The sequence below is a fragment of the Phascolarctos cinereus genome, unplaced genomic scaffold (assembly GCF_003287225.1).
Source record: "Phascolarctos cinereus isolate Bilbo 61053 unplaced genomic scaffold, phaCin_HiC Scaffold_726;HRSCAF=1367, whole genome shotgun sequence".
Taxonomy (NCBI): domain Eukaryota; kingdom Metazoa; phylum Chordata; class Mammalia; order Diprotodontia; family Phascolarctidae; genus Phascolarctos; species Phascolarctos cinereus.
In genome coordinates, this window is record NW_027556098.1 from 37545699 (window position 1) to 37834056 (window position 288358).

The 288358-nt window shown below is 35.3% G+C and overlaps 2 protein-coding genes, 1 long non-coding RNA gene and 1 pseudogene across 6 annotated transcripts in view; 3 read left to right on the forward strand and 1 right to left on the reverse strand.

The window, feature by feature from the left end:
- Positions 1-123098: 123098 nt before the first annotated feature.
- On the forward strand, positions 123099-225560 carry LOC110212802 (multidrug resistance-associated protein 1-like). Of its 2 annotated transcripts, XM_020992883.2 has the most exons (28): positions 123099-123306; positions 139809-139870; positions 145050-145191; positions 146064-146206; positions 149038-149215; positions 157816-158070; positions 159348-159413; positions 160867-161004; positions 166091-166237; positions 166684-166768; positions 166864-166930; positions 168849-168975; positions 170616-170792; positions 174486-174653; positions 177860-178022; positions 178930-179005; positions 189383-189443; positions 189741-189960; positions 194721-194875; positions 196298-196453; positions 198641-198840; positions 207730-207856; positions 210781-210882; positions 216128-216271; positions 217570-217728; positions 221716-221882; positions 222352-222546; positions 222733-225560. In XM_020992883.2, the coding sequence occupies exons 2-28, from the start codon at positions 139848-139850 to the stop codon at positions 222863-222865; spliced, it is 3774 nt and encodes a 1257-aa protein (XP_020848542.2). In that variant the 5' UTR covers positions 123099-123306; positions 139809-139847; the 3' UTR covers positions 222866-225560. The 2 variants fall into 2 exon arrangements, with proteins under 2 accessions (XP_020848542.2, XP_078002592.1); XM_078146466.1 differs by lacking the exon at positions 222733-225560 and having other exon boundaries at positions 222420-222508.
- LOC110212854 (U6 snRNA-associated Sm-like protein LSm6 pseudogene) lies at positions 211489-211730 on the forward strand (annotated as a pseudogene).
- A 14954-nt stretch (positions 225561-240514) lies between the features above and the next one.
- Positions 240515-268154, reverse strand: HSPA13 (heat shock protein family A (Hsp70) member 13). The gene is made up of 5 exons (XM_020992917.2): positions 268063-268154; positions 265212-265552; positions 253353-253566; positions 246051-246218; positions 240515-243662 (listed from the first exon to the last, which is right to left on the reverse strand). Exons 1-5 carry the CDS (start codon positions 268085-268087, stop codon positions 242983-242985), a joined length of 1428 nt encoding a protein of 475 aa, XP_020848576.1. The 5' UTR covers positions 268088-268154; the 3' UTR covers positions 240515-242982.
- Positions 268155-268383: 229 nt separating this feature from the next.
- The window catches only part of LOC110212811 (uncharacterized), a 113726-nt gene continuing 93751 nt past the window's right edge, over positions 268384-288358 (forward strand). For 2 of the 3 annotated variants that reach the window (XR_013482832.1, XR_013482833.1), the window contains exons 1-3: positions 268384-268837; positions 273749-273832; positions 276882-276959. This is a non-coding gene — a long non-coding RNA (uncharacterized LOC110212811). The remainder of the gene's footprint in view (positions 268838-273748; positions 273833-276881; positions 276960-288358) is intronic. The other variant, XR_013482834.1, reaches the window with a different exon arrangement.

Genomic DNA, 288358 nt, shown 5'->3' on the forward strand with positions numbered 1-288358 from the left:
AAAAGAAATAAAAGGCAGACCTCATTTTGGGCCTCTGATTTAGGTGACTTTGATGTCAATAAGTCTTAAGTGGTATTAATAAGAATTGCCCAATGGGCAATGCCTTTGGGAACCAATGCTCTAGTACTCATCAAGTGTTTTGTACTTCCTTTTAAACTGTGCAATTCTTTGGTGATGAAAGCCTACCCACTCTCTACTGTCTCTATAAGGAAAATCCTACTCTGGGATGTAGTAATATAAGAAGCCTAAGCATTTCCTACTCCTCTTAAACATTCCTAAGTCTGTTATTTCTACTCTCATTGTCTTATTTTATGGCTATGATCTCAATAGGTTGCAGTACAACCTCTGGGTTAGAGACCATAATTTCATCTCCTGGTTCCTGGCTGTAGCCTGTAGGTCCTCACTCCCACTAAATCCTGTCACTTGTGCTATTGGCCCAGTTTCTGGGCCAATTTAACCTGACATGGAAGCAGTCCAATTTTGGCAGGCTGATCTTTAACAGCCAAGAAATGCTGAATCTGATACTTTTGTTGTTCTTCCTATCAACCTGCTTTAGCACCCTCTTAATTAATAACTCTTCATCAGTGAGGATCTGCTCTCTATTGCACTAAGAGGGCTGCCCATGTACCATCATAAGGGCTGTTGCCATAAATAGCTATGGTTATACTATGGCTTTATCCAGTTATATTCTTACCCGACTTGAGTATCCTTCCCAAACTCAGGTCACAATTTGAAACAATGTCATTTTGTCTCAATTATTTGCTACACCAAAAGTAATAAGCAAAAAAAATGAGAAATTTATAGAGATGATTCAATAATTAACCAAAGGAGGTTTACTTAGCTGCAATACAGAAAAGATACTCAAGTAGGATAACATATCATTTAGCTTTAGTAGCTGTGTGTACAATTTCCTTTTGGAAACACTTCTGTTCATTTGGGCAGGATGTCTGCCAAGTTGGAAAGGACTCAGTTCCACCTAAGATGATCTTCTAGGAAATCACATCAATATGGCCAGAATTACCACAAAGTTTCATGAAGAAATGCGTGGTTCAAGCCTTAGCTGCCTAAGCCAATCAAGTCCTAGGGAAAGATTTTTAGCTTTTAAGAGAAAAAAAACTTACTACAGGTGACAGAGAGAAGGGGGAGTCCTTGAAAAGATTAATGCTGTCAAATGTGGTTACTCAGCTGAAACCCCAGTGTTGAATGTACAACTCAGATCTGGGATCAGAGAAACAAGGCTATCATTTGCTTCTGACAGTTCTTTACCTTAGGCCCAGTCCGTGATGGAGCTGTGATCTAGATCCTTATCCTAGAATTCAGTCTCACATGTGCCAGTCCATTTTCAATACTCGAAGGCTCTGTGTAAACTTCCTGGCTAGACTCTCTCTGGTATGCAGTAGGCAGGCCTTTGGTTTTTTTCTCTATGTGGAAAAGTGACTCACTGGTTTCTGCCTGTATTTCCAAATCATGACTCATTCTAGTGCTCTTCTTTGATCTTTGTTAGAGTAGTTGTGGGAAAAGTCCAAGCTGTACTGCTTTACCTACTCAGTTATCTTTGAAGGTCTCCTGATAGAAGCATAATTAAGCCACACACACAAAAATAAAGTTTTTTAGAGTACAAATTATTGTTATTATTAGAAATCTCTGGAGCCTAGCATACACAGTACCTAGCATATTGTAAGAGCTTCATATGTACTTGTAGATTCATTGATTCATATTAATTCTTACTGCTCCTCAGAATCATACATTCATTAATGGAAAAGATCTACTCATATAATTTACCACTGAAATTTACAAAATATGCAAGAGAGCACAGTATATTTAAGTGTATGTGAACTTTTTAAATATTATGTTTGTTAGTGTGTATTTGTAAGCAATAATATGATAAATAATTTTATTGTGGAAAAATTAAAAATTGTTCTAAGTAGTCTCTTGGAATAGCCTCAGAAAATCCCCACCACATGCTATTTGTACTTTGTTTCCTCTAAGCTGGACTTTCAAGACCTTCATAACACTGTAGTTTTATATTTAATTATACTATCTGAAAAAAAAAAGAAATCACAATACAGCTCCAAACCTCATATTATACCAAATGTCATACTTTTTGGCCCACAGGAAGATCCAGTATTACATTATTAGTTACCAATGATGGTTTTGTCAACATTTCTCATTAATCACAAAAATGTGGGTTGATTTCTATTTCAGTACTTTCTCTTAGGTAAAAATCTATGCAGAGCTTTTGTCTGAGAGAAAGAAAAAAAGAGAGAAATAGAAAGACAAGTGGGGTTACTATTTGTACCACAGAAATGACTTTTTCTTCCTAGTTAAATATTAGAATAAACCACTGTTATAACTCTTCTGTTATCTGTATGACTTTACATACAAAACTTCTTCCCTGAGCTTGATTCTTTGATCATTAAAATCAGAAAATGATTTAGTCAGATGACTGCAAGTTAAACTTCTGCAGTCTAGCAGAGTAAAGAATTTTTAGATTTATCTCTTTAGTCAGATTCACTTCAGGCAAAGAAAAGCACATAGTGAAAGATAGCTAGATAATTCATGCTCAAATATATAGTTTTGTCAAGGTTTTTTTTTTCTAGACTTTTAGAAGAATCTGGAATGAGTTATAGGTCACCTTACAAGGCTTGGTATTGGATTTTGTGATATTATTCATGATTATGTTTTGTGAATTGAGGTCACTATCATAAATCAACCACTTGTTAAATTATCCAGGGCAAATTTTACTTGCCGGTGTTTTTAGGTTTAGATTTTTTCAAGAAGATTTTGGAGTTATACCCCTAAGTTTCAGGTTGCAGTTATAGCACCAGTAGAATATATTTGCTAATGTATCTATTAGCAGAAACCCTTTTCTTTAGATTCCTCTCCATCTCCATAAAATCCTCATTAGAGGTATTCTGATATTTCTTTTCTTAGAAGAATAAGAAACATTGGGAAGGAATTTGGGACTTGAGGGATGAGGACTTGAGTTTCTGCATAACTTTCTACATGGAGTTGGAGGGTATATAGCAAGTGCAAACAGTAAATTGTGTATCTAAAGTAGATAAATGTATTTATACAAATATTTTTGCTTATTTGGACTACCTCTTGAGGAACAAATAGGTAAGTGAAAGAAGCAGAAACATAAACAACAATAATAAAACTTTTTTGCCCAAACACATAGTGAGTTTAAATTTCATTCCCTTACTAGATTGAGAAAACCAAACTGCTCAAAATGAATAATATTTATTTATTTATATATGCATCAGCATATTTCTTGAACATAATCAATGACTAGATCTAAAAATAAGCTTCAAAAAGCATTTTTGGGGCAGCTAGGTGGTGCAGTGGATACAGCACCAGGCCAGGAGTCAGCAGGGCCTGAGTTCAAATCCAGCCTCAGACATATAACATTCACTACCTGTATGACTGGGCAAGTCACTTAACCCTGATTGCCTTGCCAAAACAAAACAAAAGGCATTGTCTTACTTTTTAGGAAAATTGAGTGATCTTAACCTGATATGGTGAATTTGGTACTGGCATCTATAACATTTATGGGATATAGACTTTGGAATGTATTTCAAAATTACTTGTGAAATTTCTTTAAAATCATTGTGAAATCTAGCAAGAATGTAAGTTTCTGAATATGCAGGAAATGTAATTTTATCACTAAACTAAAAAAACACAAAGAAAGTAAATCATATTTCAACATTCAAATCACTTGAAATAAAATCTATACTTTTAAATATGGGGAAAGTTAAATAATTCTGACCAATAGAGGTGTTCACCCTAGTAGTGATAGCTGAATTATATTTTTAAAAGAAATATATTTTTACTTCAATACCTAAACTTAGGCACAATGTTACTTGGTAGAAGCCTTTTGGATTTGATTTAATAGACAAATAAGAATGTAACCCACATATCATTCATTTTTATATTAATAGGTCTCTTGAAATTTTAGAGAAATGTTTAAATTAGATTTTTACTTAAGTAGGAATTCTGCCATAATTGTGCTTGTTATTACTTTATTTAATAATAAACCCTTTCTCAAGATTATTGTTAGTTGCTACTTTTTAGATAAATTTATTTTTTTAAGCATGCATTAAAAACACTTTTGAGTTCTGAATTTTCTCCCTTCTATCCCCTCCTATTGAGGAGGCAAATAATATGACATCAACTACATATGTGAAATCATTCAAAACATATCTCCATATTAGCCATGTTGCAAAAAAAAAGCAAAAAGAAAAGAAAGTGAAAAAAATTATACTTCTATCTGCACTCAGAGTTCATCAGTTCTCTCTCTGAAGGGGGATGCAATTTTCCCTTATGAGTACATCAGTGCAATGTTTGGTCATTGTGTTGATCAGAGTAGCTAAGTGTTTCACAGTTAATCACCATTATAATAGTGCTGATACTGTGTACAATGTTTTCTTGGTTCTGCTCACTTCACTTTGCATCAGTTCATATAGATCTTCCCAGGTTTTTCTGAAACCGTATTATTTATAATTTCTTATAGCACAATAGTATTCCATCATAATTATATACCACAACTAGTTCAACCATATCCCAATTGATGGGCATGCCCTCATTTTTCAATTCTTTACCACGACCAAAAGAAAAAAGCCAACCCTGCTATAAATATTTTCGTACAAATAGATCCCTTTTCTTTTTCTTTGACTTTTTTGTAAAACAGACCTTTAGCTAAGTAAAAAGAGATGGACAGTTTTATCACACTTTGAGCATTGTTTCAAATTGTTCTCCAGAATGGTCGAACCAGTTCACAACTCTACCAACAGTGGATTAGTGTCACAATTTTTTGACGTTACCTCAAGTATTTGTCATTGCATGTTAGCAAATCTGTTAGGTGTGAGGTGGTACTTCAGAGTTGTTTTAATTTGCATTTCTCTAATCAATAGTGATTTAGGGCATTTTTCCATTTGATTATAGATAGCTTTAATTTCTTCTTCTGAAAACTGCCAGTTCATATATTTTAACCATGTATCAGTTGGGAAAAGACTTTTACTTATGTACATTTTACTCAGTCCCACAGATATTTCAGAAAGGAGGCCTTGATCAGAGAAACTTGCTATAAAAATTTCCCCTCAGTTTCTTGTTTTCCTTCTAACATTGGTTGCATTGGTTTTGTTTGTGTAAAAAACTTTTCTATTTAATGTACTCAAAATTATCCATTTTACTGCCCATGATCCTTTCTATCTCTTATTGGTCATAAATTCTTCCTTTCTCCATAAGTCTGACAGGTATATTTTTCCTTGCTTGCCTAATTTGCTTGTGATATTATCCTTTTGGTATGTGGTGTGAGCTAGTGATCTATATCTAGTTTCTGCCAATCTTCTTTCCAGTTTTCCCAGTAATTTTGGTCCAACAGTGAGTTCTTGTCCCTAAAATTTGTACCTTTGGTTTTATCAAACACAAGATTACTATGATCATTTACTGTGTTGTATTGTGTACCTAATTTTTCTTGGGGAATACCAAATTGTTTTGATGATTACAGTTTTGTAATATAGTTTGAAATTTGTTACTGCTAAGCTGCCTTACTTCACAATATTTTTTCCATTGATTCTCCTGATATTCTTGACCTTCAGTTCTTCCTGATGAATGTTGTTATTATTTTTTCTAGCTCTATAAAATAATTCTTTGGTAGTTTGATTGGCCTGAATAAGTAAATTAATTTAGGTAGAATTGTCATTTTTATTATATTGGCTCAACCTACCCATGAACAATTAATATTTCTCCAGTTGTACAGATCTGTGTTTGTGTGAAAAGTGTTTTGTTATTGTTTCATATAGTTGCTAGGTTCATCTTGGCAGGTAGACTCCCAAGACTCACAAGTGCTCTGTGCTTATTTTAAATGGAATTTCTCTTTCTAGCTCTTCCTGTTGGACCGCTGGTAATATACAGAAATGATTATGTATTTGTGGGTTTATTTTAAATCTTGCAATTTTGCTAAAATAATTAATTGTTTTAACTAGTTTTTTAGTGAATTCTCTAACTATCCATCAATTCACTTGCAATGAGTTATAATTTTGTTTTCTTATTGCCTGTTCTTATTACTTCAATTTCTTTTTCTTGTTTTATTGCTATAGCTATCATGTCTAATATAATATTGAATAATAATGGTGGTAATGAACGTCCTTGCTTCATTCCTGATCTTACCGAGAAGCTTTATCCCTGTTACAAATAATTCTTGTCCTTTGTTTTAGATAAATACTAGTACTTATAATTTTAAGGAAAAGTTCATTGATTCCTATGCTTTCTAGTGTTTTTTGATAGGAATGAGTATCCTACTTTGTCAAAAGCTTTTTCTGCCTCTATTGATATAATCATGTTTTTTATTGTTTTTGTTACTGATGTGGTTAATTATGCTGATAGTTTCCCTAATATTGAACCAGTCCTGTTTCTGGTATACATTGTACCTAATCATAGTGTATGATCTTTGTGATATACTGCTCTTATCTTCTTTTTAGTATATGACTTAAATTTTTAAATCAATATTCATTAGAGAAATTGATCTATAGTTTTCTGTGTTTGCTCTTCCTGGTTTTGGAATCAAAACCATATTTGTGTCATAAAAGAAATTTTGTAGGACTCTTTTATCTATTTCTCTGAAAAGTTTACATAGCATTAGAAATAATTGATCTTAAAATGTTTGGTAGAATTCCCTTATAAGTCCATCTGGTCTTGGGGATTTTTTCTCTTAGTGAATTCATTTATGGGTTCTTCCATTTCTTTTTCTAAGATATGGTTACTTAAGTGTACTTTTTCTTCTGTTAATCTAGGCAATTCATATTTTTATAAATATTCATCCATTTCACTTAGACTGTCAGATTTATTGCCAAAATAGCTCCTAATAATGTCTTTAGTTTCATCTTCATTGATGGTACATTCATCATTTTCATTTTTTATACTGGAAATTTGGTTTTCTTATTTTTAAAATCAAGTTAGTTTTATTTATTACTTCAATTTTATTACTTTTTATTTTATTAAGCTCTCCTTTGATTTTCAGGGTTTCTATTTCATTGTTTAAGGGTTTTTAATTTCTTCTTTTTCTAATTTTTTATTCACATTCCCAATGCACTGATTTCTCTCTCTTTTTCTCTCTCATTGATATAGGCATTTAGAGTTATGAATTTTCCTCCAAGTATTGCTTTGGCTGCATGCCACAAATTTTGGTATGTGGTCTCATTGTTGTCATTCTCTTTAATGAAATTTTAATGGTTTCTATGATTTGTTCTTTGATCCACTCATTCTTTAGGATTTGTTTATTTCATTTCCAATTATTTTTCAATCTATGCTTTTAAGGTACTTTTGTTGTTGTTCATTTGTTTCAGTCATGTCTGACTCTTTGTGACCCTGTTTGGGATTTTCTTGGCAAAATACTGGAGTGGTTTGACATTTCCTACCCCAGCTCATTTTACAGATGAAGAAACTGAGACAATCAGGGCTAAGTGACTTATCCACGGTCACACAGCTAGTAAGTGTCTGAGGCCAGATTTGAATGCAGGAAGATAAGTCTTCCTGACTTCAGGCCTGGAACTCTATCCACTGTCTCCCCTAACTCAATGTAACTTATTGAATATAATTTTTATTTCATTGTGGTCTGAAAAGATTGCACTTAATATTTCTGCATTTCTGCATTTGGTCATAAGGTTATTATGTCCTAATACATGATCAATTTTTGTGAAGGTGCCATGTACAACTGAGAAAAAGGTATATTCCTATTTGCATTCAATTTTCTCCAGTGGCTTGTCAAATCTAATTTTTCTAAAATTTTATTTATTACCTTACTTTTTTTTTTCTTATTTATTTTATGGTTAGATTTATCTTGTTCTGAGAAGGGAAAGTTGAGGTCCCCTACTAGTATAGTTTCATGGATATTCTGCCATTTGGTGAATATACATTTAGCATTAATATTACTTCATTGTGTATGATACTTTTTAGCAAAATGTTGTTTACCTTCTTATCCATTTTAATTAGGTCTATTTTTGCTTTGCTTTGCCTGAGATCATAATATTGTTACACCTGCTTTTTTTTTTAACTTCACTTAAAGCATAATAGCTTCTTCTCTGGCCCCTTATTTTAACTCTGTGTATGCCTTTCTGTTTCAAGTGTGTTTTTCTGATTCATATTTTTCTTGGAGGTTTTGGATGTAGGAGATTTGAGTTTATTATCTTCTTCTAGTTGTATGTTTTGATCTTCTTTGTCACCAAAGTTAAGATTCTATAGTCTGACTTTCTTCATGCTGTTTGCTCATGATCCCACACAATTATTTGTTTTTTAAAGTCTTTGTTAAGGTAGGGGTCTGCTTCCAGTGTGGAGAATGTACTGTCCCAAGTTTTGGGGGGTTTGTGCAGCTGTTTTCAGAGATACTTCTAGGGACCTGTAAATTTTCAGTTTTTCTAAGGTGGTATGATCAAAGGAGAGGTGTTTACTCCTTTCCTGGCCTGGGCTGTGGTCTATGATTGACCATAAGCACTCTTTTCTGCCTTGGAAGTGTGAGAAGGATTTCTTCGTACCACTACTACAAGCTCAACCACGCCAGCACTCCTCCTCACCCCAGGACCACCACCCCGAACTGCAACCCAATCCAAGTATGGGCAAAGTAAAAGAATCCTGCCTCAGGGCCAGCAAAAAGATCCCTGCAATCCCCTGTGATCAGCTGCTTGATCCCCCCTCCATTTGTGGGCCTAGAAGTCAGGAAGTAGCTGCAGCACCAGGGCTGTGCCAGGAGAGCTCTTCTCTCATAGTGGTCGGGACATTTCCTACCTGACCTTCTAAGTTGTCTTTGGCATTTGTGGGTTGAGAAGTCGGGAAACCACCACAGTTGCCTGTGATCCAGTCCCCTGAGGCTTGCTCCAGGATTACTGAGGCCTGGTCTTTTGCTGGTGTGGCCCATGCTGAACCTTACTCCTCTCCCAGCCCAGCACAAGAGACCTTTTCTGCTGACCTTCCAGGTTGTCTTGGGCTGAAAATTTGTTTCACTCTGTCTTTTTGTGGGTTCTGTTACTCGAGAATTTATTTAGAGCCTTTTTTTAAAAAGTTGTCTGGAGGGGTTTGGGGGAGAGCTAAAGCAAGTCACTGCTTTTACTCTGCCGTCTTGGCTCCACCCTCAAATGTGTTTCTCATAAAGAACTTATCATTAGATTCTCATTTCTGATCTATTCTGCTATTTACTCCTGTTTTATGGGTGAGTTTATCCCATTCAAATTCAGTTATAATTGCCAACTGTATATTTCCCTGTATTTTTGTTGTTTTCTGTTTATTCTTTTGTCTCATTTTGTGTTGTTTGTGTTCAAACTTCTGTTTTCTTTCTGATCACTGCCTCCTTTAATATGCCCTCTTTTTTATCACCTCCATCTCTTATCCTCTTCCACTCTTGCTTCCCAAAGGAGTGTGTACATGCAAACATACAAATAAATGTGTGTATACATGCATACATACAAACATACATACATACATATATTTTTTCCCCTTTGAACCAATTTTTCTGAGAGTGGGGTTCAAGAATTGCCTGCCATCCCCTTCTCATTTCCTTCTTCACTGTAATAGCTCTTCCTTGTGTTCCTCTTTTATGTGAGATAATTTTCCTCATTTGTCTTCCCATTTCCTTCTCCCAGTGCTCCTCTCTTTCTCACTGCTTCATTTAAAAAAAATTTAACCCACCATAATTGACTTAGACCTGTGCCTTCTGTCTATGTAGAGTCCTTCTAATTGCCCTAATAACAAAATGGTTCTTAGGAGCTGCATGGATCATCTTTCAATATAAGAATATAAGCCATTTAATCTTAGGTCCCTTATTATTTCTTTTTCATGTTTATCTCTTTATGCTTTTCTTAAGTTTAATGTTTGAATGCCAAATTTTCTGTTTGGTTCTTGGTTTTCTACCAGGAAGGCTTGAAAGTACTCTATTTCATTAAATGCCTTTTTTTTTTTTACTTTGAACGGTTTTATTCAGTTTTTCTGGGTAGGTGATTCTTGGTTGTAATTCTAGCTCCTTTGCCCCCTGGAATATCATATTTAAAGCCCTCCATTCCTGTAATGTGGTAAGCTGTTAAATTTATGTAAACCTGACTGTGGCTTTATATCTGAATGGTTTCTTTCTGGTTACTTGCTGTATTTTATCCTTCATCTGGAAGCTCTGGAATTTGCTTAAAATATTCCTGGGATTTTCATTTCAAGATCTCTTTAGTAAGTAATGAGTAGATTCTTCCAATTTCTATTTCACCCTCTGATTCTAGAGGATCATAGCGATTTAGCTTTGTAATTTTTTTTGAAATATGATATCTAGGCTTTTTTTTAAAGTCACGGTTTCAATGTAGTTCAATAATTATTAAATTCTCTCTCTTTGATCTGTTTTCCAGGTCAGTTGTTTTTCTGATGAGATAGCTTACATTTCTATTTTTTTTCATTCTTTTGACTTTGTTTTTATTGTTTTTGATGTCTCATGTAGTTCTTAGTTTCCACTTGACCAATTCTACTTTTTTTTTAAGAATTATTTTCTTCAGTGAAATTTTGTACCTCTTTTTGCTTTGGTCAAAGTCTGCTTCTTAAGTGCATTTTTGCACTTCTATTTTCAGAGTTAGTTCTGAGAATCATTACATTTTTGGTACTTCCAAGGAGGTGTGATAAGAGGAGAGGTATAGTCACTGCTCTTTTGGTCTGCACTCTAGTCTTTACCCAGGAAGGGCTCCTCTTTCCCTATAGCTTCAAGTGCTAGCATTCATCTCTTTACCTTGAAACTGCAACCCGAAGCTATGTATAGTCAATGCAACAGAGTCCTGTGTTTAGTGCCAGCTCAGGGACATCTGCAATCTCTTTCTGACCAGTTGCCTGATCCCATATTGTTTCTAGACTGAGAACTTTCAAACTCCTGCTGCCAACAAAGCCACTACTGGTGTTGCTGCTGCATGAGTTCATGGCTGGCCCCCACCCTAGTGTCACAGAGCTCTCCATCAACCTCCTAAGATGTCTTGGGCTGAAAAATGTATCACTCTAACCTTTCACTTGGCTTTGCCATTCCAGAATCTAGTCTGATACATTATTTTAAAATTTTTTGGGGGCAAATGTTGGGAGAGTTTGACTGGGTTGCTGTCTCTACTCTGCCATTTTGAATTTGCCCCCTTTCCCCATCTTGATTATTAAATTTTCTGAATTAGTCAAACTTTTGGGTAAACAATATAATAAAAATGATAATTCTACCTGAATTAATGAACTTATTCAGTGCCAACCAATCAAACTACCAAAAATATTTTATAGAGCTAAGAAAATAATAACAAAATTTTTGTGGAAGAACAAAAAGTCAAGAATATCAAGAGGATTAATGAAAAAAATGCAAAGGAAAGTGGCCTAGCCATGCCAGATCTCAAACTATATTATAAAGTGGCAGTCATCAAAACTATCTAGTACTGGCTAATAAATAGAATGGTGGATCAGTGGCATAGATTAGTTACATAAGATACAGCAGTGTATGACTATAGTAATTTCCTGTTTGATAAATCAAAAACTCCAGCTTCTGGGATAAGAACTCACTATTTGACAAAAACTGCTTAGGAGAACTGGGAAATAGTATGGCAGAAACTAGGTGTAGACCAGCATGTTACACTGTATACCAAGAAAAGGTCAAAATAGGTACATGATTTAGATGTAAAGGATGGTACTGTAAGCAAATTAGGAGAGCAAGGAATAGTTCACCTGTCAGATCTATGAAGAAAGGAAGAATTTATGACCAAACAAGAGATTGAGAGCAAAATGGAAATGCAAAATGGATAATTTTGATTATATTAAATTGAAAAGATTTTGCACAAACAAAACCAATGCAACCATGATTAGAAGGAAAGCAGAACTTTCTAGCTGGGAAACAATCTTTGCAGCAAGTGTCTCAGATAAAGGCCTCATTTCTCAAATATATAGAGAACTGAGTCAAATTTGTAAGAATACAAGTCATTCTCCAGTTGATAAATGATCAAATGATATGAACAGGCAGTTTTCAAATGAAGAAATCAAAACTATTCCTAGTAATATAAAAAATACTCTAAGTCATATTGATTAGAGAAATAAAAATTAGGAAAGCTCTGAGGTGATGCCTCACATCTATCAGATTGGATAGTATGACAGAAAAGGAAAATGATAAATGTTGGAGAAGATGTTGGAAAATTGGGACACTAATGCACTATTGGTAGAGTTATAAACTGACTCAACCGTTCTAGAGAGCAATTTTGAACTATGCCCAAAGGGAATTCAAACTATGCATACCCTTTGATCCAGCAATACCACAAATAGGCCTGTATCCCAAGGAGATTTAAAAAAATAATGGATGTACACATTGAAAAATATTTATAGCAGCTCTTTTTGTGGTGGCAAAGAATTAGAAATTGAGGGGATGCTCATCAAGTTGGGCAGCTGAAGAAGTTGTTGTATATTAGTGTAATGGAATACTATTGTATTATAAGAAATATAAGCAGGTGGATTTCAGAAAAACCTGGAAAGACTTATATGAAATGATGCTAAATAAAGTGATCAGAACTAGGAAAATATTGCACACAGTAACAGCAACACTATGATTGACTTAGCTCTTCTCAGCAATACGATGATCCAAGACAATTTCTTAAGACTTATGATGCAAAATACTTTCCACATCCAGAAAAATAACTGATGGAGTCTGAATACAGATCAAAGCATACTATTTTCACTTTTTTTGGGTTTTTTTTTGTTTTTTCTTTTGTTTATTCTTTCACGACATGACTAATGTGGAAATATATTTTACATGATTGCACATGTATGACATATATTGTTTTTCATTTTGAGGAGGGGGAAATGGAAGGGAGGGAGGGAGAAAAATTTGGAACTCAAAATCTTATAGAAATGAATGCTGAAAATTGTCTTTTCATGTAAGTGGAAAAAATAAAATGTTAATTACATAAAAAGAATAGTATTTCTAGCTCATCTTTAAGGACCAAATGGAGGACCAGGCTATGGCAAAGAAAACAGATATTAAGGAGAGTCATTGGCTTTATAGGCATCACATGGAGGACTACATTGATTGATCCCTACTCTCTTACTTACCTTTAATCTCTTCCTGATTACTAAACAATTTTCTATTTCAAAACAAAACAAATTATTTCTGTGTCTCTCCCATCCTCAAAAAAAAAAAAAACTCCATTACTTGAGTCATACATCCCTACTAGAATAGCTTACATCTGGTTTCTTTTATAGAACAGTGTTTTGTAAGCTATGCTTGAAAACTGAGAAAAAAGAAGGAATGAGTCATAATTCCATGTGTGGGGGGCTTTGTGGCACTCCACAAAGTCTAAGGAAAGGAGCCTAGCATCTTTCTGGGACCAGTTTTGCTCCTCATCCTCCTCAAGTCCCTTGAGGCAGAGACTTGTGCTTGTAGACTATGAATTGCCTAGCATGGGAAGAGGCTGATATGTTTTGAGATCTCACCCCCTAGCAACCTTTCATCAGAAGGGAGGAAGTCAGAAAGTTAGCAATAGGGAAAAATAAGGAGGTGTGGAAAGACTGAAATTACAAAAAATCTGAAGAGAAAGAAAACCCAAAGACTGAGATAATCCAACAGGGAAAATAATAACAATCAAAGGAAATATGACATCCAGATCTATTAGACAAATTCAGCATTGCATGAATAAATGTTGTAAAATAAAGGAAAGTGATTCAGTGCTTGATGAGGCAGAGGACCCTGTGGATTCCCAAGGTAACACAAAACCACAGCAAGATGTTTTCAAATGGTTCAAGAGAGAACTATTAATCATGAAAAGAAAATGTAAGCCTCTATGGCAGAAATGATTAGCAGAATAGAAAATTTTGAATCCATGGTGGTAAGTCTCACCAAGGAAACAAAAGAGAAGATAACTGATTGAGAATGTAAATATACAGAATTGAAAGACAATCTGGAAAAGAGAAGCAAAAGAGAATAGGGGAAAAGGGCAATAGGAAGATGAGTTTAGTTTAGAATATGTTAACTTTGAGGTTACAATGAAATAGTCCCATGGAATCTGGTAGACATATGTAAACAAATGGTTAGAGCTAAAGAGAAAAGATTGGGAATAAATCCATAAATGTGGGTGCCATATGTATAACCAGTTACTATCTATATACAGGTAATAATTGAAATAGTGAGAATATAAAAGATCAGTAAAAGAGAAATTGCAGAGACAATAGAATCAAAGAGAAACTTGGGTGAAGACGACAATCAAGGAGCTTGAAAAAGGATGAGCATTCATCAAAGAAGAAAAAGTATTTGGTCATAGAAGAAAAGAATAGCCATATAAAAGCCACTTAAAAGTGAAATAGTGATTGTTACAGGGTTAAGGACACCAATTCTCATTTGAACTTGACCTCTTACTAAGTGACCTTGGATTCAATACTTTGGCTCTCTGAGCAGTAGTTTCCTCATTCGTAAACTGAAAGGGTTGAAATAGATGTTCTGGAATCTTTCAGCTCTATAATTATATGAATGTAAACTTTCACTAATTTAAATTCACCTAAAAAGTGGGTACTCCTGAAAGACAAAAATATTTTTACATTAAAGGAAAACATATACCCAGCTAAAATATAACTTACTTTACAATTTTTGATTTTTCTACAATCCCATGTTCGTCTTTTAATTTAATTTCAATATTACCTTTCTTCTTAATTTCTTCCACAGTGCTAATATCAAGAACATAATGATATACTGTAAAATACAAAAAATACATTTTGAATTATATTATGTTTTCTATTTTTTGTTAATATGCATTTATATATTTTAAAAATACCTTTCATTTTAATTTCATTGACTTTTCTCCTATATTTCCTCCCCTCCATCTTCCCTTGAAACAAAAAAAATTAATATAACAACAGACATAAGTGACCATGTTTAATAGTAAATACAACATCCTACTCTCACCACCACCCCCCCCAGAGTAAAGAAGAGATACATTTCTTCACCTCTACTCTAAAAATAAGACTGGTCTTTACAATTGCATAGTGTTAGCTTCTTTCCTCTTTTTTGATAGGTTTTGTTTTTATTTCATGCTTAACACCACTACTTGCCCCCAGTGAGTTATTAAAAAAAATTTTAAAGCTCCCCAAACCAAGAAACCAGCTATGCATAAATTCTTTTATCATTTATCGTCAAATTATATTTATCATCAAATTCTTTCTAGTATCATGTGTAACATTCATATTCATAGTACCATATCTCTGTAATAAAGATAGGCTAGTGCATTTCCTCAGCTCTTTTCCAGACCCAAGATTAGTCATAATTAATTATGAAGAAGTCAGTTTTGTTTTACTGTACTGTTCTTTCTGAATATGTTTCTATACACATTGTGTATATGGTTTTCCCAATTATACTGCAATCTGCATTGGTTCATAAAAGTCTTCCTCTGAATTCCTGATTTGCCCTAATATTACTGTCTTTGACAATGAGATGTATAAGCTGGAGATGGAACTTGCTGGTCAGGATGGAGTTGGTTTGTTTGTTGGAGCCACTGACTAAAGGGGAACTACGGCTAAAAGATTTTTGCTCTGGAGAACTTTCAAGGGAAAATTAAAATATGAGCTAGTGTTGCGATGAGGTAGAATGCACTATGTGAGAGGATAAGACCTGCTTAATGGTGTCTGAATGTTATGATCATAAAATTGCAAGAATGAGAGACTGAGAGGGGAGTAAGTTAAGCTTATGTGCTAGTAATAGATTGAACTTGAGATAGAATAAAATCAATTCCACTTGCCAGCAGAGAGCCTGAGACTAATGTAAGAGGTATGCATGTCTGCCTAGATATTGCTGAATTTTCCATTTAGCATAACTGATACTAGAGGATGGTTTTGCCAATTTCCCTTCTCCCTTCCTTCATCTTTACGTGTAATTTAAAGTTTGTTTATATTTATGGTCAATTAGAATTGAAATCCTTGAGATTAAAATGTGGTTAACCATACCAAATTTTGATTTGCATGTATTTCATTATTGGGTGTGAAATGAAAAAGGAGAAAGCAAATGGTTTGCACATTTTCTCTCTAATCTCTCTCTCTCTTTCTCTCATCTCTCATCCCTTTCCTTCTCCCTTGTTCTTCCTCTCTCCTCTTTTTCTCTGTCTCTATTCCTTCTACTGTATAACTGGAGGAAATACTTTCACCAATACAGTCAGATCTATTTCAGTATCAATACAAAGGTCCAGTCAAAATTACACACATGTATTAACATAGCATACACACATAGCATAACATACGTACATGTATGTTTACGTGTGTAAATGTTCACATATGTATAATTTGTTTCTGAGTTCCCTCTGACATAGCATGAAATTCTATTGTGACATGGATTCAGCAGTTGGTGGATATTCACATTCAATGATCACAGACAGCACAGGACTTCCAGTCTTCCTAACTTGTCTAGGTGTTAATTTACATGTGGATTTCCCCATTAGACTGTATTCTCCTTCAGAATTGGTAGCATCTTTTGCTTTGCTTTGTAACCCCAGCACTGAGTATAATGACTGACACATAGCATTTAATAAATGCTAACTGACTATTCAACTAAGTGTTAGGCTACTCAGTATTTCCATAGTGATGGCTATGCAAAAATAATCATTGTTCCTATGGAACTAACTCTCTTTCTAACATTGTTTTGCTGATTTCCATCTTTTCCTGGTACACCAATGACCACTGTTTGCTTCATTCGTACTTTGCCCCAATTTCACATCTTCAACTGTCTATCTAGAACTGGATGCTCCAGAAGCATGACCCAAAACTTAATTCATTATCTTTTCCCCAAGCCTTGCTTTCTTTCTAACTTCCTGTCACTATGGAGAGCATCATCATCTTCCAACTCACCCAGGCTTACAACCTAAGAGTCATCCTCAACTTATCACTCCCCATATATTTTCTGTTGCTAAGCCCCATAAATTCTATTTTCACAACATCTCTCACATTTGCCCACATTGCTCCTCTTGGCACTGCCATAAACCTACTACAGGCTTTTATCATTTCATGCCCAAACTATTGCTAATGGTTGGGCTCCTTCTCTGCTCTTTCCCCTCTTCAATATATTCAGTTATCAAATTGAATTTCTTGAAGTACAGGTCTGTGCTTATTCAATAAACTTCAGTTTCTCATTATCACATCACGGATCTATTATAAAATCTTCAGTTTGATTTTTAAATTTCTTCATAACATGGCTGCCTTCTACCTTTCTAGGCTTCTTATATTTAACTCCACATACTCTGCAATCCAGTGTCACTGGCCTCCTTGATATTCCTGGAACGAGACATTCCATAACCTAACATGTTCATTTTCATTGACTGTCACTAATATCTGGAATTCTCTCTCTACTCATCTCTACCTCTTAACATCCTTCAAATCTTAGTTAAAATCCCACCATTTGTAAGAACCCTTTGCTAGTCCTTCTTAATGCTAATGCTTTCCCTCTGTGATTATCTCAAATTTATCCCATATATATTTCATTTTTATATAATTGTTTGCATATTTTCTCCTCCATTACAATGTAAGCTCCTTGAGGGCATGGACTTGGTCTCCCTATAACTTAACACAATGTCTGGCACATAATAAGGACTTGATAAATACTTGTTGACTTCATTGTGGCCAGAGACAATGAAGTATCATTTAGTTGTATAATATAATCTTTATAATAGCAAACAAAAACAAAAACTTCGAGCTATCATAAAAGAACATGTTGCAGTTAGGGTGGCAGCAGGTTAAACATTCACAATGAAATGAAAATTAAAATACAAATAACTATTTTCCCCTTAATACAACCACTTACAACAGAATGGTTCCTTTGGTGAAGTATCCAAAAAAAGCATTTAATCCAGGAGGCTCCTTTTTAATTACATAGTTTTTCCAAAGATCAGCATAATAACCCGCAAATTGAATTATAAGGTAGAATACATGAGGTAGAATTCTTGAAGCAGAAAAAAAAATGATGGAAATTCTTTTTGGATTTTACAGTGGTTCACAAAAATATTCTATTCCCTCAAAATACTTCCCCAACTTCTCATATATTATGTACATATAATCTATATGTCAAAGTATTTGCCAGTTATTGTCTTGTAAACCTGATACTGTGCTGGTTGCTAATGGGAATAAATCAGCTAGTCCATATGTGTTTTATGTCACAAGGCAAATTATCCCACAAATATAGAGATATGGTCTGTCCCTATCCCATCTTCCCCCCAACACAAGCTCCAACTCTGTATTTTGAAGAAGAAATACTTTGTCATCTCCAACAAAGATCCTGAAAAATCTCTGAAAAGGAATAAAACTATTCTGTTGCCTCAGAACTCTTTAAGCAATTAATGTATGAGTCTTTTTCACTCTATACAAGACATTTATAAGTAGGTAAAATCTGGAAATACAAATCTTCCCTCAGAGTTAGAAATGTTAGTACAAGTATTTTCATTATCACAAAATATATTGATCCTACATGGCTCTTACCTGTTCTGGGGCAGAAATTTAGCCCAAAGGCTTCACAGTCAATACATTTACCATTTTTGTATTCTTCATGTGAATTGCAAGGATATGCAGTCAGATTGCACTTTGTCGACAAAGATGAGAGGAATAAAAAAATCGCTCTCTGGTGGCTACATTTTATGTAAGAGAATCCTTAATGATTAAAACCAAAGAAAAGAAATGGAGATGTGTTTAAATAAATTATATGCTGATTTAAAATTAACTTTTTTATATCACTTGAATAACCAACTACCTAAAATGTAGCTGATGTGTGTGTATATAAGTGTAGCTTGCCTATGATCTGGTATTGATAACATTGCAGAAGCCCTGACCAAGACTCCTACATAGGAACAGGTCTGTCATATCCTATCTGTTAAGCTCACGTGCCTTCAGAAAAATGTACATATTAGGAGTCAGGGCTTAACTTCAGTGGGAATCTAAAAGAATTTGTTGTTGCTGTTCAGTCATTCAGTTGTGCCTGACTCTTTGTGACCCCATGGAATATGGCATGCCAATGCTCTCCATGCAGTTTTCTTGGCAAAGACACTTGGAGTGGTTTGCCATTTCTCCAGTAAATTAAGGTAAACAGAGGTTAAGTGACTTGCCTAGGATCACATAGCTAGTAAGTGTCTGGGGCCAGATTTGAACTCAGGTATTCCTAATTCCAGACCCACCACTCTATCTACTGAGCCACCTAGCTACCTCAAAGGAATTGTACCTATTCATTATTCAGTGCCAGATTTTGTTCAAGATATGCCTTAGATTTGTCTTTCCAAATATTATTCTATTTAACTCTTGAGGTAGTGAAAATTGAGTTCAGAAACATTTTAAGGATTGATCTAGGGACCTAATCACCATTTATAACACGGTTTTTCAGGGATTTTTTTTTTTTAGTATATAGAAATTAGTAAGGAACTGGAAAGGGTCAGGTACATAAAAGAGTCCAAAAGTCAGTTGACAAATTAATAAAATTATATGTCAGCAAGCATGGGAGGATAGGCATCTCCAAGCCATGCTGCCTATATGTTCTGCCTATATGTTTTCCTTCATTATCATCCTCTATCCATCAACACTGAATTCTTCTTCAAGGATGCCATGCTCTTATAGGTGAGATTTCTCCCTATCTCAACTTGAACTAGGCTTTTGCATCACTTCTTGGCCATCTTCACACAATGCCAGTGCTGAAATACTGTCCTCATCTCCAACATATATCCCTTTAAGCTCCTCTTATGTGTTGTTTTTCTCCGATTAAATAGAAGCTGCTCAAAAGCAGAGACTATATTGCTTGTCTGTAATTGTATCTGTAGCAGTTAGCACAATGCATGGCACAGTAGTAAGGGCATAACAATTTCTCTCTGTTTCTCCTCAAACTACTGATTTATAAACAAACAAATGTTTAATTTTAGACAATTGCATGGATGTCTGAAACTGCCTCACATAAGAAATACTTGTCTTTGCTACTAAACCTAATTTTCAGTCTGTCTCAGACCAATTATTTTCAATTGCCTTTACTCAAAAGCCATTCATGCTAAAATATTGGTGCCTCACAGAATATAAAAATGGCTGGACCTAAAACAACAAAGGACTTTCGGTTATCTAGTCTCATTTATATCTCCTCCCTCCTATGCTTGCTGCTCCTGGATTTGTGGCTTGCCAGCTGTTTTATGGATTTATTTTTCCACCTGGCTCTTTCACTATTCCTTGTTATTCTTTGTATACCCATTTATACCAGCTCTAGCTCTCTGGAAATATTTCAAAAGGGATCTATAGGGGTTCATTATCCAATTTCAGTATCTGCTTCACACATGTTTCAAGACATAACCCTCACAAAGAAATTTTGTTAATTTCTTCAGCACTTCAAATCTTATTCCAATACTGTAGCTCATGTCAGTGAAAAGATGCCCCTGGGTTTCCAAAGCATATGATAGAAAAACTGGCAGTTTTTACCAAGCTGGAAAGGCTTCAAGTATGGGGTTAGCAGTGGAGTGACAGAGGAAAAAGAGTTTATCCAAGTTTTTGGAGGGTCATTATCATAAAGGTGGCCCCCCACATGATGATTTTTGTTTGTGGGAGAGCAATTCAGAAAACTATGATTTCTTTTTGGCCAAATCAGCTTGTGAAACTTAAGCAGGTATTTCAGTGGGTAGAGCAGGGAGAAACAAACTATATTGTGGCAAGGATACCCACAGTGATGAAATAATGTATCTTTTGGAATCATGGAGTATTGAATTAATTATGTTAGTATAATTGCTAACATACTTGAGCCATATTATGTTTTAAACAGCCTAACTACTATTTTCACACTTGTTACTGAGGAAGGATATATTTCACACTTGGAGACCAAAAAAAGTAGAATAGCATGAACTTATTTCCTCATTTCTTCCTCCCTGACTTTACTGTCTTGCTCCTCCCTAAACTTTGCAACCATTGAGAATTCAATATAGGACAACAGTGTAACATGGTGGCTTAGAGAATACTTTTGCTTTCCAATGTTCTGGAAAATTCCTTTATGCAAAAAATGACTGAAACTCTGCACATGTCCCCATAATGATAGTTATTGTGATAACAATGTTGGTCAAATTTTGGTATTCATTATCATACTATGCTTTAGTACAGACTACTCAGTTGTTTCAGTTGTGTCCAATTCTTCATGACCCCATTTGGGGTTTTCTTGGCAGAAATACTGGAGTGGTTTGCCATTTCCTACTCCAGCTCATTTTATAGATGAGAAAACTGAGACAAACAGGGTTAAATGACTTGCCCAGGGTCACCCAGCTAGTAAGGGTGAATGGATTTGAACTCAGGTCTTCCTGATTCCAGGCCTGGTACTCTTTCCACTGTACAACCTAGCTTCCCCTTAGTTCAGACTACTACCAATAAAAAAAATGGTAAACATTTATTAGGCACTTATGTGCCAGACTGTGCAGTGTTGTGCAAATTAACTAAGACAAGCAATGATTCTGACATGGTTTAATTTTATAATAATGGTCATATTATGAGCTTTTAAGGATACTATCCAGGCTAGGAATGTCTGACCTCAACCAGATGAAATTGCATTTCCCCCACTTTTAGTTAGTTATCTGTGAGCTGAGTCCTGGATTTCATCTTATGTGCAAATATTCCATTTCCCCCCTTAATTTAAAGGATTTTGATAATGCAAGAATTGTAAGCCTTTTTTTCCAGTTCTTATTTTTTATTTTTTAATTAATTAATTAACTTTTAGTTTTCAACATTCACTTCCACAGGATTTTGAGTTCTCAATTTTCTCCCCATCTCTCTCCTCCACCCACCCCAAGACAGTGTGCATTATGAATACCCCTTTCCCCAATCTGCCCTCCCTTCTATTACCCCCCTTCTCTTATTCCCCTCCCCTTCTATTTTCCTGTAGGGCAGGATAGATTTCTATACCCCTTTGCCTGTATGTCTTATTTCACAGTCAAATGTTAAAACAATTTTTGATATTCATTTTTAAACCTTTGAGTTCCAAATTCTCTCCCTTCCTCCCTCCCCACCCATCCTCATTGAGAAGACAAGCAATTAGATATAGGTTATACATGTGTAGTCATGCAAAACACTTCCATAATAGTCAGGTTGTAAAATACTAAACTCTATTTCCCTCCATCCTATCCTGTCCCTCATTAATTCTATTCTGTCCTTTGACCCTGTCCCTCCTCAAAAGTACCCTTTTCCCCAATCTGCCCTCCTCTCTATTATCTCCACTCTCTTATCCCCTTTCTCCCTATTTTCCTGTAGGATAAGATAGATTCCCTTGGCTAATTGAGAAGAATTGTAAGGCTTAAAGAACATACTCATGTCCTCATACCAGCTACGGTGAAGAGTTTCAAGGATGAGGTATAGGTTTCTTGGAGGTGGAAGACCAGCAGAAAGATCAGTTAAATAAAAAAAACAAAATAATGTTATGAAGAAAAAAAAATGTTTGTGCCCAACAAGAAAATACAAAGACTGGAGTGCTGAAAATTGGGGAAAGTAATATTTATTGATAAAACTCACATTTTTACTGAAGTCTATATAGCAAAACCATTGTCTGAAGTCTGACAAGCATTTTAATATAGGTATATCTATCAACTTTAAAATACCCACTCCCAAAATGTTTCGCGGCTCTCTTTTAATTGTATTGCGCAATAAATGGAATTAAAATTGGAAATATTGTCCCCATTGAAGGAATAATGAACTGCAATAAATAGATCAATATACTGGAAAAATCAATGGAATGATAATTAGTTTACCTAAATTCATAGCTTAGTTTTGTTGTTTACCACCTTTGTAAGTTATTGAACCTTTTGGGGCCTCCTATCTCTACAAAATGAAGGAGTCAACTAGATGTATTTGAGTCTCTTCCACCTCTGCTATTTTTTATTTCTTTGAAGTTTTAGATTACTTTCCATAGTTACAACAGCTTAATGTGTATCAATTTCTCACATTATTATGAATATTTTTTCTTTCTAAAATTAGATAAACTTTCTCAATTAAAATTGCGAAAGATCTACCTGAAAATACTGATTTGGGGCAACCAGGTTGTTTTTTTCTTCTGTTAGGAAAAAAATCTATATGTCTAATGGAGTGGCAGATAACAAGACCTAAAGATAAATTATTCAGGAATTATAAGATATACATGATGCAGTCAGTAGTACAATATGCGGAAAATAGTATTACCTTAGATTTTTCAGATATTTGGATAAAACTTAAAGACAAAAAAAAAGTTAATATAAATCACATATCCAAGAAAGAATTCCATGTTTCCTTTCTATTGTAAAATTAATTCTTGGCACATTGAAAATATCATACCTATTAATAAGAATCCTTACTGAAGGGATCTGGGTAATTAAAGGCAAGACACTCTCACTTATTTTCTTTGAAAATTGAGGCGATATTCAGCCATCTCCAATCTTGTAATGTATCTTTGGTTTTCTATAATCTTTCAAATATAATTGACAAAGGGGTCAAGCATCATACCTCACTCTGATGCTAAAGAAGATGTAAAATATTATATATATACATATTTTTGTGTTTATATGTATGTGTGTATTTATGTACAAATCTATCTATCTATCTATAAGTGTGTATATACAGAGGAAGAGAAATAGTAACCATGATAGGATCGATAAAAACTGAAACAAAGAAGACCTAATTGCTGAAAAAAGTACCAAATATACATTTTTTTTTGCATTTTAGTTATAGTCTGGCCATTGGAGATTATTTTTGTTAAGACTCCAAATGTTGTTTAGTGAGTCATCACTCATGGGGATAATAAACTGATATACAAATACAAAATACATAAAAAACAAATACACATATATGCACATATATGTGTGTATAAAATCTATTCACATATGCAAAAACCTTTTGTAGGGCTATATGCCAAAACTATTTAAAATTCAAGTTATGAGATTTAGACAAGAGGAAAGGATATTGTCATAGATCTGTAGCTCACATGAACATAATAAACAAAGAATAGGGATGAGCTAGTACTTCTCTGTATGGAGTAGTGTAAAGTGTAAAACTTCTCAGGGATTGTTTCTAGGCCTAGTCTTCCTTAATATCTTTATACACAGGGATCCTAGAAGCGTATATATGAAATACTAAACATTCTCTAAAGTAGATGAGGGGAGGTGTTATTGGAATGAATGGTAATCATAAATAGCTCCTAAGAAAGCTAAAATTCAATTCAAATCAGCATTTTTATTAAGCATTTATTCTGGGTAAGGCACTGTTTTGGGCATTGGCAACATAAAAATCAAAACTGATATGGTCCTTGTCCTCAGAAGGGGGTGAGGTGACATGATATGCTAATTTAATGCTAGAATAACAAATTAAATTTCATTCCACCTACCAACTCTCTTTTTTCTCTTTTTATTTTTTGTATCTCCAACTGTTTTTCTTTCTATTCACTTTCAAAGGAAATTTTTCAAAAATTAAGTTATTATTACCATCAATATCAGAATGGATAACATCAACAAATTGTGCATCTGTATAATCTAATCTCATTTTTCTTGGAATATTATTGAAACCTGGTCCTGCTGGGTCAATGCCTGAAATGCAAGAAAGAAGTTATCATTCTAAAGGTCAAGTTTGACTTCAGCACTCATGAGAATTGGCAGTTGAATATTAGTCATATACTTTTTCAGTTTGAGATTAAGCCTTACTGATAATTTCTTCAAAATGAAAAATAAAATCTGGAATGAGTAAATAGCTTCATCCTATAAATGATTTTGTTATTAGCTCCCTGTAAAGTTGATTTTAAAAATCGCCTTGCCTACTTGATCACCAAAAACAGCATTGAGATTTTAGCTTTTTATTGCTTTTCTTTTTTAATTTTATTTCTAATTTATAGAATAAAATAAACATTTCCATAATATAGTACAATAAAAAGATAATTGCACATGAAACTGCAAATCTACTATGTACAACTTGCTATTCCTTTCAAATATACAATAAAATTATAATGTAAATATTTTCCCCTCCCTGCCCTCTCCCCCATTCTAGAGGTGACTACCATTAGACACAAAAATATTTTGGAGTTGCATAAATAAGTGATTTTCCTAAACAAGCATTTGATAGTGGTATTTATTTCACTTACTGGCTGACCTTAGTCTGAACCAGGAAAGTTAAGTGGAGATTTGCAGGTGAACTAAGGGGAAGAGGGTTTCATACCTAGTCTTAGGACTCCAAATCCAACAGTCTTTCCACTTTACAAAACTACTTCATATACTTTTCAGACAAATTGTTGCCTAACCTTGCCTCCTCAATCTTATATTAGCAAAGTTCATGTTTTTGAATTCAGTCATAATAATTTAACTGTAACCTTACAAATTTGGAAAATTAGATTCAATCCAATGATCTCTTTTGAATTCTGACTGCTTTCCAGGGTGCTTACTATCTCTGCCAGTTTTCTGTCATCATCAATTTTTATAAGTATCTATGCCTTTACCAAAATTATTAAAAATAAAATGCTAAACAGCAGAAGGAATAGCATAAGTCCTTTGGGCAATACTCTGGAATCATCCTTCCAAACTGATATCAAACCATTAACAACAATTTGAGGCTGGTAATTTAATCAGCTTAAAATCCAACTGAGATGGTCTCAACTAGCCTATATATCCCCACCAAGAATAATGAAAAAGTATCAGATATTTTGCTAGAATTAGCTAAATTACATCTATAACACTTTACTGATCTACCAGTCTGGTAGCCTTGGGTTTCTTTTCTTTTCTTTTCTTTTAAGGCTAACAGGGTTAAGTGACTTGCCCAGGTCACACAGCTAGTAAGTGTCTGAAGCCGAATTTGAACTCAGGTCCTCCTGACTTCAGGACTGGTGCTTGATCCATTGCACCACCTAGCTGCCCCTCTAGTATCCTTGTTAAAAAGAAAAGAAAAGAAAGGAGGCTAATATAGCATCACTTGGTCTTGATGAGTCTTCTGGCTCTTTGTAAGCGCTATTTCCTTCTTAAACATGCATTGACTATCCCTATAACGATCCATTCTAGAATTGTACCAAGAAGTGAAGTCAAACTCACTGTTGACATCTTTTCTTTGAAAACTTAAGCCATATTTCTTTATCTCCAGTCTTACAGTACTCTCCTGTTTTCTATAATATTTCAAGCATCTCTGACAGTGTATCAAGAACCATATGTGCTAGTCTTTTCTATACCTGGGTATGTAGTTCATCTGGTCCAGGTGACTAGAACTCATGAAGGGCAACTGAGGCATTCTCTTATTTTCTTACTTAATATCAACTTCTTATTAACTATTTTTAGTCTGGTCATTCCAGTTTACAACTCATTCTTCTTGAGAGAAAACCAAAAAAAAAAAAAAAGAATTTATGTAAATATTCCCCCTTTTGTCTTTGCTTATCATTATTCCATCTACAGCAATTAGTAGTGCTATTCTTTCTATGATCCTTCTCTTTTTGCTGTTTCATAGATCATCATCCATCTACTTCTCATCCTATAGGAGCCTTGTCTGTGCTCTTGCATGGTACTTCTAAAAAGACCACTCTAATGTCCTGGGGGTCTTAATCTAGGTCTTAGGATATTTTTGCATATATCTGTGGCCAAATGGGTAGTCCACCTATTTTCTCTTATTCTTACTACCAGCATAGTACTTTTCCCAATAATGTATTTCCTGAATGATATACTTAATTTTTTAAATATATTTTATTTCATTAAATGATTTCCAATTATATGTAAAAACATTAATTTTTAGAATTTAGAGTTCCAAATTCTCTCCCTCCCTCACAAACCTCCTCTTCTACTCGAGAAGGCAAGCAATTTGATATCAGTTATACATGTGAAGTCATGGAAAATATATTTGCATATTAGACATATTGAAAAAGAAAAAAGACTTAAAAAGAAGAAAAATAAAGAAAGTTTTAGAAGTATGCTTCAATGTGCATTCAGAGTTCATCAGTTCTCTCTCTGCAGATAGATATCATTTCTCATCAGTGGTCCTTTGGAATTATCTTGGATCATTGTCTTGGTTAGAGTAGCTAAATCTTTCACAACTGATCATCCTTACAATATTGCTGTCATTGCACACAATATTCTGGTTCTTCTCACTTCACTTTGCATGGGTCCATAAAAGTTTTCCTAGGTTTTTCTGAAACCATACTGTTGGTCATTTCCTATAGCACAATAACATTCCATCATAATCATATACCGCAATGTGTTCAGCCATTCCCAGATGATGATCATCACCTTGATTTCCAATTCTTTGCCACCACAAAAAGATCTGCTGTAAATATTTTTGTACAAATAGGTCCTTTTCCTTTTGTTTTTTGCTGTCTTTGGGATACAGACCTAGTAATGGTATTGCTGGGTCAAAGGGGATGTACAGTTTGATAGTTCCCAATTATTCTTCAGAATGGTTATATTAACTCATAACTCCACCAACGGTACATTATTGTCCCAATTTTGTCACATTCCCTCCAGTACTTGTCATTTTCCTTTTCCTGTCACATTAACTAATCTGCTAGGCATATGGGGATATTCAAAGTTGCTTCAATTTGTATTTCCTTAATCAGTAGTAATTTAGAGCATTTTATGTGATTATTGAGGGCTTTGATTTCTCCTGAAAGCTGCCTGTTCATATCCTTTGACTGTTTAAAAATTGGGGAAAAGGGGAATGACTGAAGAAGCCATGGTATATGAATGTGATGGAATACTATTGTGCAATAAGAAATGGTGAGCAGGCAGATTTCAGAAAATCTTGAAAGATTTGCATGTTCTGATTCAAAGTGAAATCAGCAGACCCAGGAAAACATTGTACACAGTATCAACAACTGTGTGATGATCAACTATGAATGACTCAACTCTCCACAACAACACAATGATCCAAGACAAGTACAAAGAACTCATGAAAGAGAATGCTTGCAGATAAAGAACTGATGGACTCTGAATGCAGGTTAAAGCATAGTTTTTCCCACTTTATTCTTTCTTGTTTTTTAAAATCTGTTACTTTTTTTTCACAACAGTGACTAATATGGAAATATTTTTACATGATAGCATATGCAGAAAAGGAGAGTGGAGAGAGGGAGGGAGAAAAATTTGGAACTCAAAATCTTGTAAAAATGAATGCTAAAAATTTTCTTGACATGTCGCTGGGGAAAAATAAAATAGCATAAAAAAGAATAAAAATTGGGGAAGGAGTCTTATTTTTATAAATGTGGCTCAGTTAATTTGAGGAATGAGGCCTTTATCAAAAGAAAAAAAGTAAAATTTTCCTCCCTATTTCCTACTAATATAGGCTGCATTACTTTTATTTACACAAAAGCTTTCAAACAAAACAAAAGAAAAAAACTATGAACTACTTCATTGGGGGGAAAAAAACTGACCTGGAAAATAGATCAAGGAGAAATAATTTCTTTAAAATTTTTATTTTTAAAAATTTATTTATTTTTAGTTTTCAACATTCACTTCCACAAGATTTTGAGTTCCAAATTTTCACCTCATCTCACCCCTTCCCCCCTTCTTTTATCCCCTTCCCCTTCTATTTTCCTGTAGGGCAGGATAGATTTCTGTACTCCATTTCCTATATTTCTAATTTCCCAGTTGCATGTGAAAACAATTTTTTTTAACATGTGTTTTTAAAACTCTGGGTTCCAAATTTTCTCCCTGCCTCCCTCCCCACCCACCCTCATTGAAAAGGCAAGCAACTGGATGCAGGTTATACATGTGTGGTTATGCAAAACACTTCCATAGTAGTCATGTTGTGAAAAACTAACTATATTTCCCTCAATCCTATCCTGGCCCCCATTTATTCTATTCTCTGTTTTGACTCTGTCTCTCCTCAGAAGTGTTTGCTTCTGATTACCCCTCCCCTAATCTGCCCTCCCCTCCATCATCCCCCTGCTCTCTTGTATCCTTCTCCCCCTATTTTCCTGTAGGGTAAGATAGATTTCCATACCCAATTCAGTATATATGTTATTCCTTCCTTAAGCCAAATCCTGTGAGAATAAGATTCACTCATTCCCTCTCACCTTCCCCCATTTCCCCTCCACTGTAAAATCTTTTTCTTATCTGTTTTATGTGAGATAATTTACCCCATTCTACTTCTCCCTTTCAAGGAGAAATAATTTAAAAAAATTTTTGGACTACTAGAAAGCCATGATCAAAAAAAGAGCCTAGACATCACATTTCAATTAATTATTAAGAAAAACTGCCCTGATACCCTAGAATCAGAGGGCAAAATAGAAATTGAAAGAATACACTGATCACCACTTGAAAGAAATCCCAAAATGAAAACTCCCAGGAATATTAACAGCCAAATCTCAGAGCTGCCAGTCAAGGAGAAAGGAGAGGGGCAGTTAGGTGGTGCAGTGGATAGAGCACCAGCCCTGGATTCAGGAGGACGTGAGTTCAAATCTGGACTCAGACACAAAACACTCATTAGCTGTGTGACCCTGGGCAAATCACTTAACCCCATTGCCTAGTCAAAAAAAAAAAAAGGAGAAAGGAGACACCCAAGGTCACACAATTTAAACTAAAGTCTTTTTACTCCAGGGCCAACACTTTATTCATTGTGTCACTTAGCTCCTCAATTTGTTGTCATCTCCATTAGAATGTGAGCTCCTTGAGAGTGGGAAGTGTTTTATATTTCTATTTGTCTCTTTGCACATAGCAAATGCTTCATTCATTCAAATATTCATTTGTAAAATGAAGAAAATGAGCTTGATAACCTCTAAGGATCCTTTCAACTTTAAAACTGTTATCCTGTAAGTTCAGTAAGTGGTCTGGTACTCAAAGATCCTGCTTTGAGATCTCATAATGACATGAAGATAACCCTTCATTCTCAGAATGTCTATAGTTGATTATAAGCTTTGTAACATCCTACCAAGCTGAAAAGAGTTTTGAGTACAGGCCTCACCATTGGCTGTTTCAAAGTCACCTAATTTAGTTGAGAGAAGCTCATTACCTGAATAAAAGATGACCCCTAGATGACCCACTTTTTAACCACAGCAGCTTATGAAAACAACCTACTGAAGTATTACATTGTAGTGGTATTGGGGGGTCGAGGGGAGATATGATCATTCAGTCAATAAGCATCTATTAAAGCTTTAGCATTTGCCAAAACAAAGTATATAAGAATTAACTACATTAACTTGCACTGTTAATAATGTGCTTCTCATGTGAGTTCACTTGTTTAAAGGTCCAAATTTATTGTCATCTTTATCTAAATAGCAGTAGCCTGAAAATTTGGACACATTATTTTGTAAATACAATACTTTTTTGTTTTCTGCTTTTTTGCTTTTGCTACAGGTAGGATTTACTTGTCAGATAGGAAAGCTCACTTAAAATATGGACAACTCATAATTTTCAAAAAGCCCTTTCACAGAAAACAATTGATACAATAAATTGCAATATTTGTACCCTTATTTTAAAATGCACCTGTTGAACAATAAATGAAATAACTCTGGTGTTTAAAGGTGTGCTTTGATTAGCAATTCCATTTAAATTACTTACCAGTAATTCTCCCAAGTTGATCATTAAATAAGCTTGCAACACGTCCTGATATATGAGCCCCAAGGCTCACTCCTATGAAATGAAAAGACAGAAGAGAAATTTCATATTTCTGTAATGAAAAATGTATGATGATTTATATAAATACTAAGGTATACAGTTTGGTTAAAAAAAGTCTCAATTTCCAAGAGTCAAATACCCATCACTTTTCCATTTTAATTGCAAATATGAGCTACAACATCACAGCACCCTCTTGTCACTTTTATCTATTAATAGTTACTCTTTCCATTTCTTAGCATCTTCATTGGATAGCACCTCAGCCACCATTAACATTGTCATTCAGTAGTGTTTTACCTTCAAGATTTCAATCATTTAAATTCCCTTATGATCCTATATCTCCACCTAAATCAGGCCCTGTACTCTACTGGATTTGTTTGCCCTTCTTCATAGCCATGTGCTCTTTTACTACCCAATATTCTCTTTTCTAACATCTTTTGCCTCTCTACTTAATCTTTCCTCCCATAGTTAGTTACATCAACATTATTTTCACTAGCAACCTAGGATGTCTCAGCCCTTGATCTTCTATCATACTTGTCAATCATATCATATTTGTCAATATAGAGCTAAATATACTAGCTATAGCAATGAGACAAGAAAAAAAGAAATTGAGGAAACAAGCATAGGCAAAGAAAAAACAAAATTACCACATTTTGCAGATGATAGGAGACTTTAATTAGAGAATCCTCCAAAACAGTAATTGAATCAATCAGCCAAGATGCAGGATATAAAATAAAACTGTACAAACAATCAGCATCTCTATAGATCACAAAAAAAAATCTAACAGTAAGAGAGAAATTCCTTTTGAATTAGGTAGAGACAATATCAAATACTGACTAGTCTATATGACAAAACATATGAGAAAACAATTACAAAGCATTCTTCACACAACGACATATCTAAATAAATGAAGAAATACTAATTGCTCATGGGGAGAATGAATCAATATAATAAAACTGACAACACTATCTAAATTGATTTACTTGCTCACAAAGGATTACCTCATAGAAGGAGAAAAAATAATAAAAAAATTTATCTGGATGAATAAAAGATCAAGAATATCAAGGAACAAATTTTAAAAAAATGGAAAGAAAGGAGCCTAGTAGTACCAGATCTCAAACTATACTACAAAGCCATAATCATCAAAATGATGTGACACTTGATTGTAAGTAGAGAAGTTGATTGATGGAACAGTTTAGATACACAATATGTAGAAGTAAATGAGCACAGTAACATAGTGCTTGATTATTTCAAAACATCCCAGCCACTGGGGCAAGAACTCATTATGCAACAAAAACAACTCAAAAAATTGGGGGAAAAGTCTAACAGAAACTATGTAGAGACCAACATCTCACAGTGCAAACAAATAGGTCCATCATTTATGCATAAAGGGTGATATTACAAACAAATTTGAGAAGCAGGCAATAAATTCCCTGTCAGATTTATGAGCACTATGAAAGTTCATGACCAAACAACCCAAGTTCATAGGAAAAAAAAACAGACAATCTTGATTACATATTTTTTTGCGCAAATAAAATCAATGCAATGAAAATTAGGAAAGAAGGAGGAGATTGGGGAAAATCTTCACAGAAAGTTTCTCAGATAATAGTCTAATTTCTAAGATATGTAGGGAACTGAGCCAAATGTATAAGAAAAAAAATTGCCAATTCTTAAATGGTCAAAAGATATAAATAGGCAGTTTTCAGAGGAAGAAATTAAAACTATCAACAGCCATAGAAAATGATCTAAATCACTAATATTAGAGAAATGCAAGTTTAAATGACTCTAAGGTACAACCTCAAAATCATCACATTGGAAAAATTAACAAAAAAGGGAATCAACAAATACTGGCAGGACTATGGGAAAGCAGGAACATTAAAGCCCTGTTCCTAGAGCTGTGAAGCTGCCCAATATTTTTAAAAGTAATTGAGAACTATGCCCCCAGTGTTACTAATTTATACATATCTTTTGACCCAATGATGCCACTACTAGACCTATGCTCCAAAGAGATTTTTAAAAAGGAAGAAAAGGACTCACAGTTACAAAAATAACTATAGCACCTCTTCAGGTGGTAGCAAATATTTGGAATATTTGGGGAATAGCCAAACAAGGTTTAGTATATGAATTTGAAGGAACATAATTTGCTGTGTTGCAAGACATGATGAATTGTTAGATAAGTCAGAAAAACCTGAGAAAACTTGTATGAACTGGTGCAAAATGAAGTAAATAAAACCAAGAGAACAATTTGTAGAATATTATAAAGAAAAAAAGAAACTTTGGATGACCTGGGAGCTCTGATCAAAGCGGGGACCAACCAAAAGTCCAAAGGACTCATTATTAAACAAGTTACACACCCCCACACTAAGTGATGAACTCAATGCAGATTTAGACATATATTTGAATTTTTAAAATATGGCTAGTGTGGGGATTTTTTCCATATATATGTTTATCATTAATTTTGCTTTTCTTCATTTTTCTTTGGAAGGGGAAGGAATGGGAGGAATTCAAGAGATAAGAATTCAATTCTTATACCTAATTGAAGAATTCAGAGATAAAAAGAAATTTCAATTTAAATTTGAATTAATTTTTTAAAACCTAGATTTAAAGAGCATACATTTAAAAGCTGGTAATATGAGCTATTATAATGGAGAATGAATATCAACTTGTGGTACAGACCCTGAAGCAGTTACAAATGAGGCAGTATGGTGGTTCATTAATAGTTAAGTAATTCACTGTATCAAACACTGGACTTGGAGTCAAGAAGACTGAATATAATTCCTACTTCAGGTACTTAGTGGTTATGTGTCTTTGGGTAAGACAATTGTTCTTTTGCAACCTCAGGTCTGTGCAGAAAAACGGAGATAATATTAACATTTCCACATTAGACTATGAACTCCCTACTAACTTGGAACTGTTTTTTGTTTTTCTTCATAGACCTAACCCTTAGCACTGTGCCTGGCACATAGTAGACATTCAATAAATATTTCTTGACTTACCTCCCAGGGTTATGTTGAGGATGAAATGAGATAGTGTATGTACAATATTTCATAAACCTTAATGCTCTATATATCAGTGATTCTCAAATTGTGGTCTAGGATCTCCCCAGACACTTTCCATGTTTCCATTAGATCTATGCTATTTTAATAATGATACTAAGATTTCTGAATTTCTAATACAGAAAATATCAAAAATATAACTCACATAAACAAAAACTCTTTGAGGAAATACTCAACAATATTTCATACTGTGAAGGTGCCCTGAGACCGAAAAGGTTTGAGAACTGTTTTTCTCTATAAATGCTATCTATAAATAACTATTAAAAATATGTGAGGAAAAAAGCAGAAATTCTCCATTTTTATTTTGATTCTGTTTAATCTAAAATTAGAGAGATCTTTATATTGGGAACACTAGAGCAAAATTGGCTAATAGAGTTTATAACCAATCAATGTAAGGCAATGCTAGAAGAGATACTAGCTGTATTTGATGAATTGCTATCATCTGACTCTGATGTTCTACATCATCAGGTACTAAAGGAATTGGCAGGAGTAAGAGGTAAGCAAATATGTGTGATATGTAAAAGATAATAGAGAATGAGAAAGATATTCAAGGACTAGAGAAGTACAAAGTTTCTTCTGATTTTCAAAGAAGGGAAGAGAACAGAATCTATTAATCATAGACCAATTGAGTCAATCAGGGTTCCTCTCTCTTTCGATGTTTATTATCTTTACAATGTTTAAATATCTAATAAATTTGTTCTCCTGATTCTGCTCACTTAGCTTTCATACATCTAATTCTTCTAGTTGTGTGTTTTCATTTTTTTGGCTATGCAATGGGGTTAAGTGTCTTGCCCAGGGTCACACAGCTAGTAAGTGTTAAGTGTCTGAGGCCAGATTTGAACTCAGGTCCTTCTGACTCCAAGGCCAGAGCTCTATCCACTGGGCCACCTAGCTGCTCCTTTGGTTGTATTTTTTAAAAGCCTCCCTTTCCTATTTTTTATAGCACAGTAGTATTCCATCATATTCATGTACTATAATTTGTTCAGCCACCACTCACTTGATAGCACCCTATGAATTTCTAATTCTTTCCATCACAAAAAAGTCCCTGTAAACACGTTTGTATATATAGATAATTTTTCTTTTTCTTTGAGATCATTAGGGTATAGACCGAACAGTCATAGAACTGAATCGAAGAATATGCAGTTTAATAACTTTTATACATAGTTTTGTATAATAGTTCTAAATTTCTTTCCAGAATGGTTGGACAAGTTCACAGGTCCACTAAATACTGTATTGAAATATTTATTTTCCCAGACCCCTGCAGCATTTGCCATTTTTATTTTTTGTCAACTTAGCCAATTTGGTAGGTAGGTGGTGGTACCTCAGAGTTGCTTTAAGTTGTATTTCTCTAATTATTAGTAAGTTAGATTTTTTTTTCACATGGCTAATGATACCTTTCATTTCTTCCTCTGAAAATTGCCTATTCATATTTTTTTGATTACTTATCAACTGAGGGATGTCTCGTTCTTATAAATTTGATTCAAATGCATATTTATCATAAATAAGACCTTTAGCAGAAAAGCCTGAGGCAAAGATATTTCCCCCCAAATTCCTTTTTCTCTTTCAATTTTATCTGTATCAGTTTCACTCACGTAAAACCTTTTTTATTCTATGTAATCAAAACTATCCATTTTATGTCCTGAGAATCTATCTCTTTTTTCTTCATGAATTCTTTCCCTATCCATAGATCTGATAGATAATTTTTCCCATACTCTCTAATTTATTTATGGTGTCACATTTTGTGTCTAAATCACGCACACATTTGAAACTTACCTTGGTATATGGCATCAGATGTTCACCTAAACCTAGTTTCTGTAAGACTATTTTCCCATTTTCCCAACAGTCGTTGTCAAAAAAATGAGTTCTAATTCCATAATCTGGAATCTTTTGGTTTATCAATCACCAGTTTACATTTGCTTCTCTACATAATCTGTTCCAATGATCAACTCCTCTGTTTCTGATTCAGTACGAAAATGTTTTGATGATTATAGTTGTGCAGAAGAGTTTGAGATCTGGTACTGCCAGACACCTTCCTTCTCTTTTTTTTTCCCCTTTATTCTCTTGATATGATTGGAAAAGACCCTGATGTTGGAAAAGATTGAAGGCAAAAAAAGGGATGGCAGGTGATGAAATGGACAGTGTCATAAGTTTGAATGAACTTCATAAGATAATATACACTAGGAGGCCCTAACATGCTGTGGTCCATTGGGTCACTAAGAGTCAGACATTACTAAATGAGTGAACAATAACTCTTAACATGATGGACGTTTTGTTCTATCATAAGAATTTAGTTATTCTTTTTCTAGTTCTATAAAGTAATCCTTTGGTAGTTTGAAGTGTTAGTGAATATAAGTAAGTTAATTAGGTAGTACTGTCATTTCTATTCTATTTTCCTAACCTACACATGAGCAAGAATTCTTTCTCCAAATATTTAGATTTGTCATAATTATGTTCATATAATGCCCATGTGTGTCTTAGCAGGTAGACTACCAAGTATTTGAAACTGTCTGTAGTTAATTCAAATGGAATTTATTATTATATCTCTTCCTCCTATATTTTGTTGATTATATGAGAAAAAACTGATGAATTGTATGAGTTTATTTTGTATCCTATCACTTCACTGAAATTGTAAATTGTTTCAATTATTATTTTACTTGACTCTCTAGGGTTCCATAACTAAAACATCATATTATTTGCAGAAACTGATAATTCCGTTTCCCCTTTGTCTATACTTATTCCTTCCATTTCTTTTTCTTGTCTTACTGTTACAGCTAGTGAGAAAAGCAACTTAGTTTTAAAGTCTTTTAGAGAAGAAAAGCAACTTTAAAACTCTGATCAATGTAATGATAATGCATCATTCCAAAAGGCTCAAGATCAAAAATACACTTCCTGTTAGAGAAGTGACGGATTTATAATGAAAAATGATACACAATTTTTGGCCATGAGCCATAGTTACAGATATCTGTTTTGCTAAGCCATATATTTTTGTTTTGAGAGTTTTATATTTTTCATTTCTAGTATTGGTCATTGGAATAGGGGGAAGGTAAAGTAGGGAGATAGATAATTAACATGTGTAAAAAAATTAGAAAGAGAAAATGTAATTCAATCATAGCTGACACGTTTAGCTGTTGTAAGAGCTATTTTTCAAAAACCTGTAATATAAGCACTTTACCAAAAAGCCCATATTTCAGCATTATTTCAGTAGAGTTATAAATGCAACATTTCATTTTAATTTTGGTCCAGGTCAATGAATGTTATTCTATTATCATCTTAGGATAAATAGTAACTCAGTACATTGCTTTCCTTATTTGTCAACAGTTTTGTTTAACAAGTTTTCCTTCTTTCAATTTTACTTTATGACATTGCTTAACACACGGTTTCGTTAATTCATCTTTTGTTTCATATTGTTTCAGCTAAACAGATTCCCAACTTACCATCATCCTTTTAACATACTCTTTCAATATTTCAGCAGCTATCCAGCTTCTTCGCATAGCTCTTGAATAAAGCAAAGTTGTAGCACCGTGATTCCAATCAACTATGATTACATTCAGATCTTCTAAAGACAGCAGAATTTTTATTAATTTTTGAAGCCATACTGGGTTTGTACCAAATGGTCTATATCCATGAATAATCCAAACTGTTTTCTTGGTGTTTGAATTCATTATTAAGAACAAAATTCTTTGTAAAAAGAGGCTGAGCACACATTATAATTTCCCTTGTGTACAATACCAATTTGACTTCTATACGTGGCTCAAAAATATCAATGACAGCTCCACTCAGTTCAGTAAAGTGGAGACAGTGCGTTTTGGCATCTGAAAAGCAAAGCATCAAAACCAAAAGAATTACCATAGGCTAATTTACTTCAAATATTTCTTTTGAAGTCCATAAAGAAAAAAAAAAGATTTGTGGAAAGTAGATTTTATCCATTCAATTTTACTCCTTGTTTAAAAAAAAAAACAGTGTAAATGTTGCAAAGAAATGTGGATCCACTAAACATATTTTCTTGTGACTGACATTATCTCGATTGACCCTATTTGCTCTTTAAATGACAAGATAAAATACACTTTTAGATTCTTTTCCTTTCTGCCTAGAAAATACCAAAATCAAAGGCAAGTAACATTTGAATAATTAAGATACAGCTTGGTACAGTGAAAAGAGCACTTCTTGGGATGTAATACTTTGTATTACTGTATCATTCCTTCTCATTTATGAAATATAGCTTCTCATGTATATATTCCACATGTCACACACACCCCCAACACACACCTTGATTTCTTTAAAAATGCTTAAAATATTGTTAAATAACTTTTAGACATTATTATATTTTCCATTAAACTTTGATTAAGAGTCACTGATTTAAATATACTCTAAGTCCTTATATTTTCTACTAAACACACAAAAGAATTGTAAAGAGTAGCATGTGGACACCTAGTACATTCTGATTTCTTTTCAAAGTATAGTCAATTCTCAACTTTCTTGGGGGTAACATTCCTCAAAAAAACATGACACATTGAACCTATGGGAAATAGAGGGTTAGGTTCCTGCAAACACACACACACACACACACACACACACACACACACACACACACACACTCACACACATACCCTGTAATCTTTCACTAGAGATATGCTGAAAATATACTTTTCTACATATAATTCTTTATAACAAACCATTAATTCTGATAATGTGGACTTTTACAAACAGAGTAACCATGAAATAACCCATAAAATGTAGTACACAAAATAAAATTGGTAACATGCAAAAAACTTTTTCTTACTGGTAATTCCTAGAGTTCTATGATCCATTGTGCTGATATCTCTATTAAAAATGATTTCAGACAATATTTACTTTTCATAACACATGAAAGAGTACCATAAATATTGTACAGCAAATAAAATTCTTAAAACTACGACTTTTAAAAACCTGAATCTTACTTTCCACTGTCAGATGGTGGCATGAGGGTGTGTACTGTATATATGTACTGTATACATATGTTGCTATAAACATCTGTACCTTGGCTGCCCTCTGAAAACCAAGACAGAATTTGCTGGAACTTTAATCATTGCTGTCAAAAGATACCAAGACTGGAAAAATCTCAACATCACTTCTGACACTCTGTCATTCACCACAGGTGAATAACATTGGAGATCATGAAGGATGCACCAAGTTGATCAGTTAGCATCATCTGCTTCATGTACCATTTAAGATCCTTACGAGTTTCAGGGTATGGGAGGTTAGCAGAGGCTAATTGACATTTAACCTTGAGGCTTTGATCAGTGATGGGATTGGCAAAAAATGAAAATATGCAACGGATGCATGGAGAGCTCTTATAACAGTAGGGTGAACAAGAACAATGAAATGCCTTGTGGGACACTAGATGCTCCATAAACTTGCACATATCTCGTCTTTCATTTTTTTCTTTTCTGCAAATAGCTAGGAATATATGTGGTGGCTGATGTAAAAATGAAAATGATGTTACTAATCAGTCATGGGAATGCTTGAAGTCTTCAAAGTTAAATACAAAAATATTGAGGATTGACCGTAATTAGCTTTTCAAATAGTTCTATTTGCATATCAAATAAAAGTTTGGCCAACTGTAAAATATTGCCACCTGAAAACGTTTTATATTGCAAAAGGTCAAGAGCTGTACCCTGAAATAAAGTAATCCAAATACATTTGAATAATAATTTTAAGATCTAACAATTAATATTTAAAAATGGTTTCTTATGAAGATAGAACCATGTGTTTACATGCAAGTATCTGCTACTCTTTTAATATACTTTTTTCTTGTATTTGTATACTTTAAAGCACAGTTTCACAGACTTTATGTCACAGAGTTTGAGAGCTGGTAGGAACCTCAGTGGCTAGTCCAATCCATCCATATATAAGATACTATCACTTTCCCAGGTATTCATTTTAGTTGTTGAAAGGTGACAACCAAGGACTCTTTGTGAGAAAAGCAGCTTGAAACAGTTATGAAGATCTAAGAGAAAATTGCCAGTACATTTATTGAGGGGACCTATTCAAAAACAATTCAAAGGCATAATTACTAAATGAAGATGAAGATGACTAAAGGTCATTCTTCTTACTAAGTTCATTTACATATCATTATTTTTCAGAGTTTGAAAAATATACCTGAGAAACTAAGAGTAATAGGAATATCTGGGAATTTTTAGGGGAGGGGGTATGTTTTTATACCTGATTCAGGTGTGGTGGCCCAAGCCTGCAATTCCTGATGTTGGGTGGGGGAAGATCAACCTTCTCAGGTTTATCAATATGCTTCTTAAACTGGAATGGGAGGGAATGAAAATTTCACTACATTTGAGGACTGACAAGTGCAGAGTGCAAAGAAATTAATAACCCACCTATTCGTAAAAGATGTGATTCTCCTCATGGATCCCAAACTTGTATTAGTTTTTCTTTTACTGCCACATTACAAACCTTACTCATCTCTATCTTGCAGATAATTTCCAGAACATTGCTGTCCAATATGTCTCCAATTTTTTTTGTATCTAAGTGCAGAAGTTCACATACATATATTTATTTAAATTTATCTTAGATTCAGCCAATGTGTTTGCCAGTAATGATCCTTTTGTATCCCGACCTAATCATACAGTATGTTTTATACTTCTACCTCATACAGAATTTCCTAAAGAGGAAAAAATCAACCTTTAATTAAATAGAGAATGTCCAAACATTCTTGATGAAAAGGCTAGGGTTGTACAGTATATAAATTTAGAAGTACAAACAGGCATCAAGAGAAAAACAAAAGTTAAATGAGTGAATAGTAATAAGGAATTTTAGAAGGATAAATTGTTTATAGTCTAATGTAGGGAGACAATACACTTGAATCCACAGAAACCTATTATCATCAAGGGCCATAGAAGGAATATAATCAGATGAAAGGCCTTGGAATGGTTCTATTATGTTTCAATAATCTTAAAAGAAGAATGGAAAGTAAAGGGAGAAGGAATATACTGTGAGATTGGAGGGGAAGGAAGAAGGATGGGAAAATTATCTCATGCAATTGGGGTATACAAATAAAAACCAATACAAATAAGGAGGGAGAGGTGATGGGAGTGGGTGATGCTTGAATATTACTCTCATGTGAACTGGTCAAAAGAGGAGAAAATACATACACAGTTGGGTACAGGAATAAATTTCACTTAACAGGGAAACATGAGGGAAAAGGGAGAAGGGAGAATAAGAGGGAGGCTTATTATAGGAAGGGATAGTACTAAGGATATACAAAAAATGCTTATAGCAGTTGCATCTGTGATAACAAAAAATTAGAAACTGTGGGAATGCCCATCAATTAGGGAACTGCTAAATAAAAACATTATGGTATATGAATATTATGAACACTTTTATTCTAAGAAATTATGAAATAGATGGTTTCAGAGAAACCTGATAAGACTTGTCTGAATGGATGGATGGAGAGTAACATGAACAGAACCAGGAGAATGTTTCATATCATGACAATGATATTGTGAAGACAAACAATTTTGAAAGACTTACAAACTCTGATCAGCATAAGGACCAACCAGGATTCCTGAGATTCCATGGTAAAAACAAGCTGCCTACTTCCTAATAGTAAAGTGATGGATATGGTCAGTGTGACAATTTATTTCACTGGGTTATACAACATGTTTGAAACAAAATGAAAAAAATATATAAAATTTACATTTTTAATTTTTTTAAAAATGTTTTTTAAAATCAAAATAAACTAGCATTTTCCTTATTTACTGGTTTAGCAATCCCATAGTTATAACATTTCCTTTATCTATAAGATCACGTACAAAACGAATTTTGTTAGGATGTTTAGGTGAATTACCATTGGTTAAAATAACAAAAATTGGTAGTATCAAATAATACCAACTCTCTCAGTGGCATTAGCAATGAAGTGCAAGACCTGGAGGCACAAAGATCTGAGTCCAGATTCTGTGTTGGACTCTTCGTAACTGTGCCACCCCAGGGAAGTCACTAAAACTCATCTTCAGTTTCCTAATCTGTGAACTGCAGTTACTTCTTCACAAGGCTGTGTTGAAGTTTTAATGAGACAATATATGTAAAGTGTTTTGTAAACCTTAAAGTGTTATATAAATGCAAGCTTTATTATAGCAGCACAGTGCCTAGCACACAGTAGATGCTTAATGTTTATTTTTATAGATTTCATTTCATAAAGGCCTTTATTGTTTTAAAAACTGTTTATTCACAACTCTTCACAGCTGAGGAAATGGAAACTTATAGAATGAAAGTGAAGAGATTTAACCAGTGTTCCACATCTACTATTAAAAGTGGAGCAGACACTCAAGCTTATATAATGTAAGGGGGAAAGGCCCATGTATAGAATTCATCTGACTGTGTATTCTCACTTAAAGGAGGCTAGGAAGCCTGCTTCCAAGAAATATGTAAAGGCAAAGACCTAGAGAGACATTTCCTGTAATTGGTTCCTATCAACTACCGATGTGGAAAACAGAAGGCTTTTTGATTGGTTGTGGGGACATTAAAAATAGCTATTTTCTTTTAGGTGCACTCTGTGCATTTCTTGGACTTCATCACCTATGGTATCAGATGAGTGAGTGTTGTAAGGAGAGAGACCTGGGGGACCCAGTCCAGCAGTGGCTGAGATAAAAGTTAATCTGACAATCATGCCATATCTGTAACTCAATTTGATGGAATCAGTGTTATATGGAAACTGAGCTAAGTCCAGTCTCCTAAACTGGTAAAAAAGAGGGTGTTTCCTAAGACATTGGGGGCAATGGGGAATTTTTATGCTTTTGTTATTGCTATATCTTCAATGTAAATATATCTTTCTTAAAGCTAATCAATTTTGTGGTTACACTGAACTGAGATGATTGTTATTGGCCCTTGGAGATGCCAGAAAGCAATCAATGTAGGGCTTAAGTCAGTGGAAGTAAAGGAGACACAAAATCCCTCAGAGCACTCCCAGAATTCTGAGGGGTGAAGGTGAAGGCTGGGTTTGGGATAGTGTACCAGAAATACGCGCTACTTTTAGATCTTCTGCCTTCAGGTCTCGTGCTCTTCCCATTGAATCTCAAGAGCTAGCTTGTCAAACATGAGAAAAACACGATTTCTACAGAAGAATTTCCTAGAGCCTCCACTTCTCTGCATTATAGTTAGTGGTGTATTAACCAGGAAATACCATTGATTGTCATTGAAAAATAACTTTATGAATAATCAATCACCCAGAATATCTAGTAGGTGAGTACAATATTGCAAATGGGTTCAAAAATTCTTTCAAGGATCCCTTGGAAAGTAAAAATGGAGCTTCTTGAATAAAACAAATAGCAATCGAAAGTATATAACTAGAACTTTTATCAACTGTGGAATGGACAGAAAATATCTGATGTCCTATTGACTCTGAGTTGTCTTTTATCCTCCATTCTAAGACATTATAGCTTAGTTGTCATGATGCCACACAATGACTAGTACTATGAGGAAGACAATGAAGAGGCAAAGGTAGCCTTTGAATCAACATCCCACTTTTGCTTTCACAGTTAATTTAGTTGAAGAGAACAGCATGGAAATTTTATACTTGATTGACAGTTATCTTCAGTAAAATAACTATGCATGTGATATTTGGAGAAATCCTCCCAAACACCAATGTACTTCAAAACCACAGCTATCAAGTTCCCAGAAGTCATTAATTAGCCTCCCAAACAGAAAGACCTTACCTTTTCTTGCCATGGACTTCTTTATCTGCTCCTCTCTCAGAGATCCTCTCAGCCTGAAATCAGACTTCCTGAATACTATACACTCTCTATTGTTCTTACACATGAAGACTGGAGTGATATCCATAGCGCAGATTAAGGTAGGATGAACATATTCAAGTAAGGTGCTTACTACTCAAATATTCAAGGAGCCACAAGAGTTATGTCTGTGGATGGCTCAGTCTTGTGCACTATGTATATAATCAGTATTAAGCGAAAATAAATATTTGACATCCTCCTTCCAAAAATTCAATACTATCAACAAACATTTATTAAATGTTTACAGTGTTTGAGGCACTGTGCTAAGTGCTGGAAATATAAAGAAAGGCAAAAAAAACCCAAACCTCCCTCATCTCAAGATGCTCACTTTCTAATGGGAGAGACAACATGAAAATATGTTTGTGCATTAAAGATATAGACTAGGTTAGTTAGAGGTGATATGTGTGTGTCATCTAAACATTGCTGATGGAGGAATAAAACCAATTGGTACTGAACTACAGGTAGACCACTGACATTTCTATTTGAGCTCTTGGATGCTTTTGACATTCAGCCAAAGGAGAGAAAAAACGGAATTTGTTTCCAATTTCCACATTGCTTGAGAGAAGAAGAAGCCCTCAAGGCCTCTACCCTTATAGCACCATCTCTCAACTGACACTATAACAAAATCTCTAATTCTCTAATTTTGAGGCATGTTAAAAAAGAGTTAGCAACTATGGACTTAATCAGCATTTCATGACATCACACAAGACTTTTCATTCATTAATTCTTAAAATTATGGTTTTGTTGAAAGCGAACAGTGGCAAAAAATGAGCCTTCTTAAAATAGAAATCTGAGATTATTACCCAGAGAATTAATGTAGTTTAGTATTCTTGGGAGAGAAGTTTTGGCTTGAATTATCTGACTTGCCTCATTCAGTATCAGGTTAATTCATGCTACAGGATAAGCTTTGTCAGACCTTAAAAATTCCCATAACATTATTCTTTTCTCTCTAGTACACCCAATGCTCATTAACCTAACAAGAAACTCAATGAAAATAAAAACAATAAAGCTTTATATTTGGATGTATAGTAGCACATAGACAAGGCTGCAAACTAAAATTAGCACTCTGATTTTGCAATAAGCTCATTTGCTTATTAACTACTTTTAAATTTGAAAGTGCATAGTGCATATGTAATTCTGGATGTTCAGCAATACAAAGTAAATTACATAAGTGGGCACTTAAATGAAAGAGGCAATAAAATAGGAACTATACCATGCATATGACATCAAATTTAGAGCTTTTATGTTTCTGAAAGCTGTCATCTTTATGTCAGCAATTGATAGGCTGCAAAATGTATCAAGTTCTATGCACATACAACTTAGTAAAAACAGATTTTTGCTATGGAATAGAACATTGCCATAGTTCATTCTCGATTTCTTTTGTGACATTTTAACAACATTTTACTGAACTGCATATTCAAAAACAAGCATTTAGCACTGGGGAAAGTAAATTGAATTTTATCTTGTATAATGATTTGATACTGCTCTGGATAGTATGATTATTTTATCAAAGTATTTTTGATTGCCATAAGCATTAAAATAACTTATTTCTCCTTTAATATTGGATGTTAAAATCATCATTGTCTTTCACCCTAACCTTTATGCTTTCACACAATGGTTTTTTTAAAGTACCTGAGTCAACTAAAAGTATGAAATAAAACATGTGACATTTTTCTAGCCTAAGAAACTTAAGAGGTCATCAGGAGAAGTCTATAACACTGGGGTAGAGATCTGCTGGAGCCCATACGCTGTGTACCAGCAGCAACACAGCAGCAACACCAACAGGAACAGCAGCTTTAGGAGCTCTCAGCCCAGAAATGGAAAAGGGGTCACACAGCTGGTCTGAAAGAGATTACAGGAACCTTTTACAGACACTGGGGACAGATGGAGCTTATTGGCAATTCTATTACCCATACACAGTTCTGGGTTGGAGTTCCAGGGCAGAGAAGAGTTATAGGGGTCAGTCACAAGACAGCAGCTAAAGCAGAAAGGAGTGCTAGCATTTGCAGCTGCAGGCACCAAAGGCCCTTCCTGAGTAAAGACCAGGAGAACAGCAACCATACTTCTCCCAGGATCACATCACCTTGGAAGGAAGGAAAACTTGCATACCTCCAGCACCAGCTCTGAAAACAGCAGCACAAAAAAGCCTGAAGCTTGGTACAGTGCCCCCCCTAACCCCAGGAAAACAGAGCCCATCTGTAACATGATGTTCAAAACCAAGGAATGGGTTGGAAGATGAGCAAACATTAAAAAAGAATTTGACCAGGAAAAAACCACTACAGTGTCATGAAAGACCCAAGAGATGAACTCAGAAAAAGACAACAATGTGAAAAGAGCTACCACAAAAAGCCTCAAAGAAAAATGCTGTTTGGATCCAAACCCAATAAGAATTCCTGCAAGAGTTAAAGAAATAGATAAGAGTGGTAGAGGAAAAATTAAGAAAATAAATGAGTGATGTAAGAAAATTATGAAAGGAGAATTAAGAGCTTGGTAAAGGAGGCACAAAAAATACTGAAGAAAATAATACCTTAAAATAAACCAGAATTACTAAATGGTAAAAGAGGCACAAAAAATCCACTGAAGAGAACTCCTTAAAAAGCAGAATTGGCCAAATGGAAAAAGAGGTACAAAAATCTTATTGAAGAAAATTATTCATCAAAATTTGAATTGGGTAGGTGGAAGCTAATGACTCCATGAGACATCAAGAAACAATAAAACAAAGTCAAAAGAATGAAAAAAAAATAAAAGGAAAATGTGAAATATCTCATTGGAAAACAACTGACCTAGAAAATAATCAAGAAAATATTTTAAAAACTTTTGGATTATTTAAAAGCCATGATCAAAGAAAGATCTTAGAAATAATATTTCAAGAAATTATCAAGGAAAACTGCCCTGATATCTTACATCCAGAAGGTAAAATAGAAATCAAAAGAATCCACTGTTCACCTCCAGAAAGAGATCCTAAAATGAAAACTTCCAAGAATACTATAACCAAATTCCAGAGCTCCCAAGTGAAAGAGAAAATAAATGTGAAAGAGAAATAAATTCAAATATCATGGAAACATAGGATCACACAATATTTAGCAAGGGAAGGGTAAATCAAGGGGGTTACAGGCAATGCTTAAACCTCACTCTTATCAGAATTGGTTCAAAGACAGAAGAACATATCCGCACACTAAGTTATGCATAGAAATGAAACTTGCTTAATAGGGAAATAAGAGGGGAAGGGGATAAGAAAAAGTGAGGGCATGATAAAAGGGAGGGCAGATTATAGGAGGCAATAGAAGCAAAATGAACTTTTGGAGAAGGACAGGATAAAGAAAGACAGAGAGAGAAAGAAACAGAAGAAAATGAGATGGAGGGAAATACACAGATAGTAATCATATCTGAATGTGAATAGGATGAGCTCACCCATAAAATGGAAGTAGATAGCAGAATAGATTAAAAACTGGAATTCGACAACATGTTGTTTATGAAAGACACACTTGAAACAAAAGGACACACACACAGAGTTAAAATAAAGGGCTGCAGCAGAATCTAATATGTTTTAGCTGAAATAAAAAAGGCAGAAGTTATGATCTCAAAGAGTGCAAATGCAAAAATAAACATAAAAAGAGATAGTAAAACCAACATATAATGGTAAAAGGTACTATCGAGAATAAAGTAATACACGTGTGTGTGTGTGTGTGTGTGTGTGTGTATACCCAGCAAATTTCTCTGATGAAGTTCTGTTTTCTCAAATCTATACTAAGTGGAGAACTGAGTCAAAATTTATTTTAAAAAATTAAGAGCCATTCCCCTAATTGATAAATAGTTTAAAGGATAGGACGAGGTGAGCAAGTGGCTTAGTGGATAGAGAAATGGACATGGAGTAAGAAAGATGAGTACAAATCTGATGTTAGACACTTATTAGCTGTGTGACCCTGAGCAAGTTACCTTTGATCACAACCCCAGCTCTTTTGCTGTCCTAAATACGATGTTCCAAGACCTACTGTTCTTCAACATAGAAGCTACTAAGTCTTGTGTGATCCTGATTGTAACTCTTCAGTATTTAAAATGGTTTTTTCTTGTTGCTTGCAATATGTTTTCCTTTACCTGGTAGCTTTGAGTCTTGGCTATGATATTGCTGTAAATTTTCCTCCTGGGATCTCTTTCAGGTGGTGATTGGTAGATTTTTTTTTTCTATTTCTGCTATACCTTCTTGTTCTAGAATATCAGGGCAATTTTCCTTAATAATCTCTTGTAATATTGTATCAATATTCTTTTTTTGATTATAATTTTCAGGTAGTCCAACAATTCTTATGTTGTCTCTCCTTGATCTTTTCTCCATATCAGTTGTTTTCTAATGAAAAGTTTCACATTCTCTTCTGTTTTTTAATTTTAATTTTTTTATTTCTAAAATAAATATAATTATAAAATACATATAATATAATAAATACAAATATAACAAGTATAATATAATATAAAGATATAAAAAATTTTATTTTTAACATCTTATTATTGTAAGCAGGTTCTAGTCCCAAGGTGTGGCAAATGGTGCCCTAGGTCTCAGATCCTTCCTATTTTTATTTTCTGAGCTCTGTCCCAGGGTGCAACCTTGGGCACTCCTCTCCACCCCAAAGCCATGGCTAGAACCCCCTGCCACAGCGACTCACAAATGCTCTTGCTCTCTTCAGTCCCTCTGGTGGCTGCAGACTTCAGCTCTCCTCTCTGCCCTGAAACCAGAACCAAGGCCTTCGCTCTCTTGCAAGTGCCCACAGCCAACAGGGTCCCTGGGCCTCTACTATTGCACTCACCTGGGATATGCTCCCTCCTCATCTATAGCAGCAGCCCAGGACAACTGCAGCTGGAGTCCCCAGACAGTACAGAATTTTTCATTCTTTCTTTACTCAGTTATCAGACCCCCATACTATCTGTGAGGTGAAAGTTCCTGAAGTTGAAACTGCCTCTCTACACAGCTGCCCTCAGTCCTTATTGTTTATTGATTCACTGGAGTTGGTCTGGAGGTGTTTGCACTTCACTCAGGCAATGCCTCTGTTCCTGAAGGCTGAGTCTTTCCTGAGATCCTCTCAAGTTGTTTTAGGAGAACAGCTGCCTTACCCTTTCTTTTGTTTATTTCTACTGCTCTATATTCACATTGAGGTGTTGTTCTACTTTTGTTTGTAGAGGAAATTTGGAGATCCTGGGGTTTTTTGACCTACTGTACCATCGTCCCAGTGTCCTCCCCATTATCTCATTATAATAGGAATAAAAGTATGTGTCTATTAGCAGCAATTGCATTGACTTGATTTGTTTCTCCTTATTTTTCTTTCATTTATATTCTAGATGTAGGCAACAAGTAGATTTTCTTTTGCTTTGATTTCATGTTTTATGAAAAACTTCTCAGGCTCCTTTTAATAAATATAAAACTTAAAATGTTATGTATAATGATGTGAATTACAAGGCATAGGTTTTATAGAATGGATCCCACAAATGATAACAAAATTCAAGCATAAAAACACAATTTTGATTCTTTCATTTTGTCTGAAATAATCACTTTTGTGAAATTGATTGTTGATTGATTATATCTATATTCCAATTCATTATATAGGTTTAGTTTAGATAGGCTAATCCTTACGTAACAATGTATGATTAGGCAGAGCCAAGATGGCGGAATAAAAGAGGTGAGTTGCTTGAGCTCTCCCTCAAACCCCTCCAAATACCTGTAAAAATGGCTCTAAACAAATTCTAAAGCAGCAGAGCCCACAAAAAGACAGAGTGAAACAAATTTCCAGCCCAAGACAACCTGGATGGTTGATCAGAAAGGTATATTGCACTGGGCTGGGAGAGAAACACAGTTTGGGGTGTGCAGGTGCAGGCCTCAGCAAACCGGGGAGCAGGCCTCAGAGGACTGAATGACTGGCAGCTGTGACAGTTTCCAGACTTCTCAACCCATAAAAGCCGAAGACAACTTAGAAGGTCAATAGGAAAAGTCTGTGTCTGTGGTGAGAGAGGGAAGAGCGGTTCCAGCCCCAGACCCCGAGCATGGCACTGGGGCAGTGGCTACCTCAGGAGCTTCTTGCCCACATACTGAGGGGGAATCAGGTGGCTGATCAGAGGGGGATTGCAGGGATTTCTTTGCTGGTGCAGGATTCTCTTGCTTTGCCCATGCTTGGATCTGGGTCACAGTTCTGGGTGGTGGTCCTGGAGTGAGGAGGAGCTCTATGGGGTGGAGTTTGTAGTGGCTGTGGATAGGAAATACTTTTCACAGTTCCAAGATAGAAAAGAGTGCTTGTGGTCACTCATAGACCAGAACACAGGCCAGGAAAGGAGTAAACACCTCGCCTGGATCATAGCACCTTGGAAGAACTGAAAATTTATAGGTCCCTAGAAGTGTCTCTGAAAATAGTTGCATAAAACCCCCGAAGCTTGAGACAGTACATTCTCCATACTGGAAGGAGACCCTTACTTTAACAAAGAGTTTATAACTCAAGTAATTGGCTGGGATCATGAGCAAGCAGCACAAAGAATCAGACCATAGAATCTTACTTTGGTGACAAAGAAGATCAAAGCATACAACCAGGAGAAGACAACAAAGTCAAAGCTCCTACATCCAAAGCCTCTAAGAAAAATATTAATTGGTCTCAGGCCATGGAAGAGCTCAAAAAGGATTCTGAGAAGCAAGTAAGAGAAGTACAGGAAAAACTGAGAGTGATGCAAGAAAATCATGAAAATCAAATCAACAGCTTGCTAAAGGAGACCCAAAAAAATACTGAAGAAAATAACACCTTAAAAAATAGCCTAACCCAAATGGCAAAAGAGGTCCAAAAAGCCAATGAGGAGAAGAATGCCTTCAAAAGCAAAATTGGCCAAATGGAAAAGGAAGTCCAAAAGCTTACTGAAGAAAATACACCCTTAAAAATTAGAATGGAGCAATTGGAACCTAGTGACTTTATGAGAAATCATGACACTGTAAAACAAATTCAAAAGAATGAAAAAATATAAAACAATGTGAAATAGCTCATTGGAAAAACAACTGACCTGGAAAATAGATTCAGGAAAGAGAATTTTAAAATTATTGGACTATCTGAAAGCCATGATCAAAAAAAGAGCCTAGACATCATCTTTCAAGAAATTATCAAGGAAAACTGCTCTGATATTTTAGAACCAGAGGGCAAAATAGAAATTGAAAGAATATACCAATCACCTCCTGAAAGAAATCTGAAAATGAAAACTCCCAGGAATATTGTAGCCAAATTCCAGAGTTCCCAGGTCAAGGAATAAATATTTCAAGCATCAGAAAGAAAAAAAAAACAATTCAAGTATTGTGGAAACACAATCAGGATAACACAAGATTTACAGCTTCTACATTAAGGGACCAGAGGACTTGGAATATAATATTCTGGAGGGCAGAGGAGATAGGATTACAACCAAGAATCATCTACCCAGAAAACTGAGTATAATCCTCCAGGGTAGAAAATGGATATCAGTGAAAGAGAGGACTTTCAAGCACTGTGGATGAAAAGACCAGAGCTGAATAGATAATTTGACTTTCAAATACAAGACTCAAGAGAAGCATGAAGAGGTAAACAGGAAAGAGAAATCATAAGAGACTTATTAAGGTTGAACTGTTTCCATTCTGCATGGAAAGATGATATTTGTAATGCATGAGTCCTTTGTCAGTTGGAGGGAAAAAAATTATATGTATGTGTAGATAGATAGATAGATAGAGATAGGTGGGTAGATAGATAGAGGGCACAGGATGAGTTGAAGATGAAGAGGTGATGTCTGTAGAATAAAATCAAGAGATGCGAGAGGATTGTAAGGACAGAAGGAAAAGGGGAGAGGTAGAATGTGGTAAATTATCTCACATAAAACAGATAAGAAAAGGATTTTACAGTGGAGGGGAAATGGGGGAAGGTGAGAGGGAATGAGTGAATCTTATTCTCATCGGATTTGGCTTAAAGAGAGAATAACATACACACTCAATTGGGTGTGGAAAGCTATCTTACCCCTATAGGAAAATAGGGGAGGAAGGGGACAAGAGAGCAAGAGGATGATAGAGGGGAGGGCAAATTGGGGGAGGGGGTAATCAGAAGCAAACACTCCCTTCCTCCCTCCCCACCCATCCTCATTGAGAAGGCAAGCAACTCAATACAGGTTATACACATGTAGCCAAGCAAAATACTTCCATAGTAATCATGTTGTGAAAAACTAAGTATATTTTCCTTAATCCTATCCTGCCCCCACATTTCTTATCTGTTCTATGTGAGATAATTTATCACATTCTACCTCTCCCCTTCTCCTTCTGTCCATATAATCCTCTCTCACCTCTTAATTTTATTCTACAGACATCACCCCTTCATCTTCAACTCATCCTGATTCTAGAATTTTTAAAAATGAAAACATAGCATTTTAATTAGCAAGATGTTTTTTGACAATGAAATAAGGGACAAAAAAATTACACAAAAAATGAAATAAAGTAACTCTCCTTGATAGATGTGTACAATACAAGAATATTTTATTTTATATATACCCTCTAGCATGAAATGGAAAGACTTCATGGTCTCTTATAAACATAAATTGCGTCTATTTAGCCCAGCAGCAATTCCTTCTTGGAAATAATAATTCCTCAATAGAGATTGAAAAGACATTTTTTTATCTTAAAATTCAGACTTCCCTTAGGATTATTTCTCCCTTAACTCCACCTAGGCTTTAATAATTGTTCTCTTCATATTATCATCTTGAATTTCACATACCTTCTTTAGAATATTAATCAGCCCCTTGCTAGGATCTTTATCATTGTCTAAGGACAAATTTTCCCTCCTCTTTCATTTGTTCTCCACCTGAATCAGGCAATCTTAATTCTCTTCCAGGGTTTTTTTTTTTAATATGCAATAGAAGAACCATATCAGCCTTGATCTTTCTTAAATTACCTTTTACAGAGGGGCTTCAAGAGGTTATTGATACTCATGAAGTAATTTTTCCATTTATATTCTTTATGAGAAGGTAGAAATGTCCTCTTTATGAATTTTATCTGTATATTCATAGTAGGGCTTGCTACATACTAGTTAAGGTGATAATTTTCACAAATGGGTGTGAATGACCACATTCATAGTACTATTTTAATTGTAGAGTCAACTGAAATGGGGGAAAACCACAGTTGCCTGCTTCTAATTGACAACAGTTTCTTCTTTCTCGGTCCCTTCTACTATGTTTTCTGCTTGATTTCTTTATCTAACTTGAATTTTTATGCTAACACAGTATCATGTATTCTTTTTCTAGTGGCCTTTTCAAGAAATTTCTCCCCTCTTTACAGTCTTTCAGTAGCTCCTTCAAAGCAAATATCATGGTTTGCTGCCACCACTAAAGGTAACAAGTGTTCAGGCACTGGACTCAGCCATGAAAGGGAGAGGAGACCTATGGACCCAGAGCAGGAGGAGCAGCTATAGCCTCTAATGAGCTTGTGCCAGATTTGCATAAATCACCCTCATTGCTACCTGTCCATGGACCTGTCTGACAAGTCTGTGAGTTTCTTCTACTATGCCTGCTCTTTACCCCACTTCCCCCTGCTTCTAGCACTAGGTATCTCTGGAAATTTCCAGTGTTGCCAGCAGCACCCCACACACAGAAAGAGCTATCTCCAAATTCATACATGTTGCTAGCATTTTGTGGAGACATTTTTTCTCTAGATATTTTTCCTGAATGCAATTATATCTTCATGCTATGTTAGAATAAGTTTCTCCCATTTCCTTCCTTTTATTAAAATTAAATATGTAATAATATTTTTGTTCCTAAAAATCCTTATAATCTGAGGCCCTAAAATGTAGATTGCATAGTTGAGTTTTTGGTAAATGAAATATGACTACATTCTCCAAAGATTTAACTGACTCCTGCCCTGCTTACTTCATTGAATCTGTGATCTCATCAGAGACTTTTCTCTGCAACATTGCAGATTAAAACCTATTTATGCTTAACTCTTGTTCATATCCTTCCATATATCTGCCACATAAGAACCACTGAATATATTTGTGTCTTTTTCTGGTTCTCTTTTAATGGTCAATTGAGTGTCCAACAGGCTGTCCATATTGCCATTCACCTTTCTGAGGCCATCATTTATACTCTTTTCCACTTCAGCCCATTTACAGTATCAAGTGGCACAATCTGCTCAAGCCCCACAATGTTATCTCCATTTCCATGTGGGTGAGCCTTATCAGAAGCATAGAGAATCATCCCATTGTTATTAAAATATGGGCCTTTATTTCAGAGGGAAATTTGAGGTCATTGAAAGCACAGCAGAAAAGCAAAAGTAAAGCAAAGACACTCTTATGGCCTGCTTTCCTCTTCCTCTTCTTCAACTCTGAACTGAGGTCATTGTCCATTGGCTGTGTCTGCCCAAGATGATTATGCCAATGACACAGTTCTGTACAAATGTCTGACTAATAAGCGTTTTTTTGTTTACTTGAGTTTTCATGTATGAATAGTTTGACCAAATTCTCTATGGAGTGATAATGTATCTCACTGAGGCAACTACAATGCTTATGGGCTTGATGCAATCCACAGTGGTATCTGTTATCTCTCTCTCTAGTTTGCCCTATTTTGCTATAGTTAGTTCCTCTTTGTGTGTATATCTATACATTGGAAGGGAGGGAGGGAGAGAAAGAAAGAGAGAGAGATACAGAAGATAGACAGAGAGAGTGAAAGAGAGAGAGAGAGAGAGAGAGAGAAAACAAGAAATGAGAAAGGCCAGAGGCTTAGAGATTTCGTAGAAGTTTCATTCATATAAACATAAATAGATATATAAGTACATATGAAGGAAACTTCTACGAAATCTTTAAGCCTCTGCAGAGCCTTTCTCATTTCTTATTGTTGAAATATAGAGATTTTTACCATTTCTCCTATGTCTTCCTCATTGATCATTAAAGTACATGTTTAAATTAGAAGGTCTTTTAAAGTTCTGTCTAGAATTTCTGTATCTTTCTATCCTCTGTAACAAATGAGGGTATGTAAGTTATTTTTAATGATTATTTTCCTGAAGGATTTTTTGAAAATGTTTTTCATTAGCACTGTAATGTAAGATGTCAAAATGTTCAAGGACATGATGTTTCTTGTTGATTTCAGATATATGATAAAACCATCCCTATTGACTTATTTGCCTCTCCAAGCAGAACGTATGAGCCTACTTCCTATTTAACTATAACTTTCTTTTATTTTCAGTTTTATTTATCATAATACTAGAAACCTTAATATGATTCAGCTCTTCTGAGAATTTGTCCAATAATTGGTCACAGAAGTACTTCCAGTTCAAAACCATAGGAATTTTAGAAAAAAGAAAGTGCACACAAGACTTTTAAGTTTAATCTGAATCATCCATGTTTTTTCCATCACTTTCTTAAGTCTAGAAAATCAACAAAATGTACATCAAGCCCTGATTTGTAATGTTTCCTGATTTCCCAGGTATAAAGGCTCATGCTGAAAATTTAACAATCCTCTCTCATGAGCTAATACAAGCTGGCTCCAGCAGACCCCAGAACAGAGACTTTCCTTTAGCACCCAGGATGCTATTATGATCCTGGTTTTGACTCTGTTTCCATTTCACAGACCGTTTAGCACTCCTGGCCCTTCAGCTCCATATATCCCCACTGGTATGGATCTTGTCTTGAGTCATATGTGATTCTTTCCCCACATATGCACAGGAACTTCTCACTGTAATCCCTCTTCACCATCTTTGTCAGTCCTTCCCCCAACTGCACTGAATCAGAAGGGCATCAGTCAGTGCCGTGGAATCCCATCCGTAATATAACTTGTTAAATTTCTATTCCAACCCCACTGCATGTGGGATCAAGGAGAATAATAATATATTGCTAAGCAAATCAACAGCATATAAATATTTGGGGCAGGGAGAAGAAAATGTAACTGACTTAAGAAAATAAGCTTTTAACAGTTTTTGGGGGGGAATTAAATAAAGAAATAGATGTTCTCCATTGCAAACATGTAACAGATTATATTTCCTTTAAAATACTTGCTAATTCAGATAGGTCTTATCTTCCAGCATGTCTGAATGAGTAAAATTTAGCTATATTTCAAAGTACTTTACTGTAAAGGTATGCCTGGAGTTCCTTCCAAACAGAGGCTCCTCTGGGTCATGCCTGCCTGGCAGAAAACAGAAACATCCTACCTACAATATCAACATGGTGGAGAAGCATGATCTGGGTTTGGCACAGGAGCTATAATAGCTTTATTAGTCCCAAAATATGTCATTAAGAATTTGTGAAGAAATATTCAAATGGATCCATACCAACAATCTCAGAAAACCATATATAAATCATAGGCCAAAATTATACTTAGATATTTATATTACAAGTAAGGAAGGAGGAAAATCAAATTATTCCATTTTTTTCCTTTGAGATGCTATAGACCATGCAAAGACTATACCATGTATAGACAATACAAATATGTACTTATCTAAATTAAAGTATAAGGTATACTGTATCCAGAATTCCCAGCATTTGAAACACATTAAGTCCCTCAAATTTTAAGAAAACTTTTGTTTTAGTTTAAGCATTTTAATGTTTTATACCAGAGTTGTCATCAGGAAGTCATAAATAAGAATACTTTAAATACAACTTCTCTATATCTGTTATAGAAGTCTGCTCTTATAAAAGCTCACCTAAAAGTTTCATGACACTATTAGTTTATAAAATTTCTGATCTTCCTTTGCCATCAGATAGCTATTTAGTCTTTTGTTACTGAAACATTCAGTAATAGGCTCACATATAAAGATATTTTTCACATTTGTACAGGGTTTTCTATTTTACTTTACTTAAATAAGCAAATGAATTTAAATTACTATGGAGATGGATACATTAATAATTTCAGAGTCACAGTAAAGTGTGAAGCATTTTTAATTAATTCTAAATGCTTTTGTTTGTTCTGAATTTCACCAATAATATATATAATATAATATAATATGATATAATATGATATAATATGATATAATATGATATAATATGATATAATATGATATAATATAATATAATATAATATAATATAATATAATATAATATAATATAATATAATATAATATAATATATATATAATATAAATAATATAATATATTAAATAATATAATATAATATAATATAATATAATATAATATAATATGATAATATGATATAATATAATATGATATAACATGACATAATATAACATAATATAATATAATATAACATACTATAATATAATATAATAATAATATAATTTTTACTATCCTCACTTGTATTGTGTTTAGATCCATCAACTGTTTAAAAATAAATACAGAATTGTATTTTATTTTCATATTACAAATAACAGTTATACTTAATATTAGCTAAGCTTATGTTCAACATTTTTAATACTCATGAATATGATAAATATGTTTACAACATTTGGAAAACTCTATCCCTAGGTCAAAAGCTATGTTGAACTTTTGCATAGAGATTTAATGCTTTCTACAAGTATAGGCTAAATAATTAATAAGTCTTACCAGATCTTGTCCAGCATATCCAGGAGAGGAAAATGTATAATTTCAGCATTTATAATTTGAAATAGTATAAACATTCAAATCCTCAAAGAAAAAATCCCTTAATAGATTGTTTTTCTCTTTTGTAGGATAGTCACACTTCTCTGACTGGCAGGGAGTAGGTACATGAAGATAAAATAAAACTCTCTCCTTGACCCTTTCGTTCTCTAGTGCTCCTCCTTCTTTGCTTAAGACGGTAAGTCAATTTCTGTTCTCTCAAGATGATGTTTTGGTTGGGTTTTGTTTTTGGCTTCAGTAAAATTTTGTTTCTTTTAAGTCACTGATTCAACTCAAAGTTACACTCTTTGTCATATTGTGGGATTTGGTTAGTGAAAGAGAACGCTGATTATAATAACACCTCAGCTATAGAAACTTCATGTATGGGGCAACTACCCTTATCAAGAACACAGTCAACAACCACAAATTTAAGATTTGGATCTTTAGATTAAAGCTTCATAACTAATAAATCAATTAACAGAGATTTGTCACTACTTGCTAAGTGATAAGCATTGTTTTAAGTACTGAGGGTATAAAAAAAGCAAAAATAGTCTCTGTCCTCAAGGATCTAATATTCCAATGGAGGAAACAACATGCAAATTATTAGGTATTATAATAATAATAGTAGCAACAACAACAATAATAACTAACATTTATATAGCGCTTACTATGCACCAGGCATTATGTTAGGAGCTTTATAATGATTTCATTTGATCCTCAGAACAACCCTGGGAGGTAGATAGTATTATTATTGGGAGGTTTTTTTTGGGGGGGGAGGTTGTTTTGTTTTGTTTTTTTGAAAACCTATGAGCAGGATTGGGACCAGAGCCAAGATGGTGGATCAGAGGAAACAACCCAGCCAAAGTCCTCCGAAATTCCCCTCCAAACAACTTTAAAATGATGCCTCAAATAAAATTTTGGGGCTGCAAAGCCACCAAAAAGTCAAAGTGAGACATTTTCAAAGCCTAACACAACTTAGAAAGTTGGCAGGAGAAGTCTATTACACCTAGGTGAGAGCCAGACCAGAGTGCACATGGCAGCAGCACCAGTGGTGGGCCTTCAAGGTTGCCTTGATAGTGGCAATAGCAGCAGTAACTTTGATAATTCTTAGCACAGAAAGTGTAAAGAGGTCAGACAACTGATCAGAAAGAGATTATAGAGGACTCTTTTCTGGCCCTGGGTGCAGCTAATACTGATTGGTAAGTCAATTGATTATATTCAGTTCCAGGTTGCAGTTCTGGGGTGGAGAGGAGTGCTTATGGTCAGTCACAAGGGAGCAGGGGTGATGGTCATAGTTCCAGTAGAGAGAGAAAAACTAGTGCTTGCTGCTGAAGCAGAGCAGGTATCTTGGTCACAATTCCAGGGCCAAGAGGAGTGTTAGTATTGGAGGCTACAGGGGAGCAAGAAGAGCAATTAATTAATTAATTACTTTTTAGTTTTCAACATTTACTTCCACAAGATTTTGAGTTCCAAATTTTCTCCCCATCTTACCCCTCCCCCACCTTAAGATGGTGTGCATTCTGAATACCCCTTCCCCTAATCTGCTCTCCCTTCTATCTCCCCACCTTCTCTTATCCTCCTCCCCTTCTATTTTCCTATTAGGCAGGATAGAATTCTATACCCCATTGCCTGTATATCTTATTTCCCAGTTGCATATGAAAATAATTTTTAACATTTCTTTTTAAAACTTTGGGTTCTAAATTTTCTCCCTTCCTCTCCACCCATCCTCATTGAGAAGGCAAGCAACTCAATGCAGGTTGTACATGTGTAGTCATGCAAAACATTTCCATAGTAGTCATGTTTTGAAAAACTAAGTATATTTCCCTTCATCCTATCCTGCCCCTCATTTATTCTATTCTCTCTTTTGACCCTATCCCTCCTCAGAATTGTTTGCTTCTGATTATCCCCTCCCCCAATCTGCCCTCCACTCTATCATCACCCTGCTCTCTTGTCCCCTTCCTCCCCTATTTTCCTGTAGGGTAAGATAGATTTCCATACCCCATTGAGTGTGTATGTTATTCTCTCCTTAAACCAAATCCAATGAGAATAAGATTCACTCATTCCCTCTCACCTTTCCTTATTTTCCCTCCACTGTAAAAGCCTTTTCTTGTCTGTTTTTTTATGTGAGATGATTTACCCCATTCTACCTCTCTCTTTCTCCTTCTCCCAGTATAATCCTATCTTACCCTTTAATTTTACTCTCCAGATATCACCCCTTCATCTTCAACTAACCCTGTGCCCTCTATCTATCTATCTATCTATCTATCTATCTATCTATCTATCTATCTATCTATCTATCTATCTATCTATTTATCTATCTATCTATCTATCTATCCATATTTCTATTTATCTATCTATATACATGCATTCATATAATTTTTTTCCCTCTAACAATGCGAATACTGACAAAAGTCAGTTACAAATATCATGTTTCCATGTAGGAATATAAACAGTTCAACCTTCTTAAGTCCCTTATGATTTCTCTTTCCTGCTTACCTCTTCATGCTTTTCTTGAGTCTTGTATTTGAAAGTCAAATTTTCTATTCAGTTCTGGGTCTTTTCATCAAGAATGCTTCAAAGTCCTCTATTTCACTGAATATCCATTTTTTCCTCTTAAGGATTATACTCAGTTTTGCTGGGTAGGTGATTCTTGGCTGTAATCCTATCTCCTTTGCCCTCCTGAATATTATATTCCAAACCCTCTGGTCCCTTAATGTAGAAGCTGTAAATCTTGTGTTATCCTGATTGTGTTTCCACAATACTTGAATTTTTTTTTTCTGGCTGCTTGCAATATTTTCTCCTTGACCTGGGAACTCTGGAATTGGGCTACAATATTCCTAGGAGTTTTCCTTTGGGGATCTCTTTCAGGGAGTGATTGGTGGATTCTTTTCATTTCTATTTTCCCCTCTGGTTCTAGAATATCAGGGCAGTTTTCCTTGATAATATCTTGAAAGATGATGTCTAGGCTCTTTTTTTGATCATGGCTTTCAGATAGTCTAATAATTTTTAAATTACCTCTCCTGGATCTGTTTTCCAGGTCAGTTGTTTTTCCCATGAGATATTTCACATTGTTTTATATTTTTTCATTCTCCTGAATTTGTTTTACAATGTCTTGATTTCTCATAATGTCACTAGCTACAATTTGCTCCATTCTAGCACCAGCACCAGCAAAGAGATCCCTGCAATCACCCTCTGATCAGCCACTCAATTCCCCCTCTGTCTGTGGGCCAGGAGCTCTGGAGGCAGCCACTGCCCCGAGGCTGCACAGGGACTAGAGCTGAGACCAACCTTCTCTCTCATGGTGGTCACAGACTTTTCCTACTAGCCTTCTAAGTTCTCTTCAGCATTTGTGAGTTTAGAAGTCTGGAAACTGGCACAGCTGCCCATGATTCAGTACTCTGAGGCCTGCTCCAGCTTTGCTGAGGCCTGATCTTTGACTGCGCACCCATGCTCATTTGTGTTTCTCTCCTGGTCCAGTATGATAGACCTATCTAATGAACCATCCAGGTTGTCTTGGATTGGAAATTTGTTTCATTCCGTATTTTTGTGGGTTCTGCTATTTTAGAATTTGTTTAGGGCCATTTTTTACAGGTATTTGGTGAGGTTTGGGGGACAGCACAAGCAAATCACTGCTTTTACTCCAGCATCTTGACTGTCCCTCCCCCCTCCTCACAAGAGAATTATAAAAAGAAATTTAACATTTTGGCAAAAGAGACACACAAATTTACTGGGGGGAAATTCCTTAAAAAGCAGAATAAGCCAAATTGAAGAGGAGGTACAAAAGTACACTGAATTAAATACTTCCTTAAAAATCAGAATTGGACAAGTGGAAGCTAACGATTCCATGAGACATAAAGAAACAATAAAACAAACTCAAAAGGAGGAAAAAATGAAGGAAATGTGAAATATCACATTGCAAAAACTACTTACCTGGAAAACAGATCCAAGAGAAATAATTTAAGAATTATTGGACAACCTGAAAACCATGATCAAAGAGAGAGCCTAGGCATTATATTTCAAGAAAACATCAAGGAAAACTACCTGAGTATGCTAGAACCAGAAGGTGAAATAAAAATGAAAAGAATCCATTAAGAACCTCCCAAAAGAGATGGGCAAATGAAAATTTCCAGGATTATAATCAAATTCCAGAGCTCCCAGGTTAAGGAGAAATAATGCAAGCAGCCAGAAAGAAATCATTCAAATATTGTAGAGCCACAGTCAGGATGACACACGGTTTAATAGTTCCTATGTTAAAGGAGCAAATGGATTAGATACAATATTCCAGAAGGAAAAGGAGATAGGATCACAATCAACAATAACCTACCAAGCAAAACTAAGTATAATCCTTCAGGGGGGGAAATGGATATTTAATGAAACAGGGACTTTCAAACATTACTGATGAAAAGACCAGAGCTGAATAGGAAAAATCCATTCTCCTTCTCTTCTCTCTTTCTCTCTCACACATATACAATACGTATGTGTGTGTATATATGTGTTTGTATGTGTATACATATATATGTGTATATATATATATGCATTTATATATTTGTTGAGTTTTTTCAATCATGTCTGACTCATGCCACACTCTGTGTGACCACATTTGGGGTTTTCTTGGCAAAGGTACTAGAGTGGTTTGCCATTTCCTTCTCCAGCTCATTTTACAAATGAGGAACTGAGGCAAATAGGGTTGAGTGATTTGCCCAGGGTCACATAACTAATAAGTGTCTGAGGCTGGATTTTAACTCAGATCCTCCTGATTCCAGGGCTGGAGCTCTATCCACTGTTCTACCTAGTTGTACACACACACACACACACACACACACACACACACACACACACGTATATATCTACACACATACACGTGTATGTATATGTGTATGTGTATATACATAGGTATGTATATGTGCATATATATACATATATGTATGTGTGTATGTGTATATGTGTGTATATGTATATGTGTGTGTATGTATGTGTGTGTGTGTGTGTATATATGTATATATATATATATATGTATATATGTATATACATTCAGTTAGGCATTGAAATCCATGCTACCCAACAGGTTAATAGGAGGAGAAGAGGGTCACAACAAGGTCTGGGGATTGATAAGGCAGGGGAGATAAAGGGAGGCAGTGGTCAGAAGCAAACCAACTTTTAAGGAAGGACACACTAAAAAAGAGATGGAGAACAGTAGATAGGAGGAAATAGGATGGAGGAAAATTCCCACAGTTAGTAATCAAACTGGGTATGTGAATGGCATGGCCTCACCCATATACTGGAATTGGATGATAAGACAGATTAGAAACTAGGACCTAACAATATGTTGCTTACTAGAGACACACTTGAAACTGAAGGATTCACAGAGAGAGGTAAAATAAGAAGATAGAGCAGAATTTATTATGCTTCAGCTGAAATAAAAGGACAAGGACAGCAATCATGATCTCAGACAATGCAAAAACAAAAATAGCCCTAATTAAAAGAGATAATCAAAGAAACTTCGTTTTGATAAAAGGTATCATAGACAATGAGGTTATAAAAAAATCAGTAAGTTTCTCTGATAAAGGACTCTTTTCTCAAATATACAGGAAACTGAGTCAAAATTTATAAAAAAAATAAGAGCCATTCCCCAATTGATAAATTTTCGAGGGATAGGAATAAGCAATTTTCAGAAGATGACATCAGAGTTATTTACAGTCATATGAAAAAATACTCAAAATAACTATTGTTTGGAGAAATGCAAATTAAAACAACTCTGAGGTACCACCTCACACCTATCAGAAATGACAAACTGGAAGGGATGAGGGAAAAATAGATAAATTAATGAACTGCTGGCAGAGTTGTGAATTAGTCCAACCATTCTGAAAACCAATTTAGAACCAGGCCTACAGGACTATAAATTTGACTTTGCAATACTACTATTACGTCTATATCCCAAAGAGATCAAAGAAAAAGGAAAAGGACCTATACGTACAAAAATATTTATAGTATATATTGAATTAAAAATTAAGGGGATATCTATCAATTGGGGAATGGCCAAACAAGTTAGGACATATGATATGATGTGGTGCTATTGTGCTTTAAGAACCTGCAAGCAAGAAGGTTTCAGAAAAAAACCTGAATTGATACAAAATGAAAGAAGCAGAATCAGGAGACCATTGTACACAATAACAGCAATATAGTAATAATAAACTATGAAAGACTTAGATATTCTCATCAATACAATGATCCAAGAAATTCCAAAGAATATGTGAGGGAAAATGCTCTCCACCTCCAGAGAAAGAAATTAGAAACTCAGAGTGAAAATTAAAACCTGGTTTTCTCACTTTATTTTTATTGCTTTTGTGTTTGATATAGCTAATATGGAAATATGTTTTACATGTTTTTGTATGTATAATTGATATCATATTGCTCAGTGGTTGGGAGAGGAGTAACAGGGAGGGACTCAACACTCATTTTTTAAAAAAATGTTAAAAATAAATTAATTATTTTAAAAAGCCCTACAGGCAACCCCAATTAAACACCAAAATATAAATCATTATTAACAAAACTGAAAGAAAAATGAATTAAGAAGTATAATTAGGAAGTGATTTTGAGGAAAAAGATAACCCATTAATGCATTTGATCTTTTAAAAAGAAAAAGAAGACTGAATTACCAATAGAAAAAAAGTGAATTCATAATCAATGAAGTAACAAAGGAAAGTGTTAGAAACTATTTTGCCCAATTATATGCCAATATATGCTAATAAAATAATCATGTAAATGAAATTGATGAATATTTATAACAATGTAATACCTGTATTGACAGAATAAGTAATAACAAAGTTATATAATCTTATCTCAGAAAAAAAAATTGAATAAGCCATAAATGAGCTCCTAGAAATAACAAAAACAGATGCTTTTGCAAGTTCATTTTATCAAATATTTAAAGAACAATTCATTCTAGGGAATATTATGAAGAAGGCCGTGACCAAAGGCCAGAGGCAGGACATGACCAGGTATCCAAAGCCCTCATCCAATAAGTATAACTTTTAAATTTTTCTCACTTGGTTTACCAATCATATCAGCACTCAATTTTAAGACCTGGTATTTGTTCTAACTCCACTATCCCTTTTGATATCCTTTCTTGTTTCACCCTCATGCTACCAAGACTACTGTTTCTTTGCATTGAAAAAATCTAAGTTGACATGACTATAAATATTTAATTCCACCTATAAGCAGAATCTAATACTGCACATCATCAAAAGGATTTATATCATTTATTGTGTCTCCTTTTAAAGGGAATGCTACTTCAACTAAGGAATTCCACTTTCCATTTGGCTGTTCAACTGGACTTCACTGCTGTTTTCAGAAACTTATCTTCCTATAAGCCCAATTCAGCTCTGAAACTCACATCTCTTCAACACCCTGATCCCTTGAGCCTCTCTGTCCTTTGATAGGAGAAGGTGGAGGGTGGACATCAGAGAGCTCCTCCCAGAACTTTTGTTTAAGGAGGAGGCCAAGGGAGCCGTTTCAAAATTTTCCATTTGGCAGCAAGACTTCAACATGCCACTTGGACAGATACTCTCCCTCTTTTTCTCCCCATTTTTATATTTATTTTATTTGTAATCTCCCTCATTAGATTATGGGCTCCTTGAGGGCTGGGACTGTCTTTAGTATTTCTTGGCAACCCTAATGCTTTGCATAGTGCATGACACACAGTAAACATTTAATAAACAACTGACTGAATTAATAGTTGAGCATCAAGGACAATATACTATGAACAACTCTCTGGTGAGAATACAGCCAAACTTCTTTGCTTAGGAATTCCTATAGCTGTGTGGCCAGAGAAGAATTGTGGTTACCCCTACAACCCATTCTCCTAAGGTCATCTAGAAAAAAAAAGCTCACATATTGGATATAGAGCTGAAACTTTGGAGTGTCACCAAGTCCTCAGCAGCAGGGAAACTTTTTAGCATGTTACTCCTGGCAACAATCCCAGTGCCTGCATGTACACAGTGCTAGTGATCTCTATATCTGTCTTACTAGAATGCCAGCTGGCCAGTCAATATCACCAAGAATTTTCCATTAACAGATTTAATATTTTATACCCTGTCTGTAATTATCATACCTTCTGGAGCATAGCTCCCAACAAGTATTATTTCATGGCTACATGTTTCTTCTTCCTGCCACCATCCCCCTTTCCACAACAACAGTATTTATTTCAATAAAAATTACACCAAGCCAAGTACATAAATCATTATGCAATTACAGCAATACAAAAGGACCATAAGAAGATGGTGGAATAAAAGCAGTGACTTGCTTGAGCTCCCCCTCAAAACCCCTCCAAGTACCTGTAAAAATAGCTCTAAACAAATTCTGGAGCAGCAGAACCCACAAAAAGACAGTGAAACAAATTTCCAGCCCAAGACAACTTGAATGGTTGATTGGACTTTTGCGACTCAAGAGAAGAATGAAGAGGTAAAAAGAAAGAGAAATAATAAAGGACTTATTAAGGTTCAGTTGTTTACATTCCTACATGGAAAGATGATATTTGTAACTCATGAGACCTTTGTCAGAATTAGGGTAGTTGGAAGAAAAAAAAATTGTATGTATATATCGATAGAAGATAGATAGATAGATAGAGGGCACAGGGTGCATTGAAGAAGAAGGGGTGATATCTGGAGAATAAAATTAAGGGGTAAGATAGGGTTATACTGGGAGAAGGAGAAAGGGAGAGGTAGAATGGGATAAATTATCTCACATAAAACAGACACGAAAAGGTTTTTACGGTGGAGGGGAAAAGGGAGAAGATGAGAGGGAATGAGTAAATCTTATTCTCATCAGATTTGGCTTCAGGAGGGAATAACATACACACTCAATTGGTTATGGAAAGCTATCTTACCCTACAGGAAAATAGGGGGGAAGGGGAAAAGAGAGCAGGGGGATAATAGAGGGGAGGAAAGATTGGGGATAATCAGAAGCAAACACTTCTGAGGAAGGATAGGGTCAAAAGAGAGAATAGAGAATAAATGGAGGTGGGGTGGTATAGGATGAAGGGAAATATAGTTAGTTTTTCACAACATGACTACTATGGAAGTGTTTTGCACAACTACACAAGTATAATCTGTATTGAATTGCTTGCCTTCTCAATGAGAGTGAGTGGAGAGGGAGGAAGGGAGAAAATTCAGAACTCAAAGTTTTAAAAACAAATGTTAAAAATTGTTTTCACATACAACTGGGAAATAAGATATACAGGTAATGGGGAATAGAAATCTATCCTGCCCTACAAGGAAATGGAAGGGAAATGGGATGAGAGAAGTGGGGGGTGGGGATAGAAGGAAGGGCAGATTATGGGAAGGGGTGTTCAAAATGCATGCCATCTTGTAGAGGGGGGAGGGATGAGATGGAGAGAAAATTAGGAACTCAAAATCTTGTGAAAGTGAATGTTGAAAACTAAAATAATAAATTAATAGAAAAAGGACCATAAGATTCCATGGCATGGGTAATATTGCAGCCTTGATGTTTCATTGAAGAGAATAGTATTCCAGATTCCAAATGAAGCTAGTATCTTGGCTTGCCTCACTTGCCTCTCTTTCCCTTGACTTCACCAGAATCCCAGAGGAGTCCCTGGGTTGCAGTAATGTTAACTGGGTTGCAGTTACTGTTGCAATACAAGTTAACCTGTATATTTCATCACAGTCTTCTAAAATCAAAATCAATCATTATATAATGTGAATTATGATACTTAAGTGTTATTTTATTTTACATTGATGTGATCATTTTATATATTATTTTTATTCTTTTTCCCTCATTCTGCCATTGTGCCCAGAAACCTTTTCAAATTTCCCTGAATTGCTCACATTTTGGTATTTCTTACAGCATATTTCATTAGGACAATATACCACAATTTGTTCAACTATTGAACAAGTTATGGGAAACCTCTTTGTTTACATTTTTTCACTACCAGAAATATAATGCTACAAATATTTTGGCATACAGGAGACCTTGCTCCATCTTCTTCAACCTCTTGGACTATATGTGCTCCAGTGATAATTCTGGGTTCAAAGGAAATTAAATTTTTAGTTTATTATCTTACACAATTCTAAATTGTATTCCCAAAGTCAATGAAAGAAGAGATGATGGAGAAATTTGCCTAAAATATCATGGAATAAACTTCAAAATGCCACATCTGTAGGTATATTAATTTTTTTGTGAGACTAACTTACAGAATGGGAGGGATTCATAAAAGGGGAGAGGAGGAGAAGATAGAAGGGAATGTGTGATGTACATTAATCATGTCAAAAGTTAACAACAAAGGAAAAATACCTCTTGTAATCTTGAAGGGAGGAAAAGCAGAGAAGAGAATGGATGAGGGGGTGTATGAAGGGACTAAAATTGGTGGGGTTGTATAGCAAGAATGAAGTATGAAGTATTGTTTCCATGGAGGAACAGAGATACTTTATACAAAGACAAAGACTTTACAATGTATATAGTATTTTGTGCATAGAGAACCTAGTCATCATACCCTACCTCCTAAAGTCAATTGTCACAGAAAAGTGGGAGAGCATGAATGCAAAGAAGAGATTTTAGGGAAATGGCGGGAAATGACCTTGAGTTGGGCAAAGAAAAATAATGAAATACATAATTGAGGGCACAAGAAAATTTGTATCATGGAGTAATGTCCTTCCTATCATCTGCAGGAATAGATATTTCTAAATGTGAAACACACTAAGAAAAGTTATCTAGGGAGCAAGATTAAGAAAGCAATAATTTAGAAAATGTTTAGAAGAGGGAATGCAAAAAAGATACCCTTAGAAGGTTTGATTTTATGAAGACTGCAGAGACCAAAGGACCAAATAAGCCTAAGGGCCATGAATCAAAGACTAAAAGTCTATAATAGTCTTAAAAGAATACAAATAATGAAGAAAATAAGGGGAAATACATATTTAAAAATTAAAGTGAAATATTAAAAATTAAATGAATATTTAAAGAACAATTAGACTACTACACAATTTGTTTTCAAATGTGGGAAAGAAAGCATTCTAAAAGAATCATCTTATGGGGCAAATATTGTTCTAATACTTAAATCAGGAAATGAAAAACAGAGGGAAAACTACAGACTAATGTCATGAATAAAGATCAATTCAAAAATGTATGGTGAAATCTTGTCAGAAGAAAATAGGTTGGAGGGAAATACAAAGTTAGTAACCAGAACTGTGAAAATGAATGGAATGAATTCATAAAATGGAAACAGAGAACAGACTGGATTAAAAAACAGATTCCAATAAAATGTTGTTAAAAAAAAACCCACTCGAAACAGAAAGACACACAGAGTTGCAATAGTGCAGAATCTATTATGCTTTGACTGAAGCAAAAAAAAAGGGAAGGGTACCAATCATGACCTCAGACAAAGCAAAAGCAAAAACACACCCAAATAGAAAAGATAATCAGGGAAACTACATTTTGCTAAAAGTGACCATAGACAATGAAAAAATATTGATACTAAACATAGATGCATCAAATGGGTTAGTTTCCAAATTCTTAAAGGAAAAATTTAAATGAGGATAAAGTAAAGAGTAAAACTATACTAATGGGGGATCACAATAACTCCTCTCAGAACTAGATAAATCCAATGATTAATTAAATAAGAAATGCATTAAGGAGATGAATAGAATTTAAGAAAAGTTGAATATAATGGACCCCTGGAGAAAATTACACGGGAATAAAAAAGTTTATACTTTTTCCTCAGCTGTACATGGCACCTTCACAAAAACTGACCATGGTTGGGGACATAAAAACCTCACTATCAAATGTAGAAAGGTAGGAATATTAAATGTGCCATTTTAAGACTGTATGCAATAAAATTTATATTCAGTAAAGGCCCTTGAAAACACAGATTAAAAATTCATTGGAAAATAAATAATCTAATCTTAAACCATGAGTAGATCATAGAACAAATCATAGAAACAATCAATAATTTCATTAAAGAGAATAACAATGATAAAACAATACACCAAAATTTGTGGAATTTATGGAATACCAAAGCACTACTTAGGGGAAAACTGATTTCTCTAAACACTCTATAAAAGAGAGAATGAACAGATCTATGAGTTATACAGATAACTAAAAATTTTTAGAATAAGAACAAATCAAAAACATCTGATTAAATAACAAAATCAAAATTCTGAAAATCAAGATATTAATAAATTGAAAGATAATAAAATTGAACTAACAAATAAGAGGAAACATGCACTACCAAAGAAGATTAAATCAAAGTAATTATCAGGAGACATTTTGCCCAATTATATGAAAATAAAACTGACAAACTAAGTGAAATGGATGTAAATCACCCAGAAAACCAGAAGAGGAAATATAATACTTAAATGAACTTATCCTAGAAAAAGAAATTGAACACTCCATAAATGGCCACCATAAGGAAAAAAATCCTTAGGACCAGATAGATTAACAAGCAAATTTAACCAATTCAATTAAAGAACAATTAATTTCAATTCTATATAAATTATTAAGGACAAAAATTGTTAAAGACAGAGTCCTACCAAATTCCTTCTAAGACACAAATGTGGTTTTGATACCTAACCAACGTATGAAGAGTGAAACCAGATGTAAGAGTGAAGAGAGAGTGAAAACTATAGACCAATTTCCCTAATGAATATAGATGCAAAAATTTTAGATAAAACGCTAGCAAGGAGATTATAGCAATACATCGCAAGGGTCATACACAATGACCAAGGAAGATTTATACCAGTAATGCAGGGCTGGTTCAATATTAAGAAAGCTATCAATACAGTCCTAGCAAATTGCTTCTAAGGAAAAAAAATGTGTTTTTTTACATTTATTTTATTTTTCAATTCATGGAACAAAAAGCCATTTCCATATCACAGTACAATAAAAAAATGATTTCACATGACACTGTAAGTCTATTGTGTACAACTTGCTGTTCCCTTCAAGTATATAACAAAGTTATCATGTAAATTTCTTTTTTCCCTTTTTTTCTTCCTTCCCCCCTGCCCTAGAGATGGCTACCATTAGACATATGTATATATATGTATATATGTATGTGTGTGTATATATATATATGTATATATATGCTGATTGATATATGTGTGTGTGCATATGTATATCTATCTATGTATATGTAAAATTATTCTATACATATTTCTATTTATCCATTCTTTCTCTCAATGGAGACAGCATCTTTCTTATGTCCTTTATTTTTTATTTGCATATTTTTAATGGTCAAAATGACTTACTGACTCAGTCATTTTTTAAAAAATACTGCTATTATTCCAGGTAACTTTCTCTTGGTTCTGCTCATTTTGCTCTTCATCATGTGGCTTTCTAAGTCTTTTCATACTTTTCTAAGATCATTGAACTCATCATTTCTTATAGAATGGTAGTATTCCTTCACAACAATACATCCCAACTTGTTCAGCCATTCCCCAGTTGATGGGGATCCCTGCAATTTCTAATTCTTTGCCACCACAAAGAGAGCTGCTATAAATGTGCCATTCACATTCAAAGTTATAATTGTTATTTGTGAATTATCTCCATCTTATTTTTATTATTTTCTTTCTCAGACTCTCTTTTACCTACCCCGTTACCTTATCTTCTCCCCCCACTCAACCACCTCCCAAGGTCTTCCTGTCTCAATCTACATACTCCTCCAAAAGTCTTCTCATATTCTTCCCCACATCCTCCCAAATCCCAATCCAGACACCCCTCTAAAATCCCTCCCCCACCCTATCCCCAAGTTTCTCATCTCTCTACATGTTCAGAAGACTTCTACTCCCTTCCAGATGTATACATTGTTTCCTCTTCAACCCAGATGAGAGTAAGGTTCCAATATTACCAGCCCTCTGTCCCCACTTGCTATCTCTGTATTAGTTCTTCCTTTCATGCCCAATTTTTATATCATTGCTCTCTTCTACCTTTTCCTGCCCCATTTTGTTTTTTAGAATTATCCCATCATACGCAACTCAGCCCCAACCTTTCTTTCAAACTACTTTAGTAATGATGGCAGTTTTAAGAATACCGACATTTTCATACATACATATATATGTATGTATGTATATCTCTATCTCTATCTCTATCTCTATCTCTATCTCTATCTAAAACTTAACATTTTGACCTTAATGAGTGCCTTATAATTAGTATTTAATGATTTCCTTATATTTCTTCTGGATATTTTATACTGAATTTTCCAATGAGTTCTGGTCTTTTTTTAAAAAAAAAATCTCATAATCTTTCAGTTCATGATATGTCCTTTTTTTTTTCATTCAGGATTATACTCAACTTTTCTAGGTAAGTTATTCTTGGAGGCAATCCAAATTATTTTGCTTTTTGAAATATAATGTTCCAAGACCTATGGTCTTTTCAGTAGAAATTGCTATGTCTTGTGAAATCCTGACTCTATTTGCGCAGTATTTAATTGTTTTTTTTCTTTTCTCTGTTTTCTTCTGTTAAAATTTTATTAATTTATTTTGATTTATCAATAATCACTTCCGTTTGCTTTTGAGTTTAAAATTTTTCTCACCCTTCTTCCCCACCACCCTCTCCAAGATGGCACACAATCTGATATAGGCTATACATTTACATTCCTATTAAACATATTTTCACATTAGTGGTGTTGTAAATAAAAATTATAACCAATAGGAGGAACCATCAGAAAGAGGAAACATAACTCAACAGAAGAGAAAAAAAAATAGCAATTCAACTTCCACAGTTCTTTCTTTGGATGTGGATAGCATTTTCCATCATGAGGCCTCTGGAGATGTCTTAGATCTTTGTATTGATGGGAAGGGTTAAGTTTATCAATATTATTCATCGCACAATGTGGCTGTTATTGTGTACAAAGTCCTCTTAGTTCTGCTCATTTCACTCAGCATCAGACCATATGAGTCTTTCCAGGTTTTTCTGAAGTCAGCCTGTGCATCATTTCTTATAGCACAATAGTATTCCATTACATTCATATACCACAACTTGCTCAGCTATTCCCCAATTCGTGGACATCCTCTCAACTTCCAATTCTTTGCCACCACAAAAAGAGCTGCTATGAATATTTTTGTACCTGTGGGTCCTTTTCCAATTTGTATGATCTCTTTGGGATATAGCCCTAGAAGTGCTATTGCTTGGTCAAAGGGTATGCACATTTTTATAGCCCTTTGGGCATAGTTCCAAATTGTTCTCCAAAATGGTTGGATCATTTCACAACTCCACCAACAATGCATTAGTGTTCCAATTTTCCCACATCTTCTCCAACATTTATCATTTTCCTGTTTTGTCATGTTGGCCAATCTGATAGGTGTGATGTACCTCAGAGTTGTTTTGATTTGCATTTCTCTAATCAATAATGATTTAGAGCATTTTTTCATATGACTATAGATGGCTTTAATTTCTTCATCTGAGAACTGTCTGTTCATATCCTTTGACCATTTATCAATTGGGGAATGGCTTGTTCTTATAAATTTGTCTTAATTCTCTATATATTTTAGAAATGAGGCCTTTATCAGAGAGACTGGTTGTAAAAATTCTTTCCCAATTTTCTACCTTCCTTCTAATCTTAGTTGCATTGGCTTTGTTTGTGCAAAAACTTTTCAATTTAATGTAATCAAAATTATCCATTTTGCTTTTCATAATGTTCTCTATCTCCTGTTTGGTCATGAATTCTTCTGTTCTCCATAGATCTGATAGGTAAACTATTCCTTGTTCTCCCAGTTTACTTATGGTATCAGCCTTTATATCTAAGTCATGAACCCATTTTGACTTTATTTTGGTATATGGTGTGAGATTTGGGTCTATGCCTAGTTTCTGCCATACTCTTTTCCAGTTTTCCCAGCAGTTTTTTTCAAAGAGTGGGTTCTTATCCCAGAAGCTGGGGTCTTTGGGTTTATCAAATAATAGATTACTATAGTCATTGACTACTGTGTCTTGCATATTTAACCTATTCCACTGATCCACCTCCCTATTTCTTAGCCAGTACCAAGCAGTTTTGATGATTGCTGCTTTATAATACAATTTAAGATCTGGAATTGCTAGGCCACCTTCCCCTGCATTTCTTTTCATTAGTTCCTTTGATATTCTGGACCTTTTGTTTTCCAAATGAATCTTATTATTTTTTCTAACTCTATAAAATTTTTTGGTAGTTTGATTGGTATGGCACTGAATAAGTAAATTAGCTTAGGATTGTCATTTTTATTATATTAGCTGGCCTACCCATGAGCAACTGATGTTTTTCCAATTATTTAGATCTGATTTTATTTGTGTGAAAAGTGTTTTGTAATTGTGTTCATAGAGTTCCTGGGTTTGTTTCAAGATAAATATTTTATAATGTCTACAGTAAGTTTAAATGGGATTTCTCTTTCTATCTCTTGCTGTTGGGCTTTGTTGGTAATATATAGAAATGCTGATGATTTCTGTGGGTTTATTTTATAGCTTGCAACTTTGTTAAAGTTGTTTATCATTTCAAGTAGCTTTTTACTAGATTCTCTAGGATTCTCTAAGTATATCATCATGTCATCTGCAAAGAGTGATAGCTTTGTTTCTTCTTTGCCTATTCTAATGCCTTCAATTTCTTTTTCTTCTCTTATTGCTAAAGCTAAGTTTCCAGTACAATATTGAATAACAGTGGTGATAATGGACATCCTTGTTTCACCCCGATCTTATTGGAAATGCTTCTAGCCTGTCCCCATTACATATAATGCTTGCTGAAGGTTTTAGATAGATGCTATTTATTATTTTAAGGAAGACTCCATTTATACCTATGCTTTCTAGTGTTTTTAATAGGAATGGGTGTTGTATTTTATCAAAAGCTTTTTCTGCATCTATTGAGATGATCATGTGGTTTCTGTTGGTTTTGGTGTTGATATGCTCAATCACGCTGATAGTTTTCCTAATATTGAACCAACCCTGCATTCCTGGTATAAATCCTACCTGGTCATAGTGTATTATTCTTGTGATAAGTTGCTGCAATCTATTTGATAATATTTTGTTTAAAATTTTTGCATCTATATTCATTAGAGAAATTAGTCTATAATTTTCTTTGTCTATTTTGACTCTTCCTGGTTTAGGTATCACACCATATTTGTATCATAAAAAGAATTTGGTAAGACTCCTTCTTCACCTATTTTCCCAAATAGTCTATATAGTATTGGAATTAATTGTTCTTTAAATGTTTGATAGAATTCACATGTAAATCCATCTGGCCCTGGAGATTTTTTCCTAGGGAGTTCATCAATGGCTTGTTCAATTTCTTTTTCTGAGATGGGGTTATTTAAGTATTTTACTTCCTCTTCTGTTAATCTGGGCAATTTATATTTTTGTAAATATGTATCCATTTCACTAAGATTGTCAAATTTGTTGGCATATAGTTGGGCAAAATAATTCCTAATTATTGTTTTAATTTCCTCTTCCTTGGTGGTAGCTTCACCCTTTTCATTCTTGATACTAGTAATTTGGTTTTCTTCTTCTTTTTTTTAAAATTAAATTAACCAAAGGTTTATCTATTTTATTGTTTTTTTCATAAAACCAGCTCTTAGTTTTATTTATTAGTTCAATAATTTTCTTAATTTCAATTTTATTAATTTTTCCTTTGGTTTTCAATATTTCTAATTTGGTGTTTAATTGAGGATTTTTAATTTGTTCTTTTTTTTTTTTAGTTGTATGCCCAATTCATTAATCTCCTCTTTTTCTATTTTATTTATGTAAGCATTTAGAGATATAAAACTTCCCCTAAGAACTGCTTTTGCTGCATCCCATAAGTTTTGGTATGTTGTCTCATTATTGTCATTCTCTTGAATGAAATTATTGATTGTTTCTATGATTTGTTGTTTTACCCAATCATTTTTGTTTTTGTTTGTTGTTGTTGTTTCAGGCAATGGGGTTAAGTGACTTGCCGAGGGTCACACAGCTAGTAAATGTTAAGTGTCTGAGGCCAGATTTGAACTCAGGTCCTCCTGAATCCAGGGCCAGTGCTCTATCCACTGTGCCACCTAGCTGCCCCTGACCCAATCATTTTTTAGGATTAGATTATTTAGTTTTCAATTATTTTTTTAGTCTATCTTTCCATGGCCCTTTGTTACATATAATTTTTATTGCATCATGATCTGAAAAGGATGCATTTAATATTTCTGCCTTTCTGCATTGGATTGTGAGGTTTTTATGCCCTAGTGCATGGTCAATTTTTGTGTATGTGCCATGTACTGCCAAGAAAAAAGTATATTCCTCTCTATCCCCATTCAGTTTTCTCCAGAGGTCTATCATACCTAACTTTTCTAATGTTCTATTCACCTCCTTAACTTCTTTCTTGTTTATTTTGTGGTTAGATTTATCTAGTTCAGAGAGGGGGTGGTTGAGGTCCCCCACTAGTATAGTTTTGCTGTCTATTTCTTCCTGTAACGCCCTGAACTTCTCCAAGAATTTGGATGCTATACCATTTGGTGCATATATGTTTAGTAATGATATTACTTCATTGTCTATGGTGCCTTTTAACAGGATGTAGTTTCCTTCCTTATCTCTTTTGATAAGATCTATTTTTGCTTTGCGTGAGATCAGGATTACTACCCCTGCTTTTTTTTTTTTTTACTTTAGCTGAAGCATAATATATTCTGCTCCAGCCTTTTACCTTTACCCTGTATGTGTCACTCTTTTTCAAATGTGTTTCCTATAAACAACATATTGTATGATTATAGTTTTTAATTCATTCTGCTATCTATTTCCAATGGGAGAGTTCATCCAGTTATGATTACTATCTGTGTCTTCTTCTCCATCCTTCCTCCCGCCCTGTTTATGGTTTTCTTTATCCTTTCTCCTTTACCCCCTCACTAGTGTTTTGCTTTTGACCACCACCTCCTTCAGTCCCTCCTCCCTTCTATTAGCCCTTCCCCTTTTCTTCCCCTTTATCCTTACTGCTTCTTCCCTCTCTTTTATCCCTCCTCCCTTTTCTTTCCCCTTTTCCCTCCTACTGCTTATAGGGCAAGTTAGATTTCTATAACTAACTGATTATATTATTTCCTTCTTGAGCCAAATTTGATGAGAGTAAGGTTCAAACAGTGCTCACCCCCCTCCCTTCTTTCCCTCTGCTGTAATAGGTTTTTGTTTCTTTTCCTGTAATGTAATTTACCCTTTTCTGCCTCCTCCTTTCTCAGTCCATTTTCTTAGATCAGACTAATCCACTTACTTGGATCCATTTAATCCACTTGATTAGATTTTTTTTATCATTACATCAAAGTCAACTTATATCCACCACCTTTATGTATACTCCTTTAACATGGTGAATAACAATACAGTTCTCAAGAGTTGCAAGTATCATCTTCCCTTGTAGGGATGTAGACAGTTTGCCCTTATTAACAAAATATTGTATCTTTATGTACCATTTACCTTTTTATGTCTCTCTTGAAACTTGTACCTGAAGATCAAATTTTTTGTTGAGCTCTGGTCTTTTTGTCATGAAGGTTTGAAAGTCCCCTGTTTCATTGAATATCCATCCTCTCTTGAAAGATCATGCTCATTTTGCTGGGTAGTTGATCCTTGGCTGCAATCCAAGCTCCTTTGCCTTACTAATATCATGTTCCATGCCCTATGGTCTTTTAATGTAGAATCTGCAAGGTTCTGTGTAATCCTGACTATGGTTCCATGATATTTAAATTGCTTTTTTTCTGGCTGCCTGCAGTATTTTCTCTTTCATCTGGTAATTTTGGAATTTAGCTATTATATTTCTTGGCATTTTCAATTTGGGATCTCTTTCAGGCAGTGAGCAGTAGATTCTTTCTATAGCTATTTTACCTTCTGGTTCCAGGACTTTAGGGCAGTTTTCCTTTATGATTTCCTGAAAGATACTGTCCAGGCTCTTTTTTTCATCATGATTTTCAGGTAGTCCAATAATTTTTAAGTTGTCTCTCCTGGATCGATTTTCCAGGCCAGTTGTTTTACCCAAGAGATATTTTACGTTTTCATCTATTTTTTAATTTTTTTTTGTTCTGACTGATTCTTGCTCTCTCATAGAGTCATTAGTTTCCGTTTGTCCAATTCTAATTTTTAACAGATTGTTTTCTTCTGTTTTTTTTTACTTCCTTCTCCAATTGGCCAATTGTATTTTTAAAGGACGCTTCTGCCTCTCTCATTTGACTTTTAAAATCCCTCTTGAGCTCTTTTAAGAAGGCTTTTTGGGCTTCAGACCAGTTCATATTCCCTTTTAATGTTGCAGATGTGGGCTTGTTGACAATGTTGTCCTCTTCAGAATTTCTGTCTTGATCTTTGCTCTTCTCATAATAAGAATGTATGGTGAGTTTCTTTTTTACTCCTAGTGTTTCTTTATTACTTGGCCTTTAAAGAGATTGAGCTCTCCTGCTGGGGAGTAGAAGGCACTAACCCAAGCTTCTTGTGTTGGGAGCCCAGGTCTTGGTCACTGGCTTTGTATGCTGGGGCCTCTTATGTTGGCATTTGGAGGCTGTAGGGTTCTGGCAGCTTACCTGGTGCTGGGCTGGAATCAGCAAGGCTGGGACTTTGGCAATTCTAGGTTGCCTGCTTTTCTTTTCCTTTAGCTTTCTTCAGCTCCTTTTAGATGGGTGCTGCAGGGTGTTTATCTGCCTGGGGCCCCTTGCAGTGCTGCCTCCCTTAGATCTGCTGAGGCATTGGGAGGCTCCTCTGATGTAGAATGCTGAGGCACCTGCTGGTTTTCTGAGCGGTTTCCACTGGTTCCGCCCACCCTCACTGAGGCACTCAGAGGTCCAGGTGTTGGTGTTTGCCTGCTGTATCTCCTGGGCTTCAGGATCTCTTCCTGGTTAGTAGTTGAAGGCTGTAGAGTTCTGACAGCTTACCTGGTATTGGGCTGGAATCAGCAAGGCTGTAACTTTAGGGTAACTCTGGGTTGCTTTCTTCAGCTCTTTTCAGATGAATGCTGTAGGGTGTTTATCTCCCTGGGGCCCTTTGTAATGCTGCTTCCCTTATTTTTGCTGAGACACTGGGAAACAGGTTTGCTGCAGAATGCTGAAGCACCAGGATCTCCTTCTGGTGTGCTAAAGTGAGGCTGGGCTCCTGCTTTGTTGCTCCCTATCTTTCCTGTGGTTCAGCTGTTTCCAGGGTTTTTTCTGGGGTGATATTTTTTGGGTTTTCAGAGGTTGATAGGGGAGGGCTCCTGGAAGCACAAATTGTTTTTTCTTGTTGCTTGTAATATTCCCTCCTTAACCTGGGAGTTTTGAATTTAGTCATGATATCCTGCAAGTTTTCCTCCTGAGATTTTTTTCAGGTGGTGAACAGCAGATTTTTTTTTCTATTTCAACTTTACCCTCTTGTTCTGACCTTCAGGGCAATTTTCCTTAATAATTTCTTGTAACATTTTATCCAGATTATTTTTTATCATGACTTTTAGGTAGTTTATCAATTCTTATATTGCCTTTTCTTGATCTGTTCTACAGATCAGTTTTTTTAGTTTTTAATTTTTTAATTTTTAATTTAATATTTCTTGATGTCTTGAAATGTCACTCAACTCCTTTTGCCCAAATCTAATTTTCAAGCAGTTATTTTCTTCCTTAAGACTTTGCACCTCTATATCTAATTGGTTAGCTTTCTTTTCATAATTTTCTTGGATTGATTTTATTTTTTTCCAATTTTTCCTGTATCTCGTATTTGATTATTGAATTTTTTTAAAGTTCTTCCAAGACTTCTTTTTGGGCTTGTGACCATTTGATATTACTCTTTGGAGTAAGGCAGGATTTTTTTTTTTTAACCTCAGTATCTTCATGTGAATATGAACCCAGATGTTCTCTTACACCAAAGTAGCTATCTATGATTGGGTTCTTTTTTCTTTCCTTACTCATTTTCAATTTTTGTAGACTCCCAATTCTTTTATATCATCTGCAATTATTTTAAATATAATTTTTCTTTCTATCTCTTCCAGTTGGATTTTGTTGGTAATTGATAGAAATGCTGATGATTTATGTAGCTTTATTTTATATCCTGCAACTCTGCTGAAATTGTTAATTATTTCCACTAATTTTTAGTTGATTCTCTAGGATTCTCTAAGTATATCATCAAATCAACTGCAAAGAGTGATAGTTTTGTTTCCTCAATGTGTATGTTAATTTCTTCAATTACTTTTTTCTTGTTTTCCTGTTATAGTTAGCATTTCTAGTGCAATATTGAATAACAGCTGTGATAATGGACACCCTTTCTTCAGTTAGATACCACTTATCATTTTAAGAAAGGCTCCATTGATTCTTATGGTTTCTAGTGTTTTTAATAAGAATGAGTGTTGTGTTTTGTCAAAAGCTTTTTCTGCATCAACTGAGATAATCAGATGATTTTGTAATTTTTACTATTGATATGTCCAATTATGAAGTTTTCCTAATATTGCACCAGCCCTGTATTCCTGGTATAAATATGAGCTGTGTAGAGTGTATGACCTTTGTGAAACACTTCTGTTATTTCTTTTTTTCTTTTTCCTCTTTTTCAGGCAATTGGGGTTAAGTGACTTGCCCAAGGCCACACAGCTAGTAAGTGTCAAATGTTTGGTCTGAGGCTGGATTTGAACTCAGGTCCTCCTGACTTCAGGGCCAGTGCTGTATCCACTGCACCACCTACCCACTCCCTGTTATTTCTTTGGTAGCATTTTATTTAAAATATTTACATCAATATTCATTGGGGAAATTGGTCTATAGTTTTCTTTCTCTGTTTTTGCTGTCCCTGATTTAGTTATCAATAACATATTTCAATCATAGAAAGCATTTGGTAGGATTCTTTCATCCTTTTTTCTAATAGTTTAATATAATATTAGAATTTATTGTTCATTACAGGCTTGGTAAAATTCACTTATAAATTCATACAGATCAGGGATTTTTTCTTATGCTTCTTGTTTATGGCTTGTTTAATTTCTTTTTTAAGGTATGGCTATTTAAGTATTCTGTTTCTTCTTTTGTTACTGCGGGAAATTTATATTTTTGTATTCTTACATTTTGCTTCGATTGTTCATTTTATTTTCATGTAATTGTGTAAAATAGCCCTAATAATTGCTTTAATTTCATCTTCATTGATAGTACATTTTACCTTTTACTTTTTTCATTTTTGATTTTAGTTTGCTTTTTTTAACTGAATTAACCCATGTTTTGTTGATTTTTTTGTTTTTGTCTCCATAAAATCACTCGCTAGTTTTATTTATTGTTTAGTAGTTGTTTTTCTTCCTTTCCATTTTATTAGTATCTCCTTTAATTTTTGGAATTTCTACATTGGTGCTTAATTGGAGATTTTAAATGTGTTATTATTCTAGTTTGTTTGTTTTTTTCAGGTGCATACCCAATTCATAGATCTGGTAATTGTTTCTTATTTATGTAAGCATTTAGAGCTGTAAATTTGCTTTGGCTGCATCCCACAAATTTTGGTATGTTGTCTCATTGATGTCATTGTCTTTAATGAAACTTGATTGTTTCCAATTAATTTTTAATCTACATGTTCAAGGCCCTTTATTGAATGTAATTTTATTGCATTATGGCCTTTTAAATAGTGCATTAAATATTTCTCTCTTTTTTGCATTTGTTTGTGAGGTTTTTATGCCCTAAAACATGGTCACCTTTTGTAAAGGTGCCATGTACAGCTGAGAAAAAAAGGCATATGCTTTTCTAGTGCCACTTAATTTTTTTCAGGGTTCTATTATATCCAAATTCTATTGAATTCTATTCATCTTTGTAACAGCTTTCTTATTTATTTTATAGGTAGATTTATCTAGTTCTGAGAGGAGTCCCCCATCAGTATAGTTTGACTATTTCCTCCTCATTTAACATTTCCTTTAAGAATTTGGATGTTATGCCATTTGGTGCATATATATTTAGTATGGATAGTATTTCATTGTCTATGGTACCTTTTTAGCAAAATGTAGTCTCCCTGATTATCTCTTTTATTCATATCTATTTTTGCTTTTGCTTTGTCTGAGAATATGATTGCTACCTTTACCTTTTTCACTTCAGCCAAATCATAATAGATTATGCACAAGCCTCTTCTTTTAACTCTGTGTGTATGTTTCTGCTTCATCTATTTCTTGTAAACAACATATTGTTGGAATATGGTTTCTAATCCATTCTGTTCTCTGCTTCCATTTTATGACTAAGTCATCCCATTCATATTCACAGTAATAATTGCTGACTATGTACTTCCCTCCATTCTATTTTCTTTTATTTATCCTTTTCTCTCTTTTTTTACCCTGTCTCTCCTCAAAAGTCAGTTTTGTTTTTCACCACTGCCTTTCTTAATCTACCCTCCTCCTTATCATGCCCACCCCTTTTCTTTGCTCCTTTACGGCAAAGAAGTTTCCCCTCTATTCCTGAGTGGTGTGTGTGTGTGTGTGTGTGTGTGTGTGTGTGTGTGTGTGTGTGTGTATAGTCTTCCCATTTCAGATGAGAGTGTGATTCAAGTATTTCCTTCCTTTTCCCTTCCATTGCTCCCCCCATTCTTACTCTCCCTCCATCTTTCTCCAGTACATTCCTCTTTCTCACCCCTCCATTTTTTTTGGAGATCAACCTAACATAATCAACTCACACCCATGACTGCTCTCTATATAGATTCCTTCTATCTGCCCTAAAAAGTGATAAAGTTCTTAGGAATTACATGAATTATCTTCACATATAGGAATACAAATAGTTTAATCTTATTAAGTCCCTTAAGATTTCTCTTTAATGTTTACATTTTTATCCTTTATTTTAGTCTTGTGTTTGAATGTCAAATTTTCTATTCAACTTTGTCTTTTCATCAAGAATGCTTGAAAGTCCTCTATTTCACTAAATACCCCTGAAGAATTATATTCAGTTTTGCTAGGTAGGTTATTCTTAGCTGTAATCCTAGCTCCTTTGCCTTCTGAAATACTATATTCTAAGACCTCTGCTCCATTATCATAGTAGCTGCTAAATCTTGTGTGATCCTTACTGTAGCTTTATGGTACAGAATATTTTCTTTCTGGCTGCTTGTTCTATTTTTTCCTTGACCTGGGAGCTCTGGAATTTAGCTATAATATTCCTGGGAGCTTTCATATTGGGATCTCTTTCAGGAAATGGGTGGTATATTCTTTCAATTTCTATTTGGCCCTTTGATTCTGAGATATAGAGAAAGATTTCTTTTATAATTTCCTGAAATATGATGTTTGGGCTCTTTTATATCATGGCCTTCAGGTAGTTCACCAATTCTTAAATTATCTCTCCTTGATCTATTTTCCAGATCAATTGTTTTTCTGATGAGATACTTAGTTCTATTTTTTCATACTTTTGACTTTATTTTACTGTTTTTTTGATTCTTCATGGAGTCATTAACTTGTACTTGTTCAATTATTTTTAGCTGTGTCCAATGCTTTGAGACCCCATTTCGGGTTTTCTTGACAGAGATATTGGAATGGTTAAAGAAAAAAAAAGAAATTAAACAAGCCATAAACAAGAAGCCTAAGGAAAATTCCCTGATCTGTGTGAATTTATAAGAGAATTTTACCAAACCTGTAATGAGGCCAGATTTTGAACTCAGGAAGATGAGTCTTTCTGACTCCAGACCTGGTATGAATCAGCTTCTATTTGACCAATTCTAATTTTAATGGAATTATTTTCTTCAGTGATATTTTGTATCTCTTTTTCCAGCTGGCCAATTCTTCTTTTTAAGTAGTTCTTTTCTTTTAGTGAAGTATTTGTACCTCTTACCATTTGGCCAATTTTTTTAAGCTATTATTTTCTTTTGTACTTTTTTTTGTCTCTTTTACTAAATTTCTTTTCATAATGTTTCTGTGTTGCCCTCATTTCTTTTCCCAATGTTTCCTGTAACACTCTTATTTGATTTTTAAATCATTTTTTACTCTTTTTCAAAAATCTTGTCTATGAATTCTTGGACTTACATCCAATCTGCATTTTTTTTTGAGGCTTTGCTTGTAGATATCTTTATATTATAGTCTTCTCTTTAGTTTGTGTCTTGAACTTTACTGTCACCATAGATTTTTATGGTCAGGTTATTTTTTTTGTTGTTTGATCTTTTGAAACCTTTTTCTTTCAAACCTTCTAATTTTATGTTAGAGTTGGTCTTTGTTCCCACTGGGGGGGAGAGAGTGGCCATTTCCCCAAACTTCCAGTTTTTTCACTCTGCTATTTTCTCAGTTTGGGGAGTCTATAAACTTATGATGCTTCCAAGGTAGTGTGATTTGGGGAGAGGTGTGGTCACTACTCTCTTGGTCTGTGCTCTGGTCCTTATTCAGGTGCCTGATGCCTTGAAAGTGAAAGCACTAGTGCTACTCTCTGATCCAGAACTGAGTAATAGACAATGGAGTTGCCAAATAGTGCCTGGTCCTGGATGTGGTGCCAGCATAGGAGTTTCCTATAATCTCTCTCTGAGTAATTGTCAAGTCAACTCACAATCTCTGTAGCTCCAAATACTACTGCTGCTGCTGCTCCTGCTTCCTCCAAGGCCCACTGCTGCTGTTGACTTCATACTGTGTTCCCAGCCAGATTCTTCCTTGTGTCCTACAACTCACCTTCCAATCTCCTGAGTTGTGTTGAGCTGGAAATATTTCTCAACTTGACATTTTGTTGACTATGCAGCTCCAGAATTCATTTTAATATGTTATTTTAAAGTTGCTTGGAGGGAAATGTTGGGGGAGTTCAACTTGAATGTTCTCTCTACTCTCTCACACTTTCTCCCAACTGTTCCTTATTTCTTTGAATTCTATTGAATTGTAATTCAATGTATTTTGGGAAACTAATTCCCAAAATTTTTAATGCATTTTCTAGTGATTTTCAATAGAATTTCCTTTTCTATTACTTCTTGAATTTTGTTGTTATTATATACAAATTATTTTTGTTTCAAGCCCTTTTTTATAACATTGCAACTTTGATGAAGCTCCTTCCTTGTGTTTTTGCTGACTACCTAAGATTTTTTTAAGTGAACCATTTGCTGATATTGACAGCAAATAGACAGTTTTATCTCTACTTTTCCTTTACACCTTTAATTTATCTTTCTTGTCATTGATGTCACTAGCAGTTCTATAATTATATTTAGTAATTGTGAGGAGTTTGAGCATTCTTGCTTTACTCCAGCAATTTTGGAAAAGGTTCTAGAGTATCCTCATTGAACGTGATGTCTGCTTTTGATTTTAGACACTACTTAATGATATTGCATCCTTACACTTTGTAGAATTTTTAGCATAAATGAGTATTGTAGTTTGTCAAAGACTTTTCCTACATCTATTGAGACAATCATATGGTTTTGAATTTTTTAGTTTTTATATGATTATGTTAATTGTTTTTCTAGTGTTTAACCAGGCTTGCATTCCTACTACAGATCCAACTTCATCAAGAGAAATGATTTCTTCAGTGAACTGCTACAGTATTTTCAATAGGATTTTATTTTAAAATTTATATCTATATTCATTAATGATATTCATCTGTAGTTTTCCTTCTGTGTTTATTCTTCCTTGGTTTAGTTATTAAGACTATTTCTTAAAATTCAGAAGTAGAGTATATTTCGGTACTTTTTCTCAATTTTGAAAGTAATTTGCATAGTATTGGTAATAATTGTGCTTTAAACATTTTATAGAATTTTTGTGAATTGATCAGAACCAAGATGCTTTCTCTCCCTCACCTTGAACTTTGGTAGTGCTGATTATTCTTTATTTTTCTTCTAGTTTTGTTGTGATTTTGCCTTATTGGTCTCCTATTTTGTCAATATTATTTTCTGCCTTCTTGTTGTTAATTAAATTGGCTAAATGTCTATTAATTTCACTTATCTTTTTCAGTAAATCAGGCTGTAATTTTATTTATCATTTCTATGGATTTCTGGGTTTCCAATTTACTTTCCCTCTAATTTTTAAAATTTTTGCTTTTGTGCTTATTTTAGGGTGTTTTTGCTTTCCAATTTCTAAATGTATGTTCAATTTATTTATTAATCCTTTCTCTTACAATTTTGTAGATACATATTATAGAGACATAATTTTTCTCTCAAGAATACTTTAGCCACATATCACAAATTTTGATATGTTATTTAATCACTATCACTTTCTTTTAAAATTATGTTCTTTTTATGATTTGTTCTTTCACCCATTAATTATTTTTTAGTTAAGTCTATTTGTGTCTGGTTTTGGTTCATGCTCCCTGAACTGATTATGCTTTGTCTTGTGTTGTGATCGGGTGTGTTTACTAAATCTGGCTTTTTACAATGGTTTGAAACATCTCTGCGTCCTTAAACAATGTCAGGTATTTTAAAAATTCAATGTGGTGCTGAGAAAGATGAACATTCTTTAGCAGTCCCATTTAGAAGATGTTATGTGTATTTCAGTTCTAGTTCCTGCAGCAATTTGTTCCATTCTGTATTTTCCCTTTTTAAAAAACCTTACTTTTATTTATTATACATCACTCTAAGAAATCTCAGTTACTTCAAGAGACACAAGTGATTTCTCATGGTAGAAATTTTCTAACCACCTGTGTTAAGATACTTATGATCTCTTACCTAGTCTATTATAATAGCCCAGGCTCTCCTCCACCCACTACCCCTTCCTGACAATCTTATCTCTAGATAGCTGCCAAAATAATCATCTTAAGGCATAGCTTTAAGGGTTTCACTTCATTATTCCCTTGATTTAAAAAAAATAATAAACAGCCTACAATAGCTCCTTATACACTAAAGAATAACATACTGATCTTTCATTTGGTCTAGCATTTATGGCTACCCACAAAATGATTGCACCTACCCTTTCCAGCACCCCTTCTCATATAAACTAGTTTCTAGGTAAATTAGACTAGAATCTATCCTAAAAAAAAAAAAAGAACAAAAAAAAACCACGACATAGTTTTACCCCTATGGATTTGTACAAACTACTCCATCCCATTCTTAAATTGTATTACGTCCTTCTCTCCCTTTCTTTATAGCTCAGATGACATACCATCTTCTCTGCCTTGCTAATTTAAAAGGTGGGTCATATAACCCTAACTCAATAATTATAGAGCAACAGACTTCTCAGTTGAGTCAGTCCATCAGAGGTATAAACTAAGTGTGAATAAGGTCTAACTACTTCTATTGAATCAATCCATTAATTATAGGCTTTAGACTAAGTGAGAAAAGTCCTTGATACATTTAGGTATTTTTGAAAAGCACTGGATGAAGTATAGTGACATTTCATGGGAAGTGTGTGAATTTTGGTTGAAGAAACTTGGTTATACCCAATGAGTCCTCTCTAAAGTAACTAGCTTCTAAAAGGAAACTTCTAGTCAAAAGTCCAAGAAGGAATCCTTTAGCATCAGCTTTGTGAAGATTGCAATGTCCTGGTAGGCTTTCAAGTAATGTTAAGAAGCAGCAAGCATCCAGCAGAACATTGGAGGTCACAGCAACAGCAACAGCAGTGTGAGTGGGCTGACACTAAGTTAAGAGAGAGAAGCCACTGGAAAAAAGATCATACTTGATGTGTGATCAGACTGCACTCAGGGAAGATGAAATGTAAAATAGTGAATTAGTAAAAATGAAGACATTGTTTATGTCCAAACAAGCTTTGAATATTAGCCTTCTAGCAGATTGCACTAGTAGTGACAAGTTACTGAGTCCTGTTCTAATCACTCTATGATATTTTTATGTTTATATTTATGTTTCATATTTGAAATATTTGTACACTGATTTTTTTTAAACCTTTCATATCTCCTCCATATTTTGTGGAAACTCTAGAGAGAATAAAGGCAAAATTACTCTAATCATTAATATTCTTCAAGAAGCCAAGGTTGGGTAATGAGCAAATAAATGTGAGAAGTGGGGCATCTACTTCCACTACTGAGAAGTCAAACTTCCCCCAGAGTCGGCCTCTGGACAAATAGTGATGATAGGTAAAGAATGCAAATTGCTGCAGGTCACCAACCCTTGTGATCTCAGCTGAGTGGCGTCCTCCTAGCCAATGTTATGGCTGAAAATCAAATTCCCTCTAACACATCTACAGTAACCTGAGAATTGTACATCTAAAAAGGAAAGTCTTCTCCCTTGGGTGAGAGTAATTGAAATGACATATAAAGGTTAACAGAATTCTGTCAGTTTTTTCTACTTTTAATAACTTCATTTCTGACCACAAGTCAGTAGTCATAGATGGCTAGTTTTATCACTTAAAGCATTTTTAGAAAAGAGCTAAGGTATTAGATGTTCCTGGACTCCACGTCCTTGGCAGTTCATCTAGAGAGAACCACTTCTTATTATATTTTGTTCTTCCCAGAGGGTGGCACCTGGGAAGTTAGCACTTAGTCTCTGCTCACTTCCCCTTCCACCAGTCAGATGGAAAAAATAGCAAGCCACAAACTCATCCTGATCTCCAAAGACTTTGAATACAAGTAGTATATGTTATTGTTTTTATTGATTTATTTTTCATTGTAAGGAGTCATCTAACCTTTTATTTGTTGTATACCTACATCAATTTTCACATAGTGACTTCACACAGCTATTTCCTGTTATCCTATGACTAATTTGAAGCTAGCAAACTAGATAACTAAAGTAGACTATATCAGAATAAACCACTTTTAAGTTACTGGGCTTCTTGTATCTAAGATAACAGTGGGATACTCAGACACTGTCCAACGAATTTAGGGTAGGACCAGGCTGGCTTGGGAGAGTAAATAACTATTATGGACTTATGAGTCAGTTCGTCAAGTAAGTCAGGAATATGAGTTACTTTTAGCGCTGCATCTAAGGTTCCTAGTAATAACTAGAAAGGTTCTGCTCTCCTGGATGTCTTCAAGAAAATGAAACACATAGAATGAAACTGTTTAACAGTTATCTCTTGGCCTTCCCAAGTCCTAACTCTATTCTCTGATGAAGTCGCAGGGATCTGAAAACACCACAGCAGTGTAGGGGAGGGTGAAGTTGGCATTTCCTCAGTTGTTAAAGCTTGAGATGAAGACATGAGCAAATCCTGGGAGCCCAGCTCACTGAGCTGCCCAGCAGAGATGTTGTTCTTGGAGAAAGGGAGTAGGATAAGAATTCCACAAAGAGCAAAAGGACACTGAAGCCCTATAATATTAGAGGCCAGAGTTGCCAAGGTGACATATATTCACTATATGTACCTTATTATAATTGCACTCTAAGTTTGTGCATATTTCTTTTCTATGGATATTTGACTTTTTATAAAAGCATGGCCCAGATTTATGGGAGAATGTTTTGTGGCTAGCGTTGTTTGCCACCTTACCAAACATCATTACTTTGAGCAAATTGTGTTGACTATTAAAAGGAAATTCACCAATCAAGGCTAATGAACTATGGTTTTAGGAGTGAGAACCCACAGGGAACCATAAAACCTGTGAGAGCAGGAACCTATTAAATAGCTGAACCTGCCAACCTATGAGAGCCAAGTTGAGAAGATATTAAAAAAGGGAGTATCACACTAGTACCACCTGGTTTTTCATTTAAAAAATATTCCCCTCCCCATACCAAAATGCAACTACTCTAACTTCAAACTATTTTGTCTCAGGTCCTCTTCTTTACTGTTTCTTAAATAATATTTTACTTTCCCCCAATTACACGTAAAATGATTTTTAAAACATTTTTTAAAGTTTTGAGCCCTAAATTCTATCTCACTCTCTCTCTGCTCCCCCTTCTCTGAGACAATAAGAAATATAATACAGGTTATGCATGTGCAATTATGTAAAACACTTCCATGTTAATCATTTTGTGCATGAAAACTCAAACAAAATAAAGAAAGTGAAAAATATTATTCTTCAGTCTGTATTCATATGCCATCAGTTCTTTCTCTGGAAGTGGATAGCATTTTTTATCATGAGTCTTTAAGGAACTGTTTTGGATCATTGTATTGCTGAGAATAACTAAATCTTTCACAATTCTTCATCAAACAATATTGCTATTACTGAATACAATATTCTCCTAGTTCTACTCACTATACTCTGTACATACATTAACATGCCTGCATATATACATACATATAAATGTGTATATGTTTGTGTGTGTGTGTGTGTGTGTGTGTGTGTGTGTGTATTTAATGTAAGTCTTTCCAGGTTTTTCTGAAATCTGCCCACTAATTTCTTATAGCACAATAGATTCATTTCATTCCATTCATATGTCACAACTTGTTTAGCCATTGCCCAATTGATGGGCATCCCTTTGATTTCCAATTCTTTGGCACCACAAAAAGAGCTGTTATAAGTATTTTTGTACAAATAAGTCCTCCTCCCCTCTCCCTTTTTATCTCTTTGGGATACATACCTAGTAGTCGTATTGCCAGAGCAAAGGGTATGCAGTTTGATTGCCCTTTAAGCATAGTTCCAAATTACTCTCCAGAATGGTTAGATCAGTTTACAGCTCCACCCACAGCACATTAGTGTCACAGTTTTCATATATGCCCTTTTTATAATTTTCCTTTTCTTCATATTAGCCAATCTGATAGGTATGAGATGATGCCTCAGTTGTCTTAATTTGCTTTTGTCTAATCACTAGAGATTAAGAGTATTTTTTTCACACGACTATAGATAGTTTTGATTTCTTTGAAAACTGTCTGTTTATATTCTTTGACTGTTTATCAATTGGGGAATGACTTACATTGTGTAAATTTGACTCAGTTCTCTATATATTTGAGAAATGAGACCTTTATCAGAGATACTGATGGTAAGATTTTTCCCCAATTTTCTGCTTTTCTTCTAATTTTGGTTGCATTGGTTTTGTTTTTGCAAAAAGTGTTTTAATTTTATATAATCAAAATTAATGATTTTACAATTTTTAATGTTCTCTATCTCTTGTTTTGTCCTAAATTCTTCACTTATCTAGAGATCTGACAGGTAAACTATTCTATCTTCTCCTAATTTGCTTGTGGTATGACCCTTTATGTCTAAATCATGAACCTGTTTTGACTTTATCTTGACATACTCTGGAAGATGCAGGTCTATACCTAGTTTCTGCCTTACTGTTTTCCAGTTTTCCCAGAATTATTTTGTCAAATAATGAGTTTTTCTCTCAAAATTTTGGATTTGGGGGTTTATCAAATACTAAAACACTATGGCCATTTACTACAATGTATTGTGTACCTAATATATTTCTCTGATCCACCACTCTATTTCTTAGCCAGTACCAGATTATTTTAATGATTACCACTTTAAAATACAATTTGAAGTCTGGTACAGCTAGGCCATCTTCCTTCATATTTTTTTCATCGATTCCTTTGAAATTCCTGATCTTTTGTTCTATCAGATGAATTATGTTATTACATTTTCTAGCTCTATAAAAGAAAATTTTTATAGTTTGATATGGCACTGAATAAGTACATTAATTTAGGTAGAATTGCCATTTTTATTATATTGGCTTACCCTAGTCATGAGCAATTAACATTTTTTCTAATTGCTTAGATATGCCTTTATTGGTATGACAAGTGTTTTGTAATTGTGTTCATATAGTTCCTGGGTTTATCTTGGCAAGTAGATCTCCAAGTATTTTATACTGTCTACAGTTATTTTAAGTGGAATTTCTCTCTATCTCTTGTTGCTGGGCTTTGTTGGTCATATAAAGAAATGCTGATGGTTTATATGGTTTTATTTCATATTCTGCAACTCTGATAAAGTTTTTAATTATTTCAAGTAATTTTTAGTTGATGCTGTAGAGTTCTCTAAGTATGCCATCATGTCATCTGCAAACAGTGACAGTTTTGTTTCCTCATTGCCTAATCTAATTCATTCAATTTATTTTTCTTCTCTTCTTGCTATGGCTACCATTTCTAGTACAATATTGAACAATAGTGATAACAATGGCCATCCTTGTTTCACCCCAGTCTTACTGGGTTAGTTTCTAGCTTATCCCCACTACAGATGTTTGCTGATGGTTTTAGATAGGTATTACTTATTATTTTAAGCAAAGCTCCATTCATTCCTATGTTCTCTAATGTTTTTGGTAGGAATAAACATTGTATTTTCTCAAAGGCCTTTTCTCCCTCTCTTGAGATAGTCAAGTGATTTCTTTTTTTATCAGTATGTCAATTATGCTCATACTCTTCTTAATATTGAACCAGCCTTGCATTCTTGACTTAAATCCTAACTAGTCATGGTATATAATCTATATAATATATTGCTGTAATATCCTTGCTATGATAACTTCATCCAAGAGAATGATAATAATGAGACAACATACCAAAACTTATTAGACGCAGTGAAAGCGGTTCTTAGGGGAAGTCGTATATCTGTAAATGCTTAAATGAATAAAATAGAGAAAGAAGAGATCAAGGAATTGGGGAGGCAATTTAAAAAGCTAGAAAAAGAACAAATAAAAAATCCCCAATTAAATACCAAATTAGAAATTCTGAAAACAAAAGGAGAGATTAATAAAATTGAAATTAAGGAAGCTATTGAACTAATAGATAAAACTAAGAGCTGGTTTTAGGGAAGCAGAAAGCTGGGAAACAATTTTTACAGCAGTGTCGCTGATAAAGGCCTCATTTCTAAACTATATAGAGAACTGAGTCAAATTTGTTAGAATACATGTCATTCCCCAATTGATCAATGGTCAAAAAATATGAACAGGCAGTTTTCAGAGGAAGAAATTAAAGCTATAATTAAAGCTATCTATAGTCATATGAAAAAATGCTGTACATCACCATTGATTAGAGAAATGCAAATCAAAACAACTCTGAGGTACACATCACACCTGTCATATTGGCTAACATGACAAAACAGGAAAATGGTAAATGTTGGAGAAGATGTGGGAAAATTGGAACACTAATGCATCGTTGGTAGAGCTGTGAAATGATCCAACCATTCTGGAGAGTAATTTGTAACTATATGGCTATAAATGGCTATAAAACTGTGCATACCCTTTGACCCAGCAATACCACTTCTTGGTCTCTATCCCAAAGAGATCATAAAAATGAGAAAAGGACCCACACATACAAAAAATATTTATTGCAGTTCTTTTTGTGGTGGCAAAGAATTGGAAATTGAAGGGATGCCCACCAACTGGGGAATGACTGAACAAGTTGTGGTATATGAATGTAATAGATTACTATTGTGCTATAAGAAATGATGAACAGGCAGACTTCAGAAAAAGCTGGAAAGGCTTATATAAACTGATGCTGAGTGAAATGAACAGAACCAGGAGAACATTGTATGCAGTAACAGCCACTTTTTGCAATGACTGACTTTGATAGACTTAGCTCTTCTCAGAAATGAAAGAATCTATGACAACTCCAGAACACTCATCAAGGAAAATGCTATCTACATCCAGAGAAAGAACTTTGGAGTCTGAATGCAGATGGAAGCATACTATTTGCTCTCCTTTTCTTTTGTTGTTTTGTTTTGTTTCTTCTTTCTTGTGGTTCCTCCCATTAGTTCTAATTCTTCTTTACATCATGAGTAATGTGAAAAAATGTTTAATATGAATGTATAAATAGAGCCTATATTAGATTTCACACCATCTTGGGGAGTGGGGAGGAGAAGAAGTGGGGAGAAGAAATCTTATGGAAGTGAATGTTGAACTAAAAATAAATTAATTAATTATTTTAAAAAATAAAAGGTGTAATCTTAAAAAGAAAAGATCTGGTACTGCTCAACCTCATTTCTTTACATTTTTCCCATTAGTTCCTTTGATACTCTTGACGTGTTATTCTTCCAAATGAATTTTCTTATAATTTTTTCTAGCTCAGTAATTTTTTTGTGCATGATTTAGTTGGGATGGCATTGAATATATATATTAATTTTGGTAAAATTTTAATTTTTATTATATCAGCCCTGCTTACCCCTGGACAATTAATTTTTCTCCATTTATTTAAATCTGATTGTATTTATGTAAAAAGTTTTTTATGATTTTGTTCATATAATTCTTGGGTTTCTTTTAGCAGTTGTATTCCCATGTATTTTATATTGTCTCGAGTTATTTTTAAAGGGGTATCACTATCTATCACTGCCTGTAAGGTCATGTTGATGATATGTAGGAGTGCTGATGACTTATGTGGGTTTATGTTATGTCCTATTTGTTACTTCACTGAAATTATAACCATTTTAATTAACTTTTTATTTGAATGTTCAGGATTTTCCAAGTATATTATTGTATCATCTGCAAAAAGATAGTTTTATTATCTCATTTCCTATTCTAATTCCTTCTATTTCTTTTTCTTCTCTTATTGCAATTGCTAGAATTTCCAGAACAATATTGAATAATATTGGTGACAGTGGGTACCCTTGTTTCACAAGAGTATCTTACTGGGAAGGCTTCTAGCTTATCCCCATTACAATTAATGCTTGCTGATAGTTTAAGGTGAATGTTTCTTATCAATTTAATGAAAAGTCCATTCATACCTAAACTTTCTAATGTTTTTAATAGAAATGAGTATTTTACTTTATCAAATGCTTTTTCTGCATCTATTGATATAATCATATGACTTTTGTTATTTTATTATTGATACCATGTGCTACTGAGAAAAACGTATTTTCCTTTCTATTCCCATTCAATTTTCTCCAGATATCTATCACATTTAGGTTGTCTAAAATTCTATCCACTTCCTTCTTTCTTATTTTTTTTTTGGTTAGATTAATCTAGTTCTGAGAGAAGATTAAAATGTCTCCCACTATTATAGTACTACTATCTATTTCCACCTGTAATTCATTTAACTTTTCTTTTAAAAATTTAGATGCTATAGTAATTGATACATATATGTTTAGTATTGATATTGCTTCATTATCTATGTATATTTTATCATAATGTGGTTTGCCCATTTATTTCTCTTAATTAAATCTTTTTCTTTAGCTTTAACTTGTCTGAGATAATGATTACTACTCCTGTTTTGTTTTGTTGTTGTTGTTTTTGGCATCAGCTGAGGCATAATAAATTCTATTCCAGCCCTTTATTTTAACTCTGTGTGTATCTCTCATTTTCAAATGTGTGGCTTTTTTAAAGCAGATTCTGATTTTTAATCCGTTCTGTTATTATTTCCATCTTATGGGTGAGTTCATCCCATTCACATCCAAAGTTTTAATTACTATTTGTGTATTTCCCTCCACCTTATTTTTCCTCACTATTGACCTTTTCAGCCTCTCTTTTTACCCTATCTCTCCTCTAGTTTACTTCTAACCACTACCTCCCTAATCCATAACCTTTTAAAGAATCTCTTCCTTATCCTCTTCCCTAGCTGTGCTATTCCTTATTCTAGCCACTCCTCTGAGTCCCTCCTTTTTCCTTTCCTTCCACTCTCCTAAATCTTAATCTACACACGTTTCTAACCTATCCCCCCATCCTGTTTTCTTGCCCTATTATTTCTGTATAAATTTAGAAGACTTATACCCTTTTGGTGTATATGTAGTTCCTTCTTTAACCTGAATCTGATGAGAGTAAGGTTCCAGAACTACCAGGCTTCCCTCCACACCTGTTTCCTCTATCTCAGTTCTTTCTCTCATGCCTCCTTTCTGTGAGATAATAGCTACTTTTTAGAATTCTATTTTTTTTTTGGAATTGCCCCAGAATACTCAGCTCAGCCCCAACCTTTCTTTCAAAAACCCAAGTACTGATGACAGCCTTAAGAATACTTAAAATATTTTCACATATAAGAAGTATGCAGTGTGACTTTGAGTCCCTCGTAACTGGTCTTTGATATTTACCTTATATTTCTCCTGGATCTTATAAGTCAAATTTTCCATTTTGTTCTGGTCTTTTTGTGACAAATACCTGAAAGGCTGTCAATTCTTTGAATATTCTTTTGTTGTTGTTGTTCAGGATTATTCTTAATTTTGCTGGGTAAGTTATTTTTGGTCATAATCCCAGATCTTTTGCTCTTCAAAATATAGTGTTCCAAGGGCAGCTAGGTGGTGCAGTGGATAGAGCACCAGCCCTGAAGTCAGGAGGACCTGAGTTTAAATCTAGCCTCAGACCAAACACTTGACACTTAATAGCTATGTGACCCTGGACAAGTCACTTAACCCCAATTGCCTAGGAAAAAAAATAATGTTCCAAGACCTACAGTATTTTAGTGTGGTGGCTGCTATATCTTGTCTAATTCTGCTTGTAGTTTTGCAGTTTTTGATTTGCTTTTTTTTCTTGTTGCTTTTAATATTTTTTCCTCAACCTAGGATTTTTGAAACTTTGCTATGATATCCCTGTAGGTTTTCATCCTGTGTTCTCTTTCAAATGGTAATTGGTGGGGTTTTTTTTCCTATTTCTACTCTAATCTCTTGCTCTAGAACTTCAGGGCAATTTTCTTTATTTCTTATAATATTGTATGAAGATTCTTTCTTTATTGTAACTTTGAGGGACTCCAATAATTCTTATATCATCTCTCCAGATCTGTTCTCTAGATCCAGAACAATCTCCAGTTGTTTTTCTAAAGAGATGTTTCACATTCTCTTCTATTTTCTCATTCTTTTGATTTTGTTTTCATCATTTCTTGGTGTCTTATAACATCATTCACTTCCCTTTGCCCAATTCTAGTTTTTCAAGGAATGGTTTTCTTCCTTCGCTTTTCCAATCTCTTTCCAGCTAACTTTCTTTTCATAATTTTCTTTACTTTCTGAGGTTGCTCTTATTTTTCCCTAATTTTTCCTCAATCTCTCTTATGTGATTTTTAAAATCCTTTTAAAGTTCACCCAATAACTTTTTAAGGCTTGTTACCATTTGACATTGCTCTTTAGGGTAGGAATGGCTTTTTTTTTAACTTCAGTATCTTCCCCTGAATATGAACCGAGATCTTCTCTATCCACATAGCAGCTGTCTATGCTTGGATTTTTTCTCCTTTGCTTACTCATTTTTGTTTTTGTTTTTAATTTTGACAGCTTATTATTACAATCAGCTCTAGTCCTGAGGTATGGGGAATGGTGCCCCAGGCCCCAGGTCCTTACTGTTATTTTCTGGGCTTTGTCCCAGGCCCAACCCTAGCACTGCTCTCTACCCCCAAGCTACAGCTAGCACCCCCAGCCAGCCTGTACTGAAAATACTCTTGCTCCCTCCAGCAGCTGCAACCTTCACCTCTCCCCTTTGGCCTGGAATGAAACCAGGAATTCAGCTCTTCTGTAAGTCCCCACAGCCATTAGTGTCCTAGCCCCACTGCTACCTTACTCACCAGGTGTATGCTAGCTCCTTCTCGCTGTCAGCCACATATAGTCAGCACAGCTGAGTCTGTCATCCCTTGGCAACAGAGGGTCTTTCGATCTTCCCTTGCTCAGATTTCTGGATGCCACACTGTCTATTAGGTGAAACTTCTTGAGGTTGAGGCTGCCTCCCAACCCAGCTGCCTCAAGGCTTGTTGTTTGTTGTTTCAGCTGAGAGACAACCTGGAGGTGTTTGTACTTCATTTGGGCCAAACCTCTGACCTTTGGGTATTTCCACAGATCCTCTCCAGTGGTCCAGGAGGGCCACTGCTCTACCCCAACCAACTCTTGTTTATTTTTGCTGCTCTACGTTCACCCTGAAGTGTTCTGTCTTGTTTGTGGACAAAATCTGGAAATTGTGGACTTTTCTGATCTACCTCACCATCTTCTCAAACCACAATTTGAAAATTCACAGTTGAGAACTTACATTTTAGTCACAAATTGAGTTTCTAATTAGTTCATGATATCATAAATTTATACAGATTGGGGAAAAGATCCCGTCCTTCTCTGTGTTTCTTGTCTGCGTTCTAACTTTGCCAAAGTTAAAAGACAGAGAGAGATTCCTCCTAAAGAAAAAGTTTTCTTTATACTCTTGTTCTATGGGCTGATAAGGCCCTAGGGAAAAAAGCTAGATTGGCTTTCAAACATAGATAATATGACAAATCAGAACCAGAGAATCATTTGCTGACACAGTCCTTATCCCTCACTAAGGATTTATAAGAAGTAAGTCCCTACTAGCTGGTCAAGCTGTTTTGAAATTCCATCCTTCTAAGTTCTCTGTCAATGCGCATATGTGAAACTCACACAGAAGCACACACTAAAAACACAGGATTGACGAGAAGTGAGTAACTATTCTCAATTTCAACACTAGATGTCATCAAAGACCATGCTAAAGACACAGAGACAAAGAAATTCATCTAAGAAATTTAACTTTTAAGAAATTTATATACGTATAAAAGGTCTCTTGTCAGGCTGATTCTGGGTTTTTTTTCTCTGTATCTTTTGATTACCGTTTTCCTCTAATTTCTCCTGTCTTAAGCTGAATACTCTCATTGAAGAAAGAGAAACTTTCCCCTAGTTTGTCTGGGGATAAATGGAACTTTTTTTTGGGGGGGGGAAAGGGAGTGCTATTTCAGGGACTGTTTTCCCCCCTCTGACACTACCACTGACACCCACTACCTCAATAGAGTTTAATAAAGGTTAACTGAGGTGCAAAATGCTCATCTGTATCAGTTTATTAGCAGGGCATGAACCTGGGAAAAAGACTTACCTTCTCATCCTACCTTCCCTAGCATTGTAGAGGGTTACACCATTCCCTCAGTCTTGTAGGCTTGCAGCCTAGGAGTTGCCCTGGATTGCTCACTATCTCTCACCCTTTCCATATCTAAGCTGTTACCAAGCCTGTTGCTTTGCAGCATCTCTCATCTATGTCCCTTTTTCCCTTCAGACATGGCCACCACTCTAATGTAGGCCTTCATGCCTGGATTAGTAGAATAGCTGTTAGTTCTACCTATTTCAAGTCTCTCACCACTTCATTCCATCCTCCATTCAGCCAATAAAGTAGTTTTCCTAAATCTTAGGAATGATCATGTCACCTATTCAACAAAATCTGGTGGCTTCCTATTGCCTCCGGAAGAAGATGCAAATGCTCTGGCACTCAAAGCTCTTTATAAACTAGTCCCCTCCTACGTTTCCACACTTCTTACACCTTATTCCCTGACATGTACTCTTTGATCCAGTAACTCCAGCCTCCTAGCTGTTCTACAAGCAAAGCACTCTGTCTCTTGGCTCAGAATATTTTCTCTTGCTATCCTCCATACCTGGAATGCTCTCCCTTCCCCACTTCAATTACTGACCATGGCTTTCTTTAAGTTCCAACTAGAATCCCGCCTTCTGCAGGAAGATTTTTCTAACCCTTCTTAATTCCAGGGTTTTCATTCTGTTAATTATTCCTTATTTATACTTTATATAGCTAGTGATATATAAGTAAGTAGATAGATAGATAGATGATAGAGAGAGAGCTATAGACACACATAGATATGTGCATATGTGTGTTTGCACGTTGTCTCCTCCAGTAGATTGTAAGCTTCTTGAGTGCTGAGACTGTCTTTTGCCTCTTTTTGTATCCCCAGCACTTAGCACAAGGCCTAGCCCATAGTAAGCACGTAATGCGTGTTTATTGATAGATTGTGCTATTCATATGCTAAATAGGCTCATGACATCAATATGCTACATCTAGGCCATCTATTCTCTGCGATATGATCTATGTTCTACAGTGACCTAGACTTGCCTCTCCCAGTGCCTCTGATTCTCTTGTCTAAACTTCTCCCAGTCCACTCACATTTCCCTACATGTACGCAGCAGCATAGACTGAAAGGTCTTTCACTCACTTGTCTTGTTGCATGTGCAATATTGTCACAGGTTGTCCTTCAGGCAAATGCCCAAGCCCCCTTTGGGGTGAACCCTTGCTAGGAAGTAGTTGGTCCCAGGGCCTATTCGTTACGTGATGTTCATGAAGTCCCCTGTTCACCCTCATTTAGGGGATCACATTAGAGCTGCTGTTATATATAGAGAGAAATATAGAGTGAGAAACACTAACAGATACTCAGACAGAGACAGAGAAATGGAGAGTCAGATATGTAAAGAGAAAGAGAGAGAAAAAGACCCCCTGTTTATAAATGATCAGGATCTCCACTGCTGTAGATGTTTCTGCAAACTGTGTGGGTTTGTGGTGTGGCCAGCTGTCTAACAGAAACCATGTATAAATGCAACAATATGACAAAAACACTTGAGCAAAAAGAAGGGGTTATTATATCCCTGAGAAACATTTCTCTGAGTCATTCAACCACACTAAGGACTTAGCAATAGTAGCAGCTATTAAACCCTAGCAATCAAGGGTTGGTTGCTCTGGTATTGGGTAATTAAGAAAATGGTGATATCATGAAAAGCAATAAAGAATGGGATATTAAAAAGAAGGGAGGAATAAGCTGTAGGAAAATTAGTTCAGTTTTGAATATATTGAATTTAAGGTTCCAATTGCATAGCCATATGGTGATGTTTATCAAGCATTTGTAAAGAGAGAGAAAGAGCTCCGGGGAAAGATTGGGAATAAATCTATAAACTTGTGCCAACTGCATTGTTAATTATCATTATACAAATTGTAATTGAAACAGAAAGAACATAAGATATCACCAAAGAAGAAAGGCCAAAGAGAAGAAAATGAAGTTAAGGACATAACCTTGGGAAAAGTTTCCATTCAAGGGTCGTGAAAAGAAAGAGAATCCAAATAAGGGGAAACAGAAGGATTATTTACAGGTTGGAGGAGAAAGGCTATCTAATCAGGTAGTCATGCAAACCTGAAAACACTTCAAGGCAGAATGATACCAGTCTTTTTGGTTAATCTTGACCTCTGTGAGTCTGGCAAGTCATTTTAACTTCATGAACATGTCTATTACTTATAAAATGAAGGCTTCAGGAGAAATAAATAATCTCTTTCACATATACAGTTATATGAATAGAAATTTTCCATAGTTAAAATTTACCTGAATGGGTTTTCCTGCAAACCAAATTTGTACTACAATGGGAAAAAAAGATACCGTCTAACTATATCACTTTCTTTTTTATTTTAGATATTCTACTTTCTCATTCTCATCCTTTAACTTAATTTAAATATAAGCTTTCCTCAAAATTATCTCAAAAATTATATCAATAATATAATGATTCACTGAAGAATAGAAAATATATATTCACATTATTTAGTTTCTACCTTCTTTACATATATACATACATATATACAAGTGTATGTGTGTGTATATATAAATACATATACATATAGATACATACATGTACGTATACGTATATTTAAAGGTTGGAATTTGTTCTTAATTAATTTCCCACACTCCATGCCTCACCCATTTATTTTTCCCTTGCAACAAAGATGAATAGTTAAGCAAAATCAACCTACCAAGACCATTTCTTTCAGGTCTTGCAACATTCTGCTGATGCCATTCTGTACTCATAGGCTTCCAACTCTCTAAGAAATGCAAGACGATGCTTTTCCTCATCTTTTTTTTTCTAAGACTAAGACTGTTTTTTTTTAAAACACTGGCTTTCTTCTTTTTTATTTTTGTTTTTTTGATGTCTTTTTTTCCGATCAACTTGTTTCTAAATATGTCCCTACTCACCTATCCAATGATACTTCTTTTGTAATAAAGATTTTTTTCAAATGGAAGATGTGGTGAGAAACAATTTAGCAAAAGCAACCAACATATAGATATTATCTAATAGAATATGTAACAGTCTAAATTCACATTCTACATTCACTCTACCTCTGCAAATGAAGGTATGTAGGTTCATTTTCTCAACCCTTTTTCAGGTTTAAGCTTTGTTACTATAATTGCAAAGCATTTTGTTGTTTTTTGCTTTCTTTTTTGCATTCTTATATCATTATGCATGTTGTTTTCTTGGTTGTAATTGCTTCAATCTGCATCAATTGGTAAAATTCTTCCCATCTGTCTCTGAATTCATGACATATCACTCTACCCCACCCCACCCCCATCTTTTCCTGTCTTGGGGTCTGACGCTGAGTGAAGTGAGCAGAACCAGGAGAATGTTGTGCACACTAACAGTCACATTGTACGATAACTAATATTGATAGACTTAACCTTTCTCAGCAATACAAGCACATCTCCAAAGGCCTCATGATAGAAAATGCTATTCGCATCCAAAGAAAGAACTATGGAGTTTGAATGCAGATCGAAGCATACTATTTGCTATTTTTTCTTCTGTGGTGTTTTGTTTCCTCTTTCTGGTGGTTCCTCTTATTGGTTCTAATTCTTACCTACAACATCACTAATGTGAAATATGTTTAATAGGAATGTATATGTACAGCCTATATCAGATTGCATGCCATCTTGGGGAGGGAGGTAGAGAAGGAGGGGGAGAAAAATTTAAAATTCAAAAGCTTATGGAAGTGATTGTTGATAAACGAAAATAAATTAATTTTTAAAAAAGAAAAGTGAGATATAGTGCTCTGGAGAAAATTGAATGGGGCTAGAAATGAATATACCTTTTTACTCAGCAGTATATGGAATCTACAAAAAATTGAATGTATTAAGGCATAAAACTTCATAATCAAATGCAAAAAGGCAGAAATAATAAATGCATTCTTCTGGGATCCTAATGCAATAAAAATTTCATTCAATAAAGGGCAGTGGAAAAATAGATTAAAATCCATTGGAAACTAAATAATGTAATCCTTAACAATGAGTGGGCAGAGAACAAATCATAGAAACAATCAATAATTTCATTAAAGAGACTATGAGAACAATGAGACAACATCCACAATTTGTAGGATGTAGCTGAATCAATATTTATGGGAAACTGTATCTCTCTAAGTGTTTACAGTATAAAATAAAGAAAGAATAAATCAATTATTTAGTTATCTCACTTTTTAAAAAAAGTTAGAAAAAAACAAATTAAAAATCTTAAATTAAACAGCAAATTAGAAATCCTAAAAAATCCAAGGTGATATTAATAAAATTGAAAGTAAGAAACCTATTGAGCTAATATACAAAACTAGGACCTGGCTTTATGAAAAAAAATAGAAAAACCATTGGTTAATTTGATTAAAAAAAGAAAGAAGAAAACCAAAATACTAGTATTAAAAATGAAAAGGATCAATTCCCCACCAACGAAGAGGAAATTAAAACAATTATTAGGAGCTGTTTTGCACAATTGTATGCCAATAATCTGACAATCTAAGTAACTTGGATGAATGTTTTACAAAAATGAATAGGCAAAGAAAGAGTCTTGCTAAATTCCTTTTATGACATAAATATGGTGCTGATACCTAAACAGCAAGAGCAAAAATAGAGAAAGAGAGGCAGCTAAGTGGCACAGTGGATAGAACACTGCCTCTAGAGTAAGGAGGACCTGAGTTCAAATCCTGTATCAGACCAGAAACGTGACACTTACTAGCTGTGTGACCCTGGGCAAGTCGCTTAACCACAACTGCCTCGCCAAAAAAAAAAAAATATAGAAAGAAAACTAGATCAATTTCCCTAATGAATACTGATGCAAAACTTTTAAATAAAACACTAGCAAGGTAATCACAAAGATCATACAAGATGACCAGATGGGATTTATACCAGGAATATAGGGCTGGTTAAACTATCAGTATAATTGACGTATTGATAACAAAACCAACAGAAACCATATGATTATATCAATAAATGCAGAAAAACATTTAACAAAAATCATACCCATTTCTATAAAAATATTAGAAAACATAGGAATAAATGGAGCTTTCTTTAAAATAAGTAGTATCTATCTAAAACCATTAACAAGCATTATCTGTAATGGGGATAAGCTAGAAGCTTTCCCGATAAGATCAGAGGTGAAGCAAGGATATACATTATCATCAGTTTTATTCAATATTGTTCTAGAAATGGCAGTTATAGGAATAAGAGAAGAAAACAAATGGAAGGAATTAGAATAGGCAAAGAGGAACAAAACTATCACTCTTTGCAGATAATAGAACAGTATAATTAGAGAATCCTAGAGAATCAACTAAAAAACTAGTTGAAATAATTAACTTTAGCAAAGTTGCTTTATATGAAATAAATCCACATAAATCATTAGCATTTCTTTACATTATCAACAAAGTCCAGCAAGAAATAGAAAGAGAAATTCCACTTAAAGTAACTACAGACAATGTAAAATACTTGGGGGTCTACCTGCCAAGACAAACCCAGGACCCATATGAAAACAATTACAAAACACTTTTCACACCAATGAAGTCATTTAGAAATAAAGTCAATTAGAAAAATATTAATTGTTCATGGGTAGGCTGAGGCAATATGATAAAAATGACAATTCTCCCTAAATTAGTTACCTATTGAGTGCCACACCAATCAAACTACCAAAAATTATTTTATAGAGTTAGAACAAATAATAACACAATTTATCTGGAAAATCAAAAGGTCAAGAATATCAAGGGAATTAACGGAAAAAAAATATGAAGGATGGTGACTTGGACATGCCAGATCTCAAACTGTATTATAAAGCAGTAGTCATCAAAACTATCTGGTACTGGCTAAGAAATAGAGTGGTGGTTCAGTTGAATAGGTTAGATACACAATATATAATAATCATAATCATAATAATCTAGTATTTGATAAACCCCCAAACGAAAGCTTTTGGGACAAGAACTCATTATTTTATAAAAATTGCTGGGAAAACAATATAGTGAAAACTAGGTGTAGTTTATGCATGCCAATACGATATATACTAAGATAAGGTCAAAGATAAGGATACATGATTTAGACAAAAAGGGTAATGACATAAGCAAATTAGGAGAGTAAGGAATAGTATATCTGTCAGATCTATGAAAAAAGGAAGAATTTATGACCAAACAAATGATAGAGAGGATAATGAGATGTAAAATGGATAACTTTGGTTATACTATATTAAAAAGATTTTGAACAACAAAACCAAATGCAGACAAGATTAGAAGGAAAGTAGAAAGCTAGGAAACAATTTTTATAGCAAGTTTCTCTGATAAAGACTTCATTTCTCAAATATATAGAGACTTGAATCAAATGTATAGGAATATAAGTCATTTCTTAATTGATAAATGGTCAAAGGATATGAACAGGCAGTTTTCAGACAAAGAAATTAAAGCTATAGTCATGTAAAAGTGTGCTAAATCACTATTGATTAGAGAAATGCAAATTAAAACATCTCTAAGGTACCACCTCACACCTATCAGATTGGCTGATACGACAGAAAAGGATTGGAGGAAATGTGGGAAAATTGGGATGCTGTTGGTGGAGTTCCAAACAGATCTAACTTCTGGAGAGCAAGTTGGAACTATGACCAAAGGGCTTTAAACCTGTGCATACCACAGCAATCCACTACTAGGTCTGTATCCCAAAGAGATCCACAAAAAGAGGAAAGAACTTACTTGTACAAAAATATTTATGGCATCTCCTTTTGTGGTGGCAAAGAATTAGAAAGTGAGGGGTTGTCCATCAATTGGAGAATGGCTGAACAAGGTGAGATATATAACAGTAATGAAATACTATTTTGCTATAAGAAATGACTAGCAGGCAGATTTCAGAAAAATCTGGGAAAATTTATGAACTGATTCAATTTGAAATGAGAACCAGGAAAAATGAGGAGAACCAGTACTGTGCTATACACAGTAACAGCAATATTGTAAATGACTTAGCTATTCTCAGAAACACAATGATCCGAGACAATTACAAACAACTCATGATGAAAAATGCTCTCCACCTCTAGAGAAAGAATTGGTGAAATCTGAAGGCAGACAGAAGCATATTTTTTTTCTTTTTCACTTCATTTCTTTGTGTCTTTTTTCTTCTTAGTCTGTGTTTTCTCTCATAACATTACTAATATGTTTTGAATGATCACACATGTATAACCTATATCAAATTGTTTACTGTCTCAGAGAGAAGCTAGGAGAGTATGGGAGAGAATTTGGAACTCAAAATTTTAAAAAAGAATGCTAAAAAAATTTTACATGTAATTGGAAAAAATAAAATACTATTTTTAAAAAATCATCTAAGTTCAAATCACACCTCTCACATAAACTGGCTGTATTACTCTAGTTAAGTCCATAAACTCTCAGTCCCCCCATCCCCAGGTAATACTCTAAGGCTAAATTGCAGAGAAATTGTTTATCTGCATTGGTAAAGACAGTTTACTAACTAGGACAGATCCCATCTTGCCATCCCCTACTCCTAAATGTGGTTGTTCAGAAACAGATTATCCCATCATTTCAAACCTTCTTGTTCTCAACCAGTAGCTAATAAGTGAGTGGATCATTATTTGATGGTATAGTGAATTGCCTGTCTATATTGTCTTTGATATAGTTCTAATTAAAAAGAGGGTCCGAGATTCTTGTTATTCAAACTTTAGATCCTCTTTTTCTCCTCACATCTAAAGACTCCTACAATTATAAAAATAAAGCTAACATATGAAGTACATGACAAGTAGCTACACAATAATATTTATTTTATTGCTAATAATTGCTACTTGTTAATGATTTGCAGTGGACAATTTTTAACTAAAGACCATTGCAAGGAAAAAAAAACAATTGAGATAAGAAATAAAAATATTTATATCCTAGCCATTGCTTTAAAAATATACCCACTGCAAATTAAAAGAAAGAACTTTTCATGATAAACTAGTGCTTTGATGGGAATTCCCCATAAAACTCTTACCTGTTATTTTCCCAAGTTGACTAGGAAATTGGCTTCCAACGATTCCATTTATATGAGTTCTAAGGCTCACACCTATGAAGTGAAAAGACTATAATTAAAAAAAAACATTATTATGGTTTTTACATTTGTATAAATTTTAAATACATTATTACAGTCTTCATAAACACCAGAAAAGCATTTATTAAAAGTCTCAAGCTCCAGGATACATACATCTACACCCCAACCCCACCTCAGCAGTCACATTATAGCTAGTCTCATATCTTTTCCTGAGATCTGATTATTTAAGATCTCCATTTGGTTTTCTCTTAGTTTTGTTATCTTACATTTGTAAAGGTAATCTCTTTGGTCTAAATGTTGTTGGTATATAACTGTGCATGGTAGGTTCTGATCATTGTTTTCACTTCTGGTTTTATTATGATTTTGCCTTGGCCATTTTTTAAACTTTTAATTATTTGACTTTCTAACCTTTTCTTTAAATAAAACAACTTTTAGTATCTTTATTAATCTTTTATGTTTCTAAGTTTTTCCTATTTCTCCTCTAATTTTTAAGATTTCCTATTTCCTAATATATTAAATATTCCTATTTCCATTTTTGACATTTTTTTACATAAAAGTGACCATCTTCATTTAACAGGTTAACCATAGATGTTTGAAGGTGTATTTTGCTCTGAATATTCAGAACAACTATTGAAAGATATCAACTTTTTAGTTAAAAACAAGTTCATGTACTTCGTGTATATGTATAATTATAGACATAATTAGCTATTTTAATTTTAATTTCTGTATTTTATTTTTAATTTCTTTCTTTTTTAATTTTTATATCACCATTTCCAAATACATCCTTTTCTGCTTCCCTACCCAGATAACCAGACCTTGTAACAAATAATTTAAAAGAAAGAAGGAAAAGAACAGTCAGCAAAATTAACCAATATATCAACCAAAAATGGTAATATTTGTAATATCTTACATGAATTATCCCTCACTTCTGCAAAAGAGGAAGACTTGGATTTTCTCATTTCTCTTTTGTAATTCAGCCAATCAGCATTTATTAAGTGCCTATTATGTCCCAGGCACCTTGCTAAGTGATGGGGATACAAAGAAAAAAAAACAGTCCTTAGCCTGAAAGAGCTAAAAAATTAATGGGGAAAGCAAGATACAAAAAACTATATACAAATAGCTATAGACAAGATAAATTGGAAATAGTCAATAGAGGGAAGGCACTAGAACAGTGATCAGAAAAGGCTTCCAGTAGAAGGTGGGACTTAAAGGAAGCCAGGAGGCAAAGATGAGGAGGGAGAGCATTCCAGGCATGGGAGTCAGCCAGTGAAAATGCCCAGAGCTAAGAGATGGAGTTCCTTGTTTAAAGAACAGCAAAGAGGAGGGGAGGGAGAAGGTATAAGAAGAATGGGAAAGTATAGAGGGAGAGGGTTAGGTTATAAGGGACTTTGAATACCAAACAGAGGATTTTTGTATTTGATCCTGGAGATTATAAGGAACCATGGAGTTTATTGAGTATGGATGTAACATAAGTGAATCTGCACTTAAGGCTGTATATTGTTTTCCTGGTGTTTTTTACTTCACTTTATATCCACTTTTATCTAAATTCTTCAGATTCATTGTTTATTACAAATGCAGTATTATTCCATTACATTCATATAATACAAGTTGTTTAGTAATTCCCCAATCAATGGGCATCTACTTTTTTTTCCCAGTTCTATGCCAACATAAAAAAAAATGTTCCAATGAATATTTTGGTGTATACAGGATCTTTCTGACTTTGATATCCTTGACGTATATATTCTTAGTAGTGAATTATCTGGCCTTTCTTGGCATGATTCAAGTTGTTATTCAGAATATCTGGACTAATGTGCAATTCTATCAACAATGTGTTAATCAATAAACATTTATTAAATGCCTACTGCGTGTCAGGCACTATGCTAAGGGCTGGGGATACGAAAAGAGGAAAAACATAGTCCCTGCCCTCAAGCAGATTACAATCTAATAGGGAAAGCAACATGTAAAAAAATTTATACAAAGTAAGGTATATACAGGATAAATAGGAAATAATTAATAGAGGAAAGGCATTACAATTAAGAGAGGTTGGGGAAGCCTTCTTGTAGATGGTGAAATTTTAGTTGGGACTTAAAGGAAGCCAGAGCGGTTAGTAGTAAGAGCAGGGGATAGCTGCCCAGTAATAGGGGACAACAAGAAAATATACCCAGTCAATAGAATCATCAGCATAATGATGGTAATTAAATTCACGGGAATTGATGGTGAAATGAACCAAGAGAAGTAATATATAGAAAGAAAAGAGGGTCTAGGACAGAACTCTGAGGGACATTTGTGGTGAGAGGGCATTATATGGGAGAGGATTCAGGAAAAGAGACAGAGAAGGAGTGATCAGATGAATAGGAGAATAACCAGGACAGAGTATTAATGTAGACCTCTTTGTAGAACCCCAAAATTATTTTGATGAGAATTTCTCTTATTTTTCGTTATTTGGAGCAATCTTTCATATGGTTGTTAATGGCTTACAATTCTTTTTAGAACAGTTTGTTTTTAGTTTTAGACCCCCTTTTTTTTTTTAGGCAATTGGGATTAAGTGACTTGCCCAGGGTCACACAGCTAGTAAGTGTCCAGTGTTTGGTCTGAGGCCGGATTTGAACTCAGGTGCTCCTGACTTCAGGGCCGGTGCTCTATCCATTGCGCCACCTAGCTGCCCCTAGGACACTTTTCCATTAGGGGATGGTTCTTGGTGCATATGTTTTGTTTTGTTTTTTAAAATCAAAAAAATTAAATAAACTTTGAATATGAAAAATTGCTGACACTGGGCTTTTCAGCTCAAATTTCATTTTCCCTTTCTGTTTTGTACAGGTTGGAAAAGAAAGATGAATTTGGGGTGTTTTTTCAACTTTTCAATTTAAAATTCAGTGGAAGAAAATATTGTTTCCACAGTATCAGAAGCTCTTTCAATTAAAAGCTAGATTATTATTTAATTGTTGTTGTTGATCAGTCATTTTAAGTCATGTCTGACTCTTTGTGACCATGTTTGGGGTTTTCTTGTCTCCAGCGCATTTTATAGATGTGGAAACCGAGTTAAACAGGCCTAAGTAACTTTTCTTTTTCCTTTTTTTTCTTTTTTTTTCTTTTTTTTAGTTAGGCAATGGGTTTAAGTGACTTGCCCAGGGTCACACAGCTAGTAAGTGTTATGTGTCCGAGGCCAGATTTGAACTCAGATCCTCCTGAATACAGGGCTGGTACTCTATCCACTGTGCCACCTAGCTGCCCCCTTAAGTAACTTTTCCAAGGTCACACAGCCAGTAAGTGTCTGAGGCCAAATTTGAACTCAGAAAAATGAGTCTGCCTGACTACAGGCTCAGCACTCTATCCACTATGCTACCTAGCCACCCTTATTATTTAATAAGTTAATAATACATAAAAGTGCCCATGTGGCTTCTTCTAATTTGTTGATGTTAAATTAAAAATCCTATATCTTCCATAGTTCATCTTTAGTTCTCAAATTTATTTGAGTTTCTATTATAATTAGCCAATTTTTCATGCCAAAGTGAACTCTTCTTCTGATCTTGGACTGAGTTTGAAAATATTGGTATGAAAATTAGCACATGGACACTGCTATGTCAAGCTAATAAAAAGACTAACTCTATTATCCCTGCTACTATATAACTGATATGATTCATATTCCAAGATTAAATTCTCTAGCCCACATAAAACTTTTTTGCCTACTTTTCCCTTCCACAAAAAGCATTATAACAACAAAAACAGCAAACTTTATTCAAATTTTCAAACTGATTTGTTATCCTTCTTGCTTTAAATGTTGAGAGACAGAGACAGAGAGACAAAGACAGATGAACTCAGTCTTTAAGGCTGAACCAGTGGCTATTTTCACTAGGTCTCATGAAAGAAACGTGTATGCTAGGAAGCCAAGCATTTACCTTGCCCCAGCACACAAAGCCAATGTCCAAGACATAGGCACCCAACACAAGAAGCTTGGGTCAGTGCCCTCTGTTCCCCAGCAAGGGAGCTCAATCTCTTTAAAGGCCAGGGAATAAAGAAACACCAAGAGTAAAAAGAAATGTACCATAGAGTCATATTATGAGAAGATCAAGACAGAAATTCTGAAGAGGAAAACATTGTCAACAAAAACACACCTGCAACGTCAAAAGGGAATACGAACTGGTCTGAAGCCCAAAAAGCCTTCTTAAAAGAGCTCAAGAAGGATTTTTTAAAAGTCTAACGAGAGAGGTAGAGAGTCCTTAAAAAATACAATTGGCCAATTGGAAAAAACGTACACTGAAGAAAACAAGTCCCTAAAAAACACAATTGGCAAACTGGAAAAAAGTACACTGAAGAAAACAAATCCCTTAAAAGTATAATTGGCTAATTGAAGAAGGGAGCACAAAAACTAACAGAAGAAAACAATCTGTTAAAAACTAGAATTGGACAAATGGAAACTAATGATTCTATGAGAGAGCAAGAATCAGTCAAACAGAAACAAAAAAATGAAAAAATAGATGAAAACATAAAATACCTCATTGGTAAAACAACCGACCTGGAAAATCAATCCAGGAAAACTGCCCTGAAATCCTAGAACCAGAAGGTAAAATAACCATAGAAGGAAGTCACCGCTCATCACCTGAAAGAGATCACAAATTGACAATGCCAAGGAATATAATAGCAAAATTCCAAAATTACCAGATGAAAGAGAAGGTGCTGCAAGCAGCCAGAAAGAAACAATTTAAATATCATGGAACCACAGTCAGGATTACACAGGACCTTGCAGCTTCTACATTAAAAGACCTCAGGGTGTGGAACATGATATTCCATAAGGCAAAGGAGCTTGGATTGCAGCCAAGGATCAAATACCCTGCAAAAATGAACATGATTTTTCAAGGGAGGAGATGGATATTCAATGAAATAGGAGACTTCCAAATCTTCCTCATAAAAAGACCAGAGCTCAACAAAAAATTTGATCTTCCAGTACAAGATTCAGGAAAGACATAAAAAAGTAAATAGGACAGAAAGATACAAAATGTTGTTAAGAAGGGTGGACTGTTTACATCCCTACAAGGGAAGATGACACTTTTAACTCTTGAGAACTGTATTGTTATTACACCATATTAAAGGAGTATACATAAAGGGGTGGATGGTAGTTGACCTTGATGTAACGATAAAAAAAAATCTAATCAAGTGGGTTAAATAGATCCAAGTAAGTGGATTAGTCTGATCTTAGAAAATGTACTGAGAAAGGAGGAGGCAGACAAGGGTAAATTGCATTACAGGAAAAGACAGAAAATCCTATTACAGCAGAGGAAAAGAAGAGAGGGCAGTGAGCTTTGTTTGAACCTTGCTCTCATCAGATTTGGCTCAAGAAAAGAATAACATAATCAGTTGGGTATGGAAATCCAACTTGCCCTATGGACAGTAGGAGGGAAAAGGAAAAAGAAAAGGGAGGGGGGATGGAAGGGAGGGAAGAAGTGGTAGGAGGAAGGGGAAGGGGGGGAGGGGGATAATAGAAGGGAAGAGAGACTGAAGGAGGCAGTGGTCAAAAGCAAAGTACTAGTGAGGGGGGAAGGGGAGAGAGAGAAAGAAAAGCATAAATGGGGGGAAGAAAGGATGGAGAAAAAGACATGATAGTAGTCACAACTGTGAAAATGAATCGCTATCTTTTTTTTCCTCTTCTGTTGAGTTTTGTTTCCTCTTTCTGATGGTTCCCCCTATTGGTTTTAATTTTTACTTACAACTTCACTAATGTGAAAATATGTTTAATAAGAATGTAAATGTATAGCCTATATCACATTGTGCACTGTCTTGGGGAGGGTGGTGGGGAGGAAGAGGGAGAAAAATTTTAAACTCAAAAGCATATGGAAGTGATTGTTGATAAATCAAAATAAATCAATAAAATATGCAAAAAAGAAAAAAGAAAAAACATTCTGTTACTATAATAAATATTAAATTCTGCAATGTAGATATCTTAGTTATTATATTAAAATGAACAAAGTTCACAAAATAGATTTCAAATGATAATTTTTAAATTGGTGAGGCTGTAGAAGATTTGCCTGAAGGGAGGAAAATAATGTGGAAAACGTCATCTGATATACATACATGTACGTGTGTGTGCGTATCTGACCATCTTTTATACTATTCTTTGAATTACCTGAAAGATTGTTTCTTTTATTCCATGATTCCTAGCAGATTAATTTTCTATATGAATGATTCGGTGGGAGAACTCTGATATTAAGAATATGGGCATATGTGCCAGTAAACAACTTGAGATCATAGAAAACATTTTCCCAAATATTCTCAAGTCTAAGAATATATTTTGGGCCCAATGCTTTGTCTGTATAGCCATACCTAAATACAGACATAATTCAGAAGAGTCCGGAAGCAACTTCAAGGAGCATGACCTTTGGCAGCAAAGAAGTGAGTAAGCTGGTCTTAAGAAAGAACTAGCCCTGGCATTCAATGGTGGAAATTCAGAGAGAAGCTGGGTAACTGTGGGTGCCCAGCTGAGCCCAACGGAGATTTCTTGAGTACTCCATAAAGAAAGAAAGGAATCAAAGCCCTCCAGTTCTGGATTTGTGAATTATGTGGGAGTATGTTCACTACACGTGTGCCTCACTACCATTGTACTCTAAATTTATACTCACATTTCCCACAGATTCTATGTGTACTTCGGTTTTATGAAGAGAATGTTTTGTACCTATTTTTCTGACTATGCAATCTTAGTAAATGTCTTTGCTTTGAGCTAATTGTGACTGACTATGACCATTAGCAAACCACTGATGAGTCATAAATTATAGTAGTAGGAATCTAGACCCATAGAGCTTGAAAGTAACAAATGCCTTTCAGGGTGCCCACAAACAAGAGATTTACAATACATCACCTACTTGTGTTCTCTGGTGAACCTTCAAAACCAATTAAATCTCCACTATCTTACTTTGTATTCTAGGAGAGGCCTCACATGCCTGTAGCTTCTAATCACCTCCATCTTCCACTCACAATGCCTTAGTTTTGGTAGTGGTTATGATGCCTTTAAAACATTTTGTTTTTTAGATTCTTAAATTTGTCATCTAAGATTGATTTCCCCCATAATTGTTTTGAATCCTTTTTTTGCCTTTTCCAGGTATAGGGAAGTGGGACACTGATATAATATGTCAGTTTATGGATTATTTTAACAGACATTTATTTAGCACTTAAAATTTATAAGGTGCTTTACATTCATATGTAAATATGTGTGTGTGTGTGTGTGTATACATATCTCATTTGATTTTTTTGATTTCTAATGCCAAGCTAGTACAGTAATAAGACACTCTGCCCTTTCTTACACTCAATTCTTTCTTTATACTACCTTGTCTCTTTCTCACAACTAATCTTCTTTTATCCTCTGTAACATGCCTCCAAAGCTACTTCTCTTGCTCCATCATGTTTTTCTCATACAATTTGTGTGTATGTATATGTGTACATGTGTGTGTATGTGTGTGTGTGTGTTTTCACCAATTTTCCCTGCAGAGTCATGTGGATCATTATTTAATAAGTAAATCCCTTTCTGAGAAAATGCATCTGTTTACAACTAGTATTACTACATCCTTATTTCCATGTATGAGTTTGTAAAGTAGGCTTATATGCTGGAATTGGCAAGCATGTCATTCTAATACTTTAGAAGAATAATTTTCTTTAGAAATACTGATGAAATTATTTTTGTGCATATAGTAGGCCATAGTAGGCAAAATATACTGCCTCAAATAAGAAGCATTTATTTATTTATTTATTCATCCATCCATCCATCTATTAATTTATTTAGAATATCTTTCTATTTTCCCATTCTGGAAGATCCAATCCTAATTCCAATGCTGAGTGATATAGAAGATTTAACCTGTACTGTTTTTCCAGTTTAGGCTACTTTACCCCTCCTTAGGTAGCTTGGTGGCCGTAAGCTCCCAGGTCTAGCCATAATAGTGCTGGATTTTGTGTGGTCACTGAATTAGCCCTAACCCTAATTTGAACTCCTGAACTCAAGCAATACACCAACCTAAATTTCCCCAGTAGCAGGGATTACAGGTGTGTATCACCAGGCCTGGCATTGTATTTGACTTGTTCAAAAGTTCGGCCTTGTGTTAAATAAAGTTTATCTTTATTAAGCAGAGAACTTTTTGGCAAAGACAGTGGTTTCTTGCTCAGACAGGAAATTTTATTGTCGTAAATTGGAATCTTAAGTCAATAAATGATCCCCCTAGATAAAGCTTAAGAAATTATGACCCCAGGGAGCAGTTAGGTGGTGCAGTGGATAGAGCACGGGCCCTAAAGTCAGGAGGACCTGAGTTCAAATCCAACCTCAGAGCAAATACTTGAAACTTACTAGCTGTGTGACCCTGGGAAAGTCATTTTACCCCAACTGCCTACCAAAAAAAAGGAAATTATGACCCCTGAAACCCACCTTGAGATACATACACAAATATATGTGGAAATATGTATCTATATCCATGTGTACATATTTGGACATATCATTGTCTATATGTACCTTTACGCACATAAACAGATTCTAATACTTCCAGAGGGCAGCCAGGTGGGGTAGTGGATAAAGTGCTAGGCCTGAAGTCAGGAAGACTCTTCATGAGTTCATATCTGGCCTCAGACACTTACTAGCTCTGTGAGCCTGGGCAAGTCACTTAGACCTGTTTGCCTCAGTTTCCTCATCTGTAAAATAAGCTGGAGAAGGAAATAGCAATCCACTATAATATCTTCACCAAGACAAACCCAATGGCATCATGAAGAGTCAGACATGACTAAAATGACTTAAAAACAACAAATCAGTGAAAAACAAATGGAATCAGTGACTTTGTCAATGTGGGCACTTTCCACATAGACAGTAATCCTTCTGCACCTTGGTGGAAAGTATTTTGAGAGTTTCTGTGACTGAAAAATCAATTACCCTGAAACCAATCTGTTGAATTTATTCAGATTTAACTAGGTTTATTCCTGTCCATGTACGTCATCAGGTTTGTACTCAAAGTCTTTCCAGCTTGCTGGCAACTGGCAGAGCTGATGCCCTGTTAGGATTGTCTTTAAATACTCAGACTCTGTGCCATGCTGAAGAAAGATACAATATGTGTGTGTGTGTGTGTGTGTGTGTGTGTGTGTGTGTGTGTGTGTGTGCATCTACAAAGTCAGGATGGCATAATGGATGAATACATAGTACAAAAAAAAAAACCAGAGAGTGCCAGATTTGATGTCTACTAGCTTTTTACTCTGAGCAAGTCCCTTTACTTCTCTGAGCCTTAGTTTCCTCACTTGAAAGATATGGATGATAAAACTTGCGCTACCTATTTACTTGGTTATGAAGAAAGTGTTTTGTAAATCTTAAAATTCAAAATAAATGGGAGCTATTATTTTAGGGATATAGGTATTCTCACTTGCCATAATAAAATACAGGCAATCTGAAATTTCATCACTCAGCCTATGTCTGACTTTTTCAGGAGCATTTTGTAGGTGAAATGATACACTTTTTGTACAATATCTCACTGTGGTCCTGGCAGTGATTCAAGATACTATTCAAGTGACACAAGGAGGAGAAATTGGGTATGTTGAGGTGATAGCCTTCCAGTTCAGAAAGTTTAACTACTAGTAGTCATTGAATTCTTCCACAGAAAAAATGTACAATTTACTGCAAAATTAAACAGAACGCCCTTTATCCTTTGATTCTTGTTGAGTTTTGTGAAGATTTCACTAACTTTTTTTTCTGGTAGGTAACATTAATAGAAGAGATAAGATTTGAAAAGGAAATTTGCATTGACCTGTCAGTTTGAAGCCTCATCCTAAGCGTGCTGAGCAACTTCATGATCAGTTGGGAAAAGGCAAGCAACCTCTAAGGGTTTAGTGACAAAGGTATTTCAGAGAAATACAATTTTATTATAGTAATATAGTTTAATACAGTAGTCCAGGTTGGAGGAAATGAAGAGTGGAGAGATGCCTTATTCTTTTTTTGTTAATCTATTTTGATTTATCAGAAATCATTTCCATAAGCTTTTGAGTTTTAAATTTCTTTCCCCCTTCCTCCCCACCTCCCTCCGCAAGATGGCTCACAATCTGATATAGGCTATACATTTACATTCTTATTAAACATGTTTTCACATTAATGATGTTGTAAGTAAGAATTAGACCAATAGGAGGAACCACCAGAAAGAGGAAACAAAACTCAACAGTAGAGAAAAAAACAGCAAATAATATGCTTCAATCTGCATGCAAACTCCATAGTTCTTTCTTTGGATGGGGAAAGCATTTTCCATCATGAGGCCTTTGGAGATGTCTTAGATCCTTGTATTGCTGGGAAGGGTTATCAGTATTAGTCGTCACACAACATGGCTGTTATTGTGTACAGCGTTCTCTTGGTTCTGCTCACTTCACTCAGCATCAGACCATACGAGTCTTTCCAGGTTTTTCTGAAGTCAGCCTGTACATCATTTCTTATAGCACAATAGTATTCCATTACATTCATATACCACAACTTGCTCAGCCATTCCCCAGTTGATGGGCATCCAGAGAGGTACCTTATTCTAAGAACCAAAATACAAATTCATAAATTTTTAAAATGATTTAAAAAACATATGGTGAATTTTAATGTTTAATCCAGCTCTATTTTTAATATTCTTAATATGGTGCCATAAGGGTTTAATTATCATTTCCATTCAGATGACTCTGAGATCTCTGTTTTCAGCCCTCAACTATCTCCTATACTTCAGTTACCATTTACTTCCTGCACATTTCAAACTGGATCTCCCAAAACCCCTGAACTGAAAACATCCAAAATTAAACTGATTATCTTTCCCACAAAACCCTAATAGTTAATTAATCAAATTATTAGATTTCCATCTGTTATGGGAGTCACAGAATAATCCAGATAATTGAATTGAGGGGAGTAAAAGGAAAAATAAAGAATTTAAGATGAATGTCATCATAATGAATGATTCCAAAATGCCTGTATTTTACATAACTTTTATCAAGATCTGAGTTCTAAAGACCAGTATTCTTTTTTCCACAAATTCTTTCTTCAAATATTTTGCTTTCAGAGGTCTCAAATTTAAAATTCAGCTAACAGTAGAATCCTTATCTACTCATAATGGGGGTAATCAGAGGAGCCAGTCCCCATCCTCCTGCCCCTATCTGCTCTAGGGATAGTAAGGAAGGAAGGAAGAATGAACACTGGCTCTATGATCACACTACTTTTGATGAGACATGTTCCCAGACTTCTTCATGAAGAACATGCATGATCAGAGACTGCTGGGTTGTTGTTGTTTTTCTTTTTAATCCCTGTAATGTTGGTAGGAAGTACACTGATCCAAAAAGAGTTGGCCACTGAGCAAAAAGAGTCACCCACTCAACAGGCTTTAAAAGAAATAATTTCTGCTATCTATCTCTCTTTATATCTGTAGAACATTATGCATCTCTTTGAGCTCTCCTGAATCATCATGCAACATAAAAGTGATTTCTCTTCTGTCCTCATGGCAGCTACGGTAGCTACAAATATATAGGCTTATTTAATTAAGCCTTAGACTAGACAATAGGTCTCTATATGCCTCTTTTCCCTTTATGGTCCCCCCCGCCCCGCCAAAGAGGGAAACAAACAGATCTCCTGAGATGACCATCTCCGTGGCAACTCCATGAGTTTGAGAGGTTAGGAGTTTCTGGGTTCAAGTGCTGCTTGCTGTGCAAGAAGTAACCTCTGAAATAACTTCTCAGAGGAGAAGATGATCACTGTTACAAGATGAGCCCCCATGTTCTGCTTTGCCAGAAAATATGGATGTAATTGAGTTAGTTGTTTATACAAAAAAGAGCCAAGGTGAAGGTGGAATGGTTTATTCAGTAGACCAACAAAAATATTTCATGTTTTAATGTTATAAATATTAGCCTCCAGAGAAAATATAGTAGGAGTTATAGGAGGATCATTTCATGTTTTAAGTTTTTATCAATGCATATTTATCATTTCTTATGTTTTAAAGCATTTACCTGATATTTTGTATAGTGAGTATTTTTATAGAAGGGTCCTTGTTTAATCCTTCTGGGGAGACCCAAGACATGAATCATTCCTAAACTTTAAGAGATTTCCTCAAGCAGGTACAAAAATGAGCCAGTGAGGGTGAGAAGAGCCTGACTACCTACCTTCCACTAGTCCAGGATCCCTCAAGACATTTTACCAGTCAGCTTAGGTCTAGAGCTGAGTCCTTTAGTTAGAAAAGGGGTCATGGGCTTTACTTGCTTATACATATTCACTATTAGTCTGAATAGGTCTTGCTACTAAGGTGTTGTAGGAAGAGATAATTTGTGTTCATTTAATGCATTGAAATTTATAAAATACGCATATCCATCTGATTTGAGTACATATTTATTGCCACGTCCTTGCCTTCCTCATCCATGATCCACTATAACCAATTGCTAACGATATCAATGACATCATATATATGTCATCAGTATGTCAATTTGATTAATTTTTTAAAATTAGCATACACAATGTACAAGGCACTATCCCTGGTAGGATACATGTTAGATCATAAGTATCTGTAAGATATAACTAACAAATTATCTCTTAGGGATGAAGCAACAAATGTACTCCTATGTCCTTTCAAATTTATCTTAGTGTTTTCTTTTACTTATAACAGGCCACTAGATTCATAGATTTTGCATAAAATACTATAACCTACACTTAGAAATGATATTACATTAGGAGAAAAATAAAAGTAGCATTTATGATTGCAAAGATTAGGAAGAAAACATAAATAATATTATCACCTTATGCTAAGGAAGTATGAATACTTCCAATCTGGGATGAAAATGCTAATGCAATAAAATAAAAAGAAATGCAATGACAGACCACTCAATGAGGACATAGTTCTTAAAGATTTGCTCTGCTTGAAGTTATACAGAATATATAAGTTATTTCTTATGTGTTTTCAGTTCAACATACGGAATTTTGGGGAAGTATTTCTAGTCATGAATGGCTGTGATGATGAAAAGTCCTCAGGTGGCAAAGGTGATCTGTAGAAGCTGAGCTAGAGTGGAGTAAGAATAGGAAAAGTTCAAACAGGTGCTCTCCTTGTTGAAGATGCCCTCACAGGGCCTCTGAGTCAGGGAGGGACAATAGGCTTCTGTTATTTCTGTTTTGTCTGTCACTTTTTGTCTACTTTTTCCTGATCTTAGATGAATAGGTATTCAGAGATGGAATGGACCAGGTTACAATGTTTTGACCTTCAAAGATTGGAAGAGAGATTAAAAGTCCCCTTTCAAGATGCTCTCACTGGGCCTCTGGGTCAGGGAGGGACAATGGGCCTCTGTTATTTCAGTTTTGTTTGTCACTTTTTGTTTATTCTTTCCTAATCTTAGGTGAATGGGTATTCAGAGATGGAATAGACTAGGCTACAATGTTTGATCTTTAAAATGTTGGAAGAGAGATTGGAGCAATTGGAATCAGTAGCAAAGAACCTCTAGAACCAGTAGTAGCAGTAACTGAATCTGGTGAGAAACTAGCCCTGAGGAAAGACATGATTGACCCAAACCAGCAAGGAAATGACCAGGCAGCTCTGAAAACTGAACAAAGGAGTAACTCATCTGCTGGTTATGCCGTGCCCACGAGGCAACTTGGCTAAGATTCCAGGAATGGAGAAAAGTACCCAGTGGGCCAGGAAGTGCTGTTTCTGTAAAATTGAAACTAAGTAGTGTATATTGTACATGCTCATAAAACCTACAAAGAAGACAAAATTCATGCTCTGAGGACTGGGGCAACATTAGCCATTCTCCTATATTTCACTCTTCCCCTGTAAAAATGGTGTTGTCCTCAGCAAACTGCGGATAACTCTTTAATTCAGTGTCCATATCCTCAATAAAGACAGTTCTCTGGGGGTACTAAAAAGACTTAAGCATTGTTCTTTCACTTGCTTTCCTAGGGCCACATAAAAACAATCTGAAAAGAGTCAACATGGTACAGGTCTTATATAATCCTACATGTATAGGTAGAAATCACAATCGTCCCCAAGTAAAGAATTATGCAGGCAGCTAGGTGGTACAATGGATAGAGCACTGGAATCAGGAAGACTCCTCTTCATGAGTTCAAATCTAGATTCAGTCACTTACTAGCTATTTGACCCTGGGCAAGTAACTTAATCCTGTTTGCCTCAGTTCCTCATCTGTAAAATTAGCTAGAGAAGGAAATGGCAAACCACTCTAGTATCTCTGCGAAGAAAACCCCAAATGGGGTCAAGAAGAGTCAGGCATGACTGAAAAATGACTGAAGAACAAAAACAGAATTATGCAGATTCAATAATGAACATTATTATACTATTACTGCTTGTTTAGTACTTAACAAGGGCCTATCTTGATGCTCAAAGTAACTTTCCCCAGTCCAAAAATAATAAAGGAAAGAGAAATGTAGAGAAAAACAAACTTCTTATTCCAGAAGGGAACCTGGCCTCTATGACCTTCCAAACATGTGGTAAATCTTCCTGCAAGAATATGGGACTTGGAATTCACTGGAAGTCACTCCCTCACCCTAAGGATAGAAGCCAAACTGCCCTGGGTGAAAATTTTCACTGATTCTCTTACTATCTAGGCCATCCAACCAGAGTTTGGTCGAAATCTTTGTATGTCATATTTTGCATAGGACATACCAAAGTTCCCCAAGGGTTGCTGCACTATAGGTAAGATAGGCGAATTTCTTCTGGATCCATATGCCAAAGGGCACCAGAAATTTCCCTAATGAATCCTTGCCTTCAAGGATCCAACTAACAGAATTCCAAACTCATAGGACAAACAGACTCAGTTTGAGAAGTAAAAGGGGGAAAAACAAAACCAACCAACCAACCCAGGAACAGGCAATTTCCAAACATGTATGCAGATCTCAAACTGGATTAAATATATAGGGTGGATTACTCAGCTTTCTAGGCCAACAGGCAAATCATATTCTGTTCACCTACAATCAGTTCTCTGACTCATTGGATTCTTATTGTGGTTGAATTGCAAATTAAATACTTCTTTCTCCAAGAAAAGAAAGTCCTAAATACATTGGATGAAAGCACCCAACAGCACAAAAATGAGTAGAACAGATTTATGGCATCATCTTTCATTTTTTTCAAGCTTCCTGGAATTATTTATCTTTATTAGGGTTCTTACTAGGGTTCATAGGGCCATAAGGACCTCACAAGAAGGCAAGCAGTCCAGGGCAGTTTAAAGGCAAAAATGAAAAAAAAAAACCACCAAATGAACATTCATGAACCCAGCACCACCAGTATATTGGGGAAGCAAAATCCATGATTCTCATATTAGCTGAGATAATCATAGTGGGTACAGACATAAAGAGATATAAATAAGTATTCAAATAAATAAAAGCAATCACATGATTATTCATCTGACTTGTAAGAAAACACACCAAAAAAGTATACAATACAGTCTAAAAAAAGGAGAAAAAAAACTAATGGATATTAAAAACTAAGCTAGTCAACAAATGAGTCGCAAGTGAAGTATTTTCCCAATGGTTCCTTGCAATTATGAAGGGTCTAATATTTATCACAAATGAAGCCCCAATATGTAGCATCCCCTCTCTGCTCATTGTCTCTTCTCTGATTCACTCACAGCTTGGGTTTCCAGAAGAAAGCTACTTTTCCCTCAGAGCTTTAGGGGTAAGCCTGAGAAGATTGGGACTTCTAATACTTGCAAGTTCCAGAACAATGTGGTCCCTTCCAATATTGATTAATCAGTTAACATTTCTCCAATAACAACTAACTGTTGCTATCTATCAATTAAGTCTTACAAACAGCTATTTTCTGTGAAGGCATAGCAAGAAAAGAAGTACAAAAAAAACACCCCCCAAATAAAGAGCCGGACAAAGGAGCACTGTACCAGGAAGGGTGGACTCAAGTCTGAAGTGATTGGTACAGAAATATCATCCATTTCCTCCAACCTCCAACTTTCCAACCCAATTTCCTGGCTCTAGGCATCCTATTCTCCCTTCACACAGTTCCTAACAAGTTTCTTTCTGCTGGGACATATCTGATGAACAGGTCATTCCTTGCTTGCTCAGAGATCCCATTCTGATTCACCCTGGGTCTAGGTAAAGCAGTTCACTTCTCAGGGTTGACTTCTCACCAAAAATGTGCCACTGTGGCTACTGGCAAAGTACTACTGACTCTAGTTGCAAGATTTTTTCTTCTTTGGCTCTTTCAACCTTTCAAAGATCACAATGTCTATTCTGTATCTAGATTCTCATTCACCCAATAACAGGGAAAAATAAACGTTTGAAAAAGCAGATACCTTGACTGGCTAGGGAAATGGAGATATGGGAATATCCATCAGCATCTCAGAGTTCTTCCTCACTCCCAGGAAAGAGAATAAGAGATCTTTCTCATGAATATTTTGTATATGCTTTTAGTTCTGGCTCAGCCTGTGCTTACTCATTCATCCTTCCAATTCCTCAGCTAACCAGAAGATTTTTTCATCAATACAGCTCACTCTTGACTAGAAATTGTCTCCCAGAAGTTCCACACTGTTAGATTGGCAGCAGCACCAGCAGAGAACAAGGTGCAAGTTCACAGGAAGAAAAAATCCTTGCATGGAGTCTCATTGGCTGGTCCTCTATTATAAAAATATAACCAGCTAAGATTAATAAAAAAGTGCTTTCTCTATCCATTGTTCATCCTTGGAACATGGGGACCATTTATTCTGTGTTCAATCTGTTATTTTTCAGATTTACTGTTTTCTTTTTGGTGAGGCAATTGGGGCTGCCCAGAGTCACACAGCTAGTGAGTGTTGTGTGTCTGAGGCTGGATTTGAACTCAGGCCCTCCTGACTCCAGATCAGGTGCTCTATCCACTGCACCACCTAGCTGCCCCTCAGAATTACTTCTGATCTCTTCATGTAGGTTTTGTCATTTTCCATAGGGTGATCAATAAGCAGAAGGAGCTGTTATACCTTCAGATTTAGTGTTTCATAAAATTTAGAACCTTAATAAGAACCCTAATAAAGATAAACCATTCCAGGAAGTTGAAAAAATATGATTTCACCCATCTATGTGTCCTTGGGTATTTTTATCCAGCGCTTTAAGACTTTCTTTTCCTTGGAGGAAAAAAAGTATTTTTTTCTTGTTTCTTTCTTTTCTTTTTTTTTCTGTTTTCTTTTTCTTTTTTTTTTGCAATTCAACCACAATAAGAATCCAACGAATATGAGGACTGATTGCATGGTTAGATTTTTTTTTTCCTGGAGATTTTTTGTTAAAAAATATTTATTTTTAATTTATAGAATAAAACAAGTACTTGCATAACATAGAATGTAAAAAATAATTCTGCATGAAACAGTAAATCTATTATGTACAACTTGCTATTTCTTTTAAATATATGATAAAGTTATTGTATAAATTTCTTTTCCTTTTTTCCCCCTCCCCTCTCCCTGATATGGCTCCATTAGATATAAATAGGTGTGTGTAGATAGCTAGCTAGCTAGATAGATAGATACACACATATACACATATATATGTAAAATTATTCTATACGTATTCATCAGTTCTTTGTCTGGAACCAGATAGCGTCTTTCTTCATATGTACTTTATAGTTAATTTGGTTAATTTTATTGGTCTTCTACCTCAACACCAAACCTTAGAAGGGACCTCTTATATTCCCTTTCCCTCCATGCTTTTTACTCATTTTGTTCCCATCATTACATCCAACATCACCCTTTTCCATTCCTCTAAAGTATCTGGAAGCAAGAGGCTTCATTCCATAAGACACCTATCAGTGAAAACAGTTTCTTTGCAACAGGATGGGAATTGCCAGCACAAGTATCCCTGAAGACAAGGTCAGCTCCGCCTTGGGATCCAGAGCTGCCTGCTAAAGTAATTTCTGGGAGTGGCTTTCAGCAAATGGGGCGGGTGAGGAGGCCGAAGGGAAGGCAGGGGAACAAGCCGGTGCTTGCCTTCCCCTTTTCTTCCTATTAAGACCTTGACGGTCTTCCACCAGCACCAGCCCCTTTTCTCTTTCCTCTCAGAAGAACACACACACACACACGCACACACACGGATCATGTTTTCCTGGCTATGGAACTGGAACAGCAATGTCTCCTATGAGCCTGTCCCGGGGACCTCAGGCAAAAGGTAAAGCTCATTGGTCCCTAAGGGGAAAGGGTGGGCTAAGCTCATCTAAGGGTAGCTGTGACTTTTAGACTTAGAGATTTTTCCTCAATCCCAGCTATGGTGATAAATGGGGTGTTTTAGTTGTGAACAGATGTTCCTCTTTCTGCCTCCTTTCAGCCCCGTTTTAAGAACCAAGGTCCCATGTTCAGACTGTGCAGTTTAGTTAGCCCAGAGATTCGCTTGCGATGTGAGGGTTCGCAGCTGATGCATTTGGTGTTGAGCAAGGGGATGAGAGAGACGAATGTTTAAGGCAATAGGCGTCGGATCTTTCTCTCCGTACTAATAAGGAAGTTTGAAACTGACAAAACCTATAACACAGGCAAGGGAGAAAGGGGCATAAGTCTAAAATGGGACAAAGGAAAAAGGAGAGGCACAGAGAGATCCCTGAAACTATTCAATAGCATAACCCTTTTAAATTACAGGGGTGGGGATGGGAATTCACTTCAGAGGGAGAAATAAACCCAAGGCTTTTAAACTGTGTAATGTTGGAGTGGACAGATCACAGGATTTATAGAGCTGGAAAATCTGGGTTAAAATCCTAGCTCTGTTCCTTGCTACTTTTGTGACCTTAACTTTACTATTCTAGTACTATCTGTTAAAGGCAGGGGTAGACATCTCTCTAGTTTCTTCTAGCCTTGTGTTAAACTGTGTCTAACAATGGATGGTTATTCCAAATCATAAGCAAAGCTAGAACTGTACTCAGAAATGTGGGCAAGGGGTGTCTATTATGTCTGCTAGGCCAAGTCTTATATTGTTTCAGTTGTTGCCATTTTATAATGACATAAATTAATAGATTTGCTACTTGAGATGATAGTCTAGAAAAAAAATAAAATAAAATAAAAAAGGGCTGGGACATTCTGGTCCTAACTCTTATTTTAGTCAAAGCACTACATCTATGGACCTTAGTTTCTATATTTGTCCTATTTACTTTAGAGTATTGTTGTGAGGTTAAAACAATATGGTAGATACAAAACTAATTTAAAAAATGATTTACAAATAGAGGTTATTAGCAAGAAGTCTATGTAATATGGAAACAAAATTTTGCTGTAGTGGTAAAAAAACAAAACAAAAAACTACTAGACTGGGAGAGAGGAGTTCTGAGTTCAAGTTCTAGTCCTGAGGTAGCTATATAATCTTGGACAAATCAATGTTAACTCTCAGAGCCTCTGTTTCTTTAACTCAAAAAAAAAAGATATTTTGTAAGTTCTCTTCAAGATCCCAAATACTTCTTTAAAAAAATATTTTGCACGCCATAATTGGTGATGTTGTAGAGGGGAGAGGCAAAAAGATTTGAGATCATTCTTTTAAACTTCTGGTGTTTTTCCACTACAAATAATGTTGGCTCTTGAATAGATAGATATATATAGAATACATACACACATCTATACATCTACATATACACACATATTTACATACATACTGACGATCTTAAATAAGGGGTCCTCCAAACTTACTTTTTTTTAGGGTTTTTAACCACTACCACCACCACCACAAAAACAACACCAGACGTAAATAAGAAATTTTAAAACACTAGATAGAATGTGTCCTCTATTCCTTTCCTAATGTTTTCCCTTTCAAAATGCATTTTGAAATTCTTCTCCTTGATGAATTTTTTTTTTGTACAAGGTCCACTTAGCTTTATTTTCCAATTCCTTACTTTCTCTTCCACCTCTCCAAATGTTTTATATTTTGCATAGTAGTTCTATGGAGCTATATTACATTATACATGATATTTATGTTCTTAGTACTTATATGTGCTTATGTCCCTGGTACTTATATGTGTAAAGAAGTTTCAGTCTCCACAATATCTCTTACATTTAGCTACCTATTTCAGACCTTTAGGGGTGGGGAACCTATGGTCTTGAGGCCACACGTGACCTTCTAGATCTTGGGTTCATCCTTTTGACTGACTCCAAGTTTTACAAAACAAAACATTTTATTAAGGGGATTTTGGATTTAGTCAAAGAGCGTCACTGAAGGACCTAGAGGGCCACATGTGGCTTTGAGGCCATGGGTTCCCCACCCCTGAACCATTGCAATATCCTCAAGACTCTATCCACTCCTATCCAAGCACCACACAGCTACCAGAGCAATTTCCCTAAAGATCAAATCTAATCATGTTGTGTACCAACCCCTTCATTTTCTACTTCTTCAATAATCAAGAGGAGCTAGCTACCTATTACCTCTAAGGCAAACCTGCACGACATATGGCCAACCAAAGAATTTTGGGCAGCTGTCATATGACTTGGGGCAACCAATCATCGTCAGCCTGTCTCTAGTCTAACCTAACTTCAATCTATGGGAATTTATAAATATGCAGGTCAGCTCTAGGGTGAAAGACAAACTCCTTTGTCTGGCTTTTAAAGCTCTTCACAATGTAGTCTCTTCCTACCTTTCCCTCATTCTAATACATTTTTTGCCTCTGTGTTCTTCAGTTTAGTCATACTGGCTTACTTGCCCAGACACTTCATCTCCTCTTTCTGTGACTTTGCACAGGTTATCTCTTCCCTATTCATGGAAAATTTTTCCTCCTCACCTTCACCTCTTGAAATCACTAGTTTCTTCAAAAACAAACAAACAAACCTTAACAAGTAGAAGACCTCTCTAGACTCCTTTAGCTATTAATCTTATGATTAGGTTATCAACCTATCCTCATCCTTTCATATGCTAATAACCTCTCTCCCAAATTTGAATTGTATTCTTTTTGCATATATTTTATATATTGATACATATGTATGGACAAATCCTTTGAGATCTGGAATTGTCTGACTTCTGTCTTAGTATCCCTAGTATTAAACATCATAGTAGCAGCATATTAATAAATATCAGTTGATTTATTTTATTTTTTAAAAGTTATAGTTATTATTCATTTTGACATAATACACTTCCCAATTAGCACTAAAAGCCCTTTCTCTTTCCTTCCCCATATAAATGTATTAAATGTACTAAAATATGTATAGACACTGATGAGATTACATCTTAGTCTGAACTGCATCAACTTGATATTGATGGGCAAGTCATATAGATATACATGTTTATAATGGAATTGAAATACATATTTTAAATTATATCATTTTCTTGGAAAAATCTTAGAAACTAATGTTTATGTAGCATGTTATGGTCTTGAATAGCCCTATGAATTAGATCATATTTCAGTGGTGGTCTCATTGATGTGGAGATTTCCTTCAAAGGTACCTATTGCAACCCATCCATGATTTCTTTTTTGGTATAACTTTTGTCTGTGTCCATCCCATAAGTCTTCCATTAGGGTTCCATCCACTATGCTGGGAACCTTCCTCCAGATCTCTTAAAAATATATGAGTGCCAATACCAGATCAGGCCTATTATCCTTCTCTTTCTCAGAGAATCTGAGTTCAAATCTTTCATTAAGTATCTCTGTGACTCTGGGAATACAGTTTCTCTAGAATTCACTCCTTTAATCTATAAATACAAAAAAAGGAGGTGAGAGGGTTTCAGTTAAATGACTTCTAAGGATATGCTTAATTCTAAATCTGTGATCATGTTACCTTATCTGATTAATATGCTTCATTGGGAATCTTTTTAATTTTCTCTTTTAAGAACTCTTAAAAATTGTATTTTAACTCTTTTTCTTATCACTTTCATTTCTGAATATACATATCCCCATTCCACTCCCCAGAGAGTCGTAATCGATAACAAAAAATAAGAGGGAAGGGAAAAAATAATTAAACAAAACTATATAACACATTAGAGCCCCATTGTTTAATACCCAGAGCTCTTACCCCTTCAATGTAAGAAGGCAAAAATACATTTTCTCAGTTCTTCTTTGTAATCAAGTTTGGTTACTAAAAGTATACATCTTTCAGTTTCACTTTGGAATTGTTATTATTTCCTTTTAAAATGTGTATGTTGTTTTTCTTGGCATCAAATCATGTAAGTCTTTCCATGCTTCTCTATGTTCTTCAAATACATTGTTTCTTTTTTAAGAGCAATTTTTAATTCAGTTTGCTAAATATAATATTTACATGTCTTTTAAAAACTGTACAAAACAGAAGTTCACAGTTTCTTATACAATCCTTGTTCCTTTTTTGTATCTTCAATCTTTGCATTTTGTTGATAAGTTCAGAATAAAAAGTAAATTAAAATTGCTATAACTTATTTTTAAAATTTTATTTTATTTTCAACTCAGGGAACAAAACAAGCATGTCCATAACACAGTACAATAAAAAAAAAGATGATTGCACATGGAACTGCAAATCTACAACGTACAACTTGCTATTCCCTCCAAATACTACAAAAACATAATAATGGATATTTCTTTTTTTTTCCTTTTTTGCTTTCCTTCTCCCAACCCTGCCCTAGAGATGATTACCATTAGACACAAAAAGGCATGTGTGTGTGTGTGCGTGTGTGTGTATAAAATTATTCCATACATACTTCTACTTATCAGTTCTTTCTCTGGATGCAGATAGCATTTCTCTCTTCATATGTCATTTCTTTTTAATTTGTGTATTCATAATAGTTAAAATGAATGACTTAGTTGCTCAAAGTCATTCTTAAAACAGTATTCTGTCACTATATGCGATATTCTCTTGGTTCTGCTCACTTTGCTCTTCATCATTTCATACAAGTCTTTTCATGCCTTTTTAAGATCAATGAGTTCATCATTTCTTATAGCACAGTAATATTCCATCACAACCATACAGCACAACTTATTGAGTCATTCCCTAATTGATGGGGATCCCTGCAGTTTCCAGTTCTTTGCCACCACAAAGAGAGCTGTTATGAACATGCCATTCACATTCTAAGTTATAATTCCTATTTGTGAATTTTCCTTGATCTTATTTTTACTCACTATTTTCTCTTTTTACCCTACCCCATTACCTTATCTTACCCCTCCACTTTTCCCCCCAACTTGACCAACCCCTCTAAGAATCCCCCCATCCCCTTCTCACATCACTCAATCTCAATCCACACATCCCTCCAAAATCCTCCCATCTCTCCCTCTAATCTCCCAAATCCCAATTTAAACACCCCCCTTAAACTTCCTCCCCTACCCTGTCCCCAGTTTTCTCATCTCTCAACACGTTCAGAAGACTTCTACACCCTTTAAGATGTACATGCTTTCTCTTCAACCCAGATGAGTAAGGTTCCAACATTACCAGCCCTCCACCCTCACCTGCTTCCTCTGTATTAGTTCTTCCTTTCATACCCCATTTTTATGTTTCCCTTTTACCTTTTCCTCCCCAATTTTGTTTTTTTAGAACCACCTCATCATACGCAACTCAGCCCCAACCTTTCTTTCAAATTACCTTAGTAACAACGACAGTTTTAAGAATACTGATAACATTTTCATATAAGTAAACATTTTTTACCATAATGAGTGCCTTAAAATTAGTCTTTAATGTTATCCTTATATTTCTTCTGGATCTTTTATATTGAATTTTCCAATGAGTTATGTTCTTTTTGTTATAAATACCTGAAAATCTTTCAGTTCGTCAAATGTCTATTTTTTTTTCATTCAGGAGTATACTCAGCTTTGCTGGGTAAGTTATTCTTGGATGCAACCTGAGCTCTTTTGCTCTTTGAAATACAATGTTCTAAGACTTATATGGTCTTTTAGAGTAGAAGCTGCTGGGTCTTGTGAAATCCTATTTAAATTCTGTTTTTCATGTTGCTTGTAATATTTTCTCCCTAATGCGGAAATTTTGAAACTTGGCTATGACATTCCTGTAAGTTTTCCTCCTGGGATTTCTTTCAGGTGGGGAGCAGTAGATTTTTTTTCCTATTTCTATTTTATCCCCTTGTTCTAGAGCTCCAGAGCAATTTTCCTTAATAATTTCTTGTAATATTGTTATCTAGATTCTTTTTCTGATCATAACTTTCAGGTAGTCTGACAATTCTTATGTTGCCTCTCCTTGATCTGTTCTCCAAAACATTTTCTAATGGAATCTTTCAGATTCTCTTCTTTTTTTTCCTAGTTGTATTATTTCTTGGTGTTTTATAATGTCATTGGATTCCTCTTTCCGAATTCTAGTTTTCAAGGGGTTATTTTCTTCCTTAAGATTTTGTACCTATTTTCCAATTGGTTAACTTTGTTATACATTGTTTCTTACGGTGAAGTAAATTTCATTACATTCAAGCAAACCAGTTTGTTTGGTCATTCCCCAATCTATGAACATTTACTTTTTTCCAGTTCTTTTCTACTATAAGGAGTGTGCCTATATATATTTTGGTGTATGTGGGTTTATTTTTTCTTTTCTTTTTTTATTTTCTATAACCTAGTAGAATTTAAAAAAAGATAGTTGCACATGAAACTGCAAACCTATTATGCACAACTTGTTGTTCCTTTTAAATATATAATAAAGTTATTCTAAATTTCTTTTTCACCCTTTTTCCTTCCCCCCACCCTAGAGATGTAGAAATGGCTACCATTATACATAAATAGGTGCATGTAGATGTGTGTATATAAATATATACATACATATATTTATATACACACATATGTGTACATATAAATATATGCATATATTTATATGTATGCATATGTATACATATATACATACACACTATATGTGTATGTATGTATGTATGTATATGTGTGTGTATATATATATATATATGTGTAAAATTATTCTATACATACTTCTATTTATCAGTTCTTTCTCTGGATTCAAATTATATCTTTCTTCATATGTCCTCTATGGTTAATTTGGATATTTATGATCAAGTGGGGTTATTTTTTTATATTCCTGACCTCCCAGAGGTGTATGTGTGTAGTGGGACCTCTTAGTCAAAGGGTGTGATCATTTCTCACTTGTAGAATGATTCCAAATTGCTTTTCAGAATGGTTGGACCAATTCACAATTCTACCAGTTCTAGATTAGTGTTCCTGTCTTTGTATAACCTCTCTAACAATGACTATGCCCTTGCTTTGTCATATTTGTCCATATACTGGATGCAATGTGAAACCTCAGGGTTGTTTTGATTTGCATGAAATTCACACTTAATACTATCAGGACCAGGTTATTTTTTTAACTTAATAGTAAATTATGTAATTTTGTTTTCTAAGATACTATAAGTCACTATATCATATTTTAAGCATTTTATATTTTTATAAGTATTAATTTTCCTTTACATTCTTGGTTTTTAATGGCATATGATTATAGAGGGAGTTCTGAAAATTCTTTCTTCTTATTCATATTTATATTTAGGTAATTTGAATAAGTAGCTAGGTGACACAGTGGATCAATGACTGGGCTTGAATTCAGGAAGGTTTGTGTTCAAATCTAGCCTCACATACTTGCTAGTTATGTGATCCTAGGAAAGTTACTTAACCCATTTTCTCATCTGTAAAACAAAGATAATAATAGCTCCAGATAATATTCGTAAAGAACTTTTGCAAACGCACACTATATTAACTATAGTATATTATTATAATTTTATATTATTAGCTATATTAACTACTATGTTAACTTTTATTATTCTGTCTTTTAAAAAAAATCAGAGTGGTTTATCAACATTGTTAGTTTTTTTAAAGTACTAGTTTGGGTGTTTTTTTTTCCCACCACTTCTCTACTCTTTTCCTGATCATATCTATTTCTGATAATTAATGATTTTATTTTTAGTTTTCAACGTTCACTGCCATAAGATTTTGAGTTTTAAGTTTCTCCCCATCCCATTCCTCTCCCCATCCCCCTCAAGAGAGCATGCAATCTGATATAGACTCTCTTTATACATTCATATTAAGCATATTTTCCCATTACTCATGATGTAAAGCAATTAGAACTGATGGGAGGAACCATGAGAATGAAGCAATAAAATAAAACAACAAAGGAAAAGGAGAGAAAATAGTATGCTTCTATCTGTATTCCAACTCCATAGTTCATTCTCTGGATGTGGATAGCAGTTTCCATCATGAGTCTTTTGGAGTTGTCTTAGATTCTTGCATTGCTGTTAGGAGCCAAGTCTATCAAAGTCAGTCATCACACAGTGTGGCTGCCACTGTGCACAATATTCTCCTGGTTCTGCTCATCTCACTCTGCATCAGTTCATATACATCTTTCCGGGTGTTTTTGAAGTCTGCCTGCTCATCATTCCCTTTTTATGCCTCTCTTGAGTCTTGTGTTTGAAGGTCAAATTTTCTATTGAGCTCTGTCTGGTCTTTTAATCAGGAAGATTTGGAAGTCCCTTATTTTGTTGAATGTCCATCTCCTCCCCTGAAAGATTATGCTCAGTTTCACTGGTTGGTTGATTCTTGGTTGTAATACAAACTCCTTTGCCTTACGGAATATTGTATTCCACACCCCCTGATCTTTTAATGTAGAAGCTGCAAGGTCCTGCGTAATTCTGACTGTGGTTCCATGATATTTAAATTGCTTCTTTCTGGCTGCTTGGAGTATTTTCTCTTTGATCTGATGATTTCAGAATTTAGCTACAATATTCCTTGGTGTTTTCAATTTGGGATCTCTTTCAGGAGGTGATTGGTGGATTCTTTTGATGATTAATTTACCCTCTGGTTCTAGGACCTTAGGGCAGTTATCTTTAACAGTTTCCTGAAGGATGTTGTTCAGGCTCTTTTTTTCATCATGGTTTTCAGGTAGACCAATAAGTTTTAAATTGTTTCTCCTGTATCTACTTTCCAGGTCAGTTCTTTTTTACCAGTGAGGTATTTTATGTTTTCTTCTGTCTTTTCATTCACTCCAGCAGGAGAACTCAACATTTTTTTAAAGTCAGGAAATAGGCAAATACCATGAACAAAAAGCAGAAACAAAAAATGACCATAGATTCTTATTTTGGGGAAAGGAAAGATCAAAGCACAAATTCAGAAGAGGGCAAAATTGTCAATGTACCAAGATCTGAAACTTCAAAGGGAAATATGCACTGGTCTCCAGCAAAAAAAAAAAAAGCCTTCTTGAAAGAGCTCGAGAAGGATTTTAAAAGTCAAATAAGAGAGCTAGAAGAAAAAATGGGAAAAGAAATGAGAAGTATGCAAGACAGAGTCAATAGCTTGGAAAAGGAAGGACAAAAATTAACTAGAAAACAAGTCTTCAAATAATATAATTGGCCAAATGGAAAAGAAGGCACAGAAACTCACTTAACAACTACTTAAAAAGTAAAATGGGCCAAACGGAAAAAGAAGCACAAAATCTAATAGAAGGAAACAACTCATTAAAAAAATTAGAATGGGGCAAGTGGAAGCTAATGACTATGAGAGAGAGCAAGAATCAGTCAAACAGAAACAAAAGATCTTATCTGTTTTAGCTCTGATTTTCAAGATTTCCCTTTTCAAGTATATTTTAGGTTTACTGAGTTTGCTGTTTATCTAGGTTTTTTTTTTTAAATTTCAGATTCAATTCATTAGTTCTTTCTCTATCTTGTTAATGTTTTCAGATATAGAATCTTTCCTCTGAAAACTGCTTTAGATGCATCCTAGATATTTTCTATGTAATCTCATAATTATCATTCTCCTTCATAATTTTAGTTTCTACAGTTTTTTCACTGATTCATTTATTTTTCAGAATGCCATTATTAAGTTTCCATTTTTATGTATATATCTTTTGCTCAGGTTATTTTAGAAATTATCATTTTATCATATTATAGTATATAAAGGATGTGTTTATTATTTCTGCTTTTTTCTATTTATTTTTAATTTATTCTGTGCGCTAGCACATGGTCTATTTTTGTAAAGTTAGATGGTCCTGAAATAAATATATATTCTTTAATGTTCCCATTAGGAAGATGTCATAAATCTTTCATCTCTAAATTCACCAACAACTTGTTCAGTTCTATATTTTCCTTTGTTGGTTAGTCATTTCTCAGCCATGTTCCAGTCTTTGTGGCCCAATTTGGTGTTTTCTTGGCAAAGACACTGAAGTGGTTTGCCATTTACTTCTCTAGCTCATTTTACAGATAAAGAAACTGAGGCAAACAAGGTTAAGTGACTTCCCAGGGTCACACAGCTAAGTAAATGTCTGAGGCCAGATTTGAACTTAGGAAGATAAGTCTTCCTGACTCCAGGACCAGCACACTATCTACTGTGTCACTTAGCTGCCATAATTTCCTTTATGTATATCTTATTTGTTAAGTTTGTCTAGAACAATATTAAAGTCCTTTATTATTGCTGGGTTACTTTCTGACTTTCTTCAATTCAGTTAACTTTGCCTTTATGAATCTCGATGATTGCCATTTGGTGCACATGTGATTAGGATTCATATTGTTTCATTATCTATGGTACATTTAAGCATAGAGTAGTTTACCTCTCTTCTACTTTACGTTGCATTTTTAAAATTTTTACTATATCTGATATCTTGATTACAGGTCTTGCTTTTTTAGAATCACCTGATGTATAGTAAACTTTGTTCTAGTTACTTATTTTCATTCTGTATACCTTTATTTGGGGGATCTATATATATATTTTTCTTAACATATGATAAATTTTGGATTTTGTTTCTTTATCCAATCTGCCACTCTCTTATTTTATCATATTAAGTTACAGGAATTAGGTTTGGTTTTTCCCTCTATTTCTTTTCTATTGATTTTATATCCTTTCCCTTTTGTCAGAACTTCGTTTCTGAGATGAGCATTCCTCACACTGTTATGTTAGTCTTTTACTATAGGCCCTATCTCTGTTCTTTTTACCTTCCTTATCCCTCATTCTTTGAATTTGCTTAAACTGTCAACTTCCTGATCTTTTTGTTTATTTATGCACACATTGCTTTATTTTTCTCTCCTATTTTTACCCTTTTATTTCACCACCCAGTAAAGTACATGGTTCAAATCTTCCTTCCCTGAAGAGCACTGCTTCTGAAGTCAGATGAATTGGGTTCAAAGTCTACTTCTGATGCCTACTTCCTTTATGATGTTTGGCGAGTCACTTATTGTTAATTTTCTTATCTGTAAAGTGACATGGTTTACTTAGATAGTACTTGAGGTCTCCTCCAGCTCTAAGTCTGTGTTCATATGAAATAATATTCTTTTTTTTGCACCTGCTTCAAGTTTTCTTTTGATTTGTTCTCTTCATTATTTCACTTCTCCTCTAGTTTATTCTTAGTTATACTTCCTAAGTCACAGTCTATATCCAAATCTCTTCCTTATTTACTTTCTTTGAATCTTTTAGTAGCATAAAGTTTATAGAGTACAAATTTGAACTCCTTTCTGTCTCTCATTTCTCCATTATTGTATATGTAGATCTTATTTCATCTTCCTTTTTTTCTTCTGTGTCTAAGTTTTTGAAACTTCATGAAACTTCATGATGGAATCAATATGGAATGGAAGTATATCTTATGATTGGGGTTGCCCTATGTCCAAGGCTGCCCTTAATATTCATCTCTTCTAAGACCAAATTACTGTCTCTAGTTCTATTTCCCTCCTATAGTGCTGACCATCCTTGAGAAATCATGCATCACCTCTATGGATGCAGAGTTGGAAGATACACCTCTTTCTTGGGGAAGGTAGTCTCCTAATGTACAATGTTCCCAAGATGACATCCATTAAAGGGCACATGCCTCTTATCACTGACATATACTGGAAAAATCTAACATACCAAAACACCCAGGATTAAGTGGAAATCTGGTTACAATTATAAAGGAAAACAACTGTGAAAGACCTAGGAATTATGATCAATTGCATTAATGACCAATAAGAAATCCAGAGGGTTCATAATGAATCATTCTACGAAGGGAGGTGTTGGATTAAAGCTGTAGAATAAGACATAGGTTTTAAGATAATGCCAATGTAGTTTTTTGTGTGTGTGATGACAATTATTTATTATAAAAGAAGCTTTTTTTGAGGGAGCAGAGTTGGTGGGTTTTGTTTTGTTTTGTTTTTTTTACTAATTTTCAGTCATGTCTGACTCTTCATGAAACTTTTTGAGGTTTTCTTAGTAAAGATACTAGAATAGTTTGCCATTTCCTTCTGCTTATTTTACAGATGAGGAAACTGACACAAACAAGGTTAAGTGACTTTCTCAGGGTCACATTTGAATTCAGGTTTTTCTGATTATCCACTGCACCACTTAGCTGCCCAACTGGTGGATAGTAATAAAAGAGCATGAAATAAATCATATTTAAAATATTCAAAAGGAAGTTCAGAAGGGCACAAGGTTAACTGCCCAGGATTGGAACTACCTCATTACATTTGGCATGTTTCTCTGCAAATCAAGTTGTATTTCATGAAGTGTCATAGCATCATAGTCACTCTTCCTGTTCTTTTTATACAAAAATGTTGATTTTTGTCAATTCCATAATAATAATGAAGATATCAGAAGAGGACAGAGAAGAGTAAGAAATAGAATATTATAATTGTGCTGAATTATATTATAACTGGAGATTTTAAGGCTCAGAGATTCTAAAATGTGGTGGGTATATGTTTTTCCCACCATCAAATCCAAGTAGAATAGAAATTGAGGAAAAGGAAAGAGCTAATGCATTGAAATCAACTGTACTCAAATTTTTTTTCTTAGTTTTATTTTCCCAAGTATGAAAAGGTTGATATCAAATATAAACACTAAAAGTGGTAGAAGAAAGCAGAGATCCTGAAAACAACTTAAAACAAGAATAGTGGGAGGTCATGGACCCAGAAAACTTGATTTTGTGGACAATGGGTATAAAATGATCATTGAGGGGAGGGTAGTAATGAACTACACAATCAAGGTACATGAAAATGTATGCTGTGTGCAATGCTTCTAGGCTCTCTATCTCCCACAAGAATGGATACTTCTAAGAGTAAAGAGCAACAAAAAGAGGGGGAAGTGTAAGTGGAAAATATCTACAAGGCACAGAAACTTTTTATAAGGAAGACCTCAAAATGGATGCCTTGGAAACTTTAATTCTATGAGGCATACAGGGACTAAAATGGGAATAAACTGGGATGAAAATCTAGAAGATAGAAAGAGAAGAGAATCAGTGATGAAAATGAGAGATCATTTTTTTAAAAGGCACAGAAAAATTTTTTTAAATCCTAAAAAATTTAAAAAGAAGAAAGGAAGGGGAATTTTAGTTGGCTACTTAACTGAGAGGAAAAAGAGGGGAAGAAGATAATTAGATAAAAGGAAGAAAGAAAAAAAGAATTAAGTTAAATAAAATGTGGAAACTAGGGAAAGGAATGACAAATGGGATGGGCCAGAGATCAGAGGTAAAAGGAAGAGAACCTATGGAAATAGAGTCGCTTTAAAGTAGATTAAATAATAATAACTTAAGAGAGAAAGCACTATCTTTACAGAGGAAGAGGAAGAACAACAATAAGAAAACCTAATTATGAAAAAAACAATATTACAGAGAAATGGAAGAAGATACTAGCCCATAACTTTATATGTCAGTTGATTAATTAATCCAATAAAACAAAAGATAGATTAGATTAAGAAAACAAAACCTCATAATCTTTTACTTACAAGAAATACACCTAAAGAGCAAAGGTATGGACACAATAAAAGTAATTGATTGGAATAAAATTCAATATGCATTGAGTGAATCCAAAAAAGCAATATTTGCAATGATGTTATCAGACAAAACAGATTCACAACATAAAATGAAATATAACCAAGGAAATGATATTGTGCTGAACGGAGCCATGGTCAACAAACCAATATCAGTATTAAACTTAGATGTTCCAAATGGCTTAGCATCTAATTTCATAAAGAAAAAATTAATTGAATTATAATAAGACACAGTAATAGGAAAATACAAGGAAATTTTTATATCCCTCTCATGCTAACAAAACTGATAACACAAAAAGAAATAGAGGGGGTAAAAAAACATAAAATATCCAATCTAAAAAAAGACCAAAAAGAGATCTTATTTAAAAAAAAGAAATGAACTCAGAGTAAAAGAACTGTTAAAAAGCTTGATGTCCTGATAAATTCACAGGAGAATTTTATCAAATATTTTAAGAAAAATCAATAATAATACTACACAAATTGTTATAAAAATTGAGAAATAAAGCACTCCATAAGATTTCTTTTATGCAAGATAGTCTAATACCCCAAACTAGGAAAGATAAAACATGGTTAATTATAAGCCACTATCATTAATGGATAGTAATTTAAAATTTTTGAACAAAATACTGTCAAATTATAGCACATTATTGAGGAAATCATTCATTTTGACCAAATTGTATTGATGCCAGGGATACAAGGATGGTTCAATATTAGGAAATCAATCCATGTAATTAATTGTATGAAAAACCCCCAAAATATCTAAAACCAAATGATTATCTCAGTTGATTCAGAAAAGGCCTTTGATAAAATACAGTGTTCACTTCTGCCAAAATTCTTACAAAGTATAGACAAAGAGAAACCTTTTAAAAAGTCATAAGTTGTATATATTTGGTCAGTAAAAGCAAGCTTCATACATAATATGGACACACTGGAAGCTGTGCCATTAAATACAGGAGAAAAGCAATGATACTTATTTTCTTCACTATCAAGAGCTATAATTCTAGAAATGCTAACAATGACAATAAGACAAAAGATAAAAATTAAAGGCCTAGCAATAGGCAAAGATCAGATAGAATTATTCCTACTTTCTGACAACATAATGGTTTAATTTAAAAAATCTTAAAGAATAATCAAATATACTAATGAAAACGATAGCAGAATTGCAGGCTACAAAATAATTGAACAAAATCAATAAAGTTCCCATATAATAACAACAAAATCCGAGAAGTAATTATAGAAAGTTTTGTTTTCTTTTCTTCTATAAACAATTGCAAAATATATAAAATATCTGAGAATAAATTTATCAAAGTACACAAAATACTTTTATATATTTAGTTACAAAGAGTTCCTTAAAAAAATAAAGAACAATTTAAATAGAAGGAATATTCACTGCTCATATCTTGGCTGTGCCAATTTTTTAAAAAATTTTATTTATTCTGAACTTAAAATCTAAATTAAACGTTTCCATAACATAGTAGAACAGAAAAAAAGATGGTTGTACATGAAACTGCAAATCTATTATATACAACTTTCTATTCCTTTTAAAAATATAATAAAGTCATAATGTAATCAATATAATAAAAATGACAATACTACAAATAGCCATTCAAATTACCAAATTAATTTATAGTTTCAACAGTATCAAAAATAAATTATGCAAGAAATATTTTACACAACTCAATAAATATAATAACAAAATTCATCTGAAGAAGCAAAATATCCAGAATAACAAGGGAAGTAATAAAAAAGGTAGAGATATAGAAGAAACAGCACTTGCACTACTTAAACCATATTAGTAAGCTGCAGTAAGAAAAGCTACTTGGTACTGATCTTTTAAAATACAGAAGCAGATCAATGCGATAGAGTAGACAAAGAAGGTTTGGAAACAATGCTACTCAATAGTCCAGTGTTCTTTAAACCAAAAGAACACAAATTACCTACAAAGAATTTCCTGTTGTATAAAAACTTCTGTAAAAACTGAAAAGCAATTTGGCAAAAATTAAACATTGACCAATATCTTAGGACATATTCTACAATAACTTCAAAAGATTTATGTAACCTTAATACTAAAAATAATTCTGTGGAAAAAAAATTAGAAGAAAAGCAGATCCTATACCTTTTCTGCTATTAGTAGAAGTACTCAAAAAAGCAAGGGATAGAGGCAATTACAAAAGAAAAAATATTTAATTTTTGTTATAGTTTTCAAAAGAATTGCAAGTTCTTAACAACTATATAAAGAAATTCTCCAAATCACTAACAAGAGAAATGCAAATCAAAACTCTGAGGTTTTACCTTATATCCTTTAAATCAACAAAGGTGACAAAAGATGGGAATGGTCAGTGTTGGAGCAGTTGTGAGAAAATGGACATACTAGTGCATTTTGGGTAGATCTATGAATCAGTAAAACCATTTTAAAAGTGATTTGGAATTAAAGAAATAAAATGACTAAAATGTCCATATCCTTTGACCTAGAGATTCCACTACTAGGTTTAGATTCCACAGTTATTGATAAAAACAGAGACCCATATATACTAAAATATTTATAGCAGCACCTTTTTTTGGCAGCAAAGTATTGGAAACAAAGTAGATGTTCATTACCTAGGGAATAACTAAATAAACTGTGGTACATGAATGTGATGAAATATTATCGTATTATAAGAAATAACAAATCTCAAAGAAACTTGTGAAGATGGACTGATGCAGAATCATGGAAGCTGATCCAAGAAAATAATATATGTTATCATAGAATACAAGGTGTCCTAATGCACTAAGACTCTTGGAACACTCTATCAATTGAAATCATAACTGTGTTATGTCATAAATATATATATATATATATATATACATATATATACATATATGTATATATATGTATATATATATATATATATATATTTAAAAATATGCATGTCAGTTTATCAACCACTTCAGTAATTCTTGGTAGAATAATGTTCTTTTTGCGTCTACAAAACACACAAAAGATATTTCAAATATAACTTCTAGGCTTTGACTTCATCCTGCATCATGTGTAATTTATTTTTCTTTTTAGAAGTGCAGTCCAGAAAAACATGCTTCATTCATCAGTAAGATGACATATTCCTGGTTTAACAGGTAGGAATTTGATGAATCTGTTTGTTGCAATCTAAACTAGAGAAGTATTATAAAAACAAATAAAATCAAGTAGCACCTACATTCCATCTCATACAATTTAATGATCAAAAAATCTATCGAAAATGGCATTTCAAGTCTAGCAGTGAGTACTCTGGGTCCCATTCCCTGGAGGCCAGGTGTGTTACATTTGACCATTAATGAGATTTAAGGGTATCTAGGCTCTCTGCCATTGTTTCTAGCCTTTACTCACTATGTTATCCCAATTGTAGGAGTTCCCCTACACCCCAAATCCATTTAACTACTTAACAGTAAGGTTAGCTTTTACAAAGGAATATTTACTTTAAAAGTATAAAGACAAATATACAAATGTATTCCCCAACATATGAGGTATAATTTCCCCCTTATCCATCTCATATCCTGGGGAGACAAAGGGGATTCGATTCACAGCTTGGCTCAGTTTCTATGTAGCACAGTCACAAGTTCCAAGTCCAAAGGCCTGTTGGGCTCGAGTCCCAGGTACCTTGACTTCTTAGGGCTTCTCTGCCAGGTTAGCTTCCTGCAACGTCATGGGTCCCGAGGTTACCATGGCTCAATGATTTTGAGTTCAATGGGGATTCTGCCTCCTGCACCTGAAACTGAGAATGACAAAAGAAACAGAACAAACAGAAACCACAGGGTGGTTTCTTGGGGTCACAGGACCTAAAAGGAGAGAAAGGAAGGAGGGTAATCCTTCCCTCCTCACTTATTAAGTTCATGATATGTGTGCTGTGAGCGAACTTTCACTGTCTCTAAATACATCAGGAAAGAGTTTGAGTGTCCCAGTCTCTCATTTTTTTAAAGACACAGCCTATTCTGGCTGCACAATCAAAAAAGGCACAGTGATCTATGAGTGCAGTAGCTGAAAAGAAACCTGAGATGTACAAATTTAGAGACAGCACCATTCAAAATGTTCATACAACTATTGTGCCCGACCTATGGTAGAGCCTTCCAAGCTCATATTGGTGTGATCAGCCACAGTCAGACATATTGTACCTTGACCCCAACATAGTGATGTCATTTTGGTCCTCTTTGAGAGAACAATGGACAGCAATCAACTCCATAAACAACATGGTAGAGAAACGTGGTACATCTTTGCCAGAAACAGGGTGCTTCTATGTTAGGTGATTTGGGCATGCTCCAACACAATCTAACATAAAAATTATTCTTAATAAAAATATCGAGCTAAGTATTTTTGATAAAATAACATCTTAATATTGTTTATTATAAAGAAAGCCAGAGTCATCAATATATTGACAATCCTAAAGACATTTTTTTTCTGTCTCTGTATTATCTTTGAGTTATGGTAGTTCCTCACTTATTCGTGATATTCAGGCATTACAGGAAATCATATTTAGACTTTCATTGTTATTGCAAATTATTTTTTCTTATCTAAGTAGAGTCTACGTCCAGATATGGTAGAATCATTTGGCCATAAGGTTCAACAAACCTTTTAGAAGTTATACCATGTAGAAAGATCTGACTTAGATAATAATAGAAAGATTCATTCAACAGCTTCTTTTGGAAATGCATTCACAAATCCTCATAATTAGGAACGTCTTTATGTAAATGCATCTTGCTTCTACATACTGTAAACTAATAGAAGTTCCTTAAGGGCAGGGGCCTTTTTTTTTTTTACTTTATATCTCCCTGGTACTTTAATAAGTGTTCGTGGAACAAATTAAAAAAAAAATTAAAGAGCAAGATAGCCCAGGGCAACTTGAATTCTAGGGCTTACTTCAATTCAATAAACACTGTTCTAGGTGTTAGGGATAAAACAACAAAATTAAAAGATTTCTTGCCTTTAAGGATATTATATTCTACTGGACTAGGTAATTAACAATTTTAGGGGAAGTGGCACTTTAGAAATATTATATCCTTACAACAACCTTGTGAGCTAGGTATTATTATTCCCCATTTTTTACAGTTAAGGAAACTAAGGCAAGTTATTTGCCCAGGGTCACACAGTTAATAAGCATCTAAGGCCAGATTTACACTCAGGTTTTCCTGACTATAGCCCCAGAGTTCTTTCCACTGTTACACCTGATTCTACACAATTCAAATAAAACAGGCAAAATTGAATTAATTTTTACATGTGAATTCTGTAGACAGTTAATTTTGATGATTTAGTCTTCAAAGGTGATCTCTATGCAAACATGTATTTCACCTCAAGCAAAGTAGTGATGTCCAGTCCTAATTTTGGGATGTCTCCTAATATTTTCAAGAAGTATCACAGATAAAACAATCTCAAGCTCATAAACATTTTCCACTAAACACATTGAGTTTTCCCTCTGAGGTAACAAAATAGAGAAAGGAGAAAGAGGTGGCAGAGATAATTTATTTAATCCCTTTATTTTAAAGGGTTTTTTTTCCCTTTAGGATATGCATGATATTTGTTTTTATAGGCTGCTATTAGATACTCGTGAGCTCTGGAATCAGATGGACATGTCTTTCTTTACCTTCCCTCTTTTATATGTAAGATACAGTAAAAAAAAAAAAAGTCACAAAGGTGAGCATACTCCCTGCTCCTAAGCCTATTTCAGTCCATAGTCCCACACTGGGAACTTAGAACTATCCTGAAGGCACATCTTGCTCTTTTTTTTTTTTTACTTGTTCCTAAAAATTTGCATGGGTGTGGAACTGTTTGTATTGACACTAATATGTTTATTTATTTCATTTGGAGGGAAAGTGTTCCTGATCAATGATTTCATGGTTTATAAGAAGCCAACTCCAGTCCTACAGGTGCCTCTGCCCCTAGAAATTGCTTTGTATCTATCTGAACACCTCAATAGAATGTAAGCTCCTTGGAGACAGGGTCTGTTTAATTGTTCGGTTGTGGGGTTTTTTTGTTGTTTTTTTTTTGCAATCATAGTAATTGGAACAGTGCCAGATATTGAGGTGGGCACTGAATAAATGCCTACTGTGTTGAAATAATTGAATTGAATTGAATTGAAATGAGAATTTGAAGTGACAAAACGTCTACATAGGCAAATACTAATTGTTCTTCAATTAATAAATTGAGATTTGTCCTGGGGGAACTGAAAGTTTAAGTGACTATGCTCTTTCTGGCAGTATATATCAGAGACTTTAGCCCAGGCTGTCCTAACTTTGAATTCAACTCTCCATCTATCATGTAACTTTACCTCTATTCCCAGCATTGCTTGTGAGAAATAAAATGGTAATGGGTTGTGAGAATATAATGGGATGAATGTATATTCAATCACTTAAAAATACAAAGTACTGTAATTGAAAGACAAGTTTCTACTATCATTATCTTTAATTACTGTTGTCATTACCCTCTTGCAGCAGCCTGCAAGCAATAGAAATTTACACATTGATTAAGAGTGACGGATAAGATGAGCTATTAATAAAAAGTTTCTCCCATTTTGTGGATTTAGATTAAAAAATGACTTAAGATTGACAGTATAGGTTACTAATGAGATGAAACGTGGTATTTCCCCCTAAAACACTGGAATAATCTGTGGGAACAATTAGTGTCATGAGGATAGTAAGAGGCACTAGAAGAGAACAGAATACCCTTTTAGGAAGAAGGGAGCCATTAAGCTGTGGGAATCCACCAATAGAACTTAAATGTCAATTTTTGATGCTGTGTTACTTGGAGACTCAGCATGGAAGCAAGGAGTCATTTATACATGGGAACTAAAACTGATGAATTTTGCACAGTTCTAAATAAATGCTGAGATGGTAAATGTTATTTAAAATGCCTTTGTGAAAGTCAATGCTCTTTTATTTTGAAAATGAATATGTATTTTATGGAATGAAATAGAAGGATTTAACCTGACATGAAGTATTTTCTGCTTAATTTTTTTTAAGTGCCCTATAAGGAAATTTCTAGCATATCCAAGGGAAACATCATTAGAGCTCCTTGCTCATAACATTTAACCCTTTTGTTAACCATAAAACACAACAGGATTGTTTATTTTAATATAATGAAAGATAACTTCTGACCCAGTTGAAGAACTAATTAGGTTAGGGCGAACTTAAGCTGTTCAAAGTTAGAGAAGCACAATGAAGGATGGACATTTGAGTTGAAAATCTATGGTTGATCAATCAGTCAATTAATTAGCATTTATTAAATAAATGTCTACTATATGCCAGGCAGTTTGGAAACCAATGTTAAAGTGAAATGGTACTACCCAAGGAGTTCACATTGTTTTGAGTGAGATAATACACTCAAGAGTATATATAAAATAAATGTGAGATCTTTTTTTTTTTTTGGAGAGGGAGGACATTAGCAGCTCACTCCTTAGCTCACTTTTGTTTTCAATCCCTGCTTCCACGTTCCATATCTTGTATTTGTATGGAAAATAGCTATCTAGTTTTGAGTTCCTCAGAGGGAGGAAATACAGATTAATGTCAGGAGTCACTAAAGGGAAGCAGGATGGTACAGTGGAAAAGAGATCTGGATTTGAATTTAGAAGATCTGAGTTCAAAGCCTAGCTCTGACATTTATTGCCTTAGGCAAGTCACTTTATCTCTCTGGGCCTCAGTTTCCTCATCTCTAAATTGAAAGGGTTTGACTAAATGGCCTTTAAGGTCACTTCCAGACATAATCTATGAGTTAGACTTTCAGCAAGTTATCAACGAGTCTTGAGAAGGCAGCATTGGTGCTAGATTAGGAGTTAAGAGATCTGTGTTTGAATACAGAGTTCCAAAAATTATTAGTGATTTGATCTTGTACATCTTTTAAAAGTCAAATTTTAAGATTTTATATTCATCAATATTAAATTTTATCTTAGATTGAGTTCTACTTCATAGACGGCCACAGTCTTTTTGAATAATGTCTGTCATCCAACATGTTAGCTTTCACTCCCAGCTTTGCTGTCATCTACGAATATGATAAACATTTCAGCTACGCTTTTATCCAAGTCATTGATTAAAAAATATTAAATAGGGTGGGGCCAAGATCAAGGGCATACCACTAGAGACCCAGATCCATGGCTTTAGTAGACCTCTAAGGTTGGTTTGTTTGTTTTTTATAATTTCTATTCCCATTGAACCCATGTGCCTTATGGAAAAACGTGTTTTATTATTCTTTGATTTATAAATTTATGCTTAAAAAATGAAACCCAACTTAATTATTAGATTTTGTTGTGCTTACCTCAGTTTTTTTTCTTTCTAGCATAATAATTCTTGGCTACAAGAAACCATTGGAAAGAGAGGATCTTTTTGAATTGAATGATAGTGACTCTTCCTACAATGTGTGTCCTATCTTTGAAAAGCAATGGAGAAAGAACATCTTAACAAATAACAAGAAGCAAAAGGTGAAACCAATTAGTAAAACCTAAGAGATTATTTACTGACAGTTATGTCATTTATTTTATCCTAAGAAATGAGAAGAAGGTTGGCTATTGGACTAATAATAAGCATCCTCACCCCAATAAAATGATGTCACCTTGAATAAGTCATAACCTCTCTAAATCTCAGTTTCCCTATCTTTGAAATGGACATAAAATCTGTCCTACCTACTTACTAACTTGTTCAGATAAAATGAAAAAAAAAACTAGGAGAAGCATTTTTTTCAAAGAATAAAATGCTTTACAAATATGAGATATCATTATTATGGTGAATGTTTTCAGCCAGAGTAATGGGTTATTTTACAAAGCAATCTCTACCATTGAGATGTCTATAATCCCTGACAACGGTAGGGAGGACATTTTGTGCCCTAACTGCACATTCGTAATTTGCATGCAGAAATTCCATATAGAAAGATGTAAGTCCACAACCTCAGTGGACCTCGCTTCCTTCTCTTCCTCCCACCACAAAAAGAAATATTGACTTGAAAATGTGATCATCATGTCATTACTCACGTATGTGGGGTAGCAGAAGGAATTAAAACCTGAGTCATTCTATTAGCCCACTACACCTCTTTCTCTAGCTGTCTTCAAGGTATATGTTATCAGTTATAAAAAGTTTCTAATGGAAGTGAACAGTGTTCTAACTATACTAATGTTAAGGGTCATATTTTAAAATTTTATCATAATTTTCTTTTGTCTGTTTCTTGACCTCCTTTGGGGCTACCTGTGTGCTCACTCTAATTTTATAATCATTTTACACAGGCTTTCTTTTATTTTTAATTGTGAACTAATGATGATTTGATTTTTTGTTTGTTTGTTTCCTTTCTGTGATCATTTAGTTTTCCTTTCACAAAGAAGCAAAGGCCAAGAAACCATCTTTACTTCACGCACTGTGGAACACCTTTAACTTTTCACTGATTCAGGTGGCTTTGTTCAAAGTGTTTGCTGACATTTTATCTTTTATTAGCCCACTCATAATGAAGTAAGTTGCAAAGTTTCTTCACCTAATCTGTTGATAACTAAAATAAAGTGTTAAGTATTCTATGATAAATCTTAGCTGAAAAATCTCTTGATTATTTCTATAAGATATGAATATTTTATCAGATGTCTAAAAATTGTATATGATAGACATGAACTGTATTAATGTTGATGTTCAACTGCAAACATTGAAAGAAGATGTTCTGTGAGGGGAGTGGCTGCATTCCAGTGATAACTTCCTATATGGACCTTTAGTAATAAAATTCTAATCTCTATAATTTGTCTCCCACTCTCCAGGATATTTGACTCATACGATATTCTATCAAAGAAATCATGAAAAGATTTTGAATTGAAACAAAGCCTGCTTTTCTTCCCTTTGATTAAAAAAAAAGATGCCCTTCAAAATAATTTGCTGTCCCTAAAAAATTAGTTTTTAAGTTGTGTTTCAAGCAGCTATTTAATTAAAGATTAATACCAATTCATTGTTAATCGTGCCTCAGATATGACCCAGGTTAAGAAAGGCATTTTCCAGTCCCATTGAGAACTAATAACTGTCAGCAGGCAAAATATTAGTGCTTATTTCTCTCAATGTTTTCCTCTGTTGTAGTGAATAATGAGGACAGCTGGGTAGCATAGTGGATAGAGTATCAGACCTAGAGTTAAGAAGACTTATCTTGGGGCAGCTAGGTGGCGCAGTGGATAGAGCACCGGCCCTGAAGTCAGGAGGACCTGAGTTCAAATCTGGCCTCAGACCCAACACTTGACACTTACTAGCTGTATGACCTTAGGCAAGTCACTTAACCCCAATTGCCTAAAAGCCCCCCCCAAAAGAAAAGAAAAAGAAAAAAGAAAAAAAGAAGGCTTATCTTCCTGAGTTCAAGTCTGGCCTCAGACAGTGGCTGTATGACCCTGGGCAAGTCACTTAACTTTGCCTCAGTTTCCTCATCTGTAAAATGAAAAGGAAATGGCAAACCACTCCAATATCTTTGCCAAGAAAATCCCAAACGGGGTGACGAAGAGTCCGCAAGACCATCAGGACTTAAACACCTGAACAACAATAATAATAATGAGCTAGGAGCTGGCTACTCCAATTTTATAGTCCTCTGAATGCCTGTTGTCCTAGGCTCTTTCCTTCTATGCTTATCCTAGTGTAAGTCAGTGGGGGAAAAAAAGGTGGCTATGACCTTCCAACATATGGGTTAAGCAGATTTATACTTCTCCCAAAGATAATTGATCCAATATGAAATAATTGAGGATTTTTTCATGAAAATAGAAGCCTTTTTTCCCCATCAAGCACATGCTCTGTCAAAAACATCACAAGACCTTGAGCTTTATAGACACAAACTTTTAAGGCTTTATTTGTGCAAAGAAGGATTCATAAATTAATAGAAATTATAAATTTCAACTGCTAATACAAATAATTACATTGCGCACTAACATGTTAATGCTCAGACAGCAAAAGTAATGCTTTCATTAACTTATTTCCAGATTGTTTTTATTATTTTCATTAGTTATTCTGTTTTTATATGCTTAAAATACTGTCAATCAAAAAAGAGTGTATACTACATTCTTAAAAGTGCTGTGATATTTAGTACTAATTGATTGTTTTTTGTGTCATTGAGTACAGTAGCAGTCAGAATTCAATATTAATTGATTCATTTTGTTTCAAAATTCACAGAAAAGGCAGAAGCCTAAATTAGTAAACTTCTATAAATTGTGAATAATGATTCTTCCCTTTCAAAACATTTCATTTACAAAACCAAGTCAGCAATAAACAAATATTTTCTGTACAGTATTTGTTTCCATCCAAATGATACACATAATTTAGGAAAAACAACCTGGTTATGGTAGTGTAGACCTATAATCTCTATTACTAGCAGAGGGTGAGGAATCACTTGAGTATGAGAGTTCTCAGATGCAGGGATCTAAGCTAATCGGGTGTCTTTACTAAGTCCAGCACCAATTTTAAGGTCAAGCCCAGGTCAGGAAGGGAACAGGTATAACACATAGCATCTTTGCTAGTGAGCCGGGGGGACAGGACCTGTGAGCAGCCACTGCACTTTCAAGCCTGGGTGAGATAGGGAGACATGGTCTCAAAACAAACAAATGAAAAAACCTACAGTTTTATTATTAGCATGATCTTTGATGAGATTAGCCCCTTAAGCAGGATGTCTTGTCAAAGAATTGGAAAATTATATATTGTATTTTTCAGAATCCAGTCATTAGCTAGCCAGTTCTAGAAGGTCTTTTTCTTATTATTTCCAAAAAAAAAATTGCTTGTGTGAAGGGAACCACATGACTAAACACAATTTTCAAAATGACAAAATGACAAAGCATATTTTTAACATCAAAAGAAAATAAGAAAATACCCCAAACATGAAGCACTGAACTTTTATTTTGTAAAATAACTTATAAATTATTTTATACACCTAGAAATGAACTTCTAAAATAAATGGTGTATTGATTCATAGTATCTCAATAAGAAACCTATTCTGTTTTTGTGGGCTTATAAAATGTGCTTTTCTCATTTAAATGTCCACTAATGCAGTTGAGGAATAGTGTGGCCAACTAGTACTGTTAACACTAGGTATTAGGCAGTATGAGTTCTCAGTTGTAATTAGTTTTTGGAGTGAAATAACAAAAAGAAACTTCAATATTTAAGGAATTTTCCCCAGTATTTCCTTTATGCCCAGCCAGTGTTGTTTTGGGTGGGTAAAGTAGAATTGATCATTTGTGAATTTGTCAATTAAACTGCAACACATAAGTACCTAACTTTTGTGACAACTGCTACCAGTGGCTAACATCTCACCCTTTGCCCCCTGTTTATTGACTTAGGCAGATGATCCTTTTCTGTGAAAATCGCCATGACGTGGTTTGGAACGGCTATGGGTATGCAGTTGCCCTTTTTGTGGTGGTTATTTTGCAAACTTTGGTTCTTCAGCTTTATCAACGTTTTAATATGCTCAACTCAGCAAAAATTAAAACAGCTGTAATTGGACTGCTGTACAAAAAGGTAATGATGTAAGGAAGTATCTCCTTTGAAACATTCATTAATGTGTTCAAAAAAATCACTAGGGCATTGCTTGTGGAACAATAGTATTCCATTACATTCATAAGCCATAATTTGGTCAACCATTTTCTAATTGATGGGCACTACATTTGTTTCCAGTTTTGTACTATCATAAAAAGAACTGCTATAAGTATTTTTGTAGAGAAGGGTCCTTTTCCTCCTCCATCTCTGATCTCTTTGGGGGCTTAAGCCTAGTCATGGTGTTTCTGGGTGAAATGCTATGCAGCTTTATATGGGGGTATAGTTCCATATTGTAGTCTAGAATGGTTACACCAGTTCACAGCTTGATTAATGTGACTGTTTTTCCACAATAATGTCAATATTTGTCATTTTACTTTTTGGTCAACTTCACCAAGATAAATTTATATATGTGTGTATATATATATACATATATACGTATATGTATATATGTAATCATATAGGCAAAGTACATACACAAATACTAAAGGTGTGTGTGTTGTTATATTATTAATATAATGTTTAGTAATTTTTTTGGTTGTTGTCCCATTTAGTGGAAAATGATCTGATTATAAATTAATCTTTATTTAGAGTTTTGAATTCCACATTCTATCCCTCACTTCCCCCCTCTCTATACTTCCCCATCCCTGAGATGGTAAACAATCAGATATAACCTCTATCTGCAATTATGTAAAATATTTCTGTATTAGTCATTTTTGTACAAGAAGACTCAAATAAAAGGAAAAAAATGAAAGAAACTGAACAATAGCATGCCTCAGTCTTTATTCAATCAATATCATTTCTTTCTCTGGAGGCAGATAGTATGCTTCATGATTAGTCCTTTGGTATTCTCTTGGATCATTGTTATTGCTGAGAATAGCTAAGTCATTCATAGTTCTTCATCAAACAATATTGCTATTACTGTGTACAATGTTCTTCTAGTTCTGTTCACTTCATTATGCATCAGTTCATGTACATCTTTCCAGGTTTTTCTGAAATCATCCTACTTGTCATTTCTTATAGCACAATAATATTCCATTACAATCATATATCACAGCTTGTTTAGCCATTCCCCAGTTGATGAGTATCCCTTTGATTTCAAAATCTTTGCCATCACAAAAAGAACTGCTATAAATATTTTTGTACAAATAGCTCCTTTTCCCTTTTTTGGATATCTTTGGTATATAGACTTTGCAGTGGTGTTGCTGGGTCAAGGGTATGCACAGTTTTATAGCCCTTGGGGCATAGTTCCAAATTGTACTCCATAATGCTGGATTAGTTCACAATTCCGCCAATAATGCATTAGTATGCCAGGTTTCCCTCATCCCCTCCAACATCCAACATTTTCCTTTTTTATCATATTAGCCAATCTGATAGGTGTGAGATGGTATCTCAGAGTTGTTTTAATTTTCACTTCTCTGATTAGTAGTGATTTAGAGCATTTTTATATGACTATAGATAGCTTTGATTTCTTTGTCTGAAAACTGCCTGCTCATATTCTTTGGCCATTTATCAATTGAGGAATGATTTGCATTTTTATAAATTTGACTCAGTTCTCCATCTATTTGAGAAATGAGGTCTTTATCAGAGATATTGTTGCAAAAATTTTACTAGTTTTCTGTCCTTATAATTTTGGTTGCATTGGTTTTGTTTGTGCAAAAACTTTTAAATTTTATGTAATCAAAATTATCTATTTTACATTTTCTAATGCTCTCAATATCTTCTTTGGTCCTAAATTCTTCCCTCATCCATAAATTCTACAGATAAACTATTCTGTACTCTCTTAATTTGCTTATGCTATCATCCTTTATGTGTAAATCATGTACCTATTTTAACCTTATCTTGGTATATGGTGTGAGATGTTGGTCTATACTTACTTTCTGCCATACTGTTTTCCAGTTTTCCCAACAGTTTTTGTAAAAAAATGAGTATTTGTTGCAAAATCTTGGATCTTTGGGTTTATCATATACTAGATTGCTATGGTCATTTTATGTGTAACAAAATTTGTACCTAATCTATTTCACTGATCCCCAACTCTATTTCTTAGCCAGTACCAGATTGTTTTGATAATTACTGCTTTATAATACAATTTGAGGTCTTATATAGGTAGACTACCTTCTTTGGCATTTTTTTTCATTGATTCCCTTGATATCTTTGAGCATTTGTTCTTTCAGATGAATTTTGTTATTATATTTTCTAGCTCTATAAAATAATTTGTTGATGATTTCATTCATATGGCACTGGATAAATAGGTTAATTTAGCTAGAATTGTCATTTTATTATATTGGCTTGGCCTACCCATGAGCAATTAGTATTTTTCCAATCATTTAGATCTGACTTGACTGTATGAAAAATGTTTTATAGTTGTGTTCATATAGTTCCTGGATTTGTCTTGGCAGGTAGACACCCAAGTATTTTATGTTGTCCACCGTTATTTTAAATGGAATTTCTCTTTATATCTCTTGCTACTGGACTTTGTTGGCAATATATAGAAATGCTAATGATTTATGTGTCCTGCAACTTTGCTAAAGTTGGTAATAATTTCAAGTAGCTTTTTAGTTGATTCTCTAGGATTCTCTAAGTATATCATCATATCATCTGCAAAGAATGATAGTTTTGTTTCCTCACTGTCTATTCTAATTCCTTTCATTTCTTTTTCTTCTCTTATTGCTATAGCTAACATTTCTAGTACCATATTAAATAATAGAAGTGATAATGAGCATCCTTGCTTCACCCCTGATTGTATTGAGAAGGCTTCTAGCTTATCCCCATTACAGATAATACTTTCTAGTGGTTTTGCATTTATATTACTTACCATTTTAAGGTAAGCTCCATTTATTTCTATGCTCTCTAGTGTTTTGAATAGGGATACTGTATTTTGTCAAAGGCTGTTTTCTGTATCTATTGAGATAATCATAAGATTTCTGTTGGTTTTATTATTGATATGGTCAATTAGGCTGATAGTTTTCCTAATATTGAACCAGCCATGCATTCTTGATAGAAATTCCACCTAGCCATCATGTATGATCCTTGTGATATATTGCTATAATCTTTTTGCTAGTATTTTATTTAAAATTTTTGCATCAATATTCATTAGGGAAATTTGTCTATAACTTTTTTTCTCTGTTTTGCCTCTCCTGGTTTTGGATATTAGCACCACATTTGTGTCATAAAAGGAATTTGGTAAGACTCCTTTGCCTATTTTTCCAAATAGTTCATATAGTATTAGGATTAATTGTTCTTTAAATGTTTGGTAGAATTTGCTCATGAATCCAGCTGGACAAGAGGATTTTGTCTTAGGCAGTTCATCAATGGCTTGTCCAATTTCTTTTTCTAAAACTAGATTGTTTAAGTATTTTATTTCTTCCTCTGTTAATCTGGGTAGTTTATATTTTTGTAGATATTCATCCATTTCATTAAAATTGTCAAATGTATTGGCATATAATTGGGCAAAATAACTCCTAACAGTTGTCTTATTTTCTCTTCATTGGTGGTGAATTCACCCCTTTCATTCTTTATACTAGTAATTTGATTTTCTTCTTTCCTTTTTTAAATCAAATTAACCAATAGTTTATCTATATTGTTGGGTTTTTTCATAAAACCAGCTTCTGGTTTTATTTACTAGTTCAATGATTTTCTTACTTTCAGTTTTATTAATCTCTCCTTTGATTTTCAGGATTTCCAATTTGGTGTTTGATTGGGGATTTTTAATTTGTTTTTTTCTAGTTCTTTTAGTTGCATGTTCAATTTGTTGAATTGCTTTTTTTCTTTTTTTATTGATGTAACTAATTAGATATATAAATTTTCCCCTGAATACTGCTTTGGCTATATCCCATAAATTTTGATGTGCTGTCACATTGTTGTCATTTTCTTTAATGAAATTATCAATTGCTTCTATCATTTGTTCTTTGATTCAATTTTTTAAAGATTAGATTATTTAATTTCAAATTAATTTTAATATTTTTCTATTTTCCATTATTTAATGTAATTTTTATTGCATTATGACATGAAAAGAATGTGTTTACTATTTCTGCTTTTCTGCATTTGGTTGTGAGGTTTTTATGTCCTAATACATGATCAATTTTTGTGCCATGTACTTCTAAGAAAAAGGTACATTCATTTCTATTCCCATCCGGTTTTCTCCAGAGGTCTAGCATATCTAATTTTTCCGGGATCTTATTCTCCTCTTTAACTTCTTTCTTGTTTATTTTTGGTTAGACTTATCTAGTTCTTAGAGGGGAAAGTTGAGGTATACTACTAGTACAATTTTATTATCTATTTCCTCCTGTAACTCATTCAAGTTCTCCTTTAAAAATTTAGATGCTATATCATTTGGCACATATATTTTTAGTATTGCTATGACTTCATTGTCTATGGTACTTTCAGCAAGATATGGTTTCCTTCTTTATATCTTTTAATTAGATCTATTTTTGCTTTTAATTTGTCTGAGGTAATGATTGCTACCCCTTCTTTCTTTATTTCAGGTGAACCGTAATAGGTTCTGCTCTAGCCCCTTGCCGTATATATCTGCTTCAGATATATTTCTTGTAAACAGAATAGTGTAGGGTTCTAGTTTTTAATCCATTCTGCAATCCATTTCCATTTTATGGGTGAGTTCAGCCCATTCATAATTGTAGTTATGATAACTAACTGTGTATTTCCCTCCATGATGTTTTTTCATTTGTTTATCCCCCTCTCTATCACCTCCTATCTTTCCCCTCCTCACAAATGTTTTACTTATGATCACCATCTTCCCCATTATACCCTCCCTGTTATTATTCCCCTTCCCCCCTTTTATTATTTCTATCTCTTTTTATTTCCTTATAGGTAATATATATATTTCTATATCTAACTGAGTGTGTATGTTATTTCCTCTTTGAGCCAATTTTGATGACAGTAAAGATTAAGCTTTGCCCACCACTCCCCCTCATCTTCCCCTCCAATATAATAGCTTTTTCATGCCTCTTTATGTGAGATAATTTGCCCCATTCAATCTCCCCCCTCTTTCTTCTTCCAGTGCAATTTTCTTTCTCACCCCTTTATTTTGTTTTTTGGGGTATGATCTCATCAAAGTCACTATATGTCTATACCCTCTATCTACCTATACTCCTTCTAATTCCTCTTATAGTAATAAAGTTGTTAAGAGTTACACATATTATCTTGCCATATAGAAATAGAAACAATTTAACCCCCCCTTATTTAATTTGTTATGTTTTCCCTTTTTTCTTACTTTTTTACCTTTTTATGTTTCCCTTGAGTCTTGCATTTGGAAGTCACTTTTTTGTATTCAGCCCTGGTCTTCTAATTAGAAATGGTTGAAAGGCCTCTATTTCATTGAATATCTATTCCTTTTCCTGAAAGACTATATTCAGTTTTGCTGGGTAGGTGAATTCTTTGTTGTAATCCTAATTCCTTTACCTTTCAGTATATCATATTCCAAGCTCTCTTGTTCTTTAATGTGGCAGGTGCTAAATCCTGTGTAATCCTTATTGTAGCTCCATGATATTTGAATTGTTTCTTTTCAGCAGCTTGTAATACTTTCTCCTTGTTCTGTGAGCTCTGGAATTTGGTTATGATGTTCCTGGGAGTTTTTATTTTGTAATCTCTTTGAGGTGCTGATCAGTGAATTCTTTTAATTTCTATTTTTCCCTCTGGTTCTAATACATCTGGGTAGATTTCTTTGGTACTTTCTTTTTAAAAAAATTTTATTAATTTATTTTGATTTATCAATAATCACTTTCATATGCTTTTGAGTTTAAAATTTTTCTCCCCCTTCCTCCTCACCACCCTCCCCAAGACAGTGCACAATCTGATATAGGCAATACATTTACATTCCTATTAAACTTATTTTCACATTAGTGATGTTGTAAGTAAAAATTAAAACCAGTAGGAGGAACCATCAGAAAGAGGAAACAAAACTCAACAGAAGAGAAAAAAAATAGCAATTCAACTTTCATAGCTCTTGCTTTGGATGTGGATAGCATTTTCCATCATAGGGCCTCTGGAGATGTCTTAGATCCTTGTATTGCTGTGAAGGGTTGAGTTTATCAATATTAGTCATCACACAATGTGGCTGTTTTTGGATACAATGTTCTCTTGGTTCTGCTCACTTCACTCAGCATACAAGTCTTTCCAGGTTTTTCTGGAGTCAGCCTGTTCATCATTCCTTATAGCAAAATAGTATTCCATTACATTCATATACCACAACTTGCTCAGCCATTCCCCAATTGATGGGCATCCTCTCAATTTTCTTTGGTAATTTCTTGAAAGTTGTTGTCCAAGCTATTTTTTTTTTAATCATGGCTTTCAGGTAGTCCAGTAATTCTTATATTATCTCTCCTGGATCTATTTTCTAGGTCAGTTGTTTTTCTAACGAGAAACTTCTCATTTCTTTTATTTTCTCTTACTTTTAAAATTTTGTTTTTTTATATCTTGATGTCTCATTAATTTCCACTTATTCAATTCTAATTTTTAAGGGACTGTTTTCTTCAGTGAGCTTTTGGACTTCCTTTTCCTTTTGGCCAATTCTATTTTTTAGGGAGGTACTTTCCTTGGTAAATTTTTGTATATCTTTTCCCATGCTATTTTCTCTTTTTGCATGATTCTCTTGCATTACTCTCATTTCTTTGCCCAATTTTCTTCTGTTTCTCTAATTTAATTTTTAAAGACCTCTCAAAACTCTTCCTGGAAATCTTTTTTGGACCTGAGACCAAATTACATTTTTCTTTGACACTATTGTCCTCTTTTAAGTTTATGCCTCGATCTTCCCTGTCACCATAATAACTGTAGTCAAGCATTTTTTTTTGTTTTGCTTTTGCTCATTTTTTTTCTGCCTTTTTTGTGACTTGGGGTTTTTATGTGAGAGTTTGGCTCTGGTCCTGCACTGTCCCAAGCTTTTTATGATGTGGCTCTGGGTCTTATTGCTGGCTTTCATTGGGCTTCAGGGCTTAGCTGCTTGCTTTCTCTTATAGGGTAAACTTCCCTTCTGCCTTGTACTGGGGGGTTGTGAACTCCCTGTTGGCCTCCTCTGGGCTTAGGATTTAGCTGCTGGTCTGCTCCAGGGGTGGGGCCTTGTTGCTGGATTGCTATGGTAACAGAGTCTTTCTGGTGGTCAGCACTGGAGAAGGGGATCTTGTTGCTGCTCTGTGCCGGGAGTGAGGCCCTGTTGCTGGGTTGCTATGGAAACCAGGTCTCTCTGCTGGCAGGCCCCAAGGGCAGGGTGTTTGATTAGACCCAGGGCAGGGCATCACTACTGGTCAGCAATGGGGTCAAGCCCTACCTGGTAGCTTGTGCTAGGGGTGAGGTTACTGGGGTGGGGCCTTGCTGGGCTATACAGACTGCTCACTTGCCTAGAGGGCTGCTGGTTTGCAGGTGAGTGGGACCTCCCTGGTGCATTGTCCCAGGCTTACAGCCTTGCTGCATGCCCCTTGCTATGAGGCTGGCTTGCTGCTGCTACTGCTGCTCTTACACCTTGCTCCCCTCCCATCCCAGTGAAACAGAACTTTCCTGCTGTGCTGGTAATCTGCTTCCCTGCTCCTAAATCAATTTTGAAGCAGTTTTCTAGCTGTTTGGGAGGGGGCAGAGATCTGGGAGGGCTTCACAGGGTTCCTTCCTCATTCATCTTGGCACTATAAGTCTTAAAGCATTAGATTAAATATGAAATCCCAAATTCCCCCATAATAAATATTGACTTGGTCTATTTTCCTTAGTGTAACTATTACATAGAGGAAAAGGAGTCAGCATTGCTTTGTAAAAAAGGTTGAAAAATTCTGCAAGTTGAACTTTTATTTTCAAAAATTTACCAAACACCAATTTTATCTAACCTTATTCATAAACACATGTATCTCTATAGTTCATTTCTAATCTCTAAGAATTCTTTCAAGGCTCAAGTTATGGTCATGTGACAGTAATATAAAAAATTAAGTTACTTCTGGAGAGGGAATAGAGCAACTGATTTCAACAATCTCTTTTTTACAGTTAAATACCCCAAGTCATATCTTGTGTTCTCATCAGCTAATACCTTTGTTACCCAGTAGGTACTAGCAGAAATGAGACAAAAGTTAGGGAAAAGATTTAGAATTTAAGAGTAGGGATCATTAGATAAGAAAAATCATATGAAGTCTTGAGAACATTTATAATGTAATAATAATAACAACAATAATAAATATATGTATATATGCACACATATATAATGTTCATAATATAATAAATAATGTAATATATATGTATATATAATTATATATAATGTATATATGTATATATAATTTAATATATATATATATATATCTTAGAAGTAGTGTAGTAGAGTTAGTTGGGCCAGGTTCAAAAATCTTGGCTGTAAGACTTACTAACTGGGTGACATTGCTGATACTCCCCTCACTGTCCTCATCTGTAAAATGAGGATAACAGTATTATTCTACACGTTTCATAAGGTCGTGGTGAGGAAGTCAGTCTCAATTCTTTTTATTCGTAGTTTCAGTGGAAGTTTCAATAAAGGTAGTACTTCTATGTTATTTCCTTTCTTAGGAAGATCAGGAAGTCATTCATACAGTATAACTCTTAATCTTATATTTCTCTTTTTCCAGGCCTTAAATTTATCCAATTCTTCCCGAAAAAAATTTTCAACTGGTGAAATTATTAACTTGTTTTCAGAAGATGCCCAGCAACTCATGGACCTTACTGTAAATCTCAATATACTCTGGTCTGCACCTCTGCAGATCCTGATGGCAATTTTGCTACTCTGGCAAGAGCTGGGCCCATCTGTGTTTGCGGGTATTGCAGTACTTGTGTTGGTGATACCTCTAAATGCATTAGTTGCTAACAGAATCAAAACGTTAAAGGTAGGACATTCCGTGACATGTCTACACAAATGACAAATAGCAGAAGACTGAGTTATCTCCCTAGAGATGATAAATCTGGGATGGTTTCATGTTAAACCTTCTGCTTTTCTCTAAGTGGAACTTTTAGGGATGAAGTTCTCTGGATAATTTCAATTTTTCACTTCCCTTTCTTATAGACACAGATGAATTAGTTTCAATGATTTAATCAAGATTTAATTAAGAAGTAAATTTCCAGATCTTTAAAATATTAGAAATCACTTTTAAGTGAAAGGAAGATTAGTGTTTTCCAAGAAGATGCTAAAATATGTGTCCCCAAAAAGGAAAAGGAATGCTTAGAGGTATTTTCTCAGTGTGAATTCCTGGCCCACTTCCATATTGATTCTTGGCCATATTGGATGTTTCCTCTAAAACAGTTTTGGAAATTATATCCATTAAAATGTTAAGCAAAAGAAAATTATTAAGGAAGTATGTTTTGTTGTAAACTGTTTTTAAAAGTTTTATTGATGTTTGGTTTTTATATTATAAACATTTGTGGATTATTCTCACTTCATGAAAGGGCTCTTGTAACAAAGAAAACTGTTAAGGAAAGCTAAATAAAAATACAGTGATCTCATTTGAAAGTACATGCAGTATGTCACAGATAGCACCCCCTCACCACCTCTCTATTTTTTAATTATTTTTATGGTGATGCTGTTATTGTATATATTGTTCCCCTGATTCTTTTCATTTTTTCATTAATCACTTTGTAAAATTCCTCAAAATTGTTCTTAATATTGATGTTAGAGTATAAATTGTTCTTGTTCTGTTTAATTAACTCTGCATCAATTCATAGGAGTCTTCCCATTTATTTTTGAAATCATCTATTTCCTTCCTTCTTAGAGCACAATAGTACTGACTCATATGTCACAACTTATTTAGCCAAACCTGATTTGTTGGACTTCTCTTTGTTTAGAGATTTTTTTGCAACCAAAAGAGAGAGGCGAAGAGAAAGAGAGAGAAGGGGGGGGGGAGAGAGAGAGAGAGAGAGAGAGAGAGAGAGAGAGAGAGAGAGAGAGAGAGAGAGAGAGAGAGAGAGAGAGACTTTTTGTACATTTAGGACTGTTTCTCACTTGAAGGCTATAGTATAAAATATGTGATCAAACTACTATGAGTTGTAAAAGAATGTGTGTAAAACACTATTTCAGGCTTACTGAAGGTCGTATTGAAAATGTAACAAAATATTTTAACTCTTGTCAAATATTTTAACATGTTTTTGGAATTTTATACCCATTAAATAGAAAAGTCAAACAAAGAACAAAGATCAACAGATAAAACTACTCAATGAAGTCTTACAGGGAATCAAGGTAAAATAAAACATAATATGCTGCCAATATTTTTAGAATGAAATAATAAAAAAGTATATATATTTTGATACTAGAAGAATCGTCTTACTTTATCCATGTCTTAAACGGAACAATCTAAGTATTATGGCTTCAGACAATTTTAGGTATTCAGTTCAAGGTGGACTAAGCAAAAAGAGGAATATTGTCATTCTCAGTAGTGCATAAAAAGAAATCATACCAAATGCTATGTAGGCTAATGACCAAATGCTATGTAGTTTTTCTTTGACAACATAGTACAATAGCAAGAAAAATAATTATATGTAAAGAAATATGTTTTAGAATTAGAGTGGCATAGCTTTTTCTTTCTTTTTTTTCCCAAAAAGCAGCAGTGTAACAGATAAAGAGCTACTGTTAAATCCAGAAAACCTAGGTCCAAATCCCAACTCTGATACACATTGGCTTTGTGACCTTGGACAAGTTGCTTAAGTTCTCTGTGCTCTAGGTAGCACTTTAAAAGTATAAATTCCATAGAAAGCCCAGATCTGAATTGGTAGAGGGAATTTCTTTATCAGAATTTCTCCATAACAATGAAAACATCCCTATTCCTATCTATGTGGTCAATGAAGACACTTGTAAAATTAGTGTGGGAGAAATTCTCATTTGATAACCATTCTCATCCAAAGGGGGTTCTCTCTTAGCAATGGGTTTCACCCCAGAAAAGTCACTTCTAATGTGGGGATATAATTTTGTACCAGTTTAAAAGTCCATAACATATCACAAATGAATCCTATGTTACAGAAAAATTCTGAGAAAATCTTGTCTCACCAGATTTTCATGAGGACATTTAGCTATAAAATCAGCAAAGTATGAATATTGTTTCGTTTAGCAATACTACTATAATGGAAAAATATCTCTTCTCCCAGGAAACAGTGATTTGATGAGCTAATTAGAAAATTCATAGGTTTACTTGAAAATCAATAAACTCTCTGGTGAGCTGTCCTATATAGAGCTTTTATAGACTTAAGAAACAAAATCATGAAACACTTCTGTGAGATACTTACAAAAGTTGTTGGTTTTAAAACATTTGAGTATAAAATAGTCATCTGTTCCATAATTAAAAACATTTATAGATTGAGACTAGGAAATAGATTAGATATTCTCTGAAGTTACTTCTCAATGATAAGAAATCCCCATGAGATAACTTAAAACGTTTTATGCTTCAAAGGAATGGGCTAAAATATCTCATAAACCTCAGAGGTAACAGTTTATTGTCTTTGTATGAGGAGGAATAAATAAACTAGCTAATAGAGAAGCATTATGGAGAAACATAGGTATTATATGTCTGTGAAAGTTGAAATATTGATAAGTAAATTGCAAAAGAAAATTGAACTTTCAATTTATTCTGGAATATAAAGCTACTGATTTCTAGTAATGATGTGTGCACTATTTTTTTTCTGAATTAATTGTCATATAGATTCTCAAACTTTATGCATGGGAACCTTCCTATCAGAAAAAGATCACTGAAATTCGAAAACATGAATTAGAAATTCAAAAATCAGCTGGATATCTTACAGTATTCTCTATGCTTACACTGACTTGCATTCCTTTCTTGGTGAGTTTATGTAATGTTTTCTATTTCATTTTTCACATCTGATTAAATGGCATCCACTCTAAGTTACTTGGAATGGAGTATCTACAGTGAATTTTTTTGCATTTTTTTAATTAAAGAGTTGTCAGATAACACTTTAGACGTGGAAGTCCTAAGGAAAGAAAAGTAAAAGAGGATATATATTTTTGTATAATGGCTATTTTCATGTTTAGATACTCTAGTTTTATAGGGTTCCCCTTAAGAAAATTTATTTCTTTTTCCCCCTTTTATTCTAGACCATAACTAGATAGTCAGTTTCCTAATGTGTTTCCTTTACAAGTCTGACTAGTTCCTTTGAGATAAGTTTTGCATCATTGAATATTTAAGTACTATTACCTGTTTTAGAGCTGCATGTATTGAAAGTAAAAAAGCTGATATGAGCAATATATATGTTGCATTATTAGTGTAATAGTTACTAGAAATGTGGCTAGAGCCACCCAAGGAACTCTGGGGAGTGCCACAGTATTTCAGAAAAAAAGTATATATTGAGATCATTTTGCAAAATATTATCTTCTATGTATTCTTGCCACTTCTTAATCTCTACTTCTATTAAGTCTATACCATTTTTTGTTTTTATTGTGCCCATTTTTTCATGAAATGTTCCCTTGAGAATTCTAAGTTTCCTGAAGAGATTTTTTATCTTCCCCATTCTGTTGTTGTCTTCTGTTTCCCTGCTCATACTCTAGAATTCTGCATTCAGTTGGGTATATCTTTCCCTTTCTCTTTTACCTTTCTCTTTCTTCTTTCCTCAGCTATTTGTAAAGCCTCATCAGACAGCTGTTTTACTTCTTTGAGATGTTTTTTGTTGCCTCCTGTGTGAAATTGCTGACCTCTGTCCATAGTTCTTCAGGTATTCTGTCTTCCAGAATTAAGCCTTCAGTTGGTACGATGGATAGAATGCTAGGCCTCAAGTCAGGAAGACCTGTGTTCAAATCCAGCCTCAGATACTTACTGTGTGATGTTGGGCAGGTTTTTTAGCTGCTGTTTGCCTTAAATTCCTTAGCTATGAAATGAGGATGATAATAATTGAACCTCCCAGGGTTGTTTTAAGGGAAAAAAATGAGGCAATATTTATAAAATGCTTAGCACAGCATCTAGCATATAGCTGGCATTTTATAAATGCTAATAATAATAACAATAACAAATGAGGAAATATCTGGGGATTGAATATTTGGCACAAACTTAAAAGGAAAGCCGGCTGAGACAACAGGAGCAGTTAGAGATGCTACTTAGCTGACACACTCCACAGTGTATACTATGACACCATAGTGGAAATTCAGTCCTAGGTTTGGACTCTTTTTCCAAATGAAACATGGGATATAACCTTCAGAAATGTGACTGAATCCCTACAGAACTGAAAGACTTGTAAAATGGTGGGGGAGAAGACAATGAAAAGTCTTAAAAGCACAGTTTTTGGAACTAAATCCAGAGTCCAAAGAATTCAAAACATGAAGTCTCATGGCAGAGATACTTGCAAGGCTAGAAAAACATTATGAGAATGATTTGATGCCATGGGCTGCATATGCCAAGATCAGGTTACCATTCATCAAGAAGGGGAAATGCCCTGTGAGTTTGTAACTTAGATGGATAGTCAACTACAGAGATTGATAGAGGAGCAAAAGCATCTGAGGAAGGAAACCTGGAGTTAATTTCCTGGCATATAATATACCCCCAAGAGCTTCAAAGACTCCTCTTTCATCTTCAGGAGAAATGAACGTGGACACACTTTGATCAGTTCCTGAACAAAGTAAACAACTTTATAAATCATTTCAAAGTTGTGAAGACTAATCTAACCCAAGAAAACTCAGATCAGCTAAGGTCCACCATACCAGAAACCTGGAGGCAGACCATCAGCAAGTCACCCAGATTCAAGGGCAAGTGCCTAGAGAAAGCCTCCTGAAAGAGAGAGAACAACAGACAGAGCAAAATGTTATGATCATCGAATCAAAGATACCACCTACAAAGAGTAAGCAAAATGCCAGAGCTACTTTTTGGTTCAGCTGTGGCCTGGATGGCACAATAGTGACACGTGCACTCAAGAGAGGAATGTAGAGTTGGCCAAAATTCCAAGAACCAGCATCAGGAGATGGAGCTCTTCCCAGGCCCCAGCCCCAATAATGCTGAACTTTATAGTGGTACCAGTTGTGCGAGGGTCCCTTCCACTTATATTCATGGGAGCCTGCAACAAAGTAACATTAAAGACTGGAAATGTACAGTGCAATGTTATACTGGGCAGTGGATGCCATGAAGTGGTGTTCTGGTAAATGTTTAACAACTGGCTTTCCAGAGGGAAAAAAATGCATGCATGGCACACTTTTAAGGTTACTCTGCATTAACACTTTCTCCATTAATTTCTTTAGCCTATATAATTAGCAAAATAAGAAATCAAGCCAAGATTTGTAGCAATTGCCAATTTCTGAAGTATAAATATTCATGCAAAAAACTAACAATCGACTCTCATGAGCCGGTAGAAGATGAAAATCATGTTCTAGTATATCTATGAGAGACATTTGAGGAAAATTCCATTGCAGACTACAAAAAATTTAAGACTATCGACTAAGTGGCAAGGATGAAATCTACTTGAGCTACATTTGAATGAGCCTAAAGTTTGCTAAAAAAAAAAAAATCATTGGTGTTGACAGAGAAGTGGATACTTTTTCTTTGGCATTTCAGACCCAGCGAATATCTCTGTGTCCACGTTCCCTGGGACCAACTCCAGTTTATTCAAGCTGTTAGCAAAGTATCTTAATCAGGAAGCTGAAACTCAGTGCCTAAATGTTTTCAGTATCTATATAGCCTGTGAAGAAACATCTAGGAAAATAGAAACTATCAGTGGAAGAGAATGCTATCACAACACTGATTTTTCTTACCTAGGGATAGATATAGAAAAATATGACTGATGAATCTCTAGTGCCTAAAAGTGGAAAGAAGCAGCTTCATGAGAGGACAAAGGTGTTCTTTCTATGAGTAGAAAGTAAAAAAAAAAAGAAAAAAAAACCAGACAAACCCAAAGAGCAACTCATAGGATCCATCTTGAGTACTACAGACCTTTTCAAGAGAGGTACCAGAAGATTCCCTTATCTGTGATGAATGATCTCAGAAACCACCTGAGAGAACTACTCAGCAACAGTATCATTACTGAGTCAAGTAGCCCATGTGATCATCTATTGTAGTGACACAAAAGAAGCCAAGTAAGATCTGGATTGAGTAGACTACCAAAATTTGAATAAGAAAATTAACGTGTACCAGTACACCATGTCATGGGGTTGATAAGGAATAGATTGGACATATTCCCATATCAGGTCAAGATAAACAGGAGTTATTTTAAGCAAAGAGCCTAAGTTGAAACAAAAGCCCTAGATTTAATAGAATGAATGAATGTATATACCTCAAGGCATCTCGGGGAACCTACCACTTTTCAATGTCTTATGAAGAAGGTAATTGATGACGTGAACAAGTGTTGGTATATCTGGTTGATTTCATTGGCTTTGGAAAAACACTAGAATAGGGGCTCTTAGTTAATTTGTTTTTTAAATATATGTTGATAATTATACTTCTATATAATTAGTTTCCTTTGTAATACTTCGTGTTTTATTTTATACATTTGAAACATTATTCTGAGAAGGATCCATAGGCATCACCAGACAATCAAAGAATCCCATGACACACACAAAAGGTTAAGAACTGTTTGACTAAAAGATGTGGGAAGACTGGTTAAAGTAATACCTAAAGGAAGTTGGTCTGATCTTGTGAGCTGACAAAAAAAAAATACCTTGGTCAAGTATGTGGGCCACATAGTTTCACAGCAAGGAATAAACACTGATTCAGAGAAGGTAGAAGCCCTCCTCAACTGGCCACATCTAAAGAATCTGTACGAATCAAGGATTTTTCTGGGATTCGTTGTCTGCTATTGGAAATTAGTGAACAACTAACTTGCTATTGAAAACCTTCTCAATGATCTCACTAAAGGACATATGACTGGAAATATAAAACAAAAGCAGAAGTCATGGTGGCTTAATTTCAAGGAAGCCATTTGGAAACAATTGAGATGGTAAATACAAATAAACTTTTAAAGATTTGGTAACTTATGTTACGCATACAGTATATGTGCTGGCCTACCTAGACGAGCAAACACCTGCTGAGTCTGTGTGTATTTGTGGCACAGTGCTCTCCAGGTTTTTTTCAGTGGAGAGGGAAAATTGCTTTATAAACATTGTTCTTGCTATACCACTTGGATAAATGCTTTTGATAAAGAACTAAGTCTCCTGACTGATTGCTAAGGAAAAACACAATGATGATGACTCATAAGCCATTCTTAGGAGGATGGATGTGTGTGGGACTATCTCTAGAATCCTGAAAGCAGTAAGAACTACCACCTTGGAGATCTAACCTGCCATTGAAAAAAGTGGATTGCTGCAATAATCCTAAATGCATGAGAGTTGTATCAGCAAAGTGCTATATGAAATCCAAGGAGAAAAAGACTGTTACTGATATAGGAATTTATTGAATGCTTCTGAAAGATGGCATTTAGGTTGTGCTTTAGTAGATGAGTAGGAACTCAACAGAGAAGAAAAATGATTAGAGTATTAAAGATACAGAGAGCAGTATGTTTCAAGGCACAGAACGAGCATGTATCAGGGGCAGTAAGATACTCAATTTGGCTTTAGTATATATTATGTGAAAATTTGTGATATAAGGTTAAAAATAGATAAATAGGACCATATTGTGAAATACCGTAAAAGTTAAGACACTTGAAGTTTACTCAGTACCAAAAGTCCATTGTAAGGGTTTGAGTAGAATAGTAACGTGATCTGAATGTATCTTTTATGTTTACTAATTGGCTGTAATTCTAAGTCCAAGCTGATGAATATACATATACATATACATGTGTAAATACACACACACATATATGTTTTATATGTGTATATATGTATATGTAAAATCTAATAACATCATTGGCCAAACTTTTTGGTAGCTCTTCCTAAAAAAAAAAATACAGTGAGGAAAAATAAAAAATATTTAAAGCAAATAAAGTATCTCTTTTTTTCAGGTGTCTCTGGCCACTTTTGGAGTATATTTTCTTCTGGACGAAGGGAATGTTTTAACGGCCAATAAAGTTTTTACATCTATGTCTTTGTTTAATATTTTGAGGCTTCCTTTGTTTGATTTACCAATGGTGATCTCTGCTGTAGTCCAGGTACTGTTGCATAAGTGAATTGAAATTCTGCTTGGAATTGAAGCTTGTTTTCCATAGCAGTTTCACTAGATTATTACTACATAAAAATCACCATTTGGGAAGTAAATATGTATTGCTAGTCTTCTTTTTTTTAATTAAGTTAACTTTTAAATATGGAAACTTTGACAATGTATATTTCTAGCACATTTGATAGGAGAAAATGCAACAAAAGTTCATAATTGCATGTACATACCCTTTTTTGTTTTTCTGTGCATATTGAAATGTTCATGTTTGTTGATGTTGATTAGGTTCATAATGAAAAATAAATAAATAAATGAATTAATAAAAGTATGGATATCTGTAAATGTTGTATGTGTTACCCCATAAATTGAAACATACTTTGCTTATTAAGGAGTCTATTTTGCTTGAACACAAAATAAGTGAAACAAATATATTTGTATCAACAGACAAAAATATCTCTGAGTCGTTTGCAAGACTTTCTCCATGCTGAGGAGCTCAATGCTGAAAACATTGAAACTTGCTATCCTGGAAGTAAGTCGTTCTTTTTGTTCTATAAAATCTGTATTACCCTAGAGTTGAAGTTAATTATTTCTATACTTTCCCATTGTTTTTGTTATTACTTCTAGATTATGCTATAGAGTTTACTGATGCATCCTTCACCTGGGAAAAGAGTCAGCCTCCAACCTTAAATAAGTAAGTCATCATCCTTAACGTGACATTTTGCGAAGACTGTATATATTTAAGAGTGCTTACTTGGGTGGTTTTATGACTTCATTAGTATAGGTCGTCCTTTCACAATTTCACTTTGAATCCCTTCCCTGTTTTCTCATTTTGGCATGTGTTTACCTGTGTCTTTTCTTTTAGGCCTTGAGAGAGGACTCATAGAACATGATAGAAGTGTTTTTTCCTGTTTTGTGTGTGATGTTTTTATTTTTTTAATTTCTTACTATTAACAATGTGCCATTTAAGATATCCATTTGTTGTCTTTCATCCTTGCTACCTCTTTTTGCTATGACTTATATCTTCAATAATATCCTCTCATAGGTAAATTACATCACAGGAAAAGGCACAAAATCCTATTACAGCAGAGGGAAAGAAGGGAGGGAGATGAGCACTGTTTGAACCTTACTCTCATCAGATTTGACTCAAGAAGGGAATAACATAATCAATTAGGCATAGAAATCTAACTTGCCCTATAGGCAGTAGGAGGCAAAAGGGGAAAGAAAAGGGAGGGGGTTAATAGAAGGGAGCTGGGAGTGAGGGAGGTGGTAATCAAAAGCAAAACATTAGTGAGGAGGGAAAAAGAGAAAGGAGAAAGAACATCATAAATGGGGGGGCGAGGAAAGGATGGAGAGAAAGACACAAATAGTAATCATAACTGTGAATGTGGTATATGGATGTAATGGAATAATACTATTGTGCTATAAAAAAATGAGGAACAGGCATTCTTTAGATAAACCTGGAAAGACTTGTATGGTTTGATGCTGAGTGAAGTAAGCAGAACCAGGAGAATGTTGTACACAGTAACAGCCACATTGAATGATGACTGATGTTGATAGACTTAACCCCTCTCAGCAATACAAGGATCTAAAACATCTCCAAAGTCCTCCTCATGGAAAATGCTATCCACATCCAAAGAAAGAACTATGGAATTTGAATGCAGATCAAAGCGTATTATTTGCCTTTTTTTTCTTCTGTTGTGTTTTGTTTCCTCTTTCTGGTGGTTCCTCCTATTAGTTCTAATTCTTACTTACAACGTCACTAATGTGAAAATATGTTTAATAGGAATGTATATGTATAGCCTATATTAGATTGTGAGCCATCTTGGGGAGGGAGGGAAGGGAAGAAAAATTAAAAACTCAAAAGCTTATGGAAGTGATTATTGATACATTAAAATAAATTAAGAAAAAAAGAAAAAATAATAATATCCTCATACACGAGTTATCATTTAGAATATGTTATATGCTATGATATAATATAATATGATATAATATCATTTATAATACAGTCTACTTATAGCTATCATTTGTATGTCCTTTCTCTGTGGATTATTTTGTACTCTGATTCCTTAGATGTGGTATTCCGTAATTTGTATATATGTAGCAAATCTAGGAGACTATGTTAAAGAGTATTTGAGTTCCTAAAGAGATCTAAATTTATGTAAGTTATGCAAAGCATGTCTTCTATTTCTATTATTCTTTTTTATCTTTTATGTTCTTTCCTCTTATGCTCTCTTATTTCAAGCTTCTTCTCTCATCCATGTCCATTCTAGAATTTTGCTCTGTTTTCTTTGTTTGGGAGGATTGAACTTTGATAAATAGGGGGTCAATAGTTACAATCAAAATAATGATTCTCGGGGTAGCTAGGTGATGTGGTAGATAGAACACTGGCCTTGGATTCAGGAGGACCTGAGTTCAAATCTGGCCTCAGACACATAACACTTACTAGCTGTGCAACCCTGGGCAAGTCACTTAACCCCCATTGCCTAACCAAAAACAAAAAAAAAAGGAATGATTCTCATCTCTGGAAATACTAACTGTTCTGACAGTATAAAGGAGTAATAAAGATTGACTGTTGTTGATATGTTGTTACTCACCTTTTTTTTTTTTAGCTTGAACATAAAGATTCCAGAAGGAGCATTAGTTGCAATTATAGGACAAGTTGGGTCAGGAAAATCATCTGTGCTCTCTGCCATTCTGGGAGAAATGGAGAAACTTAAAGGAACAGTCCAAAGAAAAGTAAAGTCAATTATTTATTCTTTCTGGGTTTCCTCATTAAAGATTCAAATATTTTATGTATTGTTATTTTTTTAAAAATTGATTAACCATGAGTAAACATGCAATATATCATTCTGTCAACCGGGTGCTTTGAAAAAAAAAACACTTGTATAATATATTTAGTAATCATTTATGATGCTTAACTGATTTGCATGTACTTATATTGAAAGTAATAAAATTAGGAATTTAATTTCATTAGACTTCTAATAATCATCTATTCCAAGATTCCTTAAATAATTATGGTCATTTCTTTATAAAGTGACTTTGTAACTGCTCACTTATAAGATATGACTCAACTACATGACCACAGGTAGATGAATCCATAAATTATTATGTGTACTCTTGAAGAGTTCTTTTTGAATGGGAATTACCCGATGTCCCTTGGTAGCCTATTTCTGCACTTAATCACATTTATAACTAGTTTGTATTTGCTTATTTCTAATCAAACTTTATACAGGAATAATTTTTTTTCTCTTATCTTTAATTCCAATTTCTGTATCTCTCCTTGTTTTCTCAATCCATCTCCCTGATACTAGTTTTGCTTTTCTTTCTTCATAATATAGATTTGGGTTGTTTGCATAGTTTCCATTGGAGCCTTTTTAATGCATGCCTACCTATCCACGTATGCTATTCAGGTGGATTTCTACAAATATAGTATTTGTAAAGCCTAGAGTATCTTTAACTATAATGTTTTAAAATTCTGGTATAAAGAAACATACCATAATAATTACATATATACATATATTATGTAGAATATACATCACATACATACATATATATACATGTGTGTGTGCATTATGTATGTATGACAGTCAGAAAGTAACTTATCTTTCCTGGAATTTTTCTAAAATGGTTGTTAAATAAATTAATACAAGAAACTACAAAGGTGGTTTCAGAGGTATAGGACAAAATATTAAGTATCTCCTAATTTGTAGAGAGAAAGATTTGTATTCTACAAAGAAAAGGTAACATGTAAAAATATTGTGCATTATTGGTTATGATGTTAAGTTATGTCCAACTCTTTGTGACCTTGTTTAGAGTTTTCTTAGCAAAGATAATGTAGTGGCTTGCCATTTTCTTTTCCAGTTCATTTTACAGATGAGGAAATTGAGGCAAACAGAGTTAAGTGACTTGCTCAGAGTCACACAGCTACTAAATGCCTAAATCTGGGTTTTAACCCCGGCAGATGAGTCTTCGTGATTTGAGGCCCAGAGCTCTACCCATTGTGCCACCTGGCTGCTCTTGTTTGTGCAATGGGTCCCTGTAATATTAGGAGCCAATTTGTAGAAGCAATTGTGACCAAAAGCAAACCAACCAAACAAAACCAGGAGCACATATAATTCCTTACAGAGACTTAGTTGAAGGTGAATGTGAAAGACAAAATGAAGGAGCCATTGAGCAAACCTGAATCTATTTCATAACTGTTGTAACATTAGCTATCTTACAGTTAAGAAAAATCATTTTTGCAACGATTTCAATTTTAAGAGCTAAATGAGAAAGTAAATAGGAAAAACCACAAATTAAATATATTACTTAAATATATTTTCTAATACTTCCACTTGCCTTAAAAAGACTGTCTTTTTTCTTTTTCTTTCGTTTAGGGCTCAGTGGCTTATGTCTCCCAGCAGGCCTGGATCCAGAATTCCAAATTACAAGAAAACATTGTCTTTGGCTCAGTTTTGCAGAAGCAGTACTATGAACGAGTACTGGAAGCTTGTGCTCTGCTACCAGATTTGGAGCAATTCCCCAATGGAGACCAAACTGAAATTGGAGAAAGAGTAAGAATATATTCCATCAATACACAGTAGTAAAGTTCTGTTCAGTTGTGCTAGCAAAAATTTTCATGAGATTGTCTCAAAGATCTATACAAGTATTGAATTAAAAAATGAAAACAATTCACAATGTATTAGTGTGATAGAAGAAATGATCATTATGTAGTTAAGGGCCAAAAAAAGTTCCAGACTCATGATGACCTGAAACGTATACTGTAAGTTTTATAATAAGCATTCCAGATTTGGAGGAAAATGATGGTGATAAATAAGTCATTACATAAGAATTCTATTCCGATTCAACAGTGCAGCCACTATTTCCTATCCCACAGTCAAATCATAGTTTTGTTCACCTCTGAGTTTCTAACTGCACAGAGCCAGGGCTTGGATAACATCACCATGTCCAGGGTATTGTTCACATACCTGACGGGAGAGTAGCACTCAAACTATGAACACTGCACTCATGGATACATGTGTGTGTATGTATATATGTGTTAGCTTTAATTCTTAAATAGCATTAATTATATTCCAAATTAAGAGAGAAGATACTGTTTAGAGAGTCCTAAACTTAAAAGGCCTCTGTTTTCAAGGCTTGACTCCATCAAGATGTTATATTATTCTGGGCCAACCATCTCCAAGGCCCCATTTACCCTTATTTAAAAATATAATAATAATATACTACTTCAATAATATTTGGGTTGTTGTGAGAAAAGTTCTTTGTAAAACTTAAAGGGTTATAGAAATATGATCTATTATTAGCTTATTATTAGTAATTTCCCTTTTCTACTTTCTGGAAGTACATATTAATTTACAAATAGCTATAGTAGTGATAACCTATAATTGGCAGCCAAAGTTCTTGCTAAATTTTCTATTTAGTCAATTTTATTTAGTCCCTCATTTATAAGCTACTGTCTTTTTCCCACAGTACAGTAGAAAAGGGAGCTGGCTTTGGAGAGCTGAGTTGAAATCATAGCTTTGTCAATTACCTTGTAAGCTCGGGCATCATCCTCTAGGTCTCATTTTTAGAATAAGGAGCTTGGATATGATGACCTATTAGGTACCTCCTAGCTCCAAATCTACGATCCTACTCAGTAAATCCTTTTCCTTAGAGTAAGTAGGAATAAAGAAATGGAGTGTTGGAATTCTGGGAGCTACAAGGGCAGAGTAAACAGGAAATCACCTGAACTGCCCCAAATTCACCTCTAACAACTATAAAATAGCACCTAAAAATGAATTCGGGAAAAGCAGAACCAACAAAAATATGGGATAAAACAATTTTCCAGCCCCAGACAACTCGTAAGGCCATCAGGAAAGATCTGCCTCACTCGGGTAAAAGAGAACTGTTGCTCAGGGCAGGAAGTATCCGAGCAAGCCAGGGGGAGGCCCTGAGCCCAGCACAAGTCTGTGACCGAGACCCCGTGGCCGGGTGCACAGCAGTTGGGCATCCAGCTTCACACCCCACCCCACTCCCCATTGGTCTTGGCACAGCACCAAATTAGTGGCTTTCCATCCACCCCAGGGCCCCAGCACAGCACCAAGTCCTCTTCCATGAGCCCCAGTGCATCAACTGGGGAATGCCTAAACAAGTTGTAGTATGTGAATGTAATGGAATACTATTGTGCTATAAGAAATGATGAGCAGGCAGACTTTGGAAAAACCTGGAAAGACTTATATGAACTGATGCTGAATGAAGTGAGCAGAACCAGGAGAACATTGTACACAGTAACAATAACATTGTATAATCACCAACTATGAATGACTTAGCTATTCCCAGCAATACAATGATCCCATATAATTCCAAAGGACTCATGAGGGAAAATGCTATTCACATCCAGAGAAAGAACTGAAGGAATCTGAATGCAAATTGAAGCATACTGTTTTTATTTTATTTTTTTCATGTTTTTTTTCCTTTTAGTCTGCTTCTTCTTTCACAACATGACTAATATGGAAATATGTTTTACATAATTGTACGTATATAACTTATATCAAACCAATAACTGTTTTAGGAAGGGGAAGTGAGGGAGAAACTTTGGAACTTGAAATTTTTAAATGAATGTCAAAATTTGTCTTTACATGCAATTAGAAAAAAATTAAATACTATTAAAAATTAAAAAGATGAAGTAAAGTAGAATGGGGACGGGTTGCAAAGGGTTTTTAATGTGAAATAGAGGAGTTTTTATATGATTAGAGATGTAATAGGGAACCACCTGGAATTTACTGAGTAAGGAACTGACATGGACAGACCTTTAGAAATGTATCAACTTAATTTTTTACATGCAATTGGAAACTATTTGATGAAATAAATAAAAATAATTTAAAATAAAACAAAAAGAAATGGGATGTCAATCATGTTGCCTGCATGGTGGTACACAGCTGTAATCTCAGCTACCAGGGAAGTGGAGGCTGGCAAATCTCTTGAGCTCAAGTTATTAATCTCAGTGGGCTCTGCCAATCAGGTATCTGCACTGTTTGGCATTAATGTGGTGAACTCCTCAAAATGGAGAGCTACTAGGTTTCCTTAGAAGGGACAAAATTCCCAGGAAGGAAGCAGAGGAGGTCAAACTCCAGTGCCAATCAAAGTGAGGTCAACTTTTGAGTAGTCCCCATACTGCTAGCCTGAGTAAGATAATATAGTTTGTCCTGTTATTTTTTAAATCAATCAATCAATCAATCATTAGTCATTGTGCCAGCTCTGGAAAAATATTTGGTAGTAACAAGAGGACATTAAAATTCTTGGATAAGACTAAGGTTGGGGATTATTTTAAAACTTTATCCCATGCTTCCATAAATAATAAAATCCTGATTCTAACATTTATTAGGTGAGTGATGTTGAAGAAATCTCTTTAACTCCTCTGAGATTTAGCTTTCTCAACTACCAAATGGAAGTGGTAATTCTCAAACTAGCTAATTCTTATTGTGAAGATAGAATTTTATATATCTGAAAGTGGTATATAAATATGAATTATCATTGTTAACATTATTCTTACGCAATTTGAATTTTATCTCGATTACATGTAAACACAGATTTTTTAACATTCATTTTTTAAAATTTTGAATACCAAATTCTCTCCCTCCTCCCTCCTCCCCCTTCCTTGAGAAAGCAAGCAATTTGATACAGATTATACATGTACAGTTATGTAAAACACTTCTGTATTAACCATGTTGAAAAAGAAAATGCAAACTAAAACACAAAGAAGAATATTAATGAAAGTTTAAAAAGTGTACTTTAATATACATTCAGATTCCATCAGTTCTTTCTCTGAAGGTAGATAGCATTTTTCAATACAAGTCCTTTGGAACTGTCTTGGATCATTGTACTGCTGAGAAGAGCTAAGTTACTCACAGTTAATCATCATACAATATTGCTATTACTATGTGCAATGTTCTCCTGCTTCTGCTCATTTTGCTTTGCATCAGTTCATGTGAGTCTTTCCAGTTTTTTTATGAAATCTGCCTGCTTGTCATTTCTTATAGCACAATAGTATTCCATCACAATCATATGCCACAGGTTGTCAGCTATTTCCCAATTGATGGACATTCCCTCAAATTCCAATTCTTTGACACCACAAAAGGAGCTGCTACAAATGTTTTTGTACATATAGATCCTTTTTCTTTAACATTACTCTTCTGAGTTAAGTACATATGATTTGGATTTTAGTGAAAATCTAACCTACTCTTGCTTTTTCTTCATTTCCCTTACAGGGTGTGAATATAAGCGGAGGTCAGAAACAACGTGTAAGCCTGGCTAGGGCTGTTTACAGCGGTGCTGATGTCTACCTCCTTGACGATCCCTTATCTGCAGTTGATGTCCATGTTGGGAAGCATCTTTTTGAAAAAGTGATAGGATCCTCAGGACTTTTGAAAAACAAGGTATACATGGCAAGAACACACCTTGTTTCTTTTGCCCTATGAGAGACCTTTTTGAGTAACTCAACATTATTCTAGGCAGCAGGGCTTCAAAGACAAAGACAAAAGAATCCTTGCTCTCAAGGTGTTTATTTTGCTGAGGATAGGGGTGTTACAACATGTGCACAAAATAAATAAAAAAGTAACTTTAAATTGGAGAAAATTAAAATTAGGAAGTGGTACCTTGGCTAAACTTTGAAAGAAATTAATTCTAAGAAGTAAAGGTAAGTAGGTGCAGTCTAAGGATGAGAGAAAGTTCTTAAAAAAAAAGTGGGTAATAGATTGCCAAGTTGGAGGAACAGTTGCTTCTGCAATGTGTTGGAAATTTTAATTTGTAAAAGGGAGTTATGTGATGTCTGAAAAAAATATCTAGGAGCCATATTGTGAAGAACTTTAAATGCCAGGCTGAGTTTATATTTTATTTGTATAGACAGTAGTAGCCAGTGAAGATTTTTGACACACTCAGAAGATAAAAGGTGTAAATAAATTTGGTGGAAAGGTTCTGGGGGGCAAAGATGGGGAAGGTGGGATTGGAGGGGTTCTAATCAATAAAGGCCTCATATAGAAGGGCAGCATTTCAGCTGTTGAAAAAGTACAGAGAGATAAAAAGAGACAGAGAGACAGAGAGTATTTGACAGGCTCCCAGCTCCAAAAGGGGTTGGCAACTAGAAATTTGTTATCTTAGGCCAGGAGAAAGACCTTTCTCTTTCTCAAAGACTGGAGATAATAGAGGGCTTTTGAGATAGAGAGTAGGTGAACTTGGCGGTTCTTGTTTTCTCAGACAATGTGAGTGTGTCTAAAACAGAGTAAATTTCAATTCCATACTAAGAACCTACTGCTATATGCTTGGCCCCCACCTCTCAGGGTGGGGGGATTAATGTTAATAGCACTAAAGCATTGTTTTCTTAGATTGGGTGACTTAGGACAGAGAAGCATAGTACAGGAATCAAACTCCTTCATGTCAATAGGTCCCAAGGAAGGAGGTTCAAGAATTAGGATTCCAAACCAATCTGTCAGAGGGAATGGGGAAGGGTTTCCTGCTTTAACTAGCATAGTAATAACATCTTCACTCACTTATATTCCTCAGCAAATTTGTTTTATTATAGTAAATGTACTTTTTATGGTTTGAAGTTTCATAAGAAAAATAGAGGAGGAAGAGTGATCTTCTAATGGCAACTTTTAATAAATAATTTGGAAAGTTTCATTTAGTTCACCATAATGATGATTTATCCATGAAAGGACATTGGAGATCAGTTTCTATGGCAGAAGTAAGGCCTTGAGTACCTGTATGTATAATTTTCTGGAATCAGAGAGACCTGGGAAAGTGCTTTTTTTCTCATCCTGAAGTGGGGTGGGGGTGAGGGCCAGATGTGAACTGAGCTTAGATGGGGCAGTGTGGACAGTTCCCATTAATGTTTCCCTTTTGATTTGAGGATTTGAGTGAAGGGAATTACAAGGTTGCTTGAGTGATGGTGGTTTGAGAGTCTGTGATAGAAAGGAACTACATGGGCTTAGAGGTTACAGCCTGGCTTCCTAAGGAGATCCCTCCTATGAAGTTCTGGAGCTTGAAATGCAAGGCAGGCCTGACCATGGCGAACAGAGACAATGAAACATTTGTCTCTCATCTCCCTCTCTCTGTCACAGAAGGTTGATTCCAAAGTTTTCTTGTTCTTTAAATTCATTTGCTTTTTTTTGTTGTTTTAATTAGTACCATGACTGGCTTAGATAACGATTCTATCAATTATAATTTTATTTGTTTGATTTTGTGAACAGTTGCTTAAAGAAGTAACTGGCATGTTAGAGACAGAGACCATCAGAATTGCCAGTGTGGAAAGAGGACTGAGGAGCTGTATGAAAGACAGTCTTATTAATAGTGATTCCCTATTTCTACAAACCTCCCATAATGGAACAAGAATGGATCTGGGTCTTTTCACCGAAGAGCTGCAAACACCAATGTCTGTCTTATGATAAAGCTGTACCATTTTATCAGATCCCACTAGCTCTTCCATTGTTTTCTTCACCCTACATGCAAAGATATCTCTCTCTTGGGGTTTAGTAGATGTCAGTGATAGTAGAGTAGGTCATACCTTGTGGGAGGAAAAGAGCAGCAGCCAGAAAAGCCACACATTCCAAGGGTAAGGATTTATATTCCTTCATCTTATAATAGATCAAAACATAGAATCTTCACAGAAACCTGGCTACTTATATTATTGCTTTCAGAGAGATGTTTAAAGAAGATACAAAGGTGATTATATAGCTTATTAAATGTCTTTAAATTTATACTATTTGAGGCAGCTGCATGGTACAATAGGTAGAGCACTGGCTGTGGTGTCAGGAGAAACTGAGTTCAAATTTGGCCTCAGACCCTTACTAATTGTGATTCTTGGCAAGTCACTTAACTCCAATGCCTCTTAAAAATTACGCTATTATAGAAAAATTATACTAAAATGCATTTTTTCAAGATGAACTGTGTGTATAGGTGTTTGTGCATGTATTTGATAATGTGTAGGATTCTGAAAGTAAAATAAATGTATAGAACTAATATAAAATATATGTTGATATTTTAACAGATCCATAATCTCCCTTGAGTGATGCAGATTGAAACATCCATCTGTGTGAAATTATCTTGTGAAATTCTTATCCATGGCCACAATAAATCACTTCTAGTATATTCACACAAAGTGCTTTTATGAGATAAATCTGAGGCAAATATTTCTTATTCAAAAGTATTTTCAAGTTTGAAATAACATCAGAAAGGATTTGAAATAATAAAACTCAATAAAAATTTCTAATGACTGTAATACTTGGAGAACTATAGTCGCTGACATTTTAATGAAGAAACATGAGTTTTCAAAGTAACAGTAGATACCATACTATATTACATGTGTAAATTAATAAGAATGTAAAATACATATATTTTAGTTTTAAGATGGATTCAAATCCAATGACCAAATGACAATTGGAGACAAGGTGTTATCATTCACTTACTCACCAATTCAACTTATTTTTACTGCAATACTTAGTAATTCATCTTGAAATATAGGTTTTATCTTAAACACCACAACCGAGGAGGACCCACTGATACATTGATTAATTGAATCTTTAATAAAATTGTATTATTCATGCAAATTAAGCTCATTTACTAAGAAATGAAATATTTTGTATTTCAGACTCGTGTTTTAGTGACACACAACCTTACAATTCTGCCTCAGACAGATCTTATACTTGTAATGGAAAGTGGCAAGGTAGCACAAATGGGAACTTACCAAGAACTGCTGTCTAAATCAAAAGATTTCACCAACTTGCTTCAGATATCCAGCACTCAGGAGAAAGGTAAAGACATAATGAAAAGTTATTACATAGTTCCTTCTATTTGTCTGTTTTTTTAATTAATAAATCAAAAGTTTTGTGTGTATGTGAATGCCTAACTATGTGTTTTCTCTTACTCTTTTAATCCCAAGTTAGAATGTTGGGTAAAGTGAGGGTGAGGTGAGAATCAGAGATTATACAAGTAAAATTGATTTAAGTTGTGTCTGTGATTTTAAAAAAATAATGTTTTAGAAAATGGGAAATATTAAATGGGACCCAGTTAGAGTTGGATTAAATAGTGTCTAAGATCCCTTCCAGGTCTTAACATTCAATGAATAGATATATTCCACTCAGTTATGTGGTTTTTTTTAAATTAACAATAGGAAACATGGAACTCTATTAAATAAATATAGTAGATAATTGATTTTATATTACCTCAACACAATATTAGAGACAATTAAGAGCTAGAAGGGAAAGACAGGAAGTGAATGCGGAACAATAACAGCTAACATTTATATAAAATGTTGTATCCTGGACATATATAGGGAAATCCTAGGTGAAGAAACTTCTATTATGAATTCAGATCAACACCTTCTCTGCATCTTAAAGTCTTAGAGTCTTGTTTGGAGCACTGAGACTATCTGTAGTCACATAACGTTTAGGTTAGATGCAAAACTTGAACAGAAGCCTTCCTGTTCTCAAGACTGCCATTCTATCCAATCTACTACCTCTCCTTAAAATTTGAACTACTTAAAATATGGAAATAAATTAATATCTCATTTAATCTCTACAACAGTTCTATAAGATAGGCACTACAGATATCATTCCCATTTTACACATAAGGAAACTGAGGCAAAAGGTAGTTAAGTGATTTGCTAATGATTGTACATCAGTCTATTTCTAAAAATTATTTTACTGTCTTTTTCTACAGTTCACCCTTCAAAAGAAGTCAGTCAAAGCAATTACAGAACTATACCAAAAGACAAAATGATGGAACAGAAAGACAGGTAAGCATTGGGATAATTGAACACTCAGAAAAATAAAAACTTAATTGAATTTTTAATTGTTTAATGTCTGTGGCATCTTAGAAAGGGGAAACAATTATATGTTATCAAAAGAGTCAAGATTCTTAATTGTTTCTAATTTTAGAATCATAGAGTTGAAAACGGCTAAAAAATTACTTCCCAAACAATGCAGAAATCTCCACAACCTCTCTGACACATCATTCAGCCTCTTCATAAACATTCATAGTAGTGATAAGGGAATGGCTTCACCAGACTTCTCATTTCTCTTTTGGACTACTCTAATTCCTCAAAATTTCTCATATTGAACCTAAATCTTCTTCCTTCTAATTTCCACTCTTTGGTCCTACTTCAAACTTCTGTAACTACGTGGATGAACACTAACCTTTTTTTTAACATGACAGTTCTTCCAATATTTGAAAACAGCTACTATATTCCCTCTAAGTATTCTCTCTTACAGGCAATACAACACCCATTCCAACAAGGTTTTCATACACTTTGCTATAATTGTTATCATCCAGAGGATGATTGATGCCTTCATCAATAACTCTTAAAATGTGAGCCAGGAAGTACAAGATGACTATACTTTCTTATTCCTGGAAGGCATGCTTTCTTTAATGCTATCATTTCTTAATGGATACTATATTTAAATAAGTGCAATCTAATAACATTTTTTTTTGTAATTGTGGTCACACTGTTGATCCGATTCACAGTGATCCGTCAGTCAAGTCAGTTTTCCTATCCTTCATTCATGTAGCTTATCTTTTTGAACCCATATGTGAAATTTTGAATTCATCTCTATTAAATTTCTTTTTCATTTCAACCAATTGTTCCACCCTAGATATTTTTAAATCTTTGTTTTGTCAGCTAGTATATTAATTATACCTCCTACTTCTGTGTCAATCACAATTTTGATAAGCATGATTTTGATGTCTTCCTCTAAGTTACTGATAAACATGCTCAAAATTTTAATGTTAAAGATATAGACTCCAGGGGCAACTAAGTGCTGCAGTGGATAGAGCACTAACCCTGAAGTCAGGAGGACCTGAGTTCAAATCTGGCCTCAGACCAAATACTTGGTGCTACTAGCTGTATGACTGTGGGCAAGTCACTTAACTCCATTTCCTAAAAATAAAAAAAGATATACCCTCCAACATAATAGTAGAGATCTGATAGTCACTGAGCTACTCTGTTTGAATAAGCTTATTCAAATAGCTAGAAATTTACGTTAATATCTAATCTACTTTTCTCCATTTTGAATAAAAAGATTTAGATTCTGGTTTAGATGCCTATGGGGCAACTTTTACCTTGAATAGAATTAATTAAAAGTACAGTGAGGAAGGACTGAATGTTTCCAAGGCTGGACTAGAGAAGTGATAGCCTCACTGGATTCTGCTCCAGTGAGACTCCATATGTTGTGTCTGGTCTGGATGCCACATTTTAAAGTCATAAACTGGTGAGTGTCCAGAGGATATTGGTGAGAGATTTGAGATCATGCCATTTAACGTTTGACTGATAGAACTAGTGAAGTTTACCCTGGAGAAGTGAAGACTGGTAGGGTGGGAGATAGGGAGATTTTAGTTATTTTTATATATTTGAAGAGATTCTACATGGAAGAGGGTTAAGATTCATTCTGCTTTACTCTAGCTGCAAAAACTAGGAACAATTGGGTAGGAGTTACAAAGAGACAAATTTTGGCTAGTTCAAGGGAAAAAACTTTCTAACAAATAGAGTTATCCCAAAGTAGAATAGACTGCCTCGGAAGGGAGTGGGCTGCACTTCACTAATAGTCTTCAAGGCAGAAGAGACTGGATGACTACTTGTTGAGCATATTACCGAGGCCAGTTATGCAGGGATTAGATTCATTATTTGGTCTCAGATCCCTGAGTGTGGGATTTGTTGGTAATCTAAACATAGAACCTAATTTAGGAGTGAAGTATGGAAGAAAAAAATCCTTTGATTCCTTGAGTTGTGTTACTAGGAATAACCTGATGCAAATGAAGACTAAATACTGTAGGAGGTGCTAAGCAGTTTTATCAAGAATTTGGTACTTGAACCTTTTCCTTCTCCTCCTACCTGGGAACAGCATATGAATTGGATTATGAAATTATAATTAGATTATGGAATAGGGATTCCATGTGCATATATATGTAGGTATACATATATACCAGCTTCATGGCACTTCCTTTCGCTGCAGCCACTCTAGAAACATACATATCCAGCTCTGACCTTGGAAAGTTGGCTTTCATTTGCCAGCCTTGTTTCACTCAGAACTGCTATTTGGACGCAATTATCTGCTGAATTTTCTTGCAACAAGAGCTATTCATTTTTTCAGGTCTACTACATTTTGTGTTGTCTTATAAATGTGTGCACAATCCATGTACCAATGGTGAATGGAATCATCTTTGCAAAACTTTTTGTCCTTTTTTGGTGTTTTGACGCAGAGTGGGATCCCCCACCTGCCACAGTAAGCAGGCCAGGGTTGGGTGAAGAAGACTATTTTTAAGGTACCTTTTCTGGCCCTTTCCTCACACCAGCAGATGAGCAGTGGGGTCCTTTAAAAAGGCTGTTTAGATACGCAGGGGGCTGCCAAATACCACTTCAGTGCAGTAAAAAGACAACCCTATGACCTGGGCCACTTATGTGTGGGGTTGTGACTACAGCTCCCAATGTAGCTGCACCTGCTGCTTCATCATTTGGATGTCTTTGCAGGACTTTGAGATAGGTAAAAATAAAATGGGTGATGTATTTTAATTCATGCATAAATTGAGGCAGAGTTGTGAGAAGTCGGCCTCACACTCTCTTCCAGAGTCATCAAAGTCCAGTGTCAAGACAAGTCAAGACTATTGGTCTTTGATGTCTGACCAAGCTATAAGTGCCCCACAGCACCTGCTTTAGCTGCCTTTCTGGCCACGGAACAAATTGTTCTCATCCACCCATTCCATCAGAGGAAGTCTTCACATGCTTGGGATAGATGCCCCTTAACTCACTGAAGGATCTGAGACCCCTCAGTTACCTTCAGCTTGATTATTCCTGTCTGCCAAAACAGTTTACCAGGATGTGGCTGCTATACATGCTACAGCCTCCTGGAGCCACAAGTGAGAGTTGAGCGAATCAGGTGGACACTAACGGTGCAAAGTAGCCTTGAAAAGGGCTTAACAGCCTTCATACCAGAAGTACTCGCATTCCCTCATCACATACCAAACCCCAGAATCCTAATAGAGAAACAAGTATCCCTTGAGAAACTCAAAGGTATGCAGAGAGCACTGAGGGAGATAGTTAAGAAAAATAGCACCTGGGGAGTGGATTGGTTCTGTTCTGAGGGTTTTGAGGAAAGAAAACAAAGGGAGCACAAAAGGAATTCACCAGTGTGGAACAGAGGAAAAATGGGATGGAACTTCGTGTTTCTCATAACTGGAATTTGTGAGAGGAAGAGCAAACAAACATAGAGGAGGGTTTTGAAACAGATTATGGTTGAATACTCACAAAAAATTTGCTGTAGGATTATATCAAACTCAACAGGAAAATGGGATAGGGAGAGGAACTTGAAAGAGGGAAGACAATACCAAAGAAAGAATTGTCTCAAACAAAACAAATTGCCTGATTCCAAAGCAGGGAAGGGGGACAGAAAAGAAAAGAAGGGAAAAGTAATGAGAAAAATAATTTTAATTAATTTTAATAATTTTAATAATATTTTATTTCTTTTTCTTTTTTCTTTTCTTTATTTTTGAATGATTTTAAGAAATTTTATTTTATTCTGAACTTAAAAAATAAAGCAATTATTTCCATAATATAGAACAGAAAAAAAAATGATTGCACGTGAAACTGCAACTCAATGATATACAACTTACTATTCCTTTTAAATATATAAAAACATTTTCATGTTTTTTTTTCTTCCCTTCCCTACCCCGTCCTAAAGATGGCTACCATTAGACACAAATATGTGTGTGTATACATATATATGTATATACACAAACACACACATACACACACACACATATATATGTATGTATATGAAATCATTCTATAAAAACTTCTATTTGTGAATTCTTTCTCTGGATGCAGAAAATATCTTCCTTCATATGTCCTTTGCAGTGAATTTGGGTATTTATAATAGTCCAAATGACTTAGTCACTCGAAGATGTTCTTAAAACAATAATGCTGTTACTGTATGTAACATTCTTTTGGCTCTGTTTGTTTCGCTCTTCATTATTTCATGCAAGTCTATCCATGTCTTTCTAAGATCACTGAACTCATCATTTCTTATATCACAGCAGTATTCCATCACGATCACATATCAGTACTTGTTCAACCATTTCCCAGTTGATGAGTATCCTTATAATTTCCAGTTCTTTGCTGCCACAAGGAGAGCTTATATAAATATTTTAGAACATATAGGTTCTTTTCCTTTTTCCCTAATCTTCTTTTGAAATTGACTGGGTAGTGATATTACAAGGTCAAAAGGTATAGGCAATTTTTGCTCTCCAAAAAGGTTGGATCAGCTCACAGATCCACCACCAATGAATTAAGGTCTCAATTTTTCCACATCCCTTCCAACATTTGTTACTTTCCCCTTCAACTCTTTTAGCCAATCTGATAAGTATAAAATGATATCTCAAGGTTGTTCTAATTTGTATTTCTCTAATCAATAAAGATTTAGAACATTTTTTCATATGACTATACCTTGTTTTGATTTCTTCTCCAAAAACTGCCTGTTCATATCCTTTGACCATTTATCACTTGGGGAATGACTCTTATTTTTACAGATTTGACAAAGTTATTTTTGAGATATGAGACCTTTATCTGAGAAACCATCTATAGATTTTCCCCTAATTTTCTGCTTTCCTTCTGATCTGGGCTACATTTGTTTTATTTGCACAAAAGGTTTTTAATTTAATATAATCAAAATTATCCATTTATACCTCCCAGTACTCTCTGTCTCTTGTTTATTCATAAATTGTTCACCTATTCGTAAGTCTGATAGGTAATATATTCCATGTTCTTCAAATTTTCTTTTAGTATCTCTCTTTGTATCTAGGTAATATATCCATTTTGATCATATTTGGTAGATGGTGGAGGATATTTGTCTATGCCCAATTTCTGCCAGACTGCTTTCCAGATTTTTCAACAAATTTTACCATCTAATGGATTTGTATCCCCAAAACTTAAGTCTTTACAAACAAATACAAAGTTACTATAGTCATTTGCTGCTACAAATTGTATTCTACTCTGTTCCATTGATCTACCATTCTATTTCTTAGCCAATACCAGATAATTTTGATAATTACTGCCCTTATACTTTAAGATTTGGTACTGCTAACCCTATCTCCTTAATATTTTTATTAGTTCCTTTGATGTTCTTGACTTTTTGTTCTTCCAAATGAATTTTATTATTTTTTATAACAGTAATATTTTTGGTAATATAATTGGGATGACATTGAATTTATAAATTAGTTTAGGCAAAATTTCCATTTTTATTATATTGGCCCTGCTTACTCATGAACAATTAGTATTTCTCCAATTATTTAATCTGATTTTATTTGTATTAAAGGTTTTTATCATTTTGTTTATATAGTTCCTGGGTTTGTTTTGGCAGATGGAATTTTATACTCCCAGGTATTTTATTCTGTCTAGAGTGTTTTAAATGGGGTATCTTTTACTATGTTTTCTTGCATGGTTTTGTTGGTGATATAGAAGAATGCTGATGATTTATGTGGATTTACTTTATATCTTGCTACTTTGCTAAAATTGTTGTTTCAACTATCTTTTCAGTTGAGTCTTTGGGATTTTCTAAGTATATTATCATATCATTTGCAAAAAGATATCATTTTATTATCTCATTTCCTATTATGGTTCCTTCTATTTCTTTTTCTTCTCTTATTGCTGTGGCTAGGATATCCAGTACAATATTCATTGATATTGGTGACAGTGGGTGTACCTGTTTCACAGCTGATCTTATTGGGAAGGCTTATCCCCATTACAAATAATGCTTGCTGGTGGTTTTAGGTAAATGTTTTTTTTTTTATCAATTTAAGGAAAAATCCATTTATACTTATATTTTCAAGCATTTTTTAATAGAAGTAAATGTTGTACTTTATCAAATGCTTTTTTCTGCATCTGTTGATATAATCATGTGATTTTTGTTACTTTTATTATTGACATAATCAACTATGTTTATAGTTTTCCTTATGTTAATCCATCCCGGAATTTCTGGTATAAAGCTCCCTTGTCATAATGTATAATCTTTGTAATCTATTGTTGTAATCTTTTTTCAAAGTATTTTATTTAGGATTTTTGTATCCATATTCATTAATAAAATTAGTCAATAATTTTCTTTCTCTGCTTTTACTCTTCCTGGTGTAGGAATCAGCACCATATTTGTTTCGTAAAAGAAGTTTGGTAAACCTCTTCTTTGCCTGTTATTACAAATAATTTATTTAATATTAGAATTAGTTGGTTTTTAAATGTTTGATAAAATTCACTTTTAAATCCATCTGGTCCTGGTACTTTTTTTCTTAGGAAGCTCATTTATGGCCTGTTCAATTTCTTTTTCAAAAAAGGTCTATATACTTATTCTGTTTCCTCTTGTGCAAATTTAGGCAGTTTATGTTCTTGTAAATATTCTTCCATTTCACTTAAATTATTAAATTTATTGGCATATAATTTGGCAAAATAACTTTATAATTATAATTGCTTTGATTTTGTCTTTGTTAGTGGTATATTCACTATTTCCATTTTTAATACTAGTGATTTGTTTTTCGTTTTTCTCTTTTTTAATTGTATTGCCGATAGTTTATGTATTTTATTTTTTTCATAAAATCAACTCCTATTTTTATTTATTAATTCAATGGGTTTTTACACTCAATTTTATTAATCTGCCCTTTAATTTTTAGGATTTCCAACTGAGTGTTTAATTCAGGGTTTTTAGTTCTACTTTGTTTCCTTTTTTTTAATTGCATACTCAATTCATTGATCTGATCTTTATTTTATTGATTTAAGAATTTAGAGATATAAATTTTTAATCTTTTGCTGTATCCCATATATATGTTGTTTCATTATTGTCATTCTCTTTAATGACATTACTGATTGTTTATATAATTTTTTCTTTAATCCACTCATTATTTAAGATTAGGTTGCTTAGTATACAATTAGCTTTTTTTTTAGTAAAATTGTGTTTTCTTGCATAATCAACTTTTCTTCTACTTCATTTTAATTCAAACCAATTGCATCCATTTTTTTCCTTCAAAATGATAACAAATGGAGTCTGTGTATGGCAATGACGAACAGAAAAAAAGGAATGATGCTGAGTAAATATAGCAGTGACTAGCCAGGGATAGGGTATTCCTTTTTTTCCTTATATTTTTAATACTGTTTTTTCCAATTACATGTAGAGACAGTTTTCAACATTAATTTTTTATAGGATTTTGAATTCCAAATTTTTCTACTTCCTTTCCCTCCCACTCCTTCCAAGACAGCAAGAATTCTGCTATAGGTTATATATGTGCAATCATGTTAAACATATTTCCACAGTAGTCATGTTGTGAAAGAATAGAACAAAAGGGGAAAACCATTAAAAATGTAAGATAATGTGCTTTGATCTGCATTTAGACTCTCTAGTTCTTTCTCTGGATGTGGATACCATTTTCCATCGTAAGTTTTTTGGAACTGTCTTAGATTATTGTACTGCTGAGAAGAGCTGAGAAGTCCATCATAGTTGATCACTGCACAATTTTGCTGTTGCTATGTACAAAGTTCTCCTGGTTCTGTTCACTTCATTTAGCATCAGGTCTTGTAAGTCTTTCCAGGTTTTTTGGAAATCCACCTCCTCATCATTTCTTACAGCACAATATTATTCCATTACATACATTTACCACAACTTGTTTAGCCATTCCCCAATTGATGGGTATCCCCTCAATTTCCAGTTCTTTGCCACCATAAAAAGAGCTGCTATAAATATTTCTATACATGTAGGTCCTTTTCACTTTTTTATGATCTCTTAGGATACATATCTAGTAGTAGTATTGCTGGATCAAAGGGTATACATATTTTGATTGTCCTTTGGGCATAGCTCTCGATTGTCCTCGAGAATGGTTGGATCAGTTCACAACTCCATCAACAAAGCATCAGTCTCTCAATTTTTCCACATCTTCTCCAACATTAATTATTTTCTTTTTACATCATGTTAGTCAATGTGATAGGTACAAAGTGGTACCTAAAAGTTGTTTTAATTTGCATTTGTCTAATCAATAGTGATTTAGAGATTTTTTCATGTAACTATATAGATAGCTTTAATTTTTTCATCCAAGAACTTCTTGTGCATATCCTTTGACCATTTATCAATTGAGGATCCAATTAGTTTTTAATTTGTTTCTGTGGTCCCTTATTAAATACAATCTTAATTGCATTGTGATATTATTTATATTTTAACATTTATACTTATCCATAAATTACTAGGGATTTTGACAACAGAGTAGAGAAACACTATATGGCAATCATATAATTTTCTAGGGGCAGTCTTGATCTCTGCAAAGAAAATGTACTTCTAAAGAGACTTTGGATAGTAATATTCTTTATTATATATGCCCTGATTATTTATTCAAAAATATATTCAATGTAACAATATGGTCACTGAATTAGAAATGTTTGTTGACTGATTACTGAAAAGTCAGCTCATGATGTAGTAAAGGTCCTACAAATACCACTTTAAATATAAGACAGTGAAACAATATCAGCATGATATAACTAGTACATTAAAATCCTAGCAAAGCAATTAACATATTATTTACCATAAAATAGTTAACTACTATGAAGTAGCTAGAGTTATCACTTATTTTTCAAAGGCATAGTAGCATTATTACATGGACTCATGTTATATCTCAAGTTACAAATCATCACAAAATTGTCTAACAAAGTCATCTCTATTGAAATGCTTTCATTAGAGTCATCAAACAATAAGACAATAAGCAGAGTGAGATCTCCTATGCTCAGTAGCTTTCAGTCAACTGAGTGACCATAAAGAGTTGCTATAGAAAAGTATGAAAGCCTGCCTGCTTTCTTCACTTAACTTCATCAGGATTGCCCACCATATGCAAACATCTGAAGGATCCATGATTTTGTCAGGATGGGAAACTCTCAGTCTGAAAATTTTCTCTGTTAATTCCTTCTGCCCTGACCCTAAATGCTAAGGACCACTGGACCTTGCCATCCACCCTGTAGTTGACTATATCATCTTCCTTTATTAAAATCTGAGTTCCTCAAGAGCAGAGAATGTTATATTTTTGTTTGTGCTTCTTACATAGTAAGTGCTTAATAAGTGCTTTTTTATTCATTCATTCATTCACTTTTCAATGGATATCACAACCTCACAATGACTTACTAGATAGGTCCAGAGAGTTGACTGAGGCACATTGAAGTTGTGACTCTTTAGGCAGTATAACTAGTAAATATCAAAGGTAACATTTGAACTCAGATCGTCTCAATTCAAAGCCCATCACCCTATCCACTAAGCAATGCTGTCTTTGATACATTTATAAATTATTTTTTAAAAGATGAGAAAACAGGCTTATAGTTCCAAGTTACTGATATTTTCCCAATTACTTTTTTCATGGACATAGTCCCTGCTTTCAAACAACTTATAGTCTACTATTTCTTGTCATCTCTTTCTGTGCAATAAAACTAACTCCGCTAGCTCCTCACTCTCTGAGAATTTGACAGCCATTTCTCATTTAGCTTTGACTTTTTGTTTCTTCTGGCTCTTTTTGTATCAAGAATGTCAAGATACAAAATTATGTTGCTTTAGTAGTATGTCAACTGGCTAGTCACTGGACAGCAATAACATATTGAGACTATCAACAGTTAAGTTAATGCTTGTAGACAGTTTAAAAACTATGCAATTCTTAATGTGGTTGTGGGTGGGGGGAGGGTTTGGGTGTGGGTGTTCTGTGTGTTCTATGGTCAGTAAAATTTATCATCTTACAGTCAACCTTAGGGTAATAATTACTTTCAAACTTAGCTCGACTATTTCTGAAACAGATAGACTATGTAGCGAATGTCAAACTTGAAGCTGTTGCACATGTGTTCCACTGCCGTAATCTACTGGTGTGATCTTCAAGAACCCAGAATTACCTGGATTCCACAATTCAGTGTCTAAAGTAAATTTTTATATAGACTTTAAAATAAGTTTATGTTTCTGGTTATTGCTTTTGTCCCTATTGTTCAGCCCTGTTGTTTCATTGGGTACTGGCTTAAGGCTGGTTTTCAAACACAGAGGAGCACCTTCTGAGTGACCTGTGATATGAAATATCACATGTGATATAATATATAGATACAAAAACTAAAAATAAGCCCACCTTCCTTTTTCAGCCTCTTTTTGGATCAAGAAAAAAATTTCTTCATGAAGAAAGAAAAAATCCCAACTGGTGGTGTAAGCATTGCTATATTTTTATTAAATTACCCATTTATAAGATTATGCATTTTACTAAAAGCTTCATAGAGTTCTCACGAACCTCTAGCACTATTACAATTACCATTTCATCATTCAAATGAAATCAATTAATATTGAATTTATAAATATTTTAATAGTAGTTTGAAATTACATGCTATTTAGCTAATTTTTTTTTATTTCTCATTGATATTAATCCATAATTTAACATTAGTAGTCCACTAACTTGAAATCTCCTTTTAATAACTAATCAATCTCTTGTGGCCATTTTGCATTTAGGTAAAATTTTCCAGCATTGTGAAATACCTACAAGCTTTTGGCTGGCTCTGGGTGTGGCTATGTGTTGCTACTTACCTAGGCCAGAATTTAGCAAGCATAGGACAAAATCTATGGCTAAGCACCTGGACTAAAGAAGCCAAGCAAGCTAAAGATACCATAGAATGGAAACAATTAAGAAATCATAAACTTAATGTCTATGGGTTACTAGGATTAATACAAGGTAGGAACAAGTGGGAATGGTTTACTTTTTCACTTATCTCTCCTGCTATACTGTCTCAATAAAAAGTGATCCAATAGTTTCCATGTCTTTTCTTATATTTATATGCATCAATTCTATATGATGGAGACTATGTAACTTAAAAAAATGAAAGGAATGTATGTTGATCTTTGTTTCTCCCTCTCCTCTCATTTTGCCCTCCTCTTAGACCATGATACTGGTCAGCTAATCCATCTAACTTTATCCTACATTATCATGAATAGTCAAGTTGATTATATTTGATAATGTGGTTAATAGTTTGGGCATCTAATGACATTTTCAGATTCTAGAAAGGGTATAAGTCATGATCTTAGGTGTTGGGGAAATCTACCACAGTCAGGTGGCTGGGCCAAGAGCCAATTACTATAACAAGGGTGGAGCATGCAGAGGACAGTCAGTGAGACTAGCCACTCTATGTATAATCCAGAGAGAAGTTCAAATAACAGTTTTTAAGGATGAGAGCAAGACAGAAGAAACCCACAGTTTTTGAACTGCTAAAATGAAAAGATGGAGCTGATTAAGGGTGCTTGGTAGTGAACCAAGACACAACAGTCAGAAAAATCAATTCAGTCTTAATTCAGGGTAGGCAGAGTAAGTTTCAGGAACTAGAAATAGTGATGCATTTTCTGTAAGGCAATTACAGGTATAACATAAAAGGAAGTATTTTATTTGGGTTCAGAAGGCTGGACTTGTATTCAAGAAAACCTGGGTACAAATCCCACCTTAGAGACTGTGTATCAATTGTGTCACCCTGGGGAAGTTCCTTAACCTCTTTGCCCCATTTTCTCATCTATAAAATAAGGGCGAGGAATGTAATAGTTTTGAAGGTCCTTTCTGGCTTCAAACCCATTATCCTATAAACTGTGTTTAAATCCTGATTCTATTACATACTATTTTTCTGGATCAATCTCTTCATCTGAAAGATTAAGAGGTTGAATTGCACTATGTCTAAACACCATTTAATTCTAAATCTTATGATCTGAACATATAATTTTAGTCATTCATCTTTATGCATGGACAACCATGGCCTGGTGGAGTTGTTAAAATGCAATGGTAAAAACCTGACAGAAAAGAACTGTGTTTGAGAGAGGCAGAGTCAAGATAGTGGAGAAAAGTTAGGGATTCACCTGAGTTCTCCCCAGAACCTCTCTGAACACCTTTAAATAGTGCCCTAAAACAAATTCTGGAGTGGCAGAACCACAAAAGAATGGGGTGAAATCATTTTCCAGTCAAGACTACTTAGAAGGTTGACAGGAAAGACCTGACATACCTGGGTGAGAGTGGAGCACAGTCCAACACAAGCCACACCAGCACAGCTCCAGCTCCAGTGAGCGAGAAACAGGCCTTGGGAGCCACTAAGTCAGCTGCAGCAGCAATGGATGTTTCTCGAGCTCTCAGACCACAGAAGATGGGTGGGGCAGGGTGTCAAAAATTGGTCAGAAGGAGATTAAAGGGAACACTTTACAGTTACTGAGGGCAAGACCTTGCTTTGCCCAAACTCAGATCTGGGTGGCAGTCTCTGGGTGGCAGTCACAGGGTGACGAGGAGCACTAGAACAGCACAGTTTGCAGCATCGGTGGAGTGGGGACCTTCGTCACAGTTCCAGGGCAGAAAAGAGTGTTTGTGGTCACTCATAGACCAGAGTATGGGCCAGGAGAGTAGTAAACACACCACTCCTTACATCATACCACCTTGGAAAAACTCAAAACTTACCGATGTATCTCTGAAAATAGCTGTGCAAAACTCCTGAAACTTATGACAGTGCACCCTCCACACTGTAAACAGAGCCTCACTTTAGCAAAGAATTAAAGTGAAGAAATAGACTTAAAAATGAGCAAACAACAGAAAAAAAAATTCTGACCATGGAAAGTCACTATGATGACAAGGAAGATCAAATCACAAATTCACAAGATAACAAAGTCAAAGCTCTTATATCCAAAGTCTCCCCAAAAAATATGAATTGGTCTCAGGCTATGGAAGAGCTCAAAAAGGATTTTGAAAATCAAGTAAGAAAGGTAGAGGAAAAAAATAAGAAGAGAAATGAGAGTGATGCAGGCAAATCATGAAAAAGAGTCAATGCCTCTAATGGAAGCATAAAAAAATGCTGAAGAAAATAATGCCTTAAAAATAGATTAGGCAAGATGGTAAAAGAGGTAGAAAAATGCAAGGAGGAGAATGCCTTGAAAAACAGAACTGACCAAAAGGAAAAAAAGATATACAAAAGTTCACTGAAGAGAAGTCCTTAAAAAGTAGAATTGGCCAAATGGAAAAGAAGGTACAAAAGCTCACTGAAGCAAATGATTCCTTAAAAATTAGAATTAAGAAAATAGAAGCTAATGACTTTAAGAGACTTCAAGAAACAATAATACGAAATTAAAAGAATGAAAAAATAGGAGAAAATGTGAAATACCTCATTGGAAAAACAACTGATCTGGAAAATAGATCCAGGAGAGATAATTTAAAGATTATTGGACTACCTGAAAGCCATGATCAAAAAAAGAGCCTAGACATCATCTTTCAACAAATTATCCAGGAAAACTGCCCTGACATTCTAGAAATAGAAGGTAAAAGAAATTGAAAGACTCCAGTGATCACCTCCTGAAGGAAATCCCAAAATGAAAACTCCCAGGAACATTGTAGCCAAATTCCAAAGCTCCCAGGTCAAGGAGAAAATACAGCAAGAAGCTGGAAAGAAACAATTCAGATATCATGCAGCCAGTCAGGATAACAAAAAATTTGGCAGCTTCTAGGATAGGAAGGCTTGCAATATTATATTCTGGAGCACAAATAGAGCTAGGATTACAACCAAAAATCACCTACCCAGCAAAACTGAGTATAATCCTTCAGGGAAAGATGGCTATTCAATGAAATAGAGGACTTTCAAGCATTCTTGATGAAAAGATCAGAACTGAATAGAAAATGTGACTTTCAAATACAAAACTCAAGAGAAGCATAAAAAGGTAATCAGGAAAGAGAAATCATAAGGAACTTAATAATGTTAAATTATTTACAATCCTACATGGGAAAATGATGCTTATAATTCATAAGAACTTTCTCATTTTTAGGGCAATCAGAATGAGTGTACATAGACAGCATAGGTGTGAGTTGAATATGAAGGGATAATATCTAAAATAATAAAATTAAGGGACAAGAAAGAGGAATGATGGGGCAAATTGTCTCACATAAAAGAGAGAAGAAAAAACTTTTGCAGTGGAGGGGAAGATGGGGCATGTGAGGGGTAGCCTGTGAATCTTACTCTCATTGGAATTGCTTCAGAGGGAATAACATACACCTCAATTGGGTATGGAAATCTATATTACCCTACACTAAAGTAAGAGAGGAAGGGGATAAGAGAAGGGTGAGGGTGATAGAAGGGAGGGCAGATTGGGGCAGGTGATAGTCAGAAGCAAAACACTTTTGATAAGGGATAGGGTGAAAGGAGAGAGAATAGAATGAACAGAGGGAGGGGAATAGGATAGAAGGAAATAGTTAGCAATCATGACTGTGAAAACATTTTTGAAGCAAGTTTCTCTGATAGAGGCCTCATTTCTCAAATATGTGGAGAACTCAGAGTCAAATTTATACTAAAAAAAGCCATTCCCCAATTGATAAATATTCAAAAGACATGAATAGTCAGTTTTCATGAAGTAATCAAAGCTATCTATAGCCATCTTTTTAAAAAATGCTCTAAATCACTATTTATTGGAGAAATGGAAATTAAAACAATTCTAAAGACAGAAAAGGAAAATGACAAATATTGGTGGGGATGTGGGAAAATTGAGACATATTAATGTACTTTTGGTGGAGTTGTGAACTAATTCAACCATTCTGTAGAGCAATTTGAAATTATGCCCAAAGAGGTATTAAGCCATGCGTACCCTTTGACCAATAACTGGGTCTATATCTTCAATGAGATAAAAAAAAAAGAACAAAAAAGAAAAGGACCTACACATACAAAAATATGTATAGCAATTCTTTTCTGGTGTCAAAGAATGGGAAATTCAGGGTGTGCCCATCAGTAGGAGATTGAACAAGTTGTGGTATATGATTGTGATGGAATACTATTGTGCTATAAGAAGTGATGAGCAAGATGCTCTCAGAAAAACCTGGAAAGAATTCCATAAACTGATGCAAATTGAAATGAACAGAACCAGGAGAACATAGTACACAGTAACAGCAATATTGTATGATGAATTTTGAATGACTTAGCCATTCTCAGTGATACAATGATCCGAGACAACTCTGAAGGATTACAATGAGAAATACTATTCATTCTCAGAGAAAGAACTGATGGTGTCTGAATACAGATGGAAGCATGCTTTCTTTATTTTACTTGAGTTTTTTTGGGGGGGAGGGGGTTATGTTTTCTTTTATAATATTAGTAATATGGAAATGTTTTCATGAACTCAACTTTTGGAACTCAAAAATTTAAAAACAAATGTTAATTTTTGCATGTAATTGGGAGAAAATAAAATATTAAACAAATAAAAATTATAAATTATATAAAAAGCACTGTGTTTATTTCTAATATATCCTTTACCGATTGCTTTACATTTTGTTTTACCCAAATAAACACACCTTAAGCAAATGACCCAGCCTAAAAAAAAACTGTCCACCACAAACCTTTCTTTGAACTTTGAACACAAAATTGCGCTTATCTCAACATAGTTATGTGATATTTCCTAGTCAGATAAAGAGATTTTCTCTAACAAATTATTTTACAGGTTTTCTGGTCTGTTTTGGAGCTTATATACTAACCAATGGAGCCTTTGCTGCTTCTAAAACATTACATCATCAGATGCTGGACAGTGTGATGCATCTTCCATTCCAGTTCTTTGAAACCAATCCCATTGGCCAGATCATCAACCGATTTACTAAGGTAAATAAGTGAAATTGCAAAGCTCTTAGTATAGGAAAAGCTAATTTATCTGAAGTTGATTCATTTGGAAATCTCTGTTAACAAACACTAGAGAACAGTAATATTCCAAGTTCAAAATCTTGTAGTAGCTGAAAGAAAATGATTCAGTCATTGGATCAATTAATAGCACCAGTGGGTAAATTGAAGTTTAAATGTAGTCTCAAAAGTATATGATTCTTAGCATCCTCTGTCCCTTTCCCACTACACTGACAAATAAAAGGGGGCTACATAGGTCTGAGGACCATTTTGTATTTCGATTTGTTTCATGAGCTGCCATGGCCAATGAATTCCTTACATAATAGTCATCCTACTGATGGTGAACTGCTACATACTTAGAAGTACTTCACTAAGCTGATTCTTGTTAAGCAGATTTGATCTATCACTGCAACCACGCATGATGTCATGCTAGCTTTGTAGAAGTTGGCAGACCTTATACTCTTTTAAATATGGTCTTACAAACTCAAGCTCACCTTCAAACAAAAAAAAAGGCAACATAGGAGAACTTTTGTATGCTCAATTGGGGAGATTTTAGTTAACACTTTTTAAAATGTATGTGGCATATTGCTTGCCTTCTCAATAGGTGGGGGAGGGTCTGGAGGAAGGTAGAGAATTTGGAACTCAAAATTTTTCTAAGTGAATGTTAAAATAAATAAAATAAAAAATATTATGAAACAAAGAAATATGCATGGTAGTATAGAATAGACAATTTTACAAAAAATAAGAGATCTCAAAGTGTAAGATCTCCAAGAGAATTTATTATTGATTGCTAGTAGAATGTTAGTCCTTCAGGGAAGAGAATGATGCATTTTTATCTGTATCCCTGGTCTAGCAAAGTACCTTGTCTACTCAATAAGTATTTTTATTAATAGCTTTTGTTTTTATACCACCTTCATTTCCCAATATATTTCTTTTCCCTCTTGTTGAGGGTCAAAGTGGTGGTAGCATCCCTACCTGCCTGGCATTTGCTATGTCTTTTCTTTCTTCCAGTGTGTCTTGATGCTTCAGCTAGCCTACCTTGCCTGCAACCTTGAGGCCTCATGGGACCTCTAGGTCTACAAGTGCAGCCCTTTGACTGAATCAAATTTGTTCTGTGAAGTTCAGTCAAAGGGCCACACTTGAGGACCTAGAGGGTCACATTTTCAAATCCAAACTTCAAAGAACAAATTTGATTTGATCCCTTGCCTTATTATTTTGTGGTGGTGGGAATAAGGTAAGGCAGGAAGTAATAAAAAAAAAAGATGTGTAAAGGAACAGGGAATGTAGTCAATCATCAAAAAGAATGATGGGCAAAAATGTTTTCATTGAATTAATGCTCCTTCTTTATACCAAACGCTGAATTTAAGTACTGAGAGAAATAACTCAATGTATATCCTGACTTTTCAGGACATGTTTATCATTGATGCGCGTTTCCATTATTACTTACGGACCTGGGTGAACTGTACGCTGGATGTTCTTGGAACCGTCTTAGTCATTGTGGGTGCTTTGCCACTCTTCGTTCTTGTGGTGATCCCCCTTGTGTTCATGTATTTCACTATACAAGTAAGTCAGTGGATCTTTAGCTCTCTGTAATCTCACTAATGCATAATTTATTAATGATACTAAAATTCCCCTCGGTCTCTGATTCTTTTAGAATTTAGCAAAGAGAAGAGCAGAAAGGAAACAAATTCTCAAAGTATCTAGAATTCTTCTCAATATATCAGTATAATTTAACTCTTGAATCTTAAAATATAGGAGGAGGATAATGTAAGGCTAAATATAATGCATAAATTTTATATTTTCAATAGAGAGTTTCAAAACAAAAAGATATGTGAAGGGGGTAAGGGTAATGGAGTTATGCTAGGGTTATCTTGGACCGGGGGTGGGGAACCTGTCCTGGCCTATACTTTTCCAGTTCTCCAAATTGGGAGATATTTGCTTGCCTCACATAGCCAAAGATGTATCTCCAATATTTATGCTTATTCAATGATCTATGGAATCTAACTGATAAAGGATAGGGATGCTGAAGGTATGCTTCACTTATTTGAAATTTTGCCTAAGGGTAGTTCTGTAGACATTTCTTTGCTGGAATAAATCTGTGCCATCTTCTTCTGTCCTCTAATAGAAGTAATTAGGTACTGTATGCTTAACTATACTGGGATATACATACGTTAGAGTTGTAAAAATTAACAGCCTTGGGGCAGTGGGTAAGACTTGCAGAATCTCTGCATTCACAGCAGTTTCAGGGACCACCTAATTCAATCCACATCTAAGCGAGAATCCATTCTGCAATATCTCCAATGAGTAGTCACCCAACCTCACTTTGAAGACCTCAAATGAGGGGAAAGCTACCCCTTTCTAACATTTAGACTAAATTCACTTCCTAACAAATTCCACCTTCCAGTTCTGAACTTTGGAGTCAGGCAGAGAATAATTACTCTTTCATTATGAAGACCTTAAAATATTTGGGGGGAAGGGGAAAGCACAGTAAAGCATCTATTGACAAGAGAGACTTGATGTGGGAGATGATGAGAGAGGAACTGTCTGTAGTGTAAATGGAGGGTAACTACCCACAACTCATCCAGAAAAAAGTAACTAGAGTGATGAGGGGGTCTAGAAGCCATGCCTTGTTGAGCACTTAGAAGACCTGGGTTCTGGTTCTGGCTTCTCCACTAACTATCCTTTTATGGCCTTTGGTAAATTATTTAATATCTCTGGGTCTCATTTTATTAATTAGTAAATTAAGAGGTTTAAACTAGATGAACTCTAAGGTCTTTGTAAGCATTTAAAAATAGCATGATTCGGGGCAGCTAAGTAGCTCAGTGGATAAAGCTTTGGCCTTGGAGTCAGGAGGACCTGAGTTCAAATCCAGCCTCAGACACTTGACACTTACTAGCTGTGTGACCTTGGGCAAGTCACTTAACCCTGATTACCTCACCCCCCCACAATATATATATGTGTGTGTGTGTGTGTATGTGTGTGTATGTATGTATATGTATATATATATATACATGTATATGTATATATATATACATGTATATGTATATATATGTATATGTATATATACATGTATATGTATATATGTACATGTATATATACATATACATGTATATATACATATACATGTATATATACATATACATGTATATGTATATATATACATGTATATGTATATATATACATGTATATGTATATATATATATGTATATATACATGTATATGTATATATGTACATGTATATATACGTATATATATGTGTATATATATATGTGTGTGTATGTGTATATATATATATACATATATATGTATATATATATACATATATATGTGTGTGTGTGTATATATATATGTATATATATATATATATATATATATATATATATATATATATATATGATTGGGAAATGTTAGGGGCAGCTAGGTGGTGCAGTGGATAGAGTGCCGGGGGACCTGAGTTCAAATCTGGCCTCAGACACATAACACTCACTAGCTGTGTAACTCTGGGCAAGTCACTTAAACCCAATTGCCTTACCAAAAAAGAAAAAAAAATAGCATGATTCTTTGCACAAAACCCTCTATATGGCAAGCACAAAAAATATATTTTTTTGGAGTATAGAAATAATATCTTGCTTAATAATGAACCTTTGGGCAAAGCTAGTATCTCAAATGAATTCTTTCAGGTTTTTTTGATGTCAAAAACCAGTTTTGTTTTTGCCAATTTGTAATCTGCACTTTTTGGGTTCTTATTAGAGATACTACATTGCAAGTTCTCGACAAATCCGGAGGTTAGCAGGAGCGTCCCGTTCTCCTATTATATCACACTTCAGTGAAACTTTGGCAGGAGTATCAACAATACGAGCTTTTGGACACCAGCAGAGGTTCATCAGCCAAAACAGAGACGTTGTCAATGAGCATTTGGTTTGCTTCTACAACAATATCATTTCAAACAGGTAAGGATGGACAATCACATCTACCTAAATCTACTACAAATCTTTTCCCTATTTGTCATCTTTTCTACCATCTGGAAAAATAGAATAAAGGTTTACACTCTACATAATAAAATTTTAAAAAATATTGAATGTTAAAGCTATAATTATTTCCAAATTCTATGATTACACAATTAAGAAAAATACATTTACTCTATTTTGTAGTATTTACTGTAAATATATGAAATATAAAATACTATATAAAATATATAGTAGACTATATATAAATACTATATAGGATATGTTAAAATACTGTATAAAATACAAAAATGAATTTACTTTCTGCTTAATAGGAAGAAAACATAGATCAGGTTTTTGTCAAAGTATAGAATAAGTTTAATGATATTAGTAACACTAATGATGTTCTATAGTATGTTTTTATACTTGTAAGTCAGATTATAGAATGTAATATAAAAAGTATAATAAACTTCTTTTGATGTTAAACTCACATTGAGAGTAATAAAATGAGTTATTTTTACAGTACTTGGACACATTCTTCCCTTTTATTTATTTTCTGTTCTCGTTTATTGGAAAACATATAAATTGGAGAGGTATTTATTTTCCAAGATGATGTATTTTTAAGTAAATGTAAAAAGCCTTTAGATGGATTTTTGACATTTTTTGGTTAAGTTGGTAATATGAAAGGTCTTGGAGAAGCCCAGATTTCTGTATAAACGCTAGTAGATATTTGAAAAGAACCCCTGAAAGACCAATGATTAAGAAAACTGAAAAGAATCAGAAGTAAGCTTTTCCATCCAGTCCAGAATTCTACAAATAAGGTCTGAAACCTATGGAGGTGGGTAAAGGGTTTGCACCAAGGAAACCAGCAGCATGTCAGATAAACCAAGTAGGTGCTAGTGGGGAGAGAGGGAAAGGAGATAGCACAAATAAAGGAAAACAGATCAGAAGCCAGCAGAGATAGCAGGAGAAGCTAGAATGAACATGAGCCAGACTTAATCTACCCAGCCAGCATTCTGAGTAGTATAGTAAAGCATTGTAAGGAACAGTAACTTGGGACATGAAGCCCGATCCAAAAACTGGCCCTTCTTCATAACAGAAGCAGGGACAGAAGCAGCCCTGGTATATTACTCGGTAGGAAAACAAGGTCTAGCAGTGTACTCCCCAAGAGAACTGGGAATGACGGCCAAAGAGGGGATAAATTCAGGTCACAGCAGGGTAGGAAAGCAGAAACCCACTTTAATCTCCAGCTTTTTCTGTAAGTCCTTTCATGAGATTGGGAAGAGATGGGACCAACTCCTGATTAGGGAGTACAGGGAGAAAATAAGGTCTGGCCAAAACCAGCATCCAGAGTGGACCATAAAGAAACTAAAATAGGAGCCAAAGACTGGGCCAAGAGGTAAGGGCTAATACCATCCTTACATGTCCAATGCAGTAGTGACTGAAGCATCCAAACTACAGAGAGAGGACTAGACCAGAAAAGTTCTATCCAACCCATCCAATAGGGCTGGATGAAAGTTATATTCCCTGCAAAACCACAAATGAAGAGCAAATGCTAAGATGTGAGTAAACAGAAAATACCACCTACAATGAAGAAATGGTCTGGGGTAAGAGGTAAACCCAGACCATATCTATAAGCAAAGACTCAAAGGGAAAAATAGTTTGACTTTAAGGGCTACAAAATTTGTGGAAGGAATAAAGCAAGAGATAAAACATGAAATTAGAAATGAGTATTTGGGAGGAACTGAAAGGAGAATGAGTAGGTGGAAAAAAAGATGGAAAGCCTTGCTTGTACTCCCTATGGAACAGAATAGAAAAAAAAACTCAGTGATTTTGTGAGAGAACAAGAAAAATTAGAAAAAAAAAGGAAAGAGATGGGAAAAAATAGACTAAAAGATATCTACTATTTTAAAAAATTGGAGAACTAGATGGCTCAGCAGATAGAGCACTGGCCCTGGAGTCAAGAAGACCTGAATTCAAATCCACCCTTACACACTTACTAGTTGTGTGACTGACCCTGGCAAGTAACTTAACCTCTGTTTGCCATAATCCACTGGAAAAGGAAATGGGAAACCTATCCATTGTCTTTGCCAAGAAAATCCCATGGATAGTATGGTCCATGGGGTCACAGAATTTAACACAACTGAATAACAGGTTTTTTTTAACTGACCTAGAAATAGGTCAGGGATAGATAATTTAAGAATCATTGTATTCCCTAAAACCACTATTAAACAAAAATATATTTCAAGAAATCATAAAATTTTCTGTACCTACTCAACCCAAAGGGCAAAGTGAAAACAGAAAAAAAAATTATTAATCATATCTAGAAATAAACCTTAAATTGAAATCATTCGAGACTATTATAACCCAAATCTAAATATTCCAAATAAAAAGAGGAAAAATAGTCCAAGAAGCCATAAGAAAAGAGTTTGAATACCAAGGAACTCCAAGCAGAATCTAAAATCTCACTTTCTAGTGAGAAAGACTTTTTCATTCCCCCTTAATGCATCTCCTTTCACTTTGTGATTATCTCTACTTTATCCTATACATATTTTGTTTGTAGGTATATTTGTTTGTATATTGTATCTTTTATTAGCTGGAACTTCTTGAGAGCAAGAGCATTTCTAACTTTCTCTGTGTCCCCAGCATTTAGCAAAGAGCCTGACACATAGTAGGAGCTTAATAAATGCCTATTGACTTGGCTTCAATATAATATTCCAAAAGGTAAACAAGGTTTATAATGAAAAATAATATACTCTGAAAAACTGAGTATAGACTTATAGTAGAAAAAAAGAGGATTTTTAGCATTTCAGATAAAAGGACAGTGCAAAGTAGAAGCTTTGAAATGCAAATGTAGGAATCTAGAGAACCGTAAGAAGGCATATAGATGTGCACAATTGAAAAGGACCATAGGATGATGATATGTTTGCATTTTAATATGGGGAGAAACTAAAAGTATCTCTGCAGAATCCTAATGTCATCAAAGGTCATGATGGAGTTGAAAAGACTAATGTAGGACCTGGCTGTGGTTTTGTTCTATTTTGTTGGGTTTAAGAAGAAAAGAAAAGGAATAGCAAAAGGAATACACTAGGAAAGAAATGAAGAATCTGAACCAGATAAAGGAGGGATGAACACACACGTACACACACATGCACATTCACATTAACAAATAATTTAACGTAGATTGTAAACTCAACAAGGTACAGGAAAAGAAAGAAAAAAGAAAGTAGGAAACGAGAGAGTAGACTTGGGGATGGACCAGTCACAAATATGACAAATTTCACCTTTGCAGGGTTGATTATAAAAGGAATATTAGAAAGAGAGAAACTGTAAGTACCAGGAATTAGTCTGAGCTTGTTGAAAAGAGGACAAAGGACCACTATAAATATTATTAGTGGTGATCTGATTTCCCCACTTTCTCTTGCACCTTCTTCCTTGTGAAGAGAGGCATGAGTGAAAAAGAAAAAAGTATAAAAGATTATTATGGAAGGAAATACATTGCTAACAGTTATAATAGCGAGAATGAATGGGATGAATTCATTCATTATCATCACAACTAATATGTTTATAGTAGCACTTTAAGGTTTACAAAATATGAAACATTTGATGTTGACCATAACTATCTTATTTTATTATACACTATTTACTGATGAGGAAATTGAGGTTCTGAGGGTTTAAGTGACTTGTCCAGGGTTACACAATGTAAAGATAATTTTGATACCCCTACTCAATTAATCAGCATTTATTCAGTTCATTGTGATTTGATGGTTATCAGTGACTGTTTTAGTAAATTAAGTAGAATAGAATTCAGAGTCAGGTAATTATGTTAGTTAATGCTACTAGGATAAGAGTTATGATTGATTAATCCACCTCGGATTGATGATTATGTTAATTGTACTTGATTTACCAGATAGATTCATATTATCAACTAAGAATGTAATTGCTACACTAACCACCATCCCTCCCTCCCCTGACCCTGAGCAAAGTGATTCTAATAAGGATCATTTGCTTTTCCACCCTCATGAATCGTTAGCATCCACTCCCTTGTGATCTTTTGCTTCAAAACCACAACTTCCTTGGTCCCTAGGAAATGGCTAGTCAAACACTATTATTTGAGAAGCTGTGGAAAACCCCTGTTAATATGACAGATAGAAAACCCTTGCTGAGGAAGCCGGCAATTGACAGCCTTTAATTGATGCTTTGAAGCTGTTGTTGTTTGTCCTTTGTTCTCAGAGAAGACCAGTGATATCAGGAGGTTTATGTCTTGACTTGCAAGTAAATTGGATTTAAGTGAGGCAGGGCTGTGCAATGTCATCAACCTGACTCTGTCCTCCAGGGTCATTTGAGTCCAGTGGCAAGAACAGGACCTGTGAAAAACCTGTTGACAAAATGGTTATAACTGATGGACATTCCCCTTATCCAACTATGGGATCTTCTCTGCTTTTGAAGGATAACCAATCATAGGAGTTTCCACACTTTAGAAGGACCCTCCCAAGGACTACAGGAGTTCCCAGAGACTCTTCTTAGGTCTATAAAATTCCTCAGTCCTAATCATCATGATCCTAGGCCATGAGGAAGATCTTAGATCTGATTGCTTTAGGATCACTGGTCTCTGAAATAGATCAATTACAACTCAGATCCCTGCCTCAGTGGTGTTTTATTGATGATTGGAATTTTGCAGCTCACAAGAGCTAAATACTGTCTGAGGCAGTACTGGAACTCACCTTCCTGACTCTAAATTCTACATATTACATCACCTAGCTGCCTACTATGACACCTAGCTGCCGTAAAATGGAAGAAAGAAATAGAATGAATTAGAAGTAGAATCCAACAAAATGTCATTTATAAAAACATAAGCATTCAAAGAGACTTAAATGAATGGCCAAAGCAGAACTGGTCATGCTTTAGATACATAGTTGTGAAACTACAGTCTGTAGGCTACCTGTTTTGTATGGCCTATAGGAATGTTGTTGTTGTTTTTTTTACATTTTTAAATAAAGTTTTATTTTATTTAAAAATGTAAAAAACATTCTTAACTCAAAAGCTGGATTTAGCCCTTTGCAATGGTTTGCTGACCCCTGATTCAGATGAATAAAGAAAAAGTAGGGGTAATAGTCATGATCAAAGACAAAGCAACATTAAATGTGCATACTTAAAAGATATAAGCAAGAAAACTCTATGATGATTGGACATTTAGGTCCTGAAATAATATCAATATTTGATAAATATATACATTGAATTGCATAGTATCTAAGTACTTTAAAGAAAAGTTAACTCTGTTGCAAGAGAAAATAGATAGTAAAATAGTAATAATTGGGAATCCCAATCTGTCCCTTTTAGCATTTTCAGAAAAATCTAATAAAAATAGAAATAATAGAAATAGAAGAAATAAAAAAATAAAGAAGTTAAGGACTTAAATAGAATTTTGGAAAAGTTATATAAGATAGATTGCTTACAATTATTGAATGGAAATTGAAAGTACATATTTTTCTCAGCTTTGAATGCCACATTTACAAAAATTGACTGTATACTAGGGTTTTAAAACCTCATAAATAAATGCAGAAAAGAAGAAAGAGTAAAAAGCATCATTTAGTGATCACAACACAATAAAAATTACAGTCACTGAAGGGCTTTTGAAAAATAGATCCACTTAACCCTTCCCAGCAATACAAAGATCTAAGATATCTCCAGAGGCCTCATGATGGAAAATGCTGTCCACATCCAAAGAAAGAACTGCGAAAGTTGAATTACTAATTTTTTTTTCTCTTCTGTTGAGTTTTGTTTCCTCTTTCTGATGATTCCTCCTATTGATTTTAATTTTTACTTACGACACCACTAATGTGAAAATATGTTTAATAGGAATGTAAATCTATAGCTGATATCAGAAAAAAAAAAAAAAGACTAGATCCAGGGCAGCTAGGTGGCACAGTAGATAGAGCAGTGGCCCCTAGAGTCAGGAGGACCTGAGTTTGAATCCAGTCTCAGACACATAACACTCACTAGCTGTGTGACTCTGGGCAAGTCACTTAACCCCAATTGCCTCACTTGGAAAAAAAAAAAACAAAACAAAAGAATAGATAAAAATGGAGATTAAATTATTTAATTGTACAGGTTGATGGATCAAATAAAAAACAATAAGGCAATATATTAAAACTTTTGGGATGTAGCCAAATCAATACTTAGGGAAATTTTTATATCTCTTAACTGTCATCAACAAAAGAGAGAAAAAAATCAGATCAATAAACTGAGCATGCAATAAAAAAATAGAAAAATAACAAAAGATGTCAAAAAGTAAAAAAAAAATTTCAAACCTAAAATTGAAAACAAAAACCTATTTAAAAGATACATGAATCTAGTGGCTAGTTAAAAAAAAAACTAATGCATAGAATCTTAAAATTTGATTGTTTAAAAAGAGAGGAAAATCAAGTTGTCAGTTTCAATAATGAAAGTAGATAATTCACAATAAACAAAGAGAATATAAAGGATATTACTAGAAAGTATTTTGCCCATGTATATGCCAATAAAAGTGATACAAAATGCATGAATGTTTACAAAGATATAAAATGCTTAAATTAACCAAACAAAAACCAAAGAATAACCTAATCTCAGGTGGAGGTATGAATAAGCCATAACAGAATTTCTTAAAATGGAGAGGGAGATGCAAAGAGAGAGATTTGCAATTGAATTCTACCAAACATTTAAAGAATAATTAATTCTAAAATTGCGTGTCTGCTAACATAGGATAGAATAGATCCTATCCTATTCTTTTTATGAGACAAATGTGGTCCTGATACCTAAATCAGGGAGAGATAAAGTAGACAAAGAAAGTTATAGTCTCATATCCATAATGAACATGGATACTAAAATATTAGTTAAGAGATTATAATAAAATGTAAATAGATTATACTCTATGACCAAGATTGATTTATAGTAGGCATTCAAGGTTGGGTCAATATCAAGAAAACAATAAACATAATGTCCTATGTTTAGTAACAAAAATAATCTAAAACTCATAATTATATCAATAAAGAAAAGGTTTTTGATAAAATACAACACCCTTTTTGTTGAAAAGATTATAAGGCAAGAAAAAGAAATGGAAGAAATAAAAATGGAAAATAATACAATACAAAATAAATCCACAAATCATCAGCATTTCTTTATATTATCAACAAAATCTATTAGCAAGAATGAAAAATAATCACAAAAGGCAGAAAACAACTGGGAGTACCAACATAAAGGTAGGCAAATAACAAAACTAACAATACTATCTATAAAAATTTATTTAAAAAATGCTATGATGGGTGATAACTGAAATAACTGAGGAAACAAATGTTGAAGCTTCTGAGCATATGGATTTACTAAGCAATGCATGCCAATTGCATAACAAATTAGGACCAGGCCTCCTCAGCTTGTCTCTGGATTCATAATTGAATAGAAAGGGAACCAAGCTAGATACAGAACTGAGTCACAAGATGGAATCAGTATGGTTTACTCAATTCCCACAGTTCCAAAGTGTAAGAATTTGACCCAGTGATGCTGCTATTAATATTATACCTCAAAGAGACCAAAGAAAGAGGTAAAAGACCATTGCTGCTGATAACTGTTTAATAAGTAGCTCTCTCGGATGAAAATAAATACATGACACACTTTTAAATTTAATCTGCATTATTAACATTTTCCCAACTTATTCTGAAGTCTAGAAAATAAAAATTAACAAATTAAGTCCATTCTTTAGTATTTACTTATTTCCAAGGTATAAAAATGTTCGCAGTGAAAATTTGACCATCAGATCTCACAAGTTGGTATGAACTGGCTGCAGCACACCTTTGGAAAGAATCTATATGTACAAAAATATTTATAGCATCACCTTTTTTTCTCATAGCAAAGAACAGGAAACAAAGTGGGTAATGGCTGAACAAATTATAGTATGTGGATGAATTGGAATATTTTTTGCTATTAAAAATGGCACAAGGGATAGGATCAGAGAAAATCTGAGGACTCTTAGGAACCCATATATAATGAAGTGAGTAGAATTAGAACATATTATACAATGACTGCAATATTGCAAGAAAAACTCTGAAAATACTTAAGAATTATGATCAAAGCAGTGACCAGTTACAACTTTGGAAGACAGATGATAAATAATGCTTCCCATTTCTTGGCATAGAAGTTATGAAATGGAGATGCAAAATGAAACATTTCCAGACACGGCCAATGTGTGAATTAATTTTATATTATTTAATATTATCTTATATATCTGTTTATAAGGAAGAACCTAAATTTTTATTTTGGGGGATGGTTGGGGGCAGGGAAAGGAAGGAGAGAAATAAGAGGAGTATGTAAATTGTGATAGTGGGACAGAATGGAGAACAAAGGAGAGGACAGAAAAGGAGAAAAGAAAGAAGCAAGAAGAGGAGAGGAGGAGAAGAGAAAGAAGAGGAGAGAAAATAAAGGTCAATGAGTTATTTTAAAAATACAGAGAGCAGAAAGGAAGGGCACACAGATAAGCCAGGCAGTGTTGGAATTATCATGCTCAATTTCAATTTGAAGTATAAACAAATTGTTCCAAAATTATAATTGCAAAAAAAAACTGCATAGAAGAAAATAACCCAAATTACACATAACAGAACTTCAGTTTCATAGCATGCTATTTGTTTTTCACTTTATATTGAAGCACCCATGTTTATTGATGTTGATTAAATTCGTAATAAGAATATCTAACAAAGATAGATTTTAATTTTCTTTCTTTTTTAATGAGTTGGGTCAAAAGCAAAATTGTGCAAAGTGATTGGTTCCTACTCCTTCAAACATAAGATATCTTACCACCTGTTATAGCTGACTTTTTAAATACTCTTTGGACTTCATTGCCATTAATGACTATCATTTTCACTGCAGGTGGCTCTCTGTTAGACTTGAATTCCTTGGCAACTTACTGGTTTTCTTTGCTGCATTACTCGCTGTCCTGGCAGGAGATGCAGTGGACTCCACAACAGTTGGTTTAATCATATCTTATGCATTAAATGTAAGTAATGATCATTCTTTTTGGCATTGTTGGAGTTTTCCAGACAGCAAAGATGGATCATTGACTAAAATATGATTTCCTTTGACAATTCAAATCAAATGCTAGGTACAATTAAGTATAATTTGAAAAAAATAATAATCTTAGGCAATTCTGTGTAAATTTGATATCAAGCTCTGGGCTTATTTTGAGATAACTTTCTCAAAAAGTAGTTCTAATTCCCTAATTTTTTGCATAAATGTAGTAAAAACAAAAACAAAAACATTAGTCATGCATTGTTATTGCCCCTGGGTACCAAGAACTTCATATTACTGCCTATATTCAGCTTTTATAGAGTGAAAGGCTGAATTCAGTTCCTAAAGTTTCAAGGAAAGGATTCACAGTGACAGCGTCATGTGTATTCATCCCTTCCTTTCCATTTATTGCGTCCCTAATTACATCTCTTCTGTACTAATGAAATAGCCTCCTAACTGTTCTCTTTGTTTGTAATCTCCCAGAACTGACCATAATTCCTGGTCAAATCTCTGCAGATTAATCTTCCAAAGGCACATCTCTATTCATATTACCCTATACTCAAAATTTTTCAATTGCTTATCAATATTTTACATATAAAATCCAAGTTCCATAGCCTGGCATTCTAAGTCCATCAAACTTTGGCCACAGATTACATTTCCACAGATTATCTTCCACTACTTCTTTATACAAATAAGGTTGCATCACCTTCAAATTCAGCAAAGTTGGGAGTTATAAGGGGCAAAAAATAGAGAAATTGAAATAGAAAGATAAAGACCTTTCTATTGAAAATAAAACTCCATACCTTTGAAAGGGCATTACTATTGTTCAACTGCATAGGGAAAAGCCAATAGAAGCAATGAATTTTCCTCTAGGCCACAGACTTCAATCATGCTTGCACAACTAGCCGCTTTACCATGTAAGACTGCAGTAGGGGTTGGGGAAATATAACTGACTGAATTGGGGCTATTACCATGAGCAAATGTGGAACTCCCTTACTGAGGGAACTGACTGAACCAAGACAGACTGTCAAACAGGAAAGATTAGATCTCTCCCACCTCTTGCATATAGGTAATAAAACTCAGCTCAGAATGAGGAAGTCTAAGGCAAGAAGCTTCTTTCAATCTAGGCTAAGGATGAGTCCTGGAGATGAAGGAGCACATTAACATGACAGCTGAAGAAAGTACAGTCCCACCCAGCCAAGCCAGAGGCTGAAGGTGATGAAAGATAGAAGCTATTCAACAAAGAGAAAGTCCAGGGCAGGGGTGGAGAACCTGTAGCCTTGAAGCCATATGTGACCTTCTAGATCCTCAAGTGTGGCCTTTTGACTCAGTCAAGTTTTACAGAACAAACCCTTTTATTAGGGGGATTTGTTCTGTGAAATTTGGATTCAGTCAAAGGCCACACTTGAGGACCTAGAGGGCCACATGTGGCCTTGAGGTGGCAGGTTCCCCACCCCTGATCCAGGGAGTTCAATAGATTTAGCTATCTAGAAAAGACTTTGGTCCAGAAGATAGTCCAGGGATTGAGCAATGTATCCCAGTCCAGTAGCCAAGCACCCTAATTACTTAGCCCACCCAATATGGCAGCAGCTGCTTGGTGGCCGAGTAGCCAATCCAGCAATACCAAGTGGCCAGTACTTTGCCAGCCCGACCCAGCCGCAGCCATACCCAGATGCTGAGCACTCTAGTCTAGTCCAGAGGACTGAGGAAGAGCTGTCTTGGTAGCCAAGTGACCTGCTTGACCAAGTCCAGCAGCATATTGACTCCAAGATGCCATGTCTTACCAGGGACAAGCCATGAATGGACACCTCCAGAATAGACACTGTACCCTGTAAAAAGCTAGCCCAAGTAAACAGTAGAATCACTCATACCTCACAGATGCCATGTTTTGCAGCAAACTTTACGAGGACTCTCTGGAAAAACTATGAAGGGCGTACAGTTCTGGAGCTGTAAGCTGCCTTGTCTTTGTGTGTCTCTTACATACGTATCTCACTACCATGGTATTTCTAGTTTGTGCCCACAGACTACCTATGTTTGTGGGTGAGTACACCCCAGGTTTGGGGAAGGCAATGCCTTGCAACTACTGTTCTTGATATGCCATTTGAGAATATGCCTTTGCTAAAGAAATGGGTCATCTGGTTATTAAGCAGGAGCATGTGAGCCATAGGAGAGGAGGAAATTGACCCGCAGGGCTATTCTTAGAATACTGAGCAGCCACCCTTCTGGGGACCCAAACTTCCAGTTCCAGTTTAGATTAGGGAAGGAAGCCTGGAGGGGGTTTCATATAAACAAAATTGTACTACTCACCCATCCTGTAACATCCATGAGGATCTTCTAGCCTGCCAACTTTTGCTCATGTTACCCATTGTGCTTAGAATTTCCTTTCTCTCTTTCATCTTCTACCTATCTTTCAAGGTCATATTCAAATGCTACCTCCTTTATGAAGTCTTTCCTGCTTATTCCAGCTTGAAGGGCCCGTCTTTCCTTGTTATTACTGTAGTACTTCTCCTTAATGCATCCACCACATATTGCTCTATGTTGAGTTATTTGTGTAATTATTAGTGTATACGCTCCTTGAAAGCAAGAACTGCAGTTTACTCATCTTTGTAGCCTCCATAGCACCTGGCTAAAAGTAGCTGGTACAGAGAAGTTACTCAATATTTATTGGTAACAATGTCTTTGCTATCTATTTTTTTAAAGAATACTGTAAGTATTAAATGAGAAGTGAAATATTTTATATGTCACAAAGTGCTATATGATGCCAGCTTTTAATATTAGTTGCATAATGAATGGTCTAACTTTTACTCTTTTTTTTCTCTGAATTCCATTATTTATATCATCTAATATTTAAAGACAGAATTTATGTATACATGTCAAACAAACCAGAAAATTAATTTAAAAAATATTTTTCAGATTACTCAGTCTTTGAACTTTTGGGTTCGAAAAGCATGTGAAATTGAAACCAATGCAATTTCCATTGAAAGAGTTTTTGAATATACAAACATCCAGAAAGAGGTGAGCTTTCCAAACCCTTTATCAATTAATATAACAAGAAGACAGATGTTCTTCACTTGAATTGGAGGTAATTTTTTGTAAAAGTAGTTTATCAAAATGTAGCAAAGGTACATATAGTATGAGGGGGTCATTGTGTGGCTCAGTGGGAGATAGAATAGACATTTCCAACTGCTTCTCTTTCCATTCTTCTTCAAGAAAGACTTAACTTCCTGCCAGGAGGGGGAAGTAGGAGGTTAGAGCCAGAAACTTGGCCACTCTGCTGTCCTCAGAGAGAGGAGTACTGAGCCATAATTATATCTATCTGCTCCCTTAAATATTATTAGTCTAGGTGTGATGGTTTTCAGATTCAAGATTACTTCTGATCAGCACCCCTTTATATTCAAGGCTTGACTTTCTCCCCACCAAATATCAGTTCACAATAAACACACAAAGGAAGCCATTTATCAAAGTCCATAGCGGGACAGAAATCAGAGATAGTAAATCTAGGAGAAAAATATATCAGATGATACAGAGTGAAGGGTCTTTCCATCGCTAAGTTCAAGCAAGAGAGAGTCCTAGAGGAGGTTGAAGCTGGTGCTGGCCTGAGGAGCTTAGAGGATTGCTAAAATGAGTCTATAGAAGTAAACTCTTAGTGATTTCCTAAAGCAAATCGTAAGAAGATGGGTTGTAGTAAAGTTAAATTCTGGAGTTGACTACCAAGGTATCCTGGCTTGCCTGGATGCCACATGAATATAGCTCTGGAACAAACAGGAGAATATGTAAATGGACAATTAAAGAATAAGTATGGGGATACATTTATTTGAGGAAACAATGTGTTATATATAAGTACACAGAAGAGAAGAATGTGAAGATGTCAGGAAAGGAATAGTTTTTGTATTTTCACATATTTTTTTAAAAATAAAAAAAATTGTTCCTATTTTTGTTATGTAAAATGTCCTGTTTTTGTTATAGCTTATGCACTGACTTGGGGGAAAGAAGTAGAGTTATTTTAAACATTCATAAACTAATGGTTTCAGTTATACAGAGTTCTTTCACCCTTTAAGTTTTGGTAACTTTCTTCTTACTGTGCCAGTAATATGAATTAAAAAAAAAAAAGGTAACAGATTGTTACCTACTGCAGCTGGAAAAAAAAAGAGTCCTGGATCTCACACAAGGGGAAGTTCCTTCAAATGTCTAGTATAGCAAGGTGGGGATAGGGATGTGATGGAGACTGCCAGCTCTTCTCATGTCAACAACCTGAAGTGGGCTTGGCACCATCCATTTTCTCTCTCCAATTTGGAAGCCAGAAGTGCCTAAAAAGACTGAAGAACTGAAGAGACTGAAACAAGTCCATAAAAATCAGAGCTCTCCTCTCTCCTGTTCTGGCCAATTCTTCTCTGCCCCTCATGACAACCCAAGACAATGATCTCCACCAGTAAGAAGAGGGTCCCAAACTAAAGGGATTTGAATCACTTGGGTTACAAAATATGACTTGCACTTCAAAACTGATCCTATGTGGTATAACTATATTTTACTTAAAAGCCACCTGTGTAGTGTAGTCTATTTTTAAAAGCCCCATTTAAAGTTGCATAGATTACCATATACAGTCCTGGGATAAAATACATCAATCCTGTAATTTTAAAAACTGTGGTTGTAATAAGGGAAGATTATATTGATGTAGTCACCTTACTATTTTGGCTATATGGAGCCAATTTATTAATTAACCATGTCCCTTCTGTTGCCTTAGACAGGGAGAAGACAGGAGACTCACATCAGCTTATTTAGTTCCTTTTTAGTAATTCTTTAAGATTTTGCAAGTAGGAAGCATGAATTAGTTGTCCAAAATGATCTTTTCAATTATTTGTCAGTTTCTCTCATTTCATTAATAATTTGATTTCATTCATTTTTGTTGCCTTGAAGTAATGAATAACAATCGTTATTGCCAAAAACATACAAATACATAAATAAAAATGCCTATAAATAAGTGTTAGATATTTTATTTTTTTTTCCTGGAGCTTTTCTGAAAGAGTAATAAGTAGAAGTATAACTGCCTGCAAAAATGACAAAACGAGATTTCAGCTCCCGCTATGGCCATGGCAAGAAATGTGCCAATTAAACAGCAGTAAAAAGACAAAAAGAAAAGAAACAAAGTCATTTCTAAAGAAAGAACAGAAAGTCACATAACCTGTTACTACTTTTAGCTGCGCTCAGCTTCACCTGCTGCCATCTGCCCCATACTTGATATCACATGATTGCTCTATTACTTTTTGAAACCTCTTGAGTAGAAAATCTGTGGGAGGCATTCACTTGTCTTCTAGGAGCCAGGAGGTAGTATTCTACCCAGTTTTGTTGATCTAGATGGCAGAGAAAGTTGGCTTTGGGTGGGGGAAGGACTCTATAGTAGAAAGCCAGAATCAATACTGTCTAATAACAGGCTTCCAGCAAGATCAAAATGTTGAGCATAAGTCCTGCCCCCAGCTTCCTGAAATGACAAAGGGTGAATATAGCAACAGAAACTGGGGGGGGAAAGAGGAAGTCTGTGGGCAAGATGGATGTACAGCAAATCATGGACAAATCCAGTCTTTTCCCCAGCCATCTCAAAATAGTAAGAAGAACACCAAGAAGAGGTGGGGGGGAGGGAATAGGAAAATATATAACAAGATCAATTTCACGGAAAAACCAGCAGAAAGAATAATAGCATACAATGAGGAAAATGAATCACCACCATTAGTAAAAGTGAAAAAAAAAGTTGAAAATCCCTAAGTAAAAGGGAAAGTACTATGAACAACTACCATGATATACCCTCCCTGGAATTATATCTGAACAACCTCTGGAGTGGTTCAAAAGAGCAAGAAATAAATAAATAAAAGACATACCAAAGAAAATAAAGGTGAAAATCAGGGTTGTCAAACATCTCAAAAACATAGGTGAGATGAGAATTTATAACAAAGAAAACATATTCTTTCTACAAAGTACATTCTGAAAGAGAGAATTAAAACCTTGCAAATCAAAATTACATCGGGAGTGACCCTCTTTGAGGGCAGAGACTGTTTCATCTTTGGTTTTGCATCCCCCCAGTGTCTGGCACAGTACTTGGCACAGAGAAGCAGATTAATAAATGATTGCTGGCTGATTAGTTCAGCCCTAAATCTTACAGGTAGGGATTCATATTTCAATGGCTCCTCATATCATGAGGTAGGCTATGACATGTGATGTTATAGAGCCACTGAAGCACTGGATATGAGAACAAGCCAATCCATTGTAAGAGAGAGAGAGAGAGATCTGGCAGAAAATCCCACTCTCTATGCTCCAGCCGTAAAGGGTGACTTTATTTATCAACCAGATGTAGTTCCTAAAGAAGAATAGAAAAAAAATTGGGAATAGAAGAGCAAGATAAGAGCAACACACTGGTTCACCTTAGATTTCATGTCAAAGTGGATCAGATTTAATACTGCTTAGTTCACCAGGAGTTTCTTTCCCCTCAAATTCACATGCTTCCTAGAAATCATTATGAGTCTCTACGGTTTTGTTTGTTGTAATCCCTGCATTCCAAGTTCTCTAACAAAAATCTCTAGATACAATAACCTCTGATAACAGTTATCTCAAAAGAATTAAAGGCAATTTTTTATAAAACTTCTGCATCTTTCTTTTGTAGCCATTGCTTGGCTATATCAGGTGTATTTGAGTTAACTAAATAGAGTATTCTTCTCTATCAGTCTTTTCTTGGCGTAATAGTTTATCTATTTTTCTTATAGGGTTCTTTCAAAACTTTAAAAATGATCATTTTTGCTAATTAAATCTTCCTATGGCAGTAGAAAGTCCCAAGTAGTATTAAATCTTCACATATCAATGAATCAACAAGAATTTATTGAGCACCTAGTAAGTATCAAGCCCTGTGAAAATCAGATGTAAGATAATTTGGAATTTTACAAATATAGTAACTAAATTCTTTGACCTAGCAATCCCACTCCTGGGCATAAATCCCAATGAGATCAATGAAAGAAAGATCCCACATATAACAAAATATTCATAGCAACATTCTGTAATGGCAAAAAGCTAAAAGCAGAGTGGACAATCATTGACTGGAGGTAGTGACTGTGACTGAACAAATATTGCTATAGGAAATTAAATGGATATTACTATATTGTAAGAAATTATAAATATAAGACATTCAAAAAAACTTAAGAAAACATATATGAAGTGGTGCACACCTAAGAAAACAGAAACAAAAGAACAATATAAATAATCACTATAATAATATAAATGAAATTAACTAAAAAGTAGCTAAACTCAGATTAAATGCAATGAGTAGTCTTGGTCCTGAGGAAGAAAAGATGAAAAATACACCTACTCTCATAGAATTAGATAATTAGAATGTTGCATATACTGTCAGGTATGACTACTTTGATGGTTAATTTTCCTTACTTGTTACAAGGGAAGTTTAGGGGGGGTGGGTGTTATACTGAGAAACAACTTATAAGAAACGACAACAAAAACCCTCAAAAGGTATTAATAAAAAAAAAATTTAAATGGAAAAAAATCCATTTTGAAAACAAATTGATCTCTTCTTAGAAATGCAAATTTTCAAAATATAGAAAAGGAATTTATTATTGTACTAATTGAATAAAATCATTATATCATACAAAAGAAAAAATACTAGCAGGAGTTGTGGAACCTTCCTTCTTTCCTCTCTCTGCATTAAGATATTAGTGTCATAACAGCCCAAAACTTTACTTTTGAAAAACTGTCATTCCTTTTGAGGTCAATGAAATAAAATTGTTGAGCTATTTTAAATTCTTCACTAATTATGAATAAAATAACATGTGACTTATATGTATTTTGTCAAATCCCCAAATGGGTAGACAAACAATGCTTAATATTCCTATTACTGAATTAGCTCAAGAAAATACTAAAGTACCCAACTGAATTAGAACAATCTGAAAGGATTTAAAAACATTGGTGGAACAAAGTACAGTGGTATAAACTTCAGTCTTAATATCAAGAGAGCTTATTTCATCCTATTACTGTAGAAAATATCTCCTCGACATCTCATAGAAAATGGGAAAGCTTGATACTTATTAAACATCAGTTTGTAGGATCTGTCCAGACTCATGTGGGCAGTATTTGCAGCAAAAAAAAATAATAATGAGAGCTATCTGGTTTCAGAATTTACTAAAGTACAAAAAAAAAATCATTTGGGAAGAGTGAGTTATTTCAAAATTGTCATTGGCATACATTTAAATATCTTTTTTGTTGTTGTTTTTAGGCACCACGGATAAAATCTAACAGGCCACCATCACACTGGCCCGATAAAGGGATAGTAGAATTTGTTAATTATGAAGCTCGTTATCGCCCAGATCTTGGTTTAGCTTTGCAAAATGTTACTTTCCGAACTCACAGTGAAGAAAAGGTACCATGTTTACAATTCTTTCTTCAATCACTATGTCTGCAATGACTCTAATATAAAATAGTTTTAAATACAAAATCATTTTCTTCCTTTGATTCTTATATCATGGAAATACATTTTTAAAGTACATGCCTTGATTGTTTTTCATAAAATTACCAGTCAAATCTATTTTTCCTTCTTTATAGAACTCAGACCTTTTAAATTAAATTACTCTTTGAAGTGCTTTCTCCATTCTTCCTTAATCCTCTGAGAAGATTCATTTGTATTCTGGGTAGGCCTGGCACCTCTTATTCAGATTCAAGTGTTAGGAAGAAATGAGGTATCTGAACAGTTAACAAAAAGGTTTACTTAACAAGGATATGAAAGGATACATTGGCAGGTCCCTGTAATTTCCACATAGTTTGTTGAGTAGGCCAGGGTATGATGAGTGGTTTTTAGATATCCACCATACTGAAGGTGCTCTTACCTTACGTGAGTAGGGCTTTTTATGTCCGTAGGAAACCAGGAAGTCTTATCAGTATAGTTAGAAGTCATTGGGAAGCTGACTCAAGGGAGGCACAGCTTGAGCTTGGCCCTACTATCTGGAATCAAGTTCTGGTTTTATTATCTTCTTAACCCATAGTGGGGTTAAGGAAGAGGAGGAGGAAGAGTGGTATCCTGGTTAGTCTTGCCACAACTTGAATGTAACGGAGGACTCAAACACAGTTTCATAAAACTCTCCTCTTTGTGGGAGAAGGATTTACTGGGTATTGGATGCCTGCTTGAGAGGCAAAGGGTGGAGTTATGTCAACTTGAAATAAAGAAGACTACCAAAGTAACAAAAACGAGGATCTTTAATTGAGGCAAGAGAATCACAATTTGGGGCTCCATGCAGCACTAAAGTACTAGAGCGTCCAAGATGGGCAGAGATAGGCAGGATTAAATACATTTCAACAAGGAGGGAATCTCTTAGTAGGGTACAGCCTTAGGAATCTATTACATAATTTGTTTTGTGTAACAACCAAAAGTCCATAGAGAAAACTGGGGGAGATTCAGGAGGGGAGAGACTGGAAACAGGGAGAATAATTAGGAGGCCTGTCAGATAAGTAAGTTTTTATGTGGTTACAGGATGGTCATTTGGGGAGGAATGTTAACTATGCCATACCATTGGGGTCCCATATTTAGTAGACTATAATTGCAATGTACAAAAATGGGATTCTAGTGACCTGAAAGCTATTGTGATGCATTTTTAATTAGAAGCATTTTCTTTCTAAAAATAAAGAAAACATATGAGCTGTTCTTAATAATCTATTTCATTACAGGTTGGAATTGTAGGAAGAACTGGAGCTGGTAAATCAACATTGACAAATTGCTTATTTAGAATTGTAGAAAAATCAGGTGGCAAAATTATTATTGATGGGATTGACATATCAGCTATTGGACTTCATGATCTACGTGGCAAACTTAACATTATTCCACAGGTAAAATATCTATTAAAATAAAATGTGTTTACTATCGGGTGTACTTCTAAGCATAAGAACTCAAGACTGTGAAAGTACTTACGCTAATAGTCTCTCTTTATCATTATAAGTATTCCTAAGTTTGTGTAACAAATGTGTAAAGATAATTTTATGAACGGAATATTTTAAAGAAGAGATAGCATGTTGTTGTGTATAGAAGGCTGACTTTGGAATCATGGGATCCCAAATTCAAGGCGTGCCTGAAATATACTGTTGTGCAATTGTGGACAAATCTTGACTTCAAAATGTCCCAGTTAACTAAGACTTGAAGTTACAGCTGAGGGAGTTTCCATTTGGAATTCCTTGAGTGGATGAAGTCAGGTGAGAGGGGATGATAAGGAATATGTTGGAGATACTTTTTAACAGTAGTCCCTGATAAACTCAAGGATAAGCAGGAGTGATTTTAAGCAGAAAGATTTTAATAACCTAAATTTAAACAAAGCCCCTATGTTTAGTAGAATGAGTTTGTGAGCCAGCTCAGATATGGGCCAAGGAGGTGAATTACTAGGTATTATCTTTTTGGATATGTCACTGGTGCTTTGCATGAGAATTCCCCCCTCCTTTTTGCCTCTTGCTTTCATGTAGGTTCCAAGAAAGTACCTCATACCACTTGACCATAGTAACTTTAATGTAATAACCCCTCAGGAATCAACCAAGTGGACTCTCAATCTTACCAAGGGGGTTTCCATTACCTCATCATTTCCCCTCCATCATTCAAATATACATACACCCCCCACACACACACACACACTACACCTTCATTCCTATACTCAGATTAGATTAAACAAGAGCAGAAATTAAGAAGTCATTTAAGTCTAAGGAAGAAAAAGCTAAAGAATCTGAAAACATTGAAAATCTACACTTCTATAAACTCCAGAAATGTTATCTAATAATCAATCAACATTTATTAAGCTTATACTATTTGTAAGGCACTCTGGTAAGTTCTGGGGATTCAAAAAGATACAAAAGACAGTCCCTGCCCTCAAAAAGCTTACAATATAATGGGGAGTGAGGTGGAGAATACAAACAATTATTTAAAAAAGCAAGCTATATCGGAAATTAGAGGGGTTGGGGAAGGCTTCCTGTAGAAGGAGGGATTTAGTTGGGACTTAAAGGAAGCCAGGGAGTAGCTGAGTGGTATAGTGAATAGAGTGTCAGGCCTGGAGTTAGGAAGACTCACCTTCCTGAGTTCAAATCTGGCCTCAGACACTTACTGGCTGTGTGACCCAGGCAAGTCACTTAACCCATTTGCCTCAGTTTCCTCATCTATAAAATGTGCTGGAGAAGGAAATGGCAAACCACGGCAGTATCTTTGCCAAGAAAACCCCAAATGGGGTCATGAAGAGTCGGACATAACTGAAAATGACTGAAGAACAACAACAAAAGGATTCTAGGGAGGTCAGTGGTTGGAGCAGAGAATGGACAGTATTTCAGGCATGGAAGACAGCCAGAAAGAATGCTGGGAGCCAAGAGATGGAATGTCTTGTTCTTGAAACAACAAGGAAGCCAGTGTCACTGGAATGAAGAGGAGTAAGGTGTAAGAAGACTGGAAAAGTAAGAGAGGGCTAGGTTATGAGGGCTTTGAATGCCAAGTAGAACATTTTACATTTGCTACTGGAGACAATAGGGAACCACTGGAGTAAATTGAGTTGGGGGAGGAGGGCCAGGGAGTGTCATGATCAGGTCTGTGCTTTGGGAAAATCACTTTAAGTGACTGAATGGAGGATGGATTGGAGTAGGGAGAGACTTGAGGTAGCATACTCTCCAGATTTGCTATAGCTTTCCTTTCAAGCAGCAAGTATATTTGAATTTCGTGGCTGCAGTCACTATCTGCAATGATCTTTGAGCTCGAGAATATAGAATATGACACTGTTTCCATTTTTTCTCCCTCTATTTGCCAGGAAGTAATGGGACCAGTTGCCAAGATCTTCAGTTTTGAGGTTTTTTATGTTAAGCTTCAAGCCAACTTTTACACATTCTTGTTTCATAAAACCCTACAAACACATAAAGAAAACAATGTATTGCATGAGAAGCAAATAGACTTGTTTTTGTAAAGAATCCACTTGTAATACAAGTAATGCTCCCTAGTTACCAGTTTTACAGTTTGTTTTTGTTTATGTATATAAAAATATTTATATTTGTTATTTATTTGTATGTATGTGTGTATATATACATATATGCATATATGCACACAAATATATGCGTGTGTCTACACATATTCGTATATGTATACATATATGTATATATCAGGGACATCTCTAAGGAAAACAGAATTAAGTGTAAATTTAAGAGTCTTCTGACTTTGAAGTACAGATAAAAAGACTTGATCAAAAAGTATACATATATGCATAATGTGCATATTACTTCTGATCAAGTATATATGTTTGTAAATACATACATTCCTTTGGTATTTAAAATGCCTGATCAACAGAGTGCATATGAGATCCTCTGACTTTAGAAATTCAGAAGTAGAGCAATGAAGAAAAAAATAGGGATACAGTTTAACTTCAATTATAATTTAGTATTCTAAGTGGGTATGGTATTAGAATAGCTCTTAATTACAATAATTCACTTCTGAATTTTTCAAGGTCCTGTTATGTTTGAAAGTTATGGTAAACTGAAGCACAAAGTTCCAAGTAAGGCTAGCAATTATCAATAAAAGGGGTCCCTTGACTCCTCAGTCAGCCAAAAGACCATGAGATAGGGCTTATTAACCTTCTTATAGTTTTGGGAAATACAAGAGAACAAAGAAGAGGAAGCATCACAGATGGAAAACAATATGATTGGTTACAAAGTCTGAAGTGTCATAGGTGGCAAAAACAATTATGATTGGCTAGACATTTGGGGCTGGTAATAGCCCCTCCTTCCATCCTGCTGTCAGGAAAGGTTAATTTGATGGATAGAGTACATCTGCTCATTAGTTGAATAGAAATAACAGACTTGGGGCAGCTAGGTGGTGCAGTGGATAGAGCACCTGAGTTCAAATGCGGAATCAGACCAAACACCTGACACTTACTAGCTGTGTGACCCTAAGAAGTCACTTAACCCCAATTATGTAAACATTTTTTTAAAAATTAAAAAAAAAAGAAATAACAGACTTCTTGGTGCCCACCTGTTTGCTAGTAAGATAACAGAGCTCCTTTAATTGTTGATGGGTATGCAAGGCTCTATAGAAATAACTGTTTTCTTTCCACTGAAGTGACTTACAGGGAAACAGCTTTTAAACTTAACTCAGAAAGGAAAACAGAACTTCTGGACTCATGAACTTATGAACTTAACTCAGAGGCAACAAAATGTCACTCAGGCAGCTACAAAATAGAATCAATTACAGAATGGAATCAAATATAAAATACAAAATCAATATTTGATTTCCTGTCCTTATTTTACTTAGTTGTCTATAGAGTCAAAAGAAGTTAATCATTAACAAGTATGAGAGATGACTACAAAACCAAACGAATTACTCATAGCACTAGAGGAAGTTGCCTGGATAATACTAGTTATCTGAACATCTATAATTTTAAGTATATTACCTGTCATTGTGTCAGTAGGTATATATCTTTGTTCTTATGAATTTTCTTCCAAACTAATTTGATTAATTCTTGTAACTCTCAAAGAGAAGAAATATTTTTCAGAGAACAGATTTTCTAAAAAGGCCAAATTGCTATTTTCCGTAACAAATCTTTAATTGTAAATTAGTTTACATAGTTTTATATTATGTAATGTTAGTTTGTTCCAGGTACAAAATGTATGTGTAACAAACTTAATTTACATACGTAGTTTATAATTTACCCTAATTCTTTCACTGTTTTGTTTTCCAAGTAGCATGTTTGAAAATTATTAGCTTTTTCTATTTTAGGTTTCCATTATTTCTTTTCTAAGCTAACTTTACTGTTCAAATTTCCTTACCCTGATAACAGTTATATTTCTATGGGCTGCATTATTCCATAGGACCCTGTCTTGTTTTCTGGCACACTCCAAATGAACCTGGATCCACTTGAAAAGTATTCAGATAATGAGCTTTGGGAGGCACTAGAACTATGTCACTTAAAGGACTTTGTGCAATCTCTTCCCAAGAGGCTGCTGCATGAGATTTCAGAAGGTGGTGAGAACCTCAGGTAGGAACAAAAAAAAAGAGAGCTGAGTTTCCACTGCTACTCTCTAACTGCCACAAATCCACGTGAGCTGTCAATAGCACTCCTTTCTTAAGCCCCTTCTAAGAAAGAAGCCCAAGACGCAAAGTAGCAGCCCCAGTCTGAACAATGTGAATAGATAAAATAGCTTGTTTTCTCCATTTTCCCCTGTTTATCTCTTCTTAAAGCTGTCAGCATCTACGAATCCACAGTACTAGCAGCATCAAAGACAGTAAGCCAGACTGAATTTAGTATCAGGATAAAAGGAAATTTCTTAATGTGAGAAGGAAAGTAGGTGTGTCTTTTATACCATTCTCAAAGCAAAGAAATGTATGTGAAAAGGAAGTGTTTTTTTTAAAGTAGTCAGATAATAAACTTTTGAAGATAAAAGGGATTTCCAAGAGATAGGATATCAACCAAAGCATCAAAATGACAATTAAATTTATTGCCACAGTGCTGGACAAAGGCAGCTTGTATGTCTTGCTCGTGCATTGCTTCGGAAAACAAAAATTCTTGTCCTAGATGAACCAACAGCCTCTGTGGATTATGAGACAGATAGCCTGGTACAATCCACCATCCAGAAGGAATTTGCTGACTGCACCATATTGACTATAGCTCACAGGTTGCATACTGTCATGGATTCAGAAAGGTATGTTTCATTTTCTTTACAGTCAGTGTGACTTACTCAAGTTAATTATTAGTGACGTTAGATTCTTGAACTGAGATAATTAAATATATTTACTTTAAATGAATACCCTTACATTCTCATAAGACTGAAAAACAGAGATGAAAAATGGACCATCTGCTTACTCATTATTGTTTCTTCTTGTTGCAGAATACTTGTGCTAGATTCTGGAAGAATTATAGAATTTGAAACGCCTCAGAATTTGATCCGGCAGAAAGGGCTTTTTTCTGAAATGGTAAAAGAGGCTGGAATCATACAAGATGCAGATATAACACATAAATAATTTGGACTTATTGATTGGTTCTTATGAAAAATTTGTTTTGTTTGTAAGCCATATTGTTCACTCACTGTTGAATAGAAAATTAGAAAGAAATGCAGTAAAGTTCCAACAAATATACCATTATACATTACATAGACACACACACAAGTGTGTGTATATATATATATATGTAATGTTACATTAGTTGGAACCTTGGGGGTATATATATATATATATATATATATATATATATATATATATATATATATATATATATGTATGTATATATAATGGTATGTTAATTGGAACACACACACATCTAGTGTGCTGGTAAATTACAAGGCCTTGAGGAAAAAAGTATGCAATTATACTTTTCAGTTTAATCTCCGTTATTAACATTTTCTAAAGTCCAGGCCAAACCTAGTTAAAATATCATTTCTTTCTGATTTTAGTGTGTTGATGTATTAATAAAGAGAGAAATATATAAAAGTATAGTGCTCTAAATTAATATACAGTCTACAAGGATCCTTATATGTGGTATATAGATGCCTCTATATCAGCCCTGCACAACCTACATTAGCCCACCAAAGGATTTTGGGCAGCCCATGAATGTAGGAAAACATCCTCTACATTTTCTGTTGGCCTCCTGAAATATTTGGCAGGCTGCAGGTTGTGCAGGCCTGCTCTATATGGTATATGGTACAGTGGCCTCATTTCTATTTGAATTTGACACCACTGGTCTAGGTGTGCCTCTAAATCCCAGCACCCTCTTAGTTCAGGTTTGATGTTGGGACAAAATGAGGTGCTCAGTAAGTCACTGAACAAAGGAGATTTATTTTGTTCAACAAAGCAAGGGGTATCCAGCAAAGATACAATGACACTTAGCTTCTTTGAATAGGCCCCTCAGCTCTCCATTTGGAAGGAGTCTGGTCCATAGGGGTCTGGAAACTGGCATGGTCTCAGGCACCCACCAAGCCTTTGAGGCACAACATGGTTGGAACCTTTTATGCCTCCATGTCCAGAAGCAGTGTTGGGGAACCTGGGGCCAATCAGTTTGCTTGGAGGAAGAAAGTCAGGGAAGCTGTGTCAGGAAAATACTGGTCCTATCACAACAATCAACGAAACAATAAAATCAAGGCCTGATTTGTAGCACCTGCTGATTTCTGAGGTATAAATGCTCACTCATACTGAAGATTTAGGCACAGGTCCATCATAGCTGGTTCCAGCATATCCCCTGGTTATTTCGTTAAAAAGCAGACGTTGATGCAAAATGAGTTTGTTAATCAGTAGAAAATTTGACATTATTCAAAGATAGAAACATTATAAGACAGGTTTCTTTATGACTGCAATTTTTTTTTTAAAAACCCTTTCAGATTTCACTCTCCTTCAAGAATTTATGGTTTTATGAGTGTGAGTAATGCAACTGATTCAAATTCTAGCCCTTTGGTCCTGCCTCTGACACTATCTGTGTGACCTTAGGCAAGTCATTTAAATTCCTTGTGACGGTTTTCTGTTAAATGGAATTGGACTACATGGCTTCTATGGTCCCTTTCATTGCTATGACTCATATCATCCTCGGATCATTAAGATTTAGTAGAACCAGAAAAAAAAATAATTACACAACAGCCAAACTTTTGAAGTGAAGTACATATTCAAATACCTGGGGGAGGCTGGGCCTTGGGCAAGACATAATCTGTTGCTGTGGCTATACCAAAACTCTTGTAAGTTGGTGGGACTTTGTATTCTCCTGGCATACTAAGGATGGGAATTCAGTGGAGTCTAATAGTCCTAATTCATCCATATTTAGTCTTACTTATTGAATGGAGATAAGGGAGGGAGGGAAGGGATTTAAGCTAACAGTTTTATTTACAAGGGTGAGTAAATATGTCAAATTTTAGCATTTTTTTCCTCAAATTTAATACCTACTCTCCAGAATGGCTGGATCAGTTTACAACACATTAGTGTCCCAATTTTCCCACATCTTCTCCAACATTTATCATTTTCCTTTTCTGCCATTTGGCTAATCTGATAGGTATGAGGTGGTATCTCAATGACTTACTGAGCACCTCATTTTGTCCCAGCATCAAACCTGAACTCAGAGTTGGTTTATTTTGCATTTCTCTAATCAATAGTGATTTAGAGCATTTTTTCATATGACTATAGGTAGCTTTAAATTCATCTGAAAACTGCCTATTCATATCCTTTGACCATTTATCAATTGGGGAATGGCTTATATTCTTATAAATTTGACTCAGCTCTCTATATATTTTAGAAATGAGGCCTTTATCAGAAACACTGGCAGTAAAAATTGTTTCCCAGCTTTTTGCTTTCCTTCTAATCTTGGTTGCCTTGGCTTTGTCTGCACATAAATTCTACAAATAATGTTGAAGTATGTTAACAAATGGGTAAAGCACAACTATTTCAGTGCTGCCGTGATCCCAAGGAAAACTTCAAGAACTGCTGAAATCATCACTCAGGGGTCTGTGGTCTATGTGGTATCTCACCTTGCAACACTTCTTCAGAAATAGGAAAACTGGAGATTGGGATGGCTGCCCAGGCGTTCCAACTGAGGACTGTCTGAGTAACTAAGACATGAGAACATCCAATCATGTGGGTGGCATTTTTGTTTTATTGTAAGTTCAACCTTGTTTAATTGATTGTTTTACCAATATCATATGAGATATATTTTTTCAAGTCCCTAATAAATGATTTTGGAGTACAAAAATGAGTCTCCTTGTTACTTTACTATTTTTGAAACCTAAATAAATGAACAGACTTATATGTTATCCTATTCATGAAATGTATACACTTCATTTGATTGATGAGTTCAATTGGTTACAGCATTTGAATGTCACCAAGACCCTGATAGCTTTGCTCCGTTCCATGGTCTGCCACTGACTGCATGACCCTATTCAGCTGGCTTTCCATTGAATTCTACCCATTAGTCAATAACAAGGACTGGGAGTGAAAGCAAAAAATCCATCCTTGATAATGGAAGAGCCTCTGAAACACACCTTGCTGACACAGTAGAACATCTTTGTATATCAGGTGTCATGCATGAATTTATAATAACTGAGGAAACAAAGTCTGAGCTATGTGATTTATTTGCAAGGCATTGCAGATGCAGAACAAATCGAGTTTAAGGCCCGCAAGTAGGCACAGGGACTCTGAATACGGATTTTGCACAAATTTTTATATATTAAAAGAAAATAATAAACAGGATACAAAACAGGATTTAGGATTAGGTCATTTGATTTCTTATTGGAGGAAAAATTAGGAACTTTCTGAGTTGGGAGACAGGAGAGTGAGTTGGGTTCCCCCAAATCAGGAGATTTACAGGGAAAACAAATGAAGGTTCACAAAATGGAGTCAGTGTTCACAAGATGAAGTTCTGGTTCTCACAATTCTCCCCTTTCACCCTTGGTGGTGGCGAGGGATTGTCCCCTCCCACTATGGATCACTATCAATAAGCCAAATTTATAAGGTTTTTTTATATGCTCATCAGTATCATGAACCAAGAAAAGATCACTGGGAAGGACTCTTTTGAATAGTTTAGAACAGCAGCTAATACAGAGTGTAAGAATAATAATGAAGCATAAAGCAAAGAGACCCCATTTACCTATAGTGGCTAATATGCCATTCCCTGCATCCAAGTGAATCAGGAGGAAGCATTCCACCAGGGGTCACTTGGTTTAAGGAGTTGCTTTTCTGCTATAACCTGTTGGATTTCTTGAAGGCTTATCACAACCCCCACCCCCCCATCCCCACCCCAGACTGACAAATGTAGGGACAAGAAGACTGAGCTATCATAACAGGCTCCTCCTTGTGAAGCTCTAGTAAGGGAAGACCATACAATTTTGTAACACCATTTCTGTCAAATAATAGACCTCAATTTGGAGGGAAGAGATGCATTCACTTGTGGTTCAGGCTAGTTTCTCAATTTCAAGTGAAAGGTTCCTATCAGCCTGTTCTAGTACTGTAACCCCTACAAATGGAAATATGGTTCAGAGGATCTTTTCTTCCAGCCCCTATTCTTTCACAGGATTTTGGATTGTAACCATGTCTCTTTTTTGGTGTTTAAACCACCATGCTCTCAAATTTCTGGTAGTTTTCTTTCCCACTTATCTTGTGGTATGATTAAAAACTGATATTGGTGGGGTCAAATAGGCAATCCCATCCATTCTAAACCAACTCAGGGGAAGAGAAGCTTTACTGATTCAAACAAAAAATTTTCCTGGGGTAACTAGTCCCCAAGCATCTTTTGAAAGGGGATATTTAATTGTCCCAAAGATTCAGTTATTCTTATGGTAATAAATTTATCCTGAAAGTTGCATGATACTTGGTCCGCCTAGAGCTGTTATAGTAAGATTGGCCAAAGAAATTTGAGATTTCTTGTCTCTAATGCCATTAAAGAAGGTTTTAGCACAAATAATAAAAAGACATCTTTTGGTAAAATGGAAAGTCAATCTACACATCTTCAGATCTCCTAAGTCTACATATCATTGGGACCTTTCTTCTTGGTAACACAGAAATGAAAACTTGGAGGGGGAGTGTCACCCTTAAATGATACAATCCTAAATTTGATGTCCCATTAAATTTGAAAATAGCTTGTTTGTTATAAAATTGGGTTAATGATATTAGTCTTGGTTTATTATATTCTATTTTCCTTCTGGGGACATAAATACAAATAACTAAAGCAAAGAATGTAAAAGCCCCCTTCAAAGGTGGTGTTTAAGATACCCAGAGTCAAAGGATTCTTCTGGTTGTAGGAGAATTTTGTTTTCCATACTAATGAGTACGACCCATTTATCAGGGTCACTCTGGTGGATATGATTTAATATTTTATTTTTCCCAATTACATGTAAAAACAATTTTAACATTCTTTTTTTCAAATTTTGAGTCCCAAATTCTCTCCCTTCCTCCCCATCCTACCCCCATTGAGAAGGCAGGCAATTTGACAGGTTATACATGTGCAGTCACACAAAACACATTTCCATGTAAGTGCTGTGAAAGAAAACAGACCCCCCAAAAAAAACCCACAAGAAAAATAAAGAAAGCAAAGAAAAAGTATTCTTCATTCAGGTTCCACCAGTTTTTTCTCTGGAGATGGACAACATCTTTCCTCATAAGTCCTTCAGAATTGTCTTGGATCACTGTATTGCTGAGAATAGCTAAGTTATTCACAGTAGACCATCATAAACAATATTGCTATTACTATGTACAATATTCTCCTGGTTCTGCTCATTTCACTTTGCATCAGTTCATGTAAGTCCTTCCAGATTTTTCTGAGAGCATCCTGATGGTCATTTTTTTTTGGGGGGGGACTAGGCAATGGGGTTAAGTGACTTGCCCAGGGTCACATAGTTGTAAGTGTTGTGTGTCTGAGGCTGGATTTGAACTCAGGTCCTCCTCAATCTAGGACCAGTGCTCTATCCACTTTGCCACCTAGCTGCCCCTCTGCTTGTCATTTCTTAAAGCACAATAGAGAAGGGTTCTCACACTCTCCTTCCCCAGTCCCCCATCATCCATCTTCTCCACTGTAAAATCTTCTTTAGGCCTCTTTTATGTCAGGTAATTTACTCCATTCTACCTCTCCCTTTCCCTTTATATCAGTGCATTCTTCTTAATTTTGTTTTTTTAGATAATCATTCCATCATATTCAACTCACACCCACACCCTCTATGTATATCCTTCTAACTGCCCTAATAATGAGAAAGTTTTTAGGAGTTACAAGTATCATTTTCCCATCCCTATTGATTTCTCTTTCCTGTTTAGATTTAGATACTGGGGAGAAATGTTTTGCCTTTATAGGAAGATAACTAAAAAAGCACTTCAAAAGGGGAAAGATGTAATTCCTCCCTTGGCCCGCTTTGCAGATGAAATAAAGCAAAAGGGAGTACTTCAGGCCATTTAAGGTGAGTCTCAGTGCAGTTTGCCAATTGCGGTCTCAAGTTCCTTGTTCATATGTTCACCTTGACCTAAACTTTGTGGGTGACAAGGGGTATGAAACCTAGGAGTCATCCTGAGACAAGTGTAAATCTGGGGGAGGACTATGTCTGTGAAATGAGACTCCCTGTCTGAGTCAGTGCAAGCAGGAAAGCCAAACCAGTACAGAATTTCTTTGAGAATAATTTTAGCCATGAGACTTGCTATAGCCTTACAACCAGGAGGTGGCTCAATCCAAGAGTGAGCTGATCACCTACAATGAGGCAGACTCTGTAGCGGCCTTCTCAGGCATACATGTGAAATCAATTTATAAGTGCTCAAAAGGAGTGTAAGCCAGGGGGTGGCCACTGAAAGTGAAGTTGATTAAAATTGATTAAATGTAGTAGGACATGAGGGACAAATAGACATAGCAACAGGGGTAATACCCTGAAGGCAACCCATGCCCTTCTTACCATGTAAATAATCCTTTGTGTGCCAAAATGGCCCCTATTAGGGACAGACAGACATACCTGGTGATAGAAACTCCAAGGGAAGAGTGGTTTGCTTTCCATAATCACCCAGACCCCAGATACCTGCTTGACATGAAAAGACTATTTCCACTTTGCAATTTCAGAGTCATTGTAAGAGAGAAGTCAACATTATCAGAAGCAGAAAGATGAAACACATATGTGAAACCCTTGAGGGCAGCAAATTTTGCAGCAGCATCAGTATGATTGTTACTTCTTGAAATAGGATCAGTATCATTAGTGAGAGCAGGACAACAGACAATAGCCAGAGGACTATGATGTAGGGTGGATGGAAGTTTTCTGATGTATTATGTGTTGACAATGACCTTACCAGGATCCAAGAAACCTCTTTGCAACCATAGCATCCCAGCAGCATGACAAACTCCAGAGGCATAATAGAAGTCAGTGTAGGTGGTTGCACTTTGTCCATCAGCCAAATGTTAATCTTGTGTAAGCGCAATTAATTCTGCAGCTTGGGTGCTGAAGTTAGATGACAGACAGGCTGACCAGTGTCATGATCAGAAGCTATGGCAGTGCCTGTGTTGTAGATGCCATCTCTCACAAAAGATGAACCATTAGCATATGGGATACAGACAGGGTTCTGCAAGGTGGTGTCAGAAAGGTCACTGTGGGGTCTAGGCCATATAAACAACAAAGAAACAGTTGTGGAGAGGCTCCTCTGAGGTGGATCTATCAGGGAGTAATATGGCTGGGTTGAGAATCAAATAATGCTTTAGAATCGTTTTCTTTGCCCAATAAAGTCACTTCATATTTAGCAAGTCTTTGATCAGAGGAAGCTTGAGTGCTATGTCAATAATAATCCAGGTTTTGTTTGTTTGTTTGTTGTTTTTGTGAGGCAATTGGGGTTAAGTGATTTTCCCAGAGTCACACAGCTAGTGAGTGTTATGTGTCTGAGGTCGGATCTGAACTCAGGTCCTCCTGACTCCAGGGCCAGTGCTCTATCCAATGTGCCACCTAGCTGCCCCCAGTGCTATGTTAATAGAGCTCCATCTTCATCGGGGCACTGCACTCCAAGAGAGGCCCCTAAAACCAAGTCACATGCCTTTTCAACTAAAAGGATAGTGGCTACTACTGCAGGCAAACTGGGCGGAGAACTGAGTCTAGCTGAGGGGAGAAGTACACTAAAGGGTGAAGAAGGGGTCTGTGGGATTGAGTGAGGACCTGCAAAGCCATCTCCCTATGTTCATGTATGAAAAGAGAAAAAGGCTCACTGTAATCTGGAAGTCCCAGCACTGGAGCCGATAGCAGGGCTTTCTTGAGATCCGCAAGGGCAGTATGATATTCTGGTTCAAGCTGCAAAGGTTCTGAAATGTTAGGTTAGGAAAACTATAGGCCTAGTGATCTCATCAAAGGAAAGAATCCAGTGGCAGCAATATCCAACTGCTGCCAGGAATTGTCTCTTGGCCTGGAAATCACCAATTGCTGAAGAGCCTTTACACGCTTTCAGGAGACAGAGTGAGCGCCAGCAGAAATCTTATGAACCCTCAGATGAAGGTGGAGAAGATGATGGTGACCTGACACTTTGACAGACCTCAACACTGAGTGCCATTAGTAGATCACAGAGGAGTCCTTGAAAATAAAGGAAGCCAAATCCTATTGTAAGATTTGATAGAACAGGGTGGGGCTTTCTACATACCCTTGAGGCAGATGAATCCACATCCATTGTGTGTTCTTTTTGGTGAAGGCAATCAGGTACTGAGTATCTGGGTGAATGGAAGCTAAGAAAAGCTGAGCACAGATCTATCCTAGTAAAACATGGCCTCACAGGAGATGATGGCAGCAGAGTTGAGTGCTACTGAGCATTACTAATGCCTGAGTCTTGCACAAAGTGATAAACAGGCTTGCCATTAGGGTCTGGCTTGGGTTTCTTAACAGGGAGAATAAGAGTGTTACAAGGGAATTTACATAGAATAATAAAACCTTGATCCCTCAGAGAGTCAACAATGGGTGCATACTTTCAATGACCTCCCTGGAAAAAGGATATTGAGGAATGGATGGGGCAGGGGAAGGCTCCCTTAATTTTGATGGGATGGGGATGAGGGATTTTAACAATTTTAACAGCCTGAGGATGAAGTTGACCATGGAGAATCAGAGGCGTCAGATGGAATCCCTGGACAAACATCAGGGGTCTTTTGGGCATTCTGAATGAATATAGGGAGCAAAGAGGGAGTCTCAGAGAGTTGCAAGGACAGAGATCCATCAGAAAGCAGGGAATAGTGGCTCTACGTTTGCAAAGATCACAACTTAAGAGGTTGATAGAAGAATTGGGCATAAGGAAGAAAAGAATTCTCTGCTGAGAGATAACTAACAGTTTCCACACAGGAAAACAATTTGCGGATAGGCTGACACCATTTAGAGATACAATAAAAATACAATTAGAATCTGATTTGTACATCAAAACCAAATTAGAAGCTCAGGTATCTAGTAATCATAAATCATGTCACCAACTTTAAGGTAGACACAGGTTCACCACTGCAGGAAGAGGAAAAGACTGAGATAGTTGGGACAGAGACATTTTAGGATCAAGAAAAATGAAAAGACCCTCATCAGTTTGGTTCTCACACAGCTGATACTTTATTTACTTCATGTGGGCATATAACTATATTTAAACCCATGGAGTATTTTTTGGTGTTGCTATAAATCTAAGTGATAATACTAAACATATACAATTATCAAGTATATAAAAATGAAAGGTTGTAAAGCTGTCTTAAACTTTTAGAAAGAAAATAAAGCTCTGTGTCTTTTACATATGTGTTTGTCCATATGTGTAAAAACATGTGTATATCAATATGTGTATGGGGTGTATGGACTAACGACACTTCACAGTACAGTTCCTCTGTACCTCCTAGCCTCATATCCTATTATTTTCTTTTACCCAAGCACCTACTGTGTCATCTCAAAAAAAAAAATGTATACAACATTCATTTCAACGGCTTTACTTACAGTATATTCTATACCTGAAATGTCCCTCATAGGCTTATAGATGTAGAATTAATATAGATTTAAAAATGGCTCTCCTAGTCATCGGAAAGTTTAAAGTGTAGCCCTTGAGGAGGCCTCCATTAAAAGGGAGAAAGTGAGAAACAGAATATAAGGGGGGGAAAGATTAAAATTATCAAAGATCGGGAAAAGAATAGACCTCAGGTCAAAAACTTTATGCACAAGTAGATAAATCATACACACACACACATACGTACATATATATGGGAAAACATTAAAAATGGAAGGGAGATTACATATATAATATATACGATATATAAAAGATTCCATTCACTTCTGAATAAGTATTTCAGAACAAAGGAAAATGAACAACACTTGATGAAGTAGAGGACTGAAGAAGCATGAATCTCAAGACAGCAAGGAACTACAGCAGAGAGTTTCTAAATGATTCAGGAAATAAGAATTCTTATAGAAACAAGAATCATGAAAGCAGGCTTTATACCTCCATAGCAGAAATAATCAGCAGAATAGAAAAACTTGAATCCATGGTAGTAAACATCAACAAAGAAATAAAAGAAAGAGCAACTGATTTGAAATGCACAGACAAGTGAAGGAAAATCTGGAAGAAGAGAAGAGCAATAATAATAATAATAATAATAATAATAATAATAATAATAATAATAATAATATAAAATCACCTCTTTGAAAGTAAAACATATTGTTTTCAAGGATCATGAGTCTCCCAGAAGAACATGACTAGTCAAAAAATCTGAACTTTTTATGCTAAAAGGAACCATAAACTATAAACCACTATGAATATTAAATATGTATGTTCCAAATGTCTTAGCAACTAAATTCATAGAAGAACATACAATACAATAAAAAAAAAAATACACCACCCCAGAACTTGTGAACACAGATAGTAAAGTGTCAACTTAAAGAATCCAGAGACCTCTGGAAAAACTCTATGCTGCAAATTCCAAGCCACATAGTGGTTAAATTTATAATTACAATGACAAATGATAAATTCAGTCACCAAGAGAAAGACCTTCAACTATAAAAGAAAGATATTTGAATATTATGAAATCACAGAAGGGAATTGAATAATGCATTCTGATTTGCAACGGAGTTCAAGGTACAACTGAGAGTGAAATATCCTGCAAACCTGAGCCTAAACATAAATGAAAAAAGATGGAATTCAAATGAGAGGTATTTGGAGCATTCCTACAAAAAAAAAGTTACCAAGTTATTTGCTTTGCAAACACTCTAGACAGCAGAAACACAAGAAAGGTAAACATATCAACCAAGTAATAAAGTAAGTTACTCTAGAAAAAAAAAAAAGGTTGAAAAATAGAAAGATACCAGTAGGGTTAAAAGCAACAACAAAATAAAACCAGGAGGATCATTATATTGAAAGAAATAATAGACTACAATAAATATTAAATTTATATATTCTAAGTTTCTTAGCAACTAAATTTATGTAGGCAAATATAATTGAATTACAAGACATAGCAGTTCAATAATAGCAGGAGACTTTAATGCCCTCTCAGTTTTGAACAAATTTTAGAGATTTAAAAGGGGATGAGGGAAATAGAATTAAACAAATTGCTGGAGAAAGTAGAGGTAAATGTAGTTTTATGAATGAAACTGCTAAAGAATTTCCCAGTAGCACATGGATCTTTTATAAAAATTGACCATGCATTAGCAGGGTGCAGAATACTAAAAATGTAGGTAAACATAGACTAACCTCTCACACCTTATACAAAAATAAGGATAAATGACTTAGACATAAAAGGTGATAAGTAAATTAGGGGAAATAGGGTATGTGGGGTGTTCAGAGACAACTAATACCTTTGGTGAGAGGGCTTACTGAGCCCTTTTCAGGGCTGCTCATCCACCTTTAGTGTCCACCTTCACCGAACTCTTACCTGTGACTCGAAGAAACTGTAACATATGGCAGTGGTCACACTCCAGTAAAACTGTCTCAGCAGATGGGCTAAAAACCAGGTTGAGGGTAACAAACAGGCCTCAAAGTCACTGGTGAGTTAGCATGTGAAGACTTTCTGGTGGAATGGGTGGATGAGAACAATTTGTTCCAATAGCCATGAAGATGGCTGAAGCAGGTACTGTGGAGCTCTTAAAGCTTGGTCAGACGCTGAAGACACCAAGATCATCCGCTGTATCCTGAATCATTGCCAATTCTCTTGATTCTTATTCTCACTGGACTTCATGACCAAGGAAGAGTGAAGCTGATGACTTTGTGCAACTCTGCCTCACTTAAATCTAACTCATGAGCAAGTCAAAACATTACCCATCATCCACTATTTTACCCCAGCATCATGTTGTCATTGGTGCTCTTCAAAGATGACAGACAAACAACAATAGGGAGCATGGAAAAAATGTACCTGTTAGAAATATAGATAAGAGAAGAGCCTATAGCCAAACAAGAGCTACAGAGGATCATGGGAAATGAAATGGATAATTCTGATTACATGAAAATTAAGCTTTTGCGAGAGAGAGAGAGAGAGAGAGAGAGAGAGAGAGAGAGAGAGAGAGAGAGAGAGAGAGAGAGAGATGCTGACAAAATTAGAAGGAAAACAGCAAACTGCGGGAAAAAATTACAGCAAGTTTCTCCGATAAAGGCCTCATTTCTTAAATACATAAGGAACTGAGACAAATTTTTAAACATAAGAGCCATTCTCCAATTGATAAATAGTTAAAAGAAATCAACAGGCAGTTTTTAGCAGAAGAAACTAAAACTATCTTAAGTCATATGAAAAATGCTCTAAATTACTACTGATCAGAGAACTGCAAATTTGAACAACTCTGAGATACTACCTCATATCTATCAGATTGGCTAACATGCAAATGCTAGAGGGAATATGGGGGGGGGAAATGGGACATTAATGTCCACTGTTGGTGGAATTATGAACTAGTCCAGCCATTCTGGGGAACAATTTGAAACTATACCCAATGGTTATAAAACTGTGCATACCCTTCTTTGACTCAGCAATACCATTGTTATGTCTGTATACCAAAGAAATAAAAGAAAAGGGGAAAGGACCTATTTGTACAAAAATATTTATAAGAGCTCTTTTTTTTGTGGTGGCAAATTGAGGGGATACCCATCAATAGACAAATGGCTGAACAAATTGTGGTATATGGTTATGATAGAATACTACTGTGCTATAAGAAATGATAAGTAGGATGCTTTCAGAAAAATCTGGGAAGACTTATATGAACTAATGCAAAATGAAGTGAGCAGAACCAGAACACCGTACACAGCAACAGCAATATTGTTAGGATGATCAGCTGTGAAAGACCTAGCTACTTTGATCAAGACAATGATCCAAGACAGTTCCAAAGGACTCACAATTAAAAAAAAAATGCTATCCCCCCCCAGAGAGAGAGTTGAAACTCTGAGGGCAAATTGCAACATACTTTTTTTAACTTCCTTTTTCTTTTTTTTTGTTTTTGATCTGTGTTTTCTTTTACAGCATGGCTAATATGGAAATATTCATTGAATGACTTTACAATGTATTCAGTTGTTGTTCAGTCATTTTTCAGTTGTACCCAACTCTTCGTGACTCCATTTGGAGTTTTCTTGGCAAAGATATTGGAGTGGTTTGTCATTTCCTAATGCAGCTCATTTTATAGATGAGGAACTGAGAAAACAGGGTTAAGTGACTTGCTCAGGGTTACATAACTAGTAAGTATCTGAGGCCAGATTTGAGATCAAGAAGACATACTCTATCCATTGCATCATTTAGCTAGCTGCCATTAACATAAATAAGCAATATCAAACTGCTTGCCTTCTCAAGGATAGAATTTTGAACTCAAAATTTTAACAAATGTATGTTTAAAATGTTTTTTTACAAGTAACTGGGAAATATTTTAAAACAAATAAAAATTTATTAAAAAAGGAAAATACAGGTAAAATATTTTAAATATCTCAAGAATATAGGTAAAAAATGGAAATAGTAAATATATCCTTTACAGATCATAATGTAATAAAAATAGTTAAGGGAGCACAAACAAAAAAACAGACTCAAATACAGACTTAATGAAATCCTAAACGATGAGTGGGTCAAAAAACAAATCATAGAACAATGATTGTGAAAGAAAGAGATCATGAAACAATATGCAAAAATTCTAAGATGCAGTTAAAGCAGTCTTCAGGTGGGGGAAAAAAATGTCCCTAGAAGTCGACATTAACAAAGTGGAAAAGGAAAGGAGTAATGAGCTGAATATCCACTTCAAAAAATTAGAAAGCCAACAAGTAAACCCAAAATAAACACAAGAGTAAATATTGAAAATTAGAGTAGATAAACTGAAAATCAAAAAGAACACAGAAATGATAAAAAAGCTTGAAATCTGGTTTCCTGAAAACAAATAATATGTTTAGCTAACGATTAAAACTTGTAGCAAATCTGATTAAAAAGAGCAGAAAATCAAAGAGACTAGCAAATGAACAAAGTAAAATTACAATAAAAATCAGAAAAAAATACAAAGAATTATTAGAATATCCTTTGCAGCTATATGGAAAAGAAACTGAGAATAGAAAAGACATAAAGGCATCTTCAAAAATATGAAATACTCAAACTGACAAAAGACTATATAGAAATCTTAATTCAACCTCAGAAAAAATATAGAACTAGCTGTAAACTAACTAGCAAAGGGGGTAGAGAGGATGTTCCTGGTCTTGAAGGATTAATCCAGAAGAGAATTTCATGAAATTTTTAGTACCACTTCTACAAAAAAAAAAAAAAACAACCAAACAAAAAAAAACCTATTCTCAAAAATTGAGAAAATTTACACTTACTAGTGTGAGACCCCGGGCAAGTCATTTAACCCCAACTGCCTCGCCCCCCAAAAAAATTTTTTTAAATTGAGAAAGCACCCTAATATATTCCATTGCTGAGATAAATATAGCTCTAGTATCTAAACCATGAAAAGATAAAGCCAAGAACCACTATCTTCAATGATTATCAATTCGTACTCTAAAAAAAATATCCTGTTATACAGGCTACAGCAATTCATCAAGAAATCATTCATTATGACCAAGTTAGATTTATACTAGAGATGCAAGGGTGGTTTGATATTAGGAAAATAATCAGCAAATTAATTATATCAAAGACAAAAACATTCAAAACCATGTTTATAGCAATAGATACAGAAAAACCTTTGACAAAGTACAACATTCACTTGTAGTAAAACTCTAGAAATTATAATCAGAGAGTCCTTTAAAAATATTATAAAATTATATCCACCTAGACCCCAAAGCATCATATGCAACAGGGCCATATTAGAAGCTCTCCCAATAAATACAAGCAAGCATGCTCACTCCTTCTCTATTATTTGATATATACTTCTAGAAGTACTAGCAGTAGTAATAAGAAAAGAGAAAGATAAAGCTATCCCTATTTTGCTTCATTCATATCCACGTTGAACCCTGGACTTTCTCTACCATGACCCTAAATCCTCTCCTTTCTGGAAGCTCACTTTAGTCCTAGTATTCACATACTGGAAATTCCCTTTGCCTCTGCAACTTCTTCCTCTGATTGAATGGCTTTTAACAGAACCTCCATTTAAGGAGGGTGCCCAGGTCACCATGTCTCACTCTCCTCCAGGTTGCATTTCAAACTTTCTCTACAATGCCCCACTCACTGCAGTACTAGAATTCACACTGGAAAGACCCTCCATCTCTCTGACCAGATGGTTTGAACCTTTTTTTAAGGAGAGTTCCCAGGCCAGACATGTCATTAGTCCTCTTGATGCTATATTCCAGTACTTCTCCATCATGGCTCCCTATCAGCTACCTTCAAACCCCTCAACTTCTTTTCACCTTCCTTTTATGTAATGTCTTCCTTCTTCAGAATGTAAGCTCCATGAAGGTAGGGACTATCTTTCTTTCTGCTTCTTTTTGTATGTGTGGTACTTAATAAATGTTTATTGACTGATTGATTGACAGCATGAGGGTTCATTTAGAAAATCCTAAAGAATCAGCAAACATATTGATATAATAACTTCAGCAAAGTCGCAGGCCACAAAATAAACCACAAAGAACACTGGCATTTCTCTATATATTCAATAATAATAAATTTCAAAAGGTAATAATAAAATAGAAACAACATTCTGAATAACTACAAAATGCATATGATACTTCAAGATCAATCTACTAAGGTTCACAAAAATACTTACATTCAATTACTATGTGCTCCTTAAAGAGATTTTTTAAAAACCCTAAATAGTTGGAGGGATACTCAGTGCCCAGAGCTGGGCCATGACAATATATAAATACACACACACACACACACACACACACATATACATAAAAGACAATAATACCAAAGTGAATTTACAATTTTAATGATCTAACAATCAAACTACCAAAGGGATACTTCGTAGAAATCCATAAAATAATGACATATTTCACCTGGAGAGATAAAGATACTAAATATGTCAAGGGAAAGTAGGCAAGAAGGTAGGAATAAAGGGGGAATAGCACTCCCAGACCTTGAAATTTATTAAAAAGCAGTAGTCATCAAAACCATGTGCTCAGTGGAAGAGATTAGGCAAGGGAGAATCAGAAACAATAGGAATCGATAACCCAGTGTTTAATAAACCCAAAGACATAAATCACTTAAAAAAGAATTTCCTCTGATAAAAATTGCAGGGAAAACTGGAAAAGTCTGACAGAAAATAAGTTTAGATGAACACCTTACACCATATTCTATCATAAATTATAAATGGATGTGACCTTAATACTAGGAACCATGCCATAAAATAATTGGGAGATAATATAATTTCCCAAGTATGGTTAGAAAAGATTTTCTTAACCAAACAAGTGACAGAGGCAATTACAAAAGATAAAATGGATCCCTTTGATTACATGAACCTGAAAAGCTCTGCAGAAATTTAATTCCTCAGGATAAGAAAGGAAGTAGGGCAAATGGGAAATATAAATCCTGGTTTCCTATTTCTCAGATAACAGTGTGTTATTCAAGATAAAACATACATACAAGATGTATATGAAACATACACACACATATATCCAAAAATTATTCCATAATATAGAAGTGATCAAAGGATACCAACCAACAGTTCTCAAAAGAATTGCAAATCCTTAACAACCATAGGAAAAAATGCTTCAAAGCAATAATAATAAGAGAAATGCAAATCAAAATAATTCTGAAATCTCACCTAAAATATAGCAAATTAGCAAAGATGATCAAAGATGGGAATAGTCATTTTTGGAGAGGTTGAGAAAAGACAGCCACACTAGTGCATTGTTGGTACAATTGTGAATCAGCAAAAACCATTTGTAAAGCAACTTGGAATTACACAAAGTAACTAAAATGTACCCAATGTACCCATTTGACCCAAATATTTCATTACAAGGCTTATAACCAGGGATATGCAGAAGCCAGCTTGAACTGGCTCATGAGGAATGACTTAAATTTTCAAGGTGAGTATTCACACCTCAGAAATCAGCAAACATGACCAATCAGAGCTTGATTTACTGTTTTGTTGAATGTCGGGAATTAAGAAAATGATATTAATAATGAAGACTGAACTTAAAAGTATATTGTGAGTATATTTTTTCCCCAAAGAATCAGTTGTTAAATATTTGTGTTTATAACCCCAAGAGATCATTGATAAGAAGAAAGTCCCTCCACATACCAAAATATTTATAGCAGCACTTTTTGTGGTAGCAAAGAATTGGAAGCAAAGTAGATGCCCAATTGACTGAGGAATGTCTAAACAAACTTTGGTACATGACCATCATGGAATACCAATACGCTAGAAAAAATGATAAATAAGATTAATACGGAGAAGTGTGGATTTACATGACCTGAAGCAGAGTAAAGAAAACAGAACCAAGGAAACAACTAAGGAAGTAAGAAAATAGCTACAACAATGTGAATAGAAGGAACAGTTAGAAAATAGTCAAAAGTGAATGCTGTAAAATTATAGAGAACAACCCGGGATTCAAAGAAGAGCTATGAGAAGAAACCTCCACCTGACTCCTCTACAGAGGTGGGAGGTCTAAGGGTATGATACATTGAATATATTTTCACTTTTTCAAAAATATATTTTCACTTTTTCAAAATATTGATCTGTTTTGCTTTCTCTTATCTTCCTATTTTTACCTATTTTTTAATAAAATATTTGCTTATATAGGATGGTTCTCTGGAAGGTGGCAGAGGGAGAGATGTTCCAGAGATCCAGTGATATAAAGAAAAAACAACCCAAAAGATACAAATAGAAATTTTATTTAAAAGCCAATAACTGCTAGGTAGCCCTTTCCAAGATGTTTAGAAAGGACCTCATCATAAAGATGGGTATCACAAGAGAGAACACAAGGCATCGTTATGCTAAATAAGGTTAAATGATAGGGAACTCAAAGTTACAAACTCTTACTTAGATTGTAGTATCCTAAAGCCATAAGTATTCCTAATTTGCAAGGTTAGTAAATCAACTAAGAAGAAAACAGAGACACTCAGAAACAAATTGTATTATAGAAAATAATTTGTAATTTTTATTGCAAAGTGCTCATTTTTAAAAGGGTACATTAATAAAATTTATTAAGAATGACAATTTAACTGAATTGTTCCAAATATTAATACAGTACTTTATTTAAAAATTAAAGTTTTCACTCTTGCTCTACTTTTTAGTACTACATTATTTTTGGATTATATCATATCAATAGGAATTGCTTAGTTTGGTTATTGGCAACATTTTTATATTTTGAGGTCATTTGCTTTTTATCCAGACTGTCATAATCTCAATGCTGTCAGTTTGAGAATGTGAAGAAAGGCTTGAGGATAAGCACTAAGGCTTATCAGAATTCTATATATTGGGAACTGACACTTCCTGCCTTTACCAATGGCTACATGTGTTGCTTCAACTTCATTCCCAAAAGCTACTATTCCCATTTTCTATGCGTTGCACAAAATCTGTACCAGATTTCCAAATAGCAGTCTAGCTAACCGGTACAAAATGGAGAATAAAGTGCACAATTTTAAAAAGAAACTGAAAGATTTACTTCACTGAGACATATCAATCATTTGTACACGTAAACAAATCTGCATATCTGTTATGTGCAATTTGTTAAACTCAAAATCTGTTGCTCATTCAGTGGTCTGAGCCAAAATACAGTACCTAGACTTCCCTCTGATAAAAAATAAATTATTCATTCCCTTTCTGTAACTATGTAAGGACCTTGCTAAAAAAAATATAGTATACTAGAAACCATGAGCTATATATACACATCCAAAATGTATTATGTTCTTAAAAGGAGGAAAACATTTACATATAAATTATCCCATACAAGATGTGTGTCCTGTTTTTCCTCATTTAAACCACATTCAACAACTGAGAGAGCTATGAATAGCCAGTGCTCAGTGCCTACAAAACTCTGTCTTGTTTCCCCAATTTGTTTGAGGGAACCTGCAGGGCACAATTTCCTTTCCTAGTCTACATTAGGTTGAGAGGTAGAAAATGGAAGAATGGATATTAATTTGAGGAATGCGAAGAATATTATTTCTACTGTTCATATTTCCATTGTAGATCTAATTAAACACTTTTTGAGAGTTTAATAAAAAATAAAAAATTACATTCCTTACTCATTAATAAGGCTGTACACATGTGTGTGTGTGTGTGTGTTGTGTGTGTGTGTGTGTGAATATAGACTTCATTTAATTTTATTAAAGGTTCAAATGTAATGAAGAATGCAAAGTCATTGCCTAAAGGACCCAGGTTGCTATTTTCTTTTTCTAAGACATTTTCAAATTATGGGAAAAATCAGTTTTTTGTATGTCCAAAATTATAAAATGTTTTATTAAAACTAATCCAAATATTTTATATAATTTTGAGTTATTTACTTTTGGATTAAAAATCTAAACAGTATGGAGATTTGAACATTAGGAAACTTTTTGAGTATTTGAAGTTTTAAGACCTAAAAGTTTACAGTTTCAAAAGTACAAGAAAGGACAATTTCTCCCATAATTTAATTCATCTTTGGCATTTTTTCCATCAGTTCTTTAAAACAAAACATATCAATAAGCATTTATAAGACACTCTGACTTTTGAAGGTCAATTTTTCATCAATTTAACAAGAACTGTTTGGGTAAAGATGATGATGAGCATTGTAGATGCTGTCTGTATTAATACTGCTATGTTTTATCTGCTATTCACTATAAATACCTGGGGCTGGAGCCAGGTGTTATAGCAACACTTCCAGGACAGATATTTCAAAGTACTTGTGACAGTAGTTTACTCAGTTTACTAAGTAAACAATCTGACAACTTCCACTAATAAAATTTAGTAGAAAACTCAGCATCTTACAAATGGCACTACTCTATTTTTACAAAGCACAATTATAAATAATGCATATGATCCTTTCTATCCTATACAGCCTATATTTTAGATGACCCAAATATGAGAATCCATTTAAATTACATCACTTTTGAGCAGTTCTTTCCTTTGGAAAATGATCCATTCAAAAGCAAGTAAGAATGAGTATAGAGGACAGGAAGGAGCCTGGGGATGTAGCTAATCTTAATAAATTAAGTGCTACATCAAATTTGCCAACATCTAGATGTTGCCATTTCCAGGTAAGTTTGAGAAGTACCTTCATTAAAGTATCCTAGCCTTACTTTTACCCTTTGTTGTATTAAAGAGGTATAATAAAGAGAAAATGGTCACTAGGTGAGAAGGATTAATTCAATTGAAGTTGGTCTTTCTTAAATGTCTATTGGGAATTTCTATAGCACTGACTTGAAGAGGCCAAGATCCACCATCAATACCTGCTTGAATAGCCACTCCCATTACAACAGCTAGGTCGGGGTCTACAGATGTGTTGGGACTCTTTCCAAAGAACTCTTGAATCAGCTGGCGTATTCGGGGAATACGTGTAGAACCCCCTACCAAAACCACTTCATCAATCTCAGTCTTCTGTAGATTCCCTTCTTTCAGCACCTGCTGAATTGGTATAAGAATTTTCTGAAAGAGATCCTCATTCAGTGTATCAAATAGTTTCCTTGAGATTTCTGTTTCAAAAAGAACCTGCCTTAGTTTTCCATCTGTTTCAGGAGAGTTAACTCTGAACATAATATTCTTATGATGGGCATTTTCTAGGAACAGTTTGTCCTCTGAAGGTTTACTCTCATGTTCCTTGTTTTGTGCAGTATTCTCTAAGTCTTTTGTTTCCCCTACAGTAAGTGACACTGAAATCTTGGCAGAATGATGAAGAGTCAGATTTAACTTGACCATTTCTACAGCCTGTCTTAATCGATGAATCTCCTCTTTTCTGGAAGGCAAGGACCCATAAGTTTGATAGATCTCCTTGTATAAGTACTGAAGCAATCTCTGATTGAAGTCCTGACCTCCAAGTTTATTGTTTCCTAAGTTTAAAAAAAAGAATATGAGAATTCAGATTATTTTTTGGCACCAATACAGTTTTGTTTTGTTTTAACAAACAGGTTTTTCCCATCTACTTTGAAAGAAAAAAATTTTTTTTGATGGATCACAAACTGTATAAAGGAGAATAAAGTATAAGAAGACTGGAAAGGTAGAGGGGGCCAAGTTATGATGGGCTTTAAATGTCAAAAAGATCACTTTATATTTGATCTGGGAGATAACAGAGTGCCACCAGAACTCACTGAGCAGGAATGGAGGGTGACATGGTCATACCTATGCTTTAGAAAACTCACCTTGGGGGCTGAGTGGAGGATGGACCAGAATGAGGTACTTGAGACAGACAATTGGGATACATGGCTATCAAAACAGTCTGGTGAGAGGTGACAAGGGCTTGAACTAGGATTGTGGCTATGTGAGTAAAGAGGAGGAGACATATAGGAGAGATGTTTTGAAAATAACAAGATTAGAAACAAAGGGAGGGTGGAGCCAAGATGGCGGAGTGAAAGCAGAGACTTGCTTGAGCTCTACCCCAAATCCCTCCAAATACCTATAAAAAATGTCTCTAAACAAATTCTATAGCAGCAGAACCCACAAAAAGACAGAGTGAAACAAATTTCCAGCCCAAGACAACCTGGATGGTTGATTGGAAAAGTATATCGGGCTGAGCTGGTAGAGGAGTACAGTTCAGCGTGGGCATGTAGGCAACAGTGAACCTGAAGCAGGCCTCAGAGGACTGAATTTCAGGCAGCTGTGGTGGTTTCCAGACTTCTCAACCCAGGAACGTCAAAAACAACTTAGAAGGTCAGTGGAAAAAATCTGTTTCTGTGGTGAGAGAGAAGCTAGTTTCAGCTCCAGTTCCCAAGCATGGCTGCGGGGCAGTGGCCACCTCCTGAGCTTCTGGCCCACAGATGGAGGGGGAATCCGGTGGCTGATCAGAGGGGGATTGCAGGTACTCTTTGCCAGTGCTGAGGCAGGAATCTCTTGCTTTGCCCATGCCTGGATCTGGGTCACAGTTCTGGGTGGCGGTCCTGGGGCGAGGAGGAGCACTGGAGTTGTAGAGCTTGTAGTGGCTGTTAAGAGGAACTCCTCCTCACAGTTCCAAGACAGAAAAGAGTGCTTGTAGTCACTCACAGACCAGAGCACAGGCCAGGAAGGGAGTGAACACCTCACCCCTTATCATACCACCTTGGAAGAACTGAAAATTTAGGTCCCTAGAAGTATCTCTGAAAACAGCTGCACAAACCCCTGAAGCCTAGGACAGTACATTCTCCACACTGGAAGCAGACCTCTACCTTAACAAAGAGTTTATAACTCAAGTAATTGGCTGGGATCATGAGAAAACCTCACAAGAAGTGTCAGATCACAGAATCTTTTTTTGGTAACAAAGAAGATCAAAGCATACAACCAGAAGAAGACAACAAAGTCAAAGCTCCTACATCCAAAGCCTCCAAGAAAATAACATTATTGAATATAACAGGAGATTAGGGATGAAAGTGAGCACCGGAGGATGATACCAAGATTATGTGCTGGAGTGACGAGGATGAATGGTGCCTTTGACAGGAATAGAGAAGTTCATAAAATGGGAGGGTTTAGGAGACAGGGAAAAGATAAAGAGTTCTGTTTTGGACAGGTGGAGTTTGAGATACCTATAGGACATCAAGTTAGAGATTTCCAAAAGGCAGCTAGGAATGCATGACCACAGCTCAGGAGAGAGGCTGGGCTAAATACATAGTTCTGAGAATCATTTACATAGAGATGACAACTGAATCCCCCTCCCCATGGGAGATGATGAGATTGCCAAGTGATACAGCATTGAACAAAAAGAGAAGAAGGACCAGGACAGAGCCTGGGACAAGTACAGCTAGTGGGAACTGAGAAGGTGCAGAGAGAGGGAAGAACCAGGAGAGGGTAATGTCATGGAGAGAGTGCTGCAGGAGTCAAGAAAGACAAAAACCTTTTAATCTGCCAATTAAAAGATCATTGTAACTTTGGAAAAGGACAAAAGATTCAAGAGGACAGTATAAAATGTTCAAAGTCAGTTTATTAAAATTAAGAAATCAATTCTATTAATTTTAAGGAATTTACCCCCTTTCATATATTTCTTTATGTACAAAAAATATTTAATGATATTAATGAGCTACAACAGACTACATACCCCATATATTTATAATATACTTTGGATTATGTCAAGAGTAGACAAGGTTTCAAAAAGCAACTCAGAACTTTTATTGATATACTTTAATTATAAGCCTATACACAATGGGATAAATTATGAATATCACCAAAATAAAGACAAAGAATGTAAAACAAATGAACAACTGGTCTGTTCACTAGACAGCATTGTGACTTAAACTTCCATAAAATCTCCTTACCTGCCATGGCTCTGGTTAAAAACATTCCTCCTTGTTTGTTGAGTAAGGAAACATCTAGTGTTCCTCCACCCAAATCTACCACCAAGACATTAAAAACATCCACCTTGTGAAGTCCATAAGCCATAGCTGCTGCTGTGGGTTCATTAATTACTCTTAAGATTTTTAGGCCTAGAAGACGAAAAAGAAAAACAATAAGGAGAAAGCAATCATTTACAGAGAATCAAGGAAGAGCAGCAGTGGAGTAGAAATGGAAAGGATTGTCATGAAATAAACAAGGAAAGGAAGCTATTACAGAGGAGGGAACAAGATTGGCAATAAATCGATCAACAGCTACTTATTAAGTACCTACTATTTACCAGGTGCTGGGAATAGAAAGAATGAAGTAATACCTACTCTTAGGAAGCTTACATTTGAATAAGCAAAGAAGTGGGACAGTATGGGAACTGTTTGGGAGGGGTGGGGGTGGAGCAGTCAGTAATTTATTTGGTTGGAAAATACAGAAGTCAGATGTAGAGGCCCTCTTTGCAACATGGGAAAGGAAGTCAAGGGAACAAGCAACTATTAAATACCTACTGTGTGGCAGGTACTGTGCTGTTTTCTGCCTCCCCACCAGATGACACAGCCTTCCCTGTCCACTTTCTCCAGGACATCTTCACTCATTTTCCTCAGCTCACTGGTCAAAGTGGAGGAGCTAGAATACTGAGGTTCCCCCCCTTCTTCCTGAGCTCAGTAACCTCTCTTCCTTTGAGGTTCATGCTATTCATATCTACCACCCAATCAAAATTCTGGCAAGTCTCCAGGTGAATCTTCTTTTCTCAATGAGTTTGATACCTAATTTACCACTCAGTTCCTTAAACTGCTTCACCTCCTGTGAAATACTCTTCCAGCCTGTGGCTCAGATACATGCAAAGATAGTCAAACACTCCATCTTGCTGTCACCCACAATCCCATTATCTGACCATAATCTATTGGCTTTTCACCTCTCGCTCTGTCTTCCCTTATATAACCCTACTCTTTATCCAAACGGTGACCTCCAATCCCTTGACCACTCAGTTCTCTCTCAGGCCATCTAGCCTGCACTAGACACTCTTTCCTCTTCCCCCCATCTTGACTTCACGGTGCACCAATTCAACTCTATACTGTCCTCCTCCCTTGAATGACTGGCTCACTTAACATTACTAATTATACCCAACCAAGCCTTGAATCACTCCCACCATTCATCATCTTCATTCCTACATAGGAGCCACTAAATGAAGGTGGAGAAAATCCAGCAACTATTCTGACTGGGTCCACTACAAATTAATATTATGTAACCTCAACTGAGTCCTCACTGCTGCCAGGCAATCCTACTACAGCTCCCTTATCAACTCACTATCCTACTCTCCACAGGGACTCCTTCAAACCTTTTCCTCCCTCTTCAAACCTACTATGGTTCCCCCTTTCCCCATCTCAGCTGGGAATCTTGTCTTACATTTTACAGAAACAAAACTGAGGCCATTCACTGTGATTTTCTTCTTCTCCCATCACTCAGATGCTTCTGCCACTTTCTCCTCCTTTACTCCTGTCTTACATGATGAAACGGCCTTACTCCTTCCCTAGTTAAGCCCTCTACTTGTTCAAGTGATCCCATTCCATCCCATCTCCTCCAACAGGTTGCTCCCTCTGTTGTTCCCACTCTTTCACTTATTTTCAATCTTTTCCTGCTTAGGCTCATTTCCTACTACCAACAAACATGCCCATGTCTCCCCATCCTAAAAAACCCTCTTCACTTGATCCTTCTATCTCTGCTAACTATTGTCCTATATCTCTCCTGCACTTTGGCTAAACTCTTCAAAAAGGCCATCTACAATAGGTTTCTCCACTTTCTCTCCTCTCACTCTCTTCTTAATCCCTCTGGATTCTGGCCTTATCATTCCACCAAAATTGCTCTCTCCAAAGTTACTAATGATCTTGTAGTTGCCACGTCCAATGGTCTTTTGTCAGTTCTCATTCTCCTTGACCTCTCTGTAACCTTTGACAGCACTGATTACATTCTCCTCCTTGACACTCTCTTTTCTCTAGGTTTTCAGAACACCACCTTCTCCTGGTTCTCCTCCTACCTATTTAACCACTCTTCGTCTCCTCTGCTGGATCCTCCTCCAGATCATGCCCTCTAACTGTAGGTGTCCTTAGGGGTTTTGTCCTGGGCCCTCTTCCCTTCTCCTTCTATGACCAATTCACTCAGTGATCTCATCAACTCTCAGGGATTTAACTGCCATTTCTATGCTGATCATTCTCAAATCAACCTATCCTGTTCCAATCTCTCTGCTGACCTCCAATCTCACATCTCCAATTGCCTTTCAGACATCTCCAACTAGATGTCTAGCAGACATCTTAAACTCCGTTATGTCCAAAACACAACTCATTCTTTCCTCCAAACCCCAACCCCCAAGCTCCCACCTTCCCAATTACTATAGAGAGAAATACCATTCCCACAGTCCCACAGGCATGCAATCTGCAAGTCATCCTGAATTTCTTACCACCTCTCAACCCCCACATCCAACCTGTTACCAAGGCCTGCTGACTTCACCTCTGCAACATCTCTTGAATATATCCCCTTCTCTGCTTTGACACTACCTTCACTTCATTTTAATGAAGGTCCTCATCACCTCACACCTGGATTATTGTAAGAGCCTGCAGTAGGTTTGCCTGCCTCAAGTTTCTCCCCACTCCAATTCATTCTTCATTCCACCACTAAGGTGATTTTCCTAAACACAGGTCCAATCATATCACCCCTCCTCCTCCAACTCAAGAAATTCCAGTGGTTTTCTATTGCCTCTTGGAGCAAATACAAAATGGCCTATTTGGAACTCAAAGCCTTTTATAACCTGGCCACCTCCTACCCTTCTGGTTTTCTTACATTTTACTTCCTGACACTCTTTGATCTCTACTCTTTAATCCAGTGACACTGGCCTCCTGGCTATATCATGAATAAGACACTCCATCTCTAGGCTCTTGGCATTCTCACTGGCTGTCCCTCATGCTTAGTATGCTCTCCTTCCTTTACTCTGACTACAGACTTTTTTGACTTCCTTTAAGTCCCAAATAAGATCTCATCTTCTACAGGATGCCTTCCCCAGCCCCTCTTAATTCCAGTGCCCTCCCTCTGTTAATGATTTCCTATTTATCCCATATATAACTTGCTTTGTATTTATTTGTTTGCATGTTGTCTCCCCCATTGGATTGTAAGCTTCTTGAAGGCAGGGACTGTGTTTTGTCTCTTTTTGTATCCCCAGCTTTTAGCACAGTGCCTGGCACATTAACAAATGTTTATTTATTAATTAATCACAACAATCCTGCGAGGTAGGTGCTATTATTATCCCCATTTTATAGTTGAGGAAACTGAGGCAGGCAGAAATTAAGTAACTTGCCCAGAGTCACACAGCTAATAATCGTCTGAGGAAGGATCTGAACTCAAATCTTCCTGACTCTAGGCCCAGCAGTCTGTCCCCTGCACTACCTAGCTGGAGTTGGAGAGTTACTGAAAGTTTTTGAGAATTGGAATGATGTCTTTCATACATGGTAGAAGAACAATATGACAGAAGTGAGGTATGCAGCATAGATTAGGCAGGGGCAAGCCAAATGCAGGGAGACTTATTGAGAAGCACCTTCAACCTCCAGAAGAAGAGGTTAATGAAAGTCTAACTAGTGTTGTGGCAGTGGGAAGGCTAAGGAGGAGAATGATACTAGGGATACCACACAGGCAGAAGAGACAGAACTTGAAGGAGAGAATCTCAGAGTTAGAAAGCATCTCAGAACTCATGCAATGTGTACCTGAATAGGAATCCCTTCCAAAATGGCCAGCCTCTACTTTAGGAACTCTAGTCAAAGAGAATCTACTACTGCCCAAGGTAGCTCACTTGGCAACTCGATTTCTGGAGTAAAAGATGACACAAAGATCACAGGTATGGAAATAGCAGTGATGGACATTAAGGATAGGAAGGAGATTCTAGGGGAAAGTGAATTATTCAGTTTTCAACATTCTTGAGCTTGATGTACTAGGGACAAGATGTCTAATTCAGGCACCCAAACTCCCTAGTGTGGCCCAAACTAGATTAAAACGTAATTGGGAAAAGTTTAACAAAACAAATATAGTTATCTGCTAACACAGATAACATTCATATGTGTTTTTCTAAGTCAATACGCAGCCTGCAGGAATTCACTTCTATCTGAGTTTGATACCACGGTAGTAGGGGGATGGAGGCAGATGGGGGGGGTGGGAGTGGGGAAGAGTGGGTTGAGAGAAAGCGAGACAGAGACAGAGACAACATGCAAAAAAGACAAGGCTAAAAGGAAGAGGAAAGTTTAGGAAAGAATTATAGGTTCAAGTATACAGAAATAAACTTTTAAAAATAAAATAATATTTTGTTAATGAAAATGTTAGGAAATGCCAATAAGTCAAATGGAGTTAAAATTTAAAAGTGACTAATATGTTATAGGTAATATATCTGAAAGTCATCCTTTAAAGTGACATGAAAACAAACACACTAAGAATATCGAATACCTTGTCATTCAAAGATTTCCTGGATATCAGTGAGATACTAGAATTTTCCACTGTTCTTCTATCATCCTTGGGCCTATCTGTAATTTAGGGCCACCTAATGTTAAGGGCAGCTAGGTGGAGCAGTGGATAGAGCACTGGGCCTGGCATCAGGAAGATCTGAGCTTAAATCCATCCTCACATATTTATCAGTTGTATGACCACGAACAAGTCATTTAATCCTGTTTGCTTCAGTTTCCTCATCTATAAAAGAGTAGGAAATGGAAAACCATTCCAGTATCTTTGCCAAGAAAACCCCAAATAGGGTCACAAAGAGTCAGACAGGACTGAAACAACTGAACAACAACAAGGTAAAGGGCTTGATAATGATACTTACATGAGATCATGTGAGTATGCCCTCCAAAGATTCAGATGTCAATCAATATACACCACTCTCCTCTAACCCTGTTTAACTTCTCCCTATCTCTTCCATTGGGTGGGGATGGGGCGGAGGGTTCCTCCAACAGGATACGGATCTGTGTGTGCTCTGCTGCTGCTTGCACTGGCTCTTTGGCAGTAAGCTTCCAATGGCCAAAAGCAGGCAGGTGAACAAACCAGTCTCATGTCTTCAGGAAAAAAGGTGGAAGACTGCCACAGTGAACTGCAGCCAAAAGTTGGCCACAAGAGCAATCAACAAAAACTGAAAACTAAGTATCTCCCATCTGCCTAATATTAAAACACTTGCTGAATTATAAATCTAGAGGATATAAAATCTTTAACCGCCATTTAAAGCTCTTTACAATATGGCTCCCATCTACCCTTTTAGTCTTATTTCATAATAAACATTCTTCACACAATTTCTCCACTCAACTAGTTGGATAGCCGTTCCCCACACAGAACATCATATCCCCTACCACCATACTTTGGCAAAGCAGTCGCCCTGTCCCCTGCCCCCTCAACTCTGACTACCTAGCTTCCTTCAAAACTCGACCCAGGACTCACCCACATTAGACCTTTCCTGATCTCCGAGCTGATACACTCTCTTCGTCCTGTTTTGTTACTTTCTACGTGGAAAGTGTTTTATCACTTTCTATATATACTTTGCATATACTTCCCTGTGCATGTATCTTCATATTAAAATGTTTAAGCTCCTTGGGGAACAGGGCCATTTTTGACTTTGTCTTTGTGTACCCAGCACCTTGCATGCAGCAGATGCTTAATAAATTTTGTTTGCTGAACTGAAGCTGGATACCCAGTTTGGAAGATGCTTCTCTTCAGATCATTGATCCTTTGGGTTCTTTTTGAGTATGATCTTACCCCCTAATCTCTGATAGTTGAGCTGAGGATGAAATACCACGTTTTCCAGAAATTGTGACCTAGTTATATCATCTCTTCACTGACTAATCCCCATGTAATCATTGCCCTTAACACTCTCCCTTTGATACACTTCTGTCAATGCATCTGATTGTCTCAAGTTAAGCCTTATGCTTTCTTCTGTGAGTTTAAATATGCTTGTAATAATGGTCTACTTTTTTTTTTTCAATCATCATTGGTCTGCCTTTTCTGTGGAAACTTTGGGAATTTCAGTTATAATAGATTGGGACACTTGGATAAAAGCAAATCTATTATGTACATCAAATCTGCAAGAGATACAATACGGGTGGGGAATAGTTAATATGATATATGACAGAGCCAGGGATTCAAAGAAGAGCTCTACAGGCTAGAATGTGAGGCTTGATAAAATATGATGAAATTTAAAAGACATAAATATAAAGTCATATGGCTGAATTTAAAAAAAAATACACAAGTACATGATGGTGGAATGGTAGCTATATAGCATTTTTTCCTATATGAATATGGGGTTTTTAGTAGACTGCAAGCCTAATATGAAGTAATAATGCTATATTCCATTCAACAAACACTTATTAAGGTGCTATGGATAACTTACTACATATAAAACTAAGGACAGAAAGACTGAAGCAAAAATTTTCCCTGCTCTTAATAAAATTACATTTTTCTGAGGGATTTCACTATCTGAATGAATGAATGGTGTGATAATATGTGGAGTAAGAGAATACTAATAATTATAAGGATTGGACAAGACATCTGACCCATATCTTGAAGGAAGCTAAAAACTGAAAAGGAGGGAGGCAGTTAGACCCTGGGATACACATTGGGATGTCCCAAAGGATAATTTGATTCTAAAAAGAATAAAGAGAAATATTCTTTTGAACAAAGGAGGTAATGATAATACTGTGTCAGACAGCATCTGGAGTAATGCATTCAGTTCTAGGCAAAATATTTTAGGATGGACATTGACTGTAAACAAGGTAAGTAGGAGGATAAAGACTGTATATCACAGCATTCAAGGATTATTTGAAGGAAATGGAATTATTTAATCTAGAGAAGAGCAAACCTGGTGGGCATGGGGTAGAGATATGACATGATAACTATCTTCAAGTATCTGAAGTACTGTCATACAGAAAATAAATGAGAAAACCTGCATGGCAAACCTTAAAGTGTTAAAGAAATGCTATTTGCTTTTGTTTATTTAAATATCTTACAGTTATGTTTTTGTTTTGAGGAGAGGGGCATATTTTTCTTTATTAATCCTCAAAATGAAAACAATTCCTGGATTTTCCATAAACTAATTTAAATATATGTAAGAACCGAAGGACCTGGGTATAAATGACCTTTTTTATGGCCTCTGAGTAAGAAGTAGGGACACTTGGCATAACTGTAAGGTATGTAATGTACCTGATAAGCAAACAAAGTCATACTACCTGCAAGATTAGCAGCCTGAATAGTACAATTTCTCTGCCTTAGATCAAATTCTGCTGGCACAGAAATAACAGCATTGGACACTGGCATCCCAAAGTAGTCCTCTGCCATTTTCTTCAGCTTCAAGAGCAGTTGGGTGCCAATATATTCTGGAGAAACAGTGATGGTTCCATTGCTTGTCACAGAAAATTCGGCTGTTCCATTGTTGTTTAAGACCTGTGAATACACAGAAGCGACCAAGAGGAAATCGAGGCCTTGTTACACAAAAAAGGAACTATGCAAAATGGTTTAGCTTTATGTCATGTGATCACTTCATAAATTCTTAATCAGAGGATCAGAGATTTCGGGCTGGAAGAGTCATCATAAACCATTAAATCCAATCCCCTCATTTTACAGATGAGGAAAGTGAGTGAGTGTCAGAAGGACTGAACTCATGTCTTCCTGATTTGAAGTCCAGCATTGAATTTACCATGCTGCCTACATGCCTAATTAGTCATTAAATTAACCAATAACCAACTTTTTTTTTCAGACCTGCTAAGATCTTTCGTTCCCCAGCAAAGTCAGACATAAGCAAAATAAATGCAAATTATAAACAGCTGACTATGTTTAGTAACCTGGTCATGTTTTCATTAGCTTTATTATGTGTATGCATCAAAATGAACCCATACTGAAAGAACATTACTGTGTATATATAGAAATATTTTCTCACCTCATTATGTTCTCATGTAAGTAGCAAATATCCCTTAACTGCTGTCACAGTTATCATGAAAAACATGATATTAGTCCTTTATTCCTACTATCACGGGGTACACAGATTCTGAAATCTGAATATCTGGATCAACAAAGTGGCAGTTTCACCAGAGAACAAATATTCTGGGGATAGCAGGTTCTGCTTTTCCAATCAAAATTGGCATTAAACAATCAACAATTCATAACACTTTGTAGAAAAGTCCAACACAATGACTATCCTGTCCAAGAATGTTTTCTTTATATAAAAGGATTCATTCTGTGAAATTACCAAAAGCAGTTGTCTTTTACAACATGAAAATCTGAATTTGATCCAAATGTGTAATTTTATCTGGATAGAGAATTCCTGTGGGTAGAAATTACCTTTACTAATGAAGCTTAGCCACTCATCTATAATTTAGAACGTTAGGAAGTTGCCTGGGGTACTGAGAGAATGGTTAAGTGACTTGGCCATTAAAATTAAGCCAGTCTGTATCAAAGGCTAGACTGATCTTCCTGACTCCAAGGCTGGCCCTCTATCCACATTATACTGTGCTGATTAGGCATGAAATTATTATCCCTTATAAATAGGTTCAACCAAAAGGGACCATAGTCTAGAAGCAGGACACTGTCCATGCTTATACCAAACTACTTTACGTGGTAATGCCAGTAGCATGCCCTGTTCAGTCTTCATTATGTAACATACAATTTCTAAAAATTAGTGAAGTAATACAAACATTTTTACCACAATTATAAACCACCATTGTCGAGAATTTCCAGGTGCTAGTATTAAACATTTTTAAAAACGGAGTCAAATACCTATTATTTGTTGTAGTAGACTAATAGCAAAGATAGCTAATTCAGAGGTAATCCTCATATTTTATTTAGCCAGTAATTTTAAAGCTCATCTTCTAAAGTTGTTAAAGAATATGAAAAACTTACTGGTTTGAATTTAATATTCTTTTATTTCTCTTGCCAAGCTTATAGCTAAGGAAATATCTCACAGTGAAACAGCTTAATGGATAAAAGGATAATACCAATATAGTTCCAAAAAATTAGAGGTTCTCTTCAACCTATTTTCAATTTTTGATAATTCTACCTTTTTTTGTAAAGTAAGGAGGAAACAATCTTGTGAATGTTATTTGTATTTCTACAATAAGGCAGCAAAGAAAGAGGCTCACAGAATAAAGTCATTAAGACTCAAATGCCATGGTTTCAAAACCAGCATCTGAATTTTTTCAGACATGATGAAAAAAAGGATTTTTTTTTAAAAACTCAGTAACTATAACAATGTAAATGGAAAGAGCAAGAAACATCCTGAAACCAAACACTATAAATATAATGACCAAGCTTGTTCCCAAAGAAGCGATAAGAAAATAATCTTCCTTTCTTTCCTTGAAGAAGTAAATGACTAACAACGTAGAACATTGCCTACAGAATTTTTGTCAGATCTAATGCTGTTTCTTTTTTTTTTTTACTTCACTGTCGTTTTTCTTATTTCTTGCTTTATTCTTTGTTAAAAGGTGTGGATTAGTAGGAAGGGGAAAACGGAGATATATTCAGAAAGAGGTGACATAAAAACAAAAGGCATCAAAAATCAAAACTAAAATATACTCTGTATAAGGCAAAAAAGAAATTAAATTCTGTACATAAGAGGAATGTACGTTTCCTCTTATCTCTGCTTTACTCATTTTTCACAATATAATCAATTGACAAGCATTTATTTAGCATGTACTAGAGGCCAGATACTCTGCACTAGGCACTGGAGGTACAAGACCAAAATTGGCAAAACAAAATTATCTAGAAACAATATGACTAAAAAAATTTAAGGAAAAAAAAACTTATACATTTAAGTAATATGGAGTTTAGCAAATAGCAACATTCTCCCCTTCCCCAACCCCTCCTGTCTCAAACACTAATTTCCTCCAAATGCCAAATGAATTAACTTACATTTTTTCCACTCTCCAAATACCAAATAAATTAACTTATATTCTTTCACTCTCCAGGGTAGATAATATAAACAACCAAAGTCCTGCATATCCTTCATTTTTGAGCACTGAGAGCAAGTCTTCTGACAATCAGAATTACCACTCTATTTTAATCCTGCTACTAATCCTCTTAAATGACAACTTTACAGCCAAAATTCACGTCCTCTGTTGTCTTACAGAATAATAATTCACATTCATTTAACACTCTAAGGTTTACAAAGCACTTTTCTTATGACAACTCTGTGATAATGGTATATACTATTTTACAGAGACCTCAAGTTCCAAGCGACTGACTTCTGTAGTAGAAAAATAATTCTTTACCTATACCAAAAATGTGCCCAAACTATTTTTCCTCCACTTATCTTGCTGTTTTATGTTCTACATACTAATCACAGTCCATCTATGTCAATGTGCAGAGATGTTTTTTAAGTTGGAAACAAGAAAGGACCGATTTGATCTGTTTTTGCTGAAGAAAAAGGAATCTATGGTTTTATCAAATAGCCAATGTCACTCTCCTGGATTCGCATAGATGTCTTTCAAGAGATGGTACCCTTCTCCCAGCCCTGAATGATATTTTCCCTCCCATCTGATGCTCAGTCTCTCAGATGTCCTAATTTCAGGTGGGCAGCAATATCCTCAGATTTCATCCCAAATCAATCTTCTCAGTTTCCTAGACTGTGTCCTCAGTTTGAGACCTCTTATGCCTCTTCACTTCTGATCTCACTAAAGCAGATCTGCCCTCCATTCATGACAAAGCACATTGTTTTTAAGAACCATATAAATGTAATCAGTTTCCAATACTTGAAATTCCACCTAAATTCCCCAACTGCACTGCTATGAGAAATAAGCACACCAAACATGCCTGCTAAACAGAGGCTGGCCTTATTGTGCCACCACCCTTGGAAGCAGCTGATATTTACATATCACTTCTTTTTTGATTCTCACACAACAATCTTATGATGTAGGCAAAATACATATTATTTTCTCCATTTTACATAAGATAAACTGAATTTCAAAATGAATAGGTTGCCCAAAGCCACTCAGGAAGAGACACAGTCCACTTCAAGCCCAGATCCTCTCCCTCAAAATCTGTTGCTCTTTCCAATAAACAATAGCTCTCTCAGCTGGTGCCTGCCCACTGTCACAAAACTGCTGAAACCAGACTACAAACCCATGTTTTCTGGCTCCAAAATTTTTATCGTCAGGTCTAATGGTCTTTTCTCAATATTCACCCTTCTTTACTTCTTTGCAGCACTGGACCATACTCTCTTTGTTGATAGACCCTTTTCTCTGGGTTTCCTTTCACTTCTCTCTCCTTTTACCTTTCAGTTTTTCTTGATGGACCATTATTCATATCTTATTTCCAAATGGTACATGTTTCCCAAAGCTCTGTCCTATACCTTCTTCTATTTTTTTGTAGTGACCTCATCAGCTCACATAGTTTTAATCACGAACTCTACTATTGATTCACAGATCTATATATTGAGCCTACGGCCCTTTAACTTCAGTTGTATATTATACACTACTTATTCAACATTTCCAAATGAATGTCCATACAGACATCTCAACACACCCTCATATCCAATGAGTCGTTTCTATCTGAACAGTATCTCTCACAATATGTCTACTCCCATAGTTGCCAATGTAGCTCAGGTCCTCATCACCTTGATTCTACTCTTTCATGACATCTCTCCTGCTGAAGTCGCAGGGCAAATTGAGGGAGAAATGGGAGACAGAATGTGTCAGGTAAGCTGAACCACCATCTTGACCACTGTGTCCCTTTGGATCCTGATAGAGACAGCGCAGGATCCTGAACCCAATTGCTTTTGGACCAGCAGTGCGTCCAGCTCAGTGCCTAAAACCATTCATCCTGGGAAGCAAATCTTGCGGAGATTCAGCCTGACAATTACTCCTGCAGGTGCTGTAGCCACAACTACTTAAGTTTCAAGAAAGAACATTCTTGTCACCAAAGTCCTTCATACTGTCAAATGGTTTGATATCAGAAAATGAAATGATTTTATCAGTGGGAATAATATTTAAAAAGACGCATTACCATTTTTGCAATTGCACCTTGAAGACCATGGGATCTTTCCATCTGACATGCAGCTGAAACCTTCCATGTGTTGTCTCCCCAATTAGAAGGTGTGCTCCTTAAGAACAGGGATTGTTTTATTTTCCTATTTGTATCATTATACCAAGAATGGTGCCTTATACATAATGAGCATTTAATAAAAGCTTCATTAATTCATTCACTTAATAAACTCTGAAGTCTTAGCATATTTCATACCTTTAGCATCAAAGATAAAATCCCCTATTTGACTTTTTAATAATATTTCATTTTCCTCCATTACATGTAAAAACTATTTTTAACATTCATTTTTGTTTTAAGTTTTGAGTTCCAAATTCTATCTCTCCCTTCCTCCCTATACCCCTCCCTGAGACAGTAAGCAATCTGAGATAGGTTCTACACGTGCAAGCATGTAAAACATGTTCATATTAGTCATTTTGTGCAAGAAGACTCAAACAGAAAAAAGGAGACAGGGAGGGAGGGAGGGAGGGAAGGAAGGAAGGAAGGAAGGAAGGAAGATGTTTTGGTCTGTACTCAGACATCAGTTCTTTCTCTGGATGCAGATAGCATTTTCATTATGAGTCCTTTGGGACTATCTTGGATCACTGCATTGCTGAGAATAGCCAAGTCATTTGCCGTTCTTCACGATAAAATATTGCTATTACTATGTACAATGTTCTCCTGCTTGTTCTCACTTCACTTTGCATCAGTTCATGTATGTCTTTCCAGGTTTTTCTGAAATCACTCAGCTTGATATTTCTTAAAGCACAATAAAACTCCATTTCAATCACATACCACAGGTTGTTCAGTCATTCCCCAATTGCTAAACATCCCCTCAATTTCCAATTCTTTGCCACCACAAAAAGAGTTGCTATAAATATTTTTGCACAGATAGGTCCTCTCTCTCCATTCTCACCTTTTTAAGAATCTCTGTAGGACAGAGACCTAGCAATAGTACTGCAGGATGAAAGTATGGGCATGGTTTTATAGGCCTTTGGGCATAGTTCCAAATTGCTCTACAAAATGGTTCACAATTCCACCAACAGTGTATTAGTGTCCCAGTTTTCCCATACCCCCTCCAAAATTTATCATTTTCCTTTTTTTGTCATATTAGTTGATCTGATAGGTATGAGGTCTGGTACCTCAGAACTGTTTTAATTTGCATTTCTCTGATCAACAGTGATTTAGAGCATTTTTTTCACATGACGATAGAGAGCTTTGATTTCTTCATCTGAAAATTGCCGGGTTCATAGCCTTTGTTCATTTATCAATTAAGGAATGACATATTCTTATAAAATTGACACAGTTCGCTATATATTTGAGAAATGAGGCCTTTATAAGAGATATTTGCTGGGAAAAAAAATCCTCCCTCCCCAGTTTTCTGCTTTCCTTCTATTCTTGGTTGCATTGGTTGTGTTTGTGCAAATAATTAATTTTTGCCCCAAAAGTTTAACTTTACGGTCATTTACTACAATGCACTGTGTGCCTAATCTATTCCACCACTTTGATCCAACACTCTATTTCTTAGCCAGCACCAGATTGTTTTGATATTTATCACTTCATAACACAGTTTGAGATCTGATACAGCTAAGACAACCTTCTTTCACTTTTTTTTTTTACTGACTCCCTTGATATTCTTGACCTTTCCTTTTTCCAGATGAATTTTGTTATTATTTTTGGTTGATATGGCACTGAATAAGTAAATTAATTTTGGTAGAATTGTCATTTTTGTTACATTAGTTCAGCCTACCCATGAGCAATTAATTGTTTAGATCTGACTTTATTTGAATGTATGAAAAGTGTTTCGTAATTGTGTTCATATAGTTCTGGGTTTGTCTTTGCAGATAAGACTCCTAAGTATTTTAAAAAGTCTACAGTAATTTTAAACGGAATTTCTTTTTCTAACTCTTGCTGCTGGACTTTAATGGTAATATATAGAAATGCTGATTATTTAAGTGGGTTTATTTTGTATCCTGCAACTTTGCTAAAGTTGTTAATGATTTCAACTAGTTTTTTAGTTGATTCTCTAGGATTCTCTAGGTACACCATCATATTGTCTGCAAAGAGTAACAGTTTTGCTTCCTCATTGCCTATTTGCATTCCTTCAATTTCTTTTTCTTCTCTTATTGCTGTAGATAGTACTTCTAGTACAATATCGAATAATAGTGTTATGATAATGGGCATCTTTGCTTCACCCTCATCTAATTGGGAATGCTGCTAGCTTATCCCCATTACAAATAATGCTGATGGTTTTAGATAAATATTACTTATTGTTTTAAGGTAAGCTCCTATTATTCTCTAGTGTTTTTAACAGGAATGGGTGTTGTATTTTGTCAGAGCTTTTTCTGTATCTATTGAGATAATCATATGATTTCTGTTGATTTTGTTATTGATACGGTCAATTATGCTAATAGTTTTCCTAATATTGAAGCAGCCTTTCCTGGCATAAACCCCACCCTGATACTTATGACTTAGCATTAATAAATGTTTATTGACTTATAATCTATCTTTCACTGTCCTTTATTGAATGTAATTATTATTGCATTATAATCTGAAAAGGAGGCATTTAATATTTCTGCTTTTCTGCATGTGATTGTGAGGTCTTTAATGGCCAATTTTTGTGTCGGTGCCACATATAGGTGAGAAAAAGGTACATTTCTTTTTCTCATTCAATTTTCTTCAGAGATCTATCATATTTAACTTTTCTAGAATTCTATTCACCTTCTTAATATCTTTCTTATATAACGATTAGATTTATCTAGCTTTGAGAGGGGAAAGTCGAGTTCCCTCAATAGGATAGTTTTACTGTTTATTTCCTCCTGTAACTCATTTAACTCCTTCTTTAAAATTTAGATGCTTTACATTTGTTGCATATGTTTAGTCTTGATATCTTAAATCTTCTATTCATTGTCTATGGTACCTTTTAGTAAGATGTAGTTTCCTTCTTTATCTCTTTTAATTAGATCTATTTTTGCTTTGTCTGAGATCATGACTACTACCCCCTTCTTTTTTTACTTCAGCTGAAGTATAATAGTTTCTGCTCCTGTCCCTTACCTTTACTTTGTGTGTATCTCTCTGCTTCAAAGGTGTTTATTGTAAACAGCATATTGTAGGATTCTGGTTTTTAATCCATTCTGCTATCTGCTTCTGCTTTATGGATGAGTGCATCTCATTCACATTTGAAGTTCTGATAATAACTGTATATTTCCCTCCATCCTATTTTTCCCTTGTCTTTCTCTCTCTTACTTTCACCCTGTCCCTCCTCACAAGTGTTTTACTTCTGACCAGTGCCTCCCCTAATCTGCCCTCCTTTCTATAAGTTCTCACCTCCCCAATATCTCCATCCCTTTTTTCTTCCTTATAGGGTAAAATAGATTTTGATAACCAACTGAGTGTATGTTATCCCCTTTTTGAGCCCATTTTCATGAGAGTAAGGTTCAAGCATCACCCACCCCTGCATCTTCCTCTTCACTGTAATAGCTCTTTCGCACTTCTATGTAAGATAATTTGCCCCATTCTATCTCCTCCTTCCATCTTCTCACAGTGCAAGCTTCCTTCTCACCCCTTAACTTTATTTTTTTAGATATCATCTCATCATAATCATCTCACACCTACACCTCTGTCAGTGTATATACTCCTTCTAATTGCACTTATAGTGATAAAGTTCTTAAGAGTTACAAATGTCATCTTATAACATAGGATATAATAAACAATTTAACCTTATTGAATCTCTGTTTTCTCTTTCTTATTTCTTTTTCACCTTTTTATGTTTCTCGAGTGTTGTATTTGAAGATCAATTTTTTAAAAAAATTTAGCTCTGGTCTTTTAATTAGGAACACTTGAGAGTCCTCTATCATATTAAATAACTATTTTCACCTGAAGAATTACACTCAGTTTTGCTGGGTAGGTGATTCTTGGTTATAATCCTAACTCCTCCGCTTTCTGAAATACCATATTCTGAAATACCATATTCCAAGTCCTCTGGTTCTTTAATGTAGAAGCTGCTAAATCCTGTGTAATCTTGACTGTGGCTCTATGATATCTGAATTATTTCTTTCTGGCTGCTTGCAGCATTTTCTCCTTGACCTAGGAGTGCTGGAATTTGACTATAATATTTCTAGGAGTTTTCATTTTAGGATCTCTTTTAGGTGATCAGTGAACTCTTTCAATTTCTATGTTGCCCTCTGGTTCTAGGATATCAAGGCAGCTTTCCTTGATAATTTCTTGAAAGATGCTGTCCAGACTTTTTTTTTTTTATCATGGCTTTCAGGTAGTCCAATGATTCTTAAATTATCTCCCCTGGATCTATTTTCCATGTCAGTTGTTTTTCCAATGAGAAATTTCACATTTTTTTCTTTTGATTTTATCATTTCTTGAAGTCTTATGGAGTTATTAGCTTCTACTTGCCCAATTCTAATTGTTAAGGAATTGTTTCCTTTAGTGAATTTTTGTATCTCCTTTTCCATTTAGCCAATTCCGCTTTTTAAGGAATTATTTACTTCAATGATTTTTTTTAATCTTTTTACATTTTTTGGTGGTTCTTTTACCATGCTGTTGACTCTTTTTTCATGATTCTCTTTTACTGATTTTTCTTCTAATTCTATAATCTGCTTTTAAAAACTCTTTTAAGCTCTTCCAGGAGTTCTTTTTGGGCCTTAGACCAACTTACATTTTCCTTTGAGACTTCAAATGTAGCCATTTTTTTATTTGGACACTGTTAATTTCTTCTAAGTTTGTGCCTTGATCCTCCCTATCACCATAGTAACCTTCTATAGTTAAGTTCTTTTTTTGTTTGTTTGTTTTTTGTTTTACTTAATTTTTTTCTGCATATTTTGTGACTTTGTGCTTTTACATAAGAGTTGGGTTCTCCTCCTGTACCGTCCCAGGCTTTTCATGCCATGGCTCAGAATCTCCCTGCTGGCTTGAACTGGGGGCAGCGCTTCACTGATGGCTGGCACCAGGGATGGGGCAGGTTGGTGGCCTGTGCCGGGAAAGGGGCCTCATTGGGCTGTTGGTCTGGGACTACTAGCTTGCCTCCAGGGTTGCTGTCTTTCAAGGAGGCAGGGCTTCATTAGTGGATTGTCCTGGGGCTCTAGGCCTTGCTGTGAGACCCCTGTGGCCCTTCATAACCTATTCCCTTCCTACCTTCCCATGCTTATTCCCTTGCATATACTCTGAAATAGTGGCCTTCTTGCTGTTTCTCACATAAGACACTCAATCTTTTAACTCTATGCATTTTAACTGGTTATCCCATGTGGCTGGAATATTCCTCCTTCCAGTTGTCTCTCCCTTGCCTCAAGGTACTCCCTCCTGTTGAGCTAACAGAAGTAGAGACTGTTTTTGCTTTTCTTTTTATCTCCTGTCTTAACACAACTCACGGAACATACAGGTGATTAATAAATGCTTGTTGACTTGATTCTCACCTGGACTATTACAATAGCCTCCTATTTAATTTCTCTGATGATTCTTTCCACTCCAATTTATCCTTCAGATAGCTGTCAGTGATTTTCCTAAAGCCCAAATCTGACCAAATCAACCTCTTACTCAATAAACTTAAATGTCTTTCTATTACTTCTAGGATTAAATATGAAGTCCTGTCTGGTATTTTAAGCAATTCTTTACATGACTCCTTCCTATATTTTTATACATTACTCCCTTGTAAACTCTGCAGTTCAGTTATACTGCCTGCTTGTCAAGGAATTCCATCTCCTACTTCCATGGCTTTTCTCCAGGCCTGGAATGCTTTCTCTCTTTACCTCCACCACCTGGAATCTCTGGTTAACATCAAAACTCAATTCAAGCATTACCTTCTACATGAAGCCTTTCCTGATCCTTCTTCCCAGCAGTTAGTTCACTCCATCCCGAAAACACCTTGTATTCTTTTTGTATAATTATGCATATAATTATATATGCACATGTATATTCCTTGAGTATAGGGACTGTTTCATTTTTGTCTTGTATCCCCAGTGAGTTCCAGATCTATGAATCTATTCCTAGTCTCTCTCCTGAACTCCCATCCTACATCACAAACTGCCTACTGGAAATTTCTATCTGGATGTCCTGGAGCCATCTAAAATTCAAAAACTTTCAAAACTAAATTCATTACCTTTCTCCTCAAGACCCATTTGTCTTCTGTCTCACTTTCCTCTTCTTCTTTTTTTTTTGGCTAGGCAATGGGGTTGAGTGACTTGCCCAGGGCCACACAGCTAGTAAGTGTTGTGTCTGAGGCTGGATTTGAACTCAGGTCCTCCTGAATCCAGGACCGATGCTCTGTCTCGCTTTCCACTGAAGGTTACCCAGGTTCTCATCTTTAGCGTTATCCTTGACTCTACACTTTCACTCACCCCACAGATAAAAAGTTCCAAACTTTTTCCGTTTCTACCTTCACAATATCTTTTGCATTCATCTCTTTCTCTATACTCATACAGCCACAAGCCAATCCAGGTCCTCCATTTTTTCCTCACCTGAATTGTTATAATGGCCTCCTAATTGATCTCCCTGCCTTAAACCTCTCCTCATTCCAATTCATCCACCATGCAGATGATAAAGTAATTTCCCTAAAGGAGGTACTTCCCCAGCTCGTAATTCCCCTATTCAAAAAACTCCACTGGTTCTCCACTGCTTAAAGATCAAATATAAACTTCTCTTTTTTGTCAACCTGGTCTCAACCTACTTTTCCCACCTTATTATACATTACTCCCCTTTACATATCCTATAAATCAGTTAAGCTGGCCTTCCTACTGTTTCTTATACATGACACCCCTTGTACTCCTAATACCTAGGTTGTGCGCCCTTCTCCTCCTCACTTATGTATAACTTATATATGTGTATATATATATATATATATATGTAAATGCTCCCCATGACCTAGCATAGTACCTGGAGTAGATGCTTAATAAATCCTTGTCCACAGATCAATTACAGTATAGGAACCAGTTACACACACACACACACACACACACACACACACACACACACACACACATACACACACACAAAGAATTTATAATCACACAAGTTCTTTATCTCAGAGTCAATGGAGGTAAAGGAGATATCAGACTTATTGGATAATCTCTTACCTTAAATGGATATCTACTACTTTCTGTCTCCAGCTCTTCCTGGGTGAAAATCTTTCCTATGAATCGTTTGGCATCATATATTGTGTTCTGTGGATTTGAATCTGCCAGCTCCAATCCATCATATCCTACGTGAACATCAGTTTCAGTAAAAGATACCATGCTAGGTATGCTATTATGACCACTTTCATCTGGAATGACCTTCACCTTTCCTGTGCCAGGAAGAAATGCACCAACTGAACAGTAGGTGGTACCAAGGTCAATGCCTATCACTTTAGGAGTAGGCAGAGGCAAATACTGCTGTGCCCAATAGCCAGCCAAAAGAAGAGTTAGGACAGCTGAACCTGAAATATAATCAAATTAGAATATATAATTTAATCATGTTGTAATACATCACTATAATATACTAAAGTTCACCAATATCTTAAGTTCCTAAAATAAAGGCCGTATAGAACAAACCTTTTTGAACTTCACTGGATCTGGGTCAATACTAAAATCACAAACTCTCAACACTTGTTTTCTTGCATATCTACTTATTTCATTTATTCAATAAACATTAATTATCTACTGCTTTCACTAATGGGGCAGCCAGATGGCACAATGCAGACAGCACTGGGCTTGGAATCAGGAAGACCTCAGATCCAACCTTACTGACACTTACTAGATGTATGAGACCCTGGGCAAATCACTTAACCCTGTTTGCGTCAGTTCCTTATCTATAAAATGAAATGGCAAACCACTCCAGTATCTTTGCTAAGAAAAACCCAAAATAGGAGTCACAGAGAGTTGGACGTGACTGAACAACAACAAAAGGCTGCACTAAGTTTGATTGGGGTGATAGGAAGGTTAAAAAAGGAAAAAGCGGTCAGAATTCCTATCCCCAAATAATTTATAATCTAGAGTGTTAAGATGATTCATGTACCTAAGACTGACATTTCCAAGGCAACATATTAGGACTATGTGAGAGTGTAGTACAAACAGTCCATTTAAATACTGAAGAAAGAAGTTACTTTGTGTTACAACAACTAAAAAAGTCTAAAGTCATCTTGTGTTGCACTGAGAGGCATCCTTCCAAAAGAAAGAGGTGACAGCATAAATTCCCTGATCAGACTACATTTGGGATGATCTGCTCCATTCTGAGCCCAAAGATTATGAATGATAAGTAGAACATGCCCAGAAGCAAGCAACCAAACGGAGAAGGCAAAGATAATGTCATGGAAGGACAGGTTGAAGGAACTGGAGATATTTAGCTAGAACAATGGAAGACTTAGTAGGGATAGGGTAGCTGTCAAGTTTTTAAGAGGATGACTCATGGAAGAAAAATCCTAGAATGTTGAACCAGAAGCAATGGCGGAAGGTAGTGAAATCCTCTTTATTTGGAGTCTTTGCCCATAGTTCTAAATGACTACACTTGTAGTAGTGATTCTTTCCAGCTATGAGTTAGAATGGACAACCAATGAAATTTTTTCCAACTCTGTGACCCTGGTTCTTCCAGTATTTGGTTTTCTAAATAGCAGTAACCTACAAGCACTCAATTCATACTCTACCCAAATAATCAGGTAATTAACAACTTGTTCTATAACCAACTCATAAATACTATGCCAACTGTAGATCTTTTTTTCCCTCCCTTCTTTGGGCGAAACTTCAGATACATTTCATCACCTCTGAAGCTGGCAATATTAACTCCCACCTAAGAGCAAAAGAAATACCATTTATTGGATTCTGGAGAGCATTTATTCAGTCTTCACTAAGTCGGCAAGGCCTTAAATATAAAAGCTGCTTTACAAATCTTTTCAGGATTACTTAACAGTTAATTCAACACCCAAGAGTCCTCAAACAAGAAACATGATGTTTTTTCCTTTCATCTACAACTTCTTCCAAATCTGAATGTCCACAGCTACCAACCTGGTAATTTAAAAGATGTTTCCATAGGGACCCAGTTTCTGCTTAATCCCTGCTGGCAACACCTTCACCCCTTTCAAACAGACCTGCAATTTTGTTGGCATAGGGAAGTCCCAGGATGGAAAGTACCTCGTTCAGAGCAGATCCCCACTTGCTTTAAGACTTTGAGTCCCCAGAATTTCCCTCAGGCCACAGAGATGTTGAGTGACTTTCCCTGATCCACAGAGAGACACAAATCTCACAGCCAGACACAATGCAGAGGCAGGCTGCTTTACACCAGGTCTTTTTGATTCAGAAGCCAAGTGACTCTCCAGAGGAGGTGCTGCCCTCTTGCCATTCTTTCAAGGTCAAATGCAACAGGGGGGCCTTTGCCTGACGCCCCTGGGCAAGAGGCCCTCATCCCTCGCAGCTCACAGAGCACTTTGTTTCGGAACTTCTTCCGCTTTTAACACATAGCAGCATGTGCTGCGGCCACCTCAGTGTGGGTCATTTCCAATTAGGACCAGTGTGGGTCATCTCCAATTAAGACCAGTGTGGGACATCTCCAATTAAGACTGCTTCGCTCCTAGAGGACAGTTTCTGCCTGAATCCGGCATCTCTCCTAGCAGCACAGACAGATGCTCCGCTCACAGAAGATGCTAAAATACAGTTTGTTCATCCCTCTCTCTGCTTGGGCAAAGCCTAGCGGGATTCTTGCAGCTCTCACACAAACATCAGCTGCGTCCAGTACCGGGGCCGTCACCGCCCCCTTCCCTCCCTGCCAGCGTCAGAAATGCCTCCTTCCCTCCACGAGAGCAGGTAGCGTCCCCTCCCTTTCTCTATCAACCTTCCCGGGGCCCATCCCAGCGACACTTGGTTGAAAGGGACGCCCAGCGACATCCACCACCATAACGACAAAACCCGATCGCCCCCATTCGTCCCGAAAAAGGGGACCCAGAACGGGGTCACTCACCCAGAATTGTCATCTCCCCCGCCATGGTAATGCGGCTCCAGGGGCAGCCAGATGCTGACTGTATCTTAGCACAAATCGTAACGTCACCAAAGAATGGCTCACCCGCCGGTAACGCGGTCCTCTCTGGGAAATGTAGGCAGATTTTGCCCCCTCCCCCACCCCCTCCCGTACCCAGCTACGTCCAGAGAGGCGGCTCCCGGCGAGTGGGAACTACATCTCCCTATATCTCCCTTCGGCAGGCAAGGCGGAAGGACCGGGGACTACAGCTTCACCCTCCGCCAATGAGGGCGTAAACAATATACGCGCGTGCCTTACCCGGAAAGCAGTCTGGAGGGCGGGAGGTTTTTTGTTCTTCTCGTATTTGTTTTTAATCCCGAAAACAAATAAAACCTGTCAGAACACCTTCCGCCGCTAGGCATTACGGGAGATGTAGTTCTCCGGGTCTTCTTCCCCAATTTCACCTTCGCGGTGAGGGGGAGGAGAGGCTTTTGAGGCTGACGGTTGCTTGTCACGGACACTGCCCACGCGAGTCTGCTTCTTTGTCCACAGGCGCGGCAGTAGTTTTTTACCCGTCTTCGCCATCCTCCTCCTCCTCACTTCTCTCCCTTTCCCCACGTGCCCCCCTCCCCCAAAGGCCCTCATGTGCATCCCTTAGCCTGGGCTGTGGACCCCGAAAGGGAGGGAATGTGGGGCCACAGTTTAGGGAAAGACTGACGTCACCCTATAGGCAAGGCAAGATGAAAGGACCGGGTGTTTTGAAGAATCCATTCTTACGGTAATTTGAAAGAACTTTTACCTGGGAGACTGGAGAGCTGGTTTTCCAGCCCTAGCTAACTCTTTTAAAACACTCAATTTTATAGGTGTTTGTTTAAAAAGGGGGGGGCGTGGCTTAAAATAAGGAGTTTTTGTGTGTGTGTGTGTTTGTGTGTGTCATGGACCCCTTTGCCCCAGCCTATGGACCTCTCCGAATATGTTCTAAATGTATTAAATAATACTGAAATACAGTTTTCCTTAAGAGCCTCCGGACCAGATGATAGATAATGTTCCTTTTTAGATCCAGGATTCCAGCATTCTGCCTTGATGCTCCCTCTGAAATCCTAAAATGATATAATCATAGAATGTTACAGTTGGATCCGGACTTAGGGATCAACTAGTCCAATTCCCTCATTTTACAGATGGAAAAAGAGTGAAATTCAGAGCTTTTCAATGATGTTTTAATGGCAGAGATGCATAGTGCTAGAACCTGGTCTTCTGGTTCCAGTCTGGCACATATTGATACATTTAGTAGCACAACCTAAGTTTTAGAATTTACAGCATCTAAATAGCTTTCAAATTACACCTTGGTGGCATTTTTTTTTCCATCCTTGATATGCAGAGTCATAGAATCTTGGAACTAACAAAACAGCATTTCATAAAAGTTCAGTGAAGTTTTAACCTTATCAAAACTCAAGCTTTAAGCTCACCAAAGCTTAAAACTGCTGTGAGACTTTTGGGATAACCTGCATATTAAAGCTGATTTTATAAAAACAACAACAAAACAACTTTTAAGCTCCCACAAAATAATAGAATTTGAAATGAATCCTCTAGGTTTATACCAACCAAGGCCTTCAAACAGTGTTGGCTATGCTGCTTTCAGCCACCACTTTCTCAAGTTCCATATTCCTTCTAACATTTTACTTTTCTGTCATATTGTTTGTGTCCTTCATTTTAAAGGTTTCCAGGGGGATGACCTACATTTTATGCCGGGGTACTGGGGATACTCAGAAGCTATGGGCCCTTCGTGAAAGAAGAGTATAATATCAGATTTAGGACTTTTGCAGAAATTTCCTGAGATACTAGGGAACTTCCTTTCCAGCAATTTTTAATCTGTTTCAATCTTATTAATCTTATAAACTTCTTGTACCTGATAATATTGGAATATGTTTTTAGTAGAAAGACTGTTTGTTGGAACTCTTGAGCTATTTGAGTCCACCAGATTGCACCAGATACAGAAGAATGACTGGGACAGCATTGGCCAAGCAGTAGCTAGATGTTCTGTAATTCTATCCGAGAAGTTCTTCACATTTTCTTTGCATTTTGATGAACATATTAACACCTTGTCTCTATTATACCTTTCCTTTCTGTGTTTTTTTTTAATCAACTGGACTAGGGTTGGGGTGGGAGAATCAATTGTTAATGGATGTCCTAACCAACTCCTCCTTCTACCCCATACTTAACTAACCATAAAAAAATCATGAGCATAACCCTTCTGTCAGAAGCTTTGCAAAATTGTTATCTGAATCTAGGATTTTCTGATAGAACTAGCTATGCTTTGGAAGATTTTTCACTTTTCTGATTCCTTATACCTTTAAGAGAATTTAAGAACATTACTATCTGACACTGTCCGTGGTATTTTTTACTAACTCTCCTTGTACACATAATTCAGAAGTCTCAAAGAATGAACAAATATATTTGCAGATTAAAGGAAATAAATAGGACTTAAACAAAACTCTGAGAAAATATGTTTTCTAGGAGCAGCCTTTTCTGAAGCCCTATAAAGCCCCAAGTTATTAACTGTCGTGGTAGATTCTGTGTCTTATATGGCATCTTATATATTTTTCTATTGAAGCTCCACATATTCTCTTCCATAGTTCTTCTAGCACAGTATGACTCATTACTCTACCTCTGTTCTCTCTCATTCTTAGCAGATGGTGGGATCATTGCTCCCCATCAGTTTGCTATCATTGAACCCTTTCTATCTTGTGTGGTGTCACTTTGCCTGTGGTTCTCCAACAGATGGTAACAGTTCTCTTCTGACACTCTCAGTTTGCAGTCTGTCAGTCGGAAGCCAATCTCTTTGGGAAGTAGGGGGTGTTATTCTAGAGCTCACATGCCTTGGCAGAGATAAGTAGCTCCCTTGTATACATCTCTTACCACAGCACTACATGGTGCTAACAGCTGAGACAGCAGAGGCTTAATTTTTATTTTCCTTGATCTGGAAATAACTGAACAAAAGTGGGTAACAGGAAGTTGACACACAAAATTAAGTAAGGTGATAGAAAGCACTTACTTGTCCTTGATGAAGCAGGTCACTTTGACCAAGTAAATACATCCTTGGGTATGGAAAGAACTATAGGCATGATTGGTGAACTGCTGTCAGTGATGTTTGAAAGATCTTAGAAAAAAATACGCAGCATTGTAAGAATAGAGGACAAATATCTCAATTTTCGAAACAAGGAATAGACTATAAACTGCCCACTATAGTCTAATAGGCTTGACTTCAATACCTAGAAAAAATCTGGAATGTATATGTAATTAAAGGTTTGTTTAATTAAAAGCTAGAAAGGGCAGTTAATGATAAAAATGCCGAGATAGAGAAGCTCAAAGTTTATAATCATGCTAGTACATTAAAGGGGGCTTTTATCTTAGAAAAGGAATGTAATGTTAATTTTGACATATAGTCAATTGCAGGGGTAAGGTTCCTAGAAAATGTCATGAAAGTAAAACATGTGAATGTTGTATTTGTAGGAAATAGGGGGTTAGGTTTCCATGACCAACAAAAACTGTAATCTTTTTCAGCCCACAGCAACTGCAGACATTCGGGCATATTTTCTCGCTAAACCGCATCACTAACTGCGTGCTTGGGCTTAGAGCAGAAAGGATTCGCATTACACTTTGGGGGCCTAATTGTAACACCAAACTTGAGTTTAAAGGTACACAATGAAAATATGCAAGCAATGCATAGGGAGCTCTTTACAATGGTAGGATGAATAAGATCAGTGAAACACCTAGTAAGATACCTTCTGCTCCACAAACTTGTGTGCAAGAGGCCTTTCATTTTTTTCTCTACTGGGCAGTCATGAAATGCGAAAGTGAAAATGAAGTTACTAATAAAGTCATAAGAATGCTTGAAGCTGTCAAAGTTAAGTGGGCAAATGTTGAAGATTAACAACTTTTTTCATAAATGGAACATTCTTTGAAAAGGTGAACCAACTAGATCTGTATTCTTGAAATCTTGTTCACTTGCCTTTCAGTGTGTCACAATGAAGAGGAAAAGCATGGAATAGTGTCTGCCAGCAATGAAATTGATGAGATCCAGCTTGAAAATTGACCAGTTAGTTCTAATTGACCATTTGCTGAAATGAAATGAAAAAATAGTCCTAACATATTCTTTGTTTTAAATTTTATAAATATATTTGCATAGGCATTTACATATATATTAATTAAGATGTTGACAAGCACAACATGCATTTTCTCTTGAAACTTAAAAACTCTAGTCCTTCAAATTAAAATAAAATATTATTGAAAAATTAGGATTTCAAAATATAATTGAATTATACATGTCATATTATAATCGTGATAAAAAGCCCATGAAAATGCATTTACCATAATTAGTAAACCAATCATGTAGGTATTTATTGAGTGCTTGCTCTGCACAGTACTGTATTGGGTACTTCAGGGGATGCAGAGATAGTATAAGACATGATCCCAGATGCCAAGTAAGTTTATCATTTAGTTGAGGAATGACTATGTTCTTGAATTACTTGTCTTTCTATTTTGGTCAACATTATTATGCACTTTAAAAGCAGGGAATAATTCATTCTATTTAATAGACTTGTTCAGTGAGTTTTAAAGTAATACTTTAATAGCAGATTAGGCACCAAAATGTTTACTTTAAAAATCTATTAAAATGACTGTAGCAAAGTTGACGTGGTAGCACAGTTTTCTTTCTAGACTCAAAGAACAAAATGTAATTCACTGGCGTAAATCATGCATAATATTCGTGATGTGAATGCTTAATTTATTTAGAGGACCTGGATAAAATGAGTGATAGAATTCTATATTTAAAAGATTTTAAGTAAGATGAGTGAAATTAAATGGCCAGTAGGTGTCTCTATTATATAAGATACCTATAATTCTAAGTTTTTCTGTTTAATGACCTTATTTTTCATCTGACTAAAATTTTCTCTGTTCCATTTTATATGTTAATTTTCCTCCTCCTCCACTTTAAGGAATCCTTAGCCTCCACTATATTTCCGTACTTTTTTCCTTAATACTTGTTTTAATATTTTTTCCACCTTATATAATGTAGGCTCTACCTAATAATTCTTCTCTAATCGCTTGTTTTTTATAGCATTGACACTGACATTTATTTAAGAACTTTTTTATTTCATTAAATATTTCCCAATTACATTTTCTAAATTAACATTCATTTTTAAAATTTTGAATTCTTTCCCTCCTGTCCCCCTTCCCCCACACTTTGAGAAGACAAACAATAGGATTTCAGTTATACATATATTTCCATAGTAGCCATGTTGCAAAAGAAAACACAAGCAAAAAATAAACAAACATAAAAATAAAGTGAAAAAAGTGTCCTTCAGTCTGTACTCAGAGTTCATCAGTTCTCTCTCTTTTCATCATGGATCCTTTAGAATTATCTTGGATCATTGTCTTGATCAGAGTAGCTAAGTCACAATTGATCATCATTACAATATTGCTGTTACTGAGACTCTGAAGTTCTAAATGAAATACAGAACTGCATTTTCAGAAGCTTCATGAAAATTAAGTATCATTTAGAATACTTAACAAGTTCATATTAAGAAATTGAAACCAGTCTTTTCACCAAGTTGGTTTTTTTTGGGGGGAGAGCAGTGCATTTTGCTTTGTCACTCCTCACCTCTACTAAAATCCCTGATTTTCTTTACAGCTCAGGTCAAAGGTCACCTTCTACATGAGACCTGTGTAGAGAGTCTATCACTTCCTACTACCATTTCATCAACAGCTTCCCCAGGTGAGAAAAGGAGCCAAATGTTCCTTTGACCAAGCTTTATACCCTTCTGTCTCTTGCTGGGTGCAATGTCTCCTAAAGAATGGCAGCAAGGGACTGGGCCAGGCATCTTCCATCTACCCCAAAGCAAAGACTTCATCTGTTCCAGCATCAACCTCCTGCTACCAGCCTAGTTCCCAAATGGGGTGTGGTGAATCTTTTGTGCAAAGAGGAGCAACTTTTGATCTCAAACCTTAGTTGCAATTGTTCTACGAGAGAAGAAATGGAAAATTAGTGGGGAATGTGACTTCTTTCCCCAGCTCTGCCAGTAAGTCTTCCATCTCCTGCTGTGCCCTTTTCCTGCTAATCTCCTCCCTTTAGAAGGAAGAAGAGTAGTGAAACAGGGCCTTCCATCTGACCTAATGCTTGCCATCTCATACTAAACTTGCTTCTAGACTGATCTCTGTTCTCCTTGGGAAGGACTAGCATCCTCCTTTCAGTGATGAACACCTAGTCATACTCTTCACATCCCTGTGATTCTGAACCCCTGTAGATAAACATCAAAACCCCATTCCATATCCCTGCCACCTGATTCCTTATTCTCATTTCCCTCAATGCTCCCATCACAAAGTTTCAACAAAACATCACCCAGCCCTTCCACTATTATCTCTGGAATGTCTCTTCCACAGGCAACAAACTTCCCTTCATCCTAAGTCTTTTCCTCTCTCATCCTTTCCATCTACTAGCTATTACTGAAATCTGGTTCCCCACCAGATGACACAGCCTCCCTTGCAACTCTATCCAGTACTGGTTAGAACCTCATTCATTCTTTCTGGCTCACTGGTTGAAGCTAGGAAGTTGAAATGCTTTTTGTTTCCCATTACCATTTCCAGGTTCTCCCCCAACTCTGTTACACAGAACCTCACCTCCTTTGAGGTTCATGCTATTCGTATGTACCACTCAATCAAAATCCTGGTAGCTGTTGTCTACGGAACCCTAGGTCACTCTCCTTCTTTCCTCAATACCTGGCTTACACTTTTCCTCTCCTTCCTACCAACTCCTGCCTTAATACTAGGGGATTCAACAAATATATTGATTCTCCCTGAAATGCCCTAACCACTCACTTCCTCTACCTATTCATTTCCCATGAAATACTCTTCTACCCCATCTCAGTTACACATAAAGATGGATGTATCTTTGATCTTGTCATCACCCACAAGTGTACCACCTCTATATTTAATGATTCTGAAATCCCTTTATCTGACCATAACCTATTGGCTTTTCACTCCTCCCTTACAAAACCCTACTCTTGATCTGCACCACAACCTCAATCCCTTGACCACTCAATTCTCTGCTCTGCATTATTCTCTTTTCCCTATCTTGACTCCTTGTTGAATCATTTCAACTCTACACTGTCTTCCTCTCTTGAATCCCTAGCCTCCTCTTTTATTTCCAGTTATACCTGGTTAAGCCTCAGCTTTGGATCATTCCCACCTTCATTCCTACACATGGGCTACTGAATAAAGATAGAAAAAATCATGCAACCATTTTCACTACAAATTTATGTTACACAACTTGCAGCTAGGCAATCTTTCTATACCTCCCTTATCAACTGAGTATCCCATTCTCCACAGCAGCACTTGAAAAACCATACCATTCCTTCTCAAACTTCTCATGGCTCTGCCTCCCCTATCCTCTCACTGAGAAGCTTGCTTCATATTTTGCAAAAAGTTGCCATGAGTTCCCTTTTCTCCCCTTCTTTCTTATCTCTTTTCACTCAGTTGCCTTCTGTCCAGTCTCCTTCAATCGTTCTCACATGATGAGGTGGCTTTACTTCTCTACCCATTTAAACAATCTCATTCCATCTTATTTCCTCTGTCATCCTCACTCAATCACTCATTTTCAATCTCTCCCTGCCTACTGGTTCATTTTCTGCTGCCTACAAACATGCTCATTTCTCATGCCTATTTCTCACCTATTCTGAAAACAAACAAACAACAACAAAAACCCTTTACTTGATCCTTCCATCCCCACTCATTATTGTCCTGTATCTCTTCTGCCCTTTGTAGCTAAACTTCTCAAAAAGCAGGTGCCTCCACTTTCTCTCCTCCCACTCTCTTCTTAACCTGGCCTTATCATTCCATCAAAACTACTTTCTCCAAAGTTAGGAATGGTCTCTTAGTTGCCAAATCCAATTGCCCTTTCTCAATCCCCATTCTCCTTGACCTCCCTGCAGTTTTTGACACTTGCTCATTTTCTCCTTGATACTCTCTTTTCTTTAGGTTTTTGGGGTACCAACCTCTCCTTGTTCTTCTCCTACCTATCTTATCTGTCTCCTTTGCTAGATCCTTATCCAACTCAGGCCCCCAACCTCTGTCTTCCTGCCAGTAATTATCTTGTATTGACTTTATATACATTTTGCATATACTGTGTAAGGGTGGAGCTTGATTGAACCAGTGAATCAAAGCACTCCACTTAAGGTATCTAACAAGATGCTTTATTCCCTAATAATGCCGTCAATTGAGACAGTCTGTATTGAATCAACCAAAAGCATGGGAGATTGCTAGTGCAAAGGCAAAGACAGGAGATGCCATGTCTGAAGAATTTCAAGTAGCTAGTGTTGCTTTTTCATAAATTTTGTGAAAGGGAATAAAGTGTAAGAAGACTGAAAAGGCAGGAATGGAGAGTTGAGATCAGGGACTGTTTCATTTTTGTCTTTGTTTCCCCAGCGCTCAGCAAAATGTCTATCTTGGGCACTTAATAAATGCTTATTTAATTGAATTTGAATCCCTGTATGAGGGAGTGCCCCCAAATGATTCAGTGTAGTTATGACCCTAACCTCTGCATATATGCCTCATAAAGAAATGAAAAAGTTGGAATCACACTCTTTGTTTATTGTCTAATAGGAACTTTGAAATAGAATTCCTTATTTTAACAAGGAAATGCAAATAATATTAGTCTTTTTTTTTTGGTTGATAACACTAATAAATAGCTAGCATTTGTATAGTACTTTATAATTTCCTTGACTATCTGTGTTTGTAATGGATTTTGTTTTTCTTCCTTTTTCAATGAGGTGGGAAGAGAATGCAGATCTGAAAATTAAATTGAATCTAAATAACATCTCCTCCTATCCTCACATCAATCCTGAGAGGTAGGTGCTAGGACTATCTTCATTTGATAAATGAGGCAGATAGAAGTTGAGTGACTTACTCAAGGTCACACAGCTAGTAAGCCTCTGAAGTTCTGACTCCAAATCCAGGGCTCTATCCACTGCACAATTCCTATTCAATGGCTGGGTGTCAAATGGACAGAAAAATAACAAGTATCCTTATTTATTTTTGCTAATATCTTTTAAAACTTTCTTAAAAATCATATTAAATTTGATTTGGGATTAAATTTGATCCTTTGTGAATCACATAGATAAATGGTTCATTGTGTCATATTAGGTGTTGATTTGATATAGGAAAACGGGTAAAGAGGAAAGAGAAGACAATTGTAAGCCAATTAGAATTATTCAGATGATGGGGTATAATATCCTTGTTAGATTACAAGTTCCATCAGATCCGAGATATTTCACCTCCCTAAGTGTCAAGTAGAGTACTTTGCATAAAATAGGTCCTTAACATACAGTTGCCAAATGACTAAATTAGTCATTTATATGCAACTAAGAAGCTTACATCTTTTCTATAAGTTTTGGTTTCTAGAAAACTTTTGCCTACACCCTTCCCTAGAATGTAACAGAATTGTCATCCAGAATAGCTTTCTTCAAACTTGTTGCAGAGGAATTTCAAATCATTTAAAGACTGGAAATTCAGAATCCCAAATGATTCTTTGGTTGTGTTACCACTGTAGTGACAACACCCACACTAACCACTTTTGTCCTCCTTGGCTACCCATCTCTTCTAAAATGCTTGCTGTTCTTCCCTGTCATCGCTTCATCAGTACAATTCTTTGGCCTTTCTCATATAAAACAAGCAAACAGAAAAGGAAAGCTGTACTCTTCTTTTGTTTCCCTGTCTCCCTGTGTGTTTGTGTATTCAAGATTCTGCTTATGCATCATAGTTTGAAAAAGCTTGATTAGTACTTGATATGGGGTATACTACTACATGCAGAAAATAGAAAATATAGGCAATTTTCTTATTATTGTATTTTTCATATTTCAGTTTCCCCCTCTTTAAGAGGCAGGAAATAATAGCAGTTAGTTCCTGAACTCAGAGGATTATTGAAGCATGAATTAAAATATGAGCAGTGTAGAAAGGGAAGAATCAGAAGCAATCAAACTCAATAACCCAGTGTTCCAGAAAAGAAATTACTTGGAAAAGAACTCTCCATTTGACAGGAACTTATGGGGAAAATTGGAAAGTAGTTTGGCAGAAATTAGGTTGAGAGCAATATTTTATATAATATACCACCATAAGCTTAAAATGGATATGTAACCTGAATATAAAAGGTCAGAGCATAAATAATTTATCCACATGCCTTTTTTAAATACTCTGCAGAATGAAAATATTTGAATTAAAAAGCACTTGTTTGTTTAAAAAGCTAGGGATTCTTTATCATTTACAAAAGCAGAACACCCCTCCCCCAGCCCTCAGTGATTCAGGAGCTTGCATTTTAATAGTGGAAGATAATAGATATAAGGGAACTACAGCCTAGGAGGGATTGTTTGGTCTCCGAAGTTATAGATTTAGTGATTGTAGCTATAATTTGGTCGATTTTTGTTCCCATACTAGAAGCAATGGTAATCTTTTTTAAAAATTAATTTATTTTAAACTTAAATACAAAATAAGAAAAGAAAAAGAAACATATTATAAACTTAAATATTGAAACTTAAAACAAGATAAGAAAAAAAAAGCATTGCCATATGCACAGTAGAATGTAAGAGAGGATTCAAATATACAGCAATACGTTTCCAATTCAAGAAAGCCTATGTAATAAACATGGAGCATTGTGTTGAGAGCCATCCATCTTTTCTTTGTTTTCTTGTAAGTTTTCTTTTGTTTTCTGCTGTGCGGTTTTTACTTTGTTCTTTTTTGCCCCTTCTTCCCCCCACCCCAGACTACAATTAAGTGCAGATACACACACACACACACACACACACACACACACACACACACACTCACATATGCACAAATGTATATATATACATATACCCGTGTGTACATACATTTACATACACATACATATACTTAGATATTGATAGTCATAGTCATATATAGACATATACATTCATATGAATCTATGTAAGACCCTACTATACTTATTTGTCCTCTGTTTCTCTGAGAGTGGATAACCTCTTCTTTCATCGCAGTGGTAATCTTGATTAAATTGTTGTTCTCAGAGCAAGAGGTACAAAGTAGGTTTCCTGTGGGAAGGCTGGGATAAAGCATGACTGGATCTGGAACCGGCTAGATATAGTGGACTCTCAAAAATAAGTATAGTGTGGCTCTAGGTCAGAAGTTGCAGAGATATGTGACTTAGCTCCTCCAGGGCATGGTCTGTAGATGCCCAATTCAAAGGGTGCAACAGCAGCAGGACAGATGACAAGATGACTGGGCCCAGAAAAAAATGCTACCTATTCTATTTTTTAATGTTTCAGAAAAACAAGACTGATTCCACAGTCTCCATCCATCACACATTCAAGTAGAATAATATTGTGTTAACTTTTTAAATAATTTAACCAAAAGAATAATAAAAATGATAATGATTTTCCTTTTTCCCTATTTCCCTTGTATCCCTTCTGTGAACATAGTTACCACTGCATTCAAAGAGAAGAAAGGTACCAGGCACACAGATAATTTTAAATGAGATTTTAACATCCTTAATCTTGTTTCAGTAATTTGTTAGTCCATCTATGACTCAGGTTCTTAATTTGTAAAATGTTGGTCATAGACCCATAGATTCACAGCAGGAAGGAACCTGAGGGATTCTAGTCTAACTGAATATGAGGAGCCTAAGACCCAGAGAAATTAGGTTTAAGTGATTTGCCCAAGGTCATGCAGGGAATAAGTTTCAGAGTAAGGATTTGAACACAAGTCCTTTGATAGAATGCTATTCTTTCCACTTTACTGCAGTTACTAATCTTAACAATCTCTTAATTCACTTCCTTTCACATTTTTTATTCTTTTCCCTCTACTCACCCCTTTAATGGTTCTATTCATGAATCGTAATAGTAAAGATTGATGGTAATGAAGTATTCTTTTAATAAAATGGTTATTCTCTTAAATCTGACTCATTGTGAACTGGTCCAACTGTCCTAGAGAACAATTTAAAACTAAACCCAAAGGGCTATGTTGCGAGACAAATTCTAAGAGATGAAAGTTCCAAGCGTGATCAATTTATTAGCAAGACTAGCACTTGTCAGTAAATAGAGTCAATGGACTTTCAAAAACCAAAGACCCCAGGTGAGGGTTGACCAGGTCTTTTATAGTGATTTACAAGATGATGGCAAAATCTCAACTGACTTAGTTGTGCCTTCTTCCATTTTGCTTAGAAAGTAAAAAACCTCTAACATCAGCTTGATATTACTCCACTTCTGAAACCCCCTTAACCGCAAACAAGACATGATTCAGAGAATTTGGGAATTGCTACACCAGTGTAGATTAAATAAGCTTGACCTTTGAGTTACTGAAGTTTCTCTGGAATGTGGGCAGTGGGTAAAGTTACAAGGATTGAGGTATAAGTCACAAGATAAGGGTGAAAGTCCAAGGCACAGGAATAGAATTGTGACCCAAGTGACCTGAGGTTAGAAAAGTAAACTTGCAAAGGTAAGGAATTTAGACTCACATAGTGAAGGGTAACAAAATGAAATTAGAAAAAAATCAATTTTCAATTTCACAGCTATAAAACTGAGCATATTCTTTGACCCAGCAATACTACTACTAGGTCTGTATCCCAAAGAGATGAAAGAAAAGGGAAAATTATCTATATGTACAAAAATATTTACAGTAGCTCTTTTTGTGGGGACAAACAATTAAAAATTGAGGGAATGCATATCAATCAGAATGGCTGAATAAGTTGTGATATATGATTGTGATGGACCATTATTGTGCTATAAGAAATGATGAGTAGGATAATTTTTAAAAAAAAGTGTGGGAAGACTTATGTGAACTGACACGAAGTAAAGTTAAAACCAGGAGAACATTTAACACAGTAATAGCAATATTATAACAATGATCAATTGTGGAAGACTTAGCTACTCTGACCAATACAATGATCCAAGACAATTCCAAAAGACCCGTGATAAAAAATGCTGTCCACTTCCAGGTGATAACTCTGGATGCACATTGAAGCATACTTTTTTTCAATATGTTTCTTGCTTTTTATATTATTTTATTTTTTGCAACATGCCTAATATGGAAATAAGTTTTACATGACTTCACATGTCAGAGAAACTGGTGTCCCAAGTCATAAATTCTCCTCCGGTTAAACCTATCATAGAGTCCCTATCTGTTAACCCAGGCATTACACCTCTTCTTCCACAGCAGTACTCTTTAGTGTCATTCTCTCTCACTAATGTGATCGCCTCTTTTATATGCCTAGAAATATCTACTTTCTCCCACTTCTTCAGTTCTCTTGCAGTTCCTTTTTTTTGAGGGGAGGGAGGTAGGAAATGAGCCATGATGACCTTCTCTATCATCTTCATTTTTATTTCTTATATCTTTATCTGATTATGTATTTTTTTGTCCCTTGATCCTCCCGTGTGTGTGTGTGTGTATGTGTGTTTGTGTGTGTGTGAGAGAGAGAGAGAGAGAGAGAGAGATTCTTCCACAATTAAAAAAAATAAACTGTAGCTCAATCTTTTTCTCTCTTATTCTTTTGGATAAATAAGTTCTGAACATGTGGTAATTTATTTCCGTACTTTTTCTTTTGTAGGTGTACTAATTTGTCTTATGTTTCTGTTGTTTAGGATGTTTGCTAATTAAATATTCTTCTCAGATACGGTTGTGTTTTTCTTGTTTGAACGCTTTGATTGCCTCCTTTGTTGAACATCCATGTTTGTGATCGTCAGGTTTGAGTGATCATAGGGTTCGGGTTTGCAGGGAATGTGTCATTTTGGCTCGCAGCATGTGCTGCTTTATTTTCAGAATAGACCATTCCATTCTTTCTTGCCATTTTTTGGTTACTGCAGAATACTCGTGTGTATTTCAGATTTCCTTTGTGTTATATTTGAAGGTTTGCTTTTTGTTTTGGCTGCTTGCAGTATTTGTTATGAGCCACTGAAATTGTTGGGGTAGTGAGGTAGGCTCCATGGAAAGAGAACTGGGCTTGGAATCAAGAAGACTCATCTTCATGAGTTCAACTGTGGCCTCAGACACTTACTAGCTGTGTGACCCTTGGCAAGTCACTTAACTCTGTTTACCTCAGTTTCCTCATCTATAAAATGAGCTGGAGAAGGAAACTGCAGACCACTCCAGTATCTCTGCCAAGAAAACCCCAAATGGTGTCAGGAAGAGTCAGATGCTTCTGAACACCAACGACAACAACAACAACAAAATCCCTGAAACTGTCAAATGTAAGTGCTGTGTACCTTGGAGAGTGGAGTGGTTTTTGTTTCTGGATTTGATCTATGAGTTCTTCTGATTGATATTTTGTTTTCTGTATTCAGAAGTTCTGTGTATAAAAGTTTTATTATTTCTTACAGAATGGTCCTCAAGTTGTTTTTTTCCTTTTTTTAATTTGTCATTATTTTGGGAGACCTAGGATCCTTACTTGTTTCTATGCATCATGTCTTCAAGTTCAGTTAGTTTGGCTTATCTAAATTTCATGTATTCTTTTAACAGCCTTTTAATTCTCTTCTGTCATGTTTCTTTATCTATCAATATTTTTGCATTCTGCATCTGTTGGCATCTCTTTCAATTTTTTAGAGACTTTCCATTAGGGATTCCATTTTTCCCCCTGCTATTTGAATTTTTAGACTCTGCATTGAGAACACTAAGTTCTGAGCTATACTAATTCCTAATTTCTTTTATGGATTTCATTTCTCTTTTGAATGGCTTCAGAATTTTTTTTTTTGTTTTTGCTCCATGATTTCTTGAGAGTCCACAGGATTCTATATTTCATCAGGCATTGGTTCATTTTTATTTATCTTGTAATATTTGTTAAAAATTTTGTAATCTCTTTGAGCACTTATCCTTTCTTCATGTGGTAGGATTCTCTCTGTTGATTTATTATTTATCTGCTTGTGCTCTGGACTTTTTTGAAGGGCTTCTTTTCCTCTTGAAATATTTGGTATTTTAACTTCTTTTTTGTATAGTCCTTTGTTAGTAAATTGCTGATACACCCCTCTTTTCTAATGGGAATACTCGTGACTACAAAGCTGCTTTAGCCTCTTCATAGGTTGGGAAGTTTAGGGTTCTCTGCCTTGGATCCCTTCTCTGAGCAACCTCTTAGGGGACAGGACTGGCCCTAACTAGTCTCCTTTCAAGCCTGGTGCAGCTGCACATGAAGATCCTGTACCTCAATTACTCCTCTGTTTCTCTTTCTTTTCTTCTCATGGTTTGGCTGAATCAGTATCTTCTGATTTTTACATAGAACAAAAGGCAAAATGAGAGTGTTAGGGGCAGAGTCTTTGCATCCTTGTGAGGAAATTGTTGGAATTGAGTGAACCACACTACCTCCATCTTGAGGCTCCGTTCTGGATCTAGCTCAGTTCCCTTTCTATTCAATTATGGGCCTAGTCCAATTTCTGTCTTGTGAGAACACTTTATTCAATTATCAGAATTATTAGAAAACTTTTGTTGCATTGCTTGGCTAGCAAGCTGGACCACCTCTACTTTTCATTTAGAGACCCTTACCTAAGGACGTAGGTTATACTGAGCTGAAATCCAGTCAGATCTGAAGATTAATGCAACGTTTTCTCACAGTTATACATCTCAGGCAACCGTATGTCTTACCTGAAAACTGGCCCCGTACTAGTTAATCAGTTATTGTTTCCATGGTCTTTTGAATGTAGACACTTGGGGGGAGTGGTATACCTCTTTTTCTGATTTCAGGGAATTGTACCTGTTTGCTCTCACCCTCCCAACTTGGAAAGCCTTTAATCTATCTTCCAATTATGAATCAGAATATCTGATTTTGTATCCTGATTAATTGTTTTCTTTTAATTAATTGGTCTTATTTGATTAATTGTTTTAAGGCATAAAAATCTGTCTCCTGATGTATCCAGGGTCCAATGCCAAAGCTGAGGAGGCCAAGTCCTGATTTTTTATGCAGTTGGCATGCATGGCTTGATAAATCAATACTCTCAGAAGCTCAAACCTTTGTTTCCTCAGTCATTTCATCTTTCATCCACTACACTTGGGAGTCCCCAACCTTTGGCTAGACACTAGATGCAAGCCAGAATATTTTTAACCCCCACTTCCTCTTTACATGTTTAGGCACAGTTAGTATCTATCTGCCATTTGTGGTTAGGATGATGCAGACAGGAAGCAGGGTGTGCTGTCAGAGTTTCTGTAGCAAAGAAAGACCAAGATAGGATGCAGGCACAAGTGTATTAATACACTTTGCATCCCTGCTGAGCTTGTAGAGGGTAAGGAGGGGGTAGGAGTTCTGAGTGTTTTAAGGATTATAACTGACATTAATTCATAAGGATTTGCATCATTAAACTTCTGTCTTCCTTATCCTGTGATCATTCTACATCTAGTGTATAATTTCTTTGTTTTGGAGGTTTAAAGAGTTAAAATAGTCTGGAGATAGTGTCTAATCTGCCATCTGGCTGGTCACAGGATCAGGAAGCCCTTGACTTCGTCTTTTAGAAGGGTGCATGTCTTTCAGTTTGAACACAGATAATACTTACTTTGCCATTACAAGACTTGTGAATTCTTTGCAGGTGAGAGCAAAATCTTACTATTCTCTATACTTTCTGGAACCAAGATCCTCAATCTTTTTTTTTAAAGGCTTAAAATCTGTTTTTAATAATAATGTGGCTACTGTATTCCGATTTCATTTCTCAAATAAATTTTGGACTGTGAGAAGGCCAAACATCATATACACCAGTGAAAGTTGTGTAGCACACCTTCAGGAAGACAGGTAAGATTAAAAGCTACAGGCATCTGTAAGATAGCATCAGCACACAGAAACCCTGGCTCTTACCCCAAGCTTGTACTTGGACCAACAAGAAAGGTTGTGAACACTGACACACCAGCACCTCCCAGAGAGAGAAAAAGCTCCTAGATTCTGAGCTCCCCCCCCCCCCCCCGGTCCAAGAAACAGAAGTTTAAAAAACAAACAGCCTAAAAACAGATAACAAAACCTTTTCAGGACATAATAGAACACTGGGTTGGGAAGAGGAAGGGATTTTCTACTGGTATTGTTGCCTGAACTTTATGGACTCATCTGAGGTCCTAATCAGAGAGGAAATGGTGCTAAGCAAATTGTGTCTTAAGTGGGTGAGTGACCAGTGAGGGGAGAAAAGTGGAATGGTCAAGGGAATAGGGATATAGCTGGGTCTGCTTGTGCCGTGGCCTCCTCCCTCCAGCCTCTGTAGTCTTCACACTAAAATTTTGGGATTGCACTACATAGAACTAATTGACTAGATGCCCCTCCCAACCCCTCTCTGCCTTTGGTACACCTAGAGAAGTACGAGTGGTCAGCAGCAGAGCCCTCAGCACTCCTCTGAGGTAGAATTCTGGCTAGCGCAGAAAGGATCCTTCTCTGCAGAGTCAGAGGAAACTCAGCACTTTGTTATTATCTTCAGTGCTTGTTGGGTTGAAGTCCCCTCTAGGAGTTCTGCATGGAATATGGGGAAGGATTTTCCCCATTGCCCCAAGTTCTTCCATTGCACTACCCTGGCCAAAGTGGTCAGTGGCCCTAGAGTACTTGGGGGTACCAGCTGGCACATTAACACTCCCCAAAATCCTCTGTTGTTTATGATGAAACCACCTCCTACTTCCATCTGGCTCTAATAATTTCTTCATCTCCTCTTCAGTTATGCCAGGAAAGAGACTGACCATAAAGAGGCAGCTATTGGGTGAGTCTTCGCCCATGGCTTCCAAAAATTCTTCAGATCAATCAATAGGCACACCTTCATTCTGGCTGCTGCCCATTTGTAGGTATTGGTGGCGGTAGCTACTGCTGGTACTGGTACTGTTACCTTGGAGTGTGGTTCTGTTTAGCCCTGTTAGCTTTTATTTTTGTGGGTTTTTTTTCGATAAAATTCACGTCTGAGTTTTAATGAAAGGCTCCTTAATACTCAGCCTTTTGGTACCAGAAAGGCAAAACATCTGAACTCTATCCTGCCTTGATTCAAGGAAGAAAAGAGTTAACAGGGTGATGATGAGTAAGCACCTCTCCCTCAATTCACCAGAGTAACAACAGAGTCAAAGACAAAAAACCCACAGCCCACCTATGATGTGTATTCCTTCTCCTCGCATTTGCTTCTTGACTGCCGGAAGGCTGCCATCCAGATTGAACATTTCTATCTGGATTTGGAAAGTCAGACTTTTTGTGCCAACCTCTGAGAGCTTTGTAAACCCTTCAGGAGCAGCCCACAAAGAACAACCCTTCACTCATTTACACAAAACATCTGCCCACCCAAAAAAATACCCTCAGGAAGTAGTAGAAAAGAGTGCACTGAGAAGAGAGAGACATTTCATGGGGCAGACAACACTGTAAAGCAGCCTCTCCCCTGAGCAGAGGCAGCCAAGATCCTCAGTCATCACTGAGATTGTTGGTCTTGCTTGTAGCTCATGTGGCCAGCTGTGCTGTAGAAATGCCCTGGCTAACTGTTTCAGCTCTCCAATAGTCACTGGCCTCATCTTACTAGTACCTTCTCACCTCTTTAGCACACTGACAGATACAACCAACTTCTTTTCCCTTGTCTTACTAACTTCCTTTTCTTTCTTCTGCTCTACTTCCTCCTTATCTTTGAATCTTTCTTCTTAGGTTAGCACTTCTTAATTTCTTCCTCTAGAGGCTAGAGTCCTCCTACTCCATTTCCTTAAGTCCTTCTACTTTTCCTTCTCCTCAAGTCAGTGGGCAGCTAACATTCTTCTTGAAAACATAGCATTACTGATTTCGAGAAATGTAAATTACTCAAAAGCTATAGAATTAACAAATAATGTGGTTATTAACCAAGAATTACCTTGAACATAGCATCTTACATAGGAGGTACATAAGTTTCTTATTCCTGGTTTTACATCTAATGATTTTCTTACTAATTGTTCCATTTTGTGAGTAGTAACAGAAAGCACTAGTTGCCATTTTTAAGTCTGGTCAGAGTCTTGAGTGTTATTAAATAACAACAGAAGCCTTGAGAAACCTTTCTATAATTATTCATATCATTCCAGTATTCTTGTTGCTACTTTTCCTAACTTCTAATTAATTTTGATGGTGGTAGCAGGATTTTAAAGTGGTTTCAGAGACCAAGTGTCTACAGTCAAAAGAAAGTAGAAAATTAAAACAACTTTCTGGTTAATTTGTGAGTATCTTCTATTTATGCCTAAATACATTAAAGTGAATTTAGGACTGATTAGCAGCTGGATTCAAAACGTAGACTCAGTAACCAGCTTGGAGCAGTCTGTAGTGTAGTGCCCAGGGATATTTGTTTGGCCCAGTTCTATTTTATATTTAACAATAACTTCAACGGAGGTATGAGTGACATAATTATCAAATATATAAGTGACAGATATCTAGGAGAAATAGTTAACAAGTTGGAAAGAATCTGAATCAGAAAATATCTTGACAGTCTGTAATGTTGGGTTAGTAAATTTCATAACTATTAAATGGAAAGAAGGAAAAGTCCCAGGCTGCAACTGAATATTCCCTTTTCATAGGCTACCACAAAGATATGCTTTCTTTCACAACAGTCCATTCCTGTAACAGTGGGAACTAAGTAACTCATCTCCAATTACTGAGATACATCTTTATGAAATGTCAAAGAGCATGTCCCTTTTCTCCTCTCCATAGGAATCGAAAGTCCCACAAAAGGCTTGCCCACCTGTAAACTTATCTGGTCGATCAGGGAATGCCTCTGCGTGTCGTTTAGTGTACCATAATAGTGTTACTTTTCCAGTACCATTAGGAAAATTCTATTCATTCACAGTGAATTGGAGAACTTAAAAGAAAAGGAGTCACCCTGTTATTTTCTAAATGGAGATTCAGTTAAGTCTCTTAAATTGAAGATTTTTCTATGTAATTTTTGACTCTAAATCTTCTGGGCTATTGGTCTTAGGATGTTTGATAAAAATAATTTTGTGATCATGATGTTGAAAGTCCAGAGTAAATTTAATTTTAAACTAAGAAATCCATAAACTTATTAAGAGAAGTAAAACCAAATTCTATCTTTTGTGTAATTTCTAGGCTTTAAAGAAGTCTAATATAGAGAATCTATTAAAGAACCTAATGCAGGTTGCATGTGGACATGAAGGGAATCCTGTTAGATATTTTTTTTCTTCATTTCTCCTATCCTCTGAACCTGTGCCATTAATAGTCTCTACTCATATTGATTAGTGATACAGACCTAATTTCAATCTGTAATGTCATACTTTATCAGAAAGCCTCATTTTAGAATAGCAACAATGCAGATACATTTTATTAAGCACCTTTCTC

Coding starts and splice junctions, on each gene's coding strand:
- HSPA13 (XM_020992917.2), bottom strand. CDS start 268,087: ATGGCGGGGGAGATGACAATTCTGG. Junction 265,553..268,062: donor GGGGGAGATGACAATTCTGG/GTGAGTGACCCC, acceptor ATTATATTTCAG/GTTCAGCTGTCCTAACTCTT. Junction 243,663..246,050: donor TTTAACCAGAGCCATGGCAG/GTAAGGAGATTT, acceptor TTTTAAACTTAG/GAAACAATAAACTTGGAGGT.
- LOC110212802 (XM_020992883.2), top strand. CDS start 139,848: ATGACATATTCCTGGTTTAACAG. Junction 158,071..159,347: donor ACAGAATCAAAACGTTAAAG/GTAGGACATTCC, acceptor CCCATTAAATAG/AAAAGTCAAACAAAGAACAA. Junction 166,769..166,863: donor TGAAACTTGCTATCCTGGAA/GTAAGTCGTTCT, acceptor TATTACTTCTAG/ATTATGCTATAGAGTTTACT.